The sequence below is a fragment of the Podarcis pityusensis genome, assembly GCF_964106645.2.
Source record: "Podarcis pityusensis genome assembly, chromosome: 4".
Taxonomy (NCBI): Eukaryota; Metazoa; Chordata; class Lepidosauria; order Squamata; family Lacertidae; genus Podarcis; species Podarcis pityusensis.
This window is the reverse complement of record NC_138027.1, coordinates 13,417,246-13,655,267: the sequence shown is the minus strand read 5'-3', so window position 1 is coordinate 13,655,267 and position 238,022 is coordinate 13,417,246. Positions and strand designations below refer to the sequence as shown.

The 238,022-nt window shown below is 45.6% G+C and overlaps 5 protein-coding genes and 2 long non-coding RNA genes across 8 annotated transcripts in view; 3 read left to right on the top strand and 4 right to left on the bottom strand.

Moving 5' to 3' along the window:
* The window catches only part of PRSS23 (serine protease 23), a 21,769-nt gene extending 12,548 nt beyond the window's left edge, over nt 1-9,221 (bottom strand). Inside the window, exon 1 of the mRNA XM_081003375.1 lies at nt 8,786-9,221. Coding sequence (XP_080859501.1) covers nt 8,786-8,793 — 8 coding nt within the window. The 5' untranslated portion in view covers nt 8,794-9,221. The remainder of the gene's footprint in view (nt 1-8,785) is intronic.
* Nucleotides 9,222-57,832: 48,611 nt separating this feature from the next.
* ME3 (malic enzyme 3) lies at nt 57,833-154,911 on the top strand. Its single transcript, XM_081002147.1, has 16 exons — nt 57,833-58,129; nt 58,360-58,577; nt 101,682-101,815; nt 103,479-103,628; nt 112,046-112,121; nt 119,653-119,814; nt 123,857-123,960; nt 133,397-133,506; nt 138,675-138,772; nt 139,943-140,056; nt 141,146-141,251; nt 141,396-141,538; nt 143,118-143,291; nt 144,155-144,253; nt 146,574-153,657; nt 154,419-154,911. Exons 2-15 carry the CDS (start codon nt 58,392-58,394, stop codon nt 146,733-146,735), a joined length of 1,818 nt encoding a protein of 605 aa, XP_080858273.1. The 5' UTR covers nt 57,833-58,129; nt 58,360-58,391; the 3' UTR covers nt 146,736-153,657; nt 154,419-154,911.
* LOC308475550 lies at nt 92,510-95,039 on the top strand. Its single transcript, XR_013985304.1, has 2 exons — nt 92,510-94,145; nt 94,488-95,039. It is a non-coding gene; the product is annotated as an uncharacterized lncRNA (long non-coding RNA).
* Nucleotides 154,912-155,134: 223 nt separating the features above from the next.
* On the bottom strand, nt 155,135-183,739 carry CCDC81 (coiled-coil domain containing 81). The gene is made up of 15 exons (XM_081002104.1): nt 183,373-183,739; nt 180,279-180,340; nt 178,999-179,155; nt 177,694-177,950; nt 175,614-175,699; nt 173,983-174,074; nt 173,105-173,222; nt 169,364-169,493; nt 167,149-167,295; nt 165,485-165,592; nt 163,249-163,418; nt 161,170-161,248; nt 159,641-159,867; nt 157,413-157,538; nt 155,135-155,348 (listed from the first exon to the last, which is right to left on the bottom strand). Exons 1-15 carry the CDS (start codon nt 183,449-183,451, stop codon nt 155,207-155,209), a joined length of 1,980 nt encoding a protein of 659 aa, XP_080858230.1. The 5' UTR covers nt 183,452-183,739; the 3' UTR covers nt 155,135-155,206.
* A 187-nt stretch (nt 183,740-183,926) lies between these two features.
* LOC308475498 lies at nt 183,927-186,338 on the top strand. Its single transcript, XR_013985266.1, has 2 exons — nt 183,927-184,127; nt 184,529-186,338. It is a non-coding gene; the product is annotated as an uncharacterized lncRNA (long non-coding RNA).
* A 581-nt stretch (nt 186,339-186,919) lies between these two features.
* On the bottom strand, nt 186,920-193,480 carry HIKESHI (heat shock protein nuclear import factor hikeshi; the record flags this gene model as incomplete). Of its 2 annotated transcripts, none has more annotated exons than XM_081002450.1 (5): nt 186,920-187,154; nt 187,611-187,729; nt 190,134-190,285; nt 191,443-191,680; nt 193,340-193,480. In XM_081002450.1, 5 exons carry the CDS (start codon nt 193,478-193,480, stop codon nt 187,100-187,102), a joined length of 705 nt encoding a protein of 234 aa, XP_080858576.1. In that variant the 3' UTR covers nt 186,920-187,099. The 2 variants fall into 2 exon arrangements, with proteins under 2 accessions (XP_080858576.1, XP_080858577.1); XM_081002451.1 differs by lacking the exon at nt 193,340-193,480 and adding an exon at nt 193,136-193,157.
* A 3,345-nt stretch (nt 193,481-196,825) lies between these two features.
* EED (embryonic ectoderm development) lies at nt 196,826-211,036 on the bottom strand. Its single transcript, XM_081002219.1, has 12 exons — nt 210,842-211,036; nt 208,286-208,438; nt 205,261-205,353; nt 203,621-203,686; nt 203,108-203,233; nt 202,916-202,997; nt 201,931-202,022; nt 201,554-201,687; nt 200,206-200,311; nt 199,386-199,544; nt 197,842-197,915; nt 196,826-197,146 (listed from the first exon to the last, which is right to left on the bottom strand). The coding sequence occupies exons 1-12, from the start codon at nt 211,019-211,021 to the stop codon at nt 197,020-197,022; spliced, it is 1,392 nt and encodes a 463-aa protein (XP_080858345.1). The 5' UTR covers nt 211,022-211,036; the 3' UTR covers nt 196,826-197,019.
* Between the last annotated feature and the right edge of the window lie 26,986 nt (nt 211,037-238,022).

Sequence of the window (238,022 nt, the reverse complement as noted above, 5' to 3'; positions counted from 1 at the left end):
GGAGGTGATGTTCTGATACCATAAACAGATGGGTGGGCGGGGAGGGGAAGGAGGATCGTTTTCCTGGTTTTCCTGCTTCTCCTTTATCAGGGACACTTTTAGACTCTGGAGCCCAAGGAGGGGCTGCGGTTGAAGGAAGCCGCTGGCAAGTTGGCAGCCTCAGTGGTGCCCATATAAAGGCTTCACCCAGGGATGAGACCCCAGCTGGCTCCCCCCGACTTGGCTACGGCCCTGGACTCCAAAATAAAGGAGGTTTCCTTCTCTCCTGCTTTTAAAGCTGGGAGTTGCCTGTCTTTTGTCATCCCTATAATTACACACCTGAGCATGACGGCAAGCTTAGAGAAAGGCACACAGCCTATGCAGGGTGTCTAATGGCCACATCTCCATCCCACCCGCCTTCCCGCCATAGATCAAAATAGGTTCTAGCCATAGCTGTCAACTTTTCCCTTTTCTTGCAAGGAATCCTATTCGGAATAAGGGAAATTCCCTTTTAAAAAGGGAAACGTAGATAGCTATAGTTCTAGCGCATTAGTGTTACTGAAGGCTGGATCAGAGGTGGCCTTAGATGGGTCAAAAAATACTTTGGTCATTTGAGAGGTCAACAACCATCAACTTTGGGTCAAGTCATTAAGGCACAGGTGTACTGGAACCTTAGGAAAGCACAGGCAGCCACATTAATTACAAAAAAGTCAGCAGCCTTCTGGAAAACTCTAGCATCTGCTCTCTTCACAGAAAATGATGCCAGATCATGGAGAGCTCTTATTCGCACAGCAGTGGACTCGGGGGTAGTTCCCATTCCCTGCCACTTTCCATCTATACCACTGTGATGGCTACTGGAGTAGGTTTGCTTCCTGTTTCCTGCTGAACCATTTCCTCTTCCTGTTCAGAGATGCCTGCAATTGCAGTACCTGGCCAGCAGGGGATGCTAGGCAGTGAAGCTGACCCTGGAAGCCGCTTCTCCTATAAAAGGGTGTGTTTGTGCGCATGTAACCGCAACCCTGATTTCTGCAGAGTTGGGGATCCCCACACCTGCCATTGCGAAGATGCGCAGTAAAGCACTTACACAAAAGCAGCTTCCCCCAATTCCTGATAGCCCTCACCCTCCCAAAAAAGTTATCGGTGGCACTCTTCACCCTTGCAACTGAAAAGGTTTTGAATAAATGGTAAGAGGTATCTGTGGGAACTTAACCTTACTCCAGACCTCCATCGGTGGAGGTATGCCCACAAAAACTATTATTTATTTTATTTCATAATAGTTATACACTGCTTGATTGAAAAACCAACCCTCAAAGTGACTTACAAAGAGAAAAACCAATAAACTCACAACTAAAAGCAGTTACCTATTTATTTATATTTCCAAAAAACCTTAAAATCAGCAACCAGCTAAAAACAAATTGAAACACACAGAGATGGAAAGAAGATAAAAAGTCCCTACCAGAAAAGAATGGCAGATCAAGTTGATGGCTAAAATAACCAGAAGAATCAGAAATCAGGAAGACCAAAATTTTAATAAGGAATAGAGGAAATTTATAACTTATCTTAATTGTAAACAGTTAAAATCTTTAGTAGGATTGGAATATCACTTGTAGTTGAACGGTGAATTTTGGACACAGTGGAGAGGTAAAAGATTTAGATTATCATAAAAGATGCAGGAGAAAATGATTAACAATATGACCCGCAAAGGGGAGGAGGGAATTCCAAGAGATTCCTTGGAATCTTATTTTTATGTTGTATGTTGGATATGTGATTGTAAAATTTTAATCTGAAAAACCAAATAAATAAATTTTAGGAAAAGAAACGCACACCAACATGCTACCTATCCAGGTACAGCAAACCTAAACACATCTGCTTAGAGAAAGCCCAATAAAATTACCACTAAAAACAGCTACGTTGAAAAAATTTAAAACCAGCAACCAATAAAAAACAAATTGAAACATGCACCGATATCCTACCTCTAGCAATTACTGTGCAAACCTAAACATGCCTGCTGAGAGACGCCGATTCCGTTGAGTTAACTGGGGCTTCCTTCTAGCAGGTACAGTAGGGCAGCCTTCCCATCCCACAGAGCTGGAAAGAGAAGCCCTCCTGTATTTGGAAAGCTGTTTCTCCTGCTCACGGGAGACTTCAGTTGGATAATTTACTTTATTTCTTGTGGCAGGCAATTTGGGTGTTCTTTGACCACATGGAATACTTGACTTACATCTGGATGAGATACAAGCAGCCTTTTTCACCTCTCAGGAATATGGCATGGAAAGCGCATGGCCTCTTTTTTTCCATACCTACAAACTCGCTCTCTCTACGGCATGAATCACCTTTGCAGTAAGGACATCCATTCTAAATGCCTACGGTTTGTTTTGGTTTGTTTTTTTAATGAAGGTCACTATTTAGGAGGTGTTTCTTCAGTCCTGCTAATTAGAATTTGTTCCTGCAATGTACAGTTTTGGGGGGGGGGGGAGAGGAGGGGGGGAAACTGGGAGAAGAATAGTCTCCATTACATTTTGCAATGAAGACAGTTTTTTCCACAGGGCAAGGAGCCAGAATGATTAACAAGGAGAGGGGGGCAGTGTAGGGGGAGGAGGAGGAGGCGGGAAGGCAGAGCAAAGAGCGTCTTTAAAAAAATTATTATACGGTGGTACCTCTGGTTAAGAACTTAATTCGTTCTAGAGGTCTGTTCTTAACCTGAAACTGTTCTTAACCCGAGAGACCACTTTAGCTAATGGGGCTTCCCGCTGCCGCCATGCAATTTCTGTTCTCATCCTGAAGCAAAGTTCTTAACCCGAGGTAATATTTCTGGGTTAGCAGAGTCTGTAACCTGAAGCGTCTGTTACTCGAGGTACCGCTGTATTATACAAAATGAGTATCCAGCAACTGTTCCCACTTCTGGCAAAGCATCCAAACAGATTTCCTCGGCCGTGTGGGTTGTTAAAAACACAAGCAAGGCACTTTAAGGATTACAGAAGCACATTTTCTCTCTCTCTCTCTCTCTCTCTCTCACACACACACACACACACACACACACAAAAGCTACGTATGTTGAGACACAGCCTGTTGGCGATGCTGTGCTTCTTGAGCCTGTTCCTTCCTAAATCCCTGCTAATTTGAGGGTTACGAGAGGAGACATGCTGGAAAATCTGAGCCAGGTCGCCCGAGCGTCCAGGGCCAGGGTACCTGCCAACGCATACAGTAGACACAGCAGGTACGCTGGCAAGCTGGCCGGAGTGCAGCCCCGCGCCAAAGTAATAGGATCATTGTGTGATTGGGTTACCAGCTGGCAAAGTTAGTTTAAGAATTACTGGGTCTGGCACGCCTACATCCCCACTCTGCACACACACACTTAAAAAAGGAATTTGTATTTCTTGACTATGCTATGCAGCCCATGGAGCTGTCCTCCTGGCCCCTGTTCTCTCATTCCCAAATTCCTTTTGGGGAAAGGTTCTAATGCAACCTCAGAGCATCTGCCGGCATGCAGGAGGTCCTCAGGTTCAATCCCCAGCGTCTCCAGTTACGGCAGGGAGAGTTCCCTGCTGGGATGGAGCTATATACCAGTGGCAGCATAGAATGGTGGGTTTTGGAAGGGACCCACGAGGCTCATCTAATCCAACCCCCCGGCCATGCAGGAATCTTTTGCCCAACATGGGTACCATTATCCAACGGCAGAACAGTAGCAGAAAGCCAACGAAGCACAGTGAAATGAGTGCTGGACTGGCAGGAGAGAACTTAGTGGCTCACCTGCACTGTGGGAAGTGGGGAGGGGCAAACAGTATTGAAAGAGGCTTCATGCGGGAATGTTTAAATAATTATCTAGGGGATAATAAGGGTTCATCAATAAAGACCTGGTTACGTTTAGAATGATACCGCATAGGGAAATGTTCCCTGATACCAAGATGAGGGATTCTATGGAATGCAGATAGAGAGAACTGAAAAGAATAATGATCTGTTGTGACCTTGACGGAAGCGTAGAATAGACGCGCCTTCTTGTGTTTTGGCTCATTTTCCTCTCTTTTTCTTTTTTCTCCCCCCCCCTCCTTCTTTCCTTTTTCCTTTTTCTTTCCCATAATGGCTTATGTTCCATGCCATGTACTTTGATTTTTTTTGTAGTTTTTTAGCTTTTTCCATTATTATAATTAAGGATTTTTCTTTTGTAATTTTGGTTGTTTATATTTATCTGTAAATGTTTAAAGCAAAATAAAAGTATTGAAAAAAAGAAAAGAAAGAGGCTTTATACCTAGCTGCCCCATCATGAGCACAAATCATCACAAATGTACAATACAAAGCAAGCCTGGAATGGCTCTTTGGGCTGCCTACGACGTTTTCTTAGATTTTCAAAAATGTGTCCCCAAAGAGATTGGGCATCTCCCTCCTGCTGGCACAGGGAGATCATCTCTCCTGTCCCTCCCAGCCCCTTGCCGACACCCATCTGATGTCTGTGCATTAGATCAGTGGTTCCCAAGGGGGACAGTATTACCCCCTGGGGGGGCAGTGGTATTACCTAGGTGGGTGCTAAGAGGCAAGAGTGCGGTTGCTGGAGGAGTAAATGACTATCAGACTTTGTAAAGCTGGTATCACTGGATGGAGATTCATTTCTGGAATGAATTAAACTAAATAGTTTTAACTGGATTTTGAGTGCATGTGCAATTCATTGTTACTGTTTTGAATTTCAAAACAAATTTCATTCATTGAATTTTTATTCAGAGTTCATTGGGGTCTGGGTCAGCTCAGTTGGCAGAGCAAGATGCGCTTGATCTCAGAGTTGTGGGTTTGAGCCCCACGTTGGGCAAAAGATTCCTACATTGCAGAGATTTGGGTTAGTTGACCCTTGTGTCACTTCCAACTCTACTATTCTATGACTCTATAATTCTATGATTTTATTGTGCTATTATCCTTCATAGTGCAAACCACTATTCTGAATAATACTTTTTATGGGGTAGGGGGCACCAAGGGTACGTTTATGGAACCAAGGGGTCAGTGGCCTGGAAAAGGTTGGGAACCACTGCAGGAGACGAATGAAGAGCTTTCAGACAGGCTTCTACATTTGCTCGGGAGCCCTGGTCATGCAAGACTCCCCGTTGCGCAAAGGAGTCTGGGAACTGTAGTTTAACAAAGGTGCTGGAAATGGTGGCTCTGTGTGGGGTAAACTGTCCTTCCCAGGATTCTTTCAGGGGAAGCAATATGCTTTAAGGGTCCTTTAAATGCATGCACCCTATGACTGCAGCCAGATCTCTTTCAGACTTTGCCAAAAATGCAGAGGTGAGAGGGGTGGGACTGGTCAGGTCTGCAGGGCAACTTCACTCTCCTTTCTTGAAATGTCAGCCTTTCGCTAACTGTAAGCTAAAAGGAAGATACGGCTCATGCGGTTGTTTCATCAAGACACACTCGCCAATAGCCCAGGATCACATCATGCCAAAACAGTGCCCACACGACTCTGGGTGCCAGCCACTCTGGGAATAGGATGGGTTTTTATAGGCTTTCACACAGCAGATTTATGCAGCTGAGGCTGCAATCTCATGACGTTGCATGTGCAAGCTAGAGAGATCCTTCCCCACCTTTGTACTGTATTTATATGGATTCCAAGAGACTTTGAAAGTCGTTCCAGGATACTGAAGCCCAACTATTTCGCAACGAAGGGAAACTTTTTACAGCTGGTGGAAATAAGCGAGTATCTCCTGGGTGTCACCCAAGAAAGCAAGCATGATATTAATCAGCTGTTTTCGCGTGAGCCTGTGTGTGTGCACATAGGCATTCTGCGCTGGAGTTTCCAAAAATATGCATTGACTATAATGTCCAACTAGGGCATGACTTTCATTACCTCATTAAAGCATGGATTACAATAGCTGGACATTTGCTTCCAATCACTGTTGCTTCTGTAATCATCAATCAGAATCCAAGAACAAAGAAAAGCCGGCCTATTTTCCGTCTGTTTTCAGCCAGGCTGAATTGAGAAAATGCAGGGGCAGCCCAGACTGGGTGTGCTCGCATGCATGTAGATAAGAAGTTAAACATTAATTGCTTTCCAAAGGCATAGCTTGATAGAATACTCTTTGAAAGTATCCAAATAAAACCAAGGCAAGGGCAAGCAAAATGAAGTCCATGCGTGGACTTGCCTTGTGTTCTTGGAATTCCTCAAACCACACACACGCACAAAGTTTCTTTCTGATAACTGCGTGCCAGGGAATGTTAGTGTTTATACTAATAGGGCAAACTGGCTCAGTTTCACAGGCACACATAATAAACACATGCCCATCGCCACCCAAATTTATTTACACATTGGACCCTTTGGTCTTGTTCTCACAAATGGCAAATGAGGTGTTAGATCAGCTTCTGGACTGCACATGAATGTTCCTGCAAAAGAGAGAGGGGTATAGAATTCCCTGCACATAGAAATCCAGTTGTCAAAGGCAGCTGAGATAGACCCCTTCTCCCTGGTCTCTAGGAGAATGGCCGTGTCTGCAATCTGAACTCCGAAGGACTTACTTCCCCACCAGCCACCAGTGAAATCTCAGGCCTAAGAGCTGCTTCAGAAGTGACAATGACACAGAGGGGGACAGGAAGCACAAACTCTCCGGTGCTTCCTGTTTCTTTGCCTCTCTTGTCCTTTTCCAAAGTGGAACACTTGGGAGAGGCTCTAGCTGAGGGGTGTGGAACCTTTTACAGAGAGACGCATTCCCCTCCAGGCAACCTTATGAGAGCCACATGCCCATGGTGGGCAAAAGCACAGGCGGAAGGAATGTTGGATGCCAATGCCACCTTTGTGCAGTAGGAACGCAACATGCACATTTGTTCGGCCCAAGCTGATGCCCTCCAGAGTGCAAATTCCACCAGTCCCAGTCGTGTTGGCTGCAATCCAAAACATCTGGAAAGCACCAAGCCGAGGAAGGACACCATCCCATGTAACACTTGCACAAATGTCTTCTTTTGCTGAGTTATAGTGGCTCAGTGTAATCATGTCGAAAGAGGTCCTTGCAAAACTTCCCCACGTGGCCTGCATATTTTTCTCTTAACAGACCTTATCTCTAAACTGGAGAAAAATGTACTTCTCATAAAACACACAGCACCCCAAAACCACAGCAGGCACTGCAAAAGGTGCCAAGTTGGTCGATATAAAATAACCTGGAGAAGCTACGCTGTGCCCACAGCACAAAGTTGGCATGGTTTAATTTGCTGCTGCCTTATCAAACCTCTTTTGTTTTCTCAGTCCCTCTTCTAGCCTACCTTACAGGACTGTTGTGGAATTACATGAGACCGCTTAAGCAAGTAGGGCTACAGGGATTTTGCACAGAAGGAAGAACTGCAGATGAAAGGAGGGCAATGGGGGGGGCAGGGGGGGAGAGAGAGAGAGAGACGAGAAGCTGCAGCTCCTGCCTCCACTCCCAATTCACTGCCAAATTAAAAAGTACAAGGGGAGTATCCACAATGTGACTTAGCAACCGTACGTAAGAGGCACTTAGGTCTCACCGCAGAATAACCACAACTAGACCACCGGAGGATAACCACAACTATGGGGGGGGGGAGAGACTGTGGCTTAGCGGCAGAGCACATGGGCTCGGCATCCAGAAGGTTCCAGGTTCAATCCCCAGGATCTCCGAATAAGGCTGGAAAAGATGTTTGCCTGAAACTCTGGATAACTGTCGCCAGGCAGTGTAATCCAACTTCCACACGCTTCCCCTGCAAGAAGCATAGCCCATGGTCAGGGAAGGCAGAAGTCCTAGTCCAGCGATATCTGGCACATATGGACTAGTCATCCTTGGGACGTGGTGGACTCTCCTTCCTCGGAGGCTTTTAAGCAGAGGATGGATGATCATGGATGCTTTAGCTGAGATTCCTGCATTGTAAGGGGGTTGGACTAGATGATCCTTTGGGGTCCCTTCCAACTCTACAATTCTGTGTTAGTAGAGAGGACAGAACATGATAGACCCCATAATTCAATAATTCGGTATGCAGGGACCGAGGGGGGAATTGCTAAGCCCCGGAGCGTGCCTCTTAGGGTGGTGTTGCAACAGCGGTGGATGCAAAACAATTTAAAGAGACGGCTGGTCCGTGGGAATTTGGGAGGGTCCAAAGGGATTAGACAAACAGCAAGTAGGATAAAGTTTTCAAATCTTCCAAGAAGAGTTAGTTAGAATCAAGATCACTTGTCCTTGGTCTGTGCTTTGTATGGTTATGTAGGAATAGAGGAAACACAAGAGTCATGCCATTGGTCTATCTAGCTCAGTATTGTCTACACGGACTGGCAGCAGTTTTAAGCCAGGGTTTCTCCAGTAAGATAAGACCAGGGTTAGGGTTAGGTGTTGAACTTGGAAGCTTCCGTATACAAGGCAGATGCTCCACCCTTGAGTTACAGCCCCTCTCCACAATATGTTAAGTACAGATAGGGAATCAGAATAGGGATAGGGAATCAAAGCTCAGGTAGACAAGAAAAAGGTAAAGGAGACAGGTACCACCCCAAAGAGTTTAAATTTAAAAAAACAATAGGTTTTTGTTTCATCTCTTCGACTTGCCCAAGTCCCAAACATTTCACATGGCTCCCTGGAAGAGTAGCCATCCCAACGCCTGTAATAATCCACTAAAGAGGAAAGGACCCTATCTTACTGAATTGTTCAAATCAACATCACCTATCAGGTGTGTGGCCAAATCATCTTTCAGATCAGCCGGGCTTCTAGCTGATGCTCTCCCTTCTGGGCTAAAACGACTTGGAAGTTTGGGTCCCAGATGGACTTTACTTGTGGATACCAGGGCTGCTTCCTTGCTTAAGATCTCTACAGTTCTCTAGAACTCTTGATCAACTTACCTCTTCATGGCTGTACCAGGACGCTGATTTAAGAGTTCTCAAGGGTCCTGGGAGCAAAGTTTTTTTAACACACAACTCAGACAGATGAAGACTGAAGTCCCATCACTCCCAGGTTCACGGCGCCGCAGGGGAGGAAGACTTCTTCCCTGCTAGCTCGGACGTTGCCTTCCTTCTCCCCCAAATCGATGCAACCCCTTCCTCGCACCCACACAAAACGAGATTTGCAGATAGATGTTCTCCCCACCCTGCCCTCCTCTCCAAAGCTCTCTCTCTCTCTCTCTCTCTCTTGCAAAACCTGGCAACCGGAGAGGAGCGCAGCCGAGAGCTCCCTGCAGGTGTCACCGCGGAGCCCCCTCCTGCCCAGCTGCTGCTCTCACCCCTCGGCGCGATGGGGCTGGCGGCGAGGGGGGCAGGCGGGGAAAAAGTCCGACCCAAGGAGGAGGCAAGCCGGTACTTCGGCGCAGGCGCCCTGCGACTCAAGCCTCCCCCTTCTGGCTGCAGCCGAGGAGCCGCCCCTCCCCACGACGCGCACCCCCCCTCCGCCTGCGCTGCCCCCCTGTGCCCACGCCCCTCCGTGCGCAAACAGAGGCTGCCTCCGTGCATCTCCAGCGCGCGCGGGGCGGGGGCAGGATTTGCAAAAGGGGACAAGGCAATTTCCCCCTTCCTCAGAAGCAGTGAATTGGGGACAGGGGCGGAGGAAAGAAAGGAGCCCTCTCTCTCCCGTTTTCCCATGCCAAAAGGGACTTTAAAAAAATAGTCCGCCCCCACCGCATGGGGTTTTTTGTTCCCTCGAGGGGGAGAGAGAGATGCGTTCAGACGAAAGAGCGCGCCCAGGTTTCTCAAAAGTTTGCCCAGAGAAAGAGAGAGGGAGGCAGAAACTGGCTGCAAGTGAAGGATGCGAGAGTTGGCAGACGCGCGCGGGAGAAAATGAATGGCCTCTGGAAGAATGGCTCGGCTTCTGCGCCATGTACCGAGGCGGAACATTCCCCCATCTCTCTCTATACTGTCGGCACTGACTGGCAGCTGCTCACCAGCATTCCAGACATTCCCAGCCCCGCCTGGAGCTGCCGGGGAATGAGCCTGGGACATTAGACGCCCTGCCACTGAAGTGCCTCCCTTCACACTGGAGGACCCAGAGGTAGGCAGGCAGAATCATAGAACTGGAAGGGACCCCAAGGGTCATCTAGTCCAGCCCCCTGCAACGCAGGACTCTTTTGCCCATGGTGGGACTTGAACCTGCCACCCTGAGATTAAGCGCCTCATGTGCTGAGTTACAAGCATAATAATAATTCTGGCAAAGGCACAGTATTTGGTTTTGTATTTATTTATCTAGGCTGTGATGCTGTCTTCCCCAAACCGGCGCCCTCCAGATGTTTTGGACTACAGCTCCCATCATCCATGACCATTGTGCGTATTCACTGGGGTTGATGGGAGTTGTAGTCTGGAACTTCTGGAGGGTGCCTGGCCAGGGGAGGCTTACTTAGGAGCTCAATGGGGCTGTGTTCTGAGCAGACCAGCAGAGGGTTGCACTGTTAGCCAAGCAGCCATTCAGTAACAAGACCCTCAGGGCTGGGGATGAATATTTGAAACTTCCAGGATGTTTCTTTTATAACAGGAAGCTTTGGACTAGGACATGGGACACCAACAGTCATACCTTTGCCCAAAGAATCCTGGGAACTGTAGCTTATTAAGGGTGCGCCTGCACGTCACCTCCTCTGTCCTTTTCATGTCTCTTCTGGTTCTGGGAGATGAGGGGGAGGAGAGCTGGTCACCGCAAGAGGGGGGAGACACCCATGACTCTTCACCAGCCTGACTCATCTCTGCCTCTTGACCTCCCTCCCACTTGCCTCCTTCAGCTTCTGCCTCTAATTCTGGATTTCTCTCTGCCACAGACTCTCCCAGCTCACTAAGCCCTGTGACTTCATCAGCTTCTGACACCTCCTCTTCCCAACCTTCTCCCTCGTCTTCCTCTGACCACTCATCGTCATCCCACCACCAATCCTCTGGCTCAGAGCCTTCTTTCCTTGCGGGTTCCCTAGCTCAGAGGTCGGCAAAGTTTACCTCTCCTGGGCTGGTTCACTCCAGTGGAGTTCCCTCCGTGGGCCGGATCACACATGAGCTTGAGTGACCACAATTTCCAGCATATAATACTAATAATTTATTATTTATACCCCGCCCATCTGGCTGGGTTTCCCCAGCCACTCTGGGCGGCTTCCAACAAAACACTAAAATACAATAACCTATTAAACATTAAAAGCTTCCCTGAACAGGGCTGCCTTTAGATGTCTTCTAAAAGTTTGGTAGTTCTTTTTCTCTTTGACACGCAGTGGGAGGGCGTTCCACAGGGTGGGTGCCACCACCGAGAAGGCCCTCTGCCTGGTTCCCTGTAACCTCACTTCTCGCAATGAGGGAACCGCCAGAAGGCCCTCGGCGCTGGACCTCAGTGTCCGGGCAGAACGATGGAGGTGGAGACGCTCCTTCAGGTATCCTGGACCGAGGCTGTTTAGGGCTTTAAAGGTCAGCACCAACACTGTGCATCTGCACAGACACGATTCCCGGCATCTGAGCATGCACAGACAAAATTTCCGGCACCACGGAAACAAGTCCCTGCGCTGTGCCATGCCGGTTTAGCTCAGCACGCAGGGACTCGCCGAGCGGGCGGTTCAGTTCGGGGGCGGCTCCTGGGCCGGTTAAACAACCCCCATGGGCTGCTTGTGGCCCATGGGCCTTAGGTTGCTGACCCCTGCCCTAGCTGGGCCCTCCCACCATTCCTCTGTGATCCATGGCACTCTGACGGGTGGGGCAGTACCCCATTTGCCCAAACCCACAGCACCAGCCTCCACTGATTAAGCTAAGCATCTTCTCTCCCCCCCCCCAAAATGATCTTTTCTCAGTCACAAGGACATCACACTTCCCCATGTTTGCATGGAATGGTGTAGATTTGGTCCTTACGAACGCAGCTATTGCTCTTGGCTGCCTGTAGCTTCCACCCACTCCCTCCCTCCTCACCGGGGAGTTTGAGCTCTCAATGCTGTGCTGTCTGGGCAAGTTAAACTGCTGGCTGCAGGGCCAAAGGCTGACGTCACTGGTTCCACCGGGAGTGCTGTTGGGATGCCATTCCTTCAACAGCATTCAGACACCAGTTCAAGAGGAAGGGAACGGTTTTGCCTGTGCTCACCAAGGTTTTGTGTTTTCGGGGCACAATAATCCGTCTGCTGGGAGTGGCAAGCTGTCAGCGTTTTATAAAAAACGAGAGCACACACACAAAATTAATCATTGCAAAGTCTAACAGAGCACACTCACAGAAATTTCCTTTGCTTGGAAATCAATAGGATCTGAAAGCATTTTAACTTTGGATCATGCATAGGCATGCACAGAACCGGATTTAGGTTTGATGAGGCCCTAAGCTACTGAAGGTAATGGGGCCCTTTATATGTCCAATTTGTCAACAACAAATTGTTGCTTTTTTGTGTTGAATATATGCTATATAGCAGCCTTTCTCAACCTGTGGGTCTCCAGATGTTGTTGAACTACAACTCACATCACCCCTAGCTAGCAAGGCCAGAACTCAGGGATGATGGGAGTTGTAGTCCAACAACATCTGGGGATCCACAGTTTGAGAACCACTCCTATATGGTAATTTATGGACCTAATATGTATCTAAAGCCATTTGCACATAACAAATAGAAGCCTACACAACACAAAACACTGTTGCTGTCTGTAGGTTTTATCTTATTTGTTTTTCATCTTATATTTTGGAAATGTACATCCAGTGTTTTTTTTCCCCTTTACATTTTTGGGGGGCCCCCAAGAGAGTGGGGCCCTAAGCTATAGCTTGTTTAGCTTATACGTAAATCCAGCACTAGGCATGCATGACTAGGAGCCATTCTAAGAAACCCAAAAATTGTTGCAGTTTTGAAATACTGTAAGGGGTTAAAGTTAGCCCAGTTCTGAAAGGTTCTGTCTGCCATTCTGATTCCAAACAACATCCAAACATAGGTGGAAAACTGCTTCTTGATCTCTGTAACATTTGGTTAAAATCAGTATCATTTTAAAAGGTTCAGCTTGCCAACTAGTAAAAAAAGACACCCAATTTTGCGTTCAGAGATGGACAAAAAAACTATTATGCAAAATTTTTTTACAGTATCCTAAGAGGTGTCCAACTGCATAGTGAACTAAGAACTTTTTTTAAAAAGTATTTTTCGATACTTATTCAAAGATACAAAAAAGTTCATACCCATTACTAAGTATCTTTTTATAAAACACTGAAATAAAATAACTACTTAATCTTAAAAAAGAACAGAGGCAAAAAGAAGGAAGAAGGAAGGAAGAAGAATAAAGATTTATATTTTTATTAAAAAGAATTCTGGTTCTCTGTCCTGCAGCTAAATATAGTGTTCACCCATTAAGATCCAACCATTCTATCTTCTGTATTAGCAACTTTCCAGAAAATATGATAGATGAATGACAGAACTGGAACAAAGTCCATCTCTGATGGACAGCTATCGAGTCCACCCTGTGCTTCAAGGCCTGCAGGAAAGGAGAGCCTCCAGGCTGTCACTATTTTGCATAAGGAATTCAAGCACAGCAGAACTTTAGGTTTGTGCAGTTTAAGTGGATTAAAGGGCTTGGTTGCCCAGGTGCAAGAAATCCACTTTTTAAAAGGAATCGGACTTTTTTTGTGGTTAAAAAATTGCTGGGGAAATGCATGGAAAAGTGTGTGATGAAGGAATGACTAACAGGAAGATGTGCAAGCAAACTAAGAGGGAAGCAGGACAAAGGGTCAGAGCTTTATAACTGCCCCTCAAGCAAATCAGAATAAATGCTCAATAAAGTCCTGGATATAATCTAACCTCCATGTAAGCTTTGTGCAAGCAAACCAGAGCAAACGCTCAATAAACAGGTTGTCTGGAGGGGGTCTGAAGTCAAACTGCTCCTTAGGGAGTTTCTCCTGGTGTTTAATCAAAATAGGATTCCTTGCAATTTCTATGCATCATGTCCTGTGAATCAATGAAAAAACCAGCCTGCTCCATCTTCTCTTTGCCTGCCCTTCAGATATTTGAAAACCTTTAATCTTCTTTGTCTAGGCTAGCCATACCCAACTCTTTTAATTGTTCCTCAAAGGATTTGGTTTCCAGACAACACACCATCCTGGCCACTTCCCAGTTTTTAATGTCCTTCCTAAAATGTGGCACCCAGAACATGTTCTCAGTATAGTTTCAACATGGAAAAGGAGAAATGCAGAATTCATTGTCAATGCTGTCACAGACACTGGCCAATAGGTGCCTGACATCTGTGCAACTACAGCATGTTGCTGGTCCAAACTATAATGGATATGCTAGCTGAGAGAAAGGTGAGAATTGCATTGCTCCATCAAAAATTAAAATAATAATAATATATACAATGCAATTTAGTACTAAGAAAATAGTATTCTCTCCTTGCTCCCAGCAACAGATCTATAAATGGACACAGAGTTCCTGCAACAACTGAGTTGAAAGGGTCATGTATCATGCTATAAAATACTTGTCTGGAAAGCAAAACTGTAAAAACCAGACAACTCTGGGTTTATCTGAGTTCACCAAAGTGGTTTAGTTTTCAAATAACACTGGCTATATGTCACACTTTACCACTATATGCAAGTCATTCCTGTCTGTCATTCCTGATTCAGGATGCAGCATATATTTGGCAGTTGACAAAACTGAGTGGGGTTTTCTCTCTCTCCCAACTCAAGCTTGGAACTTAAGCAGGAAGCTGCCCAGATTAATGTTCTGGCAAGTGCTGAAAAGTAAACAGGTAAATGGCATTGTTCTAAGCTGCCATCTTTGCTAGCGTGGAAAGAATCTGCCAGTGCAGATTGACAAATACTCACAAATCCCTCAAGTACCAGTAGCCAGCTAATCTCCTCCACTGGGGCTAACAAGTTGGGTTTTGTCATGGTGGTACCGACGGCTGATGAATCACCGACTCATCCTAGACATCAACAAAGTGCCGTGTTCCATCTCAAGAATGAGCAGCTACAAGCCCTGGCTGAAACCACCAGCATCTCAAGACATGCGCCTCTAATATAAAGTCCTGCAGCTTACAGTGACTTGGCAACAAAGCTAATCAAAGCAGGAGACAAAAACAAGGACTATTTGGATGTATAGTGGGGGAGAAGATGTCTTGATTATGGAGCATTGGATTTCTGGGCCACGTTCCCCCTTCTTGGTGGATCCAGCCAATAGCCCATTGACTCCAGTATCTTCTCTTACAGTGGCCAAGTAGGACCCAAGCACATGGAGTGCTGCTCAGAAGCGTTAGGGGTGCCAACTATAGAGGGCTCTGGGTGCCTGAGCACCCACACCACAGGGCCCCTGATGCAGCTTCAGGTGCCTCAGGAAGCACCGGAAGTCATGCCCAAGGCCTCAGAGATGCTGTCCGAGGCCTTGCAAGACCTCAGAACCCGACTTCTAGTGGCACCGGAATTCAGGTCCCAATGTGACCTCATGACGTCATGTGCAGGGCACCCATTACCTGGGGCCCATAAGTATCCTGGCTACTAGCTGCTGACAGATGTATCCATTGCTTTTTTTCTGGGGCCACACCCCTAAACATTTTGTGAATCTAAGTTTGGTCTCATTGACGGGCAGTATTTCAATATGAGTACGAAAATGAGAGTACCCATAAACACACACACACACACACACACACACACACACACACTGGCTGTATCCTCCACAAATTTGTCCAACCTTCTTTTAAAGCTATCCAAAGTGGCCTTTGGTGACCTTTGGTCACCTAGATGATCTCCTATCATTCCATGGTGGTCTTTTCAACCTTTATAGCAGGGGTGGGGACTCTTAGGCCCTGGAAGAGCCATAGGCAACCAATCAGGCTTCTCTCTCCAGCCACTGGAACTCTCTAAAGCCACACCCTTTCTTTGATCACACACGCCCCTCTCCAGGCCACACCCAACCTGGGCCCTGCTCTGTTCCCCTCTCTATTATTTTTGTGGGGGCTGGAATGTCTCCTTGGACTGTAATAATCTGTGCTGCTCGCTTAGAATGAATGTGTATTGTGTGTTGCATATGGAAACCTCTGACATCTGCATGGGTAGAATATAGCCCGTGATAGACAGGTAACATCTGTTGCTCCACTTGCTTGTGTTTTTGGCCCTGCCTGCTACTGGCATGCAGGTCCCAGAAGGTTGCTAATCAAGGAAAGTGGACTTCAAGATGAGAAAGGTTCCTCACCTCCTACTTTATAAGTTAAAGGGTTCCCCTTCTCTCTTTGGGATCGAGCCCGCAATGAGAAGGCAAGGGTGATGGCATTGTTGAGAAGGGAATTTGTTTCCAACCTACCTGTTGAATTATTTGCGCAAAGTCAATATACTTGGGGACAACAGAACCACCAGCAAAAGCCAAACACCATAAAAGGCATGTAATTGCTGGATTAAAATGCTGTCGAAAGCAAGACAAAGGGGAACGGAAAAAGCTTCAAAGATGCTCAGATTGAATCAAAACCCTGGGTAAGTGAAATTTCCCTTCAAAAAATGTCTCCGGGGATTTCAGCTGGGGTTCATTTGTTCTGAATCTGTTTCCAATAGATTGCTAATTGAGAAAAATGAACAAAAAACCCCACATTGGGCTGGATACAACCAGCCGAAACCAGTGCAAGGGCTCCTGCTAATGCAATGGGACTTTCATTCCCCTGACTCCCTCCATGGGCTCCCAACCTCCCCCAAATTCACTCTGGAGGACCCCCAGGATGGCATGTGGGGAAGGAGAGGGGAGGGGGTTTCTCCTTGCAAACAGATATGCTTGCATGGGTGGAATGGGGACATGGCTGCCCTGCAGCTCAGAGCATCTACTTTGCCTGCAGATGGTCCCAGGTTCAATTCCTGGCATCTCCAGGGAGGGCTGGGAGAGATCCCTGCCTGAAACCTAGGAGCTAGATGGATCTATCTATCTTCTGGCTGAGTATAAGGCATGTTCCTCTTAGTGCGATGTTGAATTCCACCCATTATGACACTGCGAACAATACATAGAAATTACTGTTATCCTGATACGTATTATTTCTCACTCAAGGAACTTGCCAGTTGGCGTCTGTGGAGAAGTATGTCAAATTAATCCTGAGCACAAGATTTTTCGAAACCAGCCAGTAATTGGAAGTCGTTTTTTTAAAAAAGGCAACAGTTGTCTTTTGCTCCTGTTAATAAGTCAACTGTTAGCTCCAAGTCAGTTCAGTCACATCTCTGAATTAACAAAGAAGTGTATTTTTAAGAATTCGGCGGGATTTGATAGTCTTGTCACCTCATGGATGACATTTAGGAAACGTATCCAAACTCTCTCTCTCTCATAGCAAACACAGGCAATGAGCATGGATGGTTTTGCAGTCCAAACAAGGCTGCTAAGGAACAAGAGGGAGGTTTCAGCATGCCTCTAGTTTCTGGCACATTTATTTAAAAAAACCCAGGGAGAAAGACACACAGAAAAATGGGCAGGGAAGAAGAAGAAGAAGAAGAAGAGGAGGAGGAGGAGGAGGAGGAGTTTGGATTTGATATCCCGTTTTATCACTACCCAAATGAGTCTCAAAGCAGCTAACATTCTCCTTTCCCTTCCTCCCCCACAACAAACACTCTGTGAGGTGAGTGAGGCTGAGAGAGAGAAGTGTGACTAGCCCAAGGTCACCCAGCAGCTGCAGGTGGAGGAGTGGAGACACGAACCCGGTTCACCAGATTACGAGTCCACCGTTCTTAACCACTATACCACACTGGCTCTCCACAGGGAGGCAAGGAGCAGGACTTCTGCTCCCTGGGCCCATCTAAATGTGGCGTGCCCTGATGGCACTCAAAAATGTGTGCTCCTTCCCTCACGAAACTACATGAGATCAGGCCATGCTAGATCATTTATAGAGCATTTAATTGTTTATTTAAAAAAGTATTGTCATATTGTAAAATATCAGGGCAGTGCACAACATAAAAAATGCAAAATACCATTAAAACAGTAGGGATAATAATTAAAGTCACTGGCTAGCCAAAGAAATAAATAGCTACAAAGGCCTTTTGACATTTTAGAAAGTTCCTCAAGTGATGCCTGGAATTCAAAAGGGAAGCTGCCTGCTGAATCTCTGGCAGAGGAGAGTTCGACAGCATGGAGTTGGCAGCACTAAATATCTGACTTTTGGATGAAGCCAGCTGGGCCTCTGTAACAAGGGTAAGAGTTAACAGTGCTTCTCTGTAAGATCTCAGCGATCAAGCAGGGATACACAAGGGCTTGTGCCATCTTTGTGTCTCAGTCCCAAGTTGTTCAGATCCTTGAACCTGGCCGCGTAGGCAGTGCAGATGTTTCAGCGGAGACATCCCATGATGTCAGCTGTGTGCCTACTTCAGCAAGTCAAGCTGCAGCCATTCAGGACCTGCTAGAGCAGGGGTCAGCAACCTTTTCCAGCCATGGGCCACTCTACTGTCCCTCAGACCTTGTGGGGGGACGGACTATTTTTTTGGGGGGGGTGTGAACGAATTCCTATGCCCCACAAGTAACCCAGAGACGTTTTTTAAAAAATATTTTGTTGTTGTTGTTGTTGTTTAGTCGTTTAGTCGTGTCCGACTCTTCGTGGCCCCATGGACCAGAGCACGCCAGGCCCTCCTGTCTTCCACTGCCTCCCGCAGTTTGGTCAGACTCATGTTTGTAGCTTCGCAAACACTATCCAGCCATCTCGTCCTCCGTCGTCCCCTTCTCCTTGTTTTTATTTTTACCAACAACCAAAACACAAACAGTGACACCCCCCAGGCAGGCTGATACATTGGGTATACTTAATCAATAATAACATATTCAATTCAATCATAAGTACAATTCTATATACATTAACACTCCTCCCTCCACGTGGTTATTTAACTTTTAACATTTTAATTGCTCCAAATTGTTCAAACCTACCCAGATAATTCAATATCTTCTCAATCCAATCCTCCTCTTTCTCACTGACCTTACAGCCTTTCATTCTGTGTATCTTCACAATTAGATATTCTAAAATTATAATATTATTCAATTTTTTCCTCCATTGGTTCACCCCTAGCTCGTCTGCGTTTTTCCAGTTACTCACTATAACCTATCTGGCTGCAATTACCATCAATTTTACCCATTTACATTCCTCTTTTGTTTTTAACTCGGTGCTACTCAGACTAATAAGAACCATTAATTTATATATTTCCACCTTCCTACCCAGGCAGGCCCCACAAATAACCCAGAGATGCATTTTAAATAAAAGGACACATTCTACTCATGTAAAAACACGCTGATTCCCAGACCGTCCCACGGGCCTTAGGTTGCCTATCCCTGTGCTAGAGCTTCTGGAGCAGACCCAAGGCCAACCCCAAAGGGAGCGCATTGTGGTAGCTTACCCATGCATGAGCTGCAGTGGCCAAGTGACCCCAATCCTGATAAGGCCATAGCTGGCATACCAGACAAAGCTAGCAAAAGGCCACCCTCCATGACTGCATGTGCGACTTGACTACATCCAATGTCATCTCGCCATATCAGATGACTGATAGGAACACTGTTTACCCACGGGAAGGAAACAGGAGCAGCGCAAGAAACCATCATGTGTTATAAGGCGTCAACAAGGACCAGCCTTAGTACTGATAAGCATTGTATATTGACACAGAGAATTACAACATGTTGTTCTGATCATGAGGCATGGCTACTCATTCTGATAATGCAGTAAAAGTGACTGGCCCATTTGTATGGGGAACTTTTTCAGCCCAACAGGCCAGATTTTAATCTCCCCAACCCCACTTTATGGGCCAGTTTTGGACCACCCACCTGTCAAAGTTGGTCTGCTGTTGGTTCCACTATCTAACAGTTCTTACCTTCAGAAAGTTCTGCCTGAACTTTCTTGTAACTTGAAGCCATTGGTTCGGGTCCTATACTTGGAGCAGGAGAAAACAAGCTTGTTCCCTCTTCCATGTGACAGCCCTTGAGATATTTGAAGATGGCTGTCATATCTCCTCTCAGTCTCCTCTTTCCCAGGCTAAACATAGCCAACTCCCTCAACCGTTCCTCATAAGGCTTGGTTTGCAGACCCTTGATCATCCTGGTTGCCTTCCTCTGCACGCGTTCCAATATGTCAACATCCTTCTTGAAGTTGATTTATTATGCTCAATGATCAGTATCAAGATAAAAATACAAAATTTAAAAGCTCAGAACAAAATAAAATAGTATGAAATCACATATACATAAACAAGCAGTTCTAGGTGGTCATCTATCTGTCAGAAGGAAACCCTTCTGACCTAGAGATGACCATTTGTCAATATATTATACTACTCCTGGGTGCTATATGTTATATGTTGTATTTAAATTTCATCTTGATACTGGTCATTAACCATAATAAAACAGCTATACTATACTATAGTTACCTGCAGGGACATTGCTAGCTCACCCACATCCTGCAGAAAGGGGGAGTAAATGGTTTGTAAAGGTAAAGGGACCCCTGACCATTAGGTCCAGTCGTGGCCGACTCTGGGGTTGCGGCGCTCATCTCGCTTTACTGGCCGAGGGAGCCGGCGTTTGTCTGCAGATAGCTTCTGGGTCATGTGGCCAGCATGACCAAGCCGCTTCTGGTGAACCAGAGCAGTGCACAGAAACGCTGTTTACCTTCCCGCCGGAGCGGTACCTATTTATTTACTTGCACTTTGACGTGCTTTCGAACTGCTAGGTGGGCAGGAACAGGGACTGAGCAATAGGAGCTCACCCCGTCACGGGGATTTGAACTGCCAACCTTCTGATCGGCAAGTCCTAGGCTCTGTGGTTTAACCCACAGTGCCACCCGTGTCCCAAATGGTTTGTAGCACCTGCTAAAAGCATTTTTGTTTAGACAAACCTGTAGAATGTTGAATTGGTTTGATCTGTTTCTAAGCTTAGCGTTGATTTTGTATTTTTGAATGTTTTTAGTTGTGTCACCACCAGCCATGCTTCTGATGTTAACGGGACTGAGAGAAGGTGCTCACCCAAAGATCTTAGCACACAGGCAGCTTTGTATAGGGAGATACAATCTTTCAGGTAGCCTGGGAGCGAGTCATATAATATAATATGTACAAGTACAACCATAAAGTCATTAATAAAAACCATCAATAAAACTAGTAAACATCCCCCGCAAAAAAATACTAAGGGTGCAATCCTAACCCCATATACCTGGGAGTGAGCCCCACTGAATTCCATAGGACAAGAAGGTGGAGAATTTTGACTGGAAACTTTGGTGGGGCTTTCTAGCTTGGCTCCTGACTTCCACTCAATGCTCCCTATAGCTCATCCATGACAGGTAGGTCACCACCAAACCATAGAACAGCATCTTCCAGGGAGTCCGAACTCCTCCCTTGATGCTGCTGGGGATTTGTTAGTGCATTAGCAGTTAAGAACTACTTGCTCTCTTGTTGAGGAGGCAAAAAGGGGGACAACTTTTGAAGCAATTCAAAAACATAGCAATACAGATTCCAAGGCAGAGAACTCACTGTTCAAATCCCCAGCGGCATCAAGGGAGTGATGTCATTTAAGCACTGAGAAATGCAAGGGCTCAGATGAGTGTTAGCGCTGCCGGAGCAAAGTCTGTGCTGTCTTTGGAGCTGTCCGATGTGCTGAATAAGCATGATGGCGAGAAATTGATTTTTGAACGATTTAAATTGTTTTTACTGGGGTTTTTTGTAATCCGCTTTGAGGTTTTCTGTTTTGAACGTCAATAAATGTTGCAAGCCGCCTTAAGTCCCAACTTGGGAGAATGACAGGATATAAATACATTAAATAAACACATTATTTATTCATATTTGTAGGCCATCTTGGGGCTTTTGCCCTTACAGAAGAACATAAGAAGAGGCCTGCTGGATCAGGATCAGGAGTCAGAAGTAGGGCTGACCTAATCCTGAGTCCAGCTCCTGACATAACATCAGTTGCTCATCTTACCCAGCATCCTGTTCTTACAGTGGCCAACCAGATGCCTGTGGGAAACCCAGAAGCAGGATTCAAGCACAGGAACACTCGCATCCCCTGTGGTTTCCAGCAACTGATCGTCAGAAGCATTGGTGCCTCTGTAACATATACACAAGTTCACCATTTCTCTTATTTTTATCCCGTTTTCCATGGAGTTGTTGTTTCTCCCATTCCCACCCTACCTTCCTACCTTCTATCTATTAAATTGTAACCACAGTATTATAATCTAATTACTTTTGTTGGTCATAACTCAAATCCTGCTCGCAAGTTCATCATACTGCAATATTTCTTTAAATAGTCCCCCCCAAAAGGCATCTCTTCTGGCAGCCATCACCTTAAAGGTGGCCTAGGAGCATTTAAACATGAATAAATCAGTTGAGAGATGCAGGTGGCGCTGTGGGTTAAACCACAGAGCCTAGGACTTGCCAATCAGAAGGTCGGTGGTTCAAATCCCCGTGACGGGGTGAGCTCCCATTGCTCGGTCCCTGCTCCTGCCCACCTAGCAGTTCGAAAGCACCTTAAAGTGCAAGTAGATAAATAGGTACCACTCTGGCGGGAAGGTAAATGGTGTTTCCGTGCGCTGCTCTGGTTCGCCAGAAGCAGCTTAGTCATGCTGGCCACATGACCCAGAAGCTGTACGCCGGCTCCCTCGGCCAATAAAGCGAGATGAGCGCCGCAACCCCAGAGTCGGTCACGACTGGACCTAATGGTCAGGGGTCCCTTTACCTTTACCTAAATTGAGAATCCTTCTGGCAGGGGGAAAGAACCTGGACATAACAAAGAAAGAGAGCAGGTTGCAAAGTTTTCTTGTTATGTGAAAGGTTAACTTAGTGAAATATTGCAAGAGGGAGGGGTTGTGTTTGACCGCAGTGGTGAAAACAGCCCATACTGTGGCATAAGCTGTCTTAGACCAGAACTTTGTGCATCTAAGCAAATTAATGCCTCAATAAATCTGTTTGTCTTTATGGTACTGCAAGACACGTTGTTCTGATTAGCGACATAAAATCCTCGAATACTTACCTCCGTGAAATGTCCCAGGTCAACATCACCACGGCCGTTCTTTCCCACATTAAGATCAGGGCTGAGAGGGGTGGGGATAAATTCAACCCAAATGTTTATTCACTGGGAAATCAAAAGCACATCACAGTTTATTCTCAAATAATTTTATGACCAATAAAACTCTGCAGGCACCAAAACGCCGTCGAATGTAAATAACTCATCATTGTGAATAAACACATTATTCAGTTGGCACTCAACAAACGAGCAAGAATGCTTCGCTTGCTGCCAGGGAGACAGCTTTTCCCAAGCTGGTGCCCTCCAGATGTTTTGGACTACAACTTGGCCTGGATAGCTCAGTTGGTTAGAGCATGATGCTGATAACGCCAAGGTTGCAGGTTTGATCCCCATATGGGACAGCTGCATTGCAGAGGGTTGGACTAGATGATCCTCAGGGTCCCTTTTAGCTCTACAATTCTATGATTCCGTCAGCACAGGGGCTGATAGGAGTTGTAGTCCAGAACATCTGGAGGGTGCCAGTTTGGGGAAGCCTGAGCTGAGAGAATCCAGGTGAATCACCCACCCAAATTTCCTAGCCTGGTGCCAATGAGTATGGCAGAATTTCTACACCCATTTGTCAAAAGAGAACAAAAACAGTTGAGAATAATTTCGCAATAGGCCATGGCATCAAAACAATTATGGCACATGTTCATTTCCAACCATGCCTCCTGCTCAATTTGGTATAATAATATGGCATGGCCAGACTATTGGACGCATGGGACAATTGTCCCAGAGCTCCAGTTCTGGGCTATACACTGCACTGCTGTTTCAAGAAGAGACAGCTGGTGTGCCGTGACAGTTTTATCTGTATTCTTCCCCCAACTTCCTTATCTACTCAGACTTTATCATTGCTTGTCTCCAGCCTAGTTCCTGGCAACACACTATATGGCAGGAAACCTATAACCACAATGTGAGCACTAAGGCCTAAATCCAATACAGAGTTATGATTGCAAACACCCATTGAAATTAATGGGGTGAAGCATGTCGAATTCTGTGCTGGCCTAAAGCTATTGCTGAACAGCCAAGAGAGCTGTTGGAGGGAGGGGGGAATACCCTGTGGAAAGCGAGGGCAAGTGGAAACATTCAGTTACTTGGACTCTGTCAGTGCAAAGTTCCTAAAACGCCCAAAAGAGGATATTTTCGCATTTGCATCCGGTCATACCTTTTCTCTAAATGTATTCTAACCACATTGCTACGTTAAGGGTTCTAGCCTAACCTTCTCCCTGACAAGCTACTTTACTACATGCAGGGAATTAGTTTTACTGTGGGGGAACATTCCAGCATGCAACACACACACCCTACTTCATTCTGAAGGACAGTGCCATGTAATATTTCTGAATCTGCTTCCTACAACTGCAGATGTACAACGTGCTGCCATCTGCCTTATTTCAGGGCAGATTTGAGGGTAAACCATACACGGAATGAGTCTGCCCCTGCGGTTTGATGGAGGTAGAAACTGTCTCTCATGCCTTGTTACGCTGCCATTTCTACAGGGATATACTCTCGGTATTTATTACCCCTGCTATGCAAAAATTATGCAAATTTTTTTTTTGAATTATGGTGCTCTTGAGAGTCCCATGGACTGCAAGAAGATCAAACCTCTCCATTCTGAAGGAAATCAGCCCTGAGTGCTCACTGGAAGGACAGATCCTGAAGCCGAGGCTCCAATACTTTGGCCACCTCATGAGAAGAGAAGACTCCCTGGAAAAGACCCTGATGCTGGGGAAGACGGAGGGCACAAGGAGAAGGGGACGACAGAGGACGAGGTGGTTGGACAGTGTTCTCGAAGCTACGAACATGAGTCTGACCAAACTGTGGGAGGCAGTGGAAGACAGGAGTGCCTGGTGTGCTCTGGTCCATGGGGACACGAAGAGTCGGACACGACTAAACGACTAAACAACAACAACAAATGCAAAAATCTCCAAATGAATCCGAACTTCAATGTCTAAAATCCCTGGTAGAGGACGAGGATCCTTCTACCCCTTCTACCCTGGCCATCTACAGGTGGTGGAGATGCCTGTTATTGTTTTTCTAAATGTGTAAATAAGGGATGGGGAATGGGAATGAACCTGTGGTCCTGAAGATGTTGCTAGGCTACAACTCCCACCATCCCTGACCATTGGCCATGCTAACTGGATGCATAAAAATGCCATCAGTAGCATACTGGGGATGGGGCGTTTTGACGGCAAATGCCAATCGTATCTTCCTGCCTCATTTCCATTCCTGTTTGCAGGAATGTGAATTGAAGCAATTACTGGTTTTTGTTGTTGTTTAGTCATTTAGTCGAGTCCGACTCTTCGTGACCCCCATGGACCAGAGCACGGACACAGTGGAAGTGAGGAACAGGTTTAAGGATTTAGATTTGGTGGACAGAGTGCCTGAAGAACTATGGGTGGAGGCTCGTAACATTATACAGGAGGCAGCAACGAAAACCATCCCACCGAAAAGGAAATGCAAGAAAGCAAAGTGGCTGTCCAACGAGGCCTTACAAATAGCGGGGGAGAGAAGGCAAGCAAAATGTGAGGGAGATAGTGAAAGATACAGGAAATTGAATGCAGACTTCTGAAGAATAGCAAGGAGAGACAAGAGGCCTTCTTAAACGAGCAAAGAAATAGAGGAAAACAACAGAATGGGAAGAACCAGAGATCTGTTCAAGAAAATTGGAGATCTGAAAGGAACATTTCGTACAAAGATTACCATGATAAAGGACAAAAGTGGTAAGGACCTAACAGAAGCAGAAGACATTAAGAAGAGGTGGCAAGAATACACAGAGGAATTATACCAGAAAAATAGGGATGTCCCAGACACCCCAGACAGTGTGGTTGCTGACCTTGAGCCAGACATCCTGGAGAGCGAAGTCTAATGGGCCTTAGAAAGCACTGCTAATAACAATTACTGGTCCCTTTCCCATTTTGACAGAATTCTCTCACATCCCTGTAGCAGAGTGAAAATAGAGCAAGCAGAGATTCCCTTGCAGTGGTAAAACCTGCACGCACTGCTCAAGGGAGGCATTCAGCCAAATACATCTTTCCCTTACATCAGCCATGGGCTTCTCCTGACAACCTATTTATTGAGCATTCAACCAGCTTTGCTTGTACAAAGCTCCCATGGGGGCTAGATTATATCAGGTCCTTATTGAGAATTCATTGTTTTGTTTACAGGGAGGTTATACAACAATATCTATTCATCTTGATTTGCTATTCATCTTCCTGTTGGTCAGTTATTCATCCTGCACTTTTCAAAGCATCTCCTCACTTTCCTAACAGCAAAAAGTCATTTTCTTTTTTTTCTTTTTTTAAAAAGTGGATTTGTTGCAAAGCATAGAGTGCTTTAATTGACTTTATTTGTGGAAACCTACATTTCCCAGTATGTGCTTCAATTATTCCTGCAAAATACCGACAGGAGGCACCCCATGTTCTTCATGGCTGGATTTCTGCAAAACAGGGGGAGCTAACCTGTGGCTCTCTAGATGTTGCTAGACTTCAACTCCCATTAGTCGCAGTCAGTGTAGCCAGTGGCCAGGGATTCTGGGAAGTGTAGTCCATTAACATCTGGAGGGCCACAGGCTGCCCTCCCCTGCTCCACTGTAAAGCAAACTTGGGTTTCCAGCTGTTTTCAGACTCCAATTCCCATAATCCCTGACCGCTGGTCTTGCTAGCTAGGGCTGATGGGAGCTGTAGTCCAAAACCAGCCAGGGTGTGATGGCCTGGGAATCTGATTCAGAGGCTGAACCTGAGGAATCCCAGCCTGCACAGGAGTCCCCGCCTCCAGGACCGGCTGAGCCGGGGCAGGGGCTTGAATCTGAAGGGCTCTCACCTGTGCCGGATCCTCAGGAGCAGACACCAGCTGAATCCGCTCTGGCTCGGGAGGTGATCGAGGACCCATTGCCTGCAGGTGCTCCTCTCCCAGCCCTGTCAGGGGAAGGTGAGGTTGTCTCTGGATCCAGTAACCCTCCAGCCTCTCCTAAGCTGCAGAGGCTCAGGGCAGAGAGGCGGAGGGAACTAAGTTCTCTCAGGAGGAGTGCTCGCCTCCAGGCCAGGGGAGGCGAGGCACCTGTGGACCGGGGCCGCCCTACGCCTCGGAGGAGATAAAGGCCAGCCTGCCCAGTCCCAGGTTGCCGGAGCAACATCGTTGGTAACCTGTTCCTGCCAGCATCCTGACCTGCTCTCCTGAGTTCCTGACCACGCCCAACTACTCGCTTTGGAGCTCGCTTTGCCCCTGACGGACAGCCTCCTTACCTTCAACCTAGGACCGGACTTAGACCATGCCGCACGGTAACCCCCCCCCCCGACCAGCACACAGAGACCCATGTTTGGGAAACACTATTCTAGAACTTGTGGCGCCCCCTTGTCATGAGATGGCACAGTCCCTCATCAACAAACCTTCTGTTTTGCTCTTGGGGGTCAGAGGGAGAGAGTTGTCAAGACTCTGGTAGACTCACTTGATGGCCAGTGGGCTGAATTCTTTTTTGCTGGGTCAGAAATGCAGGCCTGTGCTGTATATGTCCCAGTTAGTGCAGAAACGCCACCAGAAACATGTCACCACAAACACACAAATCACTCCCAGCAAGTCAACCCCACCTTGAAGCGTTCCTCAGACCTGGCATGGAGGCAGCACTTGGAATTTGGGCTGGACAGCTTCCACTTATGATTTAAGGCTTGCTTCGGTTAAATGTTAACAAGCAGCTCGCGATGGGACTTTCCGAGCGCAGCCAGCGGAAGAGTTGATCCAAGAGTCAAGCGAACAAGAGACTCTGAGAGAGGGCGATCTGGAGCTACAGAGCCAAGCCACTGGAGCTGATAATATCTTCTGTAAAGGAGAAAGGGAACAACAAGGCTATTAAGGAAACAAGTCAAGCATTTCCTTTTCAGTTCCGTAGCTGCCGGGGCAGGTGTCAGCCTCCTACTCTCTTTCTTGAAGTCAGGCACACTGACTTAATTGTGTGCCTTCCCTTTAAATACAGCCCAGTATCACTCCCTGTTTCCCTCCATAGACTAGGAACAGCCCTGCCAGTGGTGTGTTTTGCTCTTTATTTTTTAAATATAGAACACCTGCTCTTTACCTACTTTAATGTTCAACATCTGCCCAGCTAGCTTGTTTTCTCTTTTGTTGTTTATTGACTATATTAATTTTAAAAAGGGCCCTATAATTGCACCCCGTCCTTTCACCAAAAATGCTGCCAGAGAAACTTAAGAAAATCAGCAGTAAGACATTGGGAAATGATTAATAGTGAATTGAAAAAAATGTTCAAAACTACCTTCTCCCTCAAAACACAGAGTCCTTTTTGTTGGGGATAACCCAGACTGAAATTCCCATGTGTCAGAAAAGGTTATTTATGTACGCAACATAAATGGAAAGTGAACATAAATGGTCCCAACTAAAGAAGATTGGCAACTTAAGTTGACAGAATATGTACAACTTGCAGATTTAACATATAGAATAAGAGAAGCAAGAAAAGCATGTGTTTAAAGAAGATTGGATAACATTTATTGAATATATGGAAAATAATTGTATACAGATGAAAAAGCTGGCAGCATTAAGATAAGTTCAACAGAGTAAAGAATTTTTGATGTATGTAAAAGTGGAAAACTGATCTGAATGGTTATATTAAAATATGCAGGGAAGTATGATATGATGGCTAGCCCTTGTTTGTTCTTAGCTACCAGCACAGCAACTTGCAAAGCCTTCTGGAAAATCCAAGCAGGCTTTGCACCTGAAGCCCTATCCTTTAAGGAGTGCTGGCTTGGGTCTCAAAGCTGACCTTGTTTGTCTTACTCTCTCCATCCCTACCCATGAATCCTTTCAGGCAACCTGACCTGCCTCGTCTGTTTCTCTGTCCGTTGGGTTACCCTTGTTGGAGAGGTGGAATTGAATCCAGTAGGGCTGGCTGACAGGAGGATTGCTTTTCTTGGAGTTCCTGGGATATCCTGCTGTAAAAATGGCTAGCTTTGGATGGAAACTGCAGTATATATGGAAGTTTTGGGTGCTGTCCCTGGAACAAACTCTTGCTCTGAGGCTAATTCTTGCCAGCATGCCTCAGAAAGAGGACTCCCTTGACAAGCCGGATAATTGTCCACGAATGTAAGCAGTTTTGAAACACATCTATATAGCATACTAAGAGTAAAGTTGAAACACCCCAGTCCTGAGAACCACGTACCAAAGTCAAGCTGTTTGTGGCTTCTGATGTAAGAGATAGGAACGTGCATTCTTTTCTGAAAAATGTGACTAAGGTCCATCTGGTTCAGTTTTCAGGTGTTCTGAAGCAAATGTCACAAGTAAAAGGAGTGGGTAGTTTCATACCCTCCAACATGTTGGAACAAAACGCCCAGATGCCATCTTCTGAGGGTCACATGAGTCACATGACCCACGCAAGACTGAGGCCCTGAAAAAAGTGCTTTTTGGGGTACGGAGCCCCAAAAGGTACATTTCGGGGCACTTTGCTAAATCGCAGCCCCGAAAAAGTGTTGTTGTTTTTCAGGGCAAGATCACAGCATGAAATTGTGTGAGATTGCAGCACCCCAAGTGGCTGTCATGCTGTCACAGGAAATAATGGGATGTCTTACTGGGACAGCTGAGGGGTGCATCTGTACTTAGGGCCAGGGCCTTTTCAGTACTGGCCCCGACTTGGTGGAACGCTCTGTCACAAGAGACTAAGGCCCTGCGAGACTTGATATCTTCCTGCAGGGCCTGCAAGACAGAGCTGTTCTGCCTGGCCTTTGGTTTGGACTCAGTCTGTTCTTTATGTTTCCCTCCCCTTATGGTTTTCATCTATGGGCTACTTTTAAAATGAGGCTGCATTTTAAATTGCATCTTAACCTGTATTATAAATTGGGTCCCCCCCCCCCCATTATGTTTTTACTGTAATTTTACTGGTGTTAGCCACCCTGAGCCCGGCTCTGGCAGGGGAGGGCGGGGTATTATTATTATTATTATTATTATTATTAATATTATTATATTGAAGAAAGGAGCCTTAACAACATAAGATGAGCCTGCTGGATCAGGCCAAAGGCCCATCTAGTCCCACATCCTATTTTCACTGTGGCTGTGGGAAACCTTTCAAACAGGACTTGAGTGCCTTAGCAATCTCTGCACTTGCGATCCCTTGTAACTGGTATACAGGGACCATAAAGCCTTGGATCGTGGAGGCAGAACATCTCCACTGTCCCTGTCACACAGAATGAGTTTCCTGCTGCACAGCTGTACATCCAGGGAGTCTAGATAAACAGGCACGGGTCATGCCACAGAGGCTGGGAAGATTTAGGGTTAGGGAAGGGGGTCTTCTTTGTTTTTGACCTGGATCACCACAGCCAGGTGCTGAACAAAGTGGTTCAGCTGGGTGGATGAAAGTTAAGAGTCAAGGCCTCTGAGATCAACTTCTTATATTCCCCTTTGCAAGGAAACGATGGCGAATCTAGGCCTGAAAGTTTCCAATCCCACCCCACCCCCCATCCATTTCACATCCTTACATATGTTACAAGCATCTAAAATATGCCTCTTGATCACCAAAGGCTTAATTTATTAAAATACTTGTATGGGAAGAAAATCATAAGTACAAGTCGTTTTCATTTAAAAATAACCCAGTATGACCCAGTGTAGGACAGACAAACTGTTCTACTGTTTAATACCCTCTGAACTTCAGGCTGATGTGATTCATAATTTAGGCATCTTGGCCACAATCCAGTGCAAATAAGCCTCATGAAGCTTAATGTCAAGGATGCCAGTGAATGAACGAAGCACCTTTCGCCCTGAGGCTCCTGGAAGCTGTCAAGATGCAACAGCAGCCACACCCCAGGAATGGCTTCAACTGGCCAGCTAAACCAAGTGAGGTTCGTTGATGGTTCACAAACCCTTGGTGAGTTGGGGACTAGGTAAACGGTAAAGGGACCCCTGACCATTAGGTCCAGTCGTTACCGACTCTGGGGTTGCAGCGCTCATCTCGCTTTGTTGGCCGAGGGAGTCGGTGTACAGCTTCCAGGTCATGTGGCCAGCATGACTAAGCTGCTTCTGGTGAACCAGAGCAGAGCACGGAAACGCCATTTAACTTCCCGCCAGAGCGGTACCTATTTATCTACTTGCACTTTGACGTGCTTTTGAACTGCTAGGTTGGCAGAAGCAGGGACTGAGCAACGGGAGCTCACCCCGTCACGGGGATTTGAACCGTCAACCTTCTGATCAGCAAGTCCTAGGTTCTGTGGTTTAACCCACAGCACCACCCGTGTCCCTTGAGTTGGAGACTAGCCCTGCATATAAAGCCAGGCTCCAGTGGTTTGAGCAGACAAGATCAATGGTGGATCCAATGGTGAAGAAGGCAGTTTCTGCACATGTTGTGGAGGGAAGTGAGGGGAAGATGGGGTTGTTAACCTGGGAAGGTAGCCAGCCCATCTAGGAGAAGGGAAATGTTAGTCCTACACCTCCACCGCCTTGTGGAATATCTTCGGGAAAAGAAAAGGCTAAGGAGGAAACCATACAGAAATCTGGGGTGGAGTTCCTAAGGTGGTTGGATGGTGTCTTGTACGCCTCCTTCCAGCAACTCCTGTAGCCAAGCTGGTGCCAAACATCTTCCTCTTTCCTTTGGACCATACCAGCGAGGCGGTGGGGATGTCTTGGTATCTTGGCATCCCAGGACCTCCATCAACACTGCCCAGGCTTGTGCCCTGCGGAGGTCACTTTGTTGTTGCTAATGCAGCAAAAACAACGTGGATGGCAGCAGTTACGAGTCACTGGTCCAGACCTCCTTACTTGTAGGGTTCACATGGTGGAATGGGAAGAACTAAGGCTTGATAGACCCTTCCTCCCAATGTGAGGGTGGGCAACCTAGCTAAGTCTGTCAGGACAGCTTACTCTATGGTCTTAACCCCTTCATGCATTAACTAGACTTAAGCTAGTTGGTTATATGAGGTTGCTTATCCCGCAGGTTTTTTCAGTCTTCCAGTCTTAGATTGTGTCTTTCACATTTCTGCAGGACAGGAGTTTGTGGTTCTTCTTTAAAAAGAGAAAGGAGTTCATGTCGGTGTGCTTGCACTGTGCTGATCTCACTGTCGCCTGGGCCTTCCCAGTATGCTCCTGCTTATCCCCACTCTTCGGAACTTTGCTACCAAAATTGTTCCGTTCTGTTAGATTTTAGAGCAGGGATGACACACAGAACAGCACCCACCTGCCTGGATAGGAATACCACTTCTCCTTCCTTCAATCTCCAATTCAAAATTCCTCTCTCTGGGAAGTATTTGGCTTAGCTCCTTAGTCTCCCCCATCGCCAACGGTGTCTGAAACTGGGGTTGATGAGTTGGTGTTGCAGTCCAACAAAACCAGGAGTGCAGGAGGTTCCTTACCCCGATCTAAATTTAAACTGCAAGTTCCTTGGCAATTTTTTGCTTTTATTTTTTCCAGAAAACGCCATGTAGATTAATTGTGCTGTTGTGACCATGATGATTAATTACAGTAATTTGCATAATAATTATTGGGTCTTCCAAGGTTCCTGGTCATATCAGCAACAGTAGAGCCAGATTTAGCACTGCCTACTGCCAGCTTAGGGACGCGGGTGGCGCTGTGGGTTAAACCACAGAGCCTAGGACTTGCCGATCAGAAGGTCGGTGGTTTGAATCCCTGAGAGCCCCTGTTGCTCGGTCCCTGCTCCTGCCAACCTAGCAGTTCAAAAGCATGTCAAAATGCAAGTAGGTAAATAGGTACCACTCCGGCGGGAAGGTAAACGGCGTTTCCATGTGCTGCTCTGGTTTGCCAGAAGCGGCTTAGTCATGCTGGCCACATGACCCGGAAGCTGTATGCCGGCTCCCTCAGCCAATAAAGCGAGATGAGCACCGCAACCCCAGAGTCGGCCACGACTGGACCTAATGGTCAGGGGTCCCTTTACCTTTTTACTGCCAGCTTTAGAGTGGTTTGGACCTAGCTTACGAGGAGGATAGACTATATGCTCAGTCTTTATTGAGCTTTCATTCTGAATTGTTTGTGGGGTTATTGTATGACGATGAGCACTTATTCAGATTTGCTTATGAGGTACTTATACATCTTCTCATCCATAGAATCACAGAAACGTTGGGTTGGAAGAGAGTCACCCCTGGCAATGCAGGAATCTCAACTAAAGTGCATGACAGGTGGCCATCAAGCCTCTGCCTAAAAACTTCCAAGGAAGGAGAATCCATCACCTCCGATGAAAATAGGGGCATCCTATTTAATAATAATAATAATAATAATAATAATAATAATTGCCAGGGGTTGGACTAGATTACTCTTGGGGTACCTTCCAACCCAACGATTCTATGATTCTATGAATCATTATTTAATAAAATAATATAAAATTATTATTATTATTATTATTATTATTATTATTATACTATTTATACCCTGCCCATATGACTGGGTTACTCCAGCCACTCTGGTTGGCTTCCAATATAGAAAAAATCCTAATAAATCATTAAACATTTTAAAACTTCCCTATACAGAGCTGCTTTCAGATGGCTCGGGGGTTGGATAACTCCATACCCTCCAACATTTCTCTGATGAAAATTGAGACGCCCTAAGGAATAGTGGGATCAAATCCAGGATCAAATCAGAAACTGGGATGGCTTCTATAAATCTGGAACTGTCCCTGGGAAATAGGGGCACTTGGAGGCTCTGCTAGAGGCAACCCCGAAGTTCAGGTCCTGCCTTTGGTGGAAATTTTGCCAAGCAATTAAACGTGTGTGAGAGTTCATGTGGCTCAAGGCTGACCGGGTGCGTGTGTGCTCACTCAAGGCATCTTTAATCAGAACCTGATTTATTATGGCAAAATGGGGGAGAGGAAAATGGAAAACGGATTCCAAATCAAGTACGACGTATTCCATGGCACGCTTTATGGAGCTTGTGGGAAGCCCTGTGGTCTCGGTGTGGATTAAATTATCAAACGCAGCCATAGCCAAGAATTGCAATACAGTCTCTCTGTATGTTCCCAAGGAGATTTTATAATAGTCGTAGCTGTTGCTAATGTGGGACATGGAGAACAGAAAGAAAAACACCAGGGGAAGCCAGCGGTGGCGAGCTGCTGAACTTCTTCCCATTTCCTCTCGCAAGGAGGACAGCCCAGCCGTCTGCTCATGGGAAACGCAAGGAGAGAAGTTTCTGACCCCAAATGATTCATGCGAGTGATCGTTCTTCGGTCAGTCCCCACCCAATCCCTCCTGATCCACAGGCACCTCTGGTCTGGGACGAAAAGGGATGGTAACGCTCACCACTGTCCCATATACAACAGGGATGAGGAACCAGAAGAAACATCACTGTCTCCATGGCAGAGAATAGTCATCATGGCTAGTAGCCTACAGACATGTAACACGCCTCCTTAAATGCCTGTTCCTGTCACAATATATGTGGTGGTCTTTAGAGTCCTGACAAGACAGAAGTACTGTTCTTGGGGGACAGGGGGCGGGCTGGTGTGGAGGACTCCCTGGTCCTGAATAGGGTAACTGTGTCCCTGAAGGTGCGCAGCCTGGGAGTCATTTTGGACTCACAGCTGTCCATGGAGGGGCAGGTCAATTCTGTATCCAGGGCAGCTGTCTACCAGCTCCATCTGGTATGCAGGCTGAGACCCTACCTGCCCGCAGACTGTCTCACCAGAGTGGTGCATGCTCTAGTTATCTCCCGCTTGGACTACTGCAATGCGCTCTACGTGGGGCTACCTTTGAAGGTGACCCAGAAACTACAACTAATCCAGAATGCGGCAGCTAGACTGGTGACTGGGGGGCAGCCGCCGAGACCGCAGAACACCAGTCTTGAAAGACCTACATTGGCTCCCAGTACGTTTCCGAGCACAATTCAAAGTGTTGGTGTTGACCTTTAAAGCCGTAAATGGCCTTGGCCCAGTGTACCTGAAAGAGCGTCTCCACCCCCATCATTCTGCCCGGACGCTGAGGTCCAGTGCCGAGGGTCTTCTGGCGGTTCCCTCACTGCAAGAAGCAAAGCTACAGGGAACCAGGCCTTCTCGGTAGTGGCACCCGCCCTTTGGAACGCCCTCCCATCAGATGTCAAAGAGATAAACAACTACCTCCCATCAGATGTCAAAGAGATAAACAACTACCTGACATTTAGAAAACACCTGAAGGCAGTTCAGGGAAGTTTTTAATGTGTGACATTTTGATGTATTTTTAATCTTTGTTGGAAGCTGCCCAGAGTGCCGCTAATAATAATAATAATAATAATAATAATAATAATAATAATATAATAATAATAATAGAGTGCCCCCAGGCTCCTTGTTGCTGTTCCTTCTAGAAATGAAGGGAAGGATTGCGGTTGATGGGAGTTGTATTCCAAAACAACTGGAGGGCACAAGGTTGGGAAAGGGTTTTTGATATAGAAATGGATTCAGCTTCCAGGGGCTAGAAGAAATTGATGACAACACACACAAACACAAACACATCTCTAATCGATTTTGTGCCTTTGTGCTGGATTCTAATGTTGCAAGCCATTTGGGGAGCCAGCCAATTACTGCTGAAAGGTGTGTTTCATTCCTACAGCAAATCATCAAGCAGAGCTCATTCGAAGCCAGAGTGCCTTTCTAATGGGGAGTGGGGGGAGTCGGCAGAACGGCACTTTGCAGAAATATCGCAGGGCGAACATGTCAATGTGTGATGAGCTCCCATACAGAAATGCACATAAGAACATCTCCCCCACCCACAGCGTCTAGACAAACTCAACTACGGCAACACTTTTCTTTTGTGGTGTGTAACTAATGCAGGTTTCAGAGGCTAATTTGAGCGATGAGAGACACAAACATTCACTGATTAGGAAGGAGAGAGTAGCCAAGCATCGTTCAAAATAAGCAGTTATAAATCTATCAGGCTATTTTGAAAATAAATGTAGCCATTTTACTGTTTCCAAACTCAGCCATCAGATGAACACAGGTAACTGTTCTAGTCAGGCCATTCATCCAGCTAGACTGGCTAAACCCCAGGGGTTTTTTGGGGGGGGGGGGGCAGCCCCTGCTCTTAAGCATTTTTTTTTCTGGGTTCCCAGGACATTTGATGAGGATCCCATCAATTCCTTCATCCAAGTCATTTATAATACAGTGAGACCTTGGTTCCCAAACGGCTTAGTTGTCAAACAGATCACAAACCTGGAAGTAAGTGTTCCAGTTTGCAAATGTTTTTCGGAGGCCAAACGTCTGACGCAGCGTCTGCTTGAGTGCAGGAAGCTCCTGCAGCCAATTGGAAGCCGCGCCTTGGTTTTCGAATGGTTTCAGGAGTCGAACAGACTCCCGGAATGGATTAAGTTCGAAAAACTAAGGTACAGTCATACCTCTGGTTGTGTTTGCTTCATGTTTTGGATTTTCGGGTTGCGAACGCAGCAAACGTGGAAGTGTACACAGTCATACTTCGGGATAAATGTGCTTCAAGTTAACTATTTTTGGATTGCGCTCCACAGCGACCCGGAAGTAACGGAGCACGTTACTTCCGGGTTTCGCCATGCACGCATCAACTTCTTCTAAAATGCTCCACACAAGCATAGGTAAAGGTAAAGGGACCCCTGACCATTAGGTCCAGTTGTGGCCGACTCTGGGGTTGCGGCGCTCATCTCGCTTTATTGGCCGAGGAAGCCGGCATACAGCTTCCGGGTCACATGGCCAGCATGACTAAGCCACTTCTGGTGAACCAGAGCAGCGCACAGAAATGCCGTTTACCTTCCTGCCGGAGCGGTACCTATTTATCTACTTGTACTTTGATGTGCTTTTGAACTGCTAGGTTGGCAGGAGCAGGGACCGAGCAACAGTACCTCACCCCGTCGCGGGGATTCGAACTGCCGACCTTCTGATCGGCAAGTCCTAGGCTCTGTGGTTTAACCCACAGTGCCACACAAAAACGTAAAAAAATACATGTGGCCATAGCTCAAAAACTTGACCTGATTGAGCAAAACCAATGTGATTTTTGGATTCAGTGCATCAGATTCGTCCTAAATCAACTGAAAAAACGCAGACAACAAATTTGTTGTTGACCAGTGTTCTGTATTGCTTTTTAGGGCTTCAGTGTTGTTGTACACCAGCCTGATGTTTTGTGAGAGAGTGGTGTATAAGTACTTTAAATACACGAAGGAATAAGATTTAATTGTTTCTCCTTTTTTGGCAATGCTTTCCATCTCTCTTTCCAGCAATGTGTAAGTGGCCCCCCTACATTGTAAAGTTATCTTGCCCTCAAAAATTTGATTGTAGACCCAAGTCCTGAGGGTAAGACGATAAACACTCCAGCGCCTCACATACTTTCCAAATGGCTTTGATAAAATATGCATTTTGCCCAAAGTGGTTTTCTTGAGAAGGCATCTTAGAAAAAAACTTAAAAAACTTGGGAGCTTTTCTGGTAAAAAAAAAATCCCCTACTGCCACCACGACCAAGTACTGAAAAATCACGAGGCAAACTAAAATCTATACCCAGAGAAATTCCTTTTGCTTTCCACAGGTTCTGGGAAACCATTTTTTTAAAAAGAAAGAAAAAAGAAAAGAGGAAATAAAGAAAGGAATTGCTGAGGCAGCATTTGATTATGTTACCTCAGAGAGCGGGCAAAGGATTTCTTTTCTCTCTGTGTTTATTTCAGACAATCAAGACTTAGCCATCTCCTGAGGAAACATTATTTGAAAACCAAGGCCTTTCTTTTTTGTCAACATTTTTTTTTTATCTCCACATGAATCTCTGATGCATCATGTAAAGAGTATGTGGGATGCAGTTACTTTTTTTCCCTTCAAAAAAAAAAGATATAAAATCTCTTTTTTGTTTCTCTCGCTCATGTTAGCAGCCTCAGTATTTCCCACAACGGGTGAAAAGAAACCTGCCATTTCAGGAAGAGAGAGAGCAAGCTGCTTGTGTTTCTCTGCCCATTTGCCAGAGGGTCAAAGATTATTATCCCCTAATAAAAGGAGAAAGCTCACCCTCTCCCTTGAACCCAGATGAGCTTGCAGGGATGGAGCATTTGGTATTACCACAGAGTTTGAGACGGGATGTTCTTTGACTACCACCACCTACACAGAAATTCCAGGGTCAGCTTCCCAGCTCCTTCTGTTATGACTCAGCAAGGACTTAAAACTTGCAGAATGGTTCACACGGGATTGAAAAATGCACACAGGGTGGGTGTCACACCACAAACGATGGGGGAGAAATCCGAATCGATTCATCTACCCCATCCACTCTTCTCAAAAATACGAGAACCTGAAACACAGTCATCCTTCGAAATTTGCCCTTCTCCAGACCTTCGAAATGCAGTTATCGTGCCAAGTGGTCTGTACAAATATGCACATACTAGTGTGCAGAAAAATGCATATTGCTCACGCCACCCCAATCTCTGAGTGGTGTGAGATTCCAGACGCTTAACGCAGGGTTCTGTTTCTTTGGAATAAGGGACAGCGGAGACTGTGGTGTCTTTAGGATATATGGTTTATTTACACATACAGTGGTACCTCGGGTTACATACGCTTCAGGTTACAGACTCCGCTAACCCAGAAATAGTACCTTGGGTTAAGAACTTTGCTTCAGGATGAAAACAGAAATCGTGCTCTTGCGGCGCGGCAGCAGCAGGAGGCCCCATTAGATAAAGTGGTGCTTCAGGTTAAGAACAGTTTCAGGTTAAGAACAGACCTCCAGAACGAACCTGAGGTATCACTGTATATACAATCTGAGACTGCAATGGAGGGGTTCACACCATTAGCACCCCAAAGATGATCTTGCTTCTCCCATTGCCACAGCGTAGGATTCCAACAGAAATCAGGCATGGCTCTGTCTCAATGGCTTCCCAGCCTGCCACTTTGGTTCCAGCTTCTAGCTTCTCTGGGTCACATAACAGTGCTGGATTTATGTTTAAGCAAAACAAGGTATAGCTTAGGGCCCCACTCTCTTGGGGGCCCCCAGAAAAATGTAAAGAAAAAAACCTGGATGTACATTTCCAAAATATAAGATAAAAAACAAATAAAAGCTCAACCTCAAAAAAACCAAGATCGTGGCCACTGGGCCCATCACCTCCTGGCAAATAGAAGGGGAAGAAATGGAGGCAGTGAGAGATTTTACTTTCTTGGGCTCCATGATCACTGCAGATGGTGACAGCAGCCACGAAATTAAAAGACGCCTGCTTCTTGGGAGAAAAGCAATGACAAACCTAGACAGCATCTTAAAAAGCAGAGACATCATCACCTTGCCAACAAAGGTCCATATAGTTAAAGCTATGGTTTTCCCAGTAGAGATGCATGGAAGTGAGAGCTGGACCATAAAGAAGGCTGATCACTGAAGAATTGAAGCTTTTGAATTATGGTGCTGGAGGAGACTCTTGAGAGTCCCATGGACTGCAAGAAGATCAAACCTATCCATTCTGAAGGAAATCAGCCCTGAGTGCTCACTGGAAGGACAGATCCTGAAGCTAAGGCTCCAATACTTAGGCCGCCTCATGAGAAGAGAAGACTCCCTGGAAAAGACCCTGATGTTGGGAAAGATGGAGGGAACAAGGAGAAGGGGATGACAGAGGACGAGGTGGTTGGACAGTGTTCTCGAAGCTTCCAGCATGAGTTTGACCAAACCGCGGGAGGCAGTGGAAGACAGGAGTGCCTGGCATGCTCTGGTCCATGCGGTCACAAAGAGTCGGACACGACTAAACGACTCAACAACAACATAAAGCAACAGTGTTTTGTGTTGTGTAGGCTTCTATTTGTTATGTACAAATGGCTTTAGATACCTATTAGGTCCATAAATTACCATATAGCATATAAGGTAAAGGTAAAGGGACCCCTGACCATTAGGTCCAGTCGTGACCGACTCTGGGGTTGCGGCGCTCATCTCGCTTTATTGGCCGATGGAGCCGGCTTACAGCTTCCGGGTCATGTGGCCAGCATGACTAAGCCGCTTCTGGCGAACCAGAGCAGCGCACGGAAACGCCGTTTACCTTCCCACTGGAGCGGTACCTATTTATCTACTTGCACTTTGACGTGCTTTCGAACTGCTAGGTGGGCAGGAGCAGGGACCGAGCAATGGGAGCTCACCCTGTCGCGGGGTTTCAAACCACCGACCTTCTGATCGGCAAGTCCTAGGCTCTGTGGTTTAACCCACAGCGCCACCCATGTCCCTTTAGCATATATTCAACACAAAAAACAGTGTCAATTTGTTGTTGACAAAGGACAGCTGGACATCTAAAGGGCCCCATTACCTTCTGTAGCTTAGGGCCTCATCAAACCTAAATCTGGCCCTGCACATAACTCAAAACGCCCAACTGTGGCGAGCTGAAATCAGGCATTTCTCTCCCTCACAGGTTTTGCCTGTTTCTCATCCAGATCACACACACTCCACTCTGCACATTGTCTTTCGCACAACCAGTAAAGTGAGGAGATCACCTATTTGGACTCTGTGTCAGAGTAACTTCCTTTATTATTCTAGCCTAGGTGGGACTTAGGGGGCAACTGTGACCCTTGTCTGGCTAGTGCAACAATGGGATCCTTTATCAGATTTGAATCCTTGCCGGATCCAGGATCCCAGGAAGGAAAAGAGACTCATCATGCAGACTAACCCCCGCCCCTGACGAAACACACAATAATCTATTGGGGGAAATAGTTTATAAAAATTAATTGCATTATGAGAAATTGCTTTTCAAAGCATTGTATGTTAGGCAAAATTGCATACGAGGGACTCAGCTACATTAGTCAAAATACAACATTTTGAATTCGTTATAAACATGCAACACCAGATGGCAGCAGAGAGCAAAATAAATTTCTAAGCGATTTTTACATAGCGTTCCCCCCCCCCCCTTTTGCTGTAACAATTTAATTTCTGACTTATTTATAGCGGGGGGTTTTCCCTGTGTGCACATCCACCCCTGAATGTGTATATTAGGTGAAATCCACACCAAAATTCTGATTCATTTCCATGAGGGCTTTTTTGAAAAACAAGTAAATTGCAAAATGATGTGGAAATGCGGAGAACTGAATTTTAGAGTGAAAAAATGAGAAATGGAAAGAAACTGAAAGTGACAGGTTCCCTCATACCTGGCCACCTCTACTATCACTGTCCGCTCTTGAGCTCTAAGGAGAGAAACATGACGACAAGAAATCTTGGATTTCTGTCTGAGAGATGCAGGAAAAGAAGGAGTTTTAAGTTCTGAGCCATTAAAGCTCTTCATTCGTTGCATTTAACGAGTTCATTATTTTTTTTCTTAAAAAAATAAAAATGAGCACAGAAACACGCCAATGCGGCCAGAGCAAAACTACTTCTCGGATATCTCTGTTCTCAAGCAAATGCAAAATGGAATAAGAAGAGGATGTCCTTAATCGTGGTTATTGAGTCATGGGGAGTAAATATGAACTCTGAAGACCTCAGGATCATTACCATTTTCCACCAGCAGATGTAAGACTTGCAGCGGATGATAAGGTGCTGCCCTGAGTTGCACTTTTGCCCGTCTAATAAAGCACTAACTATTCCGACGCTCATCAACTCTCTGGAGTTACAGATGGAAGAACAATCCATTATAAGTGGATTTATACATGGAACTTGGCTGTTCTGATCCCATCGAGCTTCGCTCGCCTTGAGTGCCCACTTATGCCTGAGTCGCCCGTGCGTTGTCAGTTACAATTACATGAAAAGATTGTATGCAATTATATGCTAATTAAGTGGAAAGATACAAATATTAGACGTATAAAAGAGTCAAGCCTCATGCTGTAATGTCCTTCTGCATCATAATTATACAGTGCTGGTTATTTTACTGTTGCCATATGTCCAGTGACGGAATTAGTGTCCTAGGCTATGTCAGGAAACATGGAGTATATATAGCGGTACCACTGGTTGCGAACGGGATCTATTCCGGAGCCCCATTCGCAACATGAGCAGAATGGGACACTATAAATAAGTCAGAAATTAAATCGTTATAACAAAAGGAACAAAAACCGCTATGGAAAATCGCATGGAAGTTTTCTTTGCTCTCCAGCACCCTCTGGTGTTGCATGTTTATAAGGCATTCAGAACACGTGTTTTTTTGACTAATGTAGCGGAGTCCTTGGTTCTTGCCCACAAGGACATCCAAATGGCCACAGCCTTCCCACAGGAACTAAAAGGCAGAAATCTGGTATACAGGCAGTCCGAATCACCAGATTTCTACTGAAAAGGGGACTTTAAAAATATTTAACAACCAATGCATAAAATAATATCAACAATATTAGCTGCCACTCTACCAGAAAGCAAGCCACTTGCTAAGGAATGGAAGAGGGCGTGGGAATTACAGTACCCCATCACACGCTTAAGCCAGCTCAGATTAGATATGAGGGGAATGTTATTTAGGGCAAGGGAGCTGTTCTAGAATGTAAACTGTATTTTACTAGTATTTATATTTGTATTACTAAATATATTATTATTATCATCATCATCATCATCATTATATACAGTTGTACCTCAGAAGTCAAACGGAATACGTTTCGGAAGTCCGTTGAACTTCCGAAACGTTCAGAAACCAAGGTGCGGCTTCTGATTGGCTGCAGGAAGGTCCTGCAGCCAATCGGAAGCCGTGGAAGCCATGCCAGATGTTCAGCTTCCAAAAGAACATTTGAAAACCTGAACACTCACTTCCGGTTTTTGATCATTCAGGAACCAGAACATTTGACTTCCAAGGCATTCTGGAGCCGAGGTATGACTGTACTTATTGATACGCCGCTTTTTCCCCTGACAGGGACTCAGGGTGGCTTACAGATAAAAATAGCTAAAAACATAGGTGGAGAAAACAATAATTAAAAATAAATAAATAAAACATTTATAGAATTAAAACTATGTATATATGTAAAATATCTGTTTAAAACATACAGATAATTGCAATAAAAACAGTACGGTCCCAACCCTTTCATTAAAAACAGTCCATTCCCCAAAAGCTTGTAGGAATAAGAAGGTCATATACACATGAAGAATCACAGAATCGTAGGGTCGGAAGGCACTCCAAAGGTCATCTAGTCCAGCCCCCAGCAATGCAGGATTGTGCGTGACCTCTGTTGCCTTTGCCTTTCTCTTCCAGGCTAACCCCTTTGCAAACCTACGTAATATGAGGTCTCTCTGTGTAATGATTTACTCAGAGCTCTTCAAAGGGCAATGACCAGTCCAACCAGGTGTGTGCCAGGAGAGATAGCATGATAACAAGTGAAAACTTCCAGCTTTTTCACCTGTTTGACCTCTGAAGCCACTTCACACTTTCCTTTGCGATTGTTCATTCTTTTTATCAGTCGCTTATCATGCCTGCCTTCCTCTGAGCAGCTTGCTGTGTGGGTTGCTCAGGTGCCAGGAAGTGAAAGTGGCATAGAAGCCCACGATAAAACACACATGAGATCCGTTCCACTCACAAATTATGGGTGGACAGATGGCTACTTTCCTTTACTGAAGCATGCATCTGAGCACTCAGTAGGCAAACTGGCTGGCAGTATCATCCTGCCAAAAAAAAAACGGGTGGGAGCGGGGGGGGGGGGATTCTGTACTGCTGATTTATAAAGGTAAAAGTAAAGGGACCCCTGACCATTAGGTCCAGTCATGACCGACTCTGGGGTTGCAGCGCTCATCTCGCTTTACTGGCCGAGGGAGCCGGCGTACAGCTTCCGGGTCATGTGGCCAAGCATGACTAAGCTGCTTCTGGCAAACCAGAGCAGCGCACAGAAACGCCGTTTACCTTCCCACCGGAGCAGTACCTATTTATCTCCTTACACTTTGACATGCTTTCGAACTGCTAGGTTGGCAGGAGCAGGGACCGAGCAATGGGAGTTCAGACTATTATTGTAGAACTTTGAAAAAGTTCATTGCAGCAGAAAAGGAGCTTTCTGGACAGGTGTGGAGTTGATGCAAAATTCCATCTCAGAATATTAGAGCTAGCCAGCTCAGCAAGTGATGGTGATGTTCACACGCTGGGTATCTCTTTATCCAGGAGTTAAAGGGTGGTGCAGGATACAGGAGCGGAGGAAGGGGGTGCAGTGGGGGCGGGCTGCCCTGGGTGTCACCACTGAGGGGGGTGACAAAATGCACTCACCGTGGGGCCTGTAGCACGCCCGAGCCACACGTCTCTCCTGGGATTGACGCAGTGGCTTGGGTGCCTGCAGGCTCTGCGCTGCCCCAAATGGTCCGCCCACCGCCTCCCCCTCAGCTGTAGGGCGGCTGAGTGGGAGGAGGCAGGCGGACTCCTCGGAGGCCCCATGGAGCGTCCTGCCCCGGCTCAAAAAAACCAAAAAACACACATCCAGAACATGGCTTCTCACCTGCTCACATTTATGATAGTTGTTCAATCTGAATCTTTGCCTCTCCCACAATAGGAAGGACACCAAACTCCCGCCTTTCCCCTCTTGCCCATCCGTTGCCATCTGATCTTATCCAGTCTCCTAGAATGGGAACTGAGAGGCTGACCTCTGACCTCCCCACACTCACTTGACCCAGACGCAGACCTCTGCTTATCTGCTGATTGCCTAGCGATACTCTGGCTGCCTTCCAACTCTTCCTCTTCTTGAGTGCTAACAGAGTCTCCCCCGGGAAGTGGGGTTGAACTGCCCTTTCCTGATTCTGTCAGCCAGCTCTCATCTGCAGAGTCAGTCCCTTGTTCACTTTGTTCAATTTCTGAGTCTGATGCCACATTCCTGACACCAGGCTTCCCACGGATATCTGACTGGCTACTGAGAAGAGGATGCTGGGCTAGATTCATAGAATCAAAGAGTTGGAAGGGGGCCTGCAAATCATCTAGTCCAACACCCTGCAATGCAGACAATATGCAGTTGTCCCCTCTGGAGATCAAACCTGTGACCTTGGCATTATCAACACCATGCTCTGACCAACTGAGTTCTTTTTATGTTCTTCGTATGTTCTTTGGCTTCTGAACATCAGAAGTTTCACACTAAGTGAGGTGTCTTGAATTATGGCGACTCTGACAGACGAAGAGCTAGTACCCAATATTGTTCTTTTGGTTTGCAATCTTAATCTTTTGGTTGCATGCCAGTTAACATAACATAACTAACTAACTAACTAACATAACATAACAGTTCAATAGCTGTGGGTATCAAAGATGGAGGGACAAGACCCTTTACTAAGTGGACCACTCCGCTCTGTATCAATGCAGTCACCAAAGGTGCTGGACCCATCCTCTGTCTGGCACCTTCCCCCCCCCCAGCGAATCCTCTCCCCAGCTATTTTCAGTAACTTGGTCAGTCTTGATCCATGATAGAGGAGCAGTAGGGTGGGTAGGTGGGAGACGTGTGCCAGGACACCTCCCTACTGTTTCTGCCTTGCAAATTCCACCCTTCCCGTTTTGCATAATGGAAGAATCTCATTATTTGACATTGAATACCCAGCCCCACCCTGTGACTCAAAAATAATCTGACAGTGAGAAGGGTGCAGACATTTTATAAATAGGTAGCTATTTTTGTGCATGGCTATGAAAATGTCTGGGCCAAAAAAAGGGGAGAAAATAAGCAGAGGTTTGGCAAATTTTGGCTGAAGAGAGCTTAAGATTCAGAAGCCACTGGTACCCATAAGTCATCATAGAATTGTAGAGTCGCGAGGGAGGGATCCCAAGGGCCATCTAGCCCAACTCTGAATCACAGAAGGTACAATTTAGCTATGTACTGGAGCCAGGAATACAGACTTTATCAAGACACAAGTTCAGGGATCAGCAGAAAGACAAAAGATTGTTTTTGGGGGCTGAAGCATAACAATGCTGATGTCCCGTATGACAATGATAAATAATATGAATGAAGAATTGTAGCATGTAGTAGGCATACGTTGAAGTTGTGTCCAAGTGGGTAGTATTTTTAATTGCACCAGGACTTCTCCTGCACAAATTGGTGTAAGTCCAGACAAAGGGCAGATCACATAGGAAAACTGGTCCTGGATGGTGGCATTTCAGACTGCTTATTGGGGCATTATCTATATAATTTTTATTCAAGTTTTAAAATTATTCAGTAAGAAAAGGGGGGGTGGTCTTAGTTGCTCATTCTTCAGCTTAAAGAGAAGAAAAGTACGATCTACCCTTAAGATAATAATAATGATAATGGTGATTACTAAATGCAGCCAGGAATCGGCCTCTGAGTCGAGCCAAACCACTTAGCTTAATACTTACAGATGTTTTCTGTCTCCATGAGACATTGGCAACCACTAAGACAACAACTTATCCAGCAAAGATATCCAAGAAGTCAACTGCGGATGAGGGAGTTCAATGGAAAAGGAGTGGAGAATTGATATAGGCTCTATTCTTGGCTTGGATGCTCATTTATGACCTTGGACACGTCCCTTAATCTCTCTGTGTCACGTCATGCCTCGTGTATTTCCCACTGGAACGATGCTTCTTCATATCACACTGCGTTCCAATTTCCTTCAAACAACTGGATGCTCAGAACAGGCTATAAAGGCTAAGATTTATTTGGAGGGAACTCACCAGAGGTTTTTGGAATCTTATAATTTGCTTACTGATAAAATGCAGAGGTTGAGCAGGGTGGGTTGCAACCAGCAATTTATGTTTGCAATCCTATGCCTGCTCTGCTAGGAGTAAACTGGTGGGAGCTGTAGAGTTTGGATTTGATATCCCGCTTTATCACTATCCAAAGGAGTCTCAAAGCAGCTAACATTCTCCTTTCCCTTCCTCCCCCACAACAAACACTCTGTGAGGTGAGTGGGGCTGAGAGACTTCAGAGAAGTGTGACCAGCCCAAGGTAACCCAGCAGCTTCATGTGGAGGAGCGGAGACGCGAACCCAGTTCACCAGATTATGAGTCCACCACTCTTAACCACTACACCACACTGGTTGGAGAAAGCTGGTGTAGTCATCTAAGAGAGCAGGAAAGCAACAGCTATACTAACTGGAGCTGATGGAGTTGAAGTCTGAAACATCTAGACTTCTGTAGACAACAAAGGCTTCTGTAGACCTTTTAGCCACAATTACGAAACCAAATCCCCTGGTTAGGGCCAGTAAGCTCCCGAATGCAAATTTCTCTGGCGCAAACTATGTGGAAGGCCTATTCCTTCAACGTCTTGCTTGTGGTCATGTGAGAAACATCTGGCTGGCCACAGTTGGAAAGAAAGGATGCTAGACTTGACCGGTGTTCTTCAACTTTGGGTCCTCAGACGCTGCCAGAATACAAGTCCCATCCTCCGTGGCTAAGCTGGCTGGGGATAATGGGCATTGCAGTCCAATATCTGGGGACCCAAAGTTGAAGATCACTGGTCTAGACAAAACTTGACTCTGATCCAGCATATTTATTCTCATGTCTCCCTCTGATGTGTTTACATCCCTGCTCCCCCAATGGCTGTCTGTGTTAAAGTGAGTTGAAGTACATTCTTTTAATTTTAAAAAATAAATAAAACTAGAAGAAATCTCAGCATGTTGGTAAGAGATTAGTAGAGTACCATGTTCTTGATTATCCTTCCCCAAAAGGAGACAAACTATGGCTTTCTGCTTAGATGAAACTTTCCTCTTTCCATATGAACCTATCCAGACCTTGAGATCATCCTCTGAGGCCCTCCTTCGTGTGCCCCCTCCTTGAGACGTCCGAATGGTGGCAACACAAGAACAGGATCTTCTCTGCAGTGGCCCCCCATCTGTGGAATGCTCTCCCTAGGGAAGTTCGCCTGGTGCCTTCATTATACACCTTTAGGCGCCAGGCAAAACTGTTCTTTTTTAACCAGGCCTTTGGTTGACCGGATCAACATCCCATACCCTTTTAAAATGTGGCTTTTTGGGGGGCGGTTATTATTAGTTTATTGCTTTTATTTTTATCTTATATACTGTGATCTTTTTATGTGAACTGCCCTGAGACCTCTGAGTATAGGGTGGTATATAAATTCAAATAATAATAATACTGTAATGTCCCACGGAGGACCTTACGGTCTTCAAACAAAAACAACTTGGAGGTTCTGGGCCATAGAGGTTAGGCTGGCCTAAACCAGAGCCAGGGCTTTTTCGGCTGTGGCCCCAATCTGGTGGAACACTCTGTCACAAGAGACTAGGGCCCTGTGGGACTTGACATCCTTCCACAGGGCCTGCAAGACAGAGCTGTTCCACCAGGCCTTTGGCCAAGGTAATTCTTCACAGAACTCTAGCCCAATGGTTGCCATTAATTTGATTTGAACTGATTTTATAATGAATTAATTTTAGAATGCTGTATTATTTTACTGTTGTTAGCCACTCTGAGCCTGGCTTTGGCTGGGGAGGGTGGGATTTAAATAAAATTTTATTATTTAATAATAATAATAATAATAATAATAATAATAATAATAATAATTACATAAACAAACAAACAAACAAACAAACAACAACAACACCCTACACCAATTGGGTGCCCTTCAGATATTTTGGACTAAAGTTAGTTTTGGACATTGGCCAGTCTACCTGGGACTGATGGGAGTTGCCGTCTAAACACCTGAAGGGCTGTTCTAAACAGTCTTCAAGGGCAGTCCTCTAACTAATGTAGACAAACTACAGCTTGCTCTGGTCCCAGTGCACTCTGACCACTGGTGTTTGAAGCTGAGGACATATGACGTTAGCCACAATCCATAAGTATACTGTAATTTTTTGAGAAATGCTGCTGTTGCATGCACTTTCCCTTAAACCAGCTTCCACAGGATTCTAAAACATAAGCTATGGTGTTCCTTGCACTGTGAACTCTCTTGTAAACATATATTAATAGTATCGGAACTTAGTTCCCATTTGTGCTTTTTTTCAGTGGAGTGCAGAAACAAAGCGCTCGCCCAGCTGCACCAACAAGCGACCAGTTTGCCTTAGGACTCCTTCTGACCAATTTGTCATGTTTGTTCTTGAGGGTTGACAGCAGGGCCAAGCGATGGTTTGCTTTGTGGGAGGTTGTCGAACTTGGTAGCTGACATGTCATGTCGCCTTGGCGTTAATTCACCGGCTTCCAACTGGAGTAGGCGAGGTGCGCTCCCTAGGTTTGCAGAAGGGGGGGAAACACAAACCCCGTTCCTTTCAGAAGCACCATCGGAACAGGCCCCTGTGCAATAAACAAACATAACGTAAAGGTTTAGCCCAGAGAAAAGTACACCTGGCATAGTGCTGCCTTCTTTTTTCTTTTTTAAAGAGCAAATCAAGGTCCATCTTCTTTGCAGCTTGATTTGCAAGCATTACCTGGTGATAAGCCGGTCAACCTGGTGATAGCAGGTTCAGCTGCTGTCAATGGCACCGGAGCATGCTAGATTCCCCCTCACATGCCGGTCAGTTTGCAAGCCTAATATGAAGAACCAACCCATGTTGTTGTTGTTTAGTTGTTTAGTCGTGTCCGACTCTTTGTGACCCCATGGACCAGAGCACACCAGGGGCTCCTGTCTTCCACTGCCTCCTGCAGTTTGGTCAGACTCATGTTTGTAGCTTCGAGAACACTGTCCAACCATCTCGTCCTCTGTCTTCCCCTTCTCCTTGTGCCCTCCATCTTTCCCAACATCAGGGTCTTTTCCAGGGAGTCTTCTCTTCTCATGAGGTGGCCAAAGTATTGGAGCCTCAGCTTCAGGATCTGTCCTTCCAGTGAGCACTCAGGGCTGATTTCCTTCAGAATGGATGGAGAGGTTTGATCTTCTTGCAGTCCATGGGCCTCTCAAGAGTCTCCTCCAGCACCATAATTCAAAAGCATCCATTCTTCGGAGATCAGCCTAACCAACCCACCTGAAATCAATGCAGGTCTCTTTGATCCTGCTCTGGAAAATGCACATTACAAAGCAATCCCTTGTCACCTCCTGTCTCCTCCACCTAACAAGTAAACAAAACAACAAAATAGTCGCAGCCAAACTGTTGACCAGAGCTGGTTACAGGGAACATGCAACTCCCTTGTTACGACAGCTCCACTGGCTATGGATCTGCTTCCAGGCACAATTCAAAGCCCTATAAAGCCCTATATGGCTTAGGTCCAAGCTCTCTGAAAGACCCTCTTCCTTCATATGAACCTGCCTGGGTTCTGAGGTCTTCCGGGAGGCCATTCTCTTGGTCCCACCACCCTTGGGTGGAATGTGGGAGAGGACCTTCTCGATGGCTGCTCCCAGACTTTGAAACTCCCTCCCTAGAGAAACTAAACTACCTCCTTCCTTCCTAGTGTGGTGTAGTGGTTAAGAGCGGTAGACTCGTAATCTGGTGAACCGGGTTCGCTTCCCTGCTCCTTCACATGCAGCTGCTGGGTGACCTTGGGCTGGTCACACTTCTCTGAAATCTCTCAGCCCCACTCACCTCACAGAGTGTTTGTTGTGGGGGAGGAAGAGAAAGGAGAATGCTGGCCGCTTGGAGACTCCTTCGGGTAGTGATAAAGCGGGATATCAAATCCAAACTCCTCCTCCTCCTCCTCCTCCTCCTCTTCTTCTTCTTCTATCCTTGCTATCTGGCAATGACAGTCAGGTTCCAACAGGCTTTTGGGAACTGACTGCTTTAATGAGGGGGCTGGTATCATGCTGTTTTGTTGAATTTGTCTGTATGGTTTTAATATGTCAGCTATATCTGTGGCGTGTTTGTGTGTACCTCGCAAGACGAATGCCTTGCAAGACGGAAAACTCGCAAAACGAAAGGGTTTTTGGTTTTTTGAGTTGCTTCGCAAGACGATTTTCCCTATGGGCTTGCTTCACAAGACGGAAACGTCTTGCAAGTTTGTTTCCTTTTTCTTAAAACCGTTAATACAGTTGCGACTTGACTTCGAGGAGCAACTCGTAGCATGCGGTGTGGTAGCCTTTTTTGAGGTTTTTGAGGACTTTGGTGATTTTTGAAGCTTTTCCAAAGCTTTTCAGACACCGTGCTTCGCAAGACGAAAAAAACCGCAAGACGAAAAAACTCGCGCAACGAATTAATTTCGTCTTGCGAGGCACCACTGTACTGTTAGCGCAGAGCCACAGGGAGGAGTTCAATTAAGTCCTTTCAAAGCCTGTAACTTCCCCCAAGGAATCCTGGGAGCTGTATTTTTTTTAAGGGTGCTGGGAATTGTAGCTTTGAGGAGAGTAAGCTACAGTTCCCAGGATACTGTAAGGAGCAAATTCCATAGTTTAGTTGCATAGTTTGTCTTGAACGTTCCAGCATTTGGCTTCATTGGATGTTTGGGTTCTAGCTTTGAGTTTCCTGCTGTTAAACAGGGGGCAGGATTATGGGGTCTAAATGGCCCCCGTCTGAGTTTATAATTCTATCTTGCTTTAAAAATGGCTGTTTGCCATGTTACATTCAGCGTTGCCAACTGGCAGTAAAAATAAAACTCTGCCTGGCCTGTTTCTGCCCCTTTAACTGTGGACAAGGTCAATAGAAACCAGTAGGTGAACCTGAACATGTATAAATCAGCAAATGAACTTTCTCATGGCCTGGAGATAAGCAGTAATTCTTGCTGATTATCTGCAGATCAAGTTTAAGGCACAGAAACAGGGGGTCTATTAAAAAAAGAGGGAGAGGTAATGATTAGCCCGCTTGGCTGCAAAGCAACCTATGATCTGTTGTAAACATAGCCTACAAAAATGGAAATAAAATAGCAATGCTGTGGTAAAACAGCACATTTGTTTCTAACATTTCCAGCCACTAAGGACATGGGAGTGCAAAACTGGAGTGTTTGCACAAAACACCATCGAACAAATAATGTGCACTGATTACAGACGTAATCGGAATGTCAAACAGAATCTGTTCCAGAAGTCCATTTGACCTCCAAAACGTTCTGGAACCAAGGTGCGGTTTCCAATTGGCTGTGGGAAGTTCCTGCAGCCTATCAGAAGCCACGGAAGTTGCACTGGACATTCGGGTTCCAAAGAACGTTTCGATCATTCGGGAGCCAAAACATTTGGCAACTAAGCCATGCGAATTCCAAGGTACTTGCAAGCAAAGTCTTAATATAGGCGTGGACAACCTATTTTCTGACTAGGTCCATATTAGGTAAAGGTAAAGGGACCTCTGACCATTAGGTCCAGTTGTGACGGACTCTGGGGTGCGGCGCTCATCTCGCTTTACTGGCCGAGGGAGCCGGCGTACAGCTTCCGGGTCATGGGGCCAGCATGACTAAGCCGCTTCTGGCGAACCAGAGCAGCGCACGGAAACACCGTTTACTTTCCCACCAGAGTGGCACCTATTTATCTACTTGCACTTTGACGTGCTTTCGAACTGCTAGGTTGGCAGGAGCAGGGACCAAGCAACGGGAGCTCACCCCATCACGGGGATTCGAACCACCAACCTTCCGATCGGCAAGCCCTAGGCTCTGTGGTTTAACCCACAGCGCCACCCATGTCCATATTACCTCAGGAGTAATTGTTGGGGGCATATACTAGCCAATCTTTCTTTCTTTCTTTCTTTCTTTCTTTCTTTCTTTCTTTCTTTCTTTCTTTCTTTCGCTGCTCTCTCTTTCCATTCTCCCTTCTCTCTTTCTGCTACCCTCTTCTCCTGTGTTTTCCCCTTCCTACCACCTACATGAAATCAGTTTTAGAGAGTAACATGAGCAAGGAGTCAACTACCCCAAGGAGTTTCAGTTTATCCATTCTCAGCATCCATAACTGAGGCCGGACATCCAGAGCCACACTTGTTTGAGCTGTAAAGGAAAAACAAAGTCGCGTGTCACCCAAATGGAATTGGACAGAGGCCCACAGGCTGCCCGCATATCATACACATTTCAAAATATCACATCTTTTGGGAGTAACTAATCAAACCTGGATAGCAGCTATGCCTCTTTCAAAAGCTATACACCAAATTTTTTTGCAGCCTAGAAACCTTGAGGTAAGGTGCTTCAGTGCTAGACTAAGGGAACCATTTAGGGTAGTATCGTAGGATACAATTAAAAGATGCCTGCTTCTTGGGAGAAAAGCAATGACAAACCTAGAAAGCATCTTAAAAAGCAGAGACATCACCTTGCCGACAAAGGTCCGTATAGTTAAAGCTATGGTTTTCCCAGTAGTGATGTATGGAAGTGAGAGCTGGACCATAAAGAAGGCTGATCACTGAAGAATTGATGTTTTTGAATTATGGTGCTGGAGGAGACTCTTGAGAGTCCCATGGACTGCAAGAAGATCAAACCTATCCATTCTGAAGGAAATCAGCCCTGAGTGCTCACTGGAAGGACAGATCCTGAAGCTGAGGCTCCAATACTTTGGCCACCTCATGAGAAAAGAAGACTCCCTGGAAAAGAGCCTGATGTTGGGAAAGATGGAGGGCACAAGGAGAAGGGGATGACAGAGGACAAGATGGTTGGATAGTGTTGTCGAAGCTACCAGCATGAGTTTGACCAAACTGCGGGAGGTAGTGGAAGAAAGGAGGGCCTGGAGTGCTCTGGTCCACGGGGTCACAAAGAGTCGGACACGACTAAACAACAAGTAGAATATAGGAAGATCTGGCCCATGAGGCTCATTCCTTCAGTTTCTCCTGCCCTGGTGAACTGAGAGGGAGCTGTGCAAGAGATCAGTTGCGCTTGCCTGACCTCTTGCACACCTCATCTCCTTTTCATTGCAACAAAGTGCCCACGTAGATTTTTTCCTCTATGAGTGGGATTTACCAGCACATGTACCAAACTGCCCTGAATTGGATTCACCGTCTTGTTGACCCAGGCGAAGAAATGTGTTTTGTAGAATGTTACTGCCAGTCTGGCTCCTCCAAGACCCCCCTCTGCGCACCCAGAGGCACGGGATTAAAGCCATGGCAGCATCAACTTCTTGCCACACTTCTTTTGCTCCTTACACAATTACAACTCCCGACAATCCAAAACACAGACTGGCCCAATTAAAACTAATTAGCAGGCTCAGGGGAAAGTATATTGATGAGGACTGACCGGTGACCAAGCAGCGAAGTGAACAGTCAAACCTTTCTCCTACCACCCTCTGTGGAATGAAAGGTGTGTGTGTGTGTGTGTGTGTGTGTGTGTGTGTACATCACGTCATTGTGAGGAAGTCTTCTTCAAAAATCCCACTCTATTTTCTGTGTACAGTGGTACCTCAGGTTACATACGCTTCAGGTTACAGACTCCGCTAACCCTGAAATAGTACTTCAGGTTAAGAACTTTGCTTCAGGATAAGAACAGAAATTGTGCTCCAGCAGCGTGGCAGCAGCAGGAGGCCCCATTAGCTAACGTGGTGCTTCAGGTTAAGAACAATTTCAGGTTAAGAACGGACCTCCGGAACGAATTAAGTACTTAACCCAAGGTACCACTGTATATATAAGCTGGTCTTTTCTTTCTGAATTTTCTTTTTATTGCTTACAATCATGAAATGCAAATGCCAGTTTACAAATACCTCCCTCACTTCAGCTAGTGTGTAATCACAGAACCACAGAGTTGGAAGGGACCCTCCAGGGGTCATCTAGTCCAACCCCCTGCAATGCAGGAACCACAGCTAAAGGTTCCCAGACATATGGCCATTATTCTCTATTAAAAAACTTCCAGTGAAGGAAGTAGCTTCTTCCACTGCGGAACAGTTCTTCCTGATGTTTAGTCGGAATCTCCTTTCTTGTAACTTGAAACCATTGGTTCGAGTCCTACCCTCCAGAGCTGGAGAAAACAAGCTTGTTCCATGTGGCAGCCCTTCAGATATTTGAAAATGGCTGTCATATCACCAGTAAAAAGAAACTAGCTGTCATGTGAATGCTGATGGGAGCCTAAAACCCTGGTTTGTTGCTGGTAGTCAGTGCAGGCAATACTGAGCTAGATGGAAGATGGTCTGACTATCAGACAGTTTTCCAAGTTCCTATTATTTACAGGGACGCGGGTAGCACAATGGTCTAAACCACTGAGCCTCTTGGGCTTGCCGATCAGAAGGTCGGTGGTTCAAATCCACACAACGGGGTGAACTCCCGTTGCTCGGTCCCAGCTCCTGCCAACCTAGCAGTTTGAAAGCACACCAGTGAGGACTTCCGGGTTAGCACCATCGGCGAATGGCGGAGTTCCTCCAACCGGAGGAACTGGCTCCGTGGAAACTGGGTCTTCCCGCCGCGGCGAAGGTGGGGACCCGCTAGAAATCCCAGGCGGAGGAAGCCTGGGAACGTGGGGTTCGGCAGGGCACCAGGAGCGCCCTCCCTACTCACGGGGAACCCCTTTTTGGGATTCCGGAGTGAAGTGGGGTGAGCGGCGTGGTGCTGCGAACTGACTGCTACTTTCACAGAGTGAAGCCGCACAGCCATCGCCGGAGAGCGCTGACTTTTTCCTGTGGACAATTGGATCTAAAACAAGTACCCGTGAGTAGAAACGGAAAATTGGATCAAGAAATATCTTAATTTGACATCGAAGCGGGAAGGTTCAAAACAGGAAGTTCGCCTTCCGCTTTTTGTATATAGACAGAAGCAAAAACCTTGTAAGCTAAAGCCTGGAAAGTCGTTAAAAAAGCCTAAATTTCCTTCATTTACAACTACTGAAACCCCCTTGGAAGCAGGAGAAAAGGGGGGGGGACTTTGTGTAACGCCTGCAGGAGAGGGAGTGAAAAAAGATAAGTTTCCACCGTCTCTAACCTGGGAACGGGGTGTCAGAGACAGAAATTGTTGGAGAGGTTCATTGACTGTGAATGGAATACTTTGACAGATAGCTAAAGAAGAGAAATAAACTGATTCCAATGTTGCCTTTTGCATTCTAAAGAAACAAAATATCTGAAAAAATGAAAGTAATTTTCCTTTGTTGGACTTGCCTTAAAAAGATGGATACAAATAGAAATTGTCTCCTCTAGAGGGAGCTTGCTAAATTGTTGCTGCAGTCTACTTGAAGACTCCACAGCTGTGAGATTAAGATCGTGGGATTAGTCCTTTTGACCTTGACTAAATATGAGCTGGAAGGAAGTTTTGGTGCTTGCTTTATGCAAGACAAGTGCTTTGTTGGAACAGATGCATGAGAAGATGGATTTGATGAATGAGAAAATGGATTTGATGACTGTTGTGGCCAATAACTGTGGACAATTAGTGAATAGTGATACAGAAACCATCCAGGGTCCAACTCAGGAACCTGTATTGATTGGGCAAGTGCAGAAGATAATGGAGGAGGCTGCGGTTGCACCTCAAATAATACAAATGGAGAGGCCCAAGGCCCTACAGGAGCATAAGCCGCTGTTTTTGAAGATTGAAGTTGGAGTGGGTCAGGGGGAGTCTGGAGCTGAGGAGGCTTTTAACTTTGGAGAGACTTCGAAATATGCTCGTAAATATTTTTTGGATTATATTGATGACTGTGGGGAGTGGGATTGTGGGGAATGGGCTGATTTGATGAAGGGAGATGGAGATAACTTTGGGTTGGAACCCCCCAGAGACCTACTCCTCAACGAGAAAGGAAAGAAATTAAGAAAGAGATCAACAAAAGACAAGGAAAAGTGCAAGTATAAACAAGAAGAAGAAGATCTGCAGAAGGGACATGGAAGAGACTTAAGGGCCTCGGACATAAGGCTTCCAGGTTGATGGACTAGATGGAATGGACAGTAAGGACTGACACGACCCGAGACCAGGAAGAAGAGACGTTGGATGAAGATTGGAAGAAAATTTATAAAGAAAACTTTTTATTTAGGGAATTAGCCTAAAATTAATGAATATTAGGGAAAATGTTGGAATGAAACTATATGACTCTAGCAGAAATGATATCAGGGGTTATGTATAACTGAGTATTAAGTTTCAAGCTTTAAGGTATTTTATGGTAAGATAAGGTTAAATAAATTAAGGTAATTTGAATAACAGAATATGGGGAAAGATGGAAAGGATCTGTCGAGTTAATTAATAGGTTAAATTGTTAAGATAAATTATTTAATAAAAATTGAGAAAGATGGAAAGAATTTGCTGAAATAACTAACTAAACTAGAATACAAAAAGGGAGGTGTGAGGAGGTCAACGAAACAAGCAAATGGAAGTTAAAGATATGCAATATGGGATTTGTGTCTCCCCCCCCTTTTTTTTATTGTATTGTTGTATTGGTTTTTATGTTTTGCGTTTTTTCTTCTTTTTATGTATTGAAGTGTTGTAGTGTAGTGCTGCTCTGGTTTCAGTGTTCCGTTGTGCCAGAAGCGGTTTAGTCATGCTGGCCACATGACCCAGAAAAACTGTCTGCGGAGCGGACAAATGCCAGCTCCCTTGGTCTGTAAAGCGAGATGAGCACCACAACCCCAGAGTCATTCACAACTGGACTTACCGTATTTTTCGCTCTATAACACGCACCCGACCATAACACGCACATAGTTTTTAGAGGAGGAAAATCCGTAGGCATGCCACCCGTAGGCATTCCCTCCATAACATGCACAGACATTTCCCCTTACTTTCTAGGAGGAAGAAAGTGAGTGTTATGGTGCAAAAAATACGGTAACTGTCAGGGGTCCTTTATCTTTACCTTTTTATGGATTATTTAACTAAATAGGAAATAGCAAGCCTTTCCCAGGGAAATGGGTATGTTTAGCCTGGTAAAGGAGACTGAGGGGAGATACAATAGCCATCTTCAAATACAGAGGTACCTCGGGTTACAGACACTTCAGGTTACAGACGCTTCAGGTTACAGACTCCGCTAACCCAGAAATAGTACCTTGGGTTAAGAACTTTGCTTCAGGCTGAGAACAGAAATGGTGCTCTGGCGGCACGGCGGCAGCAGGAGGCCCCATTAGCTAAAGTGGTGCTTCAGGTCAAGAACAGTTTCAGGTTAAGAACGGACCTCCAGAACGAATTAAGTTCTTAACCCGAGGTACCACTGTATCAAATATCTGTCACATGCAGGATGCAGCAATCATGTTTCCTCCCACTCTGGAGGGTAGGACCCGAACCAATGGCTTCAAGTTACATGAAAGGGGATTCTGACTAGACATCAGGAAAAACTTTCTGACAGTAAGAGCTGTTGGACAGTGGAACTGACTCCCACGAGAGCTGGTAGACTCTGCTAGCTTGGAGGTTTTCAAGCAGAGGTTGGATGGCCATCGGACATCTAGTTGAGATTCCTGCATGCGGGGGAGGGGGTTGGACTAGATGACCCTCAGCGTCTCTTCCAACTGTACGATTCTGTGGTTCTAACTGCATCACTGCCAACACTTCCTGGCCCCAGCTGCAGCCAAATTCCTTCGATTTCAGGTGCAACCTTGGAGATTACGCAGAGCGCACGGCGCCTGGGAACCTCAGCTCCGCCTTCTCCTTTCCTCGCACTGTTTCCCCCTCTGTCTCTCTACAAGCTCATAAGGATCTCTCTCTGCTAAATAACAACTTTTCCTCTTTCCTCTCCCCTCCGTCCTGGAGCACCAGCGTCTCAACCCAGATGGGGGTCGAGGACGGAAACTGGGAGGCGGAGGCGCCGCCGGGCTCCGTTCCGCAGCAACCAGTCTCCGGGTTGCAAATTTGGTTACTTGATCTGCTTCCTGGGGTTTGCTTTCGCTTTGCAGGGTCGCCTCCTCCAAGGCTGCTGGATGCACTTGCCGGCTGGTGATGTGACTGACAGGGCCCTGATCCGGGCAGAGAAAGAGACGAAAGTAAGCAGCGATGGCTTTTTGTAATTTTTATTCTTTTGCATTTCTGGTCCGGGGAGAGGAGGACAGAATTTGGGGTGGGGGGCCTTTTGGGGAGGGAGCCGTTAACCTTCCATGCAAAGCGAGCCCCCAGCCCCGCCCCCAAATCCCATCCCATCTATTGGTGGCGCTGGCAGGACCCGCCTTTGCTCAGCGCAACCTTTTGCATGTGTGTGCCTTTGTCTCGAAAACAGCCCAAGATCCACACCGGCTGCTTTGTGCAACGATGCTGATGATGCCCACGTTTAGCAGAAGCGTCCTTCGGCTGGCGGGGGCCACGCTGCGGCTCCAGGTGTTCAGCTCTCCCCAGAACAGATGCTGCTACTCTGGAGACGCCTACCCTTCCCCCACTAAAGCCAGGGGGGTGAAGAAGAGGGGCTATGACATCACCAGGAACCCCCATCTCAACAAGGTTAGACTAAACCTCTCTGTTCTTGCTTGGAAGCTTTTGTTCATTTTTACACTTATTTATTTTGCTGAGAGAGAGAGTGAGTTTGCCTGCATGTGTGTATATCTTCTGTTAATAAAATTCTTATTTTGTCGCTGCTGTGGAGTCCACCTCGCCTAGTTCTTCCCAGGTATGTTTCCTCTTCTTGATCTCACAGTGCTGCATGAAAACTTTTATTGAAGTCTGGAAGAAGCAAGGAAACCTAACACTGTGCAACTTTTCCTGCAAACTGCCCCAGGTTTCGATTTTGTGCCCCCAAACAGCTTCCTGGTTATGATACCCATTCATACCAGTAACGTGGGTCCTGCTCTCATTGCTGTAGCTTGTGGATCAGCAAATCTTTTTCAGGTCTTCGTGGTCTTGGCATTATGCAAGAAGATAAGGAGAGGCCTTCTGAATCAGGCCAAAGGCCCGTCTAGGCCAGCATCCTGTTCTCACTGTGGCCAGCCAGATGCCTCTGGAAAATCCAAAAGGGCCTGAGTGCTGCAATGTGATTCCCAGTGACTGGTATTTGTGGGCCCATCTCCTTTGATACTGGATGTGGTAGAAAACCATCTTGACTAGTAGCCATTGATAGGCTTGTTCTCCTCCCTGGTTGTGGCAGAGAATCCTACCCTTTTAACTATGTGATATGTGAATAAGGGGGGACGCAGGTGGCGCTGTGGGTTAAACCACAGAGCCTAGGACTTGCCGATCAGAAGGTCGGCGGTTCGAATCCCCATGACGGGGTGAGCTCCTGTTGCTCGCTCCCTGCTCCTGCCAACCTAGTAGTTCGAAAGCATGTCAAAGTGCAAGTAGATAAATAGGTACCACTCTAGTGGGAAGGTAAATGGCATTTCTGTGCGCTGCTCTGGTTCGCCAGAAGCAGCTTAGTCATGCTGGCCACATGACCCGGAAGCTGTACGCCGACTCCCTCGGCCAATAAAGCGAGATGAGCGCCGCAACCCCAGAGTCCGTCACAACTGGACCTAATGGTCAGGGGTCCCTTTACCTTTACCTATGTGAATAAGCCATGAATATTGCAACATTCAGCATTTGGGGGCAAACCCAGGTTCTGGTATTATGAGAGAGGGAGGAGAAACCTCATTCCATCCCATTTCTCCATGTCACACACACATTCTCTGTCATGTTCCTCTGTATTGCCCACTATTTTCCAGCCCCCAATAGTCTTAACTGCACTTATGATAACCTGCATAGGCTTTAGAATCAGACAATAAAGTGCGTATAATTCTGTCTCTCTGTACCCACCCCGCAATACACCTCCACCACCAGTTTTCTGCTAGTTACCTATTAATAGATGAATGTTTCAGATAATTGGTGTTTGTTGGGTTCACGTCATTCCTAGAGTGGATATCTGTTGGCCAAATAAGACTGAAAACATTTTGGGCTTGTTTTGGAAATAAACACACACTCATAGCTGCAGTGCTGAGCATTGCTCCTGGAAAGCAAGTAGCAGGCTTGAACTAGGATTGGCCCAGGACAATTAGCTGCTGGTGTCGTCTCCCCCCTCCCCTCCCCACCCCATGCCCCCAAAGTGCACACTATTAAGTAAAGTCAAGGTCTCTTCAGAGACATCTGAAGCAGCAGATCTCCCGGACAGTAAAAAAACAACATTAATATGCTAAAGAATTAATCCCACTATGCCAGAGGTTTTCAACCTTTGGGGGTCCACAGCTCCCTTGATATTCTTTCTTTGGCACCCCTGTGGGGCTCAGGAGTCCAGTTATGCCACCCCTTGCCCGCAGAGCCGGCAGCCCCTCACCCCTTTTCGGACACCCTCCCTTGTGGAGTGTTCCCCCAGCCTCCTCTTTTCTCCCCGCTCCTCGGGAGTCCTCTGGGCAGCCGCAGCTGCCGCCTCTGGTCTCTGAGCTGCCCCCCCCACCTGCCCCAAAGAGAGGTGCCTCCTCACACTGCCCCACAGGGGCCTGGGAAGCACCCCCTGGCCAGCCTCAGAGGCACCATTTGCCTGGGGAGCTTGTAGCCAGGGCTGCTGCAAAAAAAGCCGCAACGCAAGAGGGCATCTGAGGAGGGAGAGAGGGAAGGAAAGAGGGACAGAGGCCAGTGTTGCCTGCGACACCCCTGACTATCATTCAAGGCACCCCAGGGTGCCACGGAACACTGGTTGAAAACCACTTCACTATGCCAAAATGGCTTCTCCCCATTTGGAGTATCCTACAAAACCAGGACGTGGGTGGCGCTGTGGGTTAAACCACAAAGCCTAGGACTTGCCGATCAGAAGGTCGGTGGTTCGAATCCCTGCAATGGGGTGAGCTCCCGTTGCTCGCTCCCTGCTCCTGCCAACCTAGCAGTTCGAAAGCACGTCAAAGTGCAAGTAGATAAATAGGTACAGCTCCGGCGGGAGGGTAACCGGCGTTTCTGTGCGCTTCTCTGGTTCGCCAGAAGCGGCTTAGTCATGCTGGCCGCATGACCCGGAAGCTGTACGCCAGCTCCCTCAGCCAATAAAGTGAGATGAGCGCCACAACCCCAGAGTTGTCCGCGACTGAACCTAATGGTCAGGGGTCCCTTTACCTTTACCGGACCATGAATTATGGAGTGTCCTGCGGCCACTAGCATCAGACAAATGCAGGATGCTTCAAGATTGGAAGCAGTGTTAGAAACTCAGGTATATAAGCTAGACGCCAAATGGTTCCTTAAGCCAGGGTTACCGTCTCCAGAACGGAATGTGTAGTTGCCATTTTTGGACAAGGCGGCTCTAAAGTCTTATTTCCCAATAGGACTTTTTGGTTCCTGAAATTCATTCTGATTGTGCAGATAAAACATAACTGATACATAACTCTACAGGATGTGTTGCTAGTACAGTCATTCCTTGGATCTCAAACGCCTTGGGCTCCTGATCAAATCGACTCCCGAACAATCAAAACCCGGAAGTGAGCATTCCAGTTTTTGAACATTCTTTTGGAAGCCAAACCTCTGATGGGGCTTCCGTGGCTTCCGATTGGCTGCAGGAACTTCCTGCAGCCAATCAGAAGCCAAGCCTTGGTTTCAGAACGTTTTGGAAGTTGAACTGGCTTCTGGAACGGATTCTGTTTGACTTCCAAGGTACAGCTGTATGTGAAAACCATATGCTCTTTCAGATGGTGTAGACGTCTGGCGCCATCCTAGCACCTGGGCATCTTCCTTGGGTCACAAGTGGCTGATAGCCAGGTGCAGAATAAAATCTGTTAGAAAATCTTTTTTCTTTTCTTGCTAATGATGGGGGACGGTGTAAGATTTGTACAATTCAATTTGGATAGTGGGTTAAACAAATTAAGCTTCAAATTGGGAGTGAGAGCTTGTAGAACCAAATTAAGGAAAGGGGAATACAGTCGGGGGGGGGGGGGGGAGTCCCAGAAAGTAGGTAATGAAAGTAAGGTTTTAAATATCTTTCTTTTTCTTTTTCTTTTTTCTTTGTATTTCTATATTTTTGGAAACTTTAATAAATATGATTTAAAAAAAAAAAACAGAATAAAATCCGTTAAACTGTTAATCCTGCCCTGTCTTCCCTGGAATTAAGGTTTTAAGAGTTTGAACACCCACCCTGAAGCAAGTTATTGACGATGAGACCATGACATCTGTGGATGCCAGACTCCCATAGGAATGAGAAAGCAGGACTCAAATTCTTCTTCTTTGCGTTTATTTTTCTCTGGGCAGATAGCTGCATTTTTTATTTATTCATCGCATTTATAACACCCCTCTCCTTCAGGGGTTCAACGACACGGGTCCCCTTCCCCATTTTATCCTCGCAACAACCCTGTAGGCTAAGCTTGAGAGACTGAGACTGGTCCAAGGCCACGTTGTGAGAGTCCTGGCTGAGTAGCGGGTGGGGATTTGAACCCTGGTCTCCCAGGAACTAGTCCAGCATTTTATCATGTGGTTCCCCCACTAGGACTTGAGACAGGATTGCTCCCCTCTTTACTTTTTGTGGGAGCTGTGCCTTAAGTCATCTCATTTACCCAGCGAAACACCCTTCATTTCTTTCTGCAGGAGGTGTAATTTATGTACTTTGGAGCAAAGCTTTCCCTATCTTTTGGAGAACTGCCACTGCTAGCTTTGCAGACACACAGTTCAGCAGTCAGCAGTTTTCCCTTCCTTTTTTTTAAAAAAAAAACAACGTGACAGGATATCGATATTATAGTGACTTGCCAACTGTGGGGTTTTTTTTGCAAATAGGTCTGCTCTGTGCAGCCACCCAAAGTGTTGCAGCAGGAAAGCAATGCAGAGCCAAACATTTAGATTATGTGCTATTATTATTTATTAAATGTGTATACAGTGGTACCTCGTTTCACGAACGTAATCCGTTCTGGAAGACCGTTCGGCTTCCAAAACGTTCAAAAACCAAGGCGTGGCTTCCCATTGGTTGCAAGAGCTTCTTGCACTCAGCGGAAGCTGTGTCACACGTTCGAGTTCTGAAAAGCGTTCGAAAACGGAAGCATTTACTTCTGGGTTTTCAGTGTTTGAGAACCCGAAATGTTTGACAACAGAGGTACCACTGTACAGTGGTACCTTGGGTTAAGTATTTAATTCGTTCTGGAGGTCCGTTCTTAACCTGAAACTGTTCTTAACCTGAAGCACCACTTTAGCTAATGGGGCCTCCCACTGCCGCCGTGCCGCTGGAGCACGATTTCTATTCTCATCCTGAAGCAAAGTTCTTAACCCGAGGTAATATTTCTGGGTTAGCAGAGTCTGTAACCTGAAGCGTATGTAATCCGAGGTACCACTGTACTGCCATTCATCCCTAGATCAGTGGTTCCCAAACCTTTTCAGACTCCTTGGTTCCATAAACCCATCCCCAATGCCCACTACTCCATAAATATAAAGAATATTATTCAAAATAGAACAAATGGACCTAAGTCAGTTATATGGGTGATACTCTGTTGTGTCTCGTCAGCACAAGGATTTCCACTTAACGCAATGGCATTTCCCTCCTTGTTCCTGCTTTTCGTGCCCCATGCCCAGGGGCGTAGTGTGGGTTGTCAGCACCCGGGGCAAGGCAAGTAATTTGCACCCCCTAACCCGTGGATTTGCGCCCCCTAACCCTAACCCCCAGATGTTGCGCCCGGTGCGCCCGGCCCCCCCTGCACCCCCCACGCTACGCCACTGCCCATGCCCTCTCCAGATTTGCTTCACAGTGTCGGGGGAACCCCTACAACAGATTTAGGGGGTGCACAGGGTGAGGAGACAGTGGGAGAAGGTTCTGTTGCACAAGTGGAAAAATTGCGCCCATGGAACGTTCTCCTTAGTGCTGCAGTGCATTGTAGTGGTTAGAGTTGTCAGACTAGGACACTCAGCCATGAAACTCACTGGGTGACGTTGGGCTGGCCATTTGGTCTCAGCCTAACCCAACCTCGCAGGGTCGTTGTGGGTATTCATTGAGCAAGGGGGAACCATGTAAACTCCCTCGAGCTCCGTGGAGGGAAAAAGTGTGGTACAAATGCAATAAATAGATAAATAATGCATTGGCTTCAACCCAGAGGATTTGATCTTGAAAATGACTAGCATGGGTTGCAGCCCACAGTAGGGTTTTCTTGCTAGGGGCCTGTGCTGTTGGTTTTGGGTGGCAGGATCAACCTCTGTTGTGCGATAGTGGAGCTGTGAGCAAAAGGATTTAGAAGTTGTTTTAACAAATCTGCGGCTTCAGGAAGAGGGGCTTTCCTTGTCTAAGCAAAATCAAGGCTGGATAAGGCTGAATTAACGGCAGTGTTTTGCATGGCAAGTCCCTGCTTTCGTTTCCTATTTAGTGATGTGTTACCAGTGCAACTATCAAAACTTGGAGTTCACCACTGTGCTTCGCACCCAAATGCCTTCTCCCTCTGCTCTGGAAGAGGTTAACTTGGGGACAGGCCAGAAGGGAGTGCGGCCCTTGGGTTGCAAACATTTGCGTCACCCCTGTCGTAGCTATAGATCAGGTTTCTGGTGTTCATCAGTATGCAGATGATACCCAGCTCTACCTCTCTTTTAAATCAGAACCAGTGAAGGCAGTGAAGGTCCTGTGTGAGTGTCTGGAGGTGGTTGGAGGATGGATGGCAGCTAACAGATTGAGGTTGAATCCTGACAAGACAGAAGTACTGTTTTGGGGGGCAGGAGGCAGGCAGGTGTGGAGGATTCCCTGGTCCTGAATGGGGTAACTGTGCCCCTGAAGGACCAGGTGCGCAGCCTGGGAGTCATTTTGGACTCACAGCTGTCCATGGAGGCACAGGTCAAATCTGTGTCCAGGGCAGCTGTTTACCAGCTCCATCTGGTACGTAGGCTGAGACCCTACCTGCCTGCGGACTGTCTCGCCAGAGTGGTGCATGCTCTGCTTATCTCCCGCTTGGACTACTGCAATGCGCTCTACGTGGGGCTACCTTTGAAGGTGACCCGGAAACTACAACTAATCCAGAATGCGGCAGCTAGACTGGTGATTGGGAGCGGCTGCCAAGACCATATAACACCGGTCTTGAAAGACCTACATCCCAGTACGTTTCCCAGCACAATTCAAAGTGTTGGTGCTGACCTTTAAAGCTCTAAACGGCCTCGATCCAGTATACCTGAAGGAGCGTCTCCACCCCCATCATTCAGCCAGACACTGAGGTCCAGCACAGAGGACCTTCTGGCGGTTCTCTCACTGCGAGAAGCCAAGTTACAGGGAACCAGGCAGAGGGCCTTCTCGGTAGTGGCGCCCTCCCTATGGAATGCCCTCCCACCAGATGTCAAAGGGAACAACAACTACTAGACTTTTAGAAGACATCTGAAGGCAGCCCTGTTTAGGGAAGCTTTTAATGTTTGATGTATTACAGTATTTTAATATTTTTTTGGAAGCCGCCCAGAGTGGCTGGGGAAGCCCAGCCAGATGGGCGGGGTATAAATAATATATTATTATTATTATTATTATTATTATTATTATTATTACTATTTCTCCAACCTGATATATTCCAGAAGTTGTTGGACTCCCATTAGCCCTGGCCAGGATGGCCGATGGCAAAGGATGATGGGAGTTGTAGTCCACATTGAGGAAGAGATGGTATCTACACACACAGGCACACATACTACCTAGCTTAGTTTAGGATCTCCAAGCAATTATTATTCTATGGACCCTAGGGATAATTCAAAGACCAGTTTAGTTCATAGACGAATTACCACGTGCCTGCAATATTCATATTTTTTTCAAAAATAAAATAAAATTCCACTGCTGCACTGAACGTTTTTATCATCTCATTTTATGAAAAATAAAAATAAATTAAAAATGATGTCAGCGTGCAATTTAGAAAATTGGGCTAAGTGAACCACAGAGTCCTTTCCTTTCCAAGCTGTTGGCAACGCTCATGATGCATGAATATTGGCATTTCAAAGAAGGCCATTGCCAGGGCGGGTCAAGTCCGTGGTGGCCAAGAGGAAATCTTTGAGGGCTGAGTTGTCAGAGATGGAGCACAAAAGAGAGCTGTTCTTGCTGCTGGAAGCGTTCACTGGGTGGTTAGAAAAAAGAAAGGAAGGAAGAAAATGTTTCAGCAGAGGGGCCGAAGGCCAAATCCTGTCCTTAGTGGAATCCATTCTCTCTGTTTTTGAAGTTCATGCTGTGAATGCTAATGCTTCTTACATAACCTTGATAAGAACACTTTACCCTATATGTATCTGCAGAATGGGCACTGTTTCAGGTGCGCCACATAATACACCTTCCGTATTTGATCTTTTAGCGTGGCAGCGCCTAAACTTTGGAACTCCCTGCCTCTTGACATCAGGCGCTCTTTTCGACACCTGCTAAGAAGGCTTTTGTTTAGGCATTTCCATCCAGATATGTAGATTGTTGACATGAGTTTTGGCTTGGTTTTTAGCTTTTTTATTTTTTATTTTTTTAAATATATCTTTATTAATTTAAAATAAATTTATGAGAAAACAGACATACAAGTAAACAAACAAACATACAAACAAACAAACAAATAACAGAAAAAAACCACCACACTATAAGATACAAGAAGATTAATATAATTATCATCATACATACGCCTGATACTGAACACAATTCTAAAACTTACAGAGAAGAAATTTAAAACTGACTTCCAGTTAATCTCACTGTACTTTATCTATCCATTATACAGTTACATATTTCTTATATAATTTCTTTTAACCTCCCTACAAACTTATATTTATACAATACAGGGATCAGTCTAATTCTGCCAAGATGTTTCCTTTTATTCCATAGTTTTTAAGCTTTTTGTTTTAGCTTATTGCGCTGCCCAGTATTGCACCTGCTATGCGACATCTCAGAACGTTGCTTAGGATGGGCTGTGGCCCTCGGGCTTAAAAAAAAGTCCCCCCACTCCTGCACTGTGCGGAAATACGAGCTGTTAAAATGGATGCCTCTGTGTGATCACAGCCGGGTCATGAGCTTGGGGGCAGCAGTGCATCCTCCTAGATGCTACCACAAGTGGTGGTGATTGTAGGTGGTTGCTGGCTATTATGAACCAGCCCATCATAAAGGCTCCAGGAAGTGAAGAAGTCTCATGGAATCAGAGAAGTGTAGATTTAGAAGGGACCCTGAGGGACATCTAGTCTAGATTTTGATCTCCCTAACCCCACCCCATGGGCCAATTTTGGACCACCCACATGTCATAGTTGGTCTGCGAGGGGAGGGGGTGAGAGAGTGTGACCAAGCAGGACTGAGCTCCCTATATTGAATCAGTTGGAAAGAACCCCAAGGTTTGTCCAGTCCAACCCCCTGCAATGCAGGAATCTCAACTAAAGCATCCATGGCAGATGGCTATCTGACCTCTGCTTAAAAAAGAAGGAGAGTCCACCAGCTCCTGAGGGAGTCCGTTCCACTGTCTAACAGTTCTTACCTTCAGAAAATTCTGCCTGATGTTTATAGTCAGAATCTCCTTTCTTGTAACTTGAAGCCATTGGTTCGGGTCCTACGCTCCGGACCAGCTTGTTCCCTCTTCCACATGGCAGACCTTGAGATATTTGAAGATGGCTTTCATATCTTCTCTCCGTCTTTCATCTCTTCTTTCCCAAGCTAAACATACCCAACTCCTTCAACCATTCCTCATAAGGCTTGGTTTTAAGACCCTTGATCATGTTGGTCACCCTCGTCTGCACACATTCCAGCTTATTTATTGAATTTATATATCATCCTATACCCCGGGGGTCTCAGGGCGGTTCACAGAAACACACAATACAGTGGTACCTCGGGTTACAGACACTTCAGGTTACAGACTCAGCTAACCCAGAAATAATACCTCGGGTTAAGAATTTTGCTTCAGGATGGGAACAGAAATCGTGTGGCGGCCGCGAAGCAGCAGCAGGAGGCCCCATTACTGAAAGTACGCCTCTAGTTAAGAACAGTTTCAGGTTAAGAATGGACCTCCAGAATGAATTAAGTTCTTAACCCAAGGTACCACTGTATCCTTCTTAAATTGTGGTGCCCAGAACTGGACACAGGATTCCAGGGCACCACAATTCATCTGGAATCTCTGCAAGAAAGGAATTAAGTCTTGCGCAATGCAAAAACCTCTTGGAGATCTTGGCGTGGATGAGGCCCGTGCAGCTGTGTTTACATCCTCTGAGAGCTGAGCGATGACTCAGCTCCTTGCGGGGTGGTAGGGCGGCAAGTGAGAACCAGCCCCAAGGCTACTCTGCCCCGTGGTGGTGCTGACTCAGCACTTGGTTGGAACGATTAAACGCCACCGCCAGGCATTCCAATTGACAGATTATGTGCAACAGGCCTGGATTTAAGGCCTGTGTCGTAGGTACGAATCCACTTTCAGCCTGAGGGCCAGATTTGCACCCTGCCACCCTTCCCAGGGCCAAATGCATCCTTTTTTATGGTTAACACCTAAGCCCATCTTTCTTGGAAGCCGCTCTGGCTGATTTCATAGTCACTGCTGAGGAACTGTGCCTGGGATGGCTTCTCAGAAGAGATCTGCTCATAGGGAGGAGGGCTTTGCCAGTTGTGCTTAATTTAGCAGCAGAAAACCCCTTATGCATGGGAAACTGCACAGCTTTGCAGAAACGGCAAAGCTGTGAACAGCATGGCGATGGCAATTGTTAATTGGATGCTAATTGCTGAGGAAGTAAGTGGGGGTTATTTATTAGACATGCTGTTCTTTTCAGCCTAGATGGGCTCCAGCAGCAGCTCACAATTAGAAGGCACATCCCAATACAATTATAGGTGAGCTATGCAGAGATATATGTTTGTTAGAGTCATGCTGGGGAACCTGAGGCGTAGCGGGGGCCACTCTGTCTGGCCCAGTGCCGGATTTACATATAAGCTAAACAAGCTGTAGCTTAGGGCCCCACTCTCTTGGGAGGGCCTCCAAAAAAATTAAAGGAAAAAACCCTGGATGTACATTTCCAAAATATAAGATAAAAAAACAAATAAAATAAAAGCTACATACAGCAACAGTGTTTTGTGTTGTGTAGGCTCCCATGATGTAAGTAATGGGCGCCGCCTGCTAGCCTGCTCCCTAAAATATCACTGCTTTGCTCATTTCTATATATAGGGTGCTTACATTCTGCATGGACTGTTACGTGCAAATAGCTTTAGATACCTATTTGTTGTTGTTGTTTAGTCATTAAGTCATGTCCGACTCTTCGTGACCCCATGGACCAGAGCACGCCAGGCACTCCTGTCTTCCACTGCCTCCCGCAGTTTGGTCAAACTCATGTTAGTAGCTTCGAGAACACTGTCCAACCACCTCGTCCTCCGTCGTCCCCTTCTCCTTGTGCCCTCCATCTTTCCCAACATCAGGGTCTTTTCCAGGGAGTCTTCTCTTCTCATGAGGTCGCCAAAGTATTGGAGCCTCAGCTTTAGGATCTGTCCTTCCAGTGCGCACTCAGGGCTGATTTCCTTCAGAATGGATAGGTTTGATCTTCTTGCAGTCCATGGGATACCTAATAGATACCTATTAGGTCTATAATTTACCATATAGCACATATTCAACACAAAAAAACAGCAACAATTTGTTGTTGACAAAGGACAGCTGGACATATAAAGGGCCCCATTACCTTCAGTAGCTTAGGGCCTCATCAAACCTAAATCTGGCCCTGGTCTGGCCCTTGGGGCTTTGCTGGGCTATGTCTCTCTAGCGCCCAGGATTCTTTGGGGGAATGCCATGGCTGTGGTATCACAGTGTTTTAAATGTAGAGTATGGATGTCTCCTAGAATTCCACTGAGCCTCTTGGGCTTGCCAATCAGAAGGTTGGCGGTTCGAATCCCTGCGACAGGGTGCGCTCCCATTGCTCGGTCCCTGCTCCTGCCCACCTAGCAGTTTGAAAGCAACTCAAAGTGCAAGTAGATAAATAGGTACCACTCCGGCGGGAAGGTAAACGGCGTATTCGTGTGCTGCTCTGGTTTTGCCAGAAGCGGCTTAGTTATGCTGGCCACATGACCTGGAAAAACTGTCTGCGAACGAACGCCGGCCAGTAAAGCAAGATAAGTGCCGCAACCCTAGAGTCATCCGTGACTGGACTTAACTGTCAGGGGTCCCTTTACCTTTTTATGGATGTCTCCTAGAATTCCAGTGAATTTCTTGTGTTCTTGTGAATTCCAGCTCTTCCTGAGCTTGGACACAGGCAAAATACCCTTTAATTCCCTCTTTCGTGCTGCAAATAGCTATAGAGGCTCTATCACTGTGTGAGCTCCTGAGGGTGAGCTCTTGAGGGTGCCTGAGGGGGGGGGCCTTGAAAGAGCCTGTGTTGGGGGTGGAGGTGATTAAAGACCCCTTTGTGTGTGATGTGGGTGTAACTTATCTGAGGGAGACAATTTTGCAGCCCTTCAGACCTGTTAAAAGTTAGTTGCAGAGCAGAGGATTATGGAGAATGACATGGGACTCATGGTGGGTGTTTTCATTCTGGGTTAATTAGGGTCTTGAGATTTCTGCTCTTTGCTGTGTCACAGCTGGAAAGGATTGGCGAAAGGGGGGAGGCGGGGAAGGGGAATACTTGCAGCCCCGTGGAAAGAGGCAATAAACAGTCTCAGATTATTTCTTAGGCATTGCCAGAATTCCTATGTGTTGCCTCATCAGATCCTGCTGCCTAAACTGCAGTGTGATTGACATCAAGGGTACTTGCGGACGAGACCATCATTTAGACTTTATTTGCGAAACTCTGTTGCTGCATTCTTGTTTAGCTCAAACCAGAGTCACATGCAACAGCAGTTGCTGCAAAGAGCATTTTGTTCCTTTGGCAGGAATCCAGATGGCTCCCATGAAGAATCAGATTGGTGTGTTAAGCTGGGTGTGTTTTTTTAATTCTGAAAATCCTCGTGTCTTGGCCCATACAGTGGTACCTCAGGTTAAGTACTTAATTCGTTCCGGAGGTCCGTTCTTAACCTGAAACTGTTCTTAACCTGAAGCACCACTTTAGCTAATGGGGCCATCTGCTGCCGCCACGCTGCTGGAGCACGATTTCTGTTCTCATCCTGAAGTAAAGTTCTTAACCTGAAGCACTATTTCTGGGTTAGTGGAGTCTGTAACCTGAAGCATAAGTAACCTGAAGCATATGTAACCTGAGGTACCACTGTATGTCTAAACCACATTAACAGTTCCCCCGAAGACTCATGGGAACTGTGGTTTACCCCTAGCAGAGCTGCAGTTTCCAGCACCCTTAACAAACTACAGTTCCCAGGATTCCTTGGGGGTACCATAACTGTTAAAGTGGTATAAGTGCTTTAAATGGAGGTTGTGACCTACTGTATCTGTTAATCAGGGATGCGGGTGGCGCTGTGGTTTAAACTACTGAGCCTCTTGGGCTTGCCAGTCGAAGGGTCAGCACAGGCTTCCTCAACCTCGGCCTTCCAGATGTTTTTGGCCTACAACTCCCATGATCCCTAGCTAGCAGGACCGGTGGTCAGGGATGATGGGAATTGTAGTCTCAAAATATCTGGAGGGCCGAGGTTGAGGAAGCCTGGGTCAGCAGATCGAATCTGTGTAACAGGGTGAACCCCCGTTGCTTTGACCCAACTCCTGCTAACCTAGCAGTTGTAAAGCATACCAGCGCGAGTAAATACAGTGGTACCTCAGGTTAAGAACTTAATTCATTCTGGACGTCCGTTCTTAACCTGAAACTGTTCTTAACCTGAAGCACCACTTTAGCTAATGGGGCCTCCCGCTGCCGCCACATCGCTGCTGCACGATTTCTGTTCTCATCCTGAAGCAAAGTTCTTAACCCGAGGTACTATTTCTGGGTTAGTGGAGTCTGTAACCTGTAGCTTCTGTAACCTGAAACGTCTGTAACCCAAGGTACCACTGTAAATAGGTACCGCTGCAATGGGAAAATACACAGCATTTCCATGTGCTCTGGCACTCATCACAGTGTCCCGTTGCGCCAGAAGCGGTTTAGTCATGCTGGGCACATGACCCAGAAAGCTGTCTGTGGACAAACACTGGCTCCCTAACCTGAAAGCAGAGATGAGTGTCCTGCGCCATGGTCAAATTTGATGGTACTTAACAATCCAGGGGTCCTTTACCTTTTACCTTTACCCAGGGTTGTTGTTAAAAGACAGCCCAGAACACTCAAGGCGCAAGTCCTGTGCACAGAACCCCAATCTCTTGCCTCTTCCCCTTTTAAAAACCCCTCAAATTTCCTTTACTTTGCTTATAGGGCAGCTGAGCATCCTGCAGATTGCAGCACCAGTGAGACCAACTTAATTTGTCTGGGCCCCAATCCACATTCAATGTACTGAGCCCAGAAAACCCTGTTGGCACCTGAGAGCTCAGAGCAAGCCCTGATGGTGAAGGCCAGAGCTCGTTTCTCCGTGTTCCTGCATTGCAAATATAATGCAATAAATTGTATGTATCTAAGATGGCTTTCTCCAACCTGGGAAGCAGGAGTTTATGAGAGTTGTAGTCCAGAATGTCTGACGGATGAAAGCTGACCTAGGATCACCACATGTGCAAAGGACATTGCTGATATTATTATTTATTAAATTTATATATAGCCCTTCATTCGAAGATCATAGGGTGGTATACAACACAGAAGCTCTGTTGCTTGAAGAAACGATTGTTTTGTGCTACTAGATATGCCTTGGCTGGTTTTATACGTAATGTTGCTTGCTTGAACTGCATAATTATATAGTGCCCGGATACTTTTATTAATTCATTTCTGCCCTGCCAGCCTGTCTTCAAAGAGCTCTTTGCACATCTGCCAGCAAATAAAAATGAGAAGCCGTAAACTTCCTTTCTGCGCTGCGTAGAAACTGTTAAAAAGCATGAAAGAGCAGACAATACAAAGCACAGAAGCAGCAATAAAATACGTCTCAAATCGCTTCCCAGAAACTGATAAACATTCAGCCCTAACTAGACTCCCACAATCTTCCTAGATTCTAAACCAAGGAACCCATGTAATCCTGTAAGTCTTTCCAAATGAGTTTGTTTATTGTGCCCTTCTGACGAGAGATGTTTCGTACTTAAATGCAGCAGCAACATAAACATTACCCAAAGGACCTCTGGCTCGCTTCTGGTATTCCTGAGAGAAGCACCACAGCTCAGTGGCAGAGTGTTTACATCACATGGAGAAAGCCCTGGGTTCATTCTGTGGCGTCTCCAGATAGATTCTCATCTGAAATCTGCCCGTCAGTGCAGACAGTAGAGAAGCAAGATCAATGGTTCTCAACCTGTGGGTCCCCAGATGTTGTTGGACTACAACTTCCATCATCCCTGAGCTCTGGCCTTGCTAGCTTGCTAGTTCAACAACATCTGGGGACCCACAGGTTGAGGAAGGCTGAGGTAGATGGACCCAATGGTCAGACTCCGTATAAGGCAGATTCTCTGGTTCCTATGTTGCCAGAAAGGCTTTCATACAGTGGTGGCAGCCGTCTCTCCTACATGGAGATGCTAAGGACTGAAGCGGGGACCTTTTTCATAGAATTGTAGATGATGATGATGATGATAATTTATTATTTATACCCCGCCCATCTGGCTGGGTTTCCCCAGCCACTCTGGGCGGCTTCCAACAGAACACTGAAATACAATAACCTATTAAACATTAAAAGCTTCCCTAAACAGGGCTGCCTTCAGATGTCTTCTAAGTCTGGTAGTTGTTGTTCCCTTTGACATCTGGTGGGAGGGCATTCCACAGGGCAGGTGCCACTACTGAGAAGGCCCTCTGCCTGGTTCCCTGTAACTTGGCTTCTCGCAGCTAGGGAACCGCCAGAAGGCCCTCGGCACTGGACCTCAGTGTCCGGGCAGATCTGGAAGGACCGCGAGGGTCATCTCGTCCAACCCCATGCAATGCAGGAATCTTTTGCCCAACGTGGGGCTCGAACCCACAACCCTGAGATCAAGAGTCTCATGCCAAAGCAAGTGCTCTACGAGTGAGCTACAACCCTTCCCTTGCTCTTCCGTGGTTAAATGAACTCTGCAGCCTGTTGGCAACCTCTGGTGGTGCATGTGCTGGCTCATTCTGGTCCAGTTTGGATGGGAAGGCGTGGACACCCCACCTAGAGCAGGGGAGGAAGAGTGAGGCTAATGGCTGAGCCAGCATTCACTTCTTTGGTGCATACAATGATCATGCACCGGATGTCAGTATCTTCAGCCCACAGGCAGAGGTACCTGGCCTCCCCCGAGGCAATTGAGCGAGATACTGTTGTTTACCGTCCGTCTGCGACCCCCGGCAGGCTAGGTAAACAAACCCGGCGATTCTTCTCATTAGTCGTGAGAAGAACACACCCTCTGCTTCTCTCTGCTTCTCTCCCTCCCTGCATTCTCCCCAGGGAGGGGAAATGAGACAGACAGGAGTCCTTTCTACATGTTTTATTCCTGTCACTCAACAGTACATAGAAATGCGTCTGCACCCTTCAGTCTCCATCAGAAGAGTCACAACTCCTCCCCTGTACTTCCAGCACAGGTCATATGACACACTGAGCTAACATCCGGTGCTCAGTACAGAGAATAGGCTCCACCTTTTCCCCAACAGTACATCTGTAAACCACAACATCCTGTTTTGCATTCCAGCCATCTGGAGCTGGCTTTTGCCTTGGTGCTTTTTCCCAACATCCTCCCCCCAAAGCATCAATTGGCAAAACATTATCCAGAGAAGAGAACAAACAGTTGTTATACATATAACAGTCCCCTGTTGTTTCAGTTCCACCCTTGGAACTCCCCACCACTGGTTTCACCAGTGTACGTCTCTGGTTGTCTGGCTTCCAAGGAATGAGTGCTTCTGCATTACCTTGGCTAGCTACTCTCTGTTGTGTCTTTGTCTCTGACTTAGACACTGCTTCAACCTGCTTTGAGTTGTTAACAATAGCAACACATGCAACAGCTAAGTTAGCAAACTCTTTTGAGTACCTCTTTGGTGGTACACCCATTGTAACTCTCTCAGACCTGCGTATGAGGTGCTGATCATCTCTGCTCACTGGTTCAGCCTCTGGACTCTTAGGAGAACCAGATCCAATAGTAAACAGTGGTTCTTCCTCCATCTGTGAAGGCCTATCCATTGTGTGAGATTTTCTCTCAATGACTGTTACAACTGAACTCTCTGAGCTATCACTGTCATCGTCAGTACCACTGTAATCTGTGACATCAGAAAAAACATCATCATCATCTGAATCGTTTCCTGTGGGAAATGTCTGTACTATCCGCTCTTGCTTTGGAGCACTCTCTAGGAACTTTGTGAGAATCACCTGACCAGATTCAGACAAAATTACTCTGTAGAGACCTTTTTCATAACCCACAAAAATGCCTCTGGCATTCTTTACTCCACCTGGAGCTTCTGTTCTCACATGAGACCCGAAAACCTTAAAATAGGCAACAGAAGGTTTTCTATTGAACAGCTTCTCAAAAGGAGAACATCCCAACTCTGTTGAGACCTTTCTCAACCACACATGAAGATAGGACGCTAGCGATTCGGCCCAATATTCATGTGGCAAATGTGAACTCAGCAATTGCGCATTCATCCCCTTTTGCAATTCTTTGTTCACTCTAACACAGACCCCCCTGTTCCACGCTTCTTGCGAAACTGCCACTTTGTGGTCTATCCCTTTTCCATCCAGGAACTTCTGAAACTTCTGTAACAGAAAAACTTGCTTGTGATCTGTGAAAAGACAATCAATGTTAGCATCATGCACAATTTTAACCTTGTCACAAAACTCCTGAAACTTTTCTAAAGTTTCTTGCGGTTTCTCCATCATATAAACCCAAGAATAATTAGTGAAACAATCCACACACAAAAGGTAATATTTTGCTTTGCCTCTAGATGGTTCTAGAGGACCAATCACATCAGCATACACCCGCTGAAATGCTCTGTCGACCTTCTTGGTCTTGGTCACCTTCCTGGTGCTCACACTGGTCACACCTGCAAGAGAGATTTAGTTAGAAACAGAAGAATTACATTTCATGTAATCACTTTGATCAAAAGTCAACAAATACAGTCCATCTTTCTCTTTGGCAGTAAGAAACAGTTCTCCATCTTTGTAGATCTTGCAGCTTTTAGCATCATAGGACAGTTTCAGTCCTTTCTTTGCAATCTGCGACACGCTCAGCAGATTAAATCTCAGTTCTGGAACCAGGTAAACATCACTTATAGTCAAGTTCAGACTCTCAAGATACACAGTCCCAATTCCGGTTGCTTCCAGCTCCTGACCGTTGGGCTGTTTCACAGTGAAGCTTTGCTTCCTCAACGTCGAAAATAGTCCTCTGTGCGGGCACAAATGTTTTGTACAGCCCGTGTCGATTATGAATGCGTTCCCAACATCTGGCGTGGTTCCTTTCGCCATCATAGCCTTTGCAGGTTTCACCTGGCACTTGGTACGGCTTTTGCCTGACGCCTCAGGCTTCGTAGAGCTGCTCTTTGCTCTTCTTGACTGGCGTGGCTTCTTACAGTTTCGCTGTAGATGCCCAGTCTGTGCACGATTGTAGCATCGGACAGCACTCAATGCTACACCATGCTCCCTAGTAGCATCATCAGTGGGGGAATTAGAACTCTGTTCTTCCCTCCCCCTGTCTTTTTCTTCCAGTGCAGCAAGTCTGTCGTGTTCATTCAGGACCACAGCACAAACTCTCTCCGCGGTCAGCTGCGCAGCCGGTAGGGAACCAAGCTGACTGGCAACAACCTTGTAGGTGCGGCTAAGGCTGTTTATCATCATGAAGCAAAACACTTCCTCCTGAAGACGGAAATTGCGTTCCACCATCTGTTGATGCAGAAACTTCATTTCTGTCAGGTGCGCTTGAACATCTCCATCAGGCGCAAGTCTCAGATTGGTCAACTTCTCAAAATACAGCAACGCTGAAGAACCAGCATCTCTCTGATGCGTTGTACGCAGCGTGTCCCAAACCTCTTTCGCATTTTCTAAATGCTGAACATGCACCAACTGATCATCTGAGACACACAGAATTATAGCAGTCCTGGCCCTCACGTTCCGTGATTCCCAACCTCCGGTTGGTGCTGCAGGGATGGGGTTTTCAATTACATCAAAAAGCCTCTGATTCTGCAGCAGGGCCTTCATCTTTACAGACCAAGATGAATAATTGTCATTGGTTAAGGGAGGTGGGTAAGGCAAACCTCCCCCTTTCTTGGCATCCATCTTGAAGCCAAGCCTCCAGCTCACACTGTCAAACAAACTGTAAAATCCAACAGTTGTTTTTTCCTTTCTCACGCAGCAAACTGCAAGTTGTTTACGGTCTTTTGCACCTGGCAGCTAAACTCTGGCTGCTACGAAAAGCCCCTTCCAAGGGCACGTGAACTTGTAGCCAAAACACTCTCTGGTTTTGTTTCGCTTTCCCAGGCTTACACTCACAGTCCAGCCCCTTTGCCAGTAACTTTCCAACTTTCCGTTACTTAGCAACAATGCATTTCAATAGGACATCTTATCTTAACCACAAGAATTTGTGGAATGCAGGCCTCTTCTCCCGGAGCTGTATTTTTCCAAGACGCAGCTCCCCGTGAACCAGTGAATTAATCCAACTGCGTTCACACTTTTAGCCCGAAATGCAGCATACCTTGAACTTTGTTGCTCTGGAAAACACCTCTTCTTTCCACCAGCTGTCTGTTGAGCCTCTGGCTTCTTTCAGACGCTTGCCTTCTCCCTTGGAGCAGAGGAGGACAATCCACCAGCCTCTCATGCAGAGGTCGATGGATCGAAACCATCCTCTGCTACCATATGTCAGTATCTTCAGCCCACAGGCAGAGGTACCTGGCCTCCCCCGAGGCAATTGAGCGAGATACTGTTGTTTACCGTCCGTCTGCGACCCCCGGCAGGCTAGGTAAACAAACCCGGCGATTCTTCTCATTAGTCGTGAGAAGAACACACCCTCTGCTTCTCTCTGCTTCTCTCCCTCCCTGCATTCTCCCCAGGGAGGGGAAATGAGACAGACAGGAGTCCTTTCTACATGTTTTATTCCTGTCACTCAACAGTACATAGAAATGCGTCTGCACCCTTCAGTCTCCATCAGAAGAGTCACAACTCCTCCCCTGTACTTCCAGCACAGGTCATATGACACACTGAGCTAACATCCGGTGCTCAGTACAGAGAATAGGCTCCACCTTTTCCCCAACAGTACATCTGTAAACCACAACATCCTGTTTTGCATTCCAGCCATCTGGAGCTGGCTTTTGCCTTGGTGCTTTTTCCCAACACCGGAGTGGGCCATATTCCTTATCTTTTTTCTTTTTCTTTTTTGCGGAGTGAATTTGTATTTATTTATAAAAATATTTATATCCTGCCATATCATTTTTTTTAAAAGAGCAGTTTACAACAATATACATATTTTTTTAAAAAAATTGAAACTTAAAAAAATTTAAATCAGAGACCGTCACCTTACTATTATGCAAATATGTTTTCTGAAGGGCCTGCGTGAGCTTGACGGCACAGAAAAAGTTCAGGTTGAAACAGAAGGAGCCTGCTGAATCTCTAGTGGCAGGGAGTTCCACAGGGCTGGCTGGGCCAATGACACTGAAGATTTGGTTTCTTGTTGCCATATTCCTTTTCTAAGAAACTTTTTCGGGGGGGGGGCATACCAGTGGTGAGCGGAGCCACAGGGGAAAGTGTGTGGAGCCATAAACGTGACTTCCACCCGTGTCCAGTCGGCTACTTTCTCTCTCTATGCTCCCTCCAGGCAAACATGCAGAATGATGAAGAGTTCAGGGGCTTTCCAGCTAGGCAAAAACACTCAGGGCAGTGGAAAGCAGGGCTGGTAATAGATGTGACTCAGGAGTGTGGGTGGCCCTGGAGATATCCCCAAGGACCAGATAGAGTTTGGGGGGGGCTGCATTCGGGGCCTGAGGTTTCCCATCCCTGGTTATGAAGACAGAGGAAGCTGTGCTCATGTGGGGCAATGAGAACCCATTAGGACTTCCCCTCCTCATTTTTCTTTGGGGGGGGGGGAACGACCCAGCCAGATGGGCATGGTATAAAGAATAAAATCACCACCATCATTATTTCTATTGCTTCTGTATTTTTTCATTTTCTGAGTCTTAATAAGCTTGAAAGAAGTGGTAAGTAGCTCGCATGCTAATAATAGCTGGCACCTTCCCCCAGAGCTATTTCTGGAGCAAGACTACAGTCCACAGCACACACAAGACGCTGTTCTTTTTCATTTTTGGCACATCCTTTGAACGCAGTAACCCCCTCTTTGCCATCCTCCTCCTTGCAGATCTCTCGAAAAGCATCGTTCCCCTCCCCCCGACGCAGCATCTCTGTTAAGTAGGAGGAATGCATTTATTAAGAAAATCCTGTCCTTTCCCCCCATCTTGTCACCTGATACTCTGCTCCCTTTTAAATGGTGTTGTGTAACTGGCAAATCTAGGGACGCGGGTGGCGCTGTGGGTTAAACCACAGAGCCTAGGACTTGCCAATCAGAAGGTCGGCGGTTCGAATCCCCACGACGGGGTGAGCTCCCGTTGCTCGGTCCCTGCTCCTGCCAACCTAGCAGTTCGAAAGCACGTCAAAGTGCAAGTAGATAAATAGGTACCGCTCCGGCGGGAAGGTAAACGGCATTTCCGTGCACTGCTCTGGTTCGCCAGAAGCGGCTTAGTCATGCTGGCCACATGACCCGGAAGCTGTACGCCGGCTCCCTCAGCCAATAAAGCGAGATGAGCGCCGCAACCCCAGAGTCAGCCACGACTGGACCTAAGAGCCAGTGTGGTGTAGTGGTTAAGAGCAGTAGTCTCGTAATCTGGGGAACCAGGTTCGCGTCACCGCTCCTCCACATGCAGCTGCTGGGTGACCTTGGGCCAGTCACACTTATCTGAAGTCTCTCAGCCCCACTCACTTCACAGAGTGTTTGTTGTGGGGGAGGAAGGGAAAGGAGAATGTTAGCCGCTTTGAGACTCCTTAAAGGGAGTGAAAGGCGGGATATCAAATCCAAACTCTTCTTCTTCCTTTTCTAATGGTCAGGGGTCTCTTTACCTTTACCTTTAACTGGCAAATCTACCACTGTCTTCCCTTCTGCAAACATTCCTAGCACCATTTAGGGCTGGTTTAGAATGTAACCAGATTCCTCCACACGACGACTGCCATAAAGAGTTTGGGTGATGTGTACATGCATCAAGCAACCTCTTGCCCAGTGAGAAGCCATGTTCGATGGAGCCTTCCTCCATGGTGTCCGTCGTGGTGGAGTAGCTTAGAAATCAGCCTCTGGGTTAAACTCCAAGTAATAAGAATATGAGGACGTGAAAAGGGTCTCTGCATCAGGCCAATGGCTCATTGGGTCTCACGTCCTGTTCTCACAATGGCCAACCAGATGCCTGTGAGATGCCCACAAGCATCTGGGCACATCAGCACACTAGTGATGCCCAGTGGCTGATTTCCAGATTCATGGTGTGTCCCAACTGTGGAGACACAATGTAGCCAAATGTTGACCAGCCACCCAAAAACCCAACCTTTTCTGCTCGCGTCAAAGTATTTTAATAATAATTTTTTTACTTGTTTTCACATTTTTATACATATTATCTTTCACATACAGTGGTACCTCAGGTTACAGACGCTTCAGGTTACAAATGCTTCAGGTTACAGACTGCGCTAACCCAGAAATATTACCTCGGGTTAAGAACTTTGCTTCAGGATGAGAACAGAAATCGTGCTCCGGCGGCGCGGCGGCAGCAGGAGGCCCCATTAGCTAAAGTGGTGCTTCAGTTTAAGAACACATTCAGGTTAAGAACAGACCTCCAGAACGAATTAAGTTCTTAACCCGAGGTACCACTATATATCCAATTACAAGGTTCCCTGAACCTTCCGACTTCCCCCCCTCCCTCCCATGGGTTCTTAAATTAAAAATTATTATTTTTGCATATTATAATTTTTCCAGCTACTATGTATCCCTGTTTTATCATAGTCAAATTCACATTACGAATGTCATTACAACGCTACCAGTGTTTTTAACTGCTTACAGTGGTTTTTCAAGTAAACCATGAATTTACTCCAGTCTCTAGCAAATACTTGATCTTCTTGGTTTCTGATCTTCCCTGTCAGTTTCACCATTTCTGCATAATCCATCAATTTTGTCTGCCATTCTTCCTTTTTTGGTAATGCTGCTTCATTCCGTTTTGGGGCTAGTAGCATTCTTGCTGCCGTCATTGCATACATAAAAAGTCTTTTGTCTTCTCTTGTTCCTTCTTTCCCTATTAAACCTAAAAGAAAGACTTCTGGTTTTTTAACAAATGTATTTTTAAACATTTTCTTTAGTTCATTATAAATCATTCCCCAGAAGCTTTTTACCTTACAACATGACCACCACATATGAAAAAAGTACCTTCTTTCTCTTTACATTTCCAACACATATTTTATTTAGTTTTATACATTTTTGCAATCTTACTTGGTGTTAGATGCCAACGGTACATCGTTTTCATGTAATTTTCTTTCAATGCACAGCATGCTGTAAATTTTATTTCTTCTCTCCACAACTTTCCCCAAGATGAAAGTTGGATGTTAATCACTAGCCCAATGTATCATCACTGCCTTAACTTCTTCATCCTTTGTATGTCATCCAACATGCATCAGAGTATTTTAAGCAAGGTGGAGGAATGATTCTACGAACAAGGTCTATAAAACTTAGGTTTCGTCCTTGGCGCTTTGGCCAGCCACCCAGTCCCTGAAGGGTTTTCCCCAATTTCTCAGACTTGGGAAGGTTTTTCAAAATGGAAGAAACCTCTCTAAAAACCTGACACGTCAATCTCATTCCTCCACCATTAGGAACTCAATACCTCCCTTGGATTAATGGCAACAAGTGAATATAATGTAGAGCACTGATTTTAATTTTTTGAGAACAAACTTTTGATTTACTAAGGAAGGCTTTGCTCCCATCATGGAGTCCTGCAGTGCAGAGTTGTGCTTAAGACCTTTTCAAAGACTGTGCTATTTTTGTGTGTCAAAGAACCAGCACATACTTCAGCCTTATTAGGTGATCATCCTGTGGGCAAGAGTTTTGGTAGAAGTTGAATTCCGAATTACTGTGCTGTAGCCTGCAAGGGATTTTAGTGGTTCCCTTCTGGATGGGTATTTCAAAGTATGTGTGGTGCCTTACAGGTGGGAAAAACCAGTTATGTTGGGGAAAAGAAAAGAGAGTTTGCTACATAATGCATTAATAAATGGAGTGTGTGTTTATTTTTATACTAGATTTTTTTTCTATATGTCTCATAGATCTGATACATATATATTATTTTCTCAAGCTTGGAATAGAAGGAAATAGTCCTGTATTTACCTTTTACACAACACATCGTTTGTGAGAAGGAGTGGTCGTCACAACCAAATTTTAATGCATTGAAATTGCAACAATTTGGAATTATTTGGGTATTGGAAACCGTGGCTTGAAGTAGGTTCCTAGTTGTGGTTTGTGGGAAACTGGTTTGCACAAACCATAAACTGCACAGTTGTGGCAAACTATATCCTGTGAAAACTCAAAAGTGAGGGGTGGGATGGGAGCTGGAGGAATGGGTGTACCAGCAAGGAGCCCCTTCACCTAAAAAGCAAAGTTAAACCTTGACATATTCTAAAGATGGAATTGCTTTCTTAAAAAAGCAAACAAAACCCCCAGTGCAGTATGTTTTTTCTTTTCCTTTGGTGCATGATGTATGGTTAAGAAAAACCATGCTGAATCAGGCCAACAGTCCATCTAGTTCAGCATCCCTTTCTCACAGGGACCAGATGCCCATGGGATACCGGGCAAGTAGGACCCGAGTGCAACAGCACTCTCCCTACCTGTGATTCCCAGTAAGTGTTATTCAAAGCCCTTTGTGGCTTAGGGCCCTCGTATTTACAGGACCGCCTCTCCTGGTATCCTTAAGGTCCATGAATAACCATAGTTTAGAGGTCCCAGGCCCTAAGGAAGTCATACTATCCTCCACCAGGGCCAGGGCCTTTTCAGTGATGGCTCCGACCTGCTGGAATGCTCTGTCCCATGAGACTAGGGCCCTGCAGGATTTAATCTCCTTCGGTTGGGCCTGTAAGACAGAGCTATTCTGCCTGGCCTTTAATTTGAATTCAGCCTAATCTTTTATTTCCCTGCTCTTCCCCTCCCTCCCCTTTTATGAAAATTACCCGCTCTGAGACCCCACAGCTAATTCTCCCCTGGCCTCCTCGCTGGCCCAAGTAGGACCAATTCAGCCAGCTAGCCCTGGTGACTATCTAATGCTTATTAGATGGATTTCCCCCGAACTGATTTCTGAACTTTGAATTTTATTGTTATTCATGTTTTTATACTGCTTTTACAATTAAGTGTTTTAAATTTGTTGTTAGCCGCCCTGAGCCCGGTTTTTGAACCAGGAAGGGCAGGGTATAAATAAAAAATTATTATTATTATTATAAAGGTGTACAGTCCCTGACAGTGAAGGCAGAGCACAACCACCCTGGTTCATAGCCACCGATAGCCTTCCTATTCAGGAATTTGCCTAATCATTCATTTATTTTTTTAAGCCACCCAAGTTGGTGACTTATCACTGCATCTTGTGGGAGTGAGATCATCTTACGGCTCAGCCTAGCAGCACTGCCCTATTTTGCAAATCCGTTTCATAAAGGGGCATTGCAACTTGAGTGCAACGTTCCTCCTTTACTAATATCTGAAGCTTGCGTAGCATTTTTGCAGACCTGTCTTCTTCTGCAGAAGCTATTTCTCTCCCTGACATGCAGGGAGTTCCATCTGTAAGAAGCAGGCGTGTGAGCTTCGGATCCATGCTCTCGGACTTCACGTGTCTCTCCTCTTCCTCTCATCGCTCCCTGGGAGGTATTTGCAATGGAAGGACTTTGTGAGCTATCCCTGTGGCAGCCGGCAGCCTTGACCAGCCTGCCACACCTCTGTGGTCTGGATTTGAAGCCAGCCCTGGAGGCGAAAAGAAAACACTTTCATTAGTCGAGCTCAGGAAACTGATGGGTGGAGTAGTTTCACTCTTAATTAGCCCAGACTTTTGAAGGAAAGAAGGGAGGAGAAAGCCTTGTCCTTTTTCCTCACTTAGTTTCCCCACTCGCTTCCAGTTGGCAGTGAAGGCCTGGTCCATTAGGCCATATGGGGCGCTGCTCCATCAACCTTAGCCTGCCCCCAGCCAGCCAATTGGGTCAACCTTATTTTCTTTTTGTCAGGAGTGAGCCTGCAGTAAATCACACTGTGTATGTTGGGGTTAACTCTTATTAGCAAGAACACAATCTGCACAGACTCAGAGGAATGTCTGGCCCAAGGAGCACAGTATCTCATCCCTGGTAGGACTTGTCCCGTGAATCGGTTGCCGAGACTGAAAGTCCCTACAAATCCTCCTTTCCAGGGTCCTTCCCAAGCAATCAGAGACTGTGCCTTTGTGTCACCAGTCTCTCTGCTCTTTTCATGCCTTTTCTGTTTCTGGGAGACAAGGGGAAGGGAGCTTGTTGTAGCAGGAGAGGGACCATGCCTCTTCAGCATCCTGACTCATCTTTGCGTCTTGGCTTCCTTCTGATTCTGGACTTGCCTCTGCCACAGACTCTGCCCCTGCTCCCCTCTCACTAAGCCCTGTTACCTCTTTAGTTTCTGACACCTCCTCCTCCTCCTAGTCTTCTCCCCCTGACCACTAAGGCAGTTGGATGGCACCTCCTTCTGGCAACTCCTGCAGCCAAACTGGTGCAAAACATATTGCTCTGCTTTCCTTGGACCACACCCGCAAGGTTTGTCATCTGTGCAGCCCAGGACCTCTCTATACACTGCCCAGGCTTGCACCCCAGGGAGGTCACTTTGGTGCTGCTAACACAGTGGTTTGACTTCACCTGTGGAAGTTCACTCCATTGTCTCCTGAGACAGACAAATGCCAGTACATTGTTCTACAATGCTTTACTGATGCTACTTCATTATTACTATCCAGAGGGGCTACAGCAGAACAAAAATGGGACCAAAAATAACCAGGAATATATATATTTTTGCATGAAAAGTTACGGGATTTCAGGATCTGCACTAACTGGAAATGAAGCAGTGTGACTGCCCAGAAATCTTTGCAGGTGCAAATAGCATCGACAGCTGGATCATTTATAACCTCCCCATCATGGAACACAAATAGTGACAAATGCAGAATAAAAAGAATGGCTAGATGCCCCTGTCGTGTTGCAGAATACACCAGCCTGGAAAGACCCTAATTCTTCACTTTCAGAAATATTTATCACCGGTTTTGGATGTTTATTCAGAGGAATATTAATTTATCCGTGCAGGCTGCTTGAGACTCGTCCCCAAGCTAGCTTCTCCCATCCTGTCCATTTACAGCGCCAGCCCTGCTCAGGCAGCGACAGAACTGTCTCGTGTGCCTTTGGACCATTCCCTGCGATGTGCAATCTCTCTTTCTTGTTCAGCTCAGCAGAAGTACCTAATTGATACAATTGAGCAGATATTGAAGGCGTATTGCAAATTGTAGGTATCAGGAGCAAATTGCTGGTTCGTGCCTGAAGACGGAAATTCAACAGGAAAAAAAGAAAGACAGACGCAAAATAAAAATGGATGGGCTGGAACTTGATGGATTCACCGTCCTCTGCAAGAATTTATTGTGTGCAGTAACAAAAGAAGGGACCACCTGTTTTATAGAATCTTTTGATATATCAAGAAATTTGGGGGAAGGAGCATCGTCCTAGAACAAGGTGTGATATTGTATTGCTTTAGAACTGAGAGCTATAAATTAAGGGTTTTTAAAGTGGCCACTGTGGCTATGTTGCACCTCCACTGTCATAGGCAGTTTGCTTCTGAATTCCAGTTGTTGAGAACAACAGGGAATGTTGCAAGGAATGTGGTGGTATGGACTGTTCCTGTTCATTGCTTTTGTTCAGTGCTCCAGCCACACCCCTTTCCAGGATACTCCATCCGGAACCCCACCACCAGATGCTCCAGGTCACAGCTTGGGTAAATTAAATTGGAATAATCACTTACAGTTTCTGGAGTTTGAAGGTTTTATTCATGCAGGAACTATTTACAAGATGAGCGGAGGTGAGAGAGAGAAAGCAGTAGACAACTTACCTGGTGTGAACAGCTTAGCTTTTAGAGGTGGAGCTACACAGTGCTTTCGTGGGGTTTAAAGTAACATGTGCATTAACTACAAACTCAAGAAAAGGAAATGTGTTTGCTTTTCTCCAACAACTAAACATGCTCAGTCCTCATTAGGTGAGCTGCCAGTTAAAGGGGGAAGAGGCTCTTAATATAGATTTATTAGTATTATTATTATTATTAGTAGTAGTAGTAGTAGTCTTTCTACAAACTAGATTTTCTTCAAACTGATATATATCACTTGTGTACACATGGTATCAGTTGGGCTACATAGGAATCAGCCCTTAACCCTGGACATTGCTAATAGAAGGGTCTCTCCATAAAGTATTACATTTCCTAAATATCCATTTGCAGCCATGGATGTTCAGTGATATGCCCAAGCAAGATTATAGCTGACTGGATCATTTAGTGATCCTGAAACAGCTCCATTCTGGTTTGAAGCATTCCTTTTGAAAGAAGTTTGTAATTCTTTTCCCATGATGTCATCACTGTAACCTTTTCCGAATTGCTTCCAGCGAGGCTAGTGGGCTGTTCTGACTAATACTGTCCATGCCACTCTTCAGAGTATGAGAAGATCAAACCACACTTCTTCATTTGTTTCTTAGGCAAAAATTGAGATTTGGAAAGCATTTTGAAATGATATTTTTTAAAACCCTGTGGCAGTCTTACCCTACAAATACCCAGAAGAGACTTGCCTCCTTCTCACCATAGCCTTAATTATATTGTACTTTTGTGTGGATTTTAGCACAGGTTGTACAATGACAATAAAGGTATTATTATTATTATTATTATTATTATTATTATTATTGGCTTCCAGACCCTTGGTCATCTTGGTTGCCCTCCAGCTTGTCAAAATCCTTCTTAAATTGTTTCACCCAGAATTGGACACAGTATTCCAGGTGTGGTCTGACCAAGGCAGAATAGAGTAGTACTATTACTTCCCTTGATATGGACACTAGACTTCTATTGATGCAGAGTTTGCATTCCTTAGGGTTGCCGTATTTTAAAAAGTAAAGTTCTTGACACCTGCAAAGTTGCTGAGCTTTCTTTAGGAGACCACCAAAATTGTTGCGCTCCCCCCAAAATAGTGATTTTGGAGCTGTTTCCGCTGCTTTTTCCATCATGTTGCCATGACATCCAGACATATTGGGAATTTTCCTGACGCATGGCAAGCCTAGCATTCTTTGCAAAGGAGCCCAGGGTGGCAAACATAAAAACGTTATTACAGAACAATATTTTTTTTTTTAAGTATCTAAAAAGATTTCTAACACTTTAGAACATCTTAAAAAAAAATGTTTAAAAGCAACCACATGCCCTCACAGTTATTCATTTCCCGGGCTGATGTGGCCAGTATCTATCAAAATACCTGAGTAAACAGAATTTTGAAAAAATAGAATTCTCCTGAAAGTCAATAACAAGGGAGACAGAAACACCTCACGAGGGATGGTGTTCCACAAATGGCCTGTGAGCACTCCAGTTGGAGAACAGCCTCTTACCAAAGGTGTCATGGGCTTTGAAGACACTCGAACTCAGAACGCAAGGGAGTAGAAACGTGCTAAGAGGAGGGCACGCTTGGCAAACCCTCACCGGGATCAACTCCCACCCGGGAACCAATGTCCCCACTGTGAAAGGATGTGTGGATCCAGAATCGGCCTCCACAGTCATTTACGAACTCATTGTTAAAACCGTGTTTATGGAAGACAATCTTACTCGACTACAAGTGATTGCCAATGAAGGAAGAATTTCCACAAATTGAAAACAACCTCCTGGAAGGCCCATGTTGGGTTAATGCCAATGGAACATCAGTCTTGGGTTTACTTGCATCTTTTCAAGTGTGCAGGGGAGTAAAGGGAGAAAAATGTACATCACATCAGTGTCAGAAGTGCTAGAATCTTGTGTGTTTCCAGGATGTTGAATACACACCCATCCCTGCTTGCAATATAGGGTTACTGATTGGTGATGAGGTCGTTATGCACTGACTCAAACACATTTTTAACTTCCTAGACAGTGTTAAAACAGCATTGTTTTCCCCTCCCCTAAATCAGTATTCTTTGCCTTGGCTCCCTGTTAAAGATGCCAGCTGTGCTTCCACTACCAGCCCTCTTTTACAATGGCAGGTGACGCCTGAACATGTTTGATTCCCTTGTCAAAAATTGCGAACAAGATGAACAACACCCAGATAATTCACTTCTTTTTCATGGTTGAAGCTGCATGTGAACGATTTTTATTGCAGCGCTGGGAGCCTCAGGGGCCTAGTTTTGCGTTTCCCAGTGGTGGTGGCAGCAGGCTGCGCTATTAACATATTTCCTACGAGTAGATCCACCCCAAGGAAACATTTCCTGTCATTTTTCATCAGCTATGTTAGATCCCAACCCAGACACCCCCTGGGAGAAGCAAGCAGGAATGCTTTGAAATTAACCCGGACAGCCAGCAAGTCCATTAACAATCAGGATCTGGTTTGACTTCCTAATTACAGCCAATGTTTATCCTCTGACCTGGGTTTTCAACGCGCAGGATGCAAGCTCCAGGTCTACATGTGCCAAATCTTTCTGTGCCCTGAAATTTTCCTCCTTTAGCTTTATAGCACAGGGACATAGCACAGGGAACTTTCGAGCAAGTCCCGCGTTTAATCCCTGGGATCTCCAGCTAGGGCTGCCTGAAATCTTAGAGAGCCTCTGCCAGTCAGTGTAGACAGTACTGAGCTCAATGCACTAATGGTCTGACTCAGAAGAAGTCAGCTCCCAATGTATACTGTATAAGACAGCTTTGTACATCAGGGAATGGTTGCCATCCATCTGTTTCGGGAGACAATGGAGAAGAGCGCCTTTGGAGGTGAAGTCAAACCACTGGAGAGTTTCAGCACCTGCTGTGGCTGTAGAGACTGAGGTGGGAGAGACATGTTTTGTTGCAGCTGGGGAAGATGAAGGCATGTGGACACTGTGGTTGTCTGCAAGGGATTCCCACACTGCAGGGTTGATGTTGCCAGTCTTCATGTCTGCAAGGGGTGGCAAACCTGTGGCCTTGCAGCTATTACAGGACCACAGCTCCCATCATCTTTAGCCATTGGCCATACTGGTGGATGGAAGCTGGAGCTCCAACAGCATCTGGAGGGCATAAAGTCAGCCACCCCTGGTGTATATAGCTTTACATGTAAAGACTTAGATTTATACAATCGTAGAATTGTTGAGTTTGAAGGGACCCAAGGGTCATCTAGTCCAACCCCTGCAATTCAGGAATCTCAACGAAAGCATCTGTGACTACTCAACCTCTGCTTAAAATCCTCCAAAGAAGGAGAGTCTACAATCTCCCAAGGGGGCCCGTTCCAATGTTGAACAGCTCTTACTGTCAGAAAGTTCTTCCTTATGTTTAGTTGAAATCTCCTTCCTTGTAATTTGAAGCCACTGGTTCGAGTCAGGAGCAGGAGAAAACAAGCTTGCTCCCTCTTCCTAGGACCCTCATACCTATGGGGCCGCCTCTCCTGGTATGTCCCACGGAGGACCTTACAGTCTTCAAACAAAAACATCTTGGAGGTCCCGGGCCACAGGGAGGTTAGGCTGGCCTCAACCAGAGCCAGGGCTTTTTTGGCTGTGGCCCCAATCTGGTGGAACGCTCTGTCACAAGAGACTAGGGCCCTGCGGGACTTGACATCTTTCTGCAGGGCCTGCAAGACACAGCTGTTCCGCCAGGCCTTTGGCCAAGGCACAGTCTGACCCCCTCCTTTGGTAATCCTCACAGAACTCTAGCCCAATGGTTGCCATTAATTTGATTTTGAACTGATTTTAAAATGAATTGATTTTAGAATGCTGTGTCAATTTTATTGTTGTAAGCCGCTCTGAGCCCGGCTTCGGCTGGGGAGGGTGGGATATAAATAAATTATTATTATTATTATTATTATTATTATTATTATTATTCCATGCGACAGCCTTTGAGATGAGCCCTGACTGGGACAGGGTTGGTCCAATATGCTTTGCTGCCTGAGGCAAAGGAAAAGAAGGCAGCCAGCTGCCCTCTAGCCCATGTGCAGAAGCTGAGCAGATTGGCAGTGGCATCTTCCTTGAACCCTGGCCAATGAGAGGTTTCCTTTACCACACCTGAGGGCAGCAGGCTAGCTTATAGGGCAGGGGGACAAGGACAAGGCAGGTTGCATGCCACACACACAGCAGCAACAATTTAAGGGCATCTGCTGCCTGAGGTGGCTTCCTCTCGCTGCCCAGTGTTGCAAAAAGAGTAAGTGCCAGTAAGGGATTATTTGTCCTGTAACCTGACAACGGTATGGAACGAAAGCTGAATGACTAGGGCATTGTGGGTTGTTGTGGTCTGTTTCCCAGGTGGCAAGACAAACTGTTCAGTGTTGGGATGAAAATGGAAAATCCTGTGTGTGTGTGTGTGGAGGAGGGCGAAAGGGAGCAGCGTAATGAATAAAGATGTCGGAAAATATTAACATTTCGAACAGAGGAGGAGTTCATTTATAGAGCGCTTCCATGCCTGAGTCATGCAGCAGACATGCCAGATATACAGAGAAGAAAATGAACGATGTTTCGTTTCCCCCTGGTGAAATATAAAAAGGAAATCAAACGCGTTGTTTTCCAGATTGCATGGGGTGCGGGTGGGAAAGAGGGTTAAGTGAAGCAGAGACTAGAAGTGGCCCCTTTAGGGTGGTAGGGGAAAGATGTAAAATCTCATCTAAGTTAAGGAAATGAGCCCAACTTGAAAGACCTGCACTGATTACCTAGCTAGCCCAATTGAATAACTGAGGTTTGCTGAGGTCTGCAATAGACTATGGTCAGTAGTCGCATCTCATGTCCTCTGTCTTGTTGTTAACTCTAAAAGCAGCACAACCCTGTTGTGGGGGAATGCTCTGGTTCTGATCTGAGCTCTGTCTCTTGGGGAGGGCGTGTTTAACCTTTCCCTCCCATTCCATCGCCCCAATCTTTCTCACGCATATCCCCAATGTTTCTATCAGCCCTGCGCCGATAAGAATGCAAGCACAATATAAGCCAGAGAAACCAATATGATGTCTGTTCCCTATTTTAAATGTTCCAGTCCTCTTGATGGGGCCAGACTAGCAGCAGGCCATGGGGTGAGGTCTGATGGTTGTGGAGTGGGGCCACAGCGGATCCTGATTTCAAATCCTCCTGTAACCCTCAAGACTGCTTTATTTGCAGATGTTTGGCCAACGCTTTCCAGGATGCAGATGCCTCATGTTTGCGGACCTGTGAACTGCTACTTAACAATGCTTTTTATGATGTGCTGCTCACAGTTGGTAGCCCATCCCTTTTGCATGCCAATTTTATTTTTAATCGTCTTTTCCCGCTTGGTATGTGGGAACATTTTTGTGATGATCAACACGTTGTACTGCTTTTGTATGCCCCTCTCCTGACGCGCCTTCCCCACCCTTTCCAACTGTGGTTTTCGTTTGTTTGTTCAATGGGCTCACCGCTCCTTCTAAAAGACTGTGTGTGTGTGTGTGTTATTTTGTACCAGAGCTTCTTTTCTTTAGGCCAATTTATGGAGCACAAGAATCAAATAACTGTAGGGTTGGAAAGGGACCATGAGGGTCATCTAGTCCAACCCCCTGCAATACAGGAATCTTTTGTCCAGTGTGGGATTCAAACCTACAACCCTGAGATGAAGAATCTCATGCTCTTCCAACTGAGCTATCCCTGAGCAGTCTCTGCAGAAGTAAGAAAGGCTTTTGCTAGTCATTAAGGATGGTCCACACGCTTTTGGATCAGACTGAGAGCTATTCTTCTTCAGCTTCCTCTTCCCCCACAGTGCCAAAGCAGAGGCTTATGGGAGGCAGGGCTTAGGCCACTAGCCCTCTTCCACTATTGCTCCCTGAAGATTAGCTGCCCGTTGTTTCCTGGCCCAATTAAAGGGGCTCACGTTTCATGTCCTGAACAACTCAGGTCCCTAATACCTGAAAAGCCACTTCCTGCAAGACCCCCTTGGGTGTTAAGATCAGCAGAGAGGACCCTATTGGCTTTTCCACTGCCCTCAGAAGTTAGGGTGGCAGTGGCCCAGAAAAGGGCATTCTCTGTGGTGGCCTCTATGTTGTGAAACTCCCTCGCCACAGAGAAATAATAGTATTCAGGGAAATAGCATTCGGAGACGTACAAACTCTGATCCTGGAGACAGTATATAACCATGGTGGGTAGCAGCTGTGGAAAGCTCGAATTTTTTGTATCTCCTTTTATAGCAGTCTAAGGTGACAGCCATCATCACATCTTGTGGTAGCAAATTGCACATTTTAACTATGCACCGCGTGAAACGGTCCTTATTTTGGGCCACCCTGATTCTCCCACAATTCAAATTCATTGGCTTGTCAACAAAGTCAATGCAGAGTACAGAGGGGAAAGTCCTGATAACACTGGGAAGAATTCAATGTTGCGATCAGCACCAGCATTTCGGCTTTTTTCATGGAACCACCTCCCCTCTCTTCCCCACTCATGCTGTTTATTTAGAGGCTTCTCCTGAAACCCACCCCCCAGCCAGTCTAGAGGAGGCAATGGGGGGGGGGAGATAAAGAGGGGCAAAAGCGCCATTGTGCTAGAGCTCCTTATTTGAATCCGGTGCACTTTACAGAGCAAACTGAATAAAAAACCCATGCATAATTTGAGAAGAAAGGAGCAGAGAGTTTTTGTCTTTCGCTTGGGTCAGGCCTTCTACATAGGAGGGGGACAGCCAACCAAACGTACAGAGGAAAACTCCCTCAGAACTGCATAGCCAGTCAGAGCGCGAGTTACCTCAGTAAAGATCATGACACTCTGCCTGGTTGCTGAGCAACACCTCCACCACCCTGGTTTAACTGACTTAACTGATAACAGAGATAACCCTTAATTCAGAAACCGAATGATCCTTGCCGTTCCGGATTCTATATCTGCAAATATTGAGGATTTTTCCAGAACAGAGTTACCTTTCAGCCCTTAATATTTTGTATGCTGTAGGAGAAGATGCCATTAGCTGCTTTCTGCTCTCTCTCTCTCTCTCTCTCTCTCTCTCTTCCTTTCCTTTCCTTTGAGCCTCCTTTATCAAACAGAAGTCTCGGTTTACAGAATGAATCAAGCAGCGGGGTCCTTAGCGAATGGCCTGCTTTGGAGTGTGGCCATTTTGTGGTCCAAGTGAACACAAAAGGGTTCACCGCTCCCATGTGTGATTAAGATCAGGCTTTGGTACCATGTGTTTCGCCTATGTGCAGAGGCCTGGTTAAATGGAGAGAAAAGCCAGTTGTCGTTTCTGAGGCGCCAAATGAACAACGTGCTTTAATTTATGTCCGAGACACAGGCAAAAGGCCTATAGAAAGGTCATTATCCCTCCATTTCTTTGGTGGCTTAACTGGAAACGAAGAGTCTTGAGGAAGAAGAAGAAAGGGAGTCCTCAATAAGAACGTCACTGAAAGAATCGCATTGTATATTTTAAAAAAGGGAATTGTTTCCCGCAACTAACTTTTCATGTAATTTGGCAGGCATCGGGAGAAACACAGAAGGATCTCTCTTTGTCGCTGAGACCGACCTGGAATACATTTGCCTGTTCTCTTTAAACAGGCAGGAGGACACTGGGCCTTTTGTCAGCCTTCGAAAAAGCCAAAAGTGAAGATTTGGGGCAGGTTGAGGGAGGAGGCACAATAATCAGTGGATGCCCCCATCTCTAAGGAGATGTTTTCACATGGGCTGAGGAAAGCCGCCCTGTAGTCTTGTTAGTTAAGCCTCGGAAATATAAAGCTCACCAGCTGAGGCAATTTGAGATAGCTCAATTCATAAGAAAAGGCCCACTGGATCAGGCCAAAGGCCCAATGCAGATGGTTTTTAAAGTGGAATAAACAAATTAACTGAGGTTATACAATCCAAATCTTTTTTACAATCATAGTCCAGCAGGCATAGACCCCTCTGTGGAGGTTATCAGAGACTGACTTTGAGCGAGCAGAGATGGCTTTTAAGGGGGGAAGTGGTCCAGATACCCTTTCATGAACATATGGGAAAATACTATATGGGATGCCACAATGTCCGATCATCTCACCAGGAACAGGAGGGCAATTGACGGCATAACGAATAAAGACACCTTCCAACTTTCTCTTAGTCTGTCAGACTAAGAGAAAAAGACAACAGCGACTTTGAAAAAAAATGGGAACCATTTATATTATTGTTATGTACTGAGTTGAATAGGATCCAAAATGCAGCAGTCTGATTGGTCCTAGAACAATAGGATTCAGAATGCAGCAGTCTGATTGGTCCTAGAACAATGCAGCAGTATGATTGGTCCGCAGTAGCCACCCAATCCAGCTCTAGATGGAAGTGAATCCACAACCTGATTGGCCTGCAGGAGAATTCCCGAATTAGCCAATCACGTGCAGCCCATTGTGTAAATAATGTATATAAAGCAGATACTTTGGGGGAACTTCCATTCCTCCTCACCACTATGAGTTGAATAAAGAGCATGAAATCCACTCTCAACTCTTGAGTATATTTCAATTATACTTGCAGATACAAAGAAGGTTGATAGACTTGATGGCAGGATTTAAATAAACATTCACACTATTAGTATTAGAAAATGTTTAGAAGCTAGAGAAATATTATGGTGCATTTACTTTTATTTTTATGTTTGATGTTATGTTGTTAATGTTAAGTTTGATGTTATGTTGTTAATAACTTTTTCTGTTAGGAGGTAGCAAAGTCGTTGAAAAGAGAAACAAACCAGAAGTGGATGTTGGGGGAAGCCTAGGAGGGGAGGGAGGAAGGAATACATAGTAAATGTTAAGACTTTGAGATGTATATAATGAATGAAAAAGAAAAATGAGTAAAAAAATTTTTTAACAAAATATACCTTTCCAACTTTAACTATGTGAATGAACAAAATCAAGACCAGTATACAACAACCGCTCAATATTTGCAGAGGGGAGGTTATGTTAGGTAATATGGTTGAACATTGAACATATGTCTAGAGTCAATGGATAGAACAAACACCATTAGATGTACTGCTCGATAACTGTTTAATGGTTCTTGTATTTGTTCAAAAATCAATAAAAATCTGTTTCGAAAGAAAAGGTTATCGGCAGCTACTAGTCTACTTCCAACACGCCTTGAATTAGCCCCACAGAGCATCTGCATTGCTTTATTCTCCATGAGTTCATCCAAGCCCCTCCATAAAGCCAATTTTGCTGTGCGCCGTGTAAAGCAGTGCCCCTTTCTGCTGTCCCAAAAAATTCAGCTTTGTTGATGGGCCCTGGGTTCTAGTCTTTGGGAAGGGCCGTAACTCAGTGGTTAGAGCATCTGTTTTGCATGCAGGAGGTTTGAGGTTCAATCCCTGACACCCCTAAAACCCCGGAGGGCAGCTGCCAGTCAGTGTAGACAATACTGAGGTAGATGGGTCAGTGGGCCTGGCTTGGTAGAAAACTGCTTCCTTTATTATGCAAGAGGAAGATAAACGTCTCTCTAGCTTCTTCTTTTGTGGCTTCTAACATCAACCAGAGTGAATAGCTAATCATGAACCATGTGGTTGATTTTTAATAGGTTTAGGACCATTTCCCCTCCTTCCTTCACGCGGTTGGCATCACCCATAGTTGGTTGAGGCACATTATCTGGACTCTTGCCGAGTTATCTGTTTGGAGCGCAAGGTCAAAAGGGAGCAAAGTTCACCTCTCAGGCTTGGCTCCACTCCTCTTCTGATGCACAGAACATTTCATGTCAGCATTTGCGGAATTTAAAATGCTTCGCCAGGAAGTCGCCACAGGAAAACCCACTCCTTTTGGCCACCTTGCCATTTATGATATTTCCCTTCGGCCTCGGCAGTCGTCCTGGCTCCGGGGCCTCAGATTGGTAGATCGTAGACGTTAAATAGGATTTGCCTGCTGGGAATGAAACAATCTCCAGCCGAGGAATCTCAAACAGCAGGGCCAGGAAATATTCTGCTTGAGGTGCGAGGGCTTTTGGTTGCTGAGTGGTTAGCATAGGAATATGCAAAGCTGCTTCCAACCAGGTCAAACCATTAGCTCATCAAGTTAAATACCTTGGCTGGCAGCAGCTCTCCATGGTTTCAGACTAGGGTCTCTCCCAGTCAGGCAGCCTTTGGGAAATTAATGAAAGACACTTGGACCTCGATGGAGCATCTTGCCTCCTTCCCTAAGTCGGGCAGAAGCTTCCTGCGCTTTGGGAAGGAGGTGCCAGGCTTTAATACTTTAATGTTCTAATTTACAGGACGCGGGTGGCGCTGTGGGTTAAACCACAGAGCTTAGGGCTTGCCGATCAGAAGGTTGGCAGTTTGAATCCCCACGACGGGGTTAGCTCCCGTTGCTCGGTCCCTGCTCCTGCCAACCTAGCAGTTCAAAAGCATGTCAAAGTGCAAATAGGTACCGCTCCGGCGGGAAGGTAAACGCCGTTTCCGTGGGCTGCTCTGGTTCGCCAGAAGTGGCTTAGTCATGCTGGCCACATGACCCGGAAGCTGTACGCTGGCTCCCTCGGCCAATAAAGCAAGATGAGCGCCGCAACCCCAGAGTCGTCCATGACTGGACCTAATGGTCAGAGTTCCCTTTACCTTTACTCTATTTTACTGGAAACATTTAGGGATAGCCCAGTCCCTAGTCCACTGACCACATGCCATTGCTTTCTGCACTTGTGATTCCCAGCCTAGGAGTCATACGGCCTCCAGTAGTGGAGGAAGCATATGGCACTAGCTCCCATTGGCCTCTCGAGGTTTTTCTTTTTGGCTAAATGCCTGAGGTATGTGATGCCTTGCATGCTGCTTGTCCACCCAAATCTAGCAGTGGCTGGGCCACTTGTGGCATGTGAACTGCCACAGCTCTGCTGGCAGTTGCTGGGAGCTGCGTGGCATCTGCCTCCAGTTAGAAAGAAAGGCACTGAAATCCCCATAGGAACATAGGAATCTGCCCTATACAAAGTCGGAACATTGGTCCGCCTTGTTGGCTGTTTTGCAGATTAGTTGCGCTGCAGAAGGCGTGCTAGGGAGACCACACATTTCAAGAAACGCAAAAGTAACTTTTGCTAGGTTTTAATAACAAAAACAAAAACTCCTTTTACACTAAATTACAATATATCAATAAACATGACCCATCCACCAGGGTACTGAGAGAGCTACATGCTGCTCTTTATATACCATACCCAACAGCTTAATTACCACAACTTAACAGCACCTGCTATACAGTGGTACCTCGGGTTAAGTACTTAATTCGTTCCGGAGGTCCGTTCTTAACCTGAAACTGTTCTCAACCTGAAGCACCACTTTAGCTAATGGGGCCTCCTGCTGCTGCTGCTGCGCCGCCGGAGCACGATTTCTGTTCTCATCCTGAAGCAAAGTACTTAACCCGAGGTATTATTTCTGGGTTAGCGGAGTCTGTAACCTGAGTCTGTAACCTGAACCTGAACCTGAGGTACCACTGTACTGCTTCACAGCTGTAAAACTAGGTCAGGTTATTTGCTCTGGCCTTTAAAGAAATACACATCTTGTGGAACAATAATGAACCTTCAAATTTAAAGAGACCATTCAACACGCCTGTCTCAATATTGTCTGCACTGACTGGCAGCCGCTCACCAGAGTTTCAAATAAGGGTTTCTTCAGGGAAGACACACAGGTTCTGAGTTTTTTAAAAAAAAACCCACAGTGTTGCAAATCGTCTGCGATGGTTGCCATGGAACATAAATCAAAGCCAATACTTGAATAAAAATATTTTTCTCGGGTTCAGCCTGATAGGTTACCACGTGCTGTTCAAGAAACTTGAATTGTTTGTTGTTATGTGGAAGCCATGAGTCACGCCTCCTGGAAACCTTTTCAAATGGGTTCTTTAAAAAAAAAAGTGTATGTTTCATTTCTCAATATTCCAATGCAATAACTTAAATGAAAACAATATTATTTTTGGCACGCCCATCCCGATCTGTTTAGTCATCTCTGTAGCACGTGCTGGCTCAGAGGAAGTTTGTGTGCAGCTAAATCTGCCAGCAAAGCACTCTCCCGTCCTGTGGTTTCCAGCAACTGGTATTCAGAAGCATTGCTGCCTTTGACTGTGGAGGCAAAGCACAGCCATCTTGGCTAGTAGCAATTGATCGCCTTCTCCTTCCTTGGGACTCTGTCCGGGTCCCATGTCTTCTCCTCCTTTGCTGGCTGTGCTTTCTACCATCTTGGAGTGATTTTACCTAGCCAAAATGTTCCCTTGAACTCTGATAAGGCCTCGTGCTTGCCTGCGTGGAGGATAGAGAGAGGTGTATCATACCCTCCAACACGTCTAAGGGAAAAACCAGGACGCTATTTTTCCAAGACGACATCTTCCCGCTTTTTCTCACGAGGGCATGGCGGCCATTTTGGGTGTTGTGATCTCACACGATGTGGTGCCGCGATTCCCTCCCCCCAAAACAGCGGGGTTTTGGGGTATGGCGCCCCAAAATGCATGTTTTGGAATGCTACGTGAGATCGCAGCCTCGAAAAAGCACTTTTGGAGTGGGGGATGGGAATCGTGGCACAAAATTGCTTGCGATCACGACGCCCAAAATGGCGGCTGTGCTCTCATGGAATAAACAGAGAATGGCTCTCTCTAATGTACATAAAGGCATCTTGGACATAGCTGTCAACTTTTCCCTTTTCTTGTGAGGAATCCTATTTGGAAAAAGGGAATTTCCCTTTAAAAAAGGGAAACGTTGGCAGCTATGATCTTGGATGATGCAGAGGCCTTTGGGACCTCTCTCTCCTCCAGCACAGGGATGCATGCCTGAGGGAGATACTGGCCATTTTTCTTCTTGGGATTCCCTTCCAGCTGGCTGAAATTCCTCCCTGAAAGAAAAAATGCCCCCAGAGAGGCTTCTGTGGTTTATCACTGAGGCTTCTGGCCTAACCTGCCTCTTTAGCCCTGTGAGGATTATTTGGCCTGGGAAGCTGGACTCTCCCTGGCCAAGGTGTCGGAGAAGGGGGTTGTGTCATGGTTGAGGGGTGTCCGGCCCTCAAGTGTTTGAGCAGGAAGAATCCCATCCTTTCCCTGAGCCTGAAGAAGCTCTCTTTCTCTCTCTCTCTCTTATAATAATATTAGTAGGTCCAGTGCTTTTTTTCTGGGGGGACGCAGGAGTTCGCATACCCCTAAACATTTTGTGAATCTAAGTTTGGCCTCATTGAGGGGCAGTATTTCAATACGAGTAGGAAAATGAGAGTACCCCTAAACATTTTTTAAAAGGAAAAAAAGCACTAAGCAGGTCAAAGATGTTAAGCCACTGCAAAGCTGATTGACAAACTGATTTGTATTACTACTACTAGCCTTTATTGGCATAAGTTAAAACAGTAAAATCATACAAAGTCATCCAAATACATTGATAATCCATACAATATATAAAAGACTACCGGTAAATAGCCACCATTGAATAAATCGGGCAACTTTAGATTTAGCTTTAAAGAGCTTGGCTAAGTACAGTGGTACCTTGGGTTAAGTACTTAATTCGTTCTGGAGGTCTGTTCTTAACCTGAAACTGTTCTTAACCTGAAGCACCACTTTAGCTAATGGGGCCTCCTGCTGCCACCGTGCCACTGGAGCACATTTTCTGTTTTCATCCTGAAGCAAAGTTCTTAACCTGAGGTACTATTTCTGGGTTAGCGGAGTTGGTAACCTGAAGTGTCTGTAACCTGAAGCGTCTGTAACCCGAGGTACCACTGTACCCCGAAACAATCTTGGTAGTTTCAGGAGTATCATCCCTCAGCAAATCTTGGATTACAGACTCTTTGTAAATCGATATTTTGAGCTGTAAGGGAGTCACTGGGAGATCTCTGCGATGGGTGACGGCAATCCAAAATTATGTGATGCATTGTATCTGGTGATTTCTTCTTACAGGAACAGAAAATCTGTTCTGGAAGGGAATTTTTTGAAACCTTCCAAACAATACAGATGAGGGGAATGCATTTAGACAAGCTAGCATAAAAGCTCTGTGATGGAGTATCTAAATTATAAAAGTAATTAGGCATTACTCCATGGTGGGGCTGCAATTCTAAGCAGGCAGGTTAACATACAAAAGTCTGGTAGTTTTTGGATTTCATGACCTAGCAGCCTCTGCTTGATGAGAGAGATGATTTGTGACTCATCGAATAGAAGAAGGGAATCTATTGCAATCCCTATTTGCCTGAGTTTGAGGGTAATATCAGAAAACCATGTAGAATCATGTGTATCTCTCTACAAGCTGATTTATAACCCTAGCATGCTGTGATAACAAATTTATTGCATAGCACTCAGAAACATAGCAAGCTCTATCGTGTTGTTTATGATTAATTCCTCTTGTTTCTTGCGAAACATTGGATTTGTAGCAGATGTTAGTTCTTCTCAAAAGCAGACCTATTGAATGGCAGCCTGCTAAGTTTTGCTTAGAGAAGACATGTAGAAACTGAGCTTTTATTTATTGTAAACAAATAAAAACAGGAATGGTTGACCACATGAAGCAAAATCCTTAAAAAAACCTGGGCCTCAGTCAGTGAGATTCATGGCTGAACAGGGATAGGGACCATTTTGAAGCCTGTGAGCACTTCCAGGGTGATGTTGGTTTTGGGTAAGATTTAAAAATAGGACATACTGGCAAATTCAGATTAGAATAATAGAATTCTAGAGTTGGAAGGTACCACAAAGGTCATGTGGTCCAATCTGTGTAATGCAGGAATCTTTTGCCCAGCATGGGGCTTGAACCCACAACCCTGAGATTAAGAGGCTCATGCTCTACCAACCGAGCTATCCCCGGTCAATTGCACAACCGTTGATGATTGGGTGCTCATTCGCAACAAATCTCCTTTCCCCAAAAGTCGGACTTTCTGCTGTAAGGAAAGTAATGGGGAAATGCATTAGAAAGTATGGAATGAGGCAGTGCATTGGAAACAAATCAGAATGTGCACTCGTTCAGTAGCCAATGGTGGAATCTAGTCACATATAGCGCTGTCCGCAGACACTTCCGGGTCACGTGGCCAGCGTGACAAGCTGCATCTGGCGAGCCAGCGCAGCACACGGAACGCCGTTTACCTTCCCACTGGTAAGTGGTCCCTATTTATCTACTTGCACCCAGGGGTGCTTTCGAACTGCTAGGTTGGCAGGCGCTGGGACCGAACGACGGGAACGCACCCCGCCGCGGGGATTCGAACCACCGACCATGCGATCGGCAAGTCCTAGGCGCTGAGGTTTTACCCACAGCGCCACCCGCGTCCCCCTATCTTGCACTTAAAACACGCTTAAAACAATTTATTTGCAGCCGTATAGCTGAGTCCAATGTCCTCTGATCTCCCTGCAGACAAAGCAGAGTGAACGTTCAATAAAAAGGTTGTTTGGAAGCACCCTGTGTCAAGAGTGAGGAAGCTGTGACCATCCCCCAGGTGTTGTTACACTCCAACTCCCATCAGCCCCCAGCTGGCATGGCCAGTGGTCAGGGATGATGGGATTTGTAGTCCAGAGTTGCTCCATCCCTGACATAGAGTTTAGGCTGGCTCAGTTCTCTTCAGAGCCCTGAAACTCACCTGCTGGCCTCAGCCTCAGCTTCACTCACCTCAGAAGGTTGTTGTGAGAATACAAGAGGGGTGGAGGACTCAAAATGCCTCCCAAGAAGTTCTTATTCTTTGTGGCGTATCCCAAAGAGAGTCCACCAAAGTGGAAATCTAATAATACTTCCTTTCTGTTAAGAGAGCCTCTCCATTCCATAACTGCTTCAACACATCCTCTCTTCCTTCCTAGGGAATGGCCTTTACCCTCGAAGAGAGGCTTCAGCTGGGAATCCACGGCCTGCTCCCTCCTTGCTTCCTGAGCCAAGATGTTCAAGTTCTCCGCGTCCTCAAAAGCTACGAGACCAAATCCAGCGATCTAGACAAGTAAGCAAGATGTGAGGAGAGAGCGCTAGGCAAGGGGCTGTGGCCGGAGCTAAACATTAGGAAGGATGCAAGTAAGATAAGGTTGCTCACCCCGAAGAACTCTGCAGAGAAACTTGCAATATGACAGCATACCTTAAATTTTTTGCAATAGCAGATGGTTGACAGTGGTTAGAAGGTCCCAGGACGGGTCACCATTAAAAACAGTTTAAAAGAAATGGCAAATGCAACTAGAGTGGGTTCAAACATATATATCTCAGGGAAGAAATATATCTCAAAGATCAGGATAAATAGGTGCATATTCTGCATACTATGAAAGTTGTGCAATGAAAGTCCCAGGTGCACCTCTTTGAGGAGAGAGTTCCCCAACTTAGGGGCTACCACAGAGAAGGCCCTCTCCTGGGCCAACACCACCCCAGGCTTCTAAGGGTGTTGGAACTGCTAAGAAGACCTCCTCTGCTGATCGCAACACCCAAAAGGAAGGAGGTGGTCTCTAGGGAAGGAGGTGGTCTCACAGATATTTGGGGCCTAAATGGTTTAGGGCTTTATACACCAGTGTATTGCAGAGGAAGTAGAGTAGGAAAGGGTAGTTGCTTTCAATGCAGCCAATGTTTCTGCTTCCAGCCTGAAATGAAATGGGGACCATCCCCCTACCGTATCCTTATTATTGCTTGTGGAGTTGCCATCGCTTTCCCTCTTTCAATTCACCTTGATCTCACATGGCCTCTTGCACGATGCTCTCGCAATCCCTTCTCCAACACCAATAGCTCTGTATTCCTCACCACGTAATAAAACTGGCAGGCAGCCTTTCTCTGGTTAGAGGATGGAGGGATGTTCACCCCACCCACCCACCCGCAACTCACCGAGGAGTTAATAATAAATAAACAAAATTGCACAGAAGCTACGACTTCTCTTGCTTTGCATACTGTATTTTTTGCTCTATAGGATGCACTTTCCCCCCTCCAAAACTGAAGGGGAAATGTGTGTGCGTCCTATGGAGCGAACGCAGGCTTTCGCTGAAGCCTGGAGAGCGAGAGGGGTCGGTGCGCACCGACCCCTCTCGCTCTTCAGACAGCTATCCGCAAGCCTTCCGAGCGCAGCAGGGGTTCCCGCTGTGCTCGGAAGGCTTGCGGATAGCTGCCTGTTCTGGGGTCGGGGGAAGCTCAGGCTTCCCCACCCCCAGCCCCACAAGCTCCGGGAGCGGCGGCGAGGTTGTGCGCAATCTTGCCGCCGCTCCTGGACCTGGGGGGGGGGGCGCGGAAATATTTTTCCCCCCTTTATTTCCCCCCCCCTAAAAACTAGGTGTGCCCTATGGTCCGGTGCGCCCTATGGAGCGAAAAATATGGTAATTTATCCTACCATCTTTACATCTCTCTGTAATTTGCTTTGGTTTTCCGAGGGCTGGGGAGGGGCAAGGAGCTCTGCCTGCTTGGAATCTTAGGCTGCAGTCCTGTGCTCACTTCCCTGGGAGTAAGGCTCTCTAGCCCTACCTGGGGTACCAGAGATTGAACATGGAACCTCTTGCCTAATAGCAGCTATAAGAAGCATGGGTTGAGTTTTCCCCCCCAAATCTGGCAGAGAACTGGCTCCGTTGCTTCTGCTTAGTATTGACAATGCTTCTCTTTTCCTTATGCTTTTCTTCCCCCCTCCCGCTGCCCCCTGCCAGGTATATCATCCTTATGACGCTCCAAGACCGAAATGAGAAGCTGTTCTACCGGGTCCTCACGTCGGACATAGAAAGATTCATGCCTATAGTATACACTCCCACCGTCGGCTTGGCCTGTCAGCAGTATGGTCTGGCTTTCAGAAGGCCTCGGTGAGTAGACGGGACTATTTTTATCTCTCTTACCCCATCAATGTGCCATCCCACCCGCCACTCCATGCTTAATTGAAAACGAATGTTCCTTTTGTCATTGGTATGCCTCTTAATGTGGGTGGCCCTCAAGAAAAAAAGAAATGCCCTTTGCGATTCTTGATCAAACGATGCAGCTATCAAAACCAGTTTGCATGTGTTTACTTAATGGCCTGCTGGGGAGTCGTTTTGTTCAAGAACAGGACAGTGCAATCTAGCTAAATTTAACTGCAAAAACATTCTCACTTGAGCCCTCCTCCGTCAGTTCCATAACCTTTAAGATTCTTGTTGTCTTGCTGTTCAACCCTTGGGGGTAAACAGCGTTTGCCGTGTGGTTCAGCAAATGCCTTTTTGCTGCGTCAGGAGACAGAAATCGCTATGCCTGTGAACCATGCCTGCAGACCATGGGCGGGGGACTTGCCGGCACCTGGGTGGCAAACTTAGCAACCGTCAGGGCGGAGCAAGGCAAAGGTGGCCTAGATTGGCAGGTTTGGGACAGCCAAAAAGCCCTTAACGAGAGCTGTCAATCAGCCTGCCAGCATCTTCTTCCTGCTTCCTTTTATAAGGAAAGGTCAAGTAGGGCCAGGGGAGCTAACTTTCCAAGGCACTAGGTCACTGCATTCTGCGGGAGGATTTACCCTCCAGCTCCCTAAAACATCAGAAGCCCCTTCCATTGCATCAGGGCCTTCACTGTGGCTGCCCCTGTTCTGTGGAACAGTGTCCCGGTTGAGATAGGACAGTACTATCAGATTCCAGTTGCTGGGAATCACAGCTAGGAACAGCACTGTTACACTCAGATTCAGCTTGCAGGCTTTCCAGGAGTGGCGTCTGGTTGGCCGCCGGGAGAGCAAAGTGCTGGACGAGATGGGCAACTCTCCATTGGCCGAGCATGAAACCCTTAATCTCAGAGTTCTGAGTCCAAGGGGGGTTGGACTAGATGACCCTCGTGGCCCCTTCCAACTCTATGATCCCAACTGCTCCAGCAGGCTGTTCTTATGCGGGCAGCAACTTTTGGAAAACCACAGGTTACTCATCCTTGGTATAGATTCTCCATGCTTTTAAAAGTAGAATCATAGAATCATAGAATCATAGAGTTGGAAGAGACCACAAGGGCCATCGAGTCCAACCCCCTGCCAAGCAGGAAACACCATCAGAGCACTCCTGACATATGGTTGTCAAGCCTCTGCTTAAAGACCTCCAAAGAAGGAGACTCCACCACACTCCTTGGCAGCAAATTCCACTGTCGAACAGCTCTTACTGTCAGGAAGTTCTTCCTAATGTTGAGGTGGAATCTTCTTTCTTGTAGTTTGGATCCATTGCTCCGTGTCCGCTTCTCTGGAGCAGCAGAAAACAACCTTTCTCCCTCCTCTATGTGACATCCTTTTATATCTTTGAACATGGCTATCATATCACCCCTTAACCTCCTCTTCTCCAGGCTAAACATGCCCAGCTCCCTTAGCTGTTCCTCATAAGGCATCGTTTCCAGGCCTTTGACCATTTTGGTTGCCCTCCTCTGGACACGTTCCAGTTTGTCAGTGTCCTTCTTGAACTGTGGTGCCCAGAACTGGACACAGTACTCCAGGTGAGGTCTGACCAGAGCAGAATACAGTGGCACTATTACTTCCCTTGATCTAGATGCTATACTCCTATTGATGCAGCCCAGAATTGCATTGGCTTTTTTAGCTGCCGCGTCACACTGTTGGCTCATGTCAAGCTTGTGGTCAACCAAGACTCCTAGATCCTTTTCACATGTACTGCTCTCAAGCCAGGTGTCCCCCATCTTGTATTTGTGCCTCTCATTTTTTTTGCCCAAGTGCAATACTTTACATTTCTCCCTGTTAAAATTCATCTTGTTTGTTTTGGCCCAGTTCTCTAATATGTCAAGGTCGTTTTGAAGTGTGATCCTGTCCTCTGGGGTGTTAGCCACCCCTCCCAATTTGGTGTCATCTGCAAATTTGATCAGGATGCCCTTGAGTCCATCATCCAAGTCGTTGATAAAGATGTTGAATAAGACCGGGCCCAAGACAGAACCCTGTGGCACCCCACTAGTAACCCCTGAGGAAGAGGGAACTCCATTGATATGTATTGGATCTGTTTCATATTCTTCTTAAACTAACCCCACATTGCTTTGTGAACATTGACTGGAAAAGAGTCCTGCTGAACCAGGCCAAACGACCCCAGCAACCTCTTTTCACCAGATGCCTGTGGGAAGCCTGGAAGAAGGATCTGAGTGCCACAACACTCTGCCCACTTCTGATTCAGTATTCAGAAGCATAACACTTCCAGAACTGGAGACTGACCATAATGGCTAGTTCCTGAATGATCATCTCTTACATGAAGCTGCCTTTTCTCTGAGATCATCCTCAGAGGCCCTGCTTCCGGTGACCCTTCCATCAGAGGGTAGGCAGGTGTTAGTTGAAGACAGGGCCTTTTCAATGGTGGCACCCTGGTTTTGGAAAACTCTCCCCAGGCAAGTGTTCCTGGTGACTATACTGCTCACTTTTCAGGCACCAGGTAAAGCTCATTTTATTCTCCTGCCGTTGAGCTTGCTGCTGGTTCTAATGCTTTTGTTGTTTTTGTCTTCCTGCTGTTGGCTTTAACCCTTGTTTTTATTGGATGGTGTCTCTATTGCTTTATGGTTGGTTTATGGGTTTTACATTGCTAATGTAAGCAGCCTTAGACAATTAATAGGAAAAACATGGAATGAATATATTCAATATAACAATGGCTACACCCTCTTGGCTTCCTTTATGGAGATTATCAGCCATTCTGTTAGAGACCTGCCAATTTTATTCTTAGTACAGCTCTTAGAAGAACACTAAGTGTATAATTAATAATACTGAATAGTTGTGCCTGTTGTGCAGAATGCAGAAGTATAACCAGCTTTTTTTTTTAAACTTTCCAGTGTCGTATATCAGGTAACCAGTTCTCCCCTGGATTCCATTAGCAGTGGCCGGTTTACAAATCTGAATCAAATTACATCTGGCTGTGTCCATTTTCAGGCTTTCTTCCCATGGCCAGCCTTTCCAAACCTGGTGCCCTCCAGATGTTTTGGACTACAACTCCCATCAGAACAGCTGGGGCTGATGGGAACTGTAGTGGAAAAAATCTGGATGGGACAAGGCTTGGGGAGGCTGTCATTATATTCCCAGTTTGCTCTATCAATAGATTACGAGCCATTTTGTAATCTCAGAAGTAGGAGTGTCAGAGAACTCAGAGAAACAAGAGCAGAAATTGCTGGTGTTCGCCTATTTTGTCCCATCACTGGCGGAGGAAGAGGAGAGCGGGGGGAGCGCACCGACCCCGGCAGCGCAATCCCGGTGGGGTGCCATTGCGGCTGCCCCCCGCCTGAGCGCCACACCCCCAGGATGCGCACCAGCCCTGCCCCCACCTGCTCTCCACCCCCCAGTGGCGGAGCATGAAGCTCCGCCACTGTGTCCCATACCCAGAACAGAAGTCAATCCAGTGAATATAGTTGGCAATCATTGTTGTTGCTTTCAGTACACAAATGTAACTCTGGCTTTTTCTATTTCATTGAATACGTCCTCGCTTCTCAGGCATGAGCCAGCAATAAATCACACTGAGTAAGTGGAGTTAGCTCTTTATTAGAAGAAACAAAGTCTGCTCAGGAGTGCCAGGCCTAATGAGCACAGCAACTCTTCTTAGAGAGCCAGTGTGGTGTAGTGGTTAAGAGTGGTAGACTCGTAATCTGGGGAACCGGGTTCGCGTCTCCGCTCCTCCACGTGCAGCTGCTGGGTGACCTTGGGCTAGTCACACTTCTCTGAAGTCTCTCAGCCCCACTCACCTCACAGAGTGTTTGTTGTGGGGGAGGAAGGGAAAAGAGAATGTTAGCCGCTTTGAGACTCCTTAGGGTAGTGATAAAGCGGGATATCAAATCCAAACTCCTCTTCTCTTCTTAGTAGGTCTTGTCCCTGTGAGGCAGTTGTGGAGACTGAAGGTCCCCAACTCCCCACAGCTGCCTAAGTCTCCTTCTCTGCAGGGTCCTTCCTAAGCAATCTGAGACTTGCGCCTGTGTGTGTCTCTGCTCTTCCCTCTTCATACCTCTTCTGGTTCTGGGAGACCAGGGGGAAGGGAAGCTTGTTGCAGCAGGAGGGGGAGACATCTGTGACTCTGCACCAGTCTGACTCATCTTTGCCTCTTGTCCTCCCTCATCCCTCTCCACTGCTTCAGCTTCTGCCTCTGATTCTGGACTTATCTCTGCCACAGACTCTCCCTTCTCACTAAGCCCTGTTATCTCTTCAGCTTCTGACTCCTCCTCTTCCCAGTCTCCTCCCTCTGACCACTCATTATTGTCCCACCTCCGCTTCCCAGGCTCTGAGCCTTCTTCCTTTGGGGGTTCCCTGGATGTTAGCCATGGTGGGTGGGACTGATAAGAGCTGGAGTCCCACAAGGTCTGGGCGGGAGGCACAGGTTCTCCTCACCTGCTACTAGCTCCTCAAAGTGCAGTTGTTTTCCTAATTCACAAAGAAGGCAAGACTTCCTCTGCAAAAGTTCCTCTGCCAATAATTCCAGCTCTTTTGGAAGCTGCCTTCCCAAGACATCTTTTTCCAATTATCTGTTTCTCGACCCCCTAGAAACTTCCTCTTTTATCACAATTAAAAGGGGTGGTTTTCACTTGAGAAATAATGCTCTTCTTGTTTATGTTAAGCATTTTTCTTCCTTCCTTAGAAAAGCTCTTCTCCAGTCAGATTTGGCCGGGTGAGGATATAATGCTGGCTCTCTGATCGCTGCAGTTCGCAAAATCGGAACGGGTTAGGAGAAACCACACAAAAATCAGAACCAATTAGTTTCAGACAGAAGCCTCTCCCAGCTCTACCACAAGGTGCCTGGGACTGAACCAGGGACGTTCTGTGTCTTTCCCCCCAGTTCTGCAAAGCCTGAAGGGATAGCGGCACCGATCCACTCCAGTTTGAATTGAGGCAGAGGAAAAGAGTTTGTTAACCCCATTCTCCATGGTAATGGGCTGTAGCTCAGTGACACAGCAGCTGCTTTCGCATGCAGATAGTCCCGAGGGAACATTGTAGAACAACAAATAAAGAGTATGATATGTGGACAGTCCAATATAAATCCATTTCTAGTGCACTGTTACTGTGTCAAAGACATGTTGCAGAATACAGTGGTACCTCGGGTTAAGAACTTAATTCGTTCTGGAGGTCCGTTCTTAACCTGAAACTGTTCTTAACCTGAGGTACCACTTTAGCTAATGGGGCCTCCCGCTGCTGCCACATCCTGTTCTCATCCTGAAGCAAAGTTCTTAACCGGAGATATTATTTCTGGATTAGCGGAGTTTGTAACCTGAAGCATCTGTAACCTAAGGTACCACTGTATACCCACCCACCCGCACACACACACACACACACACACACACACACACACACAAAACCCTGTCTGTACTACTCCCATCCTGCCATATAATCTGATTTTGAAAGATCCATGAAGCAGGGAGGGAACTCATGAACTCCCTGTCTCCTCCTGATCATAGTCTCCTAACTATGATCAGGCAACTTAGATCTGTGCTGGACCTTTACAGAGACAGCATTGTTTATATACTGGAAACACTTAACTAGTTATCCCAGTGCATTCATTAAGCTGATTTCAAGAACAGACAGAGAGCACAATGCTACGACTAGCAATTTTCTTCATTGGCAATAAAATTCTAGCTGGATTGAAAGATCATCTTTTTCCCCCTCTCTTTTTTTACTGTTATGAGAAGAGGGTTGTTGCAACAGGAGGGAGCCATTCCTGAGATATGTGGGTTTCATGTTTATGGAAAAGGGAGCCAAAATTCCTTTCCCCACTTCTTTAGTTTCCTTTCATAAAAAAGGCTTCCTTTCTTCAGATACATCTGCTTTCTGTAAGCTTCCAGCCACTGAAGCAGTTATTTCTCTCAAGAAGCTAAATGATTTCTGCCAAAGACTACACCCCATATGACCCATCACCTCTAGCCAGCTTGCAAAAAAACTTTTGTCTTCATTGGCTGCATTCGCATGGCACAATAAATCTGGCTTTCTCGCTTATCGCGGTTTCTGATGCACGCTCCCTGATCGCTTCTGCTTTGCTCCTATACAGTGTGAAGAAAAGAAATAAGCCAGGAAGCCACAATTAAAGCCTGTTGTTGTTGTTTAGTTGATTAGTTGTGTCCGACTCTTCGTGACCCCATGGACCAGAGCACGCCAGGCCCTCCTGTCTTCCACTGCCTCCCGCAGTTTGGTCATACTCATGCTGGTAGCTTCGAGAACACTGTCCAACCATCTCATTCTCTGTTGTCCCCTTCTCCTTGTGCCCTCCATCTTTCCCAACATCAGGGTCTTTTCCAGGGAGTCTTCTCTTCTCATGTGGTGGCCAAAGTATTGGAGCCTCAGCTTCAGGATCTGTCCTTCCAGTGAGCACTCAGGGCTGATTTCCTTCAGAATGGATAGGTTTGATCTTCTTGCAGTCCATGGGACTCTCAAGAGTCTCTTCCAGCTCCATAATTCAAATGCATCAATTCTTCAGCGATCAGCCTTCTTTGTGGTCCAGCTCTCACTTCCATACATCACTACCGGGAAAACCATAGCTTTAACTATACGGACCTTGAGATCCTTGTGGTTTAAGGGTGTGTGTTTTGCAGTGGATTCATAAAGATGCCTTGGAAATGGCACCTTTTGGCTCTCATTCGAAGGTCTGGCTTAAAACATGCGATGGCAGCTTAAGATGGTTACTCAGCAAAGGAAGGTGGCTTATTCTGCTTTGTGCTTGCAAATTATTTCAAGACAAATCCATCTTGACTCTCTTGTCTCGTTCCCCATTCTCCTCTTCTTCCTCCACTTCACATTAAGAGTACTTGCAGGAGGAAAGAAATTATTGGCTATTTGGTTTTTTAAAGAACAGAAAACAAAACCCTGTAACAATTAGCCGAGCCTTTGCACGTACATGCGAGAGCCAACCCACAAAAAGCGGCAATTAGTCACTGCCGTTACTTCAACCCCTCGGATGGTTAATTATGATCTGTGCTTGGAGAAATGAACTGCAGGCTCAGGCAGAGCCCTCTGTCATTACTGGCCCTTTGTCAGGAGGAGTGCTTGTTAGCTTAAGCCTTCCCCCAAAGAGCTAAACAATTACAAATGTTTGGTTTTCAAATTTCAGGGCCTAATGCACTTGCCTTGGCGATCTCAGAAAGAATATCTGCAAACATAGCGAATGATGGGAGTGGCTCCTTGGAAAGGCTCTCTGGAGACCCATGCTTCATTGCATACATTTTTGGGGAGTTTTCATTACTGGAAACAAAACCATGAATCCCTTATCCAAGGTTGTTTTGTTTTTTTAATGTATTGCTGAGGGGATGCATCATTAAATCGTGCATTGCGTTACACAGAGCAGACAGGAATTTGCAGATTTAATGAAAACAAGGGAAGCAGGAGTGAAGAATGGCTATATATATATATATATATATATATATATATGCGCTCAGAGGTATAGAATTATATATACACACACACGCGCACACACACACACACACACATATATATATATATATCACGAAATGCCAGAGCCAGCAAAACTCTTCTAGGAGTTAGAGCCAAACCAGGTAAGATGTTAATTGCATGAATACATTTAAAGTGCGTTGTTGTTGTTTTTAAAAAAACCAAACCAAAACAAGCAGCTGAAGCAGGAAGAACTTGAGCAGTAGTGGAACCATTGGGTGTGAGAAGTGAGAGAGAGTTTAGCTCAGGAGTAGGCAAACTAAGGCCCGGGGGCCGGATCCAGCCCCATCGCCTTCTCAATCCGGCCCACAGACTGTCCGGGAATCAGCGTGTTTTTACACGAGTAGAATGTGTGCTTTTATTTAAAATGCATCTCTGGGTTATTTGTGGGGCCTGCCTGGTGTTTTTACACGAGCAGAATGTGTGCTTTTATTTAAAATGCATCTCTGGGTTATTTGTGGGGCATAGGAATTCGTTCATTCCCCCCCCAAAAAAAAAAATATAGTCCGGCCCACCATATGGTCTGAGGGACAGTGGACCGGCCCACGGCTGAAAAAGGTTGCTGACCCCTGATTTAGCTCTTCCTCCATCCCTCCTGTGGTCTCTGCATTGCCCCCCCCCCCTCAAAAAAAGAAATCTACTATTTGCTGCATTGGTAGGGCATCCTTCATTGGCACCAGTGGAGACTTCCATATTGATGCAAATATCAGCTGGGGGGGGGGGGAGACTGGGATTCCCCACTCCTGATTCAACAATTGCATGAAAGATGCAATTGTTTTTGTTTCCTGTTTTTGCACAGCAATGTATCCTTTCTTCCCCCTAAACAGCACTGCAACTTCTGAGCGTCGCAACTTTTCTTAGACTGTGATTGCTCTGTTCTTTTTTCCTCTCCTCCAGGGGGCTGTTCATTACCATTCACGATAAAGGACATGTTGCAACGATGCTGGACTCATGGCCTGAAGAAAACATAAAGGTAATGGAATATGCTCCCACATGTGGGCTTCCAAAACCAAGACGCATGTCTTCCCGTCTGTGTTCCCATGGGAGTCATGTGATCCCCTCGAGATCACAAAGCCCCAAAGATGTGCTTTTTTCAGGGCGAGATCTGAACGCTATGAGATGACAGCGACCCAAATGGCCGCACCCCAAAAGTGTGTGTTGTGCTGTGTGAGATCATGTGCTGTGTGAGATCATGGTCCCCCCCAAAAAAACCCTTTTCTCCAGGCAAGATCTCAGCAACCAAAATGGCTCCCAAGCTCACGTGATAAAAAACCCAGGATGTCCCTGTTTTTTTGAGACAGTTGTGGGGTATGTAATGGGTATCTTGACTCATTTTTAGCTGAATAAAAACTAAAGGGGTTACAAAAATCTCGAGCTGCTAGAGGAGATTTCATGTTTGTGTGTGATGTATTCCAGCTGCAAAAAGCTTCAGGAATTTGGGGTTGGGCCTATGAGGGCTTTGTCCCAGAAATTAGCTTTAGTGTCAAGGCTCAGCCATTACATATCTAAAAGCCAGTTCCTGGGTTCTGTCTCTTTGTCACGCAGAAGTGTGACCAAGAATGGAAATCCAGACTGGGCATAGGCAGATAGGCTGAGTTCTGTCAAGTATTCCAGATGGCCCTGGATGTTCTGAGATGCTACACTCCCATCTTGCAATATTCGGAGACTACACCGGGCAAACAGATTGACTCTTCAAGTAGGTACAATGGTGCTTTCTGCTCCTCCCACCTATTGCAGGAATGAACGTGAACTGATAATGAAGTGGCTGCTTCTGAGCATGCGTCGTTCCTTTATCACTGAATAATTGCAACTCGCTTGCATCTACTATTATGGGAGTGTGCCTTGCAGACAAAATTGCTCCCAGGCCCTTTCCCCCACTAAAAACAAAGCCTTTTTTTGCAAATGCTACCTGTCGATAGCTTTCTAGGGGAGCCTGGCCAAGTCACCAGCAATATCTCCAGCATCACTTGTGAGGCTGCTTTGCAAGAAACGACCCCATTTAACATTTACAAGTTACAAGTTTGCACAGCTGAATGGTAACTTTCAGGAGTGTAAGCAAATCAAGCTCGGAGCAGTCATGTGGCTAATTTGTGGTTTGGTATTCTTAAAACACTGAGTCTCATGGTGGTAGAGTTGCGCATGCCCAATTGCATTTGCTCTGGTTTCGTCAAAATTTGCTATCAAAGTGCGAAGTCCTTTGTTTCCTGCAGTCCCACGCTTGCTAAATTCCCACGTCATTTACGGTTACCGTCTGGCATGGGATTGTTGTCAGGGACTAAAGCCTGGTTCAAAAGTGCACAGAGGCAAACCGGGTTAGAAAGCAGGAAACCAGAGCCACATCAGACGAATATATCCAGGATTCAAGAAACGGCATTTTCCCAAGTCAGACCATTGAGTCCATGAAGCTTCAGTATTGTCTGCATTGACTGACAGCAGCTCCTCAACATTTCAAGCAGGGGATATTCCCAGTCTTACCTGGAGAGCTCTGAGGTTCCGTTCTGTATAGAAAGCAACTTGTGTTAGATGCACTATGCACCTGAGTGCTCGGAATCAAAAGCGGAGAGAGTGTTGTTGTGCTCGGGGGTTGTGGGTTTCTCACAAGCATCTGATTGGCCACTGTGGGTTTCCGTTGGATTTCTCCAACATCCCTCCAAGAAAATAAACAAGAGCCCTGCTGCAGGGCAACCAAGATGATCTGGGAACCAAGCCTTATGAGGAACACTTGAGGGAGTTGGGTATGTTTAGCTTGGAAAAGAGGAGACTAAGAGGAGATATGATAAAAAGGTAAAGGGACCCCTGACTGTTAGGTCAGCCACAGACGACTCTGGGGTTGCGGCGCTCATCTCGCTTTATTGGCCGAGGGAGCCTGCGTACAGCTTCCGGGTCATGTGGCCAGCATGACCAAGCCGCTTCTGGTGAACCAGAGCAGCGCACGGAAACGCCATTTACCTTCCCGCCGGAGCGGTACCTATTTATCTACTTGCACTTTGACGTGCTTTCAAACTGCTAGGTTAGCAGGAGCAGGGACCGAGCAACGGGAGCTCACCCCATTGCAGGGATTCGAACCGCCGACCTTCTTAATGGCAAGTCCTAGGCTCTGTGGTTTAACACACAGCGCCACCAGTGTCCCTAGGAGATATGATAGCCACCTTCAGATATCTCAAGGGCTGTCACATGGAAGATGGAGTAAGTTTGGTTTTTTTCCAGTTCTAGAGGGTAGGACCCAAACCAATGGCTTCAAGTTACAAAAAAGGAGATTCGACTAAACATCAGGAGGAACTTTCTGACAGTCAGAAGTGTTTGACTGTGGAACGGTCTCCCTCAAGAGGTTGTGGACTCTCCTTCCTTGGAGGTTTTAAACCAGAGGTTGGATGGCCATTTGTCATGGATGCTTTAGCTGAGACTCCTGCATTGCAAGGGGGTTGGACTATGTGACTATGATTCTATGGATCTGGCAAGCCCATCTAGCTTCAAGATGGTATCTTCATCGTGGCCAGCTAGATCCCTATGGGAAGCCCACAAGCAGCAGCTGAGTGCAACAATTCTCTCCTCACTTGCAATTTCCACTTGCAGTATTCATAGAATCATAAAATTGTAGAGTTGGAAGGGACATCAAGGGTCATCCAGTCCAACCCCATGCAATGCAGGAATATTTTCAAGGGCATACCGCCTGAGACAGTGCAGGTGTGGTACGTAGCCGCCGTGACGAGTAACCTTTAATGTCCATGGGTTTCTCTAAACCCAATTTATTTATTTAGAGCATTTGTACCCAGTTCTTCAGCCAGCAAGACTCCCAAAAGGGCTTACAGGCAATCAGAGCAAGACAGGCCCTCCCCACAGACTTACAATCTTAAAAGAAACACAGCACGCGAGGGGAAAGGGACAGGAAGAGAAGAGGAAAATCAGGCTCCAGTTTCTGAACAGTTCTTCCTATAATGACCAGTTTCAGGAGCTCCTAATGGATCTGGGCCACAGCCAAGCCAGAGGCTTTTAAAGCCATCCAGGTTTGAGCAAGGCTTTGATACGTTGGTTTTAGTGCCAGAATGGTGTTAGGAGCCTTCCGCAAACCATCGCATTCCCACATCCCAGCAGTGGATAAATGCTAAAAGCAAGATGGGGTGAGATGGAAAGCAACAACTCCCTAAATTAGGATTTCAAGTTTTAAACCGTGGATTACTCAGTCAAAGCTGTGAGTTCACGAGCTGCCAGGGCTCAGCTTCAATTGGGGGTGATGCGAGTCGAGTTACTTTTAGAGCCTTATCCTGTCCTGATTCTTTTGTGTTGCTGTAATAGTGTAAAAGTAAGTGGATTTCCCAACCAGCTCATTTGGTATATTAAATTATAAGTCATCTCTGCACTACGTCAAAAAGGCACCTGCGTTTATGTTTTGGGTTATATGCACATTTACTTAATTTGATAGCGGTTTAAATTTCTTTAATCTAATCTGCACACTTAATTATGTTCAGTTCTTGAGTTGGCTAAGCAGCAGATGGTTAATCAGCTCAAATGCCTTTAATCAGCAGATAGCCACACCGACCTTACTTTTCTCAAAGTAATATTCGTTTCAAGTTTACAGTGACAATGGGGCTGAGAGACCCTGGAGCCAATTGAATGCATGCATCTATTACAGAGCCAATGTATATCATTCCCTTTTAATCAGGGTTTCGCTGTTACAAAGGACTTGGAGAATGTGGGGCCTGCTGTCTGCTTAACCTCATTCTGTGTCTGGCTTTCAGGCTTTGAATTGGTTTCTGCACCGAGAATGTCCCCTGACCTAACTCCTGATTAGGTGCAACGAGGAAACTTCCGATGAGCGAGGGTTGGTTCTGCAGTGTGTTTATAACGAGTCCAATGGGACACAGATGCGCGGCAAAGTTCAGCCAGCAAATCTAAGCCACAAATATACACACACATGCTTTTATTTTCCGTGTGTGTACGAAAGACAATAGCTTTCCTCCACCCACGCCCATGTCAGAAGCGATTACCCGTGTAGATAACTTTCCGCATAACTTTTGCAACCAAAAGCGACTGGCAGACCTGGAAAAGAAGGAAGCCGTCGGTCCGCTTGGGTGATGCTCGTTGCTTTAGACTGGATAGCAACGCCTATTTATCTTCTGACCGCGGCAGCAACAAAAAAAACCCTCCAGCCATATGGCAGAAGTTTTTAAATCCCCCAGTGAATTCTCCCTTTAATCATCTGAAATATGTTAAGAATATTTTACAGCGAATTCCTTCTGAACTAGGAAAAAATTCCTCGTGAGGTCTGTTGTTCTGTTCCTAAGTAAACACAGCTTTTCTCATTCCTCTTCCACCCACTCCCTAAAGCAGGTAAATCTGATGAAATATCCGACAGTCTCGTAGTCTTGCATTCGCTGCCCTCTCGCCCTGATATGCCTATGTGCACGATCCCTGTTAGAATCATAGAATTGTACAGATGGAAGGGACTCTGAGCATCATCTAGTCCAGGCATAGGCAAAGTCGGCTCTCCAGATGCTTTGGAACTACAACTCCCTTCATCCCTGACCACTGGTTCTGTTAGCTAGGGATGGTGGGAGTTGTAGTCCCAAAACATCTGGAGGGTCGAGTTTGCCTATGCCTGATCTAGTCCAACCCCTTGCAATGCAGGAGTATGTAGCTGTCCTGTATGGGGATCAAACCTGTGGCCTTAATAACACTATTCTGTAGCCTACTGAGCTCAGAAGGACTCCACTGCCGTGTTTGGGTGCAGTGCTAAGCCACAAGCCATGGTTGAGCAAGTTGGGCTGGACTCCTAACTCCTGCATTCTTCCAGGCATTTTAACCTGTGCATTTTTAAATTTTGAAGGGTCTTTCGTTGCATTTTTGTTGTGGTGCACATGGCGGTACCCAGCCCTGAAATTCTAAGCAGAGTGAAGAGCAGTATAAAAGATGCTTTAAGTTAAATGTTCTCAGATAGCTTTTGTGGCTTACCCAAGGAGCATGATCCACAGATCCAGCCCCAAACTAGACCCAGCTATCAGGGGGGTGGTTTAATACTGGGAAATCGCTCTAGGTTAATTGCAGCAAGGACTAGGAGCTGATGCCGTTCCAGAGCAAGGAAAGGGGACTCGACAAAAAAACAAAAAAACCCCACACACAATTCTCCTTTTGTTAACGATGTCCTGGATTCTGATTTCAGTTTTTATTTATTTTTTTGCTATGGGCTGCACCGGGCACCGAATTGTAAACTGGAGCTTGTCCCAGAGGCTGGAGGATAAGAAGAGCTAAATTACACCACTTAAAAGGAAAACAGAATTAAAGCTCTTTTAAATTGTGTTTTGCACTTCCTGTGGGTGATAAAGGCTACAGTAAATCATTTCAAAGCCTGCCAACTAGACGTATGAAAAATAAGCAAATTAAATTACTTCCTGAAGTTGCAATGGCTTCTTATCCCTTTTTGCCCTTCAAAGGCAAAAAGGCAAAAGCAGGGCAATCCTGGACTTTCAGCCCATTTGCACCCGTGCTTTTCGTGCCCTTTGCAGATTTCCTATCCACCTATTTCCTTATTTATGAGGGGGGTTTTTTCCATCTGGTCTGCAACTGGAGTCAGTTTTTGTTTAGTTTTTAAGGGTGTTTAAAAGCAGACTGGGACAGGCATCACTTCCCATGACATACCCACATTATTTCCTTTGTCTCATTCCTGCTGGTGAGGGGCTGCCAGCTCTGCAGGCAAGCGGTGGCATAACTGGGCTCCTGAGCCCCACAGGGGTGCTGCAGAAAGAATGTAGTTGGTCAAGGGAGTCGTGGACCCCAAATAATAATAAAAATAATAATAATTTATTATTTATACCCGGCCCATCTGGCTGGGTTTCCCCAGCCACTCTGGGCGGCTTCCAACAAAACACTTAAATACAATAATCTATTAAACATTAAAAGCTTCCCTAAAGAGGGCTGCCTTTAGATGTCTTCTACAAGTTTGGTAGTTATTTTTCTCTTTGACATCTGGTGGGAGGGCGTTCCACAGGGCGGGTGCCACTACCGAGAAGGCCCTCGGCACTGGACCTCAGTGTCCAGGCAGAACGATGGAGGTGGAGACGCTCCTTCAGGTATACTGGACCAAGGCCATTTAGGGCTTTAAGGGTCAGCACCAACACTTTTAATTGTGCTCGGAAACGTACTGGGAGCCAGTGTAGGTCTTTCACGACCAGTGTTATATGGTCTCGGCGGCCACTCCCAGTCACCAGTCTAGCCGCCGCAATTTGGATTAGTTGTAGTTTCTGAGTCACCTTCAAAGGTAGCCCCACATAGAGTGCTTTGCAGTAGTCCAAGCGGGAGATAACCAAAGCATGTACCGCTCTGGTGAGACAGTGCACAGGCGGGTAGGGTCTCAGCCTGCATACCAGATGGAGCTGATAAACAGCTGCCCTGGACACAGAATTGACCTGTGCCTCCATGGACAGCTGCGAGTCCAGAATGCCTCCCAGGCTGCACACCTGGTCCTTCAGGGGCACAGTTACCCCATTCAGGACCAGGGAGTCCCCCACACCTGCCAGCCTCCTGTCCCCCCAAAACAGTACTTCTGTCTTGTCAGGATTCAACCTCAATCTGTTAGCCACCAAAAGGTTGAAAACCTCTGCCTTGGGCTAACCACTCAGCACATGTGCTAAGTTTCCTCATGGGGGGGGGGAGTAGCTCAAGCCCCTTAGTGATTTAGGTTGACCTAGTCTGCACATTTTCCTGCTTTACAATTCGTTTCACTGCTTCGCTTGTGAGTCGGGTAGGATTCACTCATTCTTTATTTTTAAGGGCCAGACATGCTGCTACACATCAATATACTCACTCGCCGTCTTATTAAATGAAAAGAAATGTTAAGGCAGTTGCAAAGCCTCCAAGGGGGTTGGTGGCAGTGGCAAGTTCTCTCAGTGACGTCACAGGCACTAACCCATCAGTGCCATACCAATACTCAATTCCCACCCCCCTTACAAACATGCAGTGTCAGTCTTTTGACGCTCGACCCGGAGAGGATAAAATTGCTCTGAAAGCGGCAAAGGCGCTTCTAGAATGGCCTTAAAGGTAAAGGGACCCCTGACCATTAGGTAAAATCATGGCCGACTCTGGGGTTGCGGCGCTCATCTCGCTTTATTGGCCAAGGGAGCCAGCGTACAGCTTCCGGGTCATGTGGCCAGCATGACTAAGCCACTTCTGGCGAACCAGAGCAGCACACAGAAACGCCGTTTACCTTCCCGCCGGAGCGGTATCTATTTATCTACTTGCACTTTGACGTGCTTTCAAACTGCTAGGTTGGCAGGAGCAGGGACCGAGCAACGGGAGCTCACCCTGTCACGGGGATTCGAACCGCTGACCTTTTGATTGGCAAGTCCTAGGCTCTGTGGTTTAACCCACAGCGCCAGCCGCGTCCCGATAGAATGGCCTTACTGCTGTGCAAATGTGTTGTCTGCCTTCATTCACCCTGTGGAATACAATCTCTTGCACAGTCGTATCAAATGCTGCTTTTTTTAACAGCAGGCTTCTCTCTTTGCTCACAGGCCATCGTGGTGACAGACGGAGAGAGGATTCTGGGTCTGGGGGATCTGGGAAGCTACGGCATGGGAATCCCTGTCGGGAAACTTGCTCTCTACACGGCTTGTGGGGGCGTCCATCCCCAACATTGCCTACCTGTCCTTTTGGATGTTGGCACAGACAACGAGGTGAGTTTGACTTCCTCGTATTCATTTGCTGCTATCCTAGAATCTCAAGGTAATGCGTGTGTCAGTGGAGGCTGGTCCATTAGAGCGTATGGGGCACTGCCCCAGGAAATTCAGTTAGCCTTACACAGTATACCTCTGAATATCAGTGGCTGTGGATTACAGGAGGGGTGAGTGTTGCCCTCAGGTCCTAGTTTTGGGCTTCCCATGGGTCTCTGGTTGGCTGCTGTGAGATCAGGATGCTGGACTAGATGGGCCATTGGCCTGACCCATCTTAAAGGCAAAGGTAAAAGGACCCCTGACCATTAGGTCCAGTCGTGACCAACTCTGGAATTGCGGCACTCATCTCGCTTTACTGGCCGAGGGAGCCGGCGTACAGCTTCCAGGTCCTGTGGCCAGCATGACTAAGCAGCTTCTGGCGAACCAGAGCAGCACACAGAAATGCCGTTTACCTTCCCGCCAGAGCGGTACCTATTTATCTACTTGCACTTTGACATGCTTCCGAACTGCTAGGTTGGCAGGAGCAGGGGACTGAGCAACGGGAGCTCACCCCGTCACGGGGATTCGAACCACCGACCTTCTGATCGGCAAGTCCTAGGCTCTGTGGTTTAACCCACAGCGCCACCCGCATCCCTTCTGTCCCATCTTACCTCTTCCTAATTTTGTTGGCAAAAGGGTTTAATAACGTGCATTGCGACACATGTGAGTACTTTAGAATATTAGATTTTGGATGCAGAAATCCAGGGCAGTCCCTGAGATACTTTGGGTTTGGATGGTTGTCTGAATGCGCACACAGGCACAAAGTGACTATTGTAGCACAGTTTCCAGCTCTTGCGGAACCTCTTGGAGTCTAAAACATTGCAGCAGGTATTGCGAGCTCAAGATAAATGCTGGATTCTCTCCCGTCCAGCTGGCCGAAAACTCAAAACAGCTTTCCAGCCAGCAGGAGTTGAAGAGGTCTGCTCCATCTTTCAGCGCGATAATGGGGAGTTTAAAAGATCCTTGTCTGCCCAGGCCTGATACAGCCTTTACTCTTCCTGAAACCAACACATCCCTACGGCTGCTTGGAAGAGATTATATTTCAGCAAACGAAGAATCCCCCCGTGGGTGGCTGGAGGCTAATTAATTTCAGCGGTTTGTCAGATCACACACTCTAATTCTTGCGATAATAATATGAGAGGGTTGCATCTGTTAGCAGTTTTCTGCTTTGCGACTCCAGCAGTTTTAGCTTGTGCCAGAAAGGACATCTGCAAAGAGGGGGTTTTTTTGGGGGGGGGATTGCCCCCTCTTCTTCTTTTAGCCAGTAAATACCTCACGGCTTATTGATGTGTCCAAGTTTAGTCAACAAAATGCTCTTTTTAAAAATAAAGCTTGCTCTCGCTCTCTTTTTCATTCGACAGCTTACCACACAGGTTGATAATGTGGTGCCTATGGGTTTGGATATGCCCACAAGTGGCCTTTGCTGGGGGCTGAGGCCTCACCCCACCCTCCGAATTAGGGGAGCAGGAAGCCATCTCTAATAGCCAATAGAAGGCTGTTTTCAAGGCTAATTTCAGGTGGAGTTACAGCTGGGAAGGGGGTGGTCTCCATGAACATCTCCCTTGTTCTCTTACAGTGGCAATGGTGCCACCTGAGAGGTGCCAGAGCTGTGCTCAGGCTGCAAAAAAAGGCCCTGGTTCTATCCAGAAAAACCTGGGTTTGGGCTTGATAGTGGTACCTTTTCTTTTATTTATATATATTCCCTATTTTTCTAGCAGCAGGAGACAGCTGGCTCTTCCTTTAACCTAGTGCCCTTTGTCTGCGCAGAAAACACTGCTATAAAACGTTGCCTTTTTCCTCTGCGGAGTTCATTATGGCACAGAGGAACTTGAGTCACGACTCAGGGAATCCCCTTTTACGCTTCCTGGCGATAGAGCACAGCTGTGCGCCTGCAGCTTTGGAAAACAACGGCAACAATGAGGTGGGAGTGCCTGCAGGTCAGCCGTCCGTGGAGCAGCGGGGAAGTCACGGGACAATGGGGGTCTGCTGTTGGGATGCCCCCTGCATCCCTTGCCTTTGATACGGCTACCAAGTCTTCACAGGGTACAAACGGCATCCCGTTCCACTTAGTCACCGAGGCCAGTTAGTCATCACACCTGCTTCTGTTTCCTTCGCTTTGAGCCAGGATCCTGTTTCCCACCAGGCTAAAAGCCGAGGCAGGCCTTCCTGTGAGTCATCGGCTGCGCTGGACGTTCCAGTTTGGAGCAAGCATGGTGGCCGGGATGGAAAATCATTTGGGAAAACAACAATGTGGTCCTTCAGCTTTGCAGGCCTTGACCTTGCCACTGGCCTGTTGGGAACCTCGTATAAAGTAAGACACAAGATCACAAGAACAACCCCGCTGGATCAGTTCAAAGGCCCATCTAGCCCAGGTGTCTAAGGGAAGCCCCAAAGCAGGACCTGAGTGCGAATCTTTCCGCTTGAGATTCCCAGCAACTGACAAAACATTCTGAGCTTCCTCTCTAACCTTTCTCCAAAGGGAAGTTGCTCCATCCCCTTTATCAGTCTGGTTGAGTTTCCCTGAACCTTTTCCATCTCTATACAATATTCCTTTCAAAGGGAAGTGACACGGTATTCTAAATGCGACTGCACCATATTTTTTGGGAGAACAGCATTATCAATCAATCAGTCAATCAAATCTTTATTACGGTCATAGACCAGCATAAGTACGGTGGGGTACAATAATTTAGAATCGTTTTGGAACTCTAAAAAAGTATTAAAACAGAAGGTATCTCTAAAAGACTATAAGAATCTAAAAGAAGGGTTAGGAACATTAAACGGATATGTTGTTTAGTCATTTAGTCGTGTCCGACTCTTCGTGACCCCATGGACCAGAGGACGCCAGGCACTCCTGTCTTCCACTGCCTCCCGCAGTTTGGTCAGACTCATGTTTGTAACTTCGAGAACACTGTCCAACCATCTCGTCCTCTGTCGTCCCCTTCTCCTTGTGCCCTCAATCTTTCCCAACATCAGGGTCTTTTCCAGGGAGTCTTCTTTTCTCATGAGGTGGCCAAAGTATTGGAGCCTCAGCTTCAGGATCTGTCCTTCCAGTGAGCACTCAGGGCTAATTTCCTTAAGAATGGATGCGTTTGATCTTCTTGCAGTCCATGGGACTCTCAAGAGTCTCCTCCAGCACCATAATTCAAAAGCATCAATTATTTGGCGATTAGCCTTCTTTATGGTCCAGCTCTCACTTCCATACATGACTACCGGGAAAAGCATGGCTTTAACTATACGGACCTTTGTTGGCAAGGTGATGTCTCTGCTTTTTAAGATGCCGTCTAGGTTTGCCATTGCCTTTCTCCCAAGGAGCAGATATCCATTAAATGGATATGGAAGAGCATAAAAGATTAGTATGTAAAAAACTACAACTATCAGTTTAGAGAGCACTCTGATGTGAGCGTTCATTAGTTTGTGGCACAGGTCACCATCTGATGAATTTTGAACCCTGCTGTGCAGAATCTGGCAACACTGTGTGTTGGAGCAGGATTGGTATCTGACCACAGCAGGGAGGTATAAAATTGTCCTGTGTGTCCTGGGTATTTATGGAGTAGTGGGGAGATAAGGCTAATATGAATGTCTCTATAGTATAGGCACTGGAGAAGCACACACTCTGTTGTTTCAATTTGTCCAGAGTCACAGGTGCATTGTATCTCCAAATAAGCAGTCTTCCTGTATCGACCTTCTGAATGGCAGGCATTAATGATCGTGGCAGTTTTAAGTTCCAAACAGCCCCATCCCATTGCTACGCTAGAACGCCGAGACAAGAATAAGACCTCACACTGCAAAATATATCTGCATTTGCTTTATCCCCTCGGGGGGCTGGTTTAATTGCACAGAAACCATACAGCCTGCAGAGTTGGGTCTTATTTAGGGTTAACTTCCTGAAATGGGGGTAACGATCAGGCATCCTGCTGAATGGGTTGAATATGAGTTTCTACCTTGCTGGGCCAAAAAGCAGCAGGCAGGCAGACGTTGTTGTTTTTTCTCTCTCACTCCGTTTCAGGCCCTCCTGAACGATCCGCTCTACATTGGCCTGAAGCACAAGAGAGTTCGTGGGAAACAGTACGACAGCCTGATTGATGAGTTTATGCAAGCAGTTGCAAACAAGTGAGTGGAATTTCGAGTGCGCGTGTTTCCTCCCATTAGCTGCTTGGCTTTAAGAGAGGTTAAAACTAGCCACGCAAACAGTCCGTTTCAAGGCAAGACTTGGGCAGAGGGGAGCCATTAAATATGTGCCCCTACGGGTGGTCTGAAAATGACCCTTTGTGCTCGAGTCAAGGTTATTTATGTCCACAGAAATCTGATGGGAGAGAGACTCGTTTATCTGGAACAATTTCCTGCTGTCATCGTAGGCCCCTCAGGAAGGGACAGTTGTGACTCACATATAGACATGTTAAACAAGGCCCAGTTATCACCAGGGTGGTTAAATGTATTTCTGTATTTCTGTGTTTTTTTTATTAAAAAAAAAGGCACCCAGGATTCTTTGAGGTTCAAAGAATGGTGGTATACTTTTAAATGTCTAGTTCCAATGCATCAAAAGCAAGTAATTTGAATTAGATATCCCGCTTTATCACTACCCGAAGGAGTCTCAAAGCGGCTAACATTCTCCTTTCCCTTCCTCCCACACAACAAACACTCTGTGAGGTGAGTGAGGCTAAGAGACTTCAGAGAAGTGTGACTAGCCCAAGGTCACCCAGCAGCTGCATGTGGAGGAGCGGAGACTTGAACCCAGTTCACCAGATTACGAGCCTACCTCTCTTAACCACTACACCACACTGGCATACCCTCCAATGCCCTATGATCAAAATTGGGACGCTGGTTTTTTGGTCCCGAGCTATTTCGGGAGGTAGTGGTTGGACAGTGTTCTCGAAGATACAAACATGAGTTTAACCAAACTGCGGGAGGCAGTGGAAGACAGGAGGGCCTGGCGTGCTCTGGTCCATGGGGTCACGAAGAGTCGGACATGACTAAACAACTAAACAACAACAAGAAGTGCATGAGACCAAAAATACGAGCATCTTTTGGTCAGGCGCTCTGGCGTGTGACAGCTGGACTGAAAAACGAATTGGGGCAGTATGCAGATGGGGCTTGAGTGGTAGGGGAGATTTTATAATCCCCATGCTTATTTTAGCAGATTGGAATATTGCACAGCTATGCAAATTCAGATAAAGAGGGACATTGGAAGCTGCCTTATACCACATCAGGTGACTGGTCCACTTAACTCAACATTGTCTACACTGACTGGCAGCACCAGGACTTCAGACATCTCTATTTGGAGATGCCATTGGGATCTTTAGTGTACAAAGCATGTTCTCTACCACTGAGCTGTGGCCCTTCTCTGTAAACATATCAGCAGAAATTCAATAAATAAACCTAAGCATACATTGGTGGGAGAGATCGAAAAGAGAGTGGCGGTGATTGGGGTCTCTCAGACTCTCTGTCCTTTCTCCATACTGGTTCCACCAGTGGTTTAGCAGGCCCTTTGAACGTGGATCTTTAAAGGGGAGCACAATCGTAAGCATTTAGATTCCTGTGAGAACCAGGGAGCTGCTTCCATTGGGAATCTCTCCTACCAGCTCAGAGAAACAGGGAGTTTAATGGAACACAGGAGAGGAAACTTAAGTGAAGAGTCACTGCTCTAATATGAACGTTACAATTCATGAGTAACATCCAGCAGCTGTTCTGATCTTCCAAGATTCCTGGAGGGGCCTGTAATTAGCCACTTGATGATGGTGCCTGTTATGTACTGAGTTGAATAGGATCCAAACTGCAGCAGTCTGATTGGTTCTAGAATAGGATCCAAAATGCAGCAGTCTGATTGGTCCTAGAACAATAGGATTCAGAATGCAGCAGTCTGATTGGTCCTAGAACAATGCAGCAGTATGATTGGTTGGCAGGAACCACCCAATCATGCTCCAGATAGAAGTGAATCCACAACCTGATTGGCTTACAGTAGAATTCCGGAATTAGCCAATCATGTGCAGCCCATTGTGTAAATAATGTATATAAAGCAGATACTGTGAGGGGACTTTCATTCATTCCTCCTCACCACTATGAGCTGAATAAAGAGCATGAAATCACTTTGCGACTCTGTATATTTCAGTGCCTCAGGCATGTAGCTATTTTTCAAACGTGAGCAATTAATAGATTTTGGAATAGCGATGCAAAACAGAGTTGTTAGGTTGATCTGCAAGCCGTTCCCCTAAAGCAGATCAGCTGGTCCGTGGTGCTTGCAAATCCACTTATGGGGCAGCTGTGGCTTTACCTGCCCCACACCTGACATCGTAAGGCAGGTGGGTGCAGCTTGACATGGTCAGTGTGTCCTCAGTTTAAGAGGCTTGGCCCTCCTGAATAGGCTCATGAGCTAGCGGTTTCCCGTAAACGACTTGGGACCCAAATATCTTAAGAGTTACCTTCCTCAATAATGAATTGCGGGGGGTTGGACTAGATGACCCTTGGGTCCCTTCCAGTTCTAAGATTCTATGAATCTGGCTGACCCCTGTGATCATCCGTTGAGATCCTCTTCCACGTTCCCTTAACCATCTGCAGTACAGCATGTGAGCACAGGAGACATACCCCTTTTTTTGGTGGTGCTAAAACAGTTCCAATGCCCTGTGAAAAGACTGGGAAGATAATTAAGCAAGGGTTAAAATGATTTTTAGTGAAATCACCTGCCTTTTAATAATCAGTTAAGTTGTGAGCTGGTCTTTGACCGTAATAAATTATCTATCTATCTAATCAGTTAAGTATACCTACATTTGCATATTGCAAAATCATCTCACTCTTCAATTTAATAAATAAAAACTACGACTCTGTTTAAAAGAAGAAACATCTTCAACATTTTCTTCTCCTTCAGTGCTAACCTAGATCCAAACTGTGTTTTAAAAAATTTAAAGTGTTTCCTTATCTTACAGCATCACCGGTTTTTATTTTTCTCCCTCCGCAATTAAATTGGTTTCCAATTAAGAAATTAAAGTTTTGTTTGATGCACCTGCCAATTAAATGGCAAGCTTATCATCTCTGGGAGCTTGTCATTCTCACCATTCCAGCAGAAAGGGCAAGAGGCAGAAATTCCAGGGGCAGATTGCTGGGGGGAAGGGCCAAGCTGGCACTCCTGGGGAGTAATCCAATTCAGTTCACATTTGCAGGTGAACCTATCTAATTTTGCACTTTCAGAAATGATGTGTGTGAACAGCCATATTACTGGACATTGCACACAAAATATGTCAGGAGAAATTCACATTAAGATGCCAACAAGTTTTCATGAGGGGTTCAAGGGGGCGATCACAAGTCGATGTAGAAATGTGGAGAGGTAAACATAAGGGTGGAAAAACGAGGAACTAGAGAGGAAATGAAATTGACAGATTCACCAACCCCCAGCTGCCTCTAGAGAAATTGAACCTGACACCAAAATTCGTCAGTGAAATACTGAAAACAAATATGACCTCATGCTGATTTCTCTTGACCTCATTTGAGGCCTATCCACACTGACCTGGAAGTAAGTCCCACTGAACAGAATGGGACTTACTTCTGAGTAGGCATGCAAAGGATTGCACCAGCTAAGCTGAAAAACCCTGTGCAGACTTGCAGGCTCCACTGAACTCGGTGGCATTTGTTTCCAAGTGAAGAACGTGTAGATGGAACTTCCCATATCCTCCTCCCCTTTGCCTCTTCCCTCACTGCAATACTGTGCCGCAGCCGTGTCAGTCGTCGGTCTCCAGGTATCGGGGAAATGCTGGATTCTGGTCCAGCCTCAAACCTCCTGCTTTGTGTTGGCATGATGGGTGTCTGAGCGAGAGGCTCAGATGCGCTCCCACACTCTCAGGAGCGCTGTCGCTGAAGTCTCATTAAACTGTCAACAGCCTTCTCCTATTTCGTTTCACGCCGCACACCCATTTTGCCAGGCTGACTGCGAAAAGGAGAAGCTTGCTCCCTTTCATCAGCCCTCCTCCCCTGTTTTGACAGCAGGCCGCAAATCCCGAGAAGGCAGACACTCGGGACGACTGGCGCAACTTTGCTGGAGGAGGAGGAGGAGAGAACAGCAGGAAACATTGTTGAGAGATGCTTCGTTCAGCCAGTATCCCTGACCCAAAGCTCCTAGGGTTGGGGGACCCATGACATTCCCTATCCCCAGAAGTTGTTGGCGTTCCCCATTATCTCTGACCATTGACCATACTGGTAGGGAGCTGTTATTATTTTTGCCCTTCGCCCCAGGGCAGGTTTCAGCATTATAACGCAATATTAAAAACCGTTTAAAGCAACTTGCTGGCACCAAGGTTGGTCCGAAAAATATCCACTTTGAGTGCCAAAAGACAGAGCAAAGAGGTGCATCTTCACCATTGGCCAGAAGGTCCCAGGTGCAACTCTATGGAGAGAGAATTTCAGGGCTGCTGCAGAGAGAGCGCCCTCTTCTGGTCCACCACCAACTAAGCTTCTAAGGGAGAAGGAACTACCAAGAAGGCCCCCTTTGCTGATCTTAGAACCCAAGGTGGGTCTGTAGAGATAGAAGTGGTCTTTCAAGTATTTGGGGCCTGAGTCGTTGAGCTGGAATCCAGCAGCATCTCAATGGCAAATTTAGCTGACAAATTTGAGCTGCACAATTAAAGTAGATTTTGAGCTCCTGCACAACAAACCCACTTCCTCCCGGAGTCCTTTTTGCAGCCAGGAAAGTGACAGGCGAAATTCATCATCAAGAAGTGTGGGATAACGTGTACTTGACACCCAACATTGTCTAACCTCCCCACAAAAAATCAGGACAGATGCTCGCTAAATAGCCAGCAGGCAAATCACAATGGATTCTGAATGCACAGGTCATCTGAAAGCACTCACGAGAAGCGGGTTGCTGCAGTACGCCTGGGAATTTTCTGCCAAGTATTCATTTGTTTGCAGAGTCCTGCTGAGAGGCTGTGCCCTTTGCTCCAGCTGAGTGCCGGTTCCTGATACGTGGTGACGTGGTAAATCTCAAGGGCGGGCAGAGTACCTGTTCTTGCTAACAGGATTGTGAGGCCAAAGGCAACCAGCTTTATTAAATGCGAACCCTGGAATTTGGGGCCTTCTCCAAACTGATGCCAAAGTTTTGTACTTGTTTTGTACCACAAGCTTTGCGTTCTGTACCCCCCCCCCCCAAATGAGCAATTGATACAGGATTTGCTATCAGTTTGGAGGGGGTTCCAAATTTTGGGGTTTGCATTTAATAAAGCTTATGCAATCTCCAAATCCCCCCCCCCAAGAAATTTCTTAATATTTTTATATTGCATTGATTTTCTTATCCCTTTCTGTTTATTCTGCCAGTTACGCTACCTCTCCTGTGAGTAGCCTTGGGCGACCTGGAATAGAAATAAGGGATATGAAAACGGGTTTTAAGAAATACCGAAAATTGTTACACTTTTTTCAGTCTTGGGTGCCCACTGTCAGATCCAACCACTTTAAGTGGGGACTCTCTAGTCGACCTGTTTACTGAGTATTCATCTTGATTTGCATGTCGCAAGGCTTGCATGGGGGTTATAATATTTTCTATCCACGTACCTATTTCCTGCAATAAGCTACTTCGTTGTTTTCCTTACCTCCAAACATCTCCCAGTGCAAACATCTCCAGGGAGAAGTCTGCTCTCTAACCAAAATTCAGCCCCTTAATCCTGCCTTCCTCTGCAACCCGGGAGGGTTCCAAGAGGTAATTGGGACCAATTATTCCAAGACTCTGCTTCTGCGCTTATGCCTCCATCCATGCCACCCTTTCCCAGCTGTGAGAAAACATTGAGTCATGTGAACTTTCCCTTGCAGTTTGCAGTCCAGCAGTAACTGGACTTCATGTGATGTTAGCGCACGTTTTCATAGACCGATTTCTTCAGCCCGATGAGTCTGAGGTGACCTTTCATTTTCCTAATCGTGCAGTTTTCGCCCTTTCTGATTTTTGCATCATCCGCTAACCAAGAATGCATACTATTTCCCCACTGCAAGCACTCCATGCTTGTCGTGTTACTCATTCTCTCTGCTAAACCCATCAGGGCAAACCCTGGGCTGGCCATCTTCTTTTACTAGCTCAAGGGAAGAGAGCCTAAACTTGGGGGAAGTTTCTTTTCCTTTCTCCAAGTGAGTATTTCGGCAGGAATTTTAACACTGAACACTCGCTTTCATAAACGTCAGGGTCCGTGTTGTGAAGAGTTTGCGAGGGCAGATCCTGTAAGTGGGTCATCCGTGTGAAACTTGCAAGAAGCTGCCAGAAGGCCAATATTTTTTTTTTATGCGTTCATGGTTTTGGTTCTGCACTGGAAGCTGCTGTGGAGCACAATGTTGTTTTCTTCCGGATGAGCCAGCAGTTTCAGAGTTTGACCCACAGGACTCAGGCCAGGGCACTGTTCACGGGTGCCCTGGGTCTTTTAAAGTGGGTATGGGGTGGGTCTCCTCAGGTCCTACTTGTGGGTTTTCCTTTGGCATCTTTATTGGCTGCTGTCTTGCATTAGATGGGCCTTTGAGCCTATCCGGAAGAGCTCTTCTGCATTCCTGTGGCTCTCTCCTTCTCCTCCTCTCCACCTCTTCCTTAAAAGAAAACAAGACGCTGGAGCCCTTTTTGTGGTCCACTTTGGGATAAGGATACGGCCTCTTGCGGGTCACATGCTTCCACTTGAGAACCAATCATTTCAGCAAGGTTCTGTGGGACAGCAGATCAAAAATAGCATACCCCCTATCAGGGCTGGATTTAGGTTTGATGAGGCCCTAAGCTACTGAAGGTAATGGGGCCATTTATATGTCCAGCTGTCCTTTGTCAACCGCAAATTGTTGCTGTTTTTTGTGTTGAATATATGCTACATGGTAATTTATGAACCTAATAGGTATCTAAAGCCATTTGCACATGTTACTGTGCAACCAGTCCATGCTGAATGTAGGCACCCTATATATAAAGGTAAAGGGACCCCTGACCGTTAGGTCCAGTCGCGGACAACTCTGGGGTTGCGGCGCTCATCTCGCTTTATTGGCCGAGGGAGCCGGCGTACAGCTTCCGGGTCATGTGGCCAGCATGACTAAGCCGCTTCTGGCGAACCAGAGCAGCGCACGGAAATGCCGTTTACCTTCCCGCCGGAGCAGTACCTATTTATCTACTTGCACTTTGATGTGCTTTCGAACTGCTAGGTTGGCAGGAATAGAAATGAGCAAACCATTGATATTTTAGGGAGCAAGCTGGCAGGCGGGGCCCATGACTTACATCATAGGCTGACTCCAGAGCACGGCACCAAAAAAACAGAAGGAAAACTTACCTTGACCCCGTACGTCACCACTCTCCTCTTCCTCCTTGAGCCACAGAACTTCCGGAAGTACGTCTGCATTGTTTGGAGGAGGAGGAAACTGGTCGCGATGCTGCAGAGGTCAGGGCAACCTTCCCTGGGCCGCTCTGGACAGCACAGTGTCTCCCAATGTTGTGCAGGCTGGGGCAACCTTCCCCAGGACACTCCATTCCACATAGCCTCTCATGAGGCTGCGGAGCAGGAGGTGGAAGACAGAAAACAGAAATAGGAGAGGGGAAGGGGGGCCAAGGAATGAGTTGCGGCAGTAAGTGGGCGGCCAAGAAAGGGTTTGGCAACAAGGAGGGGGCGAGCGATGGGATGGGGGGTGCCCCAAATTTTCCTCCCAAAATGTTGGGGGGTGTATGAGATAGTAGCATTTAAGTGGAGATACGTTTCTATTTTTTAAAACAGAAAGGAGCTTTTATGGCGTGCTTTACAAGTGGTCCCTGAAAAACGGGTACCTACCTGCCTGTAGAATGAATAGGATGAGGGGCCTTTGTAAGAATTGAGTGCTTCCCCCCCTTCAAAGGAGTGGGTTGCTTGTCTGGATCAATAAAGAGAGGCCATCATTGGACCTTCCTGCTGACAGGCACTTTTTAGCACCGTAGCAGGGGAAATTGTCCACAAATATCGACGACAAAAAAAGGCCCCATCTGAGAGAGGCTGACAAAGGCTGGAGTCTTTTTAAAAGCTGCAATGAATGGGGCTCTCAGTGGCCTGGCTAGAAGCAAAAGATGATTTGTCTGGTTTCAGTTTCTGGTTTCAAGCCCTCGGTGTGTCCCACTTGTTCACGCCGGATTTCTCAGGGAGAGCTGTGCCAACGTTTCCCTGCAATGCTTGAGGTCCCAAAGGCAGCAGTATTGTGATTATGATTATTCATACGCTGCAGGGTTTAGTTCTCTCTCTTTTCTTTTTTGTCACTTGGGCTGCCTCCCGACTGTCACCGTTCTTCACAAGGGATTCAAGCGCACACCAAAGGTGTAGGTTTGCAGAGTTAAAGTGGGTTAAAGGGGCCTGATAAAGGTAAAGGTAAAGGTACCCCTGCCTGTACGGGCCAGTCGTGACCAACTCTAGGGTTGCACGCTCATCTCGCTCAAGAGGCCGGGAGCCGGCGCCGTCCAAAGACACTTCCAGGTCACGTGGCCAGCGTGACGAAGCTGCAACTGGTGAGCCAGCACCAGTGCCGCACATGGAAATGCCGTTTACCTTTCCGCTATAAAGCGGTACCTATTTATCTCTTGCACTTAGGGGTGCTTTCGAACTGCTAGGTGGGCAGGAGCTGGGACCGAACGATGGGAGCTCACCCAGCTGCGGGGATTCGAACCGCCGACCTTACGATCAGCAAGTCCTAGGCACTGAGGTTTTACCCACAGCGCCACCTGCGTCCCTAAGGGGCCTGATACACCAGTGCAAAACACAAATCCACTTTAAAGGAGAAACTTGGCTTTCTAGAGTTTGGAAACTGAAAGGGAGGTGCTTTGGAAAGTGTAAAATGAACAAATCACTAACAAGATGACATATAAGCACCCCGCAAGCAAGCATTAAGCATTAATTGTGATTTATTTGCATTGAGGTCCTATAACCCCAGTGCAAATCAATCACAACTAATGCTTAATAAAGACCAGGTACATTCCTAACTTCCATGTAAGCTTTGTGCAAGAAAATTCATCATGAATGCTCAATAAATATTTAGAGGAGCATGTAGTCATTGAACATACTAATGACCTGCTGGCCATATGTCTATCTCTTCTTTATTCATTTACATTTGAGAAGACATTATTGATTCCTGCCCTCCTTGTAGCCCACAAATGCCAAAATCAGAAATTTGCCTCTTGAGTCATCTGTTTTGTGCTTCCAAAATATAGAAGGCAAAGGAATTTGTTTTGAATGGGGTTTTTACACCGAATTTGATGGTTCCAAGCCAACAGAGCCTGTCTTGTGTTGGACCACATCTTAAACTGAGCACCTTTTTGACATTCAACACTAGCCCTACTCAGAGTAGACTTGTCAAAGTTAAAGGCCATGGCTCACATAGGTTCATTTCAGTGGTTCTACTCTGAGTAGGACTTCGCTGAATGCAACCTATTGCCAGGATCTTTTAATGGCTTTTTAAATAATGTTTTTAATGGTCGACCAGCCGTGTGCAAAATTAGAATATTCTATAATGCTGCGCGAAGATGGATCTTCCATTTCTTCCTGGAAAGACTTGCGCTGACACCAGACTCCAGCTCAGTTAATCTTTGTCTTTCTTTTGAAAACTGCAGGTATGGGATGAATTGCCTCATTCAGTTTGAAGACTTTGCCAACGCCAATGCCTTCCGCCTTCTCAACAAATACCGCGACAGATATTGCACGTTCAATGATGACATTCAAGGTAAGAGATGCAGAGCGTTTGCTGACGAGACACGGGACTTGGTGCCACGCTGCGTGGGATTTCGCATGCAGCTGCTTTCTGCTGTTGAGGAAATTGGTCAAAGGATGAGCACAGAAGCTGTGTGGCGTCTTAGACGTGTGGATGTGCTGAACTAGCTCATCCCAGACTTGAGGAAAAAGTCCGCAGGGGCATTCGGAAGTGTTGTTGGCAGCGGATGACACCCATTAGTACAACTATCTGGCAGTAAGAAGACTCATTTCTTCTTGGCTGCTACTGTGATGTCAGTAACAGATGGTAAGGTTCTGGGCGACATGGAACTACCATCAATTGGGTTTCTCTGGGGCTTGTTCAGCTTTTTGCAACGCCTCGTTGATCTTTTCCTTTTTAAGTTCTGCTCAAATAAGTGTTTTGGAGTCTGTTTCGTGCTGTTTGGGGGCTGGGGGCTTTAAATATGCTTGTATTAGGCTACTGAGGAATGCAAATTCACGGTCACATTGCAGCCTTTTAGGGTCAGCTGGATTCTGGATTACACTTACACACACACATACACACACACACATCTTATTCCTTTCACTGATGCACTTTTCTTCCACAAACCCCACCCTCTGCTCCCCTGTGAAACTGGAAAGATAATTGAAATTGTTAGTTTCTTGCATCAGTAGACCCCACTGGTAGGATTAAGGGCCCCTACAGATGTCCTTCTCATTTTGCATCCACAATTATTTGTGCTCATTCTGGTATCAAGGTGTTGGTGTTGTTGTTGTTGTTGTTGTTGTTGTTGTTGTTTAGTCGTTTAGTCATGTCCGACTGTTCGTGACCCCCTGGACCAGAGCACGCCAGGCACTCCTGTCTTCCACTGCCTCCCGCAGTTTGGTCAAACTCATGCTGGTAGCTTCAAGAACATTGTCCAGCCATCTCGTCCTCTGTCGTCCCCTTCTCCTTGTGCCCTCCATCTTTCCCAACATCAGGGTCTTTTTCAGGGAATTTGGATTACTGTGATGTTAAAAGGTCTGCCTTGGATTCGTATCGAGATCATTCTACCATTTTTGAGATTGCATCCCTGTACAGCTTTCGCCACTCTTTTGTTGACTATGAGGGTCACTCCATTTCTTTTACGGGATTCTTGCCCACAGTAGTAGATATTTTGTTGTCATCTGAACTGAATTCGCCCATTCCCGTCCATTTTAGTTCACTGATGCCCAGGATGTCAATATTTATTCTTCCCAGCTCATTTTTGATATTTGATATTTATTCTTGCCATCTCAAAAATGAGATGGCAAAAAAATGAGCTAGTATCAAGGTAGTCACATGCAATTCCTCTTTCAACACTGCACCCTCAAAGGTTTTGGGGGTGGGCATGCTGCAAAGCTATGGTTTTCCCAGTAGTGATGTATGGAAGTGAGAGCTGGACCATAAAGAAGGCTGATCGCCGAAGAATTGATGCTTTTGAATTATGGTGCTGGAGGAGACTCTTGAGAGTCCCATGGACTGCAAGAAGATCAAACCTATCCATTCTGAAGGAATGGAAAAGCAGCATGTTCATGATGTTGTTGTTGTTGTTGTTTAGTCGTTTAGTCATATCCGACTCTTCGTGACCCCCTGGACCAGAGCACGCCAGGCACTCCTGTCTTCCACTGCCTCCCACAGTTTGTCAAACTCATGCTGGTAGCTTCGAGAACACTGTCCAACCATCTTGTCCTCTGTCGTCCCCTTCTCCTTGTGCCCTCCATCTTTCCCAACATCAGGGTCTTTTCCAGGGAGCCTTCTCTTCTCATGAGGTGGCCAAAGTATGGTAGCCTCAACTTCAGGAGCTGTCCTTCCAGTGAGCACTCAGGGCTGATTTCCTTAAGAATGGAGAGGTTTGATCTTCTTGCAGTCCATGGGACTCTCAAGAGTCTCCTCCAGCACCATAATTCAAAAGCATCCATTCTTCGGCGATCAGCCTTATTTATGGTCCAGCTCTCACTTCCATACATCACTACTGGGAAAACCATAGCTTTTACTATACGGACCTTTGTCGGCAAGGTGATGTCTCTGCTTTTTAAGATACTGTTTACACCTGCCAAAAACAAAACAAAAAAACACCAGTCTGGAAGGACAAATATCAGCCTGGTCTCAGAGCAGTATGGCCAGAATCCAGGCTGGGAAGATGGGGGAATGTCTTGTCCCACACTAGCTAGAGGGGGATTGTGGTGACATTTAAAGCAGAATAAGCATAACTTGTGAACAATGGTGCATTAGCTGAAATGGGGGGTGACTCCCAAGAGACAATTAAAGCTTTGATTGCAGCCTTCCTCTCCCTTTCCAAAGGAGACTTACAGCTGGAATCCTAAACACACATTCTTTTAAATAAGCCCCATTGAAATTAAAGCCACTTACTTGCAAGTAAACATGGTGAGGGACTGGGCCCTTAGCCAGTCTAGCTTCCCTTTGTTAATTAAGGAACTCTGTTTGAAGTAGAAATTTGCAAGTTTGCGGAAAGCAAAGAGACGAGTTTACAAAAGAATCCCTTCAGCAATCTGTGGCAAGATTTATTTTTTTAAGAGTGACCCTTTGGGATTAAACAAACATTGATTAGCCAACGGTTTGTGCAAAGCAGCTGCGAACACCTTTTTTTTTTTTTTAACCCCCCTTCAAGTTCATCAAACTGTAATCCCAAAGATAAATTATTCTTCCGTGCCCAGGGTGCATTAATTTTGTTGTCTTTTGAGTAATTGGAGAGCGAGAGAACAAACATGTGGAGGCGATGGAGGATTAGAAACACATTTTGAGGAGGGGGAAAAACCCTATTACTGGTTCTTGTCGTTGCACCAAAGCCTTGCAACCTTTTCATCCTATCTGGAATTGGATAGGATTATGAGTAACGACACACCCTGTCTTGCAGGGATATAGGCTTCTTAAAACCACATCACAGAACAGGCTGAGTCATACAGCAACATCGATTCCTCAACCCACTCACCCCACTTCTTCTATCTTTATGAGAGCATTTTTTAAAAAATAAACACCCTGAGTTTATTTGGCAGTGTCCACTTAGTTAGTTAGCTTTACAAACCAACTATTAATCCGTAGCTCCACCTAGTGGAAAGAGGAGTGCAGAGCAGTTTTGAGATGATGAACATTCATATACAGTCATACCTCTTCTTGCGAACGCTTCATGTTGCCTTTTTTTGGATTAAGAATGCGGCAAACCCAGAAGTGTTTACATGCGCAGAAGTGCTGCTCTGGTTGCAGACTTTTCAGGGTGCAAACGGCACCCCAGAACGGATCGTGTCCGCAACCAGAGGTACCGCTGTATAAGATAGCTAGCTAGCTAGATGATAGATAGATAGATAGATGATAGATAGAGGTAGATGGATGGATAGATAGATAGATAGATAGATAGATAGATAGATAGATAGATAGATAGATAGATGATAGATAGAGGTAGATAGATAGATAGATAGATAGATAGATAGATAGATAGATAGATAAAGATTGCTGTCATTTAGTCATTTAGTCGTTTAGTCATGTCTGACTCTTCGTGACCCCCTGGACCAGAGCACGCCAGGCACTCCTGTCTTCCACTGCCTCCTGCAGTTTGGTCAAAAGATAGATAGATAAATAGCTAGATCCCTTTAATCTTTTGTGCAAGAATGGATTATTGCATAAAGGCCTTTTAAAGTGATTATAGGAAAAAGCAAAGACATCAACGGAGGTCTTACAAGCAGCCTTCTAAGAAACAGTGGTTTGATTACATCTGTAGGAAGGTTTCGTTTGAACCAAGGAGGAAAACAACTATGTGTGTTTCAGGCAGTGAGCTGATTGGTCAACACCCAGAACACAAGAAACTGCTCACTGGGTGACCTTGAGCCAGTCACTGTCTTTCCCCCTAACCTACCGTGCAGGGCAGAGGTCAGCAAGGTTTATCTTGCCTGGGCCAGATCAGTCCCATGGAGATCCCTCCGTGGGCCGGATCCCACGCCTGCGATTTTCGGTGTCCGCGCTAAATACTAAATAACTATAAAGTGAGTCCTAAAAATACACACCGCAAGGGTAAAAAGGTGATGGGTGGGGGGAACCAATAAAGGACTAAGCCTAGAATCCTACCTGTGCAACTTCTTCAAAAGGAAAAACAGAATAGCTCACCTGAAGTGTGCGGAAGGAGGTGGATTGACAGCTGAGCCAACATTCATCTCACTGGATTTCATGAATGCCATAGCAAATTGTAAAGCTGTGTTCACACTGCGGGCAAGGAACCTGCTGTGATTACTCTTCAAATAACTGTCTGTATTTCCCCCTTTGATGTGGCGTTTCCTAACACTTAAAAGCAGAGCCGCAGCACCTGCTGGGTTTTAAATGTTGTTTAGATTGCATGCTTGCCCAAGATAATGTTGAAATCTCTCCCCTCCTGAACTATTCATTATAGTTTTCTCTATGCCTAATTGAGACAGGCATGGAAGGGAGGCAGGTGAAGGAAATTAAAGGGAAATCTGTGTTAATTTTTAATCCTAGCTGGATAAATGTTTCCTAAGACTGTGATCTGAAAGACTGCTAATGTGCTCAGTGTTCTGCTCATGAGCTTTCTGGAGATACAACACAAGACGACAAGCATTTGGGCTTCTTGCGTTCCTTTGTTTTTCATCCATATTCAGTGGTGCCCATCTTTCATTTCAGAATGAACCTGAGCAATCCACAAGCCGCCTTGTGTCTCTCAAACGTGGGTCCCCAGCTGTTGCTGGACTACAACTCCCATCATCCCTAGCTAGCAGGACCAGTGGTGAGGGATGATGGGAGTTGTCGTCCGACAACAGCACAAAATACTACCAAAATACAAAATCAGGCATTCTAACAATCAACACATTTAAGACAGGCGGCAAAATACACTTCAAAGCAAACACCTTGCAGAACTTGCACCATGTTTCAAAAGCTGCTAGAGACAGAAACATATTTGTTAACCATTTCAAATCGGCAGGGAGTTCCATAATTTTGATGCCACCACTGAAAAGCCCTGTTTTTTTCAACTGTCCAACGGATCTCATGAGTAAACGGGACAGAAAACAGTTGCCTCTGCTGCTGATTTTGAAGCCCTGGGAAAGTTTGACTGTCTTGTTATCTCTGTGTTCCCAGGGACATTTCCAGCAACGGCATGTGACTCTATGGGGTTTGGGGTTGTTGTTTTCTTTTCCCAGGAACTGCTTCTGTTGCAGTAGCTGGCATCCTTGCAGCCTTGAGGATCACAAAGAACAAGCTTTCTGACCACAAATTTGTCTTCCAAGGAGCTGGAGAGGTAGGATACCTGTTACTCTTGAGGAAAGGCCGAACAAGTCACCGTTTCCCTTTTGCTCATTCCTTTTTCTCTTTTTAAATAGCTGAACAGAAATTTGAAAGCAGTGAAGTCATCGTAAGCCTCAGGAGGCGGGGGTAGTTTTGAGCTTTGCAGCTCTCCTCACATGGTAGCTTTGCAGAAAGAGATTACACAGCTGTGAGGGAGACGGCCCAGAACGACCCTTGTGTTTATGGCTTGGGATGTGAGCCTACATTTGTGCCAAGTCCCTAAAGATCCTGCAGCGTTTCGTAGAGAATGAGACATGACCCACGGCTACCCATATTTCACAAGCTTCTGCTTTGTGTCTAGCGAATGAAGTAAACAGTGCTTCAGATTATTTTAATTAACAAAAAAAAAACACACCAAAACCAGCCAGAAACCAGAATCACCTCCCTTCCCAGGTGATTTTTCTTTCTGGTTCCCCCCCCCCCTCATTGCGGGAATGAATTAGAATTACAGAATTGCACAGTTGGAAGAGACCACAACGGTCCTCTAATTCAACCCCTTGGTAAATGCAGGTTCTACAGTGCAAAAATGGATAACCACCCCATCATCTCCTTAGGAGTCTCCAGCAAAAGAGAGCCCACTACCTCCCAAGTCTGCCTGTGGTCACTATCAAACAACTCTAACTGATAGGCAATTTCTCCTAATAGAGGAAATGATTGCTGGTGGTGGTTGATTAGATTTATATATCGCCTTTCAACAAAAGATCTCAGAGCGGTTCAGAAGATAAAAGCACAAATAAATAGTTAAAACAGAAACAATACCCCCCCAAAAAAAACCCCACAATTAAAAGACTGTAGAATATTAATCAGCCAAAGGCCTGGTTGAAGAGGAACATTTTTGCCTGGCATCTAAAAATACGTAATGAAGGTGCCAGGCAGGCCTCCCTGGGGAGAGCATTCCACAAAAGGGGAGCCACTGCAGAAAAGGCCCCGTTCTTGTGTTGCCACCCTTGGGACCTCTTGAGGAGGAAGCACACAAAGAAGGGCTTCAGAAGATCACAGAGTCTGGGTCTGTTTATATGGGGACAAGTCATCCTTGAAAATTGCGGTTCTGAGGCTTTAGAGGTCAACACCAGCACTTTGAATTGGGCATGTCATCGGTTGTCTTTTCTGTCTGTGTTTTCAGGCAGCGATGGGCATAGCTCACCTGATTGTGATGGCCCTGGAGAAGGAAGGAATTTCAAGGGGAGAAGCTATCAAAAAAATCTGGATGGTGGACTCCAAGGGACTCATTGTAAAGGTATTAACAACAGGTCTATGCTCCCCATCCTGGGGCAAGTCTGGGGGAAGGCAGGGGTGTGTGTGTGTGGAGAGCAACTTTGCAAATGTTTGGGATGGCTCAGTGAAGAAATGAAAGAAGCCTATTGTGAAGAGCACCTATTGGCTAGCACCCATGGCCACAAACACATGTATGCCAATATAACTTGACAGTCCAGCATGCTGCTGTATAATACTTGTCTGTAATGCAGTTTGCAATGGTGAGTTCACAGGACTCATGGAATCCTGTCCATTTTCATCCTCTGTTCCTTTTGAAAACCGAGCCCAGTTCCCCAAGGCCTCTATACATAGGAATGTATTAGTTTCTTGGATTTCTCAAATCCTCTTCCCTCCCCCCCTTGTTCCAACCCCAAGCATTTGGGATAGATAGCTAAAAAAATTTTTTTAACACATGCATACTGACAAAACCAAATAGAATGAAATATCCATTAAATAGAAAAGTGGTGTGTCAAATTTTAAGTGATGCCATCGTCTCCCTTCTTTAACCGTCAAAAGTCAACGCAGCAAATAGCATTCCCTCCAAGATTTCTCCGATGAAAATGGGGACATCCCATTCCATAATGATAATTTTGCTATTTATACCCTACACATCTTACTGGGTTGCCCCAGCCACTCTGGGCAGCTTCCAACATATATTAAAACATAATAAAACACTAAACATTTAAAAAACCCTTTTCTATACAGGATTGCCTTCAGACAACTTGGGGGGTCGGATAACTCCATACCCTCCAATATTTCTCCCATGAAAACAGGGACATCCTAAGGAAAAGTGGGACATTCCAAGATCAAATCAGAAACTGGGACAGTGTCTGTAAATAGGGACACTTGGAGGGTCTGAAATTACCGTCTTGCACTAACTTCAGATAGCACTCAGACTTGGACTTTGGGGGGGTCTCCAGAGGAAAGGAGCTTCTCCAGCATTTGTGGGGCACCCACCAAGAACAAGTCATAAGTTCTTGGTGCCCAGATGGCATAATCTTAGCAGATATCTAGTGTTAGGGCAAAGGCATCTGCTTCAAGTCTATCACCTTTTGCTTTGTTTGACTCCCAGGGCAGAAGTCACTTGAACCATGAGAAGGAGATGTTTGCTCATGACCATCCCACCGTGAAGACCCTGGAGGAAGTGGTGAAGGCAGTAAAACCAACAGCCATCATTGGTAACTGTTATGCTCCCAATTGCTTTGGAACACTTGCTTTTGTTTTTATATTTCTGCTTTTAAGCAGTGCTTTTTAGACTGCAGCCTTAAGAGATAAACCATTTGCTGATGCTTTTGTTTTTGTTTTTTCTTTACCTGTTGCAGGTGTGGCTGCTATTGCTGGCGCTTTCTCTGATCAGATTCTGAAGGACATGGGGTCTTTCAACAAGAGGCCAATTGTGTTCGCCCTGAGCAACCCTACAAGCAAAGCAGAATGCACTGCGGAACAATGTTACCGCTTGACCGAGGTATAAGATTCCCCTTCCTCCTGCTTTCATTTCATTTTTGATTAATTAATTAAATTTAATAATTGTGTACCACTTGACTGCAAGGAAACCTCTTAAGTGGCTTGCAAAAATTTATAACGGAACATTAAGGTTACTGCTTTTAAAAACAAGCAAACAGTTAAAGACAGCTGTTTAAAAATATTACTACCTTGCCACCCCATTCTCTGCTGAGCCGCTGAATGAAATTACAGAATTCCAGGCGCTTCCCCAAGGTTGTGCTTCCATTGGGAAAATTGAGACACAGCGGAAGCTACTAGCTAGTGTCTTTAAGATATAGGGTGTATTAGAACATGTATACACTTGGAGGGGATGCAGGTGGCGCTGTGGGTTAAACCACAGAGCCTAGGACTTGCCGATCAGAAGGTCGGCAGTTCGAATCCCCGCGACAGGGTGAGCTCCGGTTGCTCGGTCCCTGCTCCTGCCAACCTAGCAGTTCGAAAGCATGTCAAAGTGCAAGTAGATAAATAGGGATCGCTCTGGCGGGAAGGTAAACGGCGTTTCCATGTGCTGCTTTGGTTCGCCAGAAGCAGCTTAGTCATGCTGGCCACATGACCCAGAAGCTGTACGCTGGCTCCCTTGGCCAGTAAAGCGAGATGAGCGCCGCAACCCCAGAGTCGGCCACGACTGGACCTATTGGTCAGGGGTCCCTTTACCCTTTACTTTTATACACTTGGAAGTCTGCAGCGGAGGGGGTGCAGAACATTACAGCCCAAAAGGGTGTCAAGTTGCCCCTCTCATAGCTTCAGCAAAAGCAGCAGTCAGTCATGGCTCTTGGTCTCTCGGTGCAGTTTCCTCCAGTCGGCAGTCAAGATGTTCTTACCTCCAGCCCCCGCCTAGAGTTCTGGCCTGCCCAGCAGCTCATGGAATCGGAATCATAGAATTGTAGAGTTGGAAGGGACCACGAGGGTCACGTAGTGAAGTGAAGGACATGAGGCAGGAGTTGATAATGCAGGTGAGCTGTGCAGGAGCAAGCTGCCAGCCAGCTCTGTGGAGGCTCCTTTTATTGACACAATATGCAAACCCAGGCAGATCCATTTTTGGCTGTGACCTTTACACATCTTCCAGTCCCGAGATCATGGGGTGGTACAAAGTTATTTCCACCGCGCTATTTTCCCCTTGCACAATGTATGACGAAGGAGACAAAGGTCACAGACAGGACATGGCAGACTATTGAGACCGCCAAAGGTTAGACAGAGGGCAAGATGTTCAGACAGCTCTGGCCTTATCTGTGGGGGGGAGTTTGGTGCGCACCCCAAGGTCATCCGCGCAGACAGCTGAGGCTGCCCGCGGGCAGGAGTGTGCTCCATTCCTACAACGTAGTCCAACCCCCTGCAATACAGAGTGGGTTCAAGGGGGGGTGGCACACGCTCTACCACTGATGGAAAGGGCACGTGCCCCCCTTCTTCTGCCAGTGATTGAAGAAGTCAAGGCCGCTGCTACGAAGGCTGCAAGCTTCCTTTCGGTTTCCACTTCTGCCCAAGCTGCCTGGCGTTCTCGCAAGTCTCTCAAGGTGCCCAAATCTTTCTTGCTCTCTTTACAGGGCCGAGGCATATTTGCGAGCGGGAGCCCGTTCTCCAAAGTGACCCTGCCAAATGGACAGACCTTCATCCCAGGCCAAGGGAACAACGCCTATGTTTTCCCCGGAGTTGCTCTGGGAGTCATCGCCTGTGGAGTCCGGCATATCTCCGACGATATCTTTCTCACCACAGCAGAGGTTTGGGAATTTCCTTTCCTTCTGCCACCATTGCGGCGGCAAATTTCTCAGGACTGCGCCCACTACCCCTTTCTGCCTTGTCCTTTCAGAACTCCTTCCCAGGGCACATACACCTTCTGTTTTCAGGCCTACCGCCCCCCAAGTCCCCTTTCTCACAAGGCGCAGGAACAAGACCCAGGTTTATCTGTGAGGGAAGCTGTTTAGTTTATTTTTATTTTATAAAATTTATACACTGCCTTCGGGAGAAGAAAAGGCTAAGGAGGAAACTCTACACAAATCTGGAGTGGAGTCCCTAAGATGGTTGGATGGCGCCTTGTACGCCTCCTTCCGGCAATGTATTGCTCTGCTTTCCTTTGGACCACATCAGTGAGGCTGAGAGGGGGGTCTTGTCGTCTGGGCAGCCCAGAACCTCCATCCACACTGCCCAGGCTTGTGCCCCGGAGAAGCCACTTAAGTGCTGCTAACACAGCAGTTTGGCTTCACCCCCAGAGGCACATTCCATTGTCCCTTGAGACAGATAGATGCCAACAAGATTGCAAACGAACAAACAAACCTCAAAGTGGTTTTGCAAAACATTCAAGAGATAAAATCAGCAAGGAGCTGAAAACCAGATTGAAATGTACAGCAACCTTCTACATGTCTGCATAGGCTTGCCTAAACAAAAATGGCTTTATCAGGCACCTGCTTGATATCAATAGGCAGGGAGTTTTCTATTATCTTACCTAGGCAGCTGGGGAAGGCTGCCTAGGTAGGATAATAGTCTCAGTGAAGACTACCAGTGAAGAGCTCACATTCAGAAGGCCTTCGCATTTATCTTGCTGAAAATCCGCACAACTCTCTCTCTCCTTTCCTCCCCTTGCTAGTCAATCGCAGAAGAGGTCACTGAGGAGAATCTTGCAGAAGGAAGGTTGTATCCGCCTCTGAGCTCCATACGAGATGTCTCCTTAAAAATTGCTGTCAAAGTAAGTTTCGTGGCCTTTTCCATTTTGGCGAGGTTGAAATGGTACATCGGAGGCCTTCCTCTTGAAAACAAAATGGTCCCTCTGCCTTTTTGCAAGTACCTTGCAAGTACCTTGCAAAATGGTACTTAAATACTAGGGTGCAGGCTTACCTGACAAGCATAAACAGCACTGTTTAAGCACCACCAACTCGCTACACACAGGTAAGAGGGGATCAGCTTAGGGCTCAATGAGATCCTCTCGCTTCCCTGCTGAGCATTTGTGGGCGTAGCCCCTTGGGAACAGCAGTCTAGTTGCATAAATGTGGATATGGGTTAAAATCAATCAAACTTGTTATCACGGTCAATGACCAGCACACAAAAATATATAGAATAACACCAAAAGAGAAAACCATAACAATAAAATTGCTAACAACTGTATTGTACTATAGGGCGGTATACAAATTTACCAGGCTACTATAAAACACCAGGCACAAAGAACATAACAACAAGTTTACTAAAACCAGTCCCTGTTGAGTTTTACATGCTGCCGAAGAATGTTTAGCCACCCTGGGAGAGGTGGGTGCCTTCTGATCTGAAAGGAGTTAGAGAAGCATAGAATGCCATCCCATTGTCCTGGGAATTTTCATTAAAAGGGTGCAATAAAAATCTTAGATATAGCACAATAAAAAGAGCAATATGTAAGAGCATGGGTTATTGATTCTACCTCTGCATATATTACTATTTACTATTCCTGTTGCTTGGTCCCTGCTCCTGCCAACCTAGCAGTTTAAAAGCACGTCAAAGTGCAAGTAGATAAATAGGTACCGTTCTAGCAGGAAGGTAAACGGTGTTTCCGTGCACTGCTCTGGTTCACCAGAAGGGGCTTAGTCATGCTGGCCACATGACCCGGAAGCTGTACGCCGGCTCCCTCGGCCAGTAAAGCGAGATGAGCGCTGCAACCCCAGAGTCAGCCATGACTGGACCTAATGGGGAGGGGTCCCTTTACCTTTATTATTATAATAAATTAAATTCGTATACCGCCCTATACCCATAGATCTCAGGGTGGTTCACAACAGGGGATTTAGGGGGATCTCCCCTCTAGAACCGCTGATGGAAGAACATTTAAACATGTCAGAGTAAAGGCTCCGCAATGTTTTAGGAGGGAGGGTGCATAAAGCTAGTTCTCTGGTTTATTTGTTTATTGCATTTATAGTCCACCTTTTTTCCTTGAAGCTGATGGTTCTCCCTCTCCTCATTTAATCCCCACCACAAACCTGTGAGGTAGGCTAGGCTGAGAGGCAGTGGCTGTCCCTCAAGGTCACCCAGCGAGCTTCATGTCCGAGTGGGAATTCGGACCCCGGTCTCCCAGGTCCTAGTCCAAAACCACACAGCCTCTCAATGGCTCTCCAGTCCATGGAATGGGTGTGGATAAAATAGGCATGCATGGGCCTCCCATTCAAAAATAAATAAATGCCCAGCACAGTACAATCCCCATGGCCAGAGCGTGTGGCCTAGTGGATAGAAGATTGGATCAGTTCGTGACAGTAACTGTGAGTGTTTGTGTGAAACCTATAACAATAAATACCGTATTTTTTGCTCTATAAGACTCACTTTTTCCCTCCTAAAAAGTAAGGGGAAATGTGTGTGCGTCTTATGGAGCGAATGCAGGCTGCGCAGCTATCCCAGAAGCCAGAACAGCAAGAGGGATTGCTGCTTTCACTGCGCAGCGATCCCTCTTGCTGTTCTGGCTTCTGAGATTCAGAATATTTTTTTTCTTGTTTTCCTCCTCCAAAAACTAGATGCGTCTTGTGGTCTGGTGCATCTTATAGAGCAAAAAATACGGTATATGTGCTGTGTACACACATATGTATTTAACAAGATTTGTATACCACTTAAGACACGAACAATAAAATTTACACACACACACATGAATGAGTGGTATAAAATATGAAAAAATACATGAATGATATAAAATATAAAAAATTCTGCATTGTGCAAAGCTTGATTTGGTGGCCTTTGTAAGTTACGCAGATGAAGCTCAACCTGTTCATAGCTGAGCAGTTGACAACACTTTATATTCCTTCTGCAAGTCCTAACACAGGAGCAAGATCCTTCCAGACATCGCTTAATCTCTGCTTCAGCCATTGGGATGCCCTACTCAGCTGCTGGGTGAGCTTGATAATTGGGTAGGAATTTGAGGCTCAGTCGCCTGGGTCCAAACCCAACTTTCGATGCCAACCTTCCCGATCCTGGGGCCCCCCAGAATTTTACGCCAAAGTATATTGAAGGCACCAGATTGGAGGAAGCCACTCTATTCCTTCTCGTCTTTCTCTTGCTTTTAGGTTGTCGACTATGCCTACAAAAACAACTTGGCCTCCTGGTACCCGGAACCGGAAGACAAAGAAGCCTTTGTCAAATCCCTCATCTACAGCCCTGACTACGATTCCTTCGTTATAGATAATTACCGGTGGCCGCAGGAAGCCATGCAGACTCAAAACATTTGATGTTCCTCTCTATCTCTTTTGGTCTTAAAGAGACTCTGATCCTTAAGATGCTCCCATTTCTAGCACCTCGGATATCAGTAGGTCTTCAAGCTTATAGATTCCTCAGCTTATAGATGGAGGGGGTGAGCAAGCGCCCATCTTTCCTTGGTGCCATTTTTCCTTTCTTCCTTTCTTTTCGAAGAAAAACGCACACATACCTGAGCCGGAAATGACGCAACAGGGGCCATTTGCGTTCCCAAACAAATGCAGACACATCGAGGTCGGCGCAAGATGGCTCCATCCTGTTGTCTTCCCTCTCTTAGTTTAAGCGCATGCCACAACTTTGGGGAAACGTTCTGCAGTGGGGATGCCGTCCCCCAAAATGCCCCACAGCTCAGGCATAACCCCACTGCCCTTCCCAGTGTTAGTGCTTGGAACAGAACTCCAGTAAACCCCACAATAGCAGTGGCTGAGAGGCCTTACAACTAGGGATGTGGCCAAATCTGTCAATTTCACTTTCTTTCGCATCTCTCTCCCCCCCCCCCCAATTCCTAAGCTCAGTTCCCCACAATTCCACACCAGTTTGTGGCTTTAAAAAAAAAAAAAAAGCCGCACAGAAATCCATCATATTTTTCCTGATATACACATTCTTGTATGCAATTTTGCCTTATATATGCATTTCTGCAAGCCCCTAACAGAATGCATTTTGTACCTTATTTTAATTGACACATTTTTAAATGCACACTTTCTCCTGATATTGGTATTCTTATACACGTTGGTTGGTTGGAGCACTGCACCACAAAACTCAAGAGAATTTCAGATTTAAAAGGATAGCTGTCTTTGATTCAGGAATAATAATAATAATAATAATAATAATAATAATAATAAATTTTTATTTGTATTCCGCCCTCCCCAGCCAAAGCTGAGCTCAGAGCGGCTAACAACAGTAACATTCTAAAATCAATTCATTATAAAATCAGTTCAAATCAAATTAATAGCAACCATTGGGCTAGAGTGAAATTTTGGTAGCTCTCCATTGAAATGTGAACCAAAACAAATTTCTCCCCACTCCCAACCACAAAGCAATCGCTGCCACTGCTGCAGTGAGTTGGAGGCTGTTTCAAGAGTTCTCAGACGACAAGCTGGAAGGGGTGCAGAAGGTAACCAAGATGACCAAGGGTCTGGAAACCAAGCCTTATGAGGAACAGTTGAGGGAGCTGGGTTTGTTTAGCCTGGAAAAGAGAGGAGATACGATAGCCATCTTCAAATATCTCAAGGGCTGTCACATGAGAGCTGGAGCAAGGTTGTTTTCTGCTGCTCTAGAGGGTAGGACACAAACCAGTGGCTTCAAGGAGATTCCGACTAAACCTCAGGCTTAACTTTCTGACAGTCTGAGGTGTTCAGTAGTGGAACGGACTCCCTTGTCTCACAAATAAAAAGTATTTTTAATTTTATTTTATTTTTAAATTGAACTTCTCCAGATTTTGAGATGCAATTCTCTAACCAAAACCTGGCATATTTATTAGGGGAAAGTGTGCACAGATATGCTTACATTGGGGAAAGTAATGGAGGTAAATGCATTACATTGCCCTTTCTTGATACCGCTTTTGCAACCGCTGCTAACAAGTTCTGTTGAAAAAGGAACTTGGCTGGTTCTGAGCGGAAACAGCATCTATTGCAACTGCAGCAAATACAGGCGATCGCTTGCTATTCTGCGGCAGCGGTCCCCTTTCCCCTTCAGATTTGCCCTCAATTCTCACACACAAATATCATTCGGTACCAGGTCTTGCGAAGTTTTGATGATTCCTTTGCAAGGCTGTCCTCATGTCAGGATACGTTCTGCAGAGTATCAGCTACGACGATGAGATTTTAACCTCAGGGACTACAGTTTTATTTTTAAATGTTGTTTATTTTACTGAGTGCAAGGCAGTACCCAAAGTATCATGGTGCTTCGATTTGATAGGAGGAAGCATGCATGGGAAAATCGCATGGAGCTTTTATACCTGACGCAGGAGCTCCTTTTGAATAGTGCTTAGTACCGCTGGCCATTCATTCAAAAGTTTGCTATCAAGGCTTTGTTCCATAATGAGAGCCCTGTTTAGTCAGATTAAAGTTCCACCTATCCAGCATTCTGCTTTTATAATTGTAGCCAATCAGATGCTATCAAGAAGCCCATAAGCAGGGTATGAAAGCAACAGCCTCTCCTCTTTGCAACATCTGCAAAGCTAAGCAGGTTCTGGTGTGGTTTCAAATTGGATGGACCGTATGTCGAGATTCCTGCATACCAGGGGGTTGGGCTAGATGGCCCTCGAGGTCCCTTCCAAGTCCATGATTCTATAACTGGTGTTACTCAATGGTATTCTGTCCCTGAAAGCCATGAACACTTCTGTCTTGAGTCTTGCCTTGGACGCGATTTCACGGCACCAAAACCAAAAGAGAACAATTGTAGCAGCTGTTTCTGAGCCTGCTAAATCTGAACCGAAGTGTTTGGCATCTTTCTTTTCCTCCACAAGAGGAATAATAAAATGGGCAGTGGGCAGGGAGAACAGGAGGGGAGGAAGCACAAATTCCGGAACAGGAGAAAATTGGGGGGGAAATAATGGGCGTGGAGATTGACACAGATGAACGGTGCCTGCAACAGTGCTTGTGTTCATTTTGTGACCTTTTAAAGATGTAAGTTTTCTTGCCAACGGTAATTGTCCTGCTCGCAGAAGTCTAGCACTTGCTATGTTCTCCTTCAGTGCCGCACTGGTAACAATGCAACTCCAGGATGCAGCGTTATTCCATAGGTATTGTGCTAGTGAGGATAGAGATGGACCGTGGTGCATTGTGGGAAACCATCATATCTACCAATAGCAGGGCAGCTGCTGCATGCAAAGTCAGCCAAACAGTATCCATTATTTCTTAAAGGATACAGAGGATTTTTTCTTGTCGCCATCCGTCCCCCCGTCTGAAACACCCCCCTTTCACCAAAAACATCTCCTTTTGCAGCCATTGGCCCACAAAGAGCCGGCGCCTTGGCACCTTGGCACTAACTCTCTGCTAACATCTAAGTACCAATAATTGGTTCCAACTGGCAACAGGACTAGAAACTAGAGTCTTTAATCTTTTAAAATGGAACCTTCCAATAATATGTTTGCAGGAAGCAGGAAGAGAGAATTGCTGTCCCTGGAGCTCCTCGTCTTGAGCTGGAGTTGTAGCCTGGCAAATGGGTCATTTGGTGCCTACATCTCCCCCTGCTGGGATAGCTGGGTAGCTCAGTTGGTTAGAGCATGGTGCTGACAACGTCAAGGTTGCAGGTTCGATCCCTGCAAGGGACAGGTGCACATTCCTGCATTGCAGGGAGTAGGACTTCCAGCTCAGGGTTCCTTCCAACTCTATGATTTTTGAAGGATTACAAGTTTCTAGCTGCATGAATAAGAATAGCTTTCAGAGTTATAAAGACTCAGGTTCCAGAAGACAGAGTACACATCTGCCGTCATACGAATTTGCAGGACTTTTAAAAGAGAACATGAACTATAGGCTGTTTTTAACACAATAAAAGAAATCAACTAGGGGTGAATTATAATCACAGTGCAATCACCTTTTAAACTAAATTGCATCTCACCAAATAACAGTGCCCTTAGCTGCTTCTTTTTCAAAACCAGTATTTCAGATAGTCAGTAATTTTCTGCAAATGCCAGGCTGCGGAAACAAAACCCTTTTGTAACTCCAGTTGACCTGTTTAAGATCTTTTGCTTCCCGGTGTGATTGCTTTAATTCTAAATTTCTTTTAAGTGCCATGCCTGAATTAGAACGAGAATTATAAGAATACACACACACACACACACACACACACACACACAGCGCTTCTGGCATTTAATATGAAAAGGAAGAAGCTATTTGCAGGTGCTTGTAATGGCGGTATGTGATTGAGCTCACAGCGTGTCTGTTCTCAAGTCTGTAACTATGATTGGGGGCACTTGAAACGCAGAGTGAAAATCGTCTTGAAATAATTCTGCCCCCATGAACTTCCCATTTGGTTTATCATTTACCTACTGTCATTGTTTACCGGCTAAAGCAGGGGTCAGCAAAACTTACCAGGCATGGGCCAGATCACTCCCGCGGAGATCCTCTGTGGGCTGGACTGGTGCAGCGCGACGCCGGAAATCACTTTGCGCATGCCCAGACGCCAAAAATCGTGCCTGAGCAGAAACGATTTTAGGCATCTGGGCATGCGCAGAAGCGATTTCCAGCGCCACAGACATGCGCAGACATGTTTTCCAGCGCCTGGGCATGCGCAGAAGCGATTTCCAGAGCCGCAAAAGAGAGTCCCCGCACTGCACTGTGCCACTTTAGTGCAGCGCGCAGAGACTCACCAAGTGGGCGGCTCAGTTCAGGGGCAGCTCATGGACCGGTTAAGCGACCCTCATGGGCCGCTTCTGGCCCATGGGCCTTGGGTTGCCAACCTCTGGGCTAAAGACTGTCATTGCCACTTGATGAAGGGCCTCAGCCCACCCAAATTGTGGCACAACAGGGCTGCATTCACACATACAAATGCAGGGGGTTGGAATAGATGACCCTCGAGATCCCTTCCAATTCTATAGTTCCGTGATTCTATGATGACACCCACGTATGATAGTGCCACAGAAAAGCTACTGCCACATGGCTTGGTGAAGCGGGCACTAAGTTTATTTGTGTTTTCTCTCCACAAACAGCTGGGTTTGTTTTCCTTTGATGCTGAACTACACCCATTCACAGACAGCACCGAAAGGGCAGAGCAGGCTAGTTTCTTACAACAACAATAATCCCTGTACGTTTTACCTCAGATCTCAGGTTCTACACATGGTAGAAAGTTGCTCTTATTTTATTAAAAAAGGAAGGAAGGAGAAAAAAAGAGTTGGAGGTTCATCGGGGGCAGAAGGAATTATTCCCAGACACACTCACAAATGTTACCTCAGTGAAATTCAAGTCACCAATAAGACTGAAACTTAACTGAGAAACTTTCACTCCACCTCCAGTTAGTAATCTCCCCACCCTTTGAGTCTTTTATGCCCTTAACAGTAGCCTGATATGAAGGAAATAAAGTGCTTGATGTTTTCTGCAACTTTTTGTTTCCATGCCGGGAAAAGCTGGTTGGGTGTATGTGTACGTAATCTCAGTCAAGCTGTTAAACTCGTCACGGAAAACAGCCATTTTGCAGAATTGTCTTCACTACGCCAACACCACAATACATCCACACTATTTACAGATGTTACATGTAGTCTTCACTCTCTGAGCCCAGAGAGGGCTCGCTGCTTCAAAGTCCTCACTGTGTCAAGTCTGTAGTTCCATTGCTTTGAAGTCCTGCAACTCTTCACAAAGTCTGCAGTCTTTTCTGCAGTTCCTGTTCTTCAAACTGCTCCGCGCTGTCTCACTTGAATTATCCCACTGCCCAGCCACACCAAATGCAGTAACCTGAGCCCCTTATCTACCCAGCTTCAGTGCCAGTTCTGCCTGACAACACCGATAAGATGTCACAAGATGCCTGCAGCTGCACTGTGGGGAATGAGTCATCTCTGCCAACTCATGGAGAAGTAGCCCATTTTTTACGTTCCTTAACAAAGCTGCCCTTGCTCTATTTCAGTTTTTAAAAGGCATGCCTAACTTTCCTCCGCCACCCCCTGCAAAGAGAGGAAATATCAACTCCACCTTCTGCAATTCAGATAAGGTTTTCTCAATTACCCATCAGTACAATAGTCTTTCTGGCTTTGACTGTTGTTAGAGGCCGTGACTTCACTCCAAGGTCACCCAGCAAGCTTCGTGTCCAAGTGGGGATTTGAACCCCAATCTCCCAAGCCCTAGTCCGGTAGTCTAACCACTACACAACACTGGCTTCCTAGAATACTTTTGCTATGGAGCAGCTCTATAAATGAAGTAGATAAATAAATATTGGGAATGCAAAATGTCACTTGGAGAAGGATCTGAAATATTTTCTTTGAAGCATGGATTTATTTTATTCTGGATTGGTTTTTTGTGTTGTAAACCGCTTTGAATTTTATTTTAAAAAAATGTAAAACATAAAGCAGTATATAAATGAAATGTAGAAGAAGAGAGGACTCCCACAGTTAGAGCAACTCTAAGGATTGACAAGAGGCAAGTAAGGACAGACCTTTGTGTATCCCACCTGCAGCACCCAAAAATACCCATCGGAGTGCCTTGATGTAACATTGGTCTCAGGGCCTTTGGTGGGGTAAGTAGACCATGGGTAGGCAAACTAAGGCCCAGGAGCCAGATCCGGCCCAATCGCCTTCTAAATCCGGCCCACAGACGGTCCGGGAATCAGCATATTTTTACATGAGTAGAATGTGTCCTTTTATTTAGAATGCATCTCTGGGTTATTTGTGGGGCCTGTCTGCTGTTTTTACATGAGTAGAATGTGTGTTTTTATTTAAAATGCATCTCTGGGTTATTTGTGGGGCATAGGAATTTGTTCATTTTTTCTCTCCCCAAAATACATTCTGGCCCCCCCCCCCCACAAGGTCTGAGGGACAGTGGACCCCTGGGGTAGTCCATCCATCAACCATAGGGGGCAGCCCCGCCTCATAAGAACATGAGATGAATCTGCTGGATCAGGCAAACAGCCCAGCGATCCCATATCCTGCTGTTACAGTGGGCACCCAGGTCCCTGCAGGAAGCCCAAAAGCAAGACCTGAGGAGCACAACATCAGGTCATTGGTGATTTTCCCACCCCTTCTGTCTCTCTCTCACACACTTCAAACCCACCTTCAATTTCAGTCAAAAGGTCTCCTAAGAATGTTTTCGTACATGCCTTAAACTTATGGGTAAGCATCTTTTCGTAGATATTTAGCTGTTTGTAGACAACCTCAGAAGAACTTGTGGATAGTCTTGCTGAGGCCTTTCTCCTTCATTTGTGCTGCTAGTTGCTGGTTTGAGGCGGCTTTGAGGTATATATGTGTCAGGGGTTCAGGAGCAGAGGCAAGGGCAAGGGAGGAAACAGAGAGCGAGGGGGAGGAGGCAGAAGAAAAGATGAGTGATGACGACGACCCGAGATCTCCGAGTCTTTCCAGTGAATCAGAAGATTCACAGAAAGGAGCACCAGTGGCCAGGGCAAGGGGGGAGCCTAGGGGGACACCCCAGGAAGATAGAGCCAGAGGGGACTCAGAGGGGAGCAGTTGGAAATCGGGACCAGCGTCACCGCCAGAGAGCAGGGAAGAGGAAGGGCGCCAGGGATCAAGCGCTGGCAGCTCACAACAGGGGGGAGGGCACGAGTCAGGAGTGGCCACACCTCCATCGGGGAGCGAAGAAACGGTCAGACGGAAGGTGGAAGGTTGGGCGCGCGCGCCAAGTTCAAATGCACAGGAAAGTGGCGCAGTAGGCAGCCCGGAAAGGGAGCCAGGTCCTAAAGCCCGCCGAAAGGAGGGAGAAGAGTCAGGGGGGTCAGCGTCAGAGGAATCCCGGAAGGAAGAGACCCCGGGGGGCAGAGGGACCCAGAGAAGAACAGTCAGGCGGAAAAGGTGGAGCAAGGCTAGGATATTAAGTTGGTGTACAAGGGGCGGAGACTCAGATGGAGCTTCGCCGATCTAACCATTAGACGTAGGGTTGCACGCAGCAGCTTGAGAATGGAAACTGTAACTCAATAAAGACTTTTATTTAATGATCGCTGGCTAGCGTGATCCTCTGTGAGCTAGGATCTGGAAGCAACTCTGACAATATGTATCTCAGAAACTAGAAGAAGACCTCTGTGCCCCTTGGAGGGTTGGGTCCTAAACTGTTTCCCAAATAATGCACTTTCTCGAAATAAAAAATGGAGCTTCTCGATCCAGGCAGCTGCTATTTCAAATTAGCCTCCAGCCATTCTTGCCACTGTCCTTTCATCAAATAGCGATCTGATGGAGACTGTTGGTCACGCTGCGTATGTAATCCTGCATTAAAGCACTTAGAATGTGGTGTTTGTTCTATTACTGAAAACCTCAGACAAAGATGAATGTGTTGGTTCTTATAAGCTGTGAAGAAGCACAAGGCAGTGGCTGCCAGGATAATGATTTTGTAACTCAACAGCTAAGCACATGTAAGTATGCTGTGCATCTGCGCAAGTCTATTAAAACTGATTACAAAAATGCAGTGATGTCCAGTTTAAATATGACTTGCACCAGGAATCTGCCACCGTCTGTAAACTTTGTCAGCTGAAAACATAATAAAATGGTTTCTGTGTAAATTTAGAAGCTTGGCTAATAATATTTGGCACCAAAGCAAGCAGGATACTACCAGAGCACTTCCATGTCTTTTTTAATTCAACATAATTCTCCATAAAAACATACAGAAGCTAGGGGAACAAGAATCTTGAGCCAGAAAGCAGCAGAAACAGCGAGAATGCATTGCACAGAGCTGCGGGAATCAAATCAAGCACATCAGCACGATCGGATTTCTTTCTTTTTAAAAAAAAAAAAGAATGATAAAAAAAATTGCGAGATGAAAGAGGGCGAGGGAAGAAACAAAGCAGCGAACTTGCTTCAAACTACCAACCGGGATCCAGGGATGTATTTGCTGTCCACCAAAACATTTGCTTCCCCGCAGTTGCTCATGCGCCTCTTACACTGGTAGCAGCGGCGATACCTCGCGCACTGGTCAAGCAGCAGGAGTTTGTCGCCAGCGCTGTAATGGAAAGGGGACAGAGTTTAGCAAAAGCAACGGGCTCCCCGAACGGGATATGCCAGCCAGCCCCTTGTCCTCAAACCTTGCTGCACCTCATCAGAAATGTTTCCTGTTTATAGAAGGGGTTTGTCAATGGGGGCACCTACAGAGACCTCCCACCCTGCACCTCGCCAATTTCAGCCTTGAAATTGTCCTCTCATCATATACCTTGAGAGCTGTTGGTATTCAGCATAGACCAGTGATGGCCAAACTTGGCTCTCCAGCTGTTTGGGGACTACAATTCCCATCATCCCTGACCACTAGGGATGATGGGAGTTGTAGTCCCAAAACAGCTGGAGCTTGGCCATCACTGCCATAGACCATCGTAGGCTAAACAAGCCAACGCCTGTCTCAGTATAAGGCAGCTCAGAATAGCAATGATGCTGTTACGATTTTTCACCAGGGCAGCTGAACTCCAATTCCCATCAACATGGTCAGGAATGATGGGAGCTGCAGTGCAACAACATCTGGAGTGCCACAGGCTAGCCACACATTTTACGTACTGTAAACCACCACTCTGAAGGGTCTTCTGAACCACATTGGAACATAAATAACAACATTTTTAATGTATGTGTTTATCTTCATCAGAGGATGCTCACAATCAAGGCATCAACTTTTCCCCAACTTCTGGGAATGTCAGGGATATGTTGCCTGTGACTTCAAATTGGTTAGTGCTATGCCAATTGTTTCCTTGTTCCAATCTTAAGCTAAAAAAACCCACCCTTTCAAAGATCTTTCCATTTTGCAAAATTAATGGTTGCTATTATTTATTTGATGCATGATGACACATTTAGTGTGTCAGGACATTGCCACAATTGATATAATAATAATAATAATAATAATAATCATCATCATCATCATCAGTTTTGCCCCAGCCACTCTGAGTGGTCACAGAAGAGCTGGGGTGGACCTTCTGGAAGTAAAAATGGGATGTTATGCCATCAGCTGAGAATTATCACGTGCTGCTGACACATTGACAGGTGGTGAATAAAAATCACATGGGTCAAGACAAGCTTCAGGAAGGCAACAGGCAATTATAATATATTTTTAACCTTTTAATGTATTTTTAACTGTTGGAAGCCGCCCAGAGTTGCTGGGGCAACACCAATTGTTGTTGTTGTTGTTGTTGTTGTTGTTGTTGTTGTTGTTGTTGTTACTACTACTACTACTACTATCAGCTGCAAGTGATGTCACAAGACTTTAAAGGAAGGTTGCACACCGCCATTTCAAACACAGAGCTGACATTTTCTAGATCATCATCTCCCCTCCGAAATAAAGTCGTTGGGACTTGATACGTATACAGTGGTACCTCGGGTTAAGTACTTAATTCGTTCCGGAGGTCTGTTCTTAACCTGAAACTGTTCTTAATCTGAAGCACCACTTTAGCTAATGGGGCCTCCTGCTGCCACTGCACCGCCGGAGCACAATTTCTGTTCTCATCCTGAAGCAAAGTTCTTAACCCGAGGTACTATTTCTGGGTTAGCGGAGTCTGTAACCTGAAGCGTCTGTAACCTGAGGTACCACTGTATTTGCAACTGGAAAAGATGAATGTGAAGGGGAGTAATTTTGCTTGGGGCCTAATCATGTCTAATCACAGCTGATATCCTCCACATCCTCTTACAACAGGCCAAGACACACAAACAGATTTTCATTTACAGCAGTGATGTCTACACATTCTTCCACCTAGGCTGCCACCACTGTCCTGTCCCCATGGAAAGCAATTTTGATGGGCAGGGACAGGGAGAGATGCTGTGTCATCACCCAGGATTCCCAGTCCTGCGTGATGCAATGGGACTGTCTCTTCTTGGATGAAACTGAGCCTGGTCATTTTGGGTGGGTGACCAATGCCAGGAAGAGAGAACCTAGCACTAGGGAGATGGTGGGACTCAGCTACTCCCCATTCTGCACCCACAGAGTGCCAAGACGCCACTGCCATTCGGATGGCAGCTTAGCGGCAGCACTGTGGCCCAGCCAAGAGAGAGGAAAGGAACGGGCTGGCGACTTTGGCCGTCAGCTAAGCTTTACCGTCTAAAGATCTGCTCTTCGTAATCCCGCTGCCTCTTCATCCCAGCACTCTTCTTCCAGTCCTCCTGCACGGCTAAGTTCATCTGGAATATCTTCTCTAGCCTCTCTCCTTTTTCAGCCATCAACCTAGAAAATGCAGCGTTGGGGGTGGGAGGGAGAGTCAGATCCTGGCTCCTTTCAGATCATTGCTCTGTTCCCCCCACTAGAATAAATAGTGCAAAACCGGAAAACTAACAATGCACATTTGCAATGGGTTGCAATAAGAGCACACACAGGCTTCCCCTCCAAAAAACCATTAGGGGTGTACGTAGGGCCGGATTTAGGTTTGATGAGGCCCTAAGCTACTCAAGGTAATGGTTATATGTCCAGCTGTCCTTTGTCAACAACCAATTGTCACTGTTTTTTGTTTTTTGTGTTGAATATATGCTATATCGTAATTTATGGACGTGGGTGGCGCAGGTATGCGGGTGGCGCTGTGGGTTAAACCACAGAGCCTAGGACTTGCCGATCGGAAGGTCGGCGGTTCAGATCCCCGCGATGGGGTGAGCTCCCGTTGCTCGGTCCCTGCTCCTGCCAACCTAGCAGTTTGATAGCATGTCAATGTGCAAGTAGATAAATAGGTACCACTCTGGCGGGAAGGTAAATGGCGTTTGCCTGAGCTGCTCTGGTTCGCCAGAAGTGGCTTAGCCATACTGGCCACATGAGCCGGAAGCTGTACGCTGGCTCCCTCGGCCAATAAAGCGAGCGCTGCAACCCCAGAGTCGGTCACGACTGGACCTAATGGTCAGGGGTCCCTTCACCTTTAATTTATGGACCTAATGGGTATCTGAAGCCATTACCACATGTTGCCATGCAACCAGTCCATGCAGAATGTAGGCACCCTATATATAGGTAAAGGTAAAGGGACCCCTGACAATTAAGTCCAGTCGCGAACGACTCTGGGGTTGCGGCGCTCATCTCGCTTTACAGGGCTGGCATTTGTCCGCTTCCGCAGACAGTTTTTCCGGGTCATGTGGCCAGCATGACTAAGCCGCTTCTGGCGAACCAGAGCAGCGCACGGAAACGCCGTTTACCTTCCTGCCGGAGTGGTACCTATTTATCTACTTGCACTGCGTGTTTTTGAATTGCTAGGTTGGCAGGAGCTGGGACTGAAGAACGGGAGCTCATCCTGTCATGGGGATTCGAACCGCCGAGCTTTCAATCGGCAAGCCCTAGCAGCACCATGGTTTAACGTACAGCGCCACCTGTGTCCCACACCCTATATATAGAAATGAGCAAACCCGTGATATTTTAGGGAGCAGGCTAGCAGGCGGGGCCCATTACTTACACCATAGGAGCCTACACAACACAAAACACTGTTGCTGTATGTAGGTTTTATTCTATTTGTATTTTATCTTATATTTTGGAAATGTACATCCAGTTTTGTTTTGTTTTTTAAAAAAATTGGGGCCCCCAAGAGAGTGGGGGCCTAAGCTATAGCTTGTTTAGCTTATACGTAAATCTGTCACCGTGTAGGAAACTTGCTTTACACCTAGTCAGCTCATTGGTCCATCTACCTCAATATTATCTAGACCTAGACCATTGTTCTTCAGCTATGGGTCCCCAGATATTGTTGGACTGCAACTTCCATAGTCTTCAGGAAGATTAAGCTGAGGAGCAAGACTGGAAGGAGCAAGACTGGGCGGCATTGTAAAGTAATGTAGATTTGGCAGTGATCTCGAGACCTGATCCAGTCCACCGAAATCAAATAAGGCAAGTACAATTAGGAATCTGAGTTTGCAGGATTCCTCCCCCATCCCCAAGCAAAGTGCATGATACCCAAGGCTAGTGAAGTTATTGCGGCACTCAGTGCAGAAAATTCCACAAGAACATTACTTGAGGAACAAAAATGATGATGATAATATATATATATTTTTAAGCAATTTGTTGACCTTTCCGGAAACCCAGAAGTCTGCTGCCTGAAGGATTCACCCTCCCACTGCCTAATTACAAGAACTTTGCAGCTAAGAAATAATGCCTGAGTTTGCATTATTTCTTCCCAACCCATTTCCTTTCGTGTTGTGTCTTTTAGACTGTAAGCCCAAGGGCAGAGACTTTCTTATTACTGATTCCTGGGAGCCTTTTTGGGGCAGGATAAAAATGCTGTGGATAATCATTACAACAGTAAGACCGGCCCGGTTCTGCATATCTACTGGGAAAACCGTAGCACAACCATTTTGTGTTCTTACTGTTCCTTCGCTCTCTGAAGCATCGCTGCTGCTCTCCGCTGATCGATCAGGTCTCTGAGGATGGCTGCCCGCTTGCGTTCCGCAGCCGCCTGCAGCTGGCATTTGGAATATTCCTGGCAGCGCTTCTTTTCTTCTCCCATTCTTTCGTTATTCATGTCGTTCTTCCCAAAGATGACCCCGGCCGAATCAGGCTCGTACTGCGGCAATGGAGCTGGCCTCATCTTTATCTGGGTCCAAATTCAGGAGGGCAAAAAATGAGCCTTACTCTTTCATCTTACGCCTGCTTCTTTCATAAGGAAGCGGAAACAGGTCTAGGGGAACTACGGAGCCACGTACACTGTGATCTATACCACGTGTGAAGACAGAACGTGTGGATAAGGCAAACCAAGCCTTATGAGGAACGGTTGAGAGAGTGTGGGATGTTTGGTGTTATGTACTGAGTTGAATAGGATCCAAATTGCAGCAGTCTGATTGGTCCTAGAACAATAGGATTCAGAATGCAGCAGTCTGATTGGTCCTAGAACAATGGGATCCAGAATGCAGCAGTCTGATTGGTCCGCAGGAGCCACCCAATCCAACTCCAGGTGGAAGTGAATCCGCAGCCTGGTTGGCCTACAGGTGAATCCCGGAACTAGCCAATCACGTGGGGCCCATTGTGTAAATAATGTATATAAAGTCCCAACCCTACAGAGCAGATTTACAAGACGGCTTTAAAAGAAGATTAGACAAATTTGTGGAGGATAAGGCTATCAATAGCTAGTAGCCATGATGGCTATAGTTCAATCTCTCCTATCAGAGTCTGTATACAGTGGTGCCTCGCAAGACGAATGCCTCGCAAGACGAAAAACTTGCTAGACAAAAGAGTTTTCCGTTTTTTGAGTCGTTCCGCAAGACGAATTTCCCTATGGGCTTGCTTCACAAGACGAAACATCTTGCGAGTTCTTGAAAGTTTGTTTCCTTTTTCTTAAAGCCGCTAAGCCGTTAATAGCCGCTAAGCCGCTAAGCCGCTAATAGCCGTGCTTCGCAAGACGAAAAAACCGCAAGACGAAGAGACTCGCGGAACGGATTAATTTCGTCTTGCGAGGCACCACTGTACTTCTGAATTCCAGTTTCTGGGAATCGCAGGTGGAAATCATAGAATCATAGAGGTGGAAGGGACCCTGAGGGTCATCTAGTCCAACCCCCTGCAATGCAGGAATCTTTTTTCCCAACATGGGGCTCGAACCCACAACCTTGAGATTAGAGAAGCCAAGCTTCTTTTTCATAATGCTTTTTTGAAAGGAGGCAATCAGTCAGCTCCTCTATGTAGCTCCACAGCCTAAAATCCACCCTGATATAATAATAATAATAATAATAATAATAATAATAATAATAATAATAATAAAATAATAATAATAATAATAGGGCTTCGGTTCATTCAATGGGACTGCAGCACCATATCCACTTATCTTGGAGGAAGCCCCACTGATTCCCTTCTGAATAAACACACCTGGGGGGCTGCGCTGTTAACTGGCATCCCTCATTTTTACCTGCGTGTCCAGTGCTCTCTTATAACACTTTGTTTCTTCCATTTTGTCCTTCAGGTATTTTGTTCTTTGGGCAGCTAACCTAGAAAGAGAAAGAGGAACATGTGTAGCATTCGGCCAACCAAATTTCAGTAGGATTTACTCCTTTTTCTTAAAAGCTTAAAATAACTTTTATTTGAGATTGAGATTCAACAATTAAAAAAAATCCACAGTAACTAATATGTCAGTTCATTACAACTGACCATCTTTAACAATAGTTGACAAATTACAAAACATCAATTTATGCAAATTTTCATATTTAACTTATATCTCTTTATCTCTTTCTTAGCAAATCAAAAAGAAAAAGACCAAAAGAAGGTGAGAAAAGAAGAGAGGAAAGAGAGGAAAAGAAAAAAGAAAAAGAAAGAAAGAATTAAAAGAAGAAAATAAACACATTTGACTTCCGATTAGACTCAGTGTATTGTTATTTGTTATTTGTTATTTTTTCACACACAGTTCTAGATTACTGTACAGGATTAACTCCTGCCCAGTGGTTGACAATGTAGAAATTATTTCAGGCCACTTTACAACAGGGTTGACAATTTTCAATTTATTAATTTTTTAAAAATAAAAATCTTATATTTGTTCAGGGTCCAGAGCCCTAAGGCTCTCTCTTTACCTGAAGTGTACAGAGGTGCTGTTCTGACAAATAGGCAGTTGAATATTATCCCACTCCTGACACCTGATACATCGTCAGTCTTCTCTTCTTCGTTTATTAAAATCTTTAGTTTAATTATATGCCCATTAGCTTTTAAAACATGAAAAAGTGCCCTAATTATGAGTAGGAACTATACCCAACAGCAATTTTGGAAAGGAGGGAGAGGAAATAAATTGTGGTCTTGCCCTGGAAAGCCAATCAGAGTTCTGACTGACTTGATTATACATCTCTATTTTAGCCAGCACATTATGTTTAAACAATTTTGTTTCTAATTCTATTTAGGAAATCAATTCCTTTGGCCCTTTATTGGTAAAATGTGAAAATACCTGATATCTCCCTGCAGCTCTTAAAGCAGCCCATAAAGAAGATATGAAAATATCTGATGTCACCTGCAGTTCACCAACCTAGTACCTTCCAGAGGTTTCGTACTACAACTCCCAGCAGCCTGTCACTGCGGTCAATGCTCAGGTATGATGGGCATTGTAGTCCGCCAACATATGGAGGGCACCAGGTTGGGGCAGGCTGCTTCACACCTCGCAGTGGAAAACACCTTGAGAAAGGAACATCTACAGTAATGTTTTCTTGGGTCTCCGGCTGTTTTTGGACTACAACTCACATCATCACCAGCTAGCAGGACCAGCAGTCAGGGATGATAGGAACTGCAGTCCAAAAACAGCTGGGTAGAATCTACACACATATTAAAAAACGCTGTGAAAATGCTTTTTTCAAAAAAAAAAGTTTTGAAAAAAACATTGAATTTCGCATAGCTCACTCTCGCCATCTAGTGTCACATTTGTATGTTGCACTTTACAACGCATTTGAAACATTTCATTTGCAGCTGTGTAGCTTGCCGACAAAGGTCCGTATAGTTAAAGCTATGGTTTTTCCAATAGTGATGTATGGAAGTGAGAGCTGGACCATAAAGAAGGCTGATCGCCTAAGAATTGATGCTTTTGAATTATGGTGCTGGAGGAGACTTTTGAGAGTCCCATGAACTGCAAGAAGATCAAACCTCTCCATTCTTAAGGAAATCAACCCTGAGTGCTCACTGGAAGGACAGATCCTGAAGCTGAGGCTCCAATACTTTGGCCACCTCGTGAGAAGAGAAGACTCCCTGGAAAAGACCCTGATGTGGGGAAAGATGGAGGGCACAAGGAGAAGGGGACGACAGAGGCTGAGATGGTTGGACAGTGTTCTCGAAGCTACCAGCATGAGTTTGACCAAACTGCGGGAGGCCGTGGAAGACAGGAGTGCCTGGCGTGCTCTGGTCCATGGGGTCACAAAGAGTCGGACGCGACTAAATGACAACAACAACAGCTGTGTCCCTGGCGACCCAAGTTTGGGAAACCCTGGCCTACAGGGACAACTCGTCCCAGAAGACTTACTCTTCTGCCAGCTGCACTTGCTCCAGGCGGTCAATGAGGTCCTGATCCTGCCTCAGCTTCAACTCTCTGGCCATCTTGTCGTCCACTTGCTTCCCCAGCTGTTGTGCGTACACCTCTTGCTTTTGCTGAATGGTGGCACTGGTTGGCCTCTTCTCAAAGATGTACGATTTCTGTTCAGGAGAGAGGCACCCATCGGTTGAGAAGACCTCATCTAATCTTGTGCACTGAGGGAATTCCCAACCACCACAGAAACACAGGGAGCTGCCTTAGACTGAGCCAGGCCATCAGGTCATTGTAGCTCAGCATTGCCAACACGGACTGGCAGCAGCTCTCTAGTCCCACTGGAGATGCCTGGGTTGAACCCAGGCCCTCCTGCATGCAAAGCATACGCTCTTGCCTCTAGCCACGGCCTGAAATGTCTCTTCCCCGTGACAAAATCACACCTGTTGAAAACCCCCAAAGAGATGAGAACCATGCAATTCTGGGCTGCATCAATAGGAGTATAGCATCTAGATCAAGGGAAGTAATAGTGCCACTGTATTCTGCTCTGGTCAGACCTCACCTGGAGTACTGTGTCCAGTTCTGGGCACCACAGTTCAAGAAGGACACTGACAAACTGGAACGTGTCCAGAGGAGGGCAACCAAAATGGTCAAAGGCCTGGAAACGATGCCTTATGAGGAACGGCTAAGGGAGCTGGGCATGTTTAGCCTGGAGAAGAGGAGGTTAAGGGGTGATATGATAGCCATGTTCCAATATATAAAAGGATGTCACATAGAGGAGGGAGAAAGGTTGTTTTCTGCTGCTCCAGAGAAGCGGACACGGAGCAATGGATCCAAACTACAAGAAAGAAGATTCCACCTAAACATTAGGAAGAACTTCCTGACAGTAAGAGCTGTTCGACAGTGGAATTTGCTGCCAAGGAGTGTGGTGGAGTCTCCTTCTTTGGAGGTCTTTAAGCAGAGGCTTGACAACCATATGTCAGGAGTGCTCTGATGGTGTTTCCTGCTTGGCAGGGGGTTGGACTCGATGGCCCTGGTGGTCTCTTCCAACTCTATGATTCTATGATTCTATGATTCAGTGCAGTATAGCAGTTAGAGGTTAAACCAGGACCTGGGAGACTGGGGTTCAAATCCCCCGTGCGCCACGATGCACCACTGGGTGGCTTTGGGACAGTCACCATCTTCTGGCCTTGCCTATCTCACAGGGTTGTTGTGAAGAGAGCAAGGACCAAGTGTGGCACCTTGAGCTCCTTGGAGGAAAGCTGGAATATTGATGTAATGAATAAATCAATGACATTAGCGGTAAACCCAGAGTACAGTCCTGGTGTGGGGGGGGGGGAAACCTTCTGCTATTGCTAAGGTTGAGGGACTGGCCAGATTCTGAACACTACAGTGGTACCTTGGTTCTCAAACGCCTTGATTCTCAAACGCCAAAAACACGGAAGTAAGTGTTCCAGTTTTCAAACGTTTTTTGGAAGCTGAACGTCTGATGCGGATGTCGGCTATTGTTTCTGGGGCACCTGCACCAATCAGAAGCTGCGGCTTGGTTTTTGAACATTTCAGAAGTCAAATGGGTTTCCGGAATGGGTTAAGTTTGGCGCTTCTGTTTTTGCTATTTTTTGCTATTTTTGTTTTTAAGGCTTTTTCGGTTAATTTGTTTTTGTGACTGTGTGGAACCCAGTTCAGTGACTGACTGATTGATTGATTGATTGATTGATTGTGTGGCTGTGGAAATGGATAAAGGCCCCCCATCCAAACAATGACTATCATCAGTGCAGGTAAGGTTTGTTTGTTTTTATCATCTACAATACTGTCTTATTTATTTTATAGTACAGTACATTGATTATTGCTTTCATTTTATAGCTCAATAGTCTTGTTAGATAGTAAAATTCATGTTAAATTGCTGTTTTAGGGGTTGTTTTCAAAAGTCTGGAATGGATTAAACTGTTTTGCGTGACTTTCTATGGGTAAGCGCACCTTGGTTTTGGAACCCTTTGGTTTTGGAACAGACTTCCGGAAACGGATTAAGTTTGAGAACCAAGGTACCACTGTTTTATGAATGTTTTCATGGATTGTTTTCATTTATATTATCGCACCCTGCCCTGGTATTACCCTGGTATTCGGAGAAAATAAATAAGTACTGAGCTATTTCAGAGCACCTCCCTGTCTTGAGTGGAAAAAGCTGAACCCGCTTTGACCAGAGATGCCAGGGCTATCGCAGAGGGCACGAACTCACGTAGCTGTCCGAAGGTTTATCGTTCTTGTGGTTCCTGGTGGCTTCGGCAACCCCGAGGTTAAAAGCCGCAATTCTCTGGTTCTCTTCTCGATTTGTCATCGCTTGCATCTGTGGTGGAGGAGATTTGCCGGAGGTGAATTCAAAGTGAAAGGGGAGGGCAGAATAAAAGGGGGTGAGAAACCGACAGCTTACAATAATGCTTTGCCTTAAACATGCAATGCAATCTCTCCCTCTCAGCATTCTAATAGATGCATTTGAGGCGAAGGGCGACAGAGCAGGGTCCTGTATACCTGAAGGAGCGTCTCCACCCCCATCATCCAGCCTGGACACTGAGATCCAGCACCGAGGGCCTTCTGGCGGTTCCCTCGCTGCGAGAAGTGAGGTTACAGGGAACCAGGCAGAGGGCCTTCTTGGTAGTGGCGCCTGCCCTGTGGAACGCCCTTCCCAACAGATGTCAAGGCAATAAACAACTACCGTATTTTTCGCCCTATAGGACGCACTTTTTCCCCCCAAAAAATGAAGGGGAAATGTGTGTGCATCCTATGGGGCGAATGCAGGCTTTCGCTGAAGCCTGGAGAGTGAGAGGGGTCGGTACGCACCGACCCCTCTCACTCTCCAGGCTTCGGGCAGCTCTCCACAACCCTTGGGAGCCCGGCGCGACTTCCCGCCGGGCTCCCTAGGCTTGCGGATAGCAGGCTGTTCTGGGGGCTGGGGTCGGGGGAAGCTCGGGCTTCCCCCGCCCAAGCCCCGCACCTGGGGGGGAAATAAAAAAAAAATTCTTTATTTCTCCCCCCCCAAAAAACTAGGTGCACCCTATGGGGCGAAAAATACGGTATTTTACTTTTAAAAGACACCTGAAGACGGCCCTGTTTAGGGAAGTTTTTAACGTCTGATGCTGTATTGTTTTTGATATTTAGTTGGAAGCCGCCCAGAGTGGCTGGGGAGACCCAGTCAGATGGGCGGAGTATAAATAAATTATTATTATTATTATTATTATTATTATTATTATTATTATTATCATTATCTCCATTGCTATTTTTATTTATTAATTTGTTAGTCGCTTTTTCTTCCCCAAGGGAACCCAAAGTGACTTACAAACAAACATGACAAAAAGGTGTGAGAAAGCCCCAACAAACAAAGGCAACGCAACACAACACTTTCTCTTATGCTCTCAGTCTAATTCTTCCCCTAGATATATTAGCTTTGCACCTGCATGGAGACTTTAACCCAGGATATGTTCTCAAACAAGCAACCTCTACACACTGGTAGCAGTGAACATAAGAGGCTACCTTATTCAGAGACCATGAACAAACAAATCTGCCGATTTCTCATTTTCCCAATGTTAAATTCATTTCTCCACATTTCCACAACAACTGGCAACTTTTAATTTTCATGAAAATTCACCAGCATCTTAGAGGGGTCTTCTCCTACAGCAAACAGGTGTGCTTGTGGTTTTGACAAATATGCACATTTCTGCAAGCCATTCCCCCTAATACAATGCATTTTCATATACTGTCACTAATTTTTGCATTTTCATGCCCAATTTCTGCATGTGTGAATCCATCCTCAGTAGAAGCATCCCTTTTCTTGTTCAAAAGATCTGCCCTTTTTTTAAATTAGACGAAGAAGAAAAGGGTGTTGTTTTTATTCTTGTGCCGCCTTACCAGCTGCCTCTGAAAGGCTTCGTGATCCTTTAGGGCCTGATACTGTGCCAATATCCTGTCTTCTTCCTTCTCTTTCTTCCTCTTCTCTTCACCCAAGTACAAAGGGATGCTCCTCTGAGCACGCTGCATGCACAAGTAGCACATTTCCTGGGAATGCACATAGTACAAGCCACAGAGGCATTATTGATTTGAAGGATTGATTTTGCCACTTTTAGCTTGTCGACTCCAGTGTTCAGACAAAGTATTAAACCATAATTTGGCATGATGAGAATAAGCCGCAGCAAGCCTTGGGCTCTCACTCTCTCCTTAGCCTCCTCCTCCTCCTCTAGTGTGGCTGTGGAAGAGGCGTTTAGAAGCTTTTGCTTCCGGTTTCCATTAACCACAGTTTAATGTGTTGATCAAACCAGCAAACTGTGGTCAGCTTTAACTATGAGTCCTTTTAAACAATGAAAACAGGAAGATCATTTACCTATTCTCTGAAGGGGCTAAATATCCTTAAACCTGTGGTTTTCAACCAGTGTGCCATGGCACCCTGGGGTGCCTTGAATGAGGGTCAGGGTTGCCATGGGCAACCCTGGCCTCTGTTCCTCTTTCCTTCCCTCCCTTCCTCTGATGCCCTCTTGTGTCTCTGCCGCCCAAAGGCTTGCACAACTGTTTGTTGCAGCAGCAGCAGCCCTGGCTACAAGCTCTCCAGGCAAATGGTGCCTCTGGGGCTGGCCAGGGGGTGCTTCTCAGGCCCCTGTGGGGCAGTGTGAAGAGGCACCTCTCTTTGGAGCAGGTGAGGAGGCAGCTCAGAGACCAGGGGCGGCAGCTGCGGCTGCCCAGAGGACTCCCAAGGAGAGGGGAGAAGAGAGGAGGCTGAGGGAACACTCCACAAGGGAGGGTGTCTAAAAAGGGATGAGGGGCTGCCAGCTCTGCAGGCAAGGGGTGACACAACTGGGTTCCTGAGCCCCACAGGGGTGCCGCAGAAAGAATGTCATTGGTCAAGGGAGCTGTGGACCCAAAAAGGTTGAAAACCTCTGCTTTAAAAACCTAAGGCTGTTCTGTTTGCCTCAGCGTACCAAAGAATCAACACAAGTTAGTCACCAATACATTGTAATAGCACATCAGCTCCAAACTTCCCTCTGACTTGACTTCCTCAGAAATGTAGGCAGAAAAAGAGTTTCAAAAATGAAAATTTATAAATGCTAGTAGCTTTCAGTAGATAAAACTTGACTTGGCACGACTGCACCTTGTCCATTATGGAGAGTAGAGTGTCTCTGGTGGCAGAGTTGGGGGTAACATTAGAGGGCTGCAAATGCTCAATTATTATATTTCCATCACAGTAAATCACCCAAATAATGAAACAGAAAGGGTCGTGGAGGAGTGTTGTTGGGCTATTTCTAGCACTGGAACAGCTATAGGGAAAACTTTACAGCCTGAGAGCTGCATTTTCTTTCTGGGCAGACTTCTAGGGGCCACAAGAGGCCTTCAAAGACAACCCCATGTTTAACACATTGCAGTGGTCTAGTCCAGTCGTTTTTGAGGTAAAAAGTGCATGCCACAAGAAATGCATTAGTGTTTGAGTTGCCAAAGGATGCACACAATCGTATTCAAAACGTGCACCCTGTGGCAGTAGTTTTGGAAATACAGGGCTAGAACACTTCTCAGCCACAACTTTGCTAAATCCATACTTCCCCAGTAGGTACAAAAGCGCCGAGGTGGGTTATTTTGCCTTGCACATGCTTTGTACACAAGCGTGCACACCACCGCTCATGCCCCCACCAAAGCACCACCAGAGATGTTAGGAACTAGGACAAAACAGGATTGCATCCCCGACATCCCGCCCTCCCAAATCTATCTAGGAAAAACAAGCACAAATTTTGCTCCAGCTCAGAAATTCTTGGTGGTGTTTGCTCAGGCAAAAGCTATTGTTTGTTCAGCATTTAAACACAGATCTGCTCCTTGCTTGTGTAAAAAGGCTCTTTTCAAGTAGGTGCAATGACTAGAGCATTGCCATAAAGGCAAAATAAGTGGCATATGTAAGAAGTGTGCATCACAGGGTCCTCAGACTGCAGGCGTGGCTAATCTGTGGGCCTCCATATATATATGTAAGCAATGGACCAAATATGGGTCGCAGGCTGCCAGCTGCCAACTTCCAGCCCCTACCAAAGGCCATGCCTATTTGGCCCTGCACAGATATAGACAAAAAAGGAGGAAAAGCTACGTATTATACCTGGCCTGCCCTACCATGATCTTGACAAATTGGGGATGGAGTCCGGGGTCTGAGGGCAGGAATTTTGGTAGGGCTGGCTTCTTGCTCTGTCTTCGGGGCTTCGGGAGCGGGCGTTGTTGTCGGTCCTTGCCTGGAGAACACAAAAACATGGCCAGCAGGAGTTTTATGCATGCCAAACATGAGACTGTGTCTCTGGAGAAGGCGAGAGTGTCTTTCCCAACTTCCGCCTTGACAGTGGGATCGGAAGTTGGACGAGCTTAACCTGAATGTTGCTCAATCCCTAGCAAACTCTGGAGCCTTGAGTAAGGATTTGGGCTTCCATTGCGCTAACACCGCTGCCCTCACCATCCTTAGAGGGATCTGTTAGAATTCCTGCTCCATGATTGCAGTCATAGGATTGTTGTCTATCACATGATGTGGTGTGTTTTGACTCCACAGAGTGGGAAGTGATGGAGACAGGATGTTTGTGTTACTGTGTTCCGTGAAGTGGGACTATTGTCCTTTGTTCTTTTTCTCTTTGCTGCCTGATTCTAGAGAGAGAGGGAGCCATGTTGCAGTGCTCCGTGTGTGTTTATATGTAAATAAAGTAGATTAGCCAAAATGCTGAGTTGCTGAGGTCTGTTACGCAAGCTGCGAAGACTCTGCAGATCCCTAAGTGTGCCGATGTCTGTTGGCATCGGTCGCTGTGATGTTCGGGCAGAAGAAAGCTTTTGAAGCTCCCTACACTCGTGTAGGACCCTGACAGAGAAACATGCCTGACTGGCATGTTCTCTCCCTCCTGGTCGGTCGTTCGGGAGCTTCAAAAGCTTTCTCCAGCCCGAACATCACAGCGACTGATGCCAAAAGGCATTAGCATGCTTAGGGATCCTGCAGTATTTGCAGTTTGCATAACAGAACTCAGCAGCACAGCATTTTGGCTAATCTACTTTTATTTACATATAATACACTCGGAGCATTCTGACTTAGCTCCTTCCTCTTTCTCGTTAGACAGCAAAGAGAAAAAGAACAAAGGACAATAGTCCCACTTTCCAGAACACAGTAACACAAAACATCCTGTCTCCGTCACTTCCCACACTGTGGAATGAAAACATACACCATCATGTGATAGACAACAATCCCATGACTGCAAACACGGAGCAAGAATCCTAACAGAACCACCAGCATTGGCACTGCCCAGTCCTTTTAAGGGCAGTCTATACCTAAGACCTCCTTCCCCAGAAGAGAAGGGTAGGATCAAAGCAGCAGGCGTGCTGAACGCCATTATCTAAATAAACAGAATGCAAAGAGGGCAAGTTGAAATTCTATCGGCCTCCTCATCTTTGGTGCCGTCTGTTGTGTGCAACATTATAATCAGCTTCCCTTGCGAAGAAGATGCCTCCATGTTAACCCACAAATAATGGAAGAGGTCTCTGGTTTATCTTCTCCAATTTCCCTCAGCCCCGAACAAAGGATCTCTTCCAGTTAAGGACAAAAGTTCTCCTACATCTTTAATTGCTGGCAAATCCATTTTTCAGTGGCTTCAGAGAGCAACTGTTGGCCTCTCACACAACGCCTCAGACGAGCCCTTAAAACATTTAAAAAGCCTTTCAGCGCCGAGGACTTTGACCTTGTTGAAACCAAACAGTGTCTTGTCATCAAGAGGAAGGATAGAATTTGCCCCCGATCGAGAAAGAGGATCCTGAGTCTCTTCAATTATACTTTGTTGTTCAGCTGCACAATAGCTGCTGCAGAGAGCATATGGGGAGGGAAGAGCAATGGTCAGGAGAAAACCAAAGCAGACTCTTTACGTTGAGAGGGTGACCTGCACCCCACAGAACCTCTTGCACAATAAGGAAGGTTTTTGTGACTTTGTGAAGATGCAAACTCCTTGTCTGAATCAACAATAGCACTAGGCTGAATTCCTGCGGGCCAAATTAGACAGGAGTGCAAATGGAGCTCCAACCCTGCATTTCTGTATTTTGGAGACTGATGAGGGGGAAAGAGAAGCACTTGTAGGCTGAAATCACTGGGCAGGAGGCAGATGCTTAACCCTTTTGGCATCTCTCAATTCCCTCCTGCAAATGAAACCCTGGCAGCTTAAACAAAAAGCAACCAAGTTGCAGAATCATAAATGGGCCCAGCAATATAAATGGGGCGGATTTGCAGAGGAGAACCAGTGGGCGTTGCAGGGTTTAAGAACCCATTCGAGTTCAAACTTTGCCACCAAATCCCGGTTCTGGAGGCAGATTGCTATGAGCCCAACGTTCTGACTCAATTCTATATTAAAATTGCTAGAGATCCCACAGACTCCATTGCCATTCTTCTTAAAAAAGTATTGCAACATGCATATTTGTGCATGGCAGGGAGAGGAAGAGGGCAAGGGCAAAACATTTGACCACACTGTCCATTTGAGCTGGGCCACTATCTCAGACAGAAAACCAAACAAACACCTCTTGACCCTGAAGATTCTTGTATTTAAAGTACACAGGGAAATGAGATGGGACAATTCCAGCCACACGTCTCAGCGGGGAAATAAGATGGATGAAAGCATTCACAGACCACCCTGAATGTTTAAATCTTAGAGCAGGCTTTCCCCACCTGTTGCTCTCCAGGTATTTTGGGCTACAACTCCCATCAGTGCCAGCCGGGAAGGCCATGGGTCCCTGGAGATGGAGCTGTAGTTCAACAACATCTGGAGGGCACACAGCTGTGGCAGTTGTGAGACAGTCAGGGATTCCATCAACAGTGTTTCCAAAAAAAATTACACATCACTTGGGAAGACAGGCGAACTAATGCCAACGTACTGGAAGAAGCCGAAGATCACCAGTGTTGAAGCAATGACTCTTCAACATCAACTTTGTTGAACTGGTCATGTTGTGTGGATGCCTGATTATCGTCTTCCAAAGCAACTACAGTGGTACCTCGGGTTAAGAACTTAATTCGTTCTGGAGGTCCATTCTTAACCTGAAACTGTTCTTAACCTGAGGTACCACTTTAGCTAATGGGGCCTCCCGCTGCCACCACACGATTTCTGTTCTCATCCTGAAGTAAAGTTCTTAACCCGAGGTACTATTTCTGGGTTAGCGGAGTCTGTAACCTGAAGTGTCTGTTCCCCGAGGTACCACTGTCCTCTATTATGAACAATGGTAAGCGTAATGCTGGTGGTCAACAAAAGAGGTTCAAAGACTCTCTCAAGGCAAATCTTTAAAAATGTGGTATAAACACTGACAACTGGGAAAGACTGGCCTGCGAGCGCTCCAATTGGAGAACAGCCTTTACCAAAGGTGTCATGGGCTTTGAAGATGCTTGAACTCAGGACACAAGGGAGAAACATGCTAAGAGGAAGGCACGTTTGGCAAACTCTCACCATGATCAACTTCCACCTGGAAACCTATGTCCCCACTGTGGAAGGAAGTGTGGATCCAGAACTGGCCTCCACAGTCACCTACAGACTCATTGTTAAAACCGTGTTTATGGAAGACAATCTTACTCGGCTACGAGTGATCGCCAAAGAAGACAGAAGACAGGTGGGGAGGTGGAAAAGCAAGAACTGATGACCTGGACCCATATGGCCAACATGTCCTAGTTGTTTTCCCCAAAGCCTTTCTCTCTAAAGCCTGGGACCCTAGAGAGACGCAACCAATCAGAGCAAGCCACTGGGCTAGATTGACAAGTGGTCTGAGTCCATCCTAGGCAGCTTCTTATCTTCACAGGACCAGAGAGTGAGAAACCTCTCTGCTGCCTTCAGAATCAAGATCTTACCTTTGTGGAGGCAGCTTGGGCTTCAAGTTCTTCTCATACTCTTCAGTCAAACAGATCCCTGAGACTTTGGCTGGAGAAATGAGCTGGCGAGACAGAAGGCGCTTGGGCGAGAGATTTTCTACAGGAAGGAGAGAAGCAGAAGGTTGCATAAGAATTCCACAGACTGAACAGAAGCAGCTCGTGAAAAATTAGCTGTGAAAAGTGCAAATTGGGGGGGGGGGCGCGGAGATTAAGCGACTGCACCATTCTATCGCAATCATGTGAAAACCCTACTCAACCATGGATGAAAAATGCAAACACGCACACACATACGACAAGCAAATGTGTGTAGTTTTACTTTCCCCGCAAATGTCCCATTTAAAAACCAACCAAGTCCTGTAAGCTCTTCAGTTTATCTTGCTTACTGGTAAATAAAATTTGAAGGAGAGGAAAAAACCTAAGGGGGAAATATTTTCTCTATCAACAAGGGAGGAGATTCAGTTGCAGAACAACATTTGTTGGAGCACCTGACAACAAGGGGAGGCGGTGGGACACAGACATATCTTTGCCATTCTGTAGTGACTACTGCTGTAAATTATTTTTGCAAGCTGCCTCAGAAACTTTGGTTAGTAGGCGGGGTGTAAATATTCCTGAACAAATAAATAAATAGAGGGGAATGGTGTCGTCTCCCCACGGCCCTGCAAGATGTCAAAATTTCCAGAGCTTTTCCATCTCTGCTTGAGGTCATGTCTGAGATATGCTACGCAGCCTGTTTCCAGGACAATTTTTGACACATCCTGGTGTGGGGCAGGAGGACGGCTGCTGTAAAGACATATCCTTGCTTCCCAGGAAATAAATGAAAATAAAATGGCTTACGAAAGCGAAAACTCTTGCCCAACCTTTTTTGCTGTTTTCTTTCTCTGCCTGCTCCTTTTCCTTCCTGGTCTTCTCACCTTCTTCGGGGATGGTTCCCATCTCAACCCTACGGTGGCTGTGAGAGTGGAGATGGGGGAAATCAATCAAAACAAATGGCTTTGGGTGCCCTCTTCCACACACCCAAAAGGGGAAGTTGAATTGTGGGGAATTTATCATGGACTTGCAGAGCTGGAAGGGACCCAAGAGACCTTCTAGTCCAAACCCCTGCAAAGCAGGAACAGCAAAGAAAGACTCCCCATCAGGTGATCTGCTTAGAGGCCTCCAAGAAAGGAGAGTCCATCACCTCTGGGTGAGATTTAAAGTGGTGGCACCCACCAGAGGGCCCTTTGCCTAGCGCCACCTCAAACCTGGAAGCATCCCTGATACAAAGAGATGGGCTAAGGCTGATGGGGACAGAGTTATAAGGATCTCAAGCAACAGGTCTGGAGCCCTCACCTGAGACTCTGGAGAGCTGCTGGCAGCCAGAGTAGACAATATTGAGCTAGATGGTCCAATAGTTTAGCAATGTATGTGGAACTAAGTAAGAGGGTTAGGGTAGCGGACAGGGAGAGAAACTTAGTAACACAGAAGGAAGACGCAGATTGGAATAATGGAACTGTAGAGTGGAAAGGACCCAGCGGTCATCTAGTCCAACCCTCTTCAATGTAGGAATCTTAAGACCCCCGTCCAATTTGAAACCATACCAGACCCTGCTTAGCTTTGCAAATGTGCTAGCAATTTTATGGCTGCACCGATTCTCCTGTTTTAACCATTCATGCTATGTTATAAATAGTTCTAGTCACTGCCTCCCTTGCATTCACGTACCTGTGGTTTATTTATTTTGGCTCCTATTCTATGTCTGCATCTGTTCGTCATTCGTCAAATCTAATTGAAAAGTAAAATGATACAGCCCGAGACAGTCGGAGGGGCTTGTAATCATTATCCACCCAACAATTAAGTAAAGGGTAAAGGGACCCCTGACCATTAGGTCCAGTCGTGGCTCATCTCGCTTTATTGGCCGAAGGAGCCGGTGTACAGCTTCCGGGTCATGTGGCCAGTATGACTAAGCCGCTTCTGGCGAACCAGAGCAGCACACGGAAACGCCGGGTCATGTGGCCAGTATGACTAAGCCGCTTCTGGCAAACCAGAGCAGCACACGGAAACGCCATTTACCTTCCCGCCGGAGTGGTACCTATTTATCTACTTGCACTTTGACGGGCTTTCGAACTGCTAGGTTGGCAGGAGCAGGGACCAAGCAACGGGAGCTCACCCCATCACGGGGATTCGAACCACCGACCTTCTGATCGGCAAGTCCTAGGCTCTGTGGTTTAACCCACAGCGCCACCCGTGTCCCTTCACCCAACAGTTATTCAACTGCAATTCTCAGAAAACTGGTATTCAGAGGAATAACATTTCTGATGGCAGAGGCAGAACACAGCCATCGTGGCTTGCAGACACTCTTCCCCAGAAGCCAGACCACCTAGTAGTCTGGGAGCAACTGTGTTTTGAACTACTTGCAATTTCCATCCCATCTCAAAAAGATCAAAACTGTTTCGCAGTCACCTTAGGAGAGAGACAGGTGAAATCTATGTGCAGATCAGGTGAGCCTACCCACCTTGGAAACAAAACCACGTTACCGGTGCATGAATGTGGAAGAGCGGTTTCTTTGGTTGACAACACTGAGTCCCCTGTGCCTGGCCTCTATAATGAAAAAAAGGGGTGGTGGTTCATATATATATTTTTTATACACTGCTTGACTGTAAAAGAAAAACAAGTTAACTCAAAGCGGATTACAAAGAGAATAAAACAATACGATTGTCGGTAAAAGAGCAGAAAGCAACTATTTAAAACCTTTTTGAAAATTAAATCGGCAAAACTAAAAACAGGTTTGAACGCACATCAACATTCGGCTCATCTGGGTAACCTTGTCTAAACAAAAATGGTTTTAGCGGGTGCTGGAAAATAGGCAGGGAGTTCTGAAGTCTAGGTGCTGCTACACTGAAAGATCGATTTCGTACAAATGTGGAACAGGTATTGTGTGGTACCTGTAGCAGGGCCAGTTCCGCAGATCAAAGCACTCAGGTGAGCACATTTGGGGCAAGATGATCTTGCAAGTAAACTGGTCCCAAGTTGTTAAGGGCTTTGTATACTAATAACAACACCTTGAATTTGGCTTGGTGGCAAAGTGGCAACCAGTGTAGACCTCTGAGCACAGATGTCCTATGCTGGCAAGGCCTCGTTCCTACTAGCAATTCTGCTGCAGCATCCTGCCCTGTCTGTAGCTTCTGGATCAAGTGGAAGGGAAGCCCCACGTAGAGCACATTGCAGTCATCCACTCTTGAAGGAACCATGAGCAGCACATCTTTAAACTATGGAACCTGATCTCACAGAAGGTGGTGAAGGCCACCAAATTGGACAGCTTTCGAGGAGGATTAGACAAATTCATGGAGGGAGGGTTATCTATGGCTCCTAGCCCTGATAGCTGTGCTTCCACAGTTGGAGGCAGCACAGCTGCTGGAAACCACAAGTGGGAAGAGGGCTCTGGTGCTCGAATCCTGCTTGCAGATTACCCAGGGTTGGCCACTGTGAGGACAGGATGCTGGACTAGATGGGCCATTGGCCTGAGCCAGCAGGCTCTCTTTATGTTCTTAGGAGGAGCAGGTGGCGCTGTGGTCTAAATCACTGAGCCTCTTGGGCTTGCCGATCAGAAGGTCAGTGGTTCAAATCCCTGCAATGGAGTAAGCCCCCATTACTCTGTCCCTGCTCCTGCCCACCTAGCAGTTTGAAAGCACACCAGTGCAAGTAAATAAATAGGTACCATTCCGGCAGGAAGGTGAACAGTGTTTCCATGCGCTCTGGTTTCCGTTACGGTGTCCCATTGTGCCAGAAGTGGTTTAAGTCATGATGGCCACATGACCCAGAAAGCTGTCTGTGGACAAACACCAGCTCCCTCAGCCTGAAAGCAAGATGAACGCCGCAACCTCATAGTCACCTTTGACTGGACTTAATTGTCCAGGGGTCCTTTGCCTTTATACATACATCCAACTAATGTACTTAGTGTTGCATCAACAATACAAATCATACAAGAATCATAGAAACAGAGTTGGAAGAGACCCTCTGGATCATCTAGTCCAGGAATATGCAGCTGTCCCATATGGGGATTGAACCTGCAACCTTGGCGTTATCAGCAGGTAAAGGACCCCTGGAGGGTTAAGTCCAGTCAAAAGCAACTATGCGGTTGCAGTGCTCATCTCACTTTCGGGCTGAGGGAGCCAGTGTTTGTTCACAGACAGCTTTCCGGGTCATGTGGATGGCATGATTAAACCGCTTCTGGCACAACGGAACACCATGGCGGAAACCAGAGCACACGGAAACACTGTTTACCTTCCTGCCACAGTTGTACCTATTTATCTACTTGTACTGGTGTGCTTTTGAACTTCTAGGTTGGCAGGAGCTGGGGCAGAGCAATGGGAGCTCACTCCATTGCGGGGTTTCGAACCACCAACCTTCCGATCGGCAAGCCCAAGGGGCTCAGTGGTTTAGACCACAGTGCCACTCGTGTCCTCCTTGTGCTATCAGCACCACACTCTAAACAATGAAACTGCCTCAAATGCAATAATTATTTATTATTACGACAGGTGAAATATCAGACCGGAATGATATCCAGGCCCAGAAGGAAACGATGAGCAACGTACGTTTGTAAGCGCCTTCAGGAGATTCCCACTCCCATCCATGGCACGAAGGAAGTCTTTGTAAAACTTCATTTTCACCCTGTTGTCCCGGATCACCAGCACACCGATCCCTTTGAAGGTGAACTCGACCGTCTGCTTGGTGGCGATGGAGCGCGAGAAGGACAGCAGCGTCTCTCGGACACATCCTTCCACGGTCTCCCTGTTGAAAGGACCCTCCAGGGATAACACTATGAAATTTAGCGGAACAATTGGGATATCACCTAGGGGAGGGCAGCAGGAAAAGAATCGGTGAAGAGAGAAATCATCTGAACAGGAAGCAAGACTATGTCCATCCCAAGGGGCATTTGCCAGTGGTGGGCGGGGCGAGAGGCAAAAGTAGGCGGAGCAACAAATGTAAATTTTACCTTTGTACAAGAGGCTAGTTTTTTATATATACCTCTCTTTCCTCCGTTCAGACAAGTGAGAGGCACTGTACACTCAAAGTGTGAAACAAGGGCCAGTGAGGAGAGTGTGGGGCCTGGGGATAGTTCTGAGGGCCAACGAGAAAGGCCTGAAGGGCCACATTTGAATCCCTAACTCTGCAATGCATCTTATGAGTAAAATGTTAGAACACTAATAGCTTGTGCATACATTTCTCCCAGTAGAAAACTTTTTTTCTCCCTCATCTTGGACCGTTGGTGGAGAAGAGAGATGTGGCCCCCAGGCCTCTCCACCTGGCCCTTTTGATTCATAGGCCATGCCCCCTTCACAGGCCACACCTCTCACTGGCCTTGCCCCGCACCTTCCTGAAGTACTTTTCCCTTGCTGGAATGTGTCCCTGAACCGCAATGGTGGTACATCTTCCTTACCTGAAACATGAAGCCCAATATTTTTGCAGCCTACTGTACAAAGGTTATACCTCTTACCATCTCCACTTTTGCCCCTGGCGCCAATCACCATTGGCATACGCTGACCCTTCACTCTACTCTCCCCTCCCCATAACAAAAATCTAATTGTAAAACTGTTCTGGGTACTGTGCTCACCTGTGTTGGTGATGGCACCAGTGCTAGCCAATAGGTGCTCACCACAACCAGCTTTTCCCTGGCTCAAGCCATGAACTATGGAATAAAACTGTCCTGTGTTCCTAGGGCAAAAACTAGTTTCTGCTTCCCATTCTTTCCATAACTCTGCTGCCATCCTCAGCGCTGCTGCATTTTCGCTCCGTAATATCATGTGTTACGTTGGTTGCATAGCTTGGTTGCACACCGCAAAATGTACACTGCACACACGGGCATGGAGGAAAGCACACACCACAACCCCATTTCTTACCGGGAGTGTGTATTTTGTTAAACTTCAGCCCATGGATCTGCGCAAGTTTCTCAGACAGAAGGAACACAGGCCGCTGTATGAGGATGTATTTGTTATTACCGACTTCAAGCTTCTGTCTCAAGAAGGAGAACGTCCCCAACCCTGGTATTAAAACACCCTGGAAAAAGAAGGCACAGCTGGACTACTGTAATGGTTTAGAACATGAGCTATGAAGTCACCAGTTCAAATTTTAGGTCGGATCAAACATTAGGCAAGCCATACCCCACACCCACGGAACGTGGGTGGCGCTGTGGGTTAAACCACAGAACCTAGGACTTGCCGATCAGAAGGTCGGTGGTTTGAATCCCCGCAACAGGGTGAGCTCCCGTTGCTCGGTCCCACCTCCTGCCAACCTAGCAGTTCAAAAGCAAGTCAAAGTGCAAGTAGATAAATAGGTACCACTCCGGCGGGAAAGTAAACGGTGTTTCTGTGGCTGCTCTGGTTCGCCAGAAGCTGCTTAGACATGCTGGCCACATGACCTGGAAGCTGTACGCAAGCTCCCTCGGCCAATAAAGCGAGATGAGCGCCGCAACCCCCGAGTCGGTCACAACTGGGCTTAATGGTCAGGGGTCCCTTTACCTTTACCCCACACCCACAAATTTGGAAAAAGACCTTAGCTGATTGGGAGAACTGCTTAGCATTCAGAAGGTTCTTGGTTCAATCCTTGACATTTCTAGATGGCAACTTTGAGAGTTGTTGCGAGTCAGTGTAGATAGCGCTGAGAACTAGATGGGCTCACCTTATAGGATTGTTGGAAGGGTTCTGGGCATGAAAGCCCAGTTTGCACCATCAAATCACAATATGCATGGGCTTTGTACACCCGAATGCAACCCTTCTGCTCCTCCCTTTGCATGAGTATTAACCATAACTTCCCATCAGGTGAAAACCAGGAAACTATGGTTAGCGGCTTCCAAACAAGCCAGGATATGAAGCCATGGTTTCAAGTGCATTTCTGAACCCAACAAGATTGGAAGCCATTTCTTCAGTTCTGGCACCTCTCAGGTAGCCGCCATTGCCATTCTGAGACAACAAGGGAGGTGCTTATTGTAATTCCCCAAACCTATTTTTCCAGAAAATAGCACTGCCTCCAAGAGGGATTCACCTTCTGTGAGCATGTTCACACCAAACATCAGCAAAAAAGGAGAATTTATCTGCATGGACTCTGGCTGCTTTGACCAGAATGCACAAATGCCCAAATCTTTCAAAACAGGCATTTAAGCAAAGGAACAAACAATTCCCACCTTATTCATGGAAAGTTGCTTTTCAACAAACTCCGAAACAGTACCCCAAATACCAAGAATATCTGAAATGCAAAGAAATACAGAGTTATCCTTTTTAGATTTTTTTTTATTCAAAATTATAACAAGACATATTATTCAAAAACATATCATCCTTGTTTTTCCCCCTATTTTTCCTCCCTCCCCCCTCCCACACAAAACCCACCCACGCCCACCCCACCCCCCGACTTCCGTCAGTTCCAGTCTTTGGTTTCTCTAAGAATGCTGTTTTCTGCATGTTACAAAATTGTATAGATCCTCAAACTATTTAACTGATTATTATCAATAAAAAGTTTGTGAATGTTTATTCAAAACCTGCCAAGGAGTCCAGTTCACTTTGTTGCATCTTCAGATACTTTGTAAAGGGTTCCCATTCATCCTTAAAGTCACAGTTATCCTTGTCCCGTAGCTTATATGTCAGTTTTGCCAGTTCTACATAGTCCATCAATTTTTCTTGCCATGATTCTTTAGTTGGGGTTTCTTCAGTCTTCCATCCTTGTGCTACCAGAACTCTCACGGCCGTTGTCACATACAGTTATCCTGTGTTGTGTTAATACCCTTGTCCCATAAAGCGAAAGCGAAGGAAGGAAGGAACCACAGGCTACGGGGCATTTGCATCTGGAATAGCCAACGTGTTGCCCTCAAGGGATGTTTGGGATATAACTCCCATCACTCCTTACTATAGTGGCTCCTCGCTTTTCCAGACAGTAAGAAGCCAATTCCACTTCCCTTTCGCAACTAATATTAGACTGATATGTCAGCAACAGAAGGGAACACTGAGCTACCACAACAACTCTCTTGCCTTGAATAGAGCTGGCAATTTTGCAAAGGAATACTTTAAATGTGGTGCTGCAAAAGACCCTCAAACCATGTTATAGGCAACTGAATTCAGGGCACTGCATCAACGTCGAGGGCCGACTCCCTATATGTCATGCCAACAAAGGTCCGTATAGTAAAAGCTATGGTTTTCCCAATAGTGATGTATGGAAGTGAGAGCTGGACCATAAAGAAAGCTGATCGCCAAAGAATTGATGCTTTTGAATTATGGTGCTGGAGGAGACTCTTGAGAGTCCCATGGACTGCAAGAAGATCAAACGTATCCATTCTGAAGGAAATCAGCCCTGAGTGCTCACTGGAAGGACAGATCCTGAAGCTGAGGCTCCAATACTTTGGCCACCTCATGAGAAGAGAAGACTCCCTGGAAAAGACCCTGATGTTGGGAAAGATGGAGGGCACAAGGAGAAGGGGACGACAGAGGAGGAGATGGTTGGGCAGTGTTCTCGAAGCTACCAGCATGAGTCTGACCAAACTGCGGGAGGCAGAGGAAGACAGAAGTGCCTGGCGTGCTCTGGTCCATGGGGTCACGAAGAGTTGGACACGACTAAACGACTAAACAACAACAACAGCAAAAATGTATAGGGGAACAGCACCAAGCTGTCGGATGACACCTGGAAACCAATGTGGGCCAAGTGATGGGGCCAGACCTACACATAAACATGCCTGCTTAATACATACACAAGCTGCATACACACCATTCATTTAAAGTGCATTAATTCCCCCAAGGAATCCTGGGAATTGTAGTTTGTTCAGGTTTGTTTAGCATGCAAAAGGTCTCAGGTTCAATCCCCAGCTTCTCCACTTAGCGCTGGGAGAGTTCCCTTCCTTGAAACCCTATTGAGCTGCTGCCAGTCAGTGCCATGCAATACTAAGCTACATGGGTCAGTGGTCAAACTCAGTATAAAGCAGCTTCCTATCTTCCTAGCTGATCTCAAGTATTATGGGGAAATGGAGGTTGTGAAGGAGGGGGGAGGCAGGTAAGATAAGGACATAGCCTTAAATGGAGTCAAACAATTGATCCATCTAGCTTAGTGCTCTTTACAGGGTAGACTCTGGCTGGCAGCCGTTCTGCAGGGTTTCAGGTAGGAGACACGTCCAGCCCCCAGAGACTGAATCTGGAGATTAAATCTGGTGGACCTGTAAAGGGGTAAAAGCGTATTGGGAAATAATCCATCATGAATTGAAAAAAATGTTTAAAGGTACTTTCTCCCAAAAAACCAGAGTCCTTTTTGTTGGGGATAATTCAGATGGAAATTCCCAGGTGTCAAAAAAGGTTATTTATGTATGCTGCTACTGTGGCCCGCATTTTGTTAGCCCAAAAATGGAAAAAAAGTGAGGTCCCAACTAAAGAAGAATGGCAACTTAAACTGATGGAATACGCGCAGCTAAACATATCGAAAAAGAGAACAAGAAGAACATGCATTTGGAGAAGATTGGAAAATGTCTATTGAGTATATGGGGGAGAATTGTGTACACTTGAAAACGCTGGCAGCATTAAGATAAATTCAATAGTGTAAATACCGTAAGTTTTGATGGATGCAATGATGGAATACTGAATGGTTCAGCTTATATAAAATATGTAGGGATTCATGGCATGCAAAATGAACCTTGGAAATAGAAGATGTTTTAAGGATGTTTAAATGAGTATTCAAAATTGTAAAACAGAAAATGTGTGTGTGTGTGTGTGTGTGTGTGTGTGTGTAAACTAAAAGTTAACGAAAAGTTAAACAGATTAAAATTTTCTCAACTTTCTAAGCACCTGGGTAGGCAAGAATGTTTTTAGCAGGTGCTGAAAAGAGTACATAGAACGTGCCTTGCTTAATCTCAATAGGCAGGGAGTTCCACAGACTTCTTGGAATCTCATTTTCCAGATGTTGCAATAGGATAACTTTTGTGTAGATTTAAGAACAAGAAATATTAGATATTCACATGGACTAAAATTGGTTTGCAATGTAATTTCATGTCTATTATATTAGCCTTTTTGGCTTGCTCGATGCCACTGGTTTCTTCTTTCCAGTCGTATATGTATATGTATATGTATATGTATATGTATATGTATATGTATATGTATATGTATATGAGCTAGGATTCTCTTGCATGCAACAACAGATGCTTTCCCAGGTACAGTCATTCATAAAAGCAATTTGCACTGCAGCATATTAGCCTTGTGGTTCATTCAGGAGGCTGAACTGTAAAAACCCAGCGGGGAAACAGGGCTTACCTTCTGTCGTGAGCTTGGGAAGTGTAAGGAAGACGTTCCTCCCGCCCTCCAAGATCGTGGCATGGATGGTGTCCAGCATTTTCGAATCCTCTTTCCCACGTTTCTGCCTTTACCAAAGGAGGAGAGAGAGAAAAAGAAAGACCAAGCAGAAAGTCAGGTAGACTGGGCTGGTTTTTGGAGGTTTTCCCTGGGTGTGGGGGCGGCGGCCGTCACATAGCTCCTTCTCACTCCCTTTTATGCGCTCCAGCCTTCAAAGCGCTGCCCATTTCCCCTCCTCTCCCCTTTTCCTCCTCCGCATCAGTGCAGAAGCAAACCGATTTCTTGAGAAATCGATGGCAGAAAGGGGGAAATTCGCCTGGGCGCACAGCGGCGCCTCCACAATGCAGGATGGAGGGGGCGGGGCCATGAATGGGAGGGGCGGGGCCGTCGCTAGGACGCAGGTTCCCGGTTGCTAAGGGAGACGTCACAATAAAGGCTCTCCGCCCCGGGCGGTGCTTAGCAAATTAGGCACCAAGTCCTTGCAGGCTGTGATGGTGCAACAAAATCACTGGTTGTTTTAGTACAGTACCATCTATTTTATTTTATTTTACTTTATCATAAAATTCATACACCGCTTGATGGTTGGAGAAAAGGGAAAAACGCTCAGAGTGGTTCACAGAAAGATAAATATTAAATGGAGAAAAATTCACGACCATACTTTTAAAATATGCAAAAGTTAAACAAATTAAAATTTCCTCAACTTTCTAAGCACCTGGGTAGGCAAGAATGTTTTTAGCAGGTGCTAAAAAGAGTACAGGAAAGGTGCCTTGCTTGATTTCAATAGGCAGGGAGTTCCACAGACTCCTTGGAATCTCATTTTCCAGATGTTGCAATAGGATAATTTTTGTGTAGTATTAGACGCTTGTGTAGTATTAGAACACGAAGTATTAGACGCTCATATGGACTAAAATTGGTTTGCAACGTAATTTCATGTCTGTTATATTAGCCTTTTTGTCTTGCTCGATGCCACTGGTTTCTTCTTTCCAGTCATATCCATGTACTATGAATGGCATGTATTTGTATTTTAAGTACATTTTTAATAGATTGGATCAGTTAAGGTTTAATATTTATATGAAAATAATACTCAAAGCAGCTTACAAATATTTTGATTTTACAGATGAAATGCATGTTTAAAAAGAAAATAATCCATTGTTGCCAAGATGATTCCAGAGTAACAGACATGGCAGTTCTTACTGAAATAACCTCTGCTGGTACAAAGTATGGGTGCTTTTGAGTAACACTGAATTGCATCTATGGAAAAATTTTTGTTATTAAGAGCTGTGTATTCCTCAAATGTTCATAATACTACATCAGTATAAACAGGGCCTCTTTAAAAATAAAACACGCTTGCCTATCTTTATTCACCCACGTATGTTTCCTCTATGAAGTGGGAGTGTCTGAAGTGGTACCAAAACAAGATTTGTTTCTTTTTAAAAAACACTTTATGGAAAATATTTGTTTTTCCTAATAGTGTACATACTGAAGAAGGTAAAGAGAAAAAGGCAAAGTGAATCAGACCACTGCATAGCTGTAGAAAAGCAAGAGAAACAAATTACACCCAGTTTGAAATACTACATCAGAAATCACATCCTAATGTTATAAATAATATAAACCTGCCTTACAGCTGGTTATTTAATAACGAAATATAGAAATGGCATTGACAGCAATTTCTTCAGAAAATGAAGTATTGGACCCTGGTTTAAAACAGATGCTGGTAACAAAGTAGTAATAAAATAAATCCATTTTACTCAGTCCCTTTTGGCGAAACCATCATGAGAGCAAAAAGAAGTCTTCTTCTTAAAGCAACAACACCCTAAGACTGAAAGAAAGCATGGATTTGAGAGATGCCTTAAATATTTAACACAAGCACATATGTAAAGCCTGGAGGCTTTATGTACTCCCAAGTAACACTCGGCATCTGAAAAAACATTTTAGGCAGACTTATCCACAGTAAAAAATATATACCGTATTTTTCACTCTATAACACGCACCCGACCATAACACGCACGTAGTTTTTAGAGGAGGAAAATCCGTAGGCATGCCACCCGTAGGCATTCCCTCCATAACACGCACAGACATTTCCCCTTACTTTCTAGGAGGAAAAAAGTGAGTGTTATGGTGCAAAAAATACGGTGGATGGAAATGTGTGCAAAACAAGCTAGGGAGGATGGCTGAGAAGTCCGACTGGAACAGAAACAATGCAAGAATGCAAGGTCCATGAATAAGAGAAATTATCGGGTTAGTTGTTCTCAATCCCCACCCCACCCCCGCATGGGCCACTTGAAAACTGGTGAGACAGATCACTTAAGCGACAATTCTGCCTGCTGCAGCAATCATACTGTGCTGTGCTAGGTGCTGCATGGTTTTTAACTGTATTTTTATTGCTCCTTTTATTTCTTATATAATGTATTTTAAATACAGTGGTACCTCGGGTTAAGTACTTAATTCGTTCCGGGGGTTCGTACTTAACCTGAAACTGTACTTAACCTAAAGCACCACTTTAGCTAACGGGGCCTCCTGCTGCTGCTGCCGCGCCGCCAGAGCACCATTTCTGTTCTCATCCTGAAGCAAAGTTCTTAACCTGAAGCACTATTTCTAGTTTAGCGGAGTTTGTAACCTGAAGCATATGTAACCCGAGGTACCACTGTACACCCTGTGGAAGATATACAAGAAACGAAAGAAGCAGTAGCACATTGGATTAAAAACCAAGATGGATCTTTAATGTGTCATCTGTCTTCTTCAACCACAAATCCGCAGACACTCCCTGGACAACTGGAATGAAGCTCATGGATCAGAGTTTGGCAACCCACTGGCTGACAGGTTCAGCAGGATCTGCAATGGCAACACCTTGCAACAGCTGTTTCGGCAACCCTTCTTAAACAGGAAATTGTACCACTGACAGATCCTCTTCTCGCCAGACAACCTTGCCAAGATAGGTCACCAGTAGCTATGTGACCAGTTTCTCAGACAACTATGTTTGGATGAACTCTGGGCCTAGGGAAGTTATTAGTTGTGAACCCCAGCAGGTAAATACATACAGACCAAGATATTACATAGAAAGAAATGAAGTACAGAGTTCAGACACTATACACAAGGAGCTAATCATATCTACTGGATAGCTCAGTTGGCTAGAGAATAGTGCTGATAACAATGCAAGGTTGCAGATTTGATCCCCGTATTGGAACGCTGTATATTTGGGTTGGATTAGATTATCCTCAGGGGCCCTTCCAACCCTAGGCTTGTATGAATTTTTGAACTATCTGTACTAAGACAGAATTACACTGGAAACCATTAACAGCGTATTTTCAAAGAGGCACAGGCTTCAGACCAAATTTTATTTGCAATTTGATACGCACAACAGTGCCAGAACCTAAAGCGTTAAAGAACCACCAAACAAGGACCTATTTGCTCGTTAACATGATGGAAACAGTTTCCATACAATTCATAATGAGAAGCTCCTGTTGTGGTTCCACATTTTTAACTCTAAAAAAAGAAAAACGGCAATGACTGTTTTTTAGAGCTTTAATTTGTAACAAATGCCCCATAAATATTACAAAAGCTGCCCTCCCCCAATTCTGCTCAGACTTTTAATCGACCAATCCAGATTTATTTCGTAGGCTCCATCTTTTGCATCTTTTAAGTTGTGACCAGTTGCTATAGCGCGCATTAGCGAGAACTTGGCTCCAGATTATGTTTTCCAAAACAAAGGATTCTGAGTTAATCTTCTTTGGAAATTCTCGTACCTACAAGAAGAAAAAAGATAAGCACAAATAAAGTCACATAAAAGCCGTCTTCTAGCTACTTTGCTGAGCTTTATGCTATCCTTCTCCTTTGCATGTACTGTAAAGGGAAGATCACCAGGGTTTTCACTCCAGCACCACTGGATCTTGAACAGTTATGCTGGGTGCAATGCAATTCCTTCAGGAATCCTAATTTGTATTTATCACAAATAATTTTTAAAACATTGTGTCCGCTTTTTGTTAAATTCCTGGTCTTGATTGCAGGTAACCAGGCTGAAGGACTATTCATAAGCCTGATCTAAATACATGAAATAGTTGTACACAGTATAAATTCAACTACTGCTATACTAAAAAGGTAACTCTTACAGTTAGGGATAATGTTACTACTGCACCATTAATTCAGTCCTACCAAGACCTTGTGTTGGTGAAGGCACAGTCCTCCCCCGGCAATCTCCTTACCATTTCAAAACTACATTTGCGGGAATAAAAGCTTCCGATGGGTTGGGTGTCATTTGGGCCTGCGTGACAGCGAAGGATGAAGCGAAGTTATAAAAATTGTCTAGCATCTTTTGAGTGAACTGAAATACACAACAACAAAAGCACTTTTTTTAAAAAAAGGGATGTACATAATCATTTCAGTCAATCCTAGCTAGGTGCTCTATTTTGGCATTTAAACAATTGTTTACCAATACGATCCAAATGAAAACGTATTACTATATTATGAGGAGCGCATCTCGTTACTGTACCAGAGTGATCTGCTCATTTGACTCGTGCTGCCTCAGCAAAGGCTTCAGGACAATAGGAGACCTGCTTCTGGACATGTCAGCAGGGAAACAAATGCAACCAGTTGCAAAAGCCAGGGAGGGGAGAGAGCGCTTTGTGTTAATAACTTGTTCCTCCCTAAGAGAAGTTTTATGGAATATTTTATCACTGCAAGTTGTTTTTAGGTTTGCAAGCCGCTTTGAGAAACACGAGTTGGGATGTTTCCTACAATATTTAATATTTTGTCACCTGCTGGAAGCGTTTCTTTCGCCAAAATTATAATGGAATTAATTTGATTGAGTGTTGGCCATTGCTTCTGTGTTTTATTATGTTCATTTAATTGCATACACAGTCACAATATTTTTCATGAGTTGGCAGTTTATTAACGCTTGTACAAATAAAGAAATTGAAAGAGGGGTATTAGCTGGGAAGACAGATAACAGATGAATAGGTAACTCTGTTCCAAGTGTTTCTAGGGAGTTGTCTGTCAGTACACAGAGTTGCCAACCACAGTACTATAATGTTTTTGCAAACTGCCAACAGTTCACAAAGTGGTAAGAGAAAGGGTAAGTTTATGTGTTCATTTTAATCATCATATTAGAAATTATAGATTTTCTTCAGGGGTGGGGATCTCTATATGGTCTAATTAGCCCATCTAAGGATGGCCTAGGGACACAGGTGGCGCTGTGGTCTAAACCACAGAGCCTAGGGCTTGCTGATCAGAAGGTTGGCGGTTCGAATCCCCGCAACGGAATGAGCTCCTGTTGCTCAGTCCCTGCTCCTGCCAACATAGCAGTTCGAAGGCACGTCAAAGTGCAAGTAGATAAATAGGTACCGCTCTGGCAGGGAGGTAAACGCCGTTTCCGTGCGCTGCTCTGGTTCGCCAGAGGCGGCTTAGTCATGCTGGCCACATGACCCGGAAGCTGTACGCCGGCTCCCTCGACCAGTAAAGCGAGATGAGCGTCGCAACCCCAGAGTCGTCTGGGACTGGACCTAACGATCAGGGGTCCCTTTACCTTTACCTTTAATCTAAGGGTTTTTATTTTAAGGGACAAGCTAAGCCAGAAATGTTTCTACTCTACTTGGTATCTTTTCCTAAAATTACTCTGATTACACATTGCAGGCTCATGCCCCACTTAATATAACACTCTGCTGAATTATTAACATGCCTTTAAAAAGCTATTGACTATATAATCCTTTACTCAGAAGTAAATCTCACTGTGTTTAATGAGCTTAATCCCAAATCTTTTTTTTTATAATAATATATCAGTGACCTAGAAAATTATCTTAGATGGAAAGCTGTTTTGGGGCAGGACCCCAGTTTTGAGCAATTCCTTGCAGTAGCTCTTTATGCCCCATATCTCAGGAGAGAGGTACCTTCTGACATTCCCAAAAGGGTTTTCAGGGACAGCTGCAAGAGAAATGAAACTTTCCTTTTAAGGACGTCCCTTCCCTTATTATAGGATCTAGGCCAATAACCGCAGAAGAATTAGACAGATGGCCTTCTAAAAAATGTGCTTCTAAATTCTTTTAGAGAACCCTTTGCACACGGAGTCGACTGCCAAAGAACCTCCTGAATACCACAGAGCATTATGGGAAATTTTATGGGTGTAGAGTCAGTTAATGTTGGGATCACATGGAAGAGCAAACATGCTTGTTTTCTCCTGCTCTGGAGGGTAGGACTCAAACCAATGTCTTCCAAGTTACAAGAAGGGAGATTCCGACTAAACATCAGGAAAACCTTTCTGACAGGGAAGAGCTGTTCAGCAGTGGAACAGACTCCCATGAGGGGTGGTGGACTCTCCTTCCTTGGAGGTTTTTAAGCAGAGGCTGGATGGCCATCTGCCATGGATGCTTTAGCTGAGATTCCTCGCATTGCAGGGGGTTGGATTAGATGACCCTTGGATCCCTTCCAACTCTAAGATTCTATGATTCACTATTATTGTGAAAATGGAGGTTCTGCTCCAACATTCTGTTAAAGCTACACATCTGCAAGCAAAGATCGGTACTGAGAATCAAGCTGTCTTTCAGGGAACATTATTGCTCTTTTCACTGAGGAACTCAGAAAACAGTTTGAAAGCTGCTGCTCTGACGAGTAAGGCAATTTTTGTTAATGCCTCACTTGTCTTCATGGCATTATGTCCCATGCTCTAGGACCCATTAATGAAGAGGCTATTCCGGCAGTAACTGCTGAAATCAAAATCGCTTGCTATTCATTACCTCTGTGAATGAATTGACTGATGACACAGCGGCACTTGCTACAGGAGTTTGCTGAGCCAAGAGTTCCAGCAGCTCCACAGAAATCCCAATCTGGGCTACAGATGGCGTTTGGGGGATATTCATAGCTCCAAACGGATGATGGCTACCTTTCCCTAAAAGAGACAACATCACAAGTGGTGTAATGGATCAGTCCTGACCTCAGTAGAAGCACAGTTCTGAACACGGCCCAGATTTACATAAGACTTCTTAAACAAAGCATCTACCTCCGTCAACAAGAAACAGAGAACACAGCCCGACAACAGAAAAGCAGTGGCGTTTTAATGCTTCAAAATCATAGTCTCTACGGTACTGACATCAACGGCTAACTTAAGTCAATTCATTTCAGTTGGTCTACTCGGAGCATGCTGTATCCAGCTAAGACATGCTCAGAGTATAAGAAGTGAAATGAATTAAGTTAGCCACTGATGTCAACACTGTAGTTCTACTTTTGAGTATCTTAGCTGCATAAAAAGGTTGCTTCAAGAAAGGACCCCTCTCTGGGAACAGAGGGCACACACCAGTTACCCCAAAGAAGACAACTAGGAGGACAGCTTGAAGCACAGTGAGTGATTCTGGGTTCTCTCTTCCTGCATCTTTCAGACCCAGAATACATGATTTTAGCGCCAGCTCTGGCAGAGCCACACAGAACAACTTTTGAGTAGGGTGAGGCAGCTTGGGTTAAGGAACTCCCCACACCCTACAGGCAAACGCTTACCTAGAAATAAAAACCAGTCACGAGCAAAGGCTGAAAGGTCAACAATACTGCCTCTACTCACTTCCACAGAATGTGAGATACAAACAAAGGGATTTTTATCTCTCTTCCCCTCCTGTCAGTTCTCCCCTTGAGGGCCTCAGCCAATGGCTCCCATGTATGAGCCAAAGCACAAACAAGGAACTTAGAGTCCATTTTGCTAATCACAACAGTTGGACAGAGAAGAAGGGGGTTCAAAAGCCCTTTGCCTGTGCCTCAGAGAAAAGAGGTGGGACTAACAGCTATGCTGTGGACCACAAGGGAAAGTGAAGGTTGAATTGTTGCTTCTGGCTACCAGTCAGTGGCGTAGCGTGGGGGGTGCAGGGGGGGCCGGCCGCACCGGGCGCAACATCGGGGGGGCGCGGAAGAAACTCGAGTGCTAAAATCCACGGGTTAGGGGGCGCAAATTACTTGCCTTGCCGCGGGTACTGACAACCCACGCTACGCCACTGCTACCAGTCACCTATCTCTACAGCAAACCCCTTCCCAGGCTTTAATGGTTACGTTCAATGTTCTTACCAGATTTCAGACTGGAAATTTTGAAGATGGCACTTGGTTTTTCATTTGTGACAAAGCCCAGGAGCTGCCACACTGCTATCCCATTTTCATCAGGGTAGCAGAAGTAGACAGATCCACCCATTCCCTCTGGGAAGGGAACGGTCCCCAGCATGAAGACCACCACGTGGTTGATGCTGTCATAGTCGGGCAAGTCAAACACAAACTTGTCTTCTGCCACCTGCTGTGCAACTGTTTGCACCTACAAAAGAAGAGCAGGGAATGAAGTATGGATTTGAGCCTGTAGCGGAATTAAAAGTCCCTCCAGGAAAAAAGAAGAATGCATTGAAATGGAGACTGTGCAGAAAAAAAAACGAAGCAGTGTGCCAAACAACCCTTCTCCTATCTGTTCTCTGCAGGTGAGGACCTCCTGCACATACCATCATAGCAGGAGGTCCATTATGCACAAGTTAGGAATTTCACCTTTCCGGTTATGACACCTACCCTTTGGAATTCCCTGTTAAACATTAGGCAAGGCGCTGTCCCTGCTGGCTGTTTGTAACCTACTGAAGAGCTTTCTTATTCAGCAAGCTTTTAAAGCACAGATCTTTTCCAACCTGCATCTGTACTGGAATTGTTTTTTAGATGTTTCAATTGTTTTATTGCTTGTATTTTTGTTGCCTAGGTTCCATTGAGAGTTGCTATTGTTTTTTATTTATTAAAAATACGATTTTAAATGGGGGAAAATATGCTGCCCGGTTAATTGGAAGCACATTTTTCATTGACCAAAATATTTTTACTCAGTTAATGCAATCCATTAAACACGGCAGGCCTAGTTTTGTACAACTAGTTTTAATCTGTTTTAGTCTACTGCAGTTTTAACCTGCAAATTTTAAATCACGGTCTTACTTTTTTTTTTTAAAAAAAAAAGTGCTTTCTTTGTTTTATCTCATTTGTTGACCACTGTTGAGGTTTTCCCCCTACAATCAAGCGGTATATAGTTTATACCACTATATATACTGCGTGAATGTAGAGGGAGGAAATTCAAGAGGTATACAAACACACAAATACTCCATAAAATTTATATGTGCTGTGGGAAAGGGGATTATTGCTTTGCTGTTGTTCTTACTTTTACTATGCATTTTGTGGTTTTTATATTGTATTTGTGTGTGTGTGAACTGCCGTAAGATCTGTGGATGAAGGGCAATATACAAATTTAATTTTAAAAAGTAATATACTGCTTGATTGTATTTTTTAAATTTTTATTTATACTTTTCAAGTTTATACATTTTACTGATTTTACAATCATTTTGACATTTCAAAAATTGACTTCCCTCCCCCTCTTTTTGCGGTTCCTTAAATTTACTTTTAATATCTTCGGCATATTCCAAAGTAACTTAATTTGTTCATATATTCATCTCCTTTAAAGATATGCTCTTATAAAACTGCAGGTTTTTACGATAATCCTGCCAATGTTTTTATCTGTTTACAATTTATCTGTAAATATTCCGTAAACCATTTCCATTATTTTGTAAAAAGTTTGCGATCTTAATTTCTTATTCTTCTGGTAAGTTTTGCAATTTCTGCGTATTCCATGACCTTTTGTATCTATTCTTCCTTTGCTGGGACTTCCTTCTTCTCATATAGCATAACATATATGGAAAAGAAACCTTAAAGCAGTACATTTAAATACATATATCGCCAGATATTTCCTCACCCACTTCCACGAGAAACGCCTGGCGCATCCCCCCTGGGCCTTACGAGTTACCAAGGGAACCAGGCGCCCGCATCCCTCACCATAGAAACCCAAGTGCCCTCCCGTTCCCATAGCAACCCCCTTTCCCCCTCGTTTCCATAGAGACCCGGCAGCAAGGGGCCCCGCCCACTCCGGCCTGCGCTGCCGGCCGCGGGCGCCACTCACCAGCCTCCCCGCGACCAAGCAGCCAAACATGGCGGTGGCGGAGGCGGCTCCGCTCGGCAAGGCCGCTTCCTCGAAAGCCACGACCGGCCCAGGCGACCACCCCGGTGGCCCCTCCGTGCCACCCCGCCCGCCGAAGCTCATCCGGGGCAAACGGAAGGAAATGACTCGCATAGGGATAGGCGGGCATTCTTGTGGGGGGGGGGGGATTTCAGGCATCCCGGTGGAGGACTACGCATCCCAGCGCGCCGCGCGCGAACGTTCCGTGAAGCGGAGGACGCTGGGAAATGTAGTCTTGCAAGGAATGAGGTGGCTAAGGCAGCTCAGGGAAAGAATGGGCCTTGGTTCTTAACAGGAACTTCCAGCCTAAAATCGAATTATCTTCCAGCTCCAACAACTTCCCCGTGCCAAACCTTTTAATGTATTTTTAATCTTTGGTTGGAAGCCGCCCGGAGTGGCTGGGGAAACCCAGCCAGATGGGGGGGTATAAATAACTTATTATTATTATTAACAACATAGGGGCTTTTCAGGACAGAGGTGCCACTGGCTAGTTTTTTCCCATGCCTAATGGAAAAGCTCCGCAGCCAATTTCTGCTGCTGTACGCATGCAGGTTTTAAGGTTCAGCAGAATAATTTTTCAAGCACAGCACAAAGTACCAACTGCATCTGTTTGGAGGAAGACTGAAATACATACAAAATTAATCCCTAAAACTATACAGAATTTTCCCAGGCTGCTTCGGCATTCAATACTTCCGCAGGGCTAGGAACAGAATGTCAATGTCCTCAATCTTTAATTGAAACAAAATAAAATAAAATAAATAATTCCTTCCAGTAGCACCTTAGAGAACAACTAAGTTAGTGATTGGTATGAGCTTTCGTGTGCATGCACACTTCAGATACTCAGACTTTAATGTTGCTGAAGCAGCTCACAGAGTTGGTGTGAGCCCTGCCATGTACACAGACTTTGAGCTTCTTGGTGGAATATAAATGTAATAAATAAAATACATTTTTAAAAACCACTGTAGGCTGCATCACTACAAAATTTGGGCAGGGAGGGCTCAAGTGGCGAGTATTTTTACACACGCACAAATATCCCCGCAGATAGAAAACTAGATGGCAAGGAGGAAAGGTTCTACTGGAGGAAACGATTCAATGCTTCTCCACACGGAACATGCAGATCCTCACCTGCACCTGAGAAAGAGAGTCCAGGCAAGAATACCTCCTCAGTAAGAAACAGACTGAAGCTCAACATCAAAAAAATGAAGATCATGGCCACTGGGCCCATCACCTCCTGGCAAATAGAAGAAGAAATGGAGGCAGTGAGAGATTTTACTTTCTTGGGCTCCACAATCACTGCAGATGGTGACAGCAGCCACGTAATTAAGAGACGCCTGCTTCTTGGGAGGAAAGCAATGACCAACCTAGACAGCATCTTAAAAAGTAGAGACATCACCTTGCTGACAAAGGTCCGAATTGTTAAAGGTATGGTTTTCCCAGTAGTGATGTATGGAAGTGAGAGCTGGACCATAAAGAAGGCTGATAGCCGAAGAATGGATGGTTTTGAATTATGGTGCCGGAGGAGACTCTTGAGAGTCCCATGGACTGCAAGATCAAACCTATCCATTCTTAAGGAAATCAGCCCTGACTGCTCACTGGAAGGACTGATCCTGAAGCTGAGGCTCTAATACTTTGGCCACCTCATGAGAAGAGAAGACTCCCTGGAAAAGACCCTGATGTTGGGAAAGATGGAGGGCACAAGGAGAAGGGGATGACAGAGGACGAGATGGTTGGATAGTGTCTTCGAAGCTACAAACATGAGTCTGACCAAACTGCGGGAGGCAGTGGAAGACAGAAGTGCCTGGCGTGCTCTGGTCCATGGGGTCACGAAGAGTCGGACACGACTAAACGACTAAACAACTACAAGAAACAGACCTTTGTAAAAATACAAATGTTTGTTTTGGAAGTTCTAGGTATACCATTCTGTGACTGCTTATTTTTTTGTTGTGAGCAAGTGATCTGAAGATTTGGGGGGAGGGGGGAGAGAGTAAGTTAACACGTATTTAATTTTGCTTTTATTTCATTTTACCAAATTTAATACTTTTACATCTTGTCCCAACAGCTTCCATATATTACACATATTTCACACACTTTATTCACATCTTGTTTTTATAAGGTTAAACACACTTTTAAAGTCTCTGAAATTCATTTGCTCCCCTTCTGTCAAAGATGAGGCAGCTGGAGAATAAAGGCCTTTTTAGTGGTAGCACCAGGGTGGTGGAGGCTTATCTTGCCTCTTCATCGCGAGTTTTCAAGCGCCAAATGAAGCATTTTATTTCGGCAGGTGTTTGGGATCTAGTGAACTTCGTTTTTAGTTTGTCTGCCTGCCTGTGCCTTGTGTTGCTTTAGTTAACAATTCTAAGTATTAAAAACATTTTTGTAAAGCCACGATGTGGAGCCAAGTGGGTTCAGAAGCAATGGAAATATCCTAAATAAGTACCAGGGTATTCTACACCAAGACAGTGGCTCCTTTTACCAACAAGTTAATTAACTACGTTCTCTTATTTCACTTACTCTGCAATTCTCATTCTAAGTACAGTATGCCCATATCCAGTGCTTTTTTTTCTGTACTCTCATTTTCCTACTCATATTGAAATACTGCCCCTCAATGAGGCCAAACTTAGATTCACAAAATGTTTAGGAGTATGCATCCCCCGCCCCCAGAAAAAAAGCATTTGCACCATAGGCATTGCACCTAAAGCCAAAATCACATATAGACAAAACACATTGAATGCAATGACAGGTGGAATTTGCCAATGTATTTTCCCCTGGGTGCCCATCCCTTTTTATTTTTCCCCAAGCGCTTAAAGCTGAATATTCACACATTAAATGTTTGCAAATTGCAGGCTTACTATAATCAGATGGGTATGAGACAGAGAATTAATGTAAAGTAGTATAGTCTCTGGGAATTATGGGAGTAAAACTTTTGCTGGACCAAAACATTAAGGGTTGTGTGTGTGTGTGTGTGTGTATTTTAAAAGTCCATACCCTGGAAATTCAAATTCTGAGCAAGAAAGCTAAATTCCCCAACATGTTTAATTATGCACATTTAATTTTGTTTGCATAATTTACTTGCTTTTGTTCATGAAGGAGAAGGGCAGAAAGCCATATGGATAAATGTATCTGTCCCAGCCATTGAGAAATTATATCAGTCACCCTTCTTGGCATCTGAGAGTTCCAAATGGGCAATGCTGCACAACTTTCATGTTTTCACGGTCGTAAGGGCTAGACATTTTCAAAATCAAGGACAACTTTCTCAGGAAGAATTCTGCACTCAATGTGCTTCTTGCATCCTGCAGAATTGTAGGGCACACCCATACTCATACAAGCTTATTTAACACATGGCTTAACACAAGCAGCAAGTATATATACAGTACAAAGAAACTTTACATACTACAAACACTGAATTGAAATGGGACAATAAACCAAATGTACAAAAATATTTTTATTAAAAAGCAGCAGCTTCTGAACAAGGCAATGTTATCAAAAACCAAATGTAAACATTGCTAAGTTCAACTGACGGGGGGGGGGGCTACTCTGAAAGCAGTTACAGTACTATAAATCAGCTAATTATCCTTGACACAAAAAGCAATACATAATTTTGTAATTCTCAAGTTGTAAGTAACTTATCGGAGCCTGTCCCAGCGCCAGATACTGGCATCATCACATACAGCTATAAGGATACTACTGTCTCTGCTAAAGCTGGTTTGTCGAATGGCAGCAGCACACTTTGGGTGAGTAAGAGTTGTACACCTATTAAAAGAGATAAAGCGTTATATTTCTCTTCACTCACCACCATGTGAACAAAAGGATATAAGACAACAGGCACAATTCTTAACTTCATCCCTCCTCCCTTTAAACAACATCCTGATCACATTATCCCATTTCTCCCACCCCAAAATATGTTAATTTATGGAAGCTTTCTGGGCTGTATCACTTTAAACTGATCCATAGCAAGAAGCATGTGAAGCTTCTCAATGTTCTTGTTTCCACATTCAGGGGGTGTTTTTAATGAAGGCACATCTCATCTTGTGATGCCTCACGTGCCCTATTAAGCGGTATGACCCTGAAACAGGATTTTCTCTCCCGGACACCTATCCCAACTATAAATAACTCAAACACTGAAAAGGCTTAATCACAGATCTATGGCAGGGGAAGTTACCATTCCACACCCCCATCTGTCAGAAATTAGTGCATCTTCTCTTTGTTCATACGAAATCATACACAAAGTTGTTCCGGATTCCCCACCCTGGCCCAGGTCTCTTACACTGTTACCTTCCCAGAACAAAGGCAGCAAGCTGTAATCCAAACTTTGAGAAGACAAACATGCTTATGGCCTGTACTTCTTTATTACAACTTCCTAAGTTAGGGTAAAGGGGTTGACTTGTCTGTTTCAGTGTTGATAAGCAAGAACTGTGGTGCAAAGCTGGGGATTCAGAAACACTCACTTGGCCTTATGAGGATCTTCTATTTCTAAGTCCCAGACATAGAGCTTGCCAACTTGATTGCCCAATGCCAACATCTAAAAAAGAGCAGAAGATTTATGTAGCCTAAAGCTGTGGTGAAAATGACTGTTTCAATATTGCACTCTACATGCGAACATAATTCTCTTTTGTTTTCTCAACAGGTTCAAGAATAAAAGTTTCCCTAGACAACTCAAGGATAATGCACCATCAGTACCTTGATTTCTAATCCCTTTGCCCACCTGCTGCACTCTAGCTGTGCTGGTCAAGACAGTTGGAAGCTGTTGTCCAAAACATATGGTGGGCAGTGGATTGACTAAGGGTGCCCTCAGCAACTAATTAATTGATATTACATCACATTTTGACAATTACAGAAGCCAAAATCAAAATAGGGTATCCTTCCTTACTACACTTCTGGAGGCAATAGGCTTTCTTCCGAAAGAATGATAGATTATGGTTTAGTGCAGCTTTCCCCAGCCTTGCATCCTCAGATGCTGTCAGACAGCATCATCCCCAATCATCATCTATGTTGTTTGGAGATTAGCAAGGCTATACAGTGGTACCTCGGGTTAAGTACTTAATTCGTTCCAGAGGTCTGTTCTTAACCTGAAACTGTTCTTAACCTGAAGCACCACTTTAGCTAATGGGGCCTCCTGCTGCCGCTGCACCGCCGAAGCCCGATTTCTGTTCTCATCCTGAAGCAAAGTTCTTAACCTGAGGCAATATTTCTGGGTTAGCGGAGTCTGTAACCTGAAGTGTATGTAACCCGAGGTACCACTGTAGTCCGAAGATACCTGGAGGGCTACTGTAGGGGAAGGCTGGTTTAGAGTTGCATAAGCAAGTCTCATGCTCATGAGCTCTCTGCTCCCCTAGGATGGCTGCCAAGAGGTAACTTTTCCTTGATCTGACCGTTCCCCTCACCTCTGCTGTATTTCTATATTATGTAAGCCACCTTGTGAGGGCTTTGCCCTAAAAATATCTGAATGAATACAATATCCTCCTCCAGGACACCTTTAACTCCCTTATTGTCCAACAAACCTAGCTGTCCTGTTATTTTTATTTTTAGCAATATGGTATTAATTTTTCTCCTTTTGCATCCCTTAATATCCACACTGTGCATGCGCAACATGGGCCATGCATAAAGAAGAGCAAGGGTAGCCCATCCCGTTTTGCCACCCACACTTGCTGACCCGCTGAAGTCTCACTCACCAGGGTCACACAGCTGTGGCTTCCAGGTTATTGCATGAGCTCTCGCGAGATCTCACCAGAACCCAGGAAGTGCCCCTTGGTTTCCACTGCCTGAGGCAACTCTGTGTGCCTCACGGATGGACCGGCCCCATAGAAGAGTATACTAGCCATTATGGTTATGCACAACAGCCATATTTTATGATATATGGCATATCCGCCTACATATATTACAAAATATGGGAGCCTCAAGCATGCATGAGAAGCAGCAGTGCCAGCCGAACTTCATCTGTGCACTGGACTAATCTTAAATAGCCTTGCTTAATCTCTGCCTTGGCCCTTACCTTTTGCCAGAAATCCATTGAAAACCTCATATACCATATATCGCACTGACTGTAATCAAATCGTCCTAAAATGGTCACATTAGACTCGCTGGCCTTTATTTTATCGATGTCATCTTCCATTTTGCCTGGTTTCCAGCACACAATGGCATTTTCACACGACTGTGGACAGAGGGAAAAGAAGGCTTCAATATAACCCACAAAACACTTTCACACCCACATCCTGCACAGGAAAATGTGGAGGAGATAGACTGCTTTAGGCCATCAACAGTATTTTTATTGTGGGGAGAGGAGGCACGCTACTGGGATTTTTTAAAAATAGTAGGAAGATACCATTTCAGTAAATTTTGAAATTTTCCTATTCTCATCAATTAAATTAAGCGGCCTCAGTCCTGTATACCTGAAGGAGCGTCTCCACCATCGTTCAGCCCAGACACTGAGATCCAGCGCTGAGGGCCTTCTGGTGGTTCCCTCATTGTGAGAAGTGAGGTTACAGGGAACTAGACAGAGGGCCTTCTTGGTAGTGGCGCCTGCCCTGTGGAACGCCCTCCCTTCAGATATGAAGGAAATAAGCAGCTATCTTCTCTTTAAAAGACATCTGAAGGCAGCCCTGTTTAGGGAAGTTTTTAATACTTGATGCTGTATTGTTTTTAACACTTGATTGGAAGCCACCCGGAGTGGCTGGGGACACTCAGCCAGATGGGCAGGGTATAAATAATAATAAATTATTATTATTATTATTATTATTATTATTATTAATCACTTTTAAATCTTCAGAGATCAAAACATAAATGTGACATTATTGAAACTGAAGCCATCCTACCTTGGAAAGTATCAGATCTCCTAGCCATCGCACACAATCTACATAATTTCTATGTATATCTCTGGTGGAGAAGTCAGGAAAGTGAATTTTTTGAGAAACAAACGGCCTGCAAAGGAGAGAGTTGATGCATCTGATCAGTGCGGTTGGGCAGAGGAAAGACACAACTGCAGGAGCTTGGGATGCAATGACAATAGAGGTGGAATAATTTATATTCCCGTCCCGCCAAAATAAAAAAATATGGGTCACTGGCTGAATTCAAATGTAAGAAGCCATGTTCTTACATGTCCTCTCTTCAACTCTCACTTAACCCCCCCACTCAACTTCAGCAAAGCCTGTTTTCATTTTTAAAATCACCATTTCCCATGCTATCAGAACTGAAAAACTATGGTTTAAGGGTTTCCACCAAATCTTTCAAGGATATTTATGCCAATATAGCTTAGTAAAGCCTTCAAACTTACAATGAATCTTAACAAACAATAAAATACATTATTTTAAACACTGCAGAGCTTGCCCTGCAAAAAAGGGGAAAGTGGAAAACTGACATTTAAGCTGCAATCCTATATCCACTTAACTGGAAGTAAAGTCCCATGGAACACTATGGGACTTGATTCTGGATAGTCACATACAGTGGTACCTTGGTTCTCAAACTTAATCCATTCCGGGAGTCCGTTTGACTCCCGAAACCGTTCAAAAACCAAGGTGCTGCTTCCGATTGGCTGCAGGAGCTTCCTGCACTCAAGTGGAAGCCGTGTCAGACGTTCGGCTTCTGAAAAACATTCACAAAGCCGATTTGTTCAACAACTAAGCCATTCAGCAACCAAGGTACCACTGTATAGGTTTTGCACCGGTGGCCTAATTCGCATATCACAGTTCATTACCACGAACACATCAATGTCACCTATTTTTAAAGCCACAACAGCTGGGGCTTATCACTATGTCCAAATCAGGGATCAAGATTTCAGTCCAACCAAACCACAGTCTGTAGCTAAGGTTTGTCCTTGGCTTACTGATCACCGTTCGTTTGGAGAGAAACAAACTGTAACTCCTAGTTCAGACAAAATGCTACGTCAGAGGTCATGGCTTGCATACTGGTAGGGCAAAACTATGAAATAAATAAGTAATAAATAAAACTGGCATGTTCACGGTAAATCTTTACCTATGATTTACCACTGACGTGACAACTGGACCATACCTGTCATGGGAGGGGAAAAACTTCCAAGCAATTTACAGCCTCATTTCAAGATCTAACTACTTGCACGTTTCAAAAGGTGATACATGATTTCAGTGATGAGCTGAAGAATATACTGGGGTGAGGAAAACATCACACGAGGATTGGGACTGCCCTTACCTGTTGGTTTTATTGGGATTGTATTCATAGGACTCTTTGATTGCATTGATCATTCTCTTTGAATTGATTCGCCAGAGTTTCAGGGAGTGATCCATGCCACAAGACATAATTTTTTCACCAAGGAGGTCATAATCCTATACACAGAATGTAGCAACTTCAATTTTCCATACAAGATTAAAATAAAATCAACAGTGTAGCCTCCAGATTATACAAATCAGGTTATTAGCTATCCTATTAAGCAAATTTCCATTTCCTGACCTATAATTAAAATGCAAACCACAATTTAAAATTTGTTTAGCAAAGTAGGGGAAAAAACTTTGGAGCGGGGGTAGGACAGCACTGATAAATTTCAAGCTGCTCAACAGTTTTTCACTTACTGCACTTAAAACTTCATCCCTGTGCCCTTCTACTCCTCCAAATATTGCAACCAAAGTGTCTGTTTGAATGTTCCACAGTCTCAATGCATGATCTAGTAAAAAGGGGAGGGGAAACAGAAAGGTTAGATTCCATCATCTCACAATAAACGCAATAGTATGTTCTGATCAACTAGGTGGTTCAACCCCAAAACTGCATACAAAACGTATTGACTTGGTTCACATGTATTGCTAAGGCAAACCATGGCTTGGGGGTCATGGCCTCCCCGCCCCCTTCTCCATCATTTTGCTGCTGTGCTGAGTCAGTCATGGTTTGGCTTAATGCCGTCTGAGCCTGGACTTGCTGTTTTCTTCAGACAAACCTTTAACTATGGTTTGGAGAGCTAAACCATGAGCTCATATTCGGGCAACATGCAAAGCCAAACCATGGCTCAGTGCAGTACACAGCAAAACAACCAGGGAGGAGCAAATCGGCGGCAACCTCCTCTCAAGGCTTGTTCCCATAATGTAGCTGAGCCATAGTTTAGTGCCATGTCCAAAAAGCGGAAACCTAGGAAGGGAGTAACAGCCATTGTGCAATTCCCTCCACACAAAGGTGTATTTAGCTGAAGACATACCTCTTTACCTTTGACACCTGTGATACATTTTTTTTTAGGATACACCCTCTGCTCTAGACTCTTTTAACTGATTTTGATATTATATTTTTAAACTGTTCTAAACCACCCTTGGATATAATGGATATATAATCTAAATTTAGGGGGGGGGGGGCAAAATATGAAGATGCTGTTATATGTACTGAAAGCTAATTTGTGAAAATGTGTTGGGTAGTTTACATTTCAAAATGCATTCTCCTTCCCACACCAATTTGAGGTTCCTATTTGGGATGTTGTGTGCATTTTTGGTGTCGCCCTTTCCCCCTTTTAGCTCTTACAGAACTAACCCACTACCAGATCGTTCCTAAACATTCAAAAGGAACCTACTTCCATACCTTTGCTCACAGACAAGAGAAGATTTGGATCCCTGGGATGAAATTTCAATTCGTTGATTGCGTTGCCATGGCCCACATAATGCTACAACAGAATTCAGAGGTCAGGTTATTCCCTCCACATCTCTGTATTTTTTGCATCAAAATGTTAGAATCAATTTTTAGTATTAATATTTACATCTTGGACCAACTCACCTTTATGCACTGCATTGTAATGGGATTAATTATCCTAATAATACCCCTTGATCCAGCCACAGCCAGAAGGGGGTGGCTTGTATTGCTATCATAGGTCCATGCACAAGTATAAAAGTTTTCATCTGCCTGAAGTGTGCAGTTAAGGGCTAGACATGCACCTGTGGAAAGTCCCACTGCCCACCAGATATTTAACCAAAAATATTTAAACATAAACAAAGCAATCTACAGTTCACGAAGCAGAAAGCCAAGTGATGCTCCCTACTGGGCTTATGTGAAAGTGCAGAGAATGGTTTGAAGCAACCCATCAGTGGGAAAACAGAGAAACCACTGGCCTGGAAGGGACCATTCTGCAATGAACTCCAAAATTTGACATGGAAGGACATCATTTACTTTCACCATATTAACTGAAGTTAGTCTTGCAAAGTGTTTATTTAACTGCGTTCTCATTAAGCAGGGAAAGCTATGAAACCATTCTCAAACCAGCCCAAGAAACAAAGACCTAGCAAAGGATACATCGGCATCCACATAAGACTGTAGCAACCGTATTTCTCCTTGCGAATGGCATTCATATAAAGTAACCTGGAGGTGGATAAAGCACAAGAAATTAGAGAGTTCCCGATTCCCACAGCTGAACAACTCTATACAGTGTATAGAATTAGTCATACAATATTCAAGTTTTCATCCACTTCTACTGAGAGCGATGGAGGTTGGTCCATTAGGGCAAATGGAGCACTGCTGCCCCACCAACCTCATTCTGCCTGCAGCCAGCCCTCATCTGCCTGCCTTTCCTCCCTACTTGCAGCCCGTCAAAGGGGCGGCCCTACTTGTGAGCTCCCCCCTCTTCAGTTTCAGTATTGCCCTTGCAGAACTCAGCAGAAGAGGCAGATGGGGACGAAAGTAGAATTAGTTGGCTTGGCTTCGCATTGGCTGCACCTGTCACTGACTTGGGTTCTACCTACTGCTGGGCTTCCCTACCTTCCACTCTAGCAGTCCCAAAGGGCACTACCACTGATTGAGGGAGACATAATGACTTCATCTGTGTGCATTCCTAATATATCACCAGGTCAGCAATTTCCTCAAGTTGTCCTCAGGCCTGTTCAAACCACACGATCTTCTCTTATGTCTACAGTGAATGGGCCTCAGGTTCCTATGCTACCTCTGATATATGAAGCCTAGTTAAAAGGTAAAGGTACCCCTGCCCGTACGGGCCAGTCGTGTCCGACTCTAGGGTTGTGCGCTCATCTCACTTAAGAGGCCGGGGGCCAGCGCTGTCCGGAGACACTTCCAGGTCACGTGGCCAGCGTGACAAAGCTGCTCTGGCGAGCCAGCACCAGCGCAGCACACGGAAACGCCGTTTACCTTCCCGCTATAAAGCGGTACCTATTTATCTACTTGCACTTAGGGGTGCTTTCGAACTGCTAGGTGGGCAGGAGCTGGGACCGAAAGACGGGAGCTCACCCCGCCGCGGGGATTCGAACCGCCGACCATACGATCGGCAAGTCCTAGGCACTGAGGTTTTACCCACAGCGCCACCCGCATCCCACAGCCTAGTTAGAGAATTACAAAAAAATAAAAAATCTTTGCTGGAAGTTATTTAGCTAAAATGAGCAGTTATTACCAATCGTTAAAACAACTACCTTTGAGAGGAGTGCTCGATTATAGCAGCAGCTGCAGGAAGCTAACTGTTTCAAGGCTTATGTAGTTTTTTTCACCTACTGCTTATTGACATCGCACTACTTGAGCAGATTGCAAATATCTCTTTTGAGGCAGGCGGGGGGGGAGGGCATTTTTAAAAACAGGATTTTGACATTTTACTTCAGCTGCACACCCAATGTACAGACACGTGATTTTTCCTTTCAAACCCAACTTTTATACTCAACTGAGTATGAGCATTCTCAACACACCTTCAACTGGAAGTGTTCCTAGCAAACCCATGTATATGCTTATCTAGGACTGTGGCCATCTGCAACTACCTTTGCACTATACTATCGTACCACATCACAAAACTGTTTAATTTGGCTCTTGGGATCAGAAATAATGCCTAGAGTTTGGAAAAAACCTGCAAGACATATTTCAACGTTAGGAAAAGGAAGCAAGATCTTGGAAAGCAGTAAATAAGTGAAATGTAAAATAAGTTTCAACATGTCACTCACTCTGTTACTGCCAACCGTAGCAAACACCAGGGGATCGCCTTCCTTGCTGTGCCAGTTAAACTGTACCCCAAACAATGGCAGACTATGGTCTTCCTGAAAACGAAAAAGGTATAAGAAGAATTTGCTTCAAAACAAAAGTTGTGAGAGAAGACAAATGCATTTAATATATTTAGGACATTTATTTTCAGGGCAGAAGTACACATTATGTGCACTATGGGGATGCTGCTGAAAAAACAGCATTCCAGTGATGACCTCTCTCCCTGTCATCAGTACCATTTTGGAACACTTACCCAGGTTGCAATGTTATCACTCCCATCAGCCCCAGCCAGGGTGGCCAATAATCAGGGATCATGGGAGATGTAGTCTAAACACATCTACATGGTCCTACATGGTCACAGGGTCCCCAACCCTGATGTAGAATGAGGGAGCGGAAACATACTGCACGACATCATAGGGAAGTATTTCCAAGTGGTACAAGGAAGCTATTTTTGGTGGCAACACTATGTCACCAACACTACTAGGCTAAGGTGACTTGTCTGCATTAGCAGATTTTTTTTTGAACAAACCTTAGAGATTGAGAGGAAGGAGTGTTGCCCATGGGACAACTCTACTATTAGTAAGCCATTCATGAAAGCCAATGCCTGCCAGAATCGAATTGTGTCCAGCCTCCTCCAAGAAACCTAGGTATACATGCTAATTAACCCACTGTAGGACTTGCTGGTGAAGAGTATATAATAAATGTCATAATAAATAAATAAATGGCACAATTTTCCTTCCAAGTTTTGAGTTTTCCAACTGAAGTTATAAGCATGGACTAGGATGGAAATGGAAAAATAGGGCTCAACAACTGGTAGGAAAAGAAACTAAACAAAAGCATTGCCTTTCCAATCTCACTAGAAGTTTTATTCCAATTTATGATACAGGACGCTAGGAACTGGGAGCAGGCAGGAGTACAGTATTAAAGAATAAATCTATAAATACTGACATTTCAAGGATTCCAAATATCATGTCAGATTTTAAATAACTCAGCAACATACACAGCGTACAAATTATCCAGCCTTAGTCAAAACAAGTATGTTACCCTTCTCGCAATGTTTTACTGGGAATTGTAGGGAACAGCTTAGTGCAACCTTCCGCAACCTGGCCCCCTCCAAATATCTGGACTAGCTCCCATAATCCCTGATCACTGGCCATGCTGATTGGCACAGATGGGAGTTGAAAGTCAAAAACATCGGGGGGGGGGGGGACTAGGTTGGGGAAGGCTGCCCTGATGGAAGAACACATCTTACACGTGTAAAGGGCTCAAGCATAAATTCCCACACCACCAATTAAAAGGATCAGAGCAGATAGTAGGATATGCTGTAACAAATACAGCAATCTACAAACAACACCACAGACTTTTGATTATCTTTTGAAAATAAAACTTTTGATAATTTTTTTTCTGCTAAATGCCTTCTCCCCAAGACAGACATGTGCTGTAACTGTTTTGTTATTATATTTTCAAAGGTCTCCAGGCCTATACTTCTACAGTGGTGCCTCGCAAGACGAAATTAATTCGTTCCGCGAGTTTTTTCGTCTTGCGGTTTTTTTTGTCTTGCGAAGCACGGTGTCGGAAAAGCTTTGGAAAAGCTTCAAAAATCACCAAAGTCTTCAAAAACCTCAAAAAAGGCTACCACACCGCGTGCTATGAGTTGCTCCTCGAAGTCAAGTCGCAACTGTATTAATGGTTTTAAGAAAAAGGAAACAAACTTGCAAAACGTTTCCGTCTTGCGAAGCAAGCCCATAGGGAAAATCGTCTTGCGAAGCAACTCAAAAAACCAAAAACCCTTTCGTTTTGCGAGTTTTCCGTCTTGCGAGGCATTCGTCTTGCGAGGTACCACTGTATTTCAAAAGAAGTCGGCCTTCACCTTCAGTGGCTGATCTTAGCCACCCGAAAAGAGAGACTACACCCTTCGGTTTCCTGTTATTTGTTAAAACATATCTTGCTTTCCTGTGGTACAAACTTCAACTAAAGGCAACAAGGTGAAACATGTACAAAAGCATGCAAAGAACATTTAGAATAGGAGTTTTGGACTGATCTGAGAGAAAACACTGCTTTAAGCTTTAAAGGACTGCAATGCTGAAAAACAGCATCAACATGATAGTGATTACTATCTGCAGGATGTGTCCATGATCTAACTTACCTGCTGCCATAGAAAGAGTTATTATTATATTACAAATAACATATAGGCAACTTTCAACTTAGGTGGGGGTTAAGTTCCAGACATAGTGCATAAAGCCAAAATCACATATAGTCAAATCACATTGGGTTCAATGGTGAGTAGGATTGCCAAAGTCTTTTCCTCTGGACGCCCACCCACTTTTTATTTTTTATAGTTTTTTTGCCAAGTGTGTAAAGCTGAATGCACACAAGTTAAATGTGTGTGTGTTGCAAGTTACCCATACTTAAAATTTCTCTAAAGCTGCTTCTGATTTTCCCTTCATACGAGCAGGACCTGCTACTTGGTTAAGTGTGCTTAGGTGGCAGGGCCACTAGCTTACATGGAGAATGTATCTATCCACAGCTATTTGTCATGTAAAGTACAAGAAGCCTGTTCTGAGGCAGCATTTTCCTGAACGCAAGATCTTCCTTATGGACTGTCCAGAACCACCACCCGACTGCTGTTTGAAAAAGAATGCCAGTTCAAATATGCCTCGTTCTGATCCAGTAAATAAGTTATTTGAATCACTGAAGTACAAAACACTGTTGCATTGGTACCTCAGGTTAAGAACTTAATTCGTTCTAGAGGTCCGTTCTTAACCTGAAACAGTTCTTAACCTGAGGTACCACTTTAGCTAATGGGGCCTCCCGCTGCTGCCACACCACTGCCACATGATTTCTGTTCTCATCCTGAAGCAAAGAATGAGAAACGTACTATTTCTGGGTTAGCGGAGTCTGTAACCTGAAGCGGCTGTAACCCAAGGTACCACTGTATAAAGGCAGCAAGCAATTTTCATTCTAATGAGATGTCTGCTGACAAAATACCTTGAGGCTGTTTACACATTTGAAGGAGTATTTGCATTTCTTTGACTTCCATTTTCCTTTTCCCCAGCTTTTTCTTCCTGGAGCATTGGGGGTGTTTGTAGGGGTATCAGGGCGTTCAGTGTTAGTACCACTCTCTACGCTAACAGCATCATCCTGAAAGCATAAAGAAGGTTGGTTTTCAAAACAGATCAAGACCCACATTCACAGCAAAAAAGCTAACTTACTAAGTGAAGGAAGATCCTCCAGCTACTTCAGAACAATGAGGCAACCTTATTCAGAAATAGAGGATACTGAGCAACTAAAAGTATTCAACAACAATAGGCAAGATGATTCACACGTTTAGAGAATGAGTGGGCAGATCTATTTGTCATTTGCCACAGATTGCCAAGGATTTCTGATTCCCAGCTGTTTTAAACAATAGCAGCAACAATTATTTCCCCCAATTGCTCCTAAATTATTCCACTGAAATAAAAAAAGCTTGCAGTAAGCAGAAATAGTTTTTTGTCTTGAAGGACTGCGAGCTCCATTCAGTTCAGGGTCTCAAAGCAAACTCCTGTGCTTAAACTTCTTTAAATCCAAGTGTATGGCTTTTGTGCCAAGCTCTGGTTGGTGAATCCTGGCATATTAGTGAAAACCTAAGTAAATGTCAAATAAGGGGTATCTAACCTGAGTTCTTGCCAATTTGCTGGTTTCCTAAAAGCAGAGAATCATCAGCTTTACTTTCTTTCTTTTTAACATAGGTAGAAACTTAGGATGCCATTGAAAATTATTTTGCCTACCCATCTCTTCCATTCAGAAACAAATTTCCTTCAACAGAGAAAGCTAGCAAGTCAGTTAGAAGAGTTACAGACTACCGTATTTTTCGCACCATTGGACGCACCGGACCATAGGACGCACCAGATCATAGGAGGGGGAGAACAGGGAAAAATTTTTTTTTCTTGTTCTCTCCCTCTAAAACAAGGTGCGTTCAAGGTACCTAATTTTTTTTTGGGGGGGGGGAAATAAAGAAAAAGAAATTCCCTCCCCAGGCACGGGGCAGGCGCGGGGGAAGCCCGAGCTTCCCCCGACCCTAGCCCCCAGAACAGCCTGCTATCCGCAAGCCTAGGGACCCGAGCCGGTCTCCCCAGGCTTGTGGAGAGGTGCGCGAAGCCCGGGCGCGCTCTTCAGTGTGCACCAGGCTTCGGAATGCAGGCAGCTCCGTGCCACCCTCCCGAGCCCCGCGCGGCTTCGCGCCGGGACCGGGAGGGTGGCGCGGAGCTGCAGGAAGCCCTGGAGCACAGGCAGCTCCGCGCCACCCTCCGGAGCCCTGTGCAGCTTCGCGCCGGGATCGGGAGGGTGGCGCGGAGCTGCAAGAAGCCCTGGGGCGCAGGCAGCTCCGCGCCACCCTCCGGAGCCCCGCGCGGCTTCGCGCCGGGACCTGCAGCCTAAAAGCCTAGAGCAAACTCCACCACCTGCAGCCTAAAAGCCTAGAGCAATAGCATCCCACACACAGGCTAACCACCTGCATATGAACATCGGTTTCCGAACAGCAGCAGTGTATAATCAAGAGAACACCCGCCAGATGCTGTGGCCTCCCAAAGCCCCAATCAGCCCCAGCCAGCATGGGCTAGCGGTCAGGGATGACTGAAGCTGCATAGACCTTCCACCTTTGACCTTTAAACCTGCTTTCTCCCACCTGGCTCCAGAAGCTGGTGGGCTACAGCTCCCATCCTTCCTTACCACTGCTCCCAGGGCCAGCGGTAGATCACCATCAATCTCATTTACGAATTGCTTCCCGTGAGGCACCCCAAAGAGGATTAAGGTCTAGGAAGAGGTTGCAAACCCACCTTCAGGGCAGCAGGTTGGAGAGGGGAGGCTGCCTTGCAGTGGGGGGAATGGGACCCTCCAGCCCTTGAACCACAACTCCCAACTGCCCCAGAAACCCCCTCGGGAGATTGTGGACTCTCCTTCCTTGAAGGTAAGCAGAGGCTGAGTGGCCATCTATCATGGATGCTTTAAGTTGATGATTCCTGCATTGCCGGGGGTTGGACTAGATGACCCTCGGGGGTCCCTTCCACCTCTACAACCATATACAGTATCTTTATTGTCATTGTCCCATGCAGAACAATGCAATTGAAAAACTACATAAAACATTCAAAAACCCCTAAAAACTCTGAAACCCCATTTTAAAATACACTATACTATAGAGACCCCTTATGCCGCAACTTTTCCTTTTTCTTGCGAGGAATCTTATTCAGAATAAGGGAATTTCCCTTTAAAAAAGGAAAACATTGACAGCTATGTCTACAACTCTTAGCCTAACCTACCTAGTGAAGAAAAAATGGGGATGTGGGGAACCATGTGCACCAGCCTGAACTCCTTGGAAGATAAAGGCGGCATATAAATAAGTAAATTAATAACGAAAATTATAAACAGGACAGCCATGACCTCAGGCTCCCCCTCTCAGGAGGGGGAGGGAAGAATACCACCAGCCCCCCCCCCCCGCGTTGCTAAGAGACGCGCTAGGCCCCAAGCCTGAGAGAGGGGTGTCTTCCTCTCTCAGGGCCCCCCGCTCACGTTCTCGTCGCCGGACAGGTCCCCCGGGTTGCTGTTCTCGTCGCTGCTCAGCTTCTGCTTCTTCGCCGGCATCTCCGCTCCCGCTCCCGCCGCCGCCGCCGCCACCCCCGCGGACGATGCTGCCGCCGAATCCGAAGCCGCCTCTCCTCTGCCTCCGCCTCCTCTCCGCCGCTCAGACATTTTCCCCGCCCCTCATCCCCGCGGCCGTAAAGCGCGGCGGAGGCGGATGTCGCGAACGGCCAGGTTCCGAAAGCGTGAGGGCGGAGAGAGGAGACGGAGGCGCACGCGGGGGAAGGGGGCGGGGCGAGGGAGGCGCGAGAGAGCGTTTATTGGAGCTTAACCGCTCCGCCGCAAAGCGCGACCGGCTTTCCACCCGCCCCTTGGCGTCGTAAAAAGTTTAACAGAGAGAGCGTGCACCATGCGCGCGGCAGAAAGAGAAGGCCGTGCAGTGACGTAGGGCGAGGCTGGCCGTTGGCCGTTAGAGGGCGCGCGCGCTTCTGGGAACCGGGTGTGATTTTGATTTACAGTATTTTATTTTTTTGCGCGTGCTTGGCGGGTCACGTCCGCACGACGTTCTTTTAAAGCGGCCTTGCACCCAGGGCCGGATTTAAGTTTGATGAGGCCTTAAGCTACTGAAGGTAATGGGGCCCTTTAGATGTCCAGCTGTCCTTTGTCAACAACAAATTGTCGCTGTTTTTTGTTGAAAATATGCTATATGGTAATTTGTGGCCCTAATAGGTATCTAAAGCCATTTGCACATAACAAAAATATGTATTTTATCAAAGTAGTTGTTGGACTGAAATACAATTAAGAAGTAGTATATTAATAGTGAAATGCAATTAAGTATAGTAATAGTGAAATAATTATTAAGCTCTAACTTGAAATGATTTTTTTTATTCATAACAAACTTAAATATGCAAACACATTGGTATTTGGCAATAACAAAAGTTCCTTTAGAAACACAATTTACAAAGACTCGTAATGGGGGGGGGGGCAAGAGAGTGGGGCCCTAAGCTATAGCTTGTTTAGCTTATACGTAAATCCAGCCCTGTTTGCACCGCTTTCAAATGGCTTTCCTTTTGGGAATGTTTCTTTCTTTTTGGCCGCGTAACAATCAATAAAACCAATTAAAAACATCGCCACCAAAAAATCCCGCCATATTAATACGACAGTACAATGGTACCTCTGGATGCGAACGGGATCCGTTCTGGAGCCCCGTTCGCGTCCAGAAGCGAACGCAACCTCCGCGTGCGCGGGTCGTGATGCGCCACACATGCGCGTGATGTTATTTTGACTGTCTTGGCATGCGCGAGCAGCGAAACCCGGAAGTAACGCGCTCCGTTACTTCTGGGTCGCCGGAGCACACAACCCAAAAATACTTATCCCGAAGCTACTTCAACTGAGGTATGACTGTACTGTGGGTTCTGGTTTTGCCAAAGGACACTCTCCTCGCCCCCAAGAGCCACAATTTTCAGGACCTTTAATAAAATACTTACAGTGTTTATCCACAATTCACGTCCCATTCATGTCAATCAAGTCCCACTGGAGATTGTTATAAACAACAACTCACGTGAGCCCCAGCAAGCATGGCAAATTGACAGGGATGATGGGAGTTGTAGTTCAGGAACTCTAGAGCAGTGTTCCCCAACCTTGGGCCTCTAGCTGTTTTTGGACTACAACTTACATCATCCCTCGCTAGCAAGACCAGTGGTCAAGGATGATGGGAATTGTAGTCAAAAAACAGCTGGAGGCCCAAGGTTGGGGAACACTGCTCTAGAGGGCCAAAGGTTCCCCACATCTGCTGTAACCAGAGCCGGATTTAGGTTTGATGAGGCCCTAAGCTACTGAAGGTAATGGGACCCTTTAGATGTCCAGCTGTCCTTTGTCAACAACAAATTGATGCTGTTTTTTGTGTTGAATATATACTATATGGTAATTTATGGACCTAATAGGTATCGAAAGTCATTTGCACATAACAAAATATGTATTTTATCAAAGTAATTGTTGAACTGAAATTGTTACGGTAAAATCTGGGTGCGGGGCTACTCTGCCACCCAGCTCGTCGGACTAGGTCCGCGGGTCCCTGCGGAAGAAAATGAGTTCAGCCGGAGACAGGAGCAAACTGCAGAAGATCCAAGTTTATTGCACAACAGGTTCAAGACGAGATTGAACAGCGAGAAAGGGGTGACATGAACTTTTGAAACTTCCCTCCATGTCCCAGAATACAGTGCAAAATACATCCTAGTTACATCATGAATACATTAAGAAGAGGTTGGGTTACACAGATTACATCATGAATACATTAAGAAGAGGTTGGGTTACACAGGATTAACAGACGGAGGAGGGAGGGGGGATTGTGCAGAGCTGGAGATATGCGCAGATAAGCACATCCTGAGTACCAGATGAGAAGACAATGGTCCATGTATGCATGGTCTGCCATCTGGCATTGCCCGGAGGAAAGGCTTGGCAGAGTGATTTGACAGGATTAGGGTCTTGACACCTTGCTTGAGGGATTATGGAGGACAGGGGAGGTGTCATGGAGTCCTAGAGAAATTGAGCAAATTGGCACGTTGATTTTCTATGAATTTTATAGATTTTAGTCCCTTTTGACATTGAGAATTGGAAATAAATGGATATATTGTAGCGAAGAAGGAGGTGAAGAAGACATGCCCCCCCTTCCGTATCAGAAATACAATTAAGAAGAAGTATATTAATAGTGAAATACAATGAAGAAGAAGTATTTTGGGAAATCCGGCACTGGTAATCCTATGCATGTGCAGAGTTGAGCTGTAAGGCAGAGATCAGCAGGTAATTCCTTCCCCCATTTTGTGTAGAAATGGTGAGATGGGAGAAGCTTCACTCCACAGCTGTAAAAGACTGTGATAGGAATTTTATGGTCTTAGATATATGGTAATGTTCATAAGTGTACCAACCAAACACATACATAGATCAGCACAGGAAGGCCAACCTGGAACCATTTTGATTCCTAAACTGAGCAAATGTTTTCTCTGCAAGGTCAAACTGGAAAAGCCTCCCCATTGTCTCTTTCCTCACAAATTCTGTCTTAAGGACACATTTAAGATATGAATAGGGTGTGAGCCTGTGACTTGGCCCAGGAACTAAGTATTTATCATTACAAAAGACTGGCCAGGCTACCCAGGAAATCCAATCAAGTAACCTGCCAGACAGGAGAGAAACAAGGGCAAGAGATAAACAACATTTAAATTTCTGTTTAGACCGCCTTTTCTATGATGTAGGTATGATGTATCTGAGGGGTGGTCTTAGGTTACACCCCTTCTGTGATGTATGTATGATGTTTCTGGGGTTGGTACTGATCTACAGGATGGGAATTTCAAAAGTTTTTAAAAGGCCTTGCACACCATTTTTCTGGGTCCCTCCTCTCTTCTGCGGGTGAGGGGAGCACCCAGTTGCAACAGATCAATAAAGATCAAGCTTACTAGCTGCTTTGCTTCTCAATATTCTCTGGTTGGCCTCTGTTATTCTCTCCTACCAATAGGGAACCTATGTAAGGACTCTATATGGACTCTTGGATACCCCATAAGGGAAAAGGGCAATTTTTATTTACAGCAGACACAGATCTTCTTTCCATAATGCTAAAAGTGCAATCTGTGACAATTCAATTAATGCTGCAAGCAAGCGCTTGCCTGGGAGTAAATCCCATCGAAGCGTTTGAACACAACAGGGCTTTCTTCTGAGTAGGCATGTATAAAATTGCCCTGTTTGTGACAATTTTCACAAACAAAAAGACAATGGTTTGCTCCCCAGTGTGGCCCCTACAGCTTTAAGAAAATGTTAAGAAACTGCTGAAGCTTTGAAACTGCTGAGAAAAGCATTTTGCTTTGCAAGTTGCCCCCCCCCCCATGGGGCAGAAAGAAGCTGAAACTTTTATCGCAATGCAATACACGCAGGTTCACAAAGCACAATAGCTTCGTGTAACACAGTGTATTCATATGAAGACCATTCAGGCACCATGAATTAAAGCTCTGTCAGCAAAAGCATGCCTCGTGCACTTCTGGCCAGCAACAGCTAGTTGCTTTCCTGAACAAGGAAATGGGAAAATGTTTCTGTGCATATGATTGGAGGAAATTGAAATTCTTTGTGAAAAAAACTTATAAATAACCCCCCAGGAGGTTGGGAGGGTTGGTTAGATTTTATTGGATTACCTGCTGAACCGAAAGTAATAAATGGCTGGACCTTTATCTCCTCCCGGCTCCTGAGTTTTATTGGCTAGACCCATGAGTTTACAGCCTTTTTGGCTTGCACGAATTCCATAATTGATACTGTGAGCGAACAGGATGAAGGGACCATGACGCCTCCATCCAAACAGACCACTCTAACCACCAGTCCTCGCAATTCAGTCAGTAATTCTGTAGACACCATTAAGAGGACGCCTGAACCTAGAACAGCTACCATTAAGATGTCCCAAGTGGAACTCAGAATCCAGATCTGTGGTGGAAACCTGCATGGTATTTTTGTGTCTGATGTAGAAGATGAGAGCTCTGCCAAAGGACCTAACGGGCTGGAGCTTGGAGACATGATACTTGAGTATGGATCTGTTGACATGCGGAACAAAACAGCTGAACTGAAAGTAATAAATGCTGGAACTTATCTCCTCCCGGCTCCTGAGTTTTATTGGCTAGACCCAGGAGTTTACAGCCTTTTTGGCCTTCATCACCAGTAAGGGACCCCTGACCGTTAGGTCCAGTCGTGACCGACTCTGGGGTTGCGGCGCTCATCTCGCTTTATTGGCTGAGGGAGCCGGCATACAGCTTTCTGGGTCATGTGGCCAGCATGACTAAGCCGCTTCTGGCGAACCAGAGCAGCGCACGGAAACGCCGTTTACTGCCGGAGCGGTACCTATTTATCTACTTGCACTTTGACGTGCTTTCGAACTGCTAGGTTGGCAGGAGCAGGGACCGAGCAACAGGAGCTCACCCCGTCGCGGAGATTCGAACCACCGACCTTCTGATCGGCAAGTCCTAGGCTCTGTGGTTTAACCCACAGCGCCACCCGCGTCCCTTTGCATCACCAGTACAGGGAGCTAATTAACTTAGCAATGCTAGAATGACAGTGTCATTGCCAGTTCCTGCTGCTGTGGTTAGTCAATTAAATTTTCACAGCTTTTACATTTTCCTTTCATTGCTATTTCATGCCACACTTTAATTTTTTTCCTCTCTCTTCCCCACCCCATGTGTATATTACCTGTCAACTACAGCATACCCTTCAACATTTCTCCAATGAAAACAGGGATATCCTATTCCATAATAATAACAATACAGTAATACCTCTGGTTACAAACCATCCTCCTTGCAAACGCTTCGGGTTACAAGCTCTGCTAACCTGGAAGTAAGTGCTCCTGGTTGCGAACTTTGGCCCAGGATGTGAGCGGAAGTTGCACACCAGAGGGAGCCCTATTAGCGAAAGCGCACCTCAGGTTAAGAATGGTTTCAGGATAAGAATAGACCTCCAGAACGAATTAAGTTCATAACCGGAGGTACCACTGTACTCTGGGTTTACAGCCTCCTGGTGGCTTCCAACACATATAAAAACGTAAAGAACTATATAAGGCTGCCTTCAGATGTCTCCTGAAGGTTGGCTCTGGGGTCACAAAACTCCATACCCTCTGACATTTCTCCAATGAAAATAGGGACATCCTAAGGAAAAGTGGGAGGCAGTGGAAGACAGAAGTGCCTGGCGTGCTCTGGTCCATGGGGTCACGAAGAGTCGGACACAACTAAATGACTAAACAACAACAACAAGAAAGGAAAAGCGGAACCTTCTGGGATCAAATCAAAAACTGGGATGGCTTCTGGAAAATAGGGACACTTGGAGGATCTGCTACGGATGATACTTCATGCACCTGATTAAGTGGACTTTATTCCATTAAAGCTTTGTGCCATAATATATATGTTAGTCCTTAAGGTATTACAAGACTCTGTTTGTTTCCAGACAACCTATTTCATTAATTTTTATTTTGGCTTCTTTACAAGGAAATTAGAGGACATCAGTTACTTATCAAACATTTGTTCTGATTTGTTTGTAGGGAGATTAGCGTTTACTGTATGGAACCATTTGGAATACAAAGGTACCTCAGGTTACAGATGCTTTAGGTTACAGAGTCCCAAAAATAGTATCTCAGGTTAAGAACTTTGCTTCAGAATGAGAACAGAAATTGCGCAGTGGCGGCGCAGCGGGAGGCCCCATTAGCTAAAGTGGTACCTCAGGTTAAGAACGGGCCTCCGGAACAAATTAAGTTCTTAACCTGAGGTACCACTGTATATGGTTTGAGGGGGAACTCATCAAGCAGAAGCCTTTCTCAAGAATTACAGGATATATATGAATTGTGGCTAATTTCATGTACGCTCTGCTTCAAACACCAGCGGTGGGAGCGCATTGGAGCTGGAGTAGTGTGTACATAGCCCATGTGGCTGAGCAAAAAGCAAGAAAACTCAGAAGTCCATTGTGTTCAGTGGAGCTTACTCTCAGGTAAATATGCATGGATCACAGACTCAATCATGATATCAATGTGGGCTCTTTGTTGACACCTACTTTTTGGAAGGCTGGAGCATAACCCCTTCCCTTTCCCAGCCTTTTGCTTTCCAGATGTTTTGGACTGTTCAGGGCTGTGCGGAGGGCACCAGTTCTAAGCCTAAAACCCTATTTGTAATTGTGGTACAAGCAACGCTTGTATTTTTAAAGGATAGCCTAAATCTGGCAGGAAGGAAACAATTGAGCTAGACGGGAAGAACAGAACTATATGCCTTAAATGGGAATGTATCCCTTAAATAGGCACTGTGCTTTTCCCACATCTTGAATGAGTAATTTTGGAAACATCTGGAGAACCTTTCTTTAAAAAAAATACCAAGTTCATACTTCATGTTTCCTCACCAGCCCCCTCAAAGCACACTGCATGTCATAATGGGATATAAATGCTACTGGTAGTAGCTGGTGATTTAACCATGGAGCTTTTTATTGCTGCAAGGTTCTCGTGACAAGGAACGCAAACAGCAACAAGATGATGACGTTCTTGGTCTGCTTCGGGATAACAGTTCATGTGGCCTGCAACTATCTACCTAGGCTGGCCTACGTGCTCACATTTTGCGGGATTCAGCAATCTTTGGGAATTTCAGCAACTAGTATTCAGAGACCTCCAACAATGTGGCTTGCAGCCTTTGACAGCCTTATCTTCCGTGAATTTGCCTAACCCAATTTTAACGCCCTCCAAGATGGCAGTCATCACTACGACTTGTGGGAGCAAATTCCATAGTTTAACTACGCGTTGTTAATTTATTTTTTAAAAAAAGAATAGCAAAGAGCTATGAAAAAGGCAGCTGTGGTTCAATATAAGCAAGTGTAGAAGAAGAAGAAGAGTTTGGATTTGATATCCCGATTCATCACTACCCTAAGGAGCCTTTCCCTTCCTCCCCACAACAAACACTCTGTGAGGTGAGTGGGGCTGAGAGACTTCAGAGAAGTGTGACTGGCCCAAGGTCACCCAGCAGCTGCATGTGGAGGAGTGGGGAAGCGAACCCGGTTCACCAGATTACGAGGCCACCACTCTTAACCACTACACCACACTGGTGTAGGGCAATGCACATTGGGACACCCCAAAAAAAGCCCCAACTTCACATATAGACTGGTGGGGTCTGAACGGACAGTGACTGACCAAGGAAGAGTTACAGATAGGTAGCCGTGTTGGTCTGCCATAGTCAAAATAAAAAAATCCTTCCAGTAGCACCTTTAAGACCAACTAAGTTAGTTCTTGGTATGAGCTTTCGTGTGCAAGCACACTTCTTCAGATACACTGAAACAGAAGTAGAAACTGAATCTGAAGTGTATCTGAAGAAGTGTGCTTGCACACGAAAGCTCATACCAAGAACTAACTTAGTTGGTCTTAAAGGTGCTACTGGAAGGATTTTTTTATTTTGACCAAGGAAGAGTTATTGGGGTCTTGATGAATAGATCTATGCTGACCCAGTATGTAGCAGTTATGAAAAAAGGCTGAAAATATAACTGCCAATATCATAATGCTACTATGTTCAACACTATGGAATTCACTTGCACAATATTCAATTAAGCACATGAACTCGGACAGCTGTGCTACTTCCTTCCTTTCACCTGCGTTCGGCTTGCATATTTGTGAATCACCCACATATTGCAGAAATGCCTCGTCACCACCAGAGACTTGGCTCCTCCACAACTAAGCCAAACCCTGGTACCACTTCCTCTTGAACGTCACACTGTTTGGGGAAGTAGAGTGTGTGGGCAACAACAAAAAGTGAAGAAAAACCATGGAGACACGAGTCCAGATTGCAGCTTCCTCTGCTGGATTCATCAGCCACCTCTTCAAAAGCTCTTCAGGACTTGGCAAGCCACATGTTTGCAGGCAACCGTGTACAGATAATAAATACTAGATCTCATCCAGCGATGACAGCCTGATAATTTACGTACTGCCCTTTGACAATAGACAACAGAGCAGTTTAAAATCAAATCAAATTTTAGAGAACACAACAGACTGCAAATCAAATCTAATATCGGCGGGGAGAACAATTCCATAACCAACACGCAGGAAAAAAAGAAAAAAGGAGCATTAAATTGTTCACCATGGCCATCAAAATTGGGCAATAAAATAATCAACTAAAAATTCTTTGCCCTGTTCCTCCTCCAAAAGCTAGTAAAAAGAGGTGCCTCTTGACCTGTTTCTGAAAAGAATATAATAAAAGGCCAGTCACATCTCAGAGGGGAATTCCACAAATATGGAGCCACCACTGAAAAGGCCCTCCCCTGCCTTTTGCGTTAAATCAGATGGCTATGGGTATAGAAAATCAGTTTCATGCCTGAAGCTGCCCCACCAACACCTTCTTGACCACCTTGCACTCCAAAAAGAAAATAAAGCTAGAAGAGATTAATTTCAGGGGAATTCAGCCCATTTATTTAAAAATTATTAGCTACCACTTCAGATCCAAAAAGCAACCATGTTCTCTAACCTCATAAAATTAAGTAAAATGATAACACTGACTAGACCTGATAGCAAGTGGCTTCTGATCTGGTTGGTTTCATTCCTAAGAAAATTTACACATGCACACCAGAACAAAATGTATTTTGATGTGCTGGAGAAGACACATTTGTACTGTGGACACTGTTAACTCTATCACATCTCCTCCAAGTCTTTGAAAAGTTGTATATACATACAAATTAAGAATCATAGAGTACTTCCATATGCCACTTCGGCTGTGCATTCATGATGACATGCAATCGTGATTTTATGTGGGATGCAGTCATATACAACCCAACTGTTAATGCTGTTCACATCTGCAAAAGTTTTGGGGTGGTCACATTGTTTCATTTCCAATCAGTGCCTATCCTGTAACTTGCTGCCAAACTCCTTTTATAGCACAAATGTTCTGGGGTTTTTTGATAATTATTATTATTATTGAAACTTTTCATCATACAATACAATAAAAACAAATTAATCTAAATAAAAGATGACAACAAAAAGGAGAGAAAAATAGACGGATGAGGGAAAATACAATGCAAAGTCCTCTCTCAAAGTTCTCACACAGAAGGGGATGGACCCTCCCAGCTCTCACCTGGGAGTTCCTTTTCTTCTCCCAGCCTCCCACCCTGGGAGATCTTCCCTTCTACGCCTCTCACACAGGGTCTTTCATGTTCTGGTTTATTTTTGTCCCCACTTTGTTGCACAACACTCCCTCTGGACAGCAATAATGTGCGGAATCCTCAAAGAACAACTGAGAAAACAGAATAAATCCACCACCAATGCGCTAATGTTGTGTCAACAACATTTTGCAGAATCCTCTTTTTTTAAAAAAATGATATTTATTAAAATTTCAGAAACAAAAAATTACATAGTTAAAGAAACAAGGGGAAAAATAAAAAAGAGAAAAAACATACAAAATACAAAGTACAGAAAAAACAAAGATAAAAAACACTTAAAAACAAATCAGTCCTTCCGTATCTTACATTTCATTTCCTTGCTTCCCTGACCTCCTCTCACCTCCCTTTTTTGTATTCCAGTTCAATTGGTTAATTCAGCAATTCCTTTCCCTCTTTGTTTTTGTCTTAGTCCTTTAACTTAATATATTATAGTTTTAGATTCTCACTTATTAACAATCCATTTTTACATACACCTTTAAGACATTGCTGCTAAAACCACTTAACTTCATTCTGACATCATTCTAACATTCATTAATTTTGCAATATTTCTGTAAATAGTCTTTAAATTTCTTCCAATCTTCTTCCACCGACTCTTCTCCCTGGTCTCGGATTCTGCCAGTCACTTCCACCAGTTCCATGTAGTCCATTACCTTCATCTGCCATTCTTCCAGAGTGGGTAGATCTTGTGTCTTCCAATACTTTTGAATAAGTATTCTTGCTGCTGTTGTGGCATACATAAAGAAAGTTCTATCCTTCTTTAGCACCAATTGGCTGACTATGCCCAGGAGAAAGGCCTCTGGTTTCTTCAAGAAGGTATATTTAAATACCTTTTTCATTTCATTATAGATCATCTCCCAGAAAGCCTTAATCCTTGGGCACGTCCACCAAAGGTGAAAGAATGTACCTTCAGTTTCTTTACATTTCCAGCATTTATTATCGGGCAAATGATAGATTTTTACAAGCTTGACTGGGGTCATGTACCACCTGTATATCATTTTCATAATATTCTCTCTTAAGGCATTGCATGCCGTAAACTTCATACCTGTGGTCTATAACTGTTCCCAGTCAGCCATCATTATGTTATGTCCAACATCTTGTGCCCATTTAATCATAGCAGATTTCACCGTTTCATCCTGAGTATTCCATTTCAACAGCAAGTTATACATCTTTGACAAAATCTTAGTTTTGGGTTCTAACAGTTCTGTTTCTAATTTTGATTTTTCCACCTGGAAGCCAATTTTCTTGTCCGAATTATATGCCTCCAGTATCTGATAATAATGAAGCCAATCTCGCACTTTGTTTTTTAGTTTCTCAAAACTCTGCAATTTCAATCTATCTCCCTCTTGTTCCAGAATTTCCCAATATTTTGGCCATTTGGCCTCCATATTGAGCTTTTTCTGTGCTTTCGCTTCCATCGGTGACAACCACCTTGGGGTTTTATTTTCCAGTAAATCCTTATATCTTATCCAGACATTAAACAATGCTTTCCTGACATCATTTTGCAGAATCCTCTGTTCTTGCTTTTGCTCTCTTCTCTTTTGTACTTTATGTGGTTCTTTGCTTGGGGTTAAGGAGGGGTTAACATGTAGCTGGTGATGCTTAGCTGTTGAAGGACCCTGTGCTAGAGGCAAGGTAGGAAATCTCTCCCAGGGTGGGAAGATGGGAAAAGAAAGGGATGCCCCCAGGTGAGAGCTGGGACATGGGAGGGTTCACTTTTCTCTGCGTGGGACAAGTTAAGATTTACCTGTGAAATAGGACTTAGTAGCCTTCCCCCCCCCCCTCAATTGTTGTTTAGATTGTTTTTATTGTGATGTATTATGAATAATCAGGACGCGGGTAGCGCTGTTGTCTAAACCACAGAGCCTAGGGCTTGCCGATCAGAAGGTCAGTGGTTCAAATCCCCGCGACGGGGTGAGCTCCCGTTGCTCGGTCCCTGCTCCTGCCAACCTAGCAGTTTGAAAGCACGTCAAAGTGCAAATAGATAAATAGGTACCGTTCCGGCGGGAAGGTAAACGGCGTTTCCGTGTGCTGCTCTGGTTCGCCAGTAGCAGCTTAGTGACCCGGAAGCTGTACGCCGGCTCCCTTGGCCAATAAAGCGAGATGAGCGCCGCAACCCCAGAGTCGGCCACGACTGGACTTAATGGTCAGGGGTCCCTTTACCTTTACCATTATGAATAGTCATAATAAAATCTTATATAAAAAAGAAAATGTCGCAGAATGTACCCCCGAAAAGTCAACAGCCTGAAATTGCCCATAAAAGAGAAGGGGCTGGAAGATAGATTTTGAAACAAATGGGAAAGAGGATAGTATCCTTAAACCTTTCAGAAAACAGTGCAGAGAAATCAGGAACAGAGCAGCACCTTGCCTTAAGACCCTATGCACCATTTGGTCTCTGTATACAGAAACACATAAAGTCATTGTGGGGAGGAAATCAAAAAGGAGTTTGCTGCTCCGTCAATTCCTGTGGTTCCAAAGAATTTGGGACATTTCTGTTGTTAATAATAGAGAAGTGGCACAGCAGCAACAAAGGGATCTCTCTTGGAGTGATTTCAGACGAAGGGTTTTTCCCAAGCTCTGGACAGCCTGATTCAATATGCCAAACACATGCACACCATCTGGAGGCTGTGGCAAACCCTGTCAGCTGATCATTCCTAATCCCAAAGATGAGCATCATGGGAACTGCATTGCATCAAGTGGACTGGATGGCTTTCTGGGATTTTGCATTGGTAATTGCTAGCTTAATTACCTTGGGTGGCCAGTGGCTATTAGCTACTGCACACATCCCACTGTTTCCATGAAAGCCAAAATAAACTGTTCAACAGTTTAAATGTAGGCAAGAAAGAAACAAAACTTGCTCATCCTCCTGACACCAAATGGCCCAGACACCACCAACAGAATTTGCTGCTGTAGTAGCAGGATCAGGCCAGCTTCTCTACTTGGGATGTGTGTGTGTGTGTGTGTGTGTGTGTGTGCGCGCGCGCGCTAAAGTGGGATTGGGAAGGGATTGCAGCATTCCTCCTTTCCTCTGTCCAAACTTTTGTCCTCCTAGGTGGCAATGAACAATATTTTCCCCTGAGTTTCTGCAGATTGCCTCTCAACATGGCATTTTGCCACTAGAACCCACACCCTGGGATAACTCAGTTGGTAGAGAGGGTTGCAGGTTCGAGCCCCATGCTGGACAACAGATTCCTGCTTTGCAGGGGGGTGGACTAGATGACCCTCGGGGTCCCTTACAATTCTATGATCTTGCATTGTTCATAGACTCTTCCAAAGCAGAAGCTATGCGCTTCTGTTTTTGCAGATTAAGCACTGGGTGGAGCTCATTTGAAACAAACAGATAAAATGGAGCTCAGTTTCATTAAAGGGAAAGGATATTGGGGTTGGGGTTGCTGCATAAATCTGAAATTACCCATTAAGAATTCAGTGGGGAGGGTACTACCTTAGAGAGATGCAGGAAGATGGAAGCTGTTTCCACTCTATCCTTCTAGCACCATTTTACTTTCAGTGGGGTTTCCAAGTAAGTATTGCTGTAGGTGTTAAGGACTGGACAGGAAACAGAACTGCCAACTGCCTTAAGAGCCGTAGAAAAAACCCCAATTACCTTCCTCAAAAGCATGTCAAAGTGCAAGTAGATAAATAGGTACTGCTCGAGCGGGAAGGTAAATGGCGTTTCCGTGCACTGCTCTGGTTCGCCAGAAGCTGCTTAGTCATGCTGGCCACATGACCCAGAAGCTGTCTGCGGACAAACGCCGGCTCCCTCAGCCAGTAAAGCGAGATGAGCCAGTAAACCGCAGAGTCGTCCGTGACTGGACTTAATGGTCAGGGGTCCCTTTACCGTTACCTTTGTTATGTACTGAAGTTCTCACCCTGGGCCAGCAGGGGGATACTGTAGATAGTTTTCACTCAGGTCCACATATGCAAATAAGGGATTGAAAGTGAAGTTCAGTGATTGGATATTTACAGAAAGTGTTACAGTTGTGTTGTAGTGGAGCTCTATATAAGCAGGCTGGCTGAACCCGTCAGTTCTGTTCTGGCCTGTGAATAAACAAGAACTGTTTGAAGAATCACTGTGTTGTCTGATATGTTCACCCACAACTTAACAACCTTTACCTTCCTTTGTTACGGAGATTGGCTGATTTGCTCTCAACAACTGTCCTTCTGAATGGATAGGAAAGACCAGCTAAGGGTGAGGTAATCTAAGGGGCCCTCCAGTGTGTTTTTGCAGGTAATAACATTGCAGGTGTTTGGTTAGGTTTCCAGACCCTTGATCCTCTTAGTCGCCCTCCTCTGCACATGTTCCAGCTTCTCAATATCCTTCTTAAATTGTGGTTCCCAAATTGGACACAGTACTCCAGGTGTGGTCTGACCAAGGCAGAATCCCTTCAAATGTTACTGCTTCTGGCAGGGGATGCCTCTTTTCTGTGACTTCTACAGGGCCACCTACACTGACTGGCAGCACCTTTCCAGGGCTTCAGCACGTAATCTCTCCGAGCCCGACCTGGAGATGCTGGGGGTTAAATTTGGGACCTTCTGCATGCAAGCTCTCCCAATGAGTTCCTGCCCTCCCCCTATTGTATATTGCATTTTATTTTATTTTGTGAGCCAGCCAGACTGTGGCATTTGGGCTGCCAAACAAATACAGGAGGGGATTGTTGTAGTTACAAGAGAAGCTGCACCTGTTGGATTTCTTTTCCCTTTTACCCAAGTGCCAAACATCTAGTAGTCCTCTAATGGCCTCGAGTTGGCACTTTGATGCTGCAATCGTCCTTTGCAATTCTCACTAACTAAAAACAGGAACCTGAGGTTATTCGTGTGCCTCTTTATGTCAAGAACATTTTGCCCAGTGCTGGAATGCAGCTGTTGCTGTGGAAGGAAGCACAGTAGACATTCTGTTTATGCCAGCATTATTGCACAACCGTTAGTTCAGAAGGGAAATGGAGAATATTTCGTCTGTCCAAAATAAGCTGTGGAAGTATAGGCAGCCTCAACTAGCTCATGATGAATGTGGTGTATGTCACTAGTTAACAGGGAGGCTTCGTTGCATGCTACATTAGAGAGAGATTATCTCAAGAAACCTCCATGCCATTTCCATCGCGCTGCATTTAACATCTCATTTGTAACAGTGCTTTAAAAGTAATCAAAATCTTGTTGACCTAACTAAGCTTGTCAAATCTTAATCCAGAGATCAGGCCTATACCAACCATAAAGAGCTCTGTGACTTGCCAGACTATGGGTAATGCCATATACACTTTTTAAAAAGCAAACGTGGTTAAGCTGGTCATTTTTAATCTGAAGGAAAAGCAGTCATGTGGGGCCCTGATCTGGAATAGCCAGATACTTCCAGACTGAATGGCCTCCCCAGCCATTCTGCTATTTGCCCTCCAGGGTGGAACTAGCTATCAGCTTATCTTCCAAGTGTGACATTATTATTTCATAGAATAATAGAGTTGGAAGGGACCTGCGGATCATTCAGTCCAACCCCCTGCAATGCAGGAATTTGCAGCAGCCCCATACAAGGATCGAACCTGCAACCTTGGCGTTATCGGCATCACGCTCTAACTGAGCTTTATTGCATTAATAGACCAACTTTTCTTCAAGGAGCTCAAGGTAGCGTATGTGGTTCTCCTGCTCCTCTTTTTATCTTGAGATCAAACCTGTGAGATTAAGAGTTGGTGAGTGGCCCAAAGTCCCCCAGTGAGCTTCATGGCCCATGTGGGGATTTGAACCCTGGTCTCCTGGTACCTAGTCCAGCCCTCTAACCAGTGCACCATGCTGGCATGCCAGGTTTATTGCCCGTACTACTAGTTTGCTTTGCTTTTTGCTGCTCCTGTCTCATCCTGTTCTCACAAACTGAGCAGCATGAGCGAGCGATAAGGACATACCCCCTCAAGTGTCCCAGATCACAGAAGTCATTCGTCTTGTTTTTTGGTCTGGCGACGGCATGTAGCAAATTATTTTGTATGGGAGCAATTAGACACCAGCCTGTGAGGGCAACTGGGGGAGATAATGTGTGTGTGAATATCATGCCTCCCTCCCTAAATTGGGCAGAAGCTCCCCGGGCTTTGGGAAGGAGGCATCAGGGGAAGATTTAGGGAATTAGCCTAGTCCCCCTAGTCCACTAACTGTACAATGCTGCTTCAGTGGGTGAAAGCTCATGTGGCAATCCCCATTCCGGGGGGGGGGGGGGAGTCTCCCTGCACATAGCAAAATAGCAAGTCAGGGATATGAATTCTAGCCAGGGCCTGGTGACGCAAGCTTGGGACAGCTGGGTGGGGCAGCAGATCAGGCCCACGAGGACAGCGCCACTCGCTGCTTGCCACTCGCCTCCTCTGCCTGCCTCTTCCTCCTCCCTTGCCAACACTGTTGCTGTCAAACCCTGCATCACCCTCCTTTTTGACCTCCTTCCCCCTCCCCCTTTATTGGTGTGTGTGTGTGTCACATTTTCTATTTGTAGCAAAACATCCTGGGCCAGCCCTGATTCGAGCTAAGTTGTCTCTCCATTACGCTAGCTTTCTGTGTGCAGGGAAGTCCCTCTTCCCCCACCGCGAACAAAATCTAAGATTCCATTTTAAAGTTCTAGGGGCCAAGAGAATATCCAGACCATGTGAGTCTGCTGCATGTGAAGATCAATCTTATGTCTGCAGGCTGCAGTAAAGTGCAGCATCATTAAATCATGGACTAAAGGGCTATTTATAAAACACAGAAACCTGCTGTTATTTTACTTTTTTTACTCCAGGTTACCGCCGTGTGATTTTCTTGTGGTTCTGGGATTTTTCTAACAACTTAAAAATAAAAATGGGGGGGGGGAAGAGACAGATGGAGCTAATGAGCCCACCTCCCCAAATTGGCTGCTTCTAAAGTTAGGGGAAAGCTTTGTTGGGTTTTTTTTATCCTCCCTGAAGTTATGTACATGGGATATTTTCAGGTTCTGCAGACATGATGACTAATATTAGCTTCTATTGTACATTGCCCCAGTCTCTTTTATGTCAAACTGTGAGAAAGCAGTGGCATTTTTTCCCTCTCAGCTAAGGAAAAATCATGTGAACCATATTTGCTATTCCCTTCTGGGCCATTTGTCTTCCTTTTATTTTTTAACTCGCAAAAGCCCGAGTAAAATTAGCTGATGTTTGAATGATATATTCAGTGCTTTTTTTCCATAATAAATGTTTAGGGGTACTCTAATTTTCCTACTCATATTGAAATACTGCTCCTCAATGAGGCCAAACTTAGATTCACAAAATGTTTAGGGGTATGCGTCCCCCCAGAGTCCCCCCAGAAAAAAGCACTGGGTATATTTAAAAGAGCTTCCTGCAAAACTCAGCCCCAGATTGTTTGTGGGTCAAATGGTAAAGGATGAGCATGGATTTGCACACAATGTACTAAGTCATGATTGCAAAAGAAAAGAAGACCGCAGAGGGAATCACCACCACCCATCTAGACTTCTCTCTTTACAGCGATGTGGACAGGAGTCTGAAGTTGGGGAGTCAGGGGCTGTGTCATGGACTGGCTGGATGCAGAGGAATGATACGAGGCACCAGCTGGGGAACCCCCAAGGGAAGTAGGCTCAGAGCCAGGGAATTGGTGGTGGGACGACAAAGAGTGGTTAGAGGGAGAAGAGGGAGCCAACTGGGGGGAGGAGGAAGCATCAGAAGCTGAAGAGGCAACAGGGTTTAGTAAGCAGGGAAAGACTGTGTCAGAGAACAGTCCAGAATCAGAGACAGAAGTGGAGGCTGGAGAGGAGAGGCATTGATGAGTCAGGCTGGTGAAGAAGCCAGGGTGTCTTCCCCTACTGCTGTGACTAACTTCTCTCCCCACTGGTGTCCCAGAACCAGAAGGGGTATGAAGAAGGAGGAGCACAGACAGGCATGACGACAGCCTCAGATTGCTTGGGAAGGATCAAGGGGAGAAGACTTAAGGAACTGTGGGGAAGCGGGGACCCTCAGTCCCCACAACTGCCTCATAGGGGCAAGATCTGCTGGGAAGAGTTGCTGTACTCACTAGGCCTGGCTTCCTGAGCTGTGTTGTTTTTTGAATAGAGAGTTCACTTCACTGACACTGTGTGAGTTATTACTGACCCGCTCCTGGTACCTGCTTCTGACAGACTGGAAGTTCAGACCCAAGAGCAATCAGGGATCAGAAAACAAACCACAAGTGGACAGAGAAAATATGTTCTCTCTCTCACTCTCATAACACTGGCTGAACATTGGAAGATTCAGGACAGATAAAAGGGATTTTCCCCTGCAGCCTATGTTTGAACTATGGAGCTGGCTCCCACAGGATGGCCACCAACTTGGGTGGCTTTCAAAGAGTGGTGGACAAATTCCTGCAGAACACGGCTATCTATGGCTACCAGCCCAAGATGGCTATGTTCTGCCTCCACAGCCAGAGGCAGTAATGCCTCTGAATATGAGTTGCTGGAAAACACGGAAGAAGAAGAAGAAGAAGAAGAAGAAGAAGAAGAAGAAGAAGAAGAAGAAGAAGAGGAGTTTGGATTTGATATCCCGCTTTATTACTACCCTAAGGAGTCTCAAAGCGGCTCACATTCTCCTTTCCCTTCCCTTCCACTCTGTGAGGTGAGTGAGGCTGAGAGACTTCAGAGAAGTGTGACTAGCCCAAGGTCACCCAGCAGCTGCATGTGGAGGAGCGGGGAAGCAAACCTGGTTCACCAGATTACGAGTCTACCACTCTTAACCACTACACCACACTGGCTCTTGAGCTTGGGTCCTGCTTGAAGGTTTCCCACAGGCATCTTGTTTGCCATTGTGAGAACAGGATGTTGAACTATATGAGCCATTGGCCTAATCCAGCAGATTCTTCTTATGTTCTTAGGAGTCAAGACCCATGAGTCAGAAATGAAAATCCAAGAGTAATCGGAAACAGAGGACATACCAGAAAGCAGAATGACCAAAGAACAAGAACCCAAGAGTAAGGCCAGTTACGTATGTCAGAGCTCAAGTAGATCATATTGTGCAGTCAAAGGACACTTTCTAGACTGTCCTTATTTTGGGATTGGATTCAATTGCATACTGGCAAATTCAAGTTGGGCAATTATCATTTCAGAGCCAGTTCTGAAAAGCTGGCATTCTTAGTTGCTGGAGATTATGTTAAAAGCACAGGCCGGGGAGACAGCAATCTTCTCCACTAATATATCTCTCAAAGGACCGAGAATAAAAGCGTGAGTTCACACTGGGAAACTGGCATCTAGGCTTGTCTAGGAATGGGACACGAGACCCAAGATAAAGAGACTGGAGCATTTTGTTCCAGCTATTTTCCCAATGTGAAGGCCACACAGAATTCCAAGCAAAAATCTTGTCAGATGTTTGGACTGACAACAAACTCTTTTAATTAAACAAGCTGCTTCTAAGTGCTTCTTCATCTTCAGTGATGACAAACCAAACCTTATTCGTTTAGTGCTGAGGGTCTCTCTCTCTCTCTCTCTCTCTCTCTCTCTGTATGTGCTTAAGGAAAATTTTAGGGCAATTTTTAGGGCTCAGCCAATATCAGCACAGCTCTAAGGCAGACAGCAAGTCTCCTAAATGGATGGGTTTGAATTAGATTTTATGCATTCATATTTTTACATGCACTAATTAGCGGAAAAAAGACCTGCAATTCTATCCACACTTGTCTGAGAGGAAATCACACTGAACTCATAGAGAGTAATATGTATACAAGTATGCTGTAAAACTGCAATTCTGTGCATGTTTATTTAGGAGCAAATCCTATTGAACCTCATAGGGCTATCTTCTGAGTAAACATGTATATTAATTTAAATGCCAGACATATTTTGTACATTCTGCTAGGGTTCTCGATTTCTGAAGCAGGCTTCTTTCCCTCTTCATTCCATATCAGTATGCCTCGACTGCAGTTAGCAGGTGGTGATGTTGCTCTCTACGCCATTGCTTCCAGTCTGGATCACTGTAATTAAGGTGCCCATGTGCAAAAGATGATGGCACCCTTGATCCCTTAATAGTTGCAGAGAATGGGGATTATCAGCAGTTATATGTAGTTTAAGATTGCCCTGGAAGACAGTCTAGAAACTTCAATTGGTTCCAAAGGCTGTGGCCAGATTTGTGTCTGGAGCTGGTAGGATGGACCATATAAGCCAATTTAATGGGCTTCCTATTTGTTTCCAGGTTCAGTTCAAGGTGTCAGCTTTGGCTCTTAAATCCCTAAACAGACTGGGACCAGCTGTTGGCATCTACCTGCCTCAAGAGACAGTGGAGTGCACCTCGGGGGGGGGGGGCGTTGAAGCCAAACTGCTCTGACGGCAGCAACTGAAGTTACCTCTCAGGGGCACAAGCCTGGGCAGTGTGGATGGAGGTTGTTATGTACTGAAGTTCTCACCCTGGGCCAGCAGGGGGATACTGTAAATAGTTTTCACTCAGGTCCACATATGCAAATAAGGAATTGAAAGTGACATTCAGTGATCGGATAGTTACAGAAAGTTGTTACCGTTGCGTTGTAGTGGAGCTCTATATAAGCAGGCTGGCTGAACCCGTCAGTTCAGTTCTGTTCTGGCCTGTGAATAAACAAGAGCTGGTTGAAGAATCACTGTGTCGTCTGATATGTTCACCCACAACTTAACAGAGGTCCTGGGCTGCTCAGATGACAAGACTTCCCTCTCGGCTTCACTGATATGGTGCAAAGGAAAGCAGAGCAATATTTTAGGCACCAGCTTAGCTGCAGGAGTTGACAGGAGACGTACAAGGCGCCATCAAACTGTCTTTGGTACACCACTGCAGATTTGTATAGGGTTTATTCCTCAGCGTTTTCTTTTCCTGAAGATATCCCACAAGGCAGCAGAGCTTTAGGAGCAGAGTTTTCCTTCTCCTAGGTGGGATACCTTCCCAGGCTGACGAGCCCCATCTGCCTCTAACTTCCGTCTACAGCATGTACAGAAACCACCTGCTTGACCATGGGTATACAAACTAAGGCCCAGGGGCCATCTCACCGCCTCAATCCAGCCCACAGACAGTCCGGGAATCGGCGTGTTTTTACATGAGTAGAATGTGTCCTTTTATTTAAAATGCATCTCCGGGTTATTTGTGGGGTCTGCCTGGTGGTTTTACATGAGTTGAACGTGTGCTTTTATTTGAAATGCATCTCTGGGTTATTTGTGGGGCATAGGAATTCGTTCATTTTTCCCCCTTTCAAAATATAGTCCAGGTCTGAGGGACAGTGAACCGGCCCCCTGCTGAAAAAGTTTGCTGACCCCTGTTCTTGACTGTTGAACCCGCTATTGGGTCTCACCAGCAGCAGGAAGAAGCTGACAGGCATTGAGCTGGTTGCAAGTAGGAAGGCAGACTGGTGGGGCCTGGTTGGGGAATGCTAAAGTCGGTGGGACAGTGGCCCCATTTACCCTCATGGACCCACCTTTCACTGGAGATACCAGAGATTTAATTTAAACCGGGACTTTCTGTACACAAAACATGTGTTCTACCACATAGCTATGGGTCCTCTTGCCAACATATTTAGTCATCGGCTACAGGCTCCACCTGGCAAGCCCTTATTCCCCTGCTCCTTGCCTGCAGTCTGAACTAGTTCAGCTATGGATACATCTCATGGCGCTGCTGACTTTGTGTTTTGTCCCTGGCTAAGGGCCAAGCCTAACAATTATATTCTGTGCAACAACTGCACAGTTGTTATTCATCTGTTGTTTTGCAGGATCCAGATGTTTTCCCTCAAGTTCGTGCCCCTGTTCTGTGGAAGTTTTGTTCTCCCCAGCAGCACTCAGGTTGCAATATTTTGCTGCCTGGAAAATACAGATTTCCCTGTGCATTTATACCCATGCATCAGCATATTTCTGAATTCCAGATGCTCTGCATATGAATTTTCCAGAAGCATCTGCTTGCCAATGTGAAAAAAGAATTCAAGACTAGACTGACCTCTGGTCTGATCCAGAAGGATTATCATATAATATGTTCTTATCCTTAAAAATCCGTACAAGATTATGAAAGGAACTTAATGCCTCTTTCTCCGTCTCATCTAACTTAACACTACTGTTTTGTTAGAATGCTTGGCTTAAGCTTTAATAAAGCCAACATATTTAGCTATGTGTGTTCTGCTTTTAGAAAATAGTTTTGGTTAGCATTTCTTTCATCTGCCAAGTATTACATTTCTTTCCCTTTTCCCTTTCCCATAAAATTGGGACATATTGTACGTCTGCTGATGTCCAAGTCCTGGCTATCCTTTAGCTACACCAGTTAGAATAAGGAATACAGTTAACAGCTCCATTTTTAAAATCTGTTTAAAGTAAACCACAGATGCATGTCTATCAAGAAAATCTGCATTCTTCGACTGTCCCTTTTCACCAGGGACAGTCACAATTATATGTTTCCTACTTCTGGCAAAGTACTAGGCTGCTAGAGTTCCCAGCACTCTTGACAAACTAGAGTTCCCGGGATTATTTGGGGGAAGCCAATACTGTTGAAGTGGTATAAGCATGCTTTAGGTGGATTTATTTATTCATTTATTTTATTAAATAAAATGTATACACTACTTGAAAAAAAAAAACCACAAAGCCATTTACAAAAAGATAAAGCAATAAAATCAAGAGAAATTTACAACAACAGTTAAAAACATACAAAAGTCAAAGTACGAAAACAGGTTAAAATTCACATCAACTTTCCAGGTAGGCTAGTCTAAACAAGAATGTTTATAGCAGGAGCCAGCAATAATACAGTGTAGGCACCTGCTTGATATCAATAGGCAGGGAGTTCCAAAGTGTAGGTGCTGCCACACTAAATGATTAAATTCTTAAAAATGCAAAAAAGGTATTATGTGGCACCTATAGTAATGCCAATTCTGCTGATCAAAGCATTTGAGTGGGTACCTGTGGGGTATGGTGATCTCATAGGTAAACTTGTCTTCCCAGCCTCTTCTGGGGAGGAAAAAAAACCTTAAACATGTAGCAGAGTTCCCAAAATATAGACCAGAGGCAATTGTACTTCATCCAGCAGAGCTTTACTTGCTTCTGAAGGCAAACAAGCATAATGGTCACAAATCTAGTACATTCAGGATTGGCACAGTCCATAAATATCCATTTGCAACAGACTTAACAATAAAACTTACAATGGCTTATAATAAGAGTAAACATTAACACTATAGGTTACAGAATATCAGAACAAAGATACAGAAAGAAAAAGTGAGTGAGACCCAGGCTCCTCCTGGCTTGACTATAATAGTCCAAGAAAAAAGCACACCAAGAACTCAGGCCTGAGTTCTTGGTGTGCTTTTTTCTTGATATATTTAATAACAAGAACTCCAACTTATTTAACCTGACTATAATAGTCAGCACGACCTTGACCTAGGTCTCACTCCTGGTGGGTATGTCCGCATTACAGCTTATTCCACATCCACTACACTCCCACTGGTAATTTTTGAAGCTACATTCACACTACGTTAGCCACAGTCCATACCAATCCTGTAGTTTCTTGACAAATACTGCGGTCTGATGTGTTTGTTTTTTTTCAAACCAGCTTCAATCCAATAAGAAATTTGCATGCAGTATAAGTGATGAGAACATACCCTAACAGTCCATCATCGTGGAAAGCATGGCCTCCATGGGGCTGTCCCTGAATAAGTTTGGCCCAACTCATAGTCATGGACATGCCTTAGACCTGGTGTTCACCTCTAGTGACGTGGGTGATCTGACACTAAGTAAAAGTGAAACAAAAGAAGTGCCATGGTCAGATCACTTCCTGGTGCAACTGGACTTCTCTACTACCCTTCCCCTCTGCAGGGAGGTGGGACCAATTCGGATGGTCCGCCCCCGCCACTTAATGGATCCAAATGGTTTCCAGAGAGTGGTAGGGGATGCTTTAGCCCATGTTGATGGCCTTTCAGCTGATTCCCTGGTGGCCCGCTGGAATGAGGAGTTGACCAGGGCTATCGACTGTCTGGCTCCGAAGCGCCCTCTCCGATTGCATGGAGCCCAGACAGCCCCGTGGTTTTCTTCGGAGCTGAGGGCAATGAAACAATCGCTGAGACGGCTAGAGCGTCGGTGGCAGAAAACTCACTCCGAATCTGACCGGACACAGGTTAGAGCTCAACGTCGAGCCTACCAAGTGGAGATAGCGACGGCGAAGAAGACTTTCTTCACTGCCTCTATTGCATCTGCAGAAAATAGTAGAGGAGACTCTTTCAGGTGGTTCGTAATTTAACGGAACCACCTTTACCACCGGGGCCTTGTAAAGACCCCAAGATCTCCTGCAACGATTTTGCAAAGTTTTTTGCAGATAAAATCACTCATATTCGGAAGGAGCTAGACATCACCGTGGGAGCAGGGCTGGGGCGGGAGAGTGCTAGAGCTCTGTCTGGTCAAGTTGCATGGAATCAATTTCAATCTGTTACCCCCGAGGATGTGGACAGGCTGCTTGGACGTGTGAAACCAACCACCTGTCTCCTTGATCCTTGCCCATCCTGGCTAATAAAAGCAAGCCGGGAAGGGCTGGGCGATGGGCTCTGTGGGGTGGTGAATGCTTCCCTCTGTGAGGGATCATTCCCAGATCCCCTGAAAGAGGCGGTCATTAAACCGCTTCTTAAAAAACCATCTTTAGACCCGGCCAGTATGGCCAACTATCGCCCAGTCTCAAATCTTCCATTCTTGGGCAAGGTGATTGAGCGCGTGGTTGCTGAACAACTCCAGGCATGCCTGGAGGATGAGGACCATTTGGATCCCTTCCAATCGGGATTCAGGCCTCACCATGGGACTGAAACTGCCTTGGTCGCGCTGGTTGATGATCTCCGGCGAGCTAGGGACAAAGGTGAGAGTTGTTTCCTGGTTCTGCTGGATCTCTCAGCGGCCTTTGATACAATCGACCATAACATCCTTCTGGACCGTCTAGAGGGGCTGGGAGCTGGGGGCACTGTTATACAGTGGTTTCGCTCCTTCCTCCTGGGCCGTGTTCAGAAAGTGGTGGTGGGGGATGAGTGTTCAGACCCCTGGGCCCTCACTTGTGGGGTGCCTCAGGGTTCCGTCCTCTCCCCCATGCTTTTTAACATCTATATGAAGCCGCTGGGAGAGATCATCAGGGGATTTGGACTGGGTGTCCATCAATATGCAGATAATACCCAGCTCTACCTCTCTTTCAAATCAGAACCAGTGAAGGCGGTGAAGGTCCTGTGTGAGTGCCTGGAGGCGGTTGGAGGATGGATGGCGGCTAATGGATTGAAGTTGAATCCTGACAAGACAGAAGTATTGTTTTTGGGGGACAGGGGGCGGGCTGGTGTGGAGGACTCCCTGGTCCTGAATAGGGTAACTGTGCCCCTGAAGGACCAGGTGCGCAGCCTGGGAGTCATTTTGGACTCACAGCTGTCCATGGAGGCGCAGGTCAATTCTGTATCCAGGGCAGCTGTCTACCAACTCCACCTGGTACGCAGGCTGAGACCCTACCTGCCCACGGACTGTCTCGCCAGAGTGGTGCATGCTCTAGTTATCTCCCGCTTGGACTACTGCAATGCGCTCTACGTGGGGCTACCTTTGAAGGTGACTCGGAAACTACAACTAATCCAGAATGCGGCAGCTAGACTGGTGACTGGGGGCGGCCGCCGAGACCACATAACACCGGTCTTGAAAGACCTACATTGGCTCCCAGTACGTTTCCGAGCACAATTCAAAGTGCTGGTGTTGACCTTTAAAGCCCTAAACGGCCTCGGCCCATTATACCTGAAGGAGCGTCTCCACCCCCATCGTTCTGCCCGGATGCTGAGGTCCAGCGCCGAGGGCCTTCTGGCGGTTCCCTCATTGCGAGAAGCAAAGCTACAGGGAACCAGGCAGGGGGCCTTCACGGTAGTGGCGCCCGCCCTGTGGAACGCCCTCCCATCAGATGTCAAAGCGATAAATAACTACCTGACATTTAGAAGACATCTTAAGGCAGCCCTGTTCAGGGAAGTTTTTAATCTGTGATATTTTACTGTATTTTTGGTTTCTATGGAAGCCGCCCAGAGTGGCTGGGGAAACCCAGCCAGATGGGCGGGGTACAAATAATAAATTATTATTATTATTATTATTATTATTATTATTATTATCATTGTGCAGGAAAAAAATGAATGCCCAAACACAGATGACAGTTAAATGAACAGGAGTTCCAGTGGGGTTTCAGGGATGCGGAAACCAAAAAGATCATACATGATGGATGAAGATGTCCCACCAGCCTCTGATGCGAACAACTCTGTGCAAAGGAAGCTTGAAACTCACCCGAGTGGATGTGACCTTTGACACTTTGTTGGAGATCCCTGATTTCTCCTGGGCTCTGTCTCTCCTTCCTCTACTCTACTACCATTCCCATAATTCTCTAGGAAGAGAGAATGGGTTTTAAACCTGCTTAAGTCCACAGAAGATGATTGAGAAGAATGCCAAGCCTGAAAACATTAAAAATTTGTTCACCTTGCATAAGTCAATGACTTGGTTAGCTATATACAATTCCAGTGCAATTTCATTTTTTTTCCTTTTGATCATCTCCCTTCCTAATTTATTTCATGTCACATTCTGTGAGCTTGTCTGACTTCCCAGTTAAAATTAAAAAGGGGGGAAGAGGCAAAAGACTAGCAGCAAGCCTAATTTGCCAAATAAGATTGGATCGCTATGAAGGAAATAAAATACCCCTTTCCATTCCAGGCTTTATAAAGCCTATCTAATAATGGAAAATGGTTTGCTAAGATTGTGAATGGCTTTTGTGTCTTCAAAATGCAGTCATTAGTTTCTGGCCATTAGCAACTGTCAATAATACTTAGCATTTATATTATAGTCCATTCCAAGTGTCCCAAGTGCCTCTCATACATTATCTCCGTAATCCTTCAAACAGCCCAATGCCATTAAAATCTTCCTCCTCCACATATTATGCTCCGCTCAGTGATGTAATTCAGGCTAATATTTTCTGGAAGAGGACAAACAGAGAACGTTGTCGTGACTTTCCCTACCCTCAGGTTTTATAGATATTTTTGATAATGTGTTTCAATAGCCAGCTGTGTGTTGGCGCATTATCTGGTCATTTGAATCACCCCAAGGCCAGACATTATCAACTGGTCAAGACAAGAAGGCTCTGGACACATTGCCGACTTAAAACACAGCTATATTTTTCTTTTGCTCAATTTGGATTGAAGTTATAATAACTAACAAGATGAAAGATGAAAAAAACTTTTTTAATAATTCCAGTGGCACCTTTAAGGTCAACTAAATATAAGCTTTCAAGGTATGAGCTTTTGTGTGTAATACACATTTCGTCAGATACTCTGAAGCAGAAGTCGCTTCAACCTTATGACTGTTGATGACTGTTAGAATCATAGAATCATAGAGTTGGAAGAGACCACAAGGGCCATCGAGTCCAACCCCCTGCCAAGCAGTCGGTTCCACAGGGAAGGGCAAGGGATTTTTAAAAGGGATAGATGACCAAAATTAGCTTTAGTATGTATAATGGGACATGAATCTAATTTCTCTATTCAGACCAGGCCTCGCCATAGTTTTTAGTTTGGTAATAAGTTGTAA

What these genes read in the sequence shown, in the direction of transcription:
- CCDC81 (XM_081002104.1), bottom strand. Translation starts at nt 183,451, where the DNA reads ATGCTGGACACCATCCATGCCACGATCTTGGAGGGCGGGAGGAACGTC. An exon ending in GAAAGAAAACAGCAAAAAAG is followed by an intron (nt 173,223 to 173,982) that starts GTTGGGCAAGAG and finishes TCCTTCCTGTAG; the next exon opens with AAAATCTCTCGCCCAAGCGC. An exon ending in ATAAACCTTCGGACAGCTAC is followed by an intron (nt 163,419 to 165,484) that starts GTGAGTTCGTGC and finishes TCTCCTGAACAG; the next exon opens with AAATCGTACATCTTTGAGAA.
- EED (XM_081002219.1), bottom strand. Translation starts at nt 211,021, where the DNA reads ATGTCTGAGCGGCGGAGAGGAGGCGGAGGCAGAGGAGAGGCGGCTTCG. An exon ending in ACCTGTCCGGCGACGAGAAC is followed by an intron (nt 208,439 to 210,841) that starts GTGAGCGGGGGG and finishes TTATGCTTTCAG; the next exon opens with GATGATGCTGTTAGCGTAGA. An exon ending in GGGATGAAGTTTTAAGTGCA is followed by an intron (nt 201,688 to 201,930) that starts GTAAGTGAAAAA and finishes TTCTGTGTATAG; the next exon opens with GATTATGACCTCCTTGGTGA.
- ME3 (XM_081002147.1), top strand. Translation starts at nt 58,392, where the DNA reads ATGCTGATGATGCCCACGTTTAGCAGAAGCGTCCTTCGGCTGGCGGGG. An exon ending in GTTCAATGATGACATTCAAG is followed by an intron (nt 133,507 to 138,674) that starts GTAAGAGATGCA and finishes TTCTTTTCCCAG; the next exon opens with GAACTGCTTCTGTTGCAGTA. An exon ending in AATGTTACCGCTTGACCGAG is followed by an intron (nt 141,539 to 143,117) that starts GTATAAGATTCC and finishes CTCTCTTTACAG; the next exon opens with GGCCGAGGCATATTTGCGAG.